Consider the following 274086-nt stretch of genomic DNA (forward strand, 5'->3'; position numbering starts at 1 on the left):
TGGGCAGGGCTTGTCTCTTAAAGGGACAAGACAGACAGGTGGCACACACAGCTTCTAACATTTATGTCCCCAGCCCAAAATGGACAAGAGTATGGGAGCCCAGATGTGAAGACCAGGGAGAGCCAGTGAAGACCCACAGCTGTTCCCTGGATAGGAGTTTGAACTGAGCAACTAATTTGAACCAGGATCCCCTTCTTCACTAACTGGAAAAGTAGTTTGTGAACAACTTTCAGGCCAGCATCCGTGGAGTTAAAGTTGTCTTAAGAAGACTCTCCCTCTTGATGTGTGGTAGCTTCATCCTGGCTGCTTCATACTAAGTCCCAGGGTGTGGCCAGGTGTTTGCTTCAGCTAAAAGAACCTGGTTGATTGAGAAGTTGTTAGAACAGGAAAGCAATAGATCACACCACCAGCCCAGCTTGCGCTGGAGCTGGAACAGAAGGAAATGTGATGCAAGTGACACGGTGGAACATGTTGTCTTCATGGAATTTCTGCAGGAGGCACCAGTTTTTCCAGCCGACTCGCATTTGCTTGGTGTGTAGAGATGCCCGCCCCGTGCCTATTGTCTTCCCAGCAGCACCCGTAGCTTCCCGTGCTCCTGGTAGTGACAATGTTGATTCTACAGAATCGTGTGGTAACTGTTGGCTTGTTTGTCTGGTTTTGTGTTAAATAACTGAGTTTCTGTGGGTATCTTTGTCCCATTTTGCAAGTTATTCATACAGATGCTTAATGCTTAAGTCACAGTGTTCTCGTCTGTTACTTATTCTGATTTTTCAAAGATTGCTTTTTCTATTCAAGGGGGGGTGGAGTGCATTTGAACTCAGTAGAAAATAAAAAGCATAATTCCCAAGTTTCTGTGAATTGAGAATGGCCATGTGGCCAGAGAGTGGCCAAGAGGCCAGAGAGTGGCTAAGTGGCCAGAGAGTGGCCATGTGACCCAAGAGTGGCCATGTGGCCTGAGAGTGGCCATGTGTCCAGAGTGGCCATGTGACCAGAGAGTGGCCATGTGGCCTGAGAGTGGCTAAGTGGCCAGAGAGTGGCCATGTAGCCAGAGTGGTCATGTGACCCGAGAGTGGCCATGTGACCCAAGAGTGGCCATATGACCAGAGAGTGGCCATGTGGCCAAGCTGTGTGACTTGTGTTGCACAAATGAGGCAACTGCTTCAGGAAATTTCTTGGGCATCCAAATGACAAGGACCCTCCTTTACTTCCTGACAGAAGGTGGTCGTAAAACAGGTGCCCCACTGGATCTGAAGGCTGGGGGGAGCTGTTCTCCAGGGATGTCAGAGTGGCAAGCTAGAAACATCATGGATCCCGGGGAACTAAACAGTCTTCCTAGGAACCCTGGCCTCTCTCCCTGCAGTTCTTTAGATGAGAAAGAAAGAAAACTTGCCATTGTCACTTTGGGTTTCGCTACTGTTGCCAAACACAATCAAACTATTACAGAGCTCCAAGAACTCCATTCGACTTTTAAAAAATACTCTTGTAGAACCAGGCATAGAAGCACACCCCCATAATCCCAGTACCTAGAAGGTGGAGCAGGAAGATTAGGTGTTCAAGGTCATCCTCAGCTAGATATTGAGTTTGAGGCCAACCTGTGCTACATGAGATCTTGTCTCCAAAAAAAGAAAATAGGCTAAAACAAATTTATATAAAAATATGAATGGAAAGAAGCCACCAAATATAAAAATAACTTTTGACGGGCGGTGGTGGTGCACGCTTTTAATCCTAGCAGTCGTGAGGCAGAGGCAGGCAGATCCCTGTGAGTTCGAGGCCAGCCTAGTCTAGAGTGAGTTCCAGGACAGACAAGGCTACACAGAGAAACCATGTCTCGAAAAACCAAAAACAAATAAAACAAAGCAAAAAACCAACTTTTTAATTTAATTCACCACGTAGCCTTGTCTGATCTGGAATTCACTACATAGACCAGGGGCTGGGAGTAAAGATGTGCACCACGAGGCCCAGCCAAGTGCAAAGACAACGTGTAACTTAAAATACTGGGTAGATCACAAATAGAAGCAGAAGCAGAGGGCCAGCAAGATTGCTCAGTGCGTAAGGCCACTTGCCAGGCAATCCCAATGACCTGAGTTCCACCTCCAGAACCCTCTGTGGTTCCCAAAATTGTCCTCTGGCCTCTAGTCACAGGCTTACACACACACACACACACACACACACACACACACACACACACACACCATAGTCTCAATAAATAAAAAAAAAAAAGAAAGCAAAACCCACTGTCATTAGAGTAAAAAAGTATAAATTTTGATTTTGAAACAGGTCTCACACAGAGCCCAGGCTGACCTGCCTTAGCCTTCTGAGTGCTGAAATCACAGGGTTGTACCACCACACCCACCTACATACAAACCCTTACTGCTGACACCCTTTGAACTTTGTGTATCCAGGGCCTCCTGCCTGTTCAGCTCGTCCTGGGCTCCCGGTTCACTTATGCATGATGAGGCCTCCAAGACCTCCCACCCGTGGGTTTGCTGGCTCTTTGGTAAGACTCGGGGCGGGGCTCCAGGAGCCCAAACTACACTCATAGTTGCAGGGCGTCGCAGCCAAAGCATGCGGACTGGATCAACTTAGGGTACAGCTACACAGCATAGAGTCCAGGAGAGGGGCACCAGCGCCCGATCGACTTCTCCCAGGAAAGCCACACTGGCACCCTTTACTCTCCCAGCGGCAATGTGTGACAAAGAAGACCAAATATTACCACCCAGGAAAACACACCCATGCCTTGGGTGGGGGAGGTAGAGCAGGGGTGGGGGTTATGGTTAGCCACATAAGCATGGAAAGTTCAAGAAATGAACCTTTGGCTCCTCGTGTCTAGTCTTGTCAAAAATCTACTAGTACAGCCTGGCCCCCAATCCCTGGTCAAATAGCCATTTATGATACAGCACACTGTTTTCATAAAAATCTTTATCAGGTATACAAAGTCCTTCTTATCAGGCAGAATATTACAAAGGCTTAGAGGTTATCTTCCCTGAACCAACCAGGGTCTAGTTCTGAAGACCTTTGGACTAGCCGCTCAGGCCCGCTGGGGTAACCCTTTACCATAAACCCCATAAACGGAGCCGCTTCTGAGGACCTCCACTCCTCATACAGAGTTCAACCAAAACCTATTCCTACCACCGGCACTTGCCCAACACCACGGGCATTCTGCCAATGAACGAACGCCCGAAGACCTGAAGACAGGTCTCAGAGATGCCCAGAATCCCCCGCTATGGACTGGGACTAAGTCACTGCAGTCCTCTCCCTTGGCTAGCCTCCTCCCGAGCATTTTGCCTCCTGATCTCCTCCCAGCCATTTCTATCTGTTCAGCTATCCCAGGCACTGGAGGCCTTTTCTACTGTGCCCCTTCCCAGCAGGTTGTCAGGGCTGCAGGGCTTCTGCCGTGGCCAGGACTAAAAGAGGCACAGGAGAGACACAGGCGTGTGTTGAGGTGGCACTACCTCTCCGAGTCAGTCTCTTGGAAAGTCGCCCCTGAGGCACTGACTTCCCTCACTCCAGGGCCGGCTGTATTCTGTCTTGAAAGAGTGTGTCATGATGAGTACCCATCCTCCCTATTTTTGTATATGTTGAGAGGGAACGAGGAGGTGTGAGAAGCTCATGAGGTGGGAAGGGGAAGCTTGATTTAGGATAGAGCTGCGTATTAACTCAGGCAAGAATGATGTGTTGGTACAAACCCATCTAATATGCTTTATCCTAAAAGGTAACTTGGTCCACTTCTAAATACCAGGAAGTGATGGAAATGGGTCCCAACATTTCATTCTCATATTTGACTCAGCATTCATTTCTCATACTTGATCCAAGATCCCTTTGCCTTTCAGAGGCACGAGGGCTCTTAGCACAGCATCTTAGAACCCATCTTCCCTTAGAAACCATGCCTTAGATGTAGCAAGTGTATCAGTGCCTTTGATGGAGCTGGGAAACATTCACAGTTACCTTGAATTTCCTTTACAGAGAGTAAAAAGGGGCTTTAGGAGATTCAAGAATCGGCCAGGCTGTGGTGGCACACGCCTTTAATCCCAATACTCGGGAGGTAGAGGCAGGCAGATCCCTGTGAGCTGGAGGCCAGCCTGGTCTATAAAAGCTAGTTCCAGGGCCGGGCGGTGGTGGCACACGCCTTTAATCCCAGCACTCGGGAGGCAGAGGCAGGCGGATCTCTGTGAGTTCAAGGCCAGCCTGGTCTACAAGAGCTAGTTCCAGGACAGGCACCAAAGCTACAGAGAAACCCTGTCTCAAAAAACCAAAAAAAAAAAAAAAAAACCCAAAAAAAAAAAAAAAGCTAGTTCCAGGGCAGCTAGGACTGTTAAACAAGGAAACCCTGTCTAGAAAGAAAAGAAAAGAGAAAAGAAGGAAAGGAAGGAAGGAAGGAAGGAAGGAAGGAAGGAAGGAAGAAAGGAAGAATCTCAGATTCTTACAGTTCAGACATTTGAGCCCTTTATGATGTATGCAACCTCAGTTATTCAGCTTGACATGACTGCTGCCATTTTGAGTCATAACCAACATAATTGCTCCAGGGTAACCCCACTCAGATTTTCCTGAAGTTTCACAGCAAAGAGCAATGAGGAAAGCAGTGGGAGTGGAGGTGGAGACTCATAATGAAACTTTGGCTCCAGGAGGAATTGACAGCATTCTAGATAAACCAGGGAGGTACATTTTGACTAGGATGAAGTCACTTTTTTGCTTGTTTATTTTATGCAAATAAGGGTGTGTGTCTGTGTGCACCACATGCAAGCCTAATGCCCTGCAGAATCCAGAAGGCATTAGATCATCTGGAATTGGAAAGGAACTAGAGAAACAGACAGATGTGAGCTGCCCAGAGGGTGCTGGGAATTGAATGGGGGTCCTCCGGAAGAGCAGCCAGTGTTCTTAAATGCTGAGCCATCTCTCCAGTCCTGAAGTCACGTTTGACCTGTCCCAAATTGTGGGGACCCAATTGATCTTCCTGCTCCCCAGGGCCATGTGTCTGACAGTGAGTTCTCCAATAGATACCCTCTGTGTGGTCCTGGATCTGGCTGCCTCTTGCTTTTGTTTCACTGTGAGGCTGCCAGGCTCTTGCAACAGGACTGGATTGTTCTAGAACAGAGATACAAGAAACTTTCTGGGGGGCTGGAGAGATGGCTCAGTGGTTAAGAGCATTGCCTGCTCTTCCAAAGGTCCTGAGTTCAATTCCCAGCAACCACATGGTGGCTCACAACCATCTGTAATGAGCTCTGGTGCCCTCTTCTGGCTTGCAGGCATACACACAGACAGACTATGTATACATAATAATTCTGCCATTTATTCCTACTAATTTCACTCACTGCTTTTCTATCTGGTGTGGTGTGGTGTGGTGTGTGTGTGTGTGTGTGTGTGTGTGTGTGTGTGTTTGTATGTGATGTGTGCATGTGTGTTTACTATGTGAATATGTGTTGGTCTGTGTGTGAGTGTGATGGGTACATGTATGTATATTGTGTGAGTGTGTTATTAGTGGATATGTATGTGTGATATGTGCATCTCTATGTATATGTGTGTATCGTGTGAGTGTGTGTGTGTAATGGTAAAAATACAATGGCACCATTCCCCAAGGGGCAGCAGGTCCCAGGCAGGGAGTCACGTGGTGGGTGAGAGACCTCAGTGGGTCAGCAGGTCCCACGAGGAGCCTCAGTGGGTGAGAGAAAGAGACAGATAGGTACGTCATGCAGAGAAAGTGGGTGTTTATTTAATGGATTATGGGGGGAAAAGGGAAAGGGGAGAAGGGGAGAAGGAAGAAGGGCAGAGAGAGAGAAATAGAGAGAGGAGGAGGGGAGAGGAGAGGAGAAGCTACCTCTTTGGGAGAGAGGCAGAGGCAGAAAAGGAAGAGAGCTCTTAGGCTGGAAGCAGAAGGAAGATTCACTTGCCTTGGTAGATGGGGGTGGAGGTGGGGAGGCTTGTCTCTTAAAAGAACAAGACAGACCATTACAATGTGTGCATTGTGCTGATGTGTGTGATTATGTGTGTGATGTGTGCATGTCTGTGTGTGTGTGTGTATGTGAGAGAGACATGTGAAGGTGTCTACAGAGGTCAGAAGAACATGGTGTCAGATTCTGTGGAGCTGAAGTTACAAATGGTTGTGAACACCTAACATGGATTCTGGGATCCAAATTCAGGTCCTCTGGAAGAGCAACAAGTTTTCCTAACCACTGAGCCACCTCTCAACTTTCTATCAACTTTCTAGCACACCAGCAATGTAGGCATATATTTGATAAGCTTGAGTTGATATAATATATATATATATATATATATATATATATGCATTCTCAAAAGGAGTTTGGCTAAAACATCCTCACTCACAAGATTTCCAATATTTGTGACCTCACAGTGTTTAACCTCCACAGTTATTCTCTGACGTCCTGCTGAATGGCTTTCCACACCCAGGAAGTGATAAAAGGGAAAAATGCAGGCATAGTGAGGGAAAGTTACAATCAAACCAAGATGAAACCTAGCAGGACAATACCCAACCCCGTCTGCGCTGTGTCTGGCACAGTCCCGCACCACCTGCTCAGCCACTGCCTACCCACCCCCACCCCGGAAGCTAGATCAGAATTGTATTCGTTACTCATTGTGACAAAGCACCATGGCCAAGGGGACTTATAAAAAGAAGCTTACTTGGTTTATAGGTCCAGGGGGCTGGAGTACATGATGGTGGAGCCTAGGCAAGGCAGCAGGAGTGTCAGGCAGAGGGCTTGCTCGCATTCTGAACTGCAATGGAAGAGACACTGTGAACTTAAACTTGCATGTAGCTTTGGGAACCTCCAAAATTCCTCCAGCAAGACCACACCTCCCAAACCTATTAACCATACAGCGGCACCAACTGAGGACCAGGCTGTTGTGGGGTATTTGCACACTGTGTGAAGATGTGTTGCTGAGATTGGTTTAATAAAGAGCTGAATGGCCAAAAGCTAGGAAGGAGGTATAGGTGGGACTTCCGGGCACAGAGAGGACTCTGGGAGGAAGTGAGAAGTCAGTCAGGTGTGGAACAAGTTAGACACACAGGATCACAGGATGGGATAGAGATAAAATCCACATGGTGGAATGCAAATTAATAAAAATATGGGTTAATTTAAGTTATAAGAGCTAGTTGGGAGTAAGCCTAAGCTAAGGCCAAGCTTTCATAATTAATAAGAAGCTTCTGTGTCATTATTTGGGAGCTGGTGAGACAGAGAAAGACTCTACACCAGTTATTCAAACAGCTGAGCCTCTGGGCACATTCTCATTCAAACTACCACAAGTACTAACTAGACACTTGATTACAGATACTGAGGGCCTCTGGTGACCCACAGATCTGGGAGGGAGGTACTGGGGAAGACACAAAGGGGTAGGAGATGGTATCTTTGCTGAGAGAAATCGCTCACTGCTTAAATCAAGGCAGGAGCACCCATGTCCAGCAAGCAGTAGAATCGGGACTAAGCAGACGGTACCGATGGTTCGGTGTGAACAGGAGCAGCACACGTCTGTAGAGTGGGGAGGGTCTAAGAGGTTGCTTGGGTTGTTACAGCCAGATGGAAGGGTCAAGAAGCAAAAATGGCATTGAGGCAGAAGCCACAGTGACTGGGAAGTCGGTGATATAACTGACAGGTGAAAAAGCTGGGTTAGATAAGGAGATTTCAATCTGGGTATGTTGACATACCTGTGTTTCCCTGACTCTTGCCCCACAAGCCAATGGCTCAGCCCCGGCTGGCGAAGTCCAATGTAGGTCAAAGATCTCCAGATCCAGGCCAAGTCATCCTCAAGTGTTTGTGGGAGTCACCAAAGGATATGGCACATGTCTTAACAAACAAGTCTGCACCCAGAAAGACAATTATCACATGCACTCACTCATAGGTGGTTTTTAAACATAAAGCAAAGAAAACCAGGCTACAAATCACAGTCCCAGAGAACCTAGACAACAATGGGACCCTAAGAGAGACAACATAGATCTAATCTACATGGGAAGTAGAAAAAGACAAGATCTCCTGAGTAAATTGGGAACATGGGGATCTTGGGGGAGGGTTGAAGGGAAGGGGAGAGGCAGGGAGGAAAGCAGAGAAAAATGTAGAGCTTGATAAAAATCAATTAAAAAAAGAAACCAAGTCTAGCCACGTTCTAAGCTTTTTCTCCCTTAGGATTCCTGTCGTAAGGTTCTGGCTTGCCCTGGCTCCTGATAACAGAGGCATACACACTATGGTTCTTTTGTTAAATGTCGTGAACGTTTTAAAGAAGCCGTTAAGGAGTTCTAAACTATTAATAAAGTTATAAAATATTAGTTCTGCTGTTAAGGGTGTTGCATGAGCGAAGCCTTGGGTCTGAGCCCCAGCACCCCATGCACACACGCCATCTGGTAAAGCAAGGGAATCTGCCAGGTGACACACGTCTTTAATCCCAGCTCTAGGGAGGCAGAGGCAAACGGATCTCTGTGAGTTCAAGGCCAGTCTGGTCTACAAAGCAAGTTTCGGGACAGCCAAGGCTAAATAGGGAAACCCTGTCTTGGAAAAACCAGAAGGAAAAAAAAAAGTGAATCCAAGCCAGAGAGGTGGCTAGCCAGCAAAGTGCTGGTTGTGAAAACCTGATGACCTGGATGAATCTGGATCCCTTTTACCTGGTGAAAAGCTGGCTGTGGTGGCCTGCATCTGTAATCCAGTACTTAGATACCCGGCCAGCTGAACGGAGAACAGCCTTCCGTTCACACAGACGGGATGCAGAGCCCCGAGAATGGCCCAGAAGTTCTAGACTAGGTCGGCTAAACTGCTTTACACAGTAGAAGAGAGAACAAGACAGATCCTGCCTCACATAGGAGGAAGGAGAGAACCAACTCCCACAAGCCCTTCTTGGACCACATGTGCCCTGTGGCTAGCATGAACATATGAACATAATATATATATGATCTTTTATTTTATGATTATGGCTATTTTTGCCTGCATGAGTATCTCTGTACCACTTGCTTGCCTGGTGCCCACAGAGGCCAGAAGATCAAATACCTTGGAACCGAATGAAAGTTATCTTGAGCCATCATGTGGGTGACAGGAATCAGACTCAGATTCTCTGAAGAGCAGCCCTGGCTCTTAACTCCTGAGCCGTCTCTGCAGCCCCTGAAATAATGAGAGAGGGAGTGGGGGCTGGAGAGATGGCTTGGTGGTTAAGAGAACTGGCTTACTCTTGAGCTCAGATCCCAGTCCCCATGTGGAGCAGCCCACAGCCACCTGTGACTCCAGCTCCATGGCATCTGGAACCCTTTTATGATCTCTGAAGGCACTGCACTTACACTCAGATACGTAAATAAACATTTTTTTTAAAAAGAAAATCCTGTCAAAGCTTTTGGTTTGCAACCCATGCGCAGGACACTGAGGTTCTCTCCATGGTCAGTGGAGTGTCCCCATCGAGACCTAACCCACAGCTGGGACGAGCCTTTTGGCCTACTTTGTTGAGGTGTGCCCCGCAGTTTCCTTACGAATATTCACAGTCATGCTGCCCTTTGTTCACGCAGCTTACAGGACCTACTACTTTATGTTTAATCTTCTAAACTCATTTTTAAACGTTGGCTCGGGGACAGTAGGAGGGCTGAGCAGGCCAGAGCACTGCTTGGAAAAGAACCTTTGTTGTCTTTCTTAAAAGCCTTAGCCATGGCTTTATTCTGTTACCCAATGAGGAAAACAGCCCGTATGGAAAGAGCTTTGTAACCAGAATTGCTGAGATTACCTGCCAGGTGCGTCGCTTCCTCTTCTGGTGACTTAGCCCTCTGTCATCTGCCACGTGTATTGGCAGGGTTAGAGACTCACCGAGCCAGCTAAAATAGTTATCAAATACTTTTTCCTTATCATAGTTGATAAATGGTATTACTTTAGAGTTTTGATTTCTTTTCTAAATTTGTGTCTGTGTGTCAGTGTATATGTGTGGGGTGTGTGCGTGTGTGTGTAGGTGTATGTATGGTGTGTGTGTGTGTGCTTGTGTATCAGTGTATGTGTAGGGTCTGTGTGTGTGCATGGGTCGATGTGCTGTGTGTATATGTGTGTATGGCGTGTGTGTCAGTGTGTATGTAGGTGTGTGTGCGTCTGTCAGGGTGTATGTAGGTGTGTGTGGTGTGTATGTCAGTGTGTGTGTAGGTGTGTATGTGGGGGGGTGCATGTGTATGTGTGTCAGTGTGTGTGTGTGTCAGTGTGTGTGTAGGTGTGTATATGTGGGGGTGTGCATGTGTATGTGTGTCAGTGTGTGTCAGTGTGTGTGTAGGTGGGTATGTGTGTGTATATGTGTGTGATATGTGTGTAAGTGTGTGGTGTGGGGGGTGTTGTGTGTGGTGTGGGTGTGTGGTGTGTGTCAGTGTGTGTAGGTATGTGTGTCAGTGTGTGTGTGTGTGTGTGTGTGTGTGTGTGTGTTCCCACAGTGCACATGTAGAGCTCAGAGGACAACTTGAAAGAGTTCATTTACTTCTTCCATTATGTGGGTCCGGGGGATAGAATTCAGGTCCTAAGTGCCGCTACCTGCTGAGCCATCTTGGTGGCCCTGATTTACCTCTTTGGTCACACATCAGGGAGAGCACTTTTCCATGTGTCTATAGGACTCTTTTATTTCTGTGAACTCTTTATTTATTAAATAAACTTCACACTGCCTCCTTGCCCACCACATGTTCACAGTAGGACTAGGCGTGGACACACGAGCCTACTTTATAGCGGCCACAATAATTATCGCAATTCCAGAGCTGTGAGGCAGCCATTATCATTTCTAAGTTATGTCCCTGGGCGCTATCTTTTCCCATCTTATCTGTTTTCACAGGAGGTGCCTCCTGAGCCCAGCCTGGTCAGCTGAGAATGTCATCACAGGAACGGGGTGGGGGCAGGGCAGTCCACCCCTCAGAAACTCTGCCTGTTCCAAACAGTTGTTTGTGATTGGTTTCAATCAGATAGGGAAAGTCTTAGGATAGAAGGGGAGGTGGAGAGGAGAGAGGAGAGAAGGAAATGAAGGAGAAAAATCTGTACTAGGGGCCTTCACCGGAACCTGGTACTGTTCGGAGCCTAAACCCGGCTGGAACGGAATGTGGGGCTCCAGAAGGGGCCTGGACTTTGATGATTTGAGTCTTGACCTTCAGTCAGCACAGCCCAAGACCCTGGACAATGAGAATATGAGAATATGAGGGTGCTTCCCAAGCTTAGGCTAAGTGACGCAGTCAAGGTGCCTGAACTTGGCCAGCACTCAAGTTTGGGATCATCTTAACCCCCTGGGCTTTGTGAGGGAGGGACTTGATAGCCTTAGGCCAAGCCTTGTGGCCTGGTGTCCTCCGCCCGCGTCTTCTGCAGGACACCTGGCTTTGTCCCGTCCTTCTTTTCTTTTACGTATTTATTTACTTATTTAGAGGTACAGGAGCTGAACCTAAGGCTTCACACACACCAGGCAAATGGTCTATCACTGAACCACATCCCCCCACCCTCTTTTTACTTTCGAAAAAAGAAAAGACATTTTTAATTATGAGGGGTGCCGATGGGTGCCAGAGGCAACCGATTCCCCATGGAGCTGAAGGCACAGGCGGTGGTGAGCCACCCAACGCGGGTGCAGGGAGCAGGATGGTCCTCTCCAACAGCAGTGCTTGCTTTTACCAACCTGTACGAGGAGAATCGGAGCCTCGCTGAGTTCTAACCCACTAAAGTGTTTGTCAAGAACATTTTTCCATATTGTAGTTGATAAACGACATCACATCAGTGTTTCAATTTGATTTTTTTTATTTTATTTTATGCATGTGTGCCATGGCGCACATATGATGATCACAAGACAATTTGCAGGAGTCAGATTTTTTTTTCACCTTGGGTCCTAGGGACCTAACTCAAGTCATCAACCTTGGCAAGAGTAGCCTTTACCCTATAAGCCATCTTGCAAGCATGAGGCAGGTCTTATGTCACCAGGCTGGCTTCAAACTCAGTATATAGCCGAGGATGAACTTGAACTTCCTATCTGCCTGCCTCTGTCTCCCGGATGCTAAGATTACAGATGTGAATCATGGCCCCTGATTTATGCAGTGCTCGGGATCAAACCCAGGACTTTGTGCTTGCTAAGCAAGGATTCTACTAATTAAATCACATCCTTAGCCCAGTCATATTATTTTTCTCCTGCCATATCATTGTTAGAGAAATTATCTCGTTCTCTTTATTTTGTCTCAAGAATGATGAAATAGTTTTTCTGGGGTGATTATGTGTTCATGTATGTGTGTGTTGAGTTCACGTGTGTATGTGTAGCCAGAAGCTAATGTTTGAGATCTTCCTCAACCACTCTCTATCTTTATTATTTTTAAATTAATTATTTCATTGTTGTTATATATGTGTACGATGTGTGTGTGGACAACTTTGTGATTGGGCTTTTTCTTCCACTTTTACATGGGTTCCAGGGATCAGACACAGATCACCAGGTTTCTCAACAAGGGCCTTTACCCACTAAGCCTTTTGCCGACCCTCAACTTTAATTTTTTTAAAAAAAAATATTTATAGCCGGGTGGTGGTGGCGCACGCCTTTAATCCCAGCACTCGGGAGGCAGAGGCAGGTGGACCTCATGAGTTCGAGGCCAGCCTGGTCTACAAGAGCTAGTTCCAGGACAGGAACCAAAAAAGCTACGGAGAAACCCTGTCTCGAAAATCAAAAAAAAAAAAATTTATTTATTTATTATGTATACAATATTCTCTCTGTGTGCATGTCTGCAGGCCAGAAGAGGGCACCAGACCTCTTTACAGATGGTTGTGAGCCACCATGTGGTTGCTGGGAATTGAATTCAGGACCTTTGGAAGAGCAGGCAATGCTCTTAACCACTGAGCCATCACTCCAGCCCTCAACTTTAATTTCTGAGACAAAGTTTCTTGCGGGACCTGGATTCCACCAATTTGGTCCGATTGGATGACTGGTGAGGCCCTGGCCCTGTCTCTGTCTCCCCAGTGCTGGGCTTACAGACACGTACCACTGCACCTAGCCTTTCTCTGTGTTCTGGGGATTGAACTCATGTCAAGTGCTTTCCTGACTGAGCCATCTTTTCCACACTCAAAATAGTTCTTACCTCTTCATCATCTCCCTCACTGTTTCGGTGCCTATAGAATACTACTTGAGGAAAGAGAAGGCATCACTTTTAATACATGTTTATTCCTGTGTGTGTGCATCTGTGTGTGAGGGTGTGTGCATGCCATCTTGAGCGCATAGAAATCAGAGGATAACCTGGGGTCCCAGGTCTTTCTAGCTGTTTGCCATTGTACAGTGTACTCAGGCCAGCTGGTCTCTAAGCTTCTGGCAAGTTCTCTTGTATCTGTTGCCTTCCAGATTGCCACAGACCCACGCCACCCCGTCTGGTTTTTATCCCAGAGGTTCTGGGGCCTGAACTTGGGCCTTCAGGCTTGTACAGAAAATGCTTTTACCCACCAAGCCATCTCCTTGACCCTAGGAAAAGCAGCACCGAGGCTGTAAATGACCAGCTGTGGACGGTCTGGATTCCTCTGCACCCTTGATCTCGTTCCAAATGCCCCCACCAGACCCAGTCCTTCCATGCGGCCCTTCTGAGCACGGCTGAGTTTGCTTCAACTGCTACGGTCGTCTGTTTTCTGTCCTTTTGCGTCTCTCGTGTACTTTTGTTGGTTTTTTTTTTTCTTAATTCGCTTGTTATTGTGGGAACTTTTGAACATATTATCAAAACAGAGACGATTACGGTGATGCCCGAGAGCGCATCACCCACACTGTTTAACTATCCGGACCCTCTCTGTTTCTTCTCCACCCTTCCTTCAGTGGAGAACCCCCTCCTTGACGACTCTTAGAGTCGCCCCGTGTCTGCCCCCTCCCTTCAGAAGGAAGTTTTCATATCTAAAACAATCCTCATTCCAGGAACTAAAATCCGGTGGTTTTTAAGGATTGCGCAACCACTACTCTAATCTAATTTCAGAACATTCTTGTCGTGGCCTCGACTAGCGTCACACCCAGCCCCAATCACAGTCCGCCCAGCCCTACCCTGCTCTACCTTCAGTCTGAAGAGCGGTCCTAAAAATAGGGTGCACAATCTACTGACCGGTTTCTCTCTTTATGAGACGTGCTCGTTACAGTGTATGTGTGAGTGTTTGGCTTGTATGTGAGTATGTGCACCATGCGCATGCTCGGTGCCCCCTGAAGTCAGAAGACGGTGTCAGATCCCCTGGGACATGAGCCACAGATGTTCCTGAGCCACCGTGTGGGTGCTGGGAACCCAGCCCAGGTCCTCTCCCAGAGCAACCTGTCCTCTGGACTGCTGAGTCTTCTCTCCAGAAGCCCCTGCGCTGGTGTGAGACCAGCTCTTGCTTACTGACGCTGACCTCAAGTTCACTAAGCGTTCTAGGCTGGCTTTGAATTTGCAGTAATTCTCCTACCTCGGTCTCCTACAAGCTGGGATTACACGTGTGCCACCACGCCCAGCTCAGAAATGCCTCTTTGATGTCTCTTCAGTGACTTAACCCAGCCACATTGTGAAAAGCAATCTGAACTCTGAATCCCAAGCTGTTTCTTCCCTTCTCCCCACCTTCCCAGGAGATCGAGCGTTTCCACCAATGAGCACCACTTTTAGGGGTGAAACACTGGCTCCATCCTGCCTCCATGGTTACTGTTTGGAACTGACATTCACCGGTGGAGCATACTGTGTGTGCCCAGGATATAGCGTAATGGTCCTTTAAGCAAAAGACCAGGCCAGCTCATGGATGTTCACGAAAGCTTTCCAAGCGTCTCTTTCCCCCTTCCTTCCACTTGCAAAACTGTACAGGAAGTGGGAATACGTCCCCCTGCGTAATGTCGCCTAGCTGTCCAGAACTCACCAGAAAAAAATCATACTATTTACTTGTCAGAACAGAAACAAAATAAATGCCCTTAAAAGGAGATAATCAACAGCCTAAGAATGCAAAACTTGCTCAGGCAGCCTCCTCCCAATCCCACCCTGGCCCACACAGAAGGGAGGGCACCTCAGCGGCCTGTGCCCTGGAAGACGCCCAAGATGGATGCCTGCAGGTCATCCCCTCTTTGAAAGAAAGCTCCAAGAGCGCTCCCTATCCCTGCAGGCCTGAGTAAGCATCGGGAAGAGAGGCCGCTGCGGTCCCCTGCCGCCCTGTCTAAGCATGGGAAGAGAGGCCACTGCGGTCCATAACCCTAAAGCTCCAGAGCTCCCATGTGCTGACAGCCTCAGAGCTACCCGCTTCTCCCCGAACTGGCTACGGCCCTGCTTCTGCCCCACTGCCCACTGTGCGCTCCCTTTCCTCACATTAGCCCCTCAAGCCTTTCCATACAAAGCTAATTCATCTCGCCCAGTGGAATCTGAAAATGTATGATCTTCGTGGGCTTGGTGGCACAACACCTGTAGTCCTAGCATTAAAGACACTCAAGCAGGAAGATCATGTATTCGAGGCCAGCCTGGGCTACATAGCAAGACCCTGTCTAAAAACAAACTAGCAAAGCTGGAGAGATGGCTCAGCAGTTAAGAGCACTTGTTGTTCTTCCAAAGGACCCAGGTTCAATTCCCTGCACCCATGTGGCACCAAACAACCTTCTGTCACTCCAGCTCCAGAGGATCCTGCCGAGGTCCAGCCTCGGCTAAGGTTCAGGTCCTGAGGCGGGGACAGGGTATTGGCGCAAGGAAAACTTCTGACCACCAAGTGTGTGCACTCAAGTGGCCCTGAATAGCTCGGGCCGTCTTTATTTATACTTAAACAGAGGTTTTCTTACCAGGGTTACATGAACAGCTTTATTATTGGCTTCTATTTTTGACTTTTAAGAAAAATACACAAGTTAAGAAATACATCACAATTTAAGGAATATACTGTGATCATTATGGAAGCTCCTGTTGTTCCCCTTTATGCTTCCCCAAATACACCATCCCACCCCTGTATAACCTTATTCTAGACGTAGAGTTCAGCATTTTCGCAGGCTCAGCTAACTATCAGGCCAGACACATCCTGTTCTCACAGCACTTATGTCAGCTGGCAGCTACTTGCGGTTACAAAATTAAAATGGAATAGGCACGGGCACAGTGCTTTAAGGGCAGCGATATTCAAACCCAGACAATTCTTCCATGTCTGCAAGATGTATTTTTATACAGTTCCCTTTTCTACAAGAGGGTTCCATGCCTCAATCTCTCTGTAAAGGCAGACTCCGATAAAGCACTCTTTTCCAGTCTCCCTATACCACACTTCTTCCACCAATCTAAGCTCCATACCATGTTTTACATTGCATTATTTCCATCAGAATATACTAGATCCCATTATTGATTCCATATGCTTGGTGTCCAGGGAACGTACTCTCAACCGTTGGCACTGTGAGCATTCCTGAGACTTCCCCCTATCTGTGTAAGCGTGCCCTACTGTCCTCTCCAGAACTGTGAGACATGGTTAGTGTTCCTGAGACTTCCCCCTATCTGTGTAAGCGTGCCCTACTGTCCTTTCCAGAACTGTGAGACATGGTTAGTGTTCTAAGTGTTGTTCTCTCTTGTGTACCTAACTGCCTCTATTGACTCAGAAAAGTTCCAGGATTAAGAGTCATAGTTAGTAATTCCAGATAAGAGATTTGAGAAACAGTATCCACCTGTTGGATCTTAGGGGAAAATATTTGAGAAAGAACAGAATTCCCAGGGAAAATTACAGCTGTTGCATGTGCGACCGACAAGGTAAAACTAAAAACTGCCCAAAGAATCACCAATATGACGAGAGAGAAAAGAGCCTGCAAGCTGCATGAATTTTGCAAATTCCTACACTGTCGTGGACTACTGGTCCTTGCCGAGTGAGAGTCTGCTTGCACGGTTGCTTTGCCTCATGGAAACCCGTTGGACAGGTAGTCAGATGCGGATCCAATACCAGGATGCATGGCTCCCAGTAGGATTCAATGCCACTCTCTCTGGCCTCTGTAGACACTAGGACATACACACATGTAGGCTCTCACATGGACACGAGGACATACACACACGCAGGCACTCACATGGACAGTAGGGCACACACACACGCAGGCGCTCACATGGACATGAGGACACACACACGCAGGCACTAACATGGACGAGGACATACACACACGCAGGCACTAACATGGACGAGGACATACACACACGCAGGCGCTCACATGGATGAGGACATACACACACGCAGGCGCTCACATGGACATGAGGACACACACACGCAGGCACTAACATGGACAAGGACATACACACACGCAGGCACTCACATGGACGAGGACATACACACACGCAGGCGCTCACATGGACATGAGGACACACACACGCAGGCACTAACATGGACGAGGACATACACACACGCAGGCACTAACATGGACGAGGACATACACACACGCAGGCACTCACATGGACCCAAAAAATACTTGGTACAATAAAAGCTTTCTGGAAAGACTTCAGAACTCCTGGGTCTATCAGAGAAGATTCTGTAGAGGGGCACGAAAGCTAATTCAGAGAAGAAAAGGGTCTCACGGCCTTCAGTGTCTCAGTATTGAGGACGGCAGTTGCTACTCAAACACATTCTTTCCCAGGAATAGACGGAATGCTGAAGTGATAGGCAGCTGGGCTAAGTAACCAGGACTGCCCTGTAAAGCTGAACAATATGGCTTCCTATGAGAGGCACAGGAATTCCTTCCACGGGCGTTCAGAGGAGGAAAGACAGCTCTCGCATCTGCTAACGACGATGAGGACAGTGTCATGTGAAAAGTGGGGTGTGGGTGGACTTCAAAGAAGGCCATGTCAGAAAACAAGCTGAAGTCGTCCTCGGCTGGGGGAAGACTGGCAAGGGGTCCTTGTGGCCATTGGGAGTTTATTATGAAACAGAGACGATAACAAGACCAGAACACAGGTGAGGCAGACATGATGTCACACCTATAATTCCCACACTTGGGAGTCTGAGGCAGGAGGACTGCCACAAGTTTGAGGGCAGCCTGAGCCACAGGAAGATCCTGTCTCAAAAGAAAAAATAAAAATAACAATCACAAAAACAGATTAATAAACAAATTAGCACCCACCTCAATCCCTTCCACAACCCAGGCCACTTACTGTCATTTCTCTTGGCTGTACACCATCACTAAATAGCACTGAATTGATGAAGACACCATACACTGTGTTTGCAGGACAAAGAAAGATCACTCGAGAACTGACTTGGACACCCAGGCTAGCTTTTATACTACCAGAAGCTATTACGCTGGCTGCTGGTAGAAAGAAAGACACCTATGGTTCTGCCTGACACTGGTCCCTGCATGTTTCACCATACGTGACCGGTACAATAGTGGCTGACAGTCATGGGGGTAACCAACTGCTTTTGGACTGGCTGTGAGGCCTGTTCACAGGCGCGGGTAATTCATGCCTAATACTGTAAACCTGGTCAAAAGCCCATGGCTAGGAATTCCTAGGCCCTAGCGGGGAACCCACTATTATGTGGCTAAATTATGTTGTCAAACAACCTTCCAAATATTTGCTTCTATGCATAGATTCATGCGGGTCTCGACCCTGGTCAGAGTAGCTTCCCCCCCCGCCCAGTGGACAGTGGTTAATGTGGACTCGCAACTGGTCCAAGTGCTGAGAAGTTGGCAGAGAGTGCTCAGCCCTAAGAGAGACGTCTTATAGCCTCCTCACGAAGGCCCAGGGAATGCTAGAATAGAAGGGAAGAATGTATGAGCTGGAAGATTGGGAAGAGGGCCCTGAATTGCTGTGTTCTGGACTTATAAACGCTCATTAACAGTAGTTACTTGCACAGAACTTAGGCAAGATGGAGCCAATTAAAATTCTAGCAGGTATGGTGGGGGGACGAGGTTGTGAGCCCCACTCCTAACTGGGGAACTATTTGCTGTTTACAGCTGCCAGGGGAGGAAGAGTCGTGTTTTTTCTTTGAGGATGTGGCTACTTTAGCAGGTGGCTCCGCAACCACTCATATACAGATATACAGGCAGCACTAATTGGATTCAGTGGGTAACAGAAGTTAAAAAAAAAAAGAAGAGGAGAGGAGACATGAAGTTGGGAAGAGGAGAATGTTGGGTGGTTCTGGGGAAAGCTGGAAGGAGGGAGTAGAGGTGGATATGGTCAAGATATATTGTATATATGTATGAAATTGTCATTAAATAAATAAAAATATAATTAAACGAACAGAAACCAACTCAAGTAGGTTTGAGGAATGCAGTCTTCCACTGCTGATCTCCAGCCCCATTCACTGGAGGACAACGGCCCTGCCATCACGAACATCTGCCTGTTTATGGCTATGACTCCTTTTAGTATCTCCTTGAGGCTCGTGAGCCCAGAGTCCTTGGGCTGGCCTGATCTCAGACTCCTTCCCTAGATACTTCCTTCAGCTGGAGGTAGACAGGATCTATCTCCGGCCAGCTGCCAGGAAGCCAGAAATGGCTTTCGGCAAGTCACAGGCGCAGTGTCCCCTAAGCTGCTCCTCTGGCACTTATCACACCCGCCTTAATGTGGCCAATTCATAGTTGCAAGATGGCTTCTCTCCTGACAGACCTACTCGTGCTGAGTCTGAAGGTGGGCGAGGCTCATTCTGTAACCTCAACAATCACAAGGTCAAGGAGCTCACAAGCTCAAAATGTAGCTCTGTGATGTGTGGGGAGGGCAGAAAACACGCGAGGCCGGGGTGAGCTTGAAGAAAAGTGTACTTAACCACAGCGAGGGGCCAAGGTTCCCCGTGACACTGGCAGCTAAGCCGAGACTTGCAGGTGAGGCAGAACAATCCAGCCAATGAGGCTGTGGGGTGTCAAGATCTTCCAGGAAAAAGAAAACCATGGGACTGGAGAAGCGGCTCAGTGGTTAAGAGCATTGGCTGCTCTTCCAGGAAACCTGGGATCGGTTCCCAGCACCCACATGATGGCTCACAACTGTTTGTAACTCCAATCCCAGAGCTCCAACTCCCTCTTCTGATGCCTCCTTAGGTACCAGATACACACACACACACACACACAGAGTTCACAGACATGCATGCACCTCCACACATGCAATAAATAATAAATAAATTCTTTTTCTTGGCAACTCTAAAACTTTAATGACGGTTCGAAGTTTTATTTCTTATGCTTTCTAACAAGCCTGGTTAGTACACTACTTGTCTTCCAGGCAGTCGAATAGGAGGCAGTGCTTCTTTAATAAATTCAACTTTGTGTAACTTAGTAGTTCCTAAGCAAGTTCATTAGTAAGTCCTTTAGACCATCGGCTTTAGTACGTCAAGTTTCTCCCCGTCACTCATTCACAGAGAGACTCTCTCTTACACACACACACACACACACAGAGAGAGACATACACACACAGAGAGACTCTCTCTCTCTCACCACACACACACACAGATTTTGTTACACTGCGGTCTGAACTCTAAAGCTTCAGCATCCATCTCCTACATCAGCCTTCCCAGCAGCAATGTTACAAACTCAGTAATGGGCAAAACGGAATTTCATCTACGGCTTATTTTCTAGAAAGTTCGTCCCTTGGGGGTATCTTTTCGATGGGGTAGGTGGCAAATCTTTAAGACATAGGCTGTAGGGTTTCACTCTGCCCCAGGTGACTTGCAGAAAACAGACCTAGATGAGGAAGAATTAAGAACTGAGGCTCTTTCCAACCTTGGGGAGGAGCCAGGTGGAAGGGAGGAAACAAAAGATAAGGATTCCTTCTGCTGCGGCATCTCTGTCTCTTGCTTGCCTCCCCTCACACCTGAGGCAGGTGTTCAGAGAGTGGCAGATGGAAGGCCAGAGTGGGAGGAAGAAACTGAAGACCATAAAATCCATCTGGGTAGACCTATACACAGACACAGGAAGTGTCCCTGAAGTCAGGAAGAAGAGGTCATCAGTCCCAACAGCTCATACATGAAGGACCTCACCGGCTCACCCCACGGCCAGCCTTCCTTACTCATCCTCAGCACGACAAGGTTAGAGACTGCTGAAACCCAGAACCCCAGCTCTTTGTGTTATGGTGACCCCCAACCATAAAATTATCTTACTGTGGGCTGGTTAGTGACAGCACACACCTTTAATCCCAGCACTTGGGAGGCAGAGGCAGGTGGACCTCTATGAGTTCAAAGTCAGCCTGGTCTACAGAGTAAGTGCCAGGACAACCAAGGCTACACAGAGAAACTCTGTCTCAATAATAAATAAATAAAATCAATAAAAATCATTTTGTTACTACTTCACAACTGTAATTTTGCCACTGTTATGAATCATAACATAAATATCCATTATGCAGGCTATCTGATATGTGGCCCTTGTGGGGGTCTCAGCCCATCGGTTGAGAACTACTAGCCTAGACTAGTAGATGAGCAATCAGGGAAGGCAAACGATCAGGAGTGGGAAACTCGAGGGAAAAACTTTCCCATTGCCTGCCTCTCCCCCCATGTGATGAGGGAGCAATGAGCAGCTGACTCCTTGACTGCTAAACGAGGACAGTGTTGGAGTCCTAAACCCTCTCACACCGGCTCTAGGAAGTGCTATGCTCTGGGGGCACACGATCCAATGGAATCAGGGTAGGCTGAGTTGCAAGGAATAACTAGAACTACGTAGCCTGTGATGGAGCCCAGGGGACTGGTCCACCAAGTCATAAGAAGGGTTCTGTACCTCTGCAAGTTAGGCCCTTCCATGCCCCTTCCCAACTCCATCTGTGTAAATTCAAGGCATTAGGCTCTTGCCACAAAAAGCTACAGTGATCTAGCGTCTCCTTTTCAGCCCTCAGCACTCACACCTACAAACAACACAGCAGGCCCCAGGGATATCTTCATTAAGGGACTTCCACGTCCTCCTTCAAGTATCTGTCCTTCGGGATCCTGTACCCCCCCTTATCCCCCCAACCCCCGCTGTGTACAACAGACTCTCATAATCCAACAAATGGCAGCCACCCCAGCAGTCCTCTATCAATAAGCCCCACAGCCCACTCCTCAGCTCTCTTCTTGTGGGGCTGGCCTATAGGAGACCAGCTCCAAAAATACCACTTGCCAGAGTAGGGGCATGGAGATTAGAAGAGTCGGTAAAGGGCACGAAGCTGGGAGTGAAAATAATAAACAGAAGCAAAGGATAGTACTGGAGGGAGCTCCAGTGAATACTGAAATCCTCTGTGATTAATTTTCCATGCACTTTTACAGCCCAATACAAAATGGGGGAGAAGAGAAAAGACTGTTCTAATATGACAAAGAACAACTAGAACCCCTGCTTGCTTCACTACTTCGAGCCACCAAGCACCCACCCAGGAGAAAAGCATTCTGTTGTTTAGGCAGTGAACCCACCCTAGAACAAGTACCACTCCCAAGGTCAAACTTCGTATTTCAAAAGAAGGAGCAGAAGTATGCTTGAATGTCCTGACCATTGGTGGAGTGGATCTACCTGTACAGGCCGTCTTAATGTCAAAAACACCCAGCAACCACACCCGAGGTCAGAGTTTGTAGCCACACTGTTGTCAACAACTTCTCTGACCTCAGACGAGGTGGAAGCAGGCTCTCACTTTGGGAACTCCACCCTGGCCTCTCTCACTGCAGATGCAGCCTTCCTAGCCCTCTGCCTCTCTCCAGCCACACAGCTCCATCTCCGACCACACGGTGGCCTCTTGTCTTACACTCACGCCAGAGCAGCTCATGTGCTTTATCATGTTTCTCCCCCCTCCCCCCGCAAAGCCCAACCCACAAGCAACTGTGTCTCTAAACTGCTGGTAACGACAGCTTCTGGCCAAAGAGCTCTGGAGCTAGGCCACTGCCAAAGCTCAGATCCAGGCTCTGCTCACATCCTGTGGAAACTTAGGCAAGAAGCTCAATCCTTCTCTGTATAAATAGAGCAATTAATAGCAGCAGCCCCTCCACTGGACTGTCAGAATTAAGTTTGTCCACAGTTTTTAGATATGTAGAACAGTGCATGACATATAATGAAGAGAAAACCATGTCAGGGAAAGAATATTTTAAAAGTTCCAGTGCTCTCAGATACTAGAAACACGAGGTGACGTTTCTGTGGGAGCCTAAATTTGAACATGTTTGGGTATGAGTTGGCTGTAATGGATTAAGAAAAATGATGCAGGTTCCCGAGTGGCTACAGCAGGCAGTAGGCAGCGGGCCATGAGACCATGCTGCAGATCCCCAAGCGGGGGCAGGCAGCAGGCAGTGGGGTCCCGAGAGCAGCCAGGACCAGGCAAGGATGGCGCAGTTCCCCAAGTGGCTGCAGTGGGCTTCAAGGGACAGTGAGTCCCACAAGGAGATACAGATGGATCTGCGTGCCAGAGATTATGCCACAGGTCTCCAAAGGTGAAGGCAACTGGTCCCAAGCAGAGAGCCACGCAGTGGGCAACAGACAGATGGATAGGCACACCATGCAAAGTAAGGTTGGATATTTATTTAGCGGGTTATGGAAAGGAAAGGGAGAAGAGGAGAGAGAGAGAGAGAGAGAGAGAGAGAGAGAGAGAGAGAGAGAGAGAAACAGAAGTGGGGAAAGGGAGAAGTGGGGAGAGACAGAAGCTGCCTCTTCAAGAGAGAGATGAACAAGGAAAGGACACAGGCTGGAAGCTAAAGATGAACTTGCCTCAGCAAATGGGGAGGACTGGGGTGTGGGTCCCATACATACATGGTGCACACAATTTGAATAACTCCAGTTCCAGGGGGTCTGATGCCCTCTTCTGATCCCTGTGGTATCAGAAATTCACATGGTACACACACACATACATGCATGCACAATATTCTTTTTTTTTTAAGATTTATTTATTTATTTATTATGTATACAACATTCCTTCCATGTATGTTTGTATGCCAGAAGAGGGCACCAGATCTCATTATAGATGGTTGTGAGCCACCATGTGATTGCTGGGAATTGAACTCAGGACCTCTGGCAGAGCAATCAGTGCTCTTAACCTCTGAGCCATCTCTCCAGCCCCCCATGCACAATATTCATACACATACAACAAACAACTCTTTAAACACCAGGGTGCGCATCTGTAATACTAGCACCTGTGAGGTAGAGGCAGGAGGATCACTGGTCATAGTCAGCTATATAGTGAGTTCAAGGTTAACCAGGAGTACATGAGACCCTGTCTCAAAAAAACCAAGTAAATAAATATGAAGGGACATTTTAAAATTTATTTTCAGAAGAAAGCAATAGCTACTGAGCAGAGAGGGCAAATTACTTTACTTTCTCCTTCACTTTTCTTCTTGTTTAAAAAAAAAAAATAACGTGTAGTCGGTTTGTGGCCCGTGCAGGGCACTCACATGTTCACAAATGCCTGTGGAAGCCAGAAGAGGGCGCCAGATTCGGGGGAGCTGCTTGGAGTTTCTCCCTGTGGGAGCTGGAAACAGAACTCTTCCAAGTAAACTTTAATTGAAACTGAGCTCGCTGTTTAAGAATAGCAAGTGCTCTTAAACCACTCTGAGCCATCTCTCCAGCCCCCTTCTACTTTATTTGTTAAATTTCAAACAAAGTAAAACCCAGAACAAACCTCTTCTAGTAGGGAAGCACCATTTCCCCTAAGTCTGGCTGATCTTGTAAACTCCACATAGCAGAAGTTGCTCGGGGAAACGTCCCTTCTCTTCCACTTACTGGGTTCTCAAGAGCACTCATTAAGGGACCGAAATTCTAACTCCTAAGGGAGTCAGGTTTTCCCTTCGGAATAACAAAGATGAAGACTGGTCCCAGAGGAAGAACTGTAAAATCTTTCCTCCTTGTCTGGTCTTCCAATCTCATCCCCAGAACCAGTCACAACCCAGCAAGAAGAAGCACCAGCCTGACCTTCTACGCCTGCACTTTTCCTTCTCAGAACAGGACAGAGTGGCGGGCGTGGAAGTTGGGGACAGTGCGGTTGTCAACTGTCGCGCATGGCCACAGGAGACGCTCGCGGCCACGCTCTCTCAAGTCTCTGAGAACGCAAGCACAGGCGACATTCCAGGGAACCGGCGCCTTTTCTCCCTCTAGCGGACTACAGGGGACAAGCGAGCCTGGGGGAAGGGTAGCGAGTTAGGGGATGCCTGTTTGAAGAGGGTTGGGAACTTTGGCATCTCTTTAGGACTCACCTTGTTTTGCAACGCCTCTCGTCTTTCCCCGGGCTTTATTCCCCCGCGTAATAATTGAGTTATTAGAGCCTTTGGACTCAGGAGGCCCACAGATGCACCCAGAATTAGTGAAATGGGGAGCCGAGGCCTGTCAGCTCCGTTCCTCACAGCATGTAAATTTCTCACCTACAGGGCCAGGGCCTGGACCCCAGGGAAGGAGAGCCGCTTCTCTTCAGCTTTGCAAGGGCCCAGGGCAGTTCTCATGGTCATTTACCAAAAGAAAACAACAACAGAACTTCAGTGGGTCAGGTCAGTGGGGCTTTAGAAGAGGCTCTTTGTAGCCACCGTCAGGATTACTCCTTAAAACAGCTTGCGGCAACGAGACGAGACTTTCTCGGTCTAGGCCCCATGGACGAAGCCAGTAGGCCAGAAACCAGATACAGCCTATGAGTTACTGCTTCTCACAGTAAGACTTGCCCCGAGTCTGAAGACATTCCTTCTCCAGGAGGAAAAGGACAGAGAAAGTTAGAGTCGAGGTGCAAGTGCCAAGGAGGCTCTCATGAACATTGCAGGTCAATGGCAGCTTCCGTGTGTGTGTGTGTGTGTGTGTGTGTGTGTGTGTGTGTGTGTGTGTGTGTATGTGTGTGTGTGTGTGCGGGCGCGCGCGGGCGGGCACACACGCAGCCACCTAGAGCTGAGAGCAGCAGTTTCTGAAGCTCACATCTGGTGACCAGACACTTCCCGAGACACTCCACCAGATGACACAATCTCCTCTTGCCTTTCAAGAATGACAAAAACGGATCATGGCTGGTGGCACACACCTTTAATCTCAGCACAGGGAGGTAGACGGATCTGTGTGAGTTCAAGGCACAGCTGGTGGACATAGCAAGGTCTAGGGCAGCCAGGGCTACATGATAGAACCCTGTCCCAATAACAAAAACGGCATGGCAGGAGGGGCAGGCAGTAGGAGTGAGCACAAGCTCACTAAGGCAGAGAATGCTGGGTGTCTGATCTGGAGATGTGAACACCAAGCAGCCTTTAACCAAGCAGCCAGAGTTTTCTTCTTGGTTTTCAGTTTTCCAACACAAGGTTTGTCTATGTAGCTCTGGCTGTCCTGGAACTCATTCAGTAGACCAGGCTGGCTTCAAACTCAGAGATCTGCCTGCCTCTGCCTCCTGAGTGCTGGGATTAAAGGTGTGTGCCACCACTACTGGGCTCTTTTTGTTTTGGAACAGTCTCACTGTGCAGCCTGGGCTGACCCCAGCATGGCCTCAGTCTTCAACAGTTGCTGTGGCTCAGCCTCCTAAGCATGTACACTTATGCAGCCGCCACGTCAAGCCAGAGATAGTAATGAGGCAGCAAAATGCCTAGGGTACCAAATCCATGCTAGTGAGTCATACTAGTTTAAGTAGGAAACTTAAAACCAGTCTGCCTTGGGTAGGGCTCGCTATGGTTTTCTGGGCATCTGAAGATGATGCCACAGACTCAGGTTTCCACAGATTCTGGGTGAGGGAATACGGTGATGCCAGTGATGTGATTGGCCAGGAGAGATGGAACTCTGGGGATGGTAAGAAAATACCCATGATCCTGAAGCAAAACAGTATCAGGTAGATGGTGACATTAACTCTTTAAAGGAGCCAAGCAGGAGCCAGCAAAATGGTTCCGCAGGCACCTGCCTCCCACTCCAGGCCCTGCACGCTGGAAGGAGAAGCCTTCTAACTTCTACTTGCATGCACACAAAACATAGTTTTAGTGAAACAAAAATAAAAGCAATCTGTATGGCAGTTCACATCTTTAATCCCAGAACTTGGGAGATAGATGCAGGCGGACTTTTATGAGTTCAAGGCCAGCCTGGTATATTTAAAGAGTTCCAGACCAATACCAGGGATACATGGTGAGTCCCTGTCCCAGTTCAAAATAAAATAAAAATCAAAGCCACCAGAAGTGATGACACATGCCTATAATCCCAGAATTCAGAAGACAGGAAATTCTGAGACTAGCTTGGTCTACACGGAAATTTCCAGGTCAGCTAGGGTTATACAGAGAGGTTCTATCTCAAAACACAAAGGAAAGAATGCTAGACAGGTAGTATGCCCCTGTGATCCCCAAATTTGAGAGGCTGGGATAGGAAGACCACAGTTTGAAGCCAATCTGGACTACACAAACAATCTCCTACTGCAAACAAAACAAAAAACAAGCAAAGCCACTTATTTTTTTTATAAAGAAAATAACAGTTTTAAACCAAACCTAGGCATCATCAGTGTAGAAATGAATGAAAAATGGTGTGTGTGGGGGGGGAGTGCCAAAGATTTCTAAATGTATTCACAACACAAAAGCTCAGGTGACAGAGAGTCCAAATGCGCAACTAACCAAAAGAACCCTCTGAAGAGGGAAAGGAAGAAAAGCAAACGGAATTGCCTGGGAAACCAAGGGTGACATTGTAGCAGTGCCAAATTTGAGAGCCAGAAAGGGGGCAGACTGCTTGGGCAACGTCCCGTGATTCCAGAGCAGTGAAATAGTGGCTCTCACTTCTGCACAGCACAAAGGGGAAGAGACCAGAAGCTGGAGGCAGACATCGGAGGGCAGGACAGCGTGGATCCTGAAAGGAACAATGTCCATGTCCTGGAGGGGTGGATGGAGTCCAGGCTTCAGTTGGGCTGGCCTAGGTTAGACCCTAACTTCACCACTGAAGAGCTATGCACTTGGATGGTTTATTCTAATCAAACCCATCTTTCCATCTGAAAATGGGAACAGGGTAAAGGACTAAACAGGATGCATACTCAGGTTGGCATATGTACACGAGATTCATGGGCATTTATCTGAACAAAATCTTGTCCATTGACATTATTAAAGACAGATGTGGAAAACTGAAGTCAATTTTGTTCTAAAAGGCAGTACCTGTTTACTTCATGCAGCCCTTGTAGAAAAGCCGTCCAGCCGTAGCTGCCACTGGCATTCTTTCCCATCTCCACTGACCCCTGCATTGCACCACACAGCTCGCTCTGACTGCAGGGGTCTCTGTAGTCTATCATTTTCTTGCTTGCTCTTACTCTCCCCAACCACATCATAAACCACTCAAGTAAACACTGCCACCAAACCATCCATTACCCTCCAGGTCCTAAATCACAGTCTACAGGTTTCTGGAAAATGAGCAGTCAAAGGTGTCAACATCCAGGAAGCCAGCAGCAGGGCACAGACACCAACTGCAAACCTCATCCTACCCCTGCTCGGAGCCCTGCGTCAGCCTGGAGGATCTGCAGTCTGGCTGCTTGCACAGGTCTGACCTCAGGAAGCTGCAGAGCATCAGCTCAAATCCAAATAACAAGATGAAAACACAGGGACTCCAGGACTTAGTGAGTTCAGGGCTATGCTTGATACAATTTAACCTGCAAACTTACCATATGGCCTTGCTGTGTGTGTGGCTCAAACCAGAGCCTTTTAACAGGCAGTTTATTTTCTGAATTTTTATTATTGGTATTGTTTTAAATCAGGATGGTTAGTGCGCATACTATTCTTGATGGCATGAGTTCAATGCCCAGCACACCATCAGGTGGCTCACAACCACCCACGAGTCCAGTTCCAGCAATCTGACATACTCTCCTGTCCTCCACAGGCCCAGCACACCATCAGGTGGCTCACAACCACCCACGAGTCCAGTTCCAGCAATCTGACATACTCTCCTGTCCTCCACAGGCCCAGCACACCATCAGGTGGCTCACAACCACCCACGAGTCCAGTTCCAGCAATCTGACATACTCTCCTGTCCTCCACAGGCATTGCACTCATACACAAACCCGTCCTCGCACATAATTTAAATTATTTTAAAAGTTTTAACAGTTCTGGGTTGTTTTTTTTCCCCTGGGGAGGATGATAATTTAAAACAGAGTCCTAGGGCGGTGGTGGTACACGCCTTTAATCCCAGCACTTGGCACTTGAGAGGCAGAGACAGGCGGATCTCTGTGAGTTCAAGACCAGCCTAGTCTACAAGAGCTAGTTCCAGGAAAGGCCCCAAAGCTACAGAGAAACCCTGTCTCGAAAAACCAAACTAGAGTCCTGCATAGTCTAGGCTGGCCTTAAGCCTGTGACAATTCTGTCCTCAGCACCCCAATGCTGAAATTACAGGACAATACAACACCCATCTAGCTAGAAAGTGATTGTTTTGAGACAGGGTTTCTCTGTGTAGCCCTGGCTGTCCTGGAATTTACCCTGTAGACCAGGTTGACCCCAAACTCAGATATCTGCTTGCTTTTTCAGGGGTTAAAAGTGTGCACCATAGGCCGGGCAGTGGTGGCACACGCCTTTAATCCCAGCACTCAAGGAGGCAGAGGCAGGCGGACCTCTGAGTTCGAGGTTAGAGCGAGTTCTAGGACAGCTAGAGATACACAAAAGAAACCCTGTTTCAAAAAACAAACAAGTGTGCGCCACAAACAACTCCTGGCTTAGAAAGTGAATCTTAAACTGCTCTGGGGGGAATGTGGTCCTGCTGAACACAGGTAACACAACCAAAATGAACACACAATAGGCGAGGAGTCTGATCAACACTCACCACCCAGAGAAAAGGGGAACTTGGGAGACCTTTCAGACAAGTGAGGCGAGAACCCCAAATCCTCGGCGTTGGCACTGACAGGCTGAGAGACCCCCTTCTCCCCTCACATCCCTCCTCCTTTGTCATGACACTGAAACTATCCGGCCGGGCCGAGGCCCAGGGTAAACAAAAATGAAGAACAGACTATGTACCCTGAAGAGAGGGACCAGGATGGCAGCCTCTGCCTGCTCAGGGTGGTGACGGCACGGAAACGCACATGTAGAAATGATGAGACAACACAGTAAACGATGCATTTTACTCATCCAACCTGTACCTCTACTAAAACCCCGCCAGTCACAAGCTCCCTGTTTGCTAGCCTTTATTAAGAGGTCCCGCATTCTCGTGGGACTCCAGCCAAACCAGACAGGTCCCCTAAATATAGCAGGAGGCCTGGAAGGGGAAGGGAATGACTTAGGATTCCACCACACCTCCCTGGAAACAGAAACCCACCACAGACGGACAGACGGACGGACAGACAAGAGCCGGGGAGGAGAACCCACCACACTCCTGGTTCTCTCCCCTTTGCACCCACTCAGAAAGAAAGTCAAACACTGGCTATGCAGACCCCAGCCCACCCACCCGCCCATAGCAGCGTTTGTGGGGACCTCCCCCCCACCCCTTGCAACGGGTGGCCCCAAGGCGACTTCCTATGGCTCTTCCTTTACTTTGGTTTGCTCCTGGCCAACTCCACACCCTCTTCCTTCCCTCAGCCTCCAGCTCGGTCACTCAGCATCCTCTATCACCTACTCGGACCTTCTCTTTCTTGCTCTCTGCTTTCTGGTCTCTTTGCCCCAGGGCTTCTTAGGGAAGCAGCATCTCGGGCACCTTCTTCCTAGTGAGGGCCCACTAGGCAGGCCGTCAGCCCAGCACGAGGGACTCATACAGCTGCTCCACTCTCTTTGAGGTCAGGGGCTGAGCGCTGCCGTCTCATTCGTGGAGGGGTAGTGTATGGTGGGTAGCGGGGCCCTGGCCGCTGGGCTGGGTAAGGTTGGGGCTGCTGGGGGTAAAAGTTGTGCTTTTTGGGCTGAAAGTGCTGGGGCTCTGGCTGTGCAGAACCCCCTCCCCGAGATCGGCTCCCTCCATCTAGGGAATTCCTGCGAGGACGGTGGGACCTTCGGGGACTTGGAGGTCTGCGGGCAGGGGGAGCTGGGGGGGCAGTGACTTCTTCAGGGGGTTGGGGAGCTGGGACCTCTCCACTCCCCACTCCTGGCCAGGACTCCCTGTGCTGAGGGTTGCTTTTGAAGGGGAAGCGCAGCTTGCAGTCATGGGGGGGCACAAAGCGGGCTGGAGGCCTGCGCAGTCCCCCACCCCGGCCCCCAGAGCCCTGCAGTCCCTGCAGCCGCAGCTGCTCCTGCTTGAGCCAGCGAAGGCGGCCACGACGGAAGGCAGGATCCTCTTCCATCAGCCTCGACACCCGTTCCCAGCTGGACAGGGGTGGGGAGGTGGGCCGGACAGCTGGTGAGCGGTCATTGGGCACTGCCTCCTCTCCTGCCTCTGACCCTTCTGGTGGTGCCCAGGAGACCATACTGGGTTCTTCGTTATCATCTTCAAGATCCTGGGAAAGGGAATAAGAGAAGACGTGTGATGAGAGCGGAGACCGCAGGGCATGTGGAGTCAAGATGTGCCCAGAAGAACCTAGAGGGCCCGGACGGGGTCTAGAGCACTGCTTGAGGTGAATGAAGCTAGGACAATGGCTGGAGCTCAATCCCTCTGCCACCTCTCAGCTGTGTGGTCTGTCTTCACCAGCAGCCCCATCTGTAGAAAGACGCCAGCGGTAACAGCACTTGCTACAGACTGCTGTAAGGACTGGATGAGCTCCACTTCCGCAGGGAGAACGGGACAGAGGAGGACAGCAAGCCAGTGAAGGGCAGCCACACTGAATCCACCAAGAAGTCGATACTTTAGTCAAGGCCTACAGGAAGTGAGAAGCAAGCAGTATGGCTGCTGAGAGAAAACCAGCGAGGAAAACAGATCAGCTGGTGCAAAGGCCTTGAGATATGAGCATGCCCAACAAGCTGGAGGGGCTGGAGTGGAGCAGGTGAGGGGACAGGGCTAGAAGCCACACAGAGAGGACATCTTTGGTAACCTCAAGCCGTAACTTCAACCGTCTGTGGTGTCCCTTAGAAGGGGGCTGGAAAGAGCAGAGAAAGCTCTTTCCTAACCTCAGTGACCAGCACGCTACCACCTCTGTCACACTACAGTGACACTCAAATGTGTGTAGGTTGGATGGATACATGCAAAGGAGGAAGAGATGACCAGAGCGATCAGGGGAGGCCAGTTACATGCACGCATAAGAACAGGCTTCCAGTAACACTGTGTGCTCTCCATTAGAGGTTCTCAAACACGCTGTAATTCAGAAACACCTTGGGAGCTTATAAACTACAGATCATCAAAGACACAGATTAGGAATGCAGGGTGGCGGATATCACAATCGGTACTTCTGTTTTTTTGAGTTGTGGCTCAGGCTGGTCTTGAACTTCTGATCCTCCTGTGTCTGCCTCCCAAGTGCTGGGATTGTAGGCACACGTCAAGCCTACCCAGCCCAGAATCCGTACTGTGTGTGTGCATTTGTGCAGGTGTATGAGTATTGTGCTCGTGCGCGGGTGCGAGTGTTGTGTGTGGGCTGGGGGATAACTGGATACCCTCCTCGGGTGTCTACATTGTTTTTAGAGACAAGGTCCTTTACTGCCCTAGAACTCATGGAGTAGACCAGGCAGAAGGCCAGCAGGATCTATCTCCACTCCTTGACTATAGCACCAGGACTTCTTTATGCGGGTTCTGGGGACCGAACTCAGATCCTCATGTGTAAGTGGCAAACATTTACCAACTGAAGGCTGCGTAATCTATTTCATTTATTTATGCATTGTGTGTATAATGTATAGTATATAGTGTGTATATAGTGACTGCAGACCAGAAGAGGAGAATGGCGTTCCAAACAACTAGGAGCTGCCATGTCTTGCTGGGAAGCGAACTCTGGTCCTCTGGAGCAGCAGCTCTACTGACTGAGTCATCTCTCCAGCCCATGGAGAATCTATTTTTACTATCATCATTCTGGAGATTGGGAAGCATGTGATTCATAAACTATCAAAAAGCAAAACCTATTACCAGACTTCAGTAAGTCTCCTCAAAAGACACAGGAAGGCTAGGATGTGAGAGGGAAGCTGCAGGATCCTAAAAGGCCAGCAAGAGCTGAAGGAGGGGGAAGAAAGAAGTGGCCAACAGGTTTTTCTACCTGAGTCAGGGGGATGACCCTCTCCATGCGCAGCATCCGGTCCCGCAGGGCCTGCAGCTCACGGTCCTTGCTGCTGTTCTGTAGCTTCACTTCCTGCAGAATTCCTGTCAGCTTGTCAATGTGAGCCCGGAGGTCTTCCACCTCTGCCCCACGGGCTCCTTCCTCACCGGCACCTCCACCACCGCCACCTCCTTCTTCTTCACCCACAGTATCCCACACATCCCTGGCCACCGCTCTCCAGGCATCACCAGGGCCCTCAGGCTTGCCGTAGGTACGACACAGCTCCCTCATCTTGAGGGCAGCCAGGGCCTCAATTTCTGCTCGTCCATGACGGAAGTCGGCCAGGGCCACCTCGTAGCATATCTCCTTGACAGCTTGCATCTTCAGGTCAGCCATGGTGGCCCATCGGGGGTCTTTGCCCTGAAGGCGCCGCCGCTGAGGGATCTGATAAACTCTGCGAGGGGCCCTGCGCTTGCCGCTGCTAGGCAGGCCACAGCGCTTGACAATGGTCTGGACTGTGGTAGGGGGCAGCTGCTCCCGCAAGGAGGAAATCAGCCGCCAGCTCTCCTCACAAGAGCGCTTGTCAGAATCTTCCCCACTGTCGGAGTCTGCATACTGGGGTGGGCCAGAGAGAAGAGAGGAAGAGAGCTAAGGACACCTCAGAGACCACCCTTGTCCCAAAGACACGAAGACACCACATTAGTATACCTGGACTCAAGACCCTTTCTGCGTCTTAGGAACTGTGTGTATTGCAGGGACAGATGTGGACAGCAAAGCTATGTCTGATGGGTTAACCACTTACACAGCAGCTGGCAAGCCCAAGTAAGGGCAGCAGTTAATTGAGACTGGCGTTTTGTGCATATATATGGTCGTGTCACTTAATACAGAGATGTGTTCTGAGAACTGTGTCCTAAAGTGATTTTATCGTTGTGTGAGCACCACAGACCGCACTGACACACATCAAGGCAGCTACACATTATTTGTTGATATGATCTCATGGGACCACCCCTGTATACGTGGTCTGTCATTGACAGCACTGTCATTACGCAGCAAATGACTATGTATTACTCTCAGGATGAGGTTAGAGACTTAAAAGTCCATTTAAGCAACAATCTTACATGAATAATGGTACTTGGAAGTGATCTGAAGGGGCCCAGGGTCACAGGAGTCTAGGGAACCTCATCAACTGAATGTTACTTCCCTGTACATGGCAATGTTTTCTTCTAGTTCACATTTCTCTCCTAACTTTTCCTCCTAGATGCCACCTACTTACCAAGAGCAAAGCTAGGAGGTTGTTCATCTGCCCACCTTCCCACTCCAGGCTCCGTCCACCCTGCTGTGCCCCCACCTGCCCACTCCAGGCTGTCCACCCTGCTGTGCCCCACCTGCCCACTCCAGGCTCTGTCCACCCTGCTGTGCCCCACCTGCCCACTCCAGGCTCTGTCCACCCTGCTGTGCCCTCACCTACCCTGCTGTGCCCCCACCTGCCCACTCCAGGCTCTGTCCTCCCTGCTGTGCCCCCACCTACCCTGCTGTGCCCCCACCTACCCTGCTGTGCCCCTACCTGCCCACTCCAGGCTCTGTCCACCCTGCTGTGCCCCCACTAGCCCTTTTCCAGGCTACCCTGTTGTACCCCAACTTGCCCCTCACCAGCCGCTGCTGCTCCAGCAGAAGATCAGCCTCTTCCTTTTCTTTCCGGTATTGATTCTCCAGGTCCTGCAGCCTGGGGTCAGACAAAGGGAAGAAGCTATGAGGGTCTCTGGAGCTACATTGGTGGGTATCACCAACAGCAGGATGCTGGGGTCCCATGGCTTAGAGAGACTCGTGGGGGATTCCCTCACACCTCTTCTCCATCTCCAGCTTGATATCTATGCCTTGTTGCTCCAGCAGCTCCTTCTGAGCAAAGTTCCAATCCACAGGCTCAGAGGGAGGTCCTGCAGGTGGGGGAACCCCTCGTTCTCGCTCGAGCCGGGCTTGCTCCGGGTGATTGAAGCGGAATACGTGGTTCTTGCCCATTACAATCCTGTTTCCTGTAAATGAGCAGAGGGGAAGTAGACTTGCTCACCCACCGCAGCAAACCATCCCCCGGTCCAAGCACAGAGATCTTGCCCTTGATTCCAGGAGACCTGACACCCTCAGTCCTACTATCACTAAAGCCAGGAGCAGTCGGAGTCAACACACCTTCGGAAGCACCTGTGTACCTAGGTGAGCTGCTGGAGGAGAAGGTACCCTCTTCCCCTGTCCCCAGCGAAGCAAGAGGACCAAGACATCCCCCCCCCCTTAGTCTGTGCTGTAGGCTCCTTCCTATGTCCATGGACTTCCCCAACTATCCCAGAAAGCCTTGCCCTAGCACCTTCTACAAAGGCCATGTCCCAGACCTGTAGTCTGCAACACATCTCTTTTGTGTGTGTGTATGGTACCGGGAACTGAACCCAGGGCCTTGCGCATGCTAGGCAAGCGCTCTACCTCTGAGCTATGTCCCCAGCCTCTGCGACGTGTCTTCTACCTGACTTCAGCACCAGCGGCTCCGTCACAAGCTTCCCATTGACATATGTCTCAGCTCCTTCGCAAGGCTCCAACGTGACCATCACTGCGAGGAGGAGGAAAGGAAAGGAAAAGATTAGCATCACAGAAAGCTGCACTCTGGTCAGATTCCCACCTCGTCTCGCCCCCAAAGCACGCATGCACCACCAGTTCTGCCCCCAGTACCTGCAGGGGTGCCACAGCCCCTCTGGTGGCAGGCAGCACAGGAAAAGAAGAGCAGAAGAAGGGTTAGAGACCCTACTACGACTCCCAGAAGCCTCTGCAGTGGCTCCGACTGACCCACCACCATGCTTCCTAACCACAGCTTAGAAATTATCATTCTCAGAAGATTCTTTACCCACAGTCGACTGGACAGAGGCCCCATCACTCTGCCTTCCATGTGTCCATGCCTGCTCGCCTCGTTAACATTATCCTAGCCAGGCCTGGATGCCTCTAGTAGGCACGCTGCCTGATGCGTCTTACAAATGGCTGCCATAGGATTAATCCTCTCAAGTCACAGGCATTATAGGCTAAAATAAAGTTAACTCTAGCCAGACATGATGCCACACATCTGAATCCCCATTATTAGGAGGCTGAGGGTCAAAGTGTGAGGTTAGCTAGCCTGCACTTCACAGTGAGTCTGCGCTCAGCCTGGGCTGCATAGTACGACCCTGCTTCAAAAACAAGCCAGGCGGTGGGGTCGCACACCTTTAGTTCCTGTACTCAGGAGGCAGAGGCAGGTGGATTCGGAGTTTGAGGCCAACCTGGTCTACAGAGAGAGTTCTAGAATAGCCAGGGCTACACAGAGAGACCCTGTCTCAACAAACCAAAAAAAGGGGTACTCTATTTTCACTGGAGAACCCACAAGTTCCAAAGACCCAGTATCAGTATCTGACTGCTGAGCCAGAGACAGTCAGCAAATTACCTAATTTTAGGGATTCTATAGATTGGAACAATGAAGTCTTTGTTCAGAGTAGATGAAAATATAATAATCATAATATGCAAACATGACTTTTTATTTATTTGGTTTTTCGAGACAGGGTTTCTCTGTGTAACAGCTCTGGCCATCCTGGAATGTGCTCTGTAGACCAGGCTGGCCTCCAAAAATGAGTTTAATTCCAAGAGATTAAAGGTATATGCTACCAAGCCTCACTCTCAGTCCAAATTGGTTTATTTTATTAGTTACACTAAAAGTAATCAAAAAACATGAAAACAGGGATCAACTATAACATCACACAGAGAAACAGACTGCTGGTCTACTACTGATGCAGAGGGAGGGTTGAGCCAGCACGAAGTCCAGCTTAAGGACAGAATTTCCGTGAGGGTGGAAATTCCCAGCTGATGCATGGTGGGTCACTTAGATGTCAATGGGCAGAGGGAGACTGGGAAAGACACACCAAAGGGCATCACTGCCTGTCTAAGAGCAGCAGACACGGGGTTGGGGGCAGCCTATCTTACTTTTACTTCCCACTGTGCCCCAATACATAAACATTCATTTCCCAAACATTATGTTCCTACTACATGTCAGGTAAAAAAGATAGAAGTCCAAATTGCTGCTCTCACAGACCTTATTCTGGCTGGTAAGGCAGATATGGTCAATAGGGGAATCTCAGGCCAGTGAGATGACTCATCACGGGCAGGCATCTGCTGCCGCGCCTGACACATAAGTGCGTGTGCACGCACACAAACACACACACACACACACACACACACACACACACTATAATATTTAAACAGGATAATCCAAAACTTTTTTTGGAGGTGGGGTCGCTCGAGAGTTTATGTAGCCCTAGCTGGCCGGGAACTCACTCTGTAGACCAGGCTGGCCTTGAACTCACAGAGATCCCCCTGCCTCTACGTCTCAAATGCTGAGATTAAAGGTGTGCACCACCATTGCCCAGTTCTAACAATTTTTTCTTAATTTATTTATTTTTATTTTATGTGCATTGGTGTTTTCCATGGGTGTCAGGCTCCTTGGAACTGGAGTCACAGACAGTTGTGAGCTGCCATGTGGGTGCTGGGAATGGAACCCAGTCCTCTGGAAGAGCTTAACCACTGAGGCATCTCTCCAGCCCCTAACATTTTTTAAAAGCAGATAATCTAAAGATTTCTCCAAAGAATGGGAACAGGTGTGGTGTTACGGAAAGACAATGGGACCATGGGAGGTGACTTCTCAGTCAGGGCAGACTCTGCTCCTCTTTCCTGAGACAGGGAAGGATGGCCCCGGACTCCTGGTTTTCTGCTCTCCGCACACGCCCACCTCCCACCCCTGGGTGCTGGGATCTCAGGCATGGTGTGCAGCCCTGAAACTCACGCACTACACAGCACTCTACCACCGCACCTACATTCCCGGCCTCTCTCCCAGTTCCTGAACCCATGGGAATCCAGCAGCTAAGGGCACAGCCCCTGAAACCATAACTCTGTGCTGGGATCCAATTCTGCTGTTCTCTAGGGCAAACGACCTCATGGGAGAGCCTCTGCCATGTCACATGTAGACAATTCAAGGAGGAAAACTGACAGTCTGCAAATAACCGTGAGTGCAGGTCCCTGGTGCCTGCATCTTCTCTGCCTGTCTCATAAGAACCACAGCTCTGATGAACTAAACCTTCACAGTCTACCTCGGGGGCACAGACACACTGGCCAGTTTCCACTGGGATTTATCTAACAGTCTTGAACATGCTATGCCTGTCACCTCCTCCGACACGCTATGCACTCCTGTAATATGGGCTCACCTCACAAGGCCTCACATACTTTAATTTCTCCCTTCCCAAGCCTATGGCCTGAGATAACCACAGAACAGGAACTTGGCAGTAACTCACTGATCTGAACTGATTCAACGGCTTTCAGCCCTAAACGCAGGAAGCACTTGTTCACCACTGGGGACCTGAACTAGACCAGTGTAACTGCGTCAATCTGCTGACCCTGAACCAAACTGAAACCGAGTGTCTTAAACCTGAGCTGTAAGCCACGTGATAGGTTTTTTTTCTTCCTCCTCCTCCTTTCTTTTTAAACACAGTTTCTACACACTGCCTAGGCTGGCACCAAACTCCGGGGCTCCAGTAAGCCTCTTGCCTCTGTCTCTCATGTAGCTGTGACTCCAGGCAAGTGCACAGGTCTGGCTTGTTCTCAGTGCCTCCTGCACAAGCATGTGGACCTGAGCTTGCATCCCCAGTACCTATGTAAGAGCTGGCTGTGATGATGGAGCAAGAGAGCTGGGGAAAGTGCAGAAGGTGGCTCTGGGGCCCACTGGCCACCCAGCGAGCTTGTAGGCTCACTGAGAAACCCCGTCTCAAAAAAAAAAAAAAGATGGAAAATGATTAAGGAGGACAAATGATGTCGATTTCTGGCCTCAATATGAACACACCACACGCACACACATGCACATTCCCACATACATACTCACACATGAGTGCGGGAAGTCAGGTATGGAACCTGTCTTTAGGAGGCTGAGGGAATAGGATTAAGAGTTTGAGGTCAATCTGACCTACAAAGAGAGAACCCAAAGCAAAGAGAAAATGCACTGGAGCGAAGGACTCACTGGGAGTGCACAGGGCCCAGCAGGCACGTAACTGAAGCCCAGGTTCAATCCCCAACAGCGTAAAACAAACACTCCACATTGCACAATGTTGTGTTGTTATGCCAAACAAACTATCAACCTCAGAACCTGGGATTCTTTTTTGTTTTTTTGTTTTTTCAGACAGGGTCTCTCTTTGTAGCCCTGACTGTCCTGGAACTTGTGATGTAGATGTGGCTAGCCTCAAACTCACAGAAGTGCCTCTGCTTCCCCGAATGTGGGGTTAAAGGCCTGTGATTCTTAAAAACTTTACAGTTATATTAGGGGCTAACATTCCCAAAAGCTTTGGAACCACAGAGACACCTAGGTCCTTTAGTTCTCAGAAACCTTTGTCAACATAGCTGCATCAGCCCATTTCCCACAGAGACAAATTCAGGTTTCCCATGGAAACAAATATAGGCTCCAAACACATTGCTCTCTGGGGAGGGGGAGAATCAAGGAGAGCAGTCCATCTGTGTCCTCATCCCCCAGCCCTCTGGGGTGCACAGCAATGTGTTACTTGTGTCTCAGGACTCCAGCTGCTCCCCAGTCAAGCAGAGCCAGCCCTCCACCTGCACGCTGCACCCCTCCTTTGTATGGCTCCCTTCCCAGTACTGGGCTCAGGACTCTATGTGTGGAACACAAGACCCCCCTTTCTACGTTAGCCACTCCACTCTCATCTCTCAGCCATTACCTTCTCCATCAGGCTGGGGGATGCTTCGGAACAGACAGTGTTGCTCCCGGATGAACTGTCCAGTCAACTTGATGTCCACATCGACCTGGCCAACCCTGGGGGTGCAACGGCCAACATTTTCTAAGCTTGTTCAGCATTTGCCAAGTGCCTCCCGTGTACCACCAGCTCATCCAACTCAGCAAGTCAGTGCCATTCTCATTCCACAGGCAAGGGTTCAGGGAGGGGAACTTGCCAAGATCATGCAGCTAAGCAATCGTGACGCTGGATTCGAGCCCATGCATCCCTGATCCTTAAGACCATGTCCTACATCTGCACACTATGCAGCAAGGGGGAAATACCAGCCTGGTGTGAATGGGCATCCTTATGCCTTTAACTATAGAGGAGACGCTGAGCCCTGGGGTTTGGTTAGCAGCAGCTCTCCAACCACCTGGCCCAAGTATGGAGCCGACAATGTGGGCATTGGCTCCCCTTTTCTCTTTCCCCCAAGGTCTCAACAGGACTGCCAAGGAATGGTGTTGGGGCTACGGAAGCAGTCTGCTTCTCATCAGTTCTGCCGGAGTAAGTGCTCTTCCCCCAGGAGCCATCCCCATCATGGTGCCAAGAAGCACCAGCCCTTCACGAAACTGAAGACTGGTTGCTGATCAGGGCCCTCAGTGGTTTGTCAGGATGGGAAGCAGGCGGGCGTGCACACCTGTGATCTCAGTATCTGGGGCTCAGGCGTGAGCAAGACCCTGCCTCAGAGAGGGGGTGGGAGTGGAGAGATGGCTCAGTGGGTAAGAAAGAGCATGTACTTCTCCTACAGAGGCCCTAAGTTTGGTTCCCAGCACCTATGTCAGTCAGCTCACAGCCACCCACAACACCAGCTCCAGGGAGCCAATGCCCTCTGTAGGTCTCGTGGGCACACCTGCGCACATGGCATTCACTAACAGACACACACATATAAATAAAAATAAAATCTTTGAGAAGAAAAGGAAACTAAAAGAGCCCCCAGGGAGGCAGCTGTTCAAGATCTGGAGTACCTCCAGGCCACCAGAAAGAGAATCACAGCAATCAATGTGTCAGTCCTGCCGTCACCCCCTGGAGGGGAGGCCATCCTGGACACTACTAAGTGCATTTACCTGGTGACGCCATCTTTGATGTGGTAGAGCAGACACTCAGACATCAAGGGGTCCTCGTTCAGATTTACCAGATGGGGAGTCTGTGGGTAGAGAGGAAGAAGTGGTCAGGGACAAAGGCTCATAGCAACCAGCGCGAGTGGCCACAGAGAAGAAGGGAGCAAAGCAGACATCTCTCTGGTTTTGGTACTGCCCGCTGCTCATGCTGCTCTCACTCGGGAGGAGGGGAGGGAGGCTCTCCACCCTCCCTCATGCCCTAAGGAACATCTCTGGTTCCCAGCTCTCACACAAGCATCTTCTCAAAATCAGGCTGAAAAAGCTGTCCTCACCACCTACCCCAACCCCCAGTCAGTAAGCCATCTTGAAGCCTGTCTCCTTGTAGGTGCCTCAGCAACACAGACTCCCTGACTAGAAGCCTTGGATTCTACCTACACCACCATTCTCCTTGTGTCCTTTCTATTCCCCAGTCCCATCACTTCTTCCCACAAAATCTACCTTGCAACTTCCAGAGAGAAAGAGGAGGGGCTAGGTCAGAAGACTGGCATTCCCACCTTCCATTACACCTTGAATTTCCAAGAACACAGATTGCTCTTAATAATTTAAAAACCAAGTGTCACTTTCCATTTTAAAATCAAACAAGAGTCGTGAGTGGCCCATGCCTTTAATCCCAGCAGAGGCAGAGGGTTACATGTTCCAGGACAGGCTGAGGTACATAGCATGGCCTTGTCTATAAACAAGAAAATGTGTTTCCTGCAGCAGACTCTTTATCTACCCTAGAGCCTACTCACCTAAGGCCAGGATCACTGACTCCTACAACCGTCCCTGCCCACAGCCTCCCAGACCAAAACCACCCAAGGGTTTCTTGGCTTCTGGCTATCTCAGTATAAAAATCTGCCCTAAACAGCTGGCTGATTGCCATGCTGCTTTGTGCTGGAAATGCAACCCACTCCCTGCCTTTGTCCTGTCACCCCTGCCCTCCAGGAGTGTGCAACTGGATAGCACACTGCACTTGCTCCCTCTATTCTCCTCTGAGCCACATGCTACCCTCTAGTAAGAGACCCTTCCCTGTGGCTCCTGCCTGGGCCCACACCCCCGTACCATCCCTCCTCAGACCTGCATGGCATTAGGGGTTTCTGGCCTCCCATCCACACTACTGGACGTCATGTCTGTTTACCCAGAGACCTCTCGGTTGGCTCCCATTTGACTCAAGCCCTGTGTTATATTCTGGCTTCCCTGGGCCTCCTCCATATCAGAGTCCCATCCCACACATCCAAGTTTTGAGGGCTTTCCCCCCAACTCTGTGCTCCTGCCCAGTGTACCGCTGAACACTCCAGATCAGGCCTTTTGCACCCCAATGGCTGAGGAAGCTGCTACCCCAGTCAGGTCCCCACGCCCAGCACAACCTATGTTACCATCTCCACCCACACACTCCCACCTGCTAAAGTCATTAACTACATGTCCTTCTGGGTCTGTCTCAAATGCCACTTCCAGGAAGCTTTCCTAAGCCCTCCAAACAAGGAAGCCTCCATGCTACCAGCTTCTAATTCACCTTAGGGAGGTTCTAGGTGGGACAGGAGTGAGTCAGACGCAGTCATGGCTGACTATCCTGTCCGGAAATCGGAGCCAACTTGGGGAGGCAAGAATTGGTGTGGAAACACCACTCATTACAAATGCAAAGAATGACCTGGGCATGAGCATGCCTCCCAGCACTCAGGAGGAAGACACAAGGATATCTGAGCTGGAGGCCAGCCTGGTCTATACAGTAACTTCCAGGCCATCTAAAACTCCAGAGAGGCCCTGTCTCTAAAAAAGCAGGGAGGCAGTGGGGACGAGTGCCTCATAGGAACTGTTGACTTTCCCACACCCTTGCCTGGATTATTTGCTCATTGGTTTGTTCCCAGGGAGCTGACCCTTGCACCTATTCTGCAGCAACTCACAGGCAAGGAACAAAAATGGCAACTAGGGGAGCTCACAGCTTTGGAGAAGCCGTGCTGTGGGAAAGGCAGTACGTCTTGGGGAACGAGGAAGGCTCTGACATGTAGAAGGAAGAGGTTCCACAACGAAACAGTTTGGCAGAAGCACAGAGGGAAAACATGCGATTTCTCTGGGATCCTTCTGCAGTGCGAGCTCAGGACTGCATCCAGAACACCTGTCTGCTTCTCCCTAGGCATCTCAAAACCGCTGCTGCCAGAACTGCCTCGAGGGACACGCACGTCGCCTTCCTACACTACAGTGTCAGACCTGTGCTGGGCCTGGCAGACACTGATGGGCCCTGAAGCTGAAAGGGATCTATCCCTAGGGAGAGGGAACATGATTTGGGGCAGTGCTTTTCAATTTCTGCTCAGCCCAGGAACTCTTTGTTCAAAGAAACCTTATCTAGAAGCCTAGGATATCAAGCAGATAAGCAAAGAGCCAATTAGAGCCAGCTGAGGGTAGGTCCTGCCCACCCCCCACAGACGTTAGCCCTTGAGAAGGAAGTTCAGATTTGAAAATCAGATTTATGAAGTCCTTGGGCTTGGTAATAGGGGTCGCAGCAAAAGGAGGCTTTCTCTAAAAGTCTTTATCCAAAACAAACTATAGCTTTATCCAACTCTCTACCTAACCATTTATGTTATAGCCAGCCCTACCAAACCCGTTCTGCCAGTAAGTCTCACCGCTCTCCTGTCTTCTAAACATTTGAGAAATGTCCACCCCACCACCTTAGGACAGTACAAACAAACTATCCTAAGACTCCTGTTCACCAGTCACACTGACAAAGTCTGATCCACAGAGCGTATTGGAAAGAATGAGGGAAGCCAAAAATGGTGGCACATGGCTCCATCTGTCACACTTGGGAGGTGGAAGCTGAAGGACCAGGTGTTGAAGCCAACATTAACTATACAGTGAGTTCAAAATCAACCTGGGCTATAGCAAGTTCAAGTCCAGCCTGAGGTCCATGAAACATGCCTCAAAAAAACAACAACAAAACTTAAACCAACAACAACAGGAAGCAAGGGTGGGGACAGAGAACAAGAGGAAAATAGGCCTTCTTACAGGTTGCTCTTGGAGACAAATTGGCTTGGTTATCATCTTCAGAGGGTACTTCAGTGACAGATCTAAATTTTATTTCTATCTATTATTAGTTATGTAAGGGAGCACTAGGGCCACCGTGCTCATGTGAAGGTCAGAGGACAAACCCCAGCAGTCAGTTCTCTCCTACTTCACGGGTCCCAAGCTCAGGTCCTCAGGCTGGAGGGCAAGTGTCTTCACCTGCTGAGCCGCCCAGCCAGTCTCTAGACAGCAGTTTTAGCCCACAGCTGGGTGTGGCAGCTAGCGTCTACAAAGCCAGAACTTGGGAGACTCAGGAAGGAGGACTATCGTAAGTTGGAGTATGAAGCAGCCTAGACTGCATACTGACCTCTAGGCAATCTTGAGCTATAAGTATAACTGATTCTCTGTCTCAAAAATATCTAAAATAAATATCTGAAACATATCTAAAATAATCACATAAAGGTATTAAGGAATTTTTAAAAAGACAAAGCCAGCCTGCGCTGCTTAGCCATTCTAACATGGCAGCAGCACATGCCAGAGGCAGGTAGGTCCTTAGGGTGTCTGGCCACACAGTCTAAATAGTTAGTGAGCTCCACGGTTACCAGAGGCCCCGTCTCAAAAATAAATAAGTAAGTAAATAAATAAATAAATAAATAAATAAATAGGGTGGAAAAGCGATTGAGAAAGACAGAGATGTCTGGCCTCCACCCCTGGTCCTTTCGTTTCGTGCATGCATGATGAACTGTAACTTGGAACTGTGGGCTGATTAAACCCTTCCCTTGCCTGTGTTGCTTTTGATCAGGGTGCTTTATTACAGCAGCAGAAATCAAACAAGAATGCCACCTAAGCCAGGCGGTGGTGGCGCACGCCTTTAATCCCAGCACTTGGGAGGCAGAGGCAGGCGGATCTCTGTGAGTTCGAGACCAGCCTGGTCTACAGAGCTAGTTCCAGGACAGGGTCCAAAACCACAGAGAAACCCTGTCTCAAAAAAGCAAAAAAAAAAAAAAAAAGCCACATAAAGGGTGGAAGCAGAGAACAAACCGCACGAAGCTGTCACTGACCTCCACGTGAGCACAATGGCACGCAGGTTCTGACACCCATTTTGTGCACGCTCACACACAATAACAAACATTTTAAATTTAAGGGGTAAGGAAGGAGCAACACGTTTGCTTAGGAAGTAAAGATGCTTGCTGCCAAGTCTGACAATCCAAGTTCAATCCCCAGAACCCATGTGGTGGAAGGCGAATCTCGGCTCCTGCAAGTTGTCCTCTGACTTCCCACACATGGCACCCACGCATGCGTGCGCACATACACACAAATAATGTAATAAAAGGAATGAGGAAATGAGGTCGGGCTGAAGAGTGAACCTGTTAACACTGACCGCTCTTCAGGGTTCGATCCCAGCACCCACATGGCTATTCACAACCTTCTTACCCTGTCCCGCAGGGACTCAACACCCTGTTGTGAACTCTTTGAGCACAGCATATACACGGTATACATACAGACATCCATACAGGCAAAAACCCCATAACACAGAAAAAATCTCAAAAATTAATAAGGTTATGTGTATATACAAATAGATACGTAAAGCCCAGTGATTCCTGCTTGCTGAGTTTTCTAGCCAGTCTTGACCTCACCAAAAAGCAAGCCCTTTGTGGCAGCCCACCACCTCTTTGCGGAGCCTCTTACTAGCCAGAGCAGCACATCTGATCCCAGCCTGCTCTACACCACGCATCAGGCAGGCCAGGCTGGTTTCCTGGTGGGACTGGAAGTTCCTGCTGGGCTCAAACTGGCATACCATCCTCCATCAGCACACACTAGTCAGCTGTGCTAGCTTGTTTTTTGCTGTAAGTGGGTCGTTGTGTCGTTCCTGCCACACACACACACACACCCCAATCTCTACCTTTCTCTTCTTTTCTGGGCCTTGACTATGCCAGGCAAACACTCTAACACTGGACTAGAACTCCAGCCTTCTTTTTCTTCTTAGACATGGTCTCACTATGGAGCTATGACTGGACTGAAACTCACTACATAGACCAGGCTGGCTTTGAACTTACAAAGTGCTGGGATTAAAGGCATGTCCAGCCTTTATTTGAGACAGGATCTTACTATAAAGCTCAAACTAACTTTAAACTCACTATGTAATCCAGGCTGCCCTTGAACTTGAACTTCTCCTACCCCTGCCCCCCCAATTCCCAGGTGCTGAGACTGTAGGCATGATCCATCACATCTGGAAGCTATACTGACCTTTTATTGCCAATGTTCCTTCTAATTGGGCAGTCTCATGCCAGTTGGTGAATATTTCAAGTGTTATTTCTGTGCCCATGTGGGCCTGACAACTTTTTAATTATATTTTAATTAGTTAATGTTATTCATTTATTTAATTAATAAATTATTAATTTATTTTTGAGGCAGGATTTCTCTGTGTAGCCCTGGCTGTTCTGGAACTTACTAAGTAGACCAGAACAACTTCAAACTCAGAGATCTGCCTGCCTCTGCCTCCCAAACGCTAGGATTAAAGGTGTGCGCCACCACTGTCTGACCTGGGCCTGGCAACTCTTGCTTTGCTTTCTTCCTCTCCAGTGAAGCTCTACCACACAGCTACTATCTGTCTGGCACCAACAAGTCCCATGTAGCCTAACATGCTTTATCTGTTTAGCATCACATTATCCCTACCCATCTCTACCTAAGTCTTGTCCATTTTTCAAGCTCCATTTTGCAAACTACCTTCCCGAGCGACCCAGCTGCTGCATCTCTAGGCCACATGGATGCTTCCAATGAAGACCAACCCTCCAGCATCTCTAACCAAGGTCACATTTACTCCTCCTCCATCTCTTTTCCAGTCATCCTCCCTATTTAGCCTTTTAAAATGGACTTTTCTTTAATCCCAGCACCTGAGAGACAGAGACAGGAGATATCTGTGAGTTTGAAGCCAGCCTGGTCTACAAAGCAAGTTTCAGAACAGCCAGGGCTCTGTTACACAGAGAAATCTTGTCTTTAAAAAAAAAAAAAAAAGTCGGGCGGTGGTGGCGCACGCCTTTAATCCCAGCACTCGGGAGGCAGAGGCAGAGGCAGGTGGATCTCTGAGTTCGAGACCAGCCTGGTCTACAAGAGCTAGTTCCAGGACAGGCTCCAAAACCACAGAGAAACCCTGTCTCGAAAAACCAAAAAAAAAACAAAACCCGATTTTAACACTTGAAATATTCACCAACTGGCATGAGACTACCCAATTAGAAGGAACATTGGCAATAAAAGGTCAATTTTTTTTGGGGGGGGGGGTTCGAGACAGGGTGTCTCTGTGTGACAGAGCCCTGGCTGTCCTGGAACTTGCTTTGTATACCAGGCTGGACTCGAACTCACATAATCATAAGTGCTATGATTAAAGGTGTACACCGCCAAACCTGGTTCAGTTAACTTCTCAAGTAGCTGGCACACCCATCCTCTTCCCCTCCCCCGAAGAAGCCATTTGCGTGCACTCCATTTGTGTGTACATGTATGGAAAGAGCGAGGCTTTGCATAGCTTTGCAGTTCCTCGAGGGCAGGGACTGTCAACAATGACCCTTCAGTAGCTGGCCACAGCATTTAACGAGCACTCAAGTCTCTAGCTGACTATCTGATGGACGGAGAAGGCAGAGATGGCCACATAATCGAGGCAGAGAAGTGGGGAATGGGATGATGATGAGGGACGAGTCAGGCACAGAAGCAAAGGACCATACCACACACAACCCTCTCCGTCAGTCATCCAGAGAGCTCTCTGGGCCTCACTGCCCAACCCTTCACATACCTTTTTAGGGGAGAAGACACCCACAGTGCCACCATCCTCCCGGACAGCCACGCCCATCTCAGCCAGCAGCGCTTCTCTGTGAGCAAGGAAGAGGCAAATGTCAGCCTTACCATTGCTGCCCCATCCTTCCCTGCTGATGGGCTGGCTGTGCATTGGCCCTCGTACCTCTCCATTCTCAGGGCTTCTGTCTTACGGAGCTTCTCCTCCCAGGTCTCATTCAGCTCGGCAATAATCTTCTCCGTCTCCTGGGGGCATTAGGACAGACAGAAAGCAAGTTCAGGACAGTCCTGGACCAATACCTACCACAGAGACAACCATATTCCTGAGGCTCCTTCTTCCACTTCAGCCTTGGAGAAATAAAGTTGGAACAGCACCCAGACCACCACCCCTTGCCGGTGCCAGCTTCGCTACCCAGGCCACCACCCCTTGCCGGTGCCAGCTTCGCTTCCCACCTGTAGCCTCTCCATGGCCTCCTCAGGCCCAATCTGGGGCTCAGCACTGGGGGAGAATGAAGGCTCCAGCTCCCCATTGTGTGGAGGAGGAGATGAGGGTGAAATTGGGGCGGGTGGAGAAGATACAGCTGGCAGAGTACCTCCAGGACTCCCCTCTTCCACCTTCAGACCTGGAAGGGAAAAAGCAAGAAGGAGGCTAAGATGGAACTGGTCAGAAGGCTAAGGGCCAGAGAACTGCGGGAGACATCTAAGGTGGCCCTTCTTAGCGACAATGAGAGCAGCTGAGAACCCAGGGATGGAGCGCCTCACTCTTGCATGAGATGAAGCCACCCATTCTTTCCACCATCAGATACATCGATACATTAGCTGTATCGAGCTGAAGAGGCCCCACACCGTGTGTGCCTAGCCCTTTTAGTTCTGCCCCTGGGATATGATGCCACACACTCTTCCTTTACAAGACAACTTATCTAACCTTATTTTCCTTCTCTTCCCAAGAACTCTTATTCTCCCCACTGCGTCCCTCAGCATGCTCTCCTCAGTGAGATGTACTTTAAGTATGGCACAGGGTGAGAACCTGATCCAGTTAACATGGATTACGTATCTTCTCACTCACATGGACAGCGATTCCTTTTTTAAAAAATAAAAAATTGGAACACAGGGCTGGAGAGGTGGCTCAGTGGTTAAGAGCACTGGTTGCTCTTCCAGAGGACTTAGGTTCAATTCCCAGCACCCACATGGCAACCCATAACTGTCTATAACTCCAGTTCCAGGGAACCTGATACCTTCACACTGGTGCACATAAAACAAAGTCAAATAAAATTTAAAAAAAATAAAAAACAAAATAAAAACAAATAAATCATTAAAAAGATTTTATCTTATAAAAAATAATACGGAGCCGGGCGGTGGTGGCGCACGCCTTTAATCCCAGCACTCGGGAGGCAGAGGCAGGCGGATCTCTGTGAGTTCGAGACCAGCCTGGTCTACAAGAGCTAGTTCCAGGACAGGCTCCAAAACCACAGAGAAACCCTGTCTCGAAAAACCAAAAAAAAAAAAAAAAAAAAAAATAATACGGAATGCTTCATGAATTTGAGTGTCATCTTTGTGCAAGGGCCATGCTAATCTCTGTCATTTCAATTTTAGTATATGTGCTGCTAAAATGAGCACATGGATATTAATTTCTTACCAGTGAAGCTACGTCTACAAACTATCCTGTTGTTGACTATTAAGCTATAGTTGATTAAAACCCCATTGTTTCCAGGCATAATGACACATGCCTATAATCCTAACACTTGGAAGCCTGAGTGCATGGTAATCTTGACTACAGAATGAAACCTTGTCTCAAGACAACAAAAGGCAGCAAGGCATAGTGGCTCACACCAGCACGCACTTGGCAGCCTGAGGTAGGAGGAGCTACAACAGTGGTTCTCAATCTGTGGGTTGTGACCCTCACAGGGGTCACATATCAGATATTTAAATTAAGATTCATAATAGCAAAATTACAGTTATGAAGTAGCAACCAAATACAAATGTTATGGTTGGAGGTCATCACAATATGAGGAACTGTATTAAAGGGTCACAGCATTAGGAAGGTTGAGAATAGTTGAACAACAACAGAAAGGTCCAGGTTACATACAGTGAGATCCAAAATGAAAACAAACAAACAAACAAAAAAAAAAACAGAAAAGAGCCTCTCATTTTATAAGACCTTCTCCAGGACACATTCCCCAGTGTCTTCTAACCTTCCTGTGAACCATAACTTTGTGACTTGCTATATATACTCTTTGCACCTGGCGTTTATTCGTTCTAGAAGCCTGTCTTGAGTCTCCCTGAGAAACTAAGTCTGTTTCAGCTCCATAATATCAAAAGATGGAAGTGCCTTCTCCAGATATGTGTCCACATGACTGAACACAACAGGTTTAATAGTGAATGGACCTTCCCACATCCCAGAACTGGGCAAAGGCAAAGAAGGGCAGAGAGGTGAGCTAAGGGGCCTCCCTGGCTGTCCCTCCCCAGTAGCCCTACCTCCTAGAGCAGAGGCTGAGAGTCCCTGAGCCATCAGCAGCTCCCGCAAACGTGCCACCTCCTCCTGCAGCTCTCGGATAAGCCGGGCATTGGGATCCTCATTGATGACAGCATTGCACCGGATCTGCTTGGTACGGTCTGCATATCTGGGCAAGGAAAGAAAAAAGTGCTGAGAGCAGACCCAGGAGACCCCTGCTATGTGTCTACTCATTTCCTGCTCACCCGCTCAGATCTCAAACATTGTGACACGGCTGGAGGCTCTCCTTCCCTTACGACTAACCAGCCTCTGAGCTCCTGGCACTTTTGGTATGCTACCAAAGCTGAAACCCCACCTGAGGGTGCTGAGTGTCTCCTCGTAATTGATGTCAGCGGGACTCAGAGCTGCGATCATTGCTGTGCGGGAGTTCCCACCTATGGATGGAGGGGAAGAGAAAGTAACTGATGAGCTGGAGACTAAGAAAAGTCATATTTGACTGGATGAGATACTGCATGACTGGAACCCCAGGGCCTGGGAAGTGGAAGCAAGAGGACAGAGTTCAAGGCCAGCCTGGGATCCATGAGTCCCTGTCTCTAATTAATTAATTAACTATATTTAAGTAATAAATAAATAAGTAAAGTCAGACAGGATTATAAAGCAAGGGAGCCCCAGTACAAGGTCTGAGAGGCCAGCGTCTGAGGGGAGATAAAGCTGAGAATTGTGAGCTAATCATGAAGTCCAATAATGCAGGGAAAGGTGAAGTCAGGGAGAAGTCAGGTATCTGTGAGCAGTGACAGGCCTGTGGGAGGGAGATGAACTCAGCAGTATTTGGGGTCAGGGGTAAACAGGTCAGTGAGGTCCCTGGTTCGGCAGGGTGTAGTCATGATGTCAGCATAGTAAACTTCCTTATAGGATGACCCCTCGGTCAGGGGGAGAACCGTGGGACAACATGGAGTAGATGGCAAGAGGTTCTGTCAGATGGGGACGATAACAGGGTAGCAAAGGCAGGGAAGGAACTCCTCACCCAAATTCTCCTTGAGCAGCCAGGTGAGCACAGAGTCTCTATAAGGGATGAAATCTGACTTCCGCTTCTTTGATTGCTGAGGGACAGAAGAGGAAGGCGATGAGTCACTCCCCGTTTCTCCCGCAGACTCTCCTCTTCCCAACCCTCGGGGCTTACCAAATCTGCCAGGGCTGATATCACCTTCCCCAGAGTAGTCAGGGATTTATTGATGTTGGCGCCTTCCTAGAAAAGGACAAGGAATGTGGAATTGAGGCCTTCCTATCAATCAGATCTCTGCCAGCAAAGGTCTGAGGGGATGATCAGCACCCGCCCTCCCTCCATTGTCCCCAAGGCTTCCATCCATCCCTCCATCCCTCACCTTTAGACGCATACCCCGGGCCCCTGAGGAGTCAGCCCGCTCACTCCCAGCGAGGTCCACCAAGCTGATCTTACTGACCTGGGATTGGAGGAAAGAAGCAGGTTATGGCTGGGGTGGGTAGGGGATGGGAAGGGAATTAGGGGAACAGCCAGCAGAAATGTGGGTGTTTAGCAAAGGCCAGAGAAACCCGGGGTGGGGAGACAAAAGAGAACAAATGAGACAAGAGTGAGGACCTGGCTACTTATTCACCCACGAATATTTATAGGTTCACTCTGTTCCAGGACAAGGGACACAGTGGGGCTTGAGCCCTGCCCCTGCCCTGAGAGTCTTTAAGGACAAGTGAGCAAACAGGTTATAATACGCTGGCGGGACAGTAGAGGGGGTTGTGGAAGTCCTGACGAGGCACCACAGAGCCCAGGTGGGCAGGGAATGCGCAAGCCCCTTCCAGCACATCATTTGAGAGAGGTCCCCATTTGAAAGACGTCACTACCTTTTCCGAATCCAGGCCAGTAAGCTGGTCATGGGAGCGTTGAGTGAAGACAATAGTGAAGACAGCGTGGGAACGGCTGCTGGTCTCGTTCATGTTGGTGGCGGCCACAGTTCTGGAATCGAAAGGAAAAGTCATAGGTCCCTGCCCTCCACCCTCACAATTTTTGTCTCCCTTCCTCCCCAGGTAAGCCTGCCTCACCGCGCCTTATTTCCACAGTCCATGAGGTCGGCAATGTCTGCATAGGAAGTCACAGCCAATTTAGACAGGTCTTGCACATAGGGGCCCAGTATAGGGTGCTCCCGAACACGCAGGGAGCCCCGACTCTTGGGGTTCAAGAGGTCTCGTACTCGCTCACAATAGATCTCCATATAGCTCACCTAAGTGGGAGAAGCAAACAGGACGTGAGGGAGCCACTAGCGATGCTGCCGGAGAAACTAACCTCAGGCATGGCAAGCATGGTGCTAAGGCTGAATATGCTAGCTCCCTGGTCCTCTCACCAACCCAAGGAGGTGGGTCTAATCATTAGCATCCCATAGAACACACTCGGGAGCTACAAGCTGAAATCACTGCCCAAGGTCCCATTAGTCACCAGCACAGTCAGAAATAGGTCCTAAGCTGACTTGAGACAGACCCCAGTGTTAATCACTGTTTTCCTACATTCTTGTCCAGGAGTACTAGGTCTCCTGCCTACCTGCACCAAGACTGGGGCTCACCTCCACAGAATAGGAAAGCTGAGCGTTCTGGTTCACATTAACACGAGAGAAGAGGTCCTCGCAGAGCTGCAGGGGGACACAGAGCTCCTGTTCAGGGCATACCTGCAGCTCCCAACCCCAGGCCAGACTTTGTCCCAAATGACCCTTTCTATAGCCCGGAGGCAGGAGTCAGTACCATTTTATAGTTACGAAAACAATCTCTCAAAGGTTCACATTTGTTTAGAGTTACAAGCTAGTATCCATCAGGCTAGGATGCAAGCCCATGTATCCTGTGTTCTGGTCTACGGACAAGGCCACTATAGATCACAGCCACAGAGAATTCTGGGCAACTCTCAGTCATTCACAATTACAGCTAACACCGTCTAATACTGAAATCCAAGGGGGAAACCAGTTATAAGACAAAATAAAACAGTAGTGAGCTGTAAAGCCATTGCTCCTCTAATACTAACGCCTTGGCTCTTCTCATGGAGCCTTGTTGTCCTGGTGGGCGCAAAGCTTCTCTCTCAGAAGGGCCCTGGGTGTCAGGATACAGCCAAGCCTTATACTCCATTATATTTCCAATCACAAACAGCTCCAGACCTTCAACCCTATCCTTCTTCCCCTGTGGCAACCGAAGATGTTCCTCCCCTGGCTGCCCAGTTAGGTCCCAGCATGTACCTGAGGCACAATGCCCTGCTGCCCCGGTTCCTGCCGCCCCATCATGGTGTAGGACTTCCCAGCCCCCGTCTGCCCATAGGCAAAGATGCACACATTGTAGCCTTCGAAAGCATGCAGCAGCATCTCCTCTCCAATGTCTCGATACACCTGCTGTTGAGACGCAAACTGTGGATCCTCCACCTAGGGGAAAGGGAGGCAGAGAAAGACAGGAGTCCTGGATGAGGTTGTTCTTGGTGTCTATGGCCTGAGCATCCTGACCTCTCAGTGACTGCCCAAAGGTCCCATGTATCCCTCATCCCCACTCCATCATTCTTACATCCCTGAGGTTCTTATCCATCCCCCTGCTGATCCTAACTACCAGGATGGATTCACTTTGCCCCTCTAGGTTCTAAATACAACCTGAGTATGATTCATTCCAACCAGAGGTACCTGTCCTCCCAGTCCAGTCCCCTGAATACCCTTATTTCCCAGCAATATCCCTGATTATCTCCCATGGCTAAGCTCTTCCTCTGGCCCCAACAGCCTCACCGAAGTATGTGACCAATAAGAATAGTCGAAGGTGAAGCTTTTGGGGGCATCTTTGCTCTGTTTGGGATTGATGATGGCTGAAAAAACAGAGAGGAAAGTCAAGGTGAGGTATGCTCAACCTCTGCCCCCTTTCCCATAAGCCCCAAGGATCCAAGATCCCACTCCCCATCTCTGTCCTAACTCATTTCTTCCCTTTAATACTCCCCACCCCCTCCAGCCACCCAAGCTAATTTTGGCTTCACAGGACCCGCCCCCACTGAGCTGCCTCCCTGGATTGGGCAATGGAAGGCTGCAGGCCAACATTCCCCCTCCCAGGGACAGGAACATTGAAAGGCCAGTCTGCCCCCCCTTACAGCTAGCACATGCTCTATGCCCAGCATGGCCTTCCTCCCGGGACAGCCCAGTAGGCCTGGCCTGCCCCTCTGATGCCCAGCTAGGCCTCTGGACTCACTCACAGGTGGTGTTGCCCTGCATGCTGACCACACACTTGGCATCCTGGCTGGTCTCACGGGCATTGAAGGGCCGAACCCTCACTGCCACTTTCACCGAGGCACCAGCCATAGCTTCAGAAACTCCTGCCCTCCTCAGCTGCAGGACAGAAAAAAAGGGTGGTCAGAGCCACTGGGAGAATTCAAGACTTCTTGAGTCCGTGTCTACACACTTCATCCCAGCTAGCCACCCATGCCCTCAAGGCCTCCTCTATTCCTGCTCTTCAGGCCTTCCTCCCAAATGTCAGTTCTGAAAATATTCCTGTTTCTCTCCCCAAACCAGATCCCAGTTTGTAGAGACTTGGGTCATCACCCCAGAGTTACCTGGTGTCCTGGCCCCAGATCAGAGGTGCTGTATCAGTTCTGGCTGCAACCAGCCCTCGTATGGGAAGCCCCATCCTACTCTTGGGGCCTGGCCACACCAGCACAGCTGTAAGGGAAACCCAGATTGTGGGGGAAGAGAAGTCAGGAGGCACCTGTAGCTCCAAAGGTCTGTCTGGGGCTCTGTGTTTCAGGAGCAGGGGATACAGAGATGTTAGGAAAGTAAGGCTAGCCGCCCCTCTGGAGTGGCTGCAATGTGAATCCAAGGGCACAGACAGTGATATTTTTATTCCTAGTCACTCACAAGTGTACTGAGAGTTCAGTTAGTGGAGAGGGAGCGAGAGAATGAAACACAGATTGGACAGAGGGTGATTCAGACGGAAGAACACATGGGCAGAGACACTGAGGGTGGCAGGAAGGGAAGAGGAGGGACAGAAAGTTACAGACACCAAGAAAATGAGACAAATCGGACAACAGACAAGATTGAGGTCAGGCTATGAAAGAAAGCCTAGCAGAAGAAAAAGAAGAAGCAACATAGAGATGTTGAAAAGTAGGAGAGGGTTCTGGGGTGAAAGCACAAACTGGAAGCTGATGGAGATATAGGATGAGACAAAAACTCCAATCATAAAGCCCTAATCTATAATTCTTCTCTAGGTGAGCCTGGAGAAGGGAGAGGCAGAGATAGACGTGTTCCTACATAGAGCTGATAACCCCCATATTTGAGTCAGAGGGTCCAAAGGCTAGAGGTACAGCCTGGAACAAGGATCCACAGGGCCTGCCTTGCGATCCCCAAACCCCTTGCCCAGCCCCCAGTACTTCCTCCCCAGGATCTAGGACAATGGGCAGGGGAGGGTGGGGTCATCCTGTATGCATAATATCAACCCCCAGGACTCCGCGGTAGGGAGACCCAGAATACCTGTATCTTGAGGGGAGAACTGCTGGCAAGGGTGGGGGGGGAGGGGAGCTTCCTGAAAGGAAAGCAAAGGGAAAAGGAAACGGACTGGACCCAAACCCAACCTGGGGGTAGTGCTCCGGCGTTCACTAGCCTGGGGAAGGTGCCAGGCTGCAGCCTAGGAATGTGGGTGATCCGGGTGCCCACACCCTGTCAGGAGAGTCTAAGCAGCCCACGCCTACGGACAGCAGGGTGAAGCCTTATGAAAGGGTTCAAGGATGCGGCATCCCCACCTGTAGTCCCCAAACACCTCCAACTTCTGGTGTGCTGGGTTGGGCCTTACCTCACCAGCCTTCCCAGGCAGGGCAGGGGAGGGGTGAAGGGGCTGATTTATCCCACCACAGGAAGGGAGTAGCCAAAACCAGAGGCTGGCTCAGGAAGAATAGCCCTGACCCCCAAAACCCTGACTAGGGGAAAGAAGGACACCAGGACGGGCACGCAATGTGACACCTCCGATGCTAAGAAAACCGGGAATTGGGTGGCAAGGCTAGGACACAGAGGAGTAAAGAAATAAGAGAGTAGGTGCAGAGTCTGCGAGTACAGCCCTAAGGGCTCACTGGGGAGAAGGCCGCGGCTGGGGTGGGGCCGGCCGACCCGAAAGAGGGTCTCGGGTCACCTGCACCTTTCCCACCCGCTGTTCTCCAACAGGCCCCCGGCTGTCCGCTCTGGGCGGCCATGAGTCCCCAGTCCTCCAGACCAGCCAACCGACGGCTGCCCGGGGCCTGGCACCTCTCTGCGCCTCCGCGGGATAAATAGCACATGATCCGAGCTCTCGCGCCTAGCCCGCCCGGTCGGGTCGTGCAATCGGGACCTCGGAACCCCGGCTCCCCGCCCTCCAGTGCATTCCTCCGCGGGCGTCCCCTCCCTGCCCCCCACCGGCTCTCACCTCGTCGCGGCAGGACTCCCCGCGGAGAGCAAAGGGACAAACTTTCCTGGATGCCTGAGACCGGAGACGGGGAGACCCGGGGCCAGTTCGGGGCTGCCCCCGCCCCTCGCCGGGTCCCCGGGCGGCCGGCGGCGGATCGCGCCCCGGGGGCGGCAGCAGTAGCGGCGCCAGCGGCCGGCGCCCGCCCGGGCAGCGCGAGCTGGGGCGGGAGCGAGGGGCGGGGGACGGACGGGCGGGCGAGCGGGCGCGCGCGCGCGGACGGACAGGCGGGCACGCGCTGTCCCGGGAAGGAGTCACCGGGTTCGCTCTAGTTAAAGGGACAGTGCACTCTGACAGTAGGGCCCACCGGGCAGACACAGGGAAAGCGCGCTGCGGACACACAGGGAAAGCAGAACGCCGGAACGTGGGAAAACTATCGCTCCACAGGAGCCGCAGAAGGTGGGGGCGGACCCCCGAGGGGACTGAGGTCGGAGCCGCGCACGTCGCCGCCGTCAGAGGCGCTCCTAGAAGGCGGGGCTTGTCGGTAGACCACGCCCAGGAGGCGGTCCGGTCAGCCCGGCCTTCAGGCTAGCGAGGCGAGCGGAGCGACTACGGTCCCTACGGTCCCTACGGAGCTCCTTCCTGCCCGACCTGAGGTTCCAGAATTCGCTTCGCAGTTGCCTCAGGTGATGGGGCCAAATGCAGGCATCGCCGGCGTAGCCGCTCGATGCTCTCTTCCCAGATAGCCTTCAAGTTTGAGTCCCCGACCGCCGCCTCAGCCCCAGTCAGCCCCTCAGGCTCAGGTGTCTTCTTAGGCCGCAGCTGCCTTCTGAGGGCAGGAGACCCCTGCCCACCCAGCCTGGTCTGCGCCTGTCCCTCCGCTTCATAGGCTCACTACCCCACGGTCCCTCCTATGCCCTCCTGCTTATTGCCAAAGGTTTGGCTGTGGGCCCCGAGATCTACCTGCCAAAGGTCGCCTCAGCCCCCTCAGGCCCAACCACACCCTTGGGCCTTGGGCCTTCCCTCCTGGCACTTTCCCCACCGCCAGGCTCCTCAGCCAGGGCATCATCCTTCAGATGCCCATCTACCCTCTTAGCTGTGTCTTGCTGCCAAGGTCTTGATGATCCCTTGGTCAACTTGATTCTGTCTGACTGCCTCAATCCGCCCGGCCCCTTAGATCCAGGTCACCCACTCAGGCGTAGGCCGCATGCCCCTCAGTTCCCAATTGCGCCCCTAGTTCTAGACTCCCTTCCAACTCAGGACGTCCAGTTTTGACCTCACATGCCGTCTCAGCCCAACTCTATCCCATCTGCCACTTCGAGAACACTCCTTTTGTCTTTTATCTTCCGCAACCATTTTCAGCTCCGTCTAGCTACCCTTACTGGTTTTATGGCTTTTATATTGGGTCTCTCTTTGTAACCCATACCCCAGTCCGGATTTAAACTCTCAATCCTAAATTAACTTCCTGAATGCTGGAATCCCAGGATTGCAAAACTATGCCTAACTCACCTTTGGCTACCCTTTGCTTCTGACACATTCAGATTGGCTCTCTCTGTCCTTTATACAGGTCTGCAGACACTCCTAACTTACATAGTAGTTTATTGGTCGGGGTTCCCAGAGCCTTGGTCGTGCAGGCAAGCTGCTCTGCCCCTGAACCACATCTCTATCGCCTCCCTAGCTTTTTTCTTTCTTTTCTTTTCGGTTTTTTGAGACAGGGTTTCTCTGTAGCTTTAGAGCCTGACCTGGAACATGTAGACCAGGTCGGTCTCGAACTCACAGAGATCCACCTGCCTCTGCCTCCTGAGTGCTGGGATTAAAGGAGTGTGCCACTACCGTCCGGCCTCCCTAGCTTTCTTATATGTTTTGATTTGTACAAAGTCTTGCTGTTATAAACTAGGTTGGACTCAAACTCATTTTGCTCCTTCATGAGCCTTGTGAGTGCTTAGGATTATAATCTAGATGGCTTTTATCTAATATTTCTTCATTTATTTTATTTTTCTGTGTTTTTGTAGTATTCTTTTAAAAAATAAGTATTGTTTTAGTGTGTGTGTGTGTGTGTGTGTGTGTGTGCATGTGTAGAAGTCAGATCAGTGATCAAACTCAGGTCATCAGGCTGAGGTAGCAAGCATTTTTATCATTGAACCAGCTCCTTGGTCCATATCTATTATATTTTTTTAAGGTTTTATTTTTAAGCTGTGGAATGGTGGCACACACTTTAAATCCCAGCATTTGGGAGACAGAGGCAGGCAGATCTCTGAGTTTGAGGCCAACCTAGTCTACACAGTGAGTTCCAGGACAGCCAGGGCTACACGGAAAAACCCTGTCTTGAAAAAGAGAAAAAAAATTAATTTAAATTAATTATGTGTGTGCTCATGTTTGTGCATGAGGATCCATTGAGGATGTGGGTGCTTGTGGAGGTCAGAAGAGGAAATCAGATGCTCTAGAGCCAGAGTTACAGGTGGTTGTGAGCTGTATGACATGGCTGCTGGGTACCAAACTCAGTCCTCTGCAAGAGCAGCAAGCTCTCTTAAAGACTGAGCCATCTCTCTAGCCTTCATAGCGAGTATTTTAAATTTTTTCTATATAATCACATCCCCACACACACCTTTCACCATATCTAGGTCATCTGTCCCAAATGCTAGCTAAGTGCAACTGAGGTTTTATTTATTTCATTTTTATGTGTGTTTTGTTTGCATGTACATATGTGAGCCATGTGTGTTCCTGGTGCCTAGAGAGGTTAGAAAAGGGTGTTAGATGACGTTACAGATTTTTATGAACCACCATGTGGGTTCTGGGAACTGAACCCAGGTCCTCTGCAGGAGCAACGAGTTTTCTTAGGAGCTGAGCCATCTCTCCAGTCCCACAAGTGGAGTTTATTAAGAAAAGGTTCTGTGCCGGGTGGTGGTGGCACATGCCTTTAATACTAGCACTCAGGAGGTAGAGGCAGGCTGATCTCGGTGGGGATGAGGCCAGCCTGGTCTATAAAGTGAGTTTCAGGACAGCCAGGACTACACAGAGAAACTCTAGCTCGAAAATAAAAACAAACAAACAAACAGAAAAGGTTTTAAAATAGATTTAACCATAGGTATTAAAAGAAAAAGGGCAGGTACTGAAGAGTTGACTCTGTGAGTAAGAGCCCTTACTGCTTCTGCAAAGGTTGTCTTCTGCCCTCCTCCAGCTCCTGCATGCACAAAGTAAACATAAACTCATAAGGCTCACATATATACACAGAAATCAAAAATTAGTAAGTCTTGGAAGAAAGAAGAGCTCAGGAATACATATACACCCAAGTATGGATACAGATTTCTCAAGAGAGTTTCTGTGCAACTGACTTCACTGTTCACTTTACTATAGACCAACGGCCCTCAACCTTCCTAACGTGACCCTTGAATACAGTCCCTCATGCTATGGCAATCCCCCAACCATAAAATTTTGTTGCTACTTCATAAGTGTAATCTTGGCACTGTGATTAATCATAGTGTATATATATGTTTTTTGATGGTCTTGATTACAGCTGTGAAAAGATCATTGGACACCCCCCCAGGGGATCACGACCCACGGGCTGAGAATGGTGTAGACCGCGACCCACAGGTTGAAAACCACTGGTGCAGACCCTCTCAGTTGCTTCCTTTTGTTGTCATTTCTCCTATGGTTTCGCTAACCCTTCATATCCAATTTATTACCAACCCCCAATTCCTCCACTTCTCTGTCCCCAGTCGCCAGTTCTAGTCCAACTGTTGCCAAAGGGCTCCGCCCCATCCGGCTTCCACCTGTCGTGCTTTTAGTTCCATCATCTTGTATTACAAGTAACTTAACTTGCATCTATAATTTTCATTTACGCTATACATTTAGCTCCAGGAAATATTCTCCTTGATATCACCCACCTTTCCTGCTGTTGTTGTCTCCAACTTCACATGTTCAGTTAACAGCACAGCACTATCGTCTCTCTTAGGGTTATGAAGCTCTCTTTTTTCAGCATGTTCGGTCCCTTTCCAATCTCTACACTTGTTCATGGTCTGGTCTGCAGCTATTACATGAGTGAATGATTCATTACCCATTATCCTCCCAGCACCAAGGAGCATATCCAGTCCTGCTACCCAGCTAAGTCCAGTCATGGAGGGACAGGAAGATGGCAACAACATCCTCCCTTTTGCCAAGTGAGTCCTCCCTGTTGGGTGGGAAGGATAAGGATGGATTAGAGGGAAGAGTTGGATCCTTTTCAGAAAGGAGTGGAGTAAGAAAGAACAGGAACCTCAGTGTCCCATGTTTAGGAGATGGATGGTTTGTTAATTATTCAATAAATGGTTTACTATTATTACTTTATTTTAAATTGTCCATGGAGGCCAGAAGAAGGCTTGGGCTATCCTAGAAAGAGAGTTACAGGGAGTTTTGAGCCTGCTGACATGGGTGATGGGGAACGAACTCAGGTCCTCTGCCAGAGCAGTATGTGTGCTCTTAACCACTGAGCCAGCTCTCTAGTCCCAACAGTTTTGAACACTGTAATGTTCTAGACACTATAGTAGGCATTGGGGATTCAACAATTAGAAAGGAAGGGGATTTCCTCTCAGAGAGCTCGTAGTAGAGCAGAATGTATAAACAAGCATCGTTACACCTAGTTATGAGAACTACACAAAAAGATACGTAAGTATAAAGTGATGGCAGATTAGGAGTTAGAGGAGATGGAAGGTAAGGTCACTGTAGAAAACTATTGTGTAGAAGGTAATTTGAAATGAGATTGAGCTTGTCTGCAGAAGGGGGATGGTGGAGGCAAGAAGGAAATAAACTTGGAATGTTCTAGTAACAAATGAGACCAATGTAATTGAAACTTGTTGACTGAAGAAAACGTGAAAAATAAAGTTAAGAGAGTTAGTAAAAGTCAGATCATAGAAATCCTTGCAGTCCACAGACAAAAACTCTGTGTTTTTATCCTGAATATGGTGGGAGTAGAAAGTTTTCAGCAAGGAAGTGAAATAAGCACACTTTTTCCTTCAGCCTTTTTCTTTTCTTTTTTTTTTTTTTGTTGTTGTTTTTGTTTTCGAGACTGGGCTTCTTGGCTGTCCTAGCACTAGCTCTGTAGACCAGGCCGGCCTTGAACTCACAGAGATCTGCCTGTCTCTGCCTCCTAAATGCTGGGATTAAAGGTGTATGCCACCACCTCCCAGCCCTTCTTCGACCTTTTTTATTATGGAAAATTTCAAATAAATATAGCAGAGAAAGAGTATTTTGAACTGATGTTCTCATTTCAGGGAGAGTCAATAATTTTCATTATATGGATATTCTTTTTACCTATCTATCCCCCTCAGTTTGGCGGGGGGTGGGGATTGAGACAGGGTTTCACTGTGTAGCCCTGGCTATCCTGGAACTAGCTCTGTAGACCAGGCTGACCTTGAACTCACAGAGATCTGCCTGCCTCTGCCTCCTGAGAACTGTGCCACCACTGCCCAGCTCCCCCTTAGTTTTTAAAAGTAATTTATTTGTGTGTGTATGTGTGAGTTTATGCACACATATATGAGCAGGTGTGTGCACCATGTTGCACACATGGATGCCAGAAGGTGTGAGTATCCTCTATCATTTGCTACTTACTCTTCTCTAAATTTTTTAAAGATTTTATTAATCTTATTTTATGTGTATGAGTGTTTTGACAGTGTACCATGTGGGTTCTGGGAACCTAACCTAGGTCCTCTGCAAGAGCAACAAGTACTTTTAACCACTGAGCTATCTCTCCAGTCAAACCATATCTTCCTTTGAGGCAGCGTCTCCCTCTAAACCTGGTGTTCACATTTTCTCAGAGTGGAAGTCTGCACACCCCAGCAGTCCTGTCTCTGACCCTTCAGAGGTAGGGTCACAGGTGTGTGGGGACAGTAGCTTGTTACATGGATGCTCATGATTGAACAGGAAGCATCTCTAAGCCGTATCTCCAGCCCCTTTGTTTGTTTTAGAAGTGGGGTCTTATACAGTTTAGGCTAGCCTCATACTTACCATGTAGAAAAGGATGATTTTGAACTCTTGACCCTCCTGTCATCGTCTCCCAAGTGCTGAGATTATACACATTCACCAGAGAGTGTTGGATCTCCTAAAGGTGGAGTTTAGGGGCAGTTGTGAGCTGTCTGATATGAGTGCTGGGAACTCAACCTCAGTTCTCTGAAAGAGCAGTAAATGCTCTTAACCACTAAGCCAATATGATACAAAGGATTATTTTTGCTGGACTCAGGAGGCAGAGATAGAGAAAAAAGATTACTTTCTCCTGTTCTGTGTAGTAGAATTGGGGAGAGGGGAATAAGAAGTGAAGCAGGGGCTGAAGAGATGGCTCAAGCAGTTAAGAGTATTTGTTGGATCTGGATTCAATTCCCAACATGCACATGGCAGCTAAAAACTGTGTATAACTCCATGTCTAGAGGATCCAATGCCCTCTTCCTGTCTCTATGGGCACTGCATGAATGTGATGAACAGATATATATATGCAAGCAAACATCCAAACACAGAAAATAAAAAAAATACATCCTTAAAAATAAAAAGAACTGGGGCTTGTGGCATGTCTCAGTGATTAAGAGTGTTGGCTGCTCTTCCAAAGACCCAGATTCAGTTCCCAACACCCATATGGCATCTGATACACTCTTCCAGGCTCTGTGGGCACTGCATGCACATGATACACAGACACACATACAGGCAAAGCATACATACAATATGAAATAAAAATAAAAATTAATTTTTTTTGGCTTTTTGAGACAGGGTCTCTTTGTGGAGCCCTGGCTGTCCTGGAACTCACTCTGTAGACCAGGCTGACTTCAAACTCAAAGATCCACCTGCCTCTGCCTCCTGAGTTCTGGGATCAAAGGTATTCACCACCACTGCCTGGCTAAATTTTTAAAGTAATAGTAATAATAATAGAAATAGGGAGAGCAAAATAGAGAGACCATTGCCATAGTCCAAGGAGAGAAAGATGATAGGTGATTGCAATATGAGAATGAAAATGGAAACAGTGGTCAAATCTGTGTATTGTTCAGATATATAGCTCACTGGATTGGCCAATGGATTAAATACAGGAAATGAAGGGAAATATACCATAGGAAGTTTTGGGCCATAGCAGCTAGCATATGGGGTATATCTTTTATCAGGTTGAAGGCTGAGAAGAGGTTGGGTGGAGCCTAAGAAGGAATCGGGCTAAACAGATTTTGGAGTGTTAGTATGCTGGAGATATTTAAAGTCATGAAATTGAGTGAAACCACCTACAGACAGATAGAAGTGAAGAATATAAAAGACTCCCTGATATTTCAGTTAAAGACTAGGAAGTTGGGCCAGGCATGATGGTGCACGCCTTTAATCTCAGCACTCAGGAGGCAGAGGCAGGCAGATTTCTGTGAGTTCAGAGCCAGACTGGTCTATATAGCAAGTTCCAGAACAGCCAGAACTACATAGTGAGACCCTGTCTCTCAAAACAAACAAAAAAATCAGAAAATTAAGCATCATTCAATCTGGGGACAAGGAAGTAATAAGCACTGTTCACACATAGCTCCTATACCCTGCATACAAAGCTACTGATCGTTCTTCGATACATAAGACACATTCGTGGATCTTCATTAACTTAAAGGAAACTTGTCTATCAAAATCACCTGAGTAACCAAAGCCTTCCCTTTTAAAATAATTTTATTTACTTATTTTTGTGTTTTCCAATGGTCTTAGGCAACCCCTGTGAAAGGGGCTGCGACCCACAGGTTGAGAACACTGCTCTGAGACATGAGCCTACCTTGTTCTCCTCTCAGGAGTTCCAGGGTGGTCAGCCGATCCTCTCGCTGCAGCCAGCCCTCCCAGAGTAGCAGACCAATGCCTCAGCCTTACGGAGACACCTTCTGGGAGAATCTTAGCCGAAGGTCTAGGTGAGTAGAGCAGAAAGCGGAAGCTGGAAGTGGGAAGGTGAGGCTCTACTGTTTTTAAGGATGGTGCATCCTTACAGCAATGAGCCCATGTTTGGAGGCCATTTCCCACTTTGATGAAACTGTAGCTCCAACAGGAGGTTGGAGAGCTTGTGAGAGAAGTGGTGTTTATTGTGGTGTCCTTTCTGACTCCAGCTCCTATTTTTGTTCTCAGCTCCAACTGGATGGAAGAACAGTACATTCCACCAATGCTGGTATAACAAGCCCTGCTCCTCAACCTTCTGTTAGAGTGTGCTTGCTGCCTTCCTGTCCTTATTACCCCTTTTCTCTGGCATTTCCCAACCAGTATCTAAGCAGGCCCTGTTTACTGTAAACCAAGCATCTTGTTTTCCAAATCAGACCCAGTTTCCAAAGACCCCAGATTTTCTAGTTCAGCCCAAATTTCCCAGAAACCCATATTTGTCCACCCATTTAGCAACTGTTCTTCCTCCTAGGCACAGAGGACCACTGGGTACTCGCAGCCTGGCCTGCACCCTCTTGAGGGGCTTCCTCCTCCTGCAAAGCTCTGGAGAAGAAAACGAAAGAAGCTTCATTTGGAAAGAATGCAGACGGGCCCTGGAAACATTCCGGCCCGTGTTAGAGCTGTTACCTATCACCTGGAGGACCTGAGGAGGCGACAGAGAATCATCAATGAGTAAGGAGGCATGGCATCTGGCCTCTGGGAGCCAGGCAGGGATTGGTGGAGGGTAATTTGATCTGAAGAAAGTTGAGAGCTTTGAGAGAATTCATTGGTACTTGAAAAGGAACCATGCCCCTGGTGTGATTCAAACACAATTTTCTTATTTTTTGCATTTAATTATGTATGTACATATGTACTGCATGTCACAGCATGTGTGTGGGGATCAGAGAATAATTTATGGGAACTGGTCCTCTTCTTCCACCATCTGGGCCTGACTTAGACCATCAAGTTGGTGGCAAATACCTTTACCTGCTAAGTCATCTTGCTGGTCCTCAAACATAATTTCTATAATATGAAAGAAGCAATTGAGGGATTGAAGATAAGTGAAATGGGCCATGATGACTAGAGAGCACATCACTAAATGAGGGAAATTAGGGGTCGCTGACAGGCCACTGAACTGAAAATTCTTCTGTCTGTGGAGAGCAAAAAGTCAAATGGTACCACCTATCCACCTATGAGTCTCAGCAGGAAGTACTTCAGACCAGAAGGGGGAAGAATGTAGAAGCTGGAAGCCTGACTCCAGGCCCCTTTCTCGTAAACCTAATGTCTCCACAGACTAAAGAAAGCCCAGTGGGGAAGCTCTGAGGTTCCGTCTGAGCTCCCCCAAGTACCTGAAGAGGGCTATGGATTCCTCAGCACTACTGAATACCTTGACATGGAAGAAGAGAGGGGAACCGATCCACAGGAAGAGAATTATCTTGTCACTCCCAGGGATCAGGTATGATTGGAGATGAATTTGGTAGGGGTAGGGTGGAGGGTGATATCAATTCATAATCTCGAATGGGGGGGGGGCGGCACAAGCCAAGAGCTGTTGAATAGCTGAATTTAAAAACGAAAAGTAGTCATGAACCCGAGCTTGGGGAACAGGGAGTGCCTGAATTTGGCCATTAGGAAATGTGGAGAACTGTTTTTCCATTCTTGCCCCTCCCCCCTTCTATTTTTCTCATCCACAGCTGCTTTGGTCTCCCTGGACCCCCTTAGGCCAGGGGGGCACTTATGCCTCTGGGCGGCTAAACTCTCTAGCCCACAGCACTGTTACAGCCAGGAGGAACCCCACTTACAATCCTCAGAGGATGGAGCTGGAGTCTGAGGAGTAGTGGAAAATCATCCATGCCCAAGCTTCCATACCAATCCAAGCGCGAGACTCTCCTCACTGCTGGCGGCAAATGGTTGTTCCCTCTCCTAACCCTAATTGTTGATCACAGCCTACTTGAGTTCCTACCCAACGGTCCCATCCCCTCACAGCCGGACCTTGGTCTTGTGTTCTTTCTGTTCTGTTATTAAAGAGCCTGGAGGCAGTGAGAGGGGAACTGGAAAGAAGGACTTCTTTGATTTTCTTGAGGACCCAGTTACAATGAAGTAAAACAAGGTCCCCAAATTAGACGAGTCTCGCCCGAGACAAGAAGAGTTCTGCCCAGGTCCAGCCTCCAAGGCTCTGGCCCTGTACCTCTGCCCAAGCCCCATCCTCCTGCGCCCACAGTCACATCAGTCAGCTGAGCTTCCGCCTCCGGATCCCGGTTCCCTCAGCGCTATTGCCCCTTTAGAGACGATCCTGCAGCCTGTCGCGCAGACTGGCCCAGTGTGCTGACCCCAGGTTCCCTTCTCGACCCCGTTCCCTTAATTGGGAGGCCCCGCCCCGTGCGCACTGACGTCGAACGCCGCTGTCAGCCGGCGCTAGGGGGGGTCGGTTTGGGGTAGAATGGCCGCTGCCGCCGTCACCCGCGGGACCCCGGGAGGTAAGAGCCAGGGCCTCTCGCCCGCCTCTCCACCCCCGCGCCAGGGGGCGCAGCTCCACGCGGTCCGGGTGTGGAGCACGGCGCCGGGGACCACCGTCCCTCCTCCCCGTTTGCCTCCACCTTGCTGCTTCCGTCCTCCTTCCCCGCGCCAGGGGGCGCCGCTAGGCGCAGGGCCCCATCACAGACCTGAGAGTGCGGGGACTACCCCCAGACCTCCCGCACCCGGCTACCGCTCTGCCCCTTGCCCGCCAGGTGTTCATGAACTCTGTTCAGCTGCTTCTCCAGAACATCCGGGTTTCCGGGAGGGACCCTCCCACCTCGAAGATTCTCCCCGGACCCCCGCCCCCTTTGGGGGGAGCACCCCACCCCCAGCGCCAGGCGTGTCATAGACCTGAACCACCCTCAGGCCTGCAATCTCATCTCTCTCTTGCTCTGCACCCTGGCAAGCTGCCTAGCCAGGGCTGCGCACCTGCACCCTATGGTGGACTCCCCTTATCCCAACCCTAGCCTCACTGCACACCACCAATCCTGAATGGGCTTCCACCCCCTCTCCATCCCTGGACACCTGGCAGAACCCGCGCAGAGAGCCTCCTCCAGCTCCCATCTGTTCCCCAAGAGGGCGGAGGCTCAGACGAGCCAGAGCAGTAGTAGACGGGATATGGTAGGCTGGAGGTTGGGGAGGTAGGAGTGCTGAGGTGAAGTGAAATGCTAGCTGCAAAGGGGAAGCCGGAATGTCCTACCCGGAAGCTTGGTCCAACATGTCTACTCCAAATTCTCTTAGCTCATGATCAACCTGAGAGAGAGAGAGTAAGTGAGGTCAGTTATCAGATCTGCCCTTCCCCTTAGAAAAAAATCAAATAGAGAAGCAACTCAGGGTGTGTCTTCCAAGGGCCAGCTTGTCACCAGGCTCACATCTGCTTTCCTCCAGCGTCCGTCCCGGTTGGCTTGCCAAGCCACCCTCCAAGGATTGGAGCTCCAGCTCCTACATCTGGCCCACCCTTAGCCACAGCCTTGCTCTCCCTTCCCAGATGCACCCTGAGTTCTTCTGTTTGGCTTTTCCATGGGGAAAGATCTAATAACTGACCTCACCTACTCTCTCCTTCAGGTTGGCCAGGGCATGGGAGAATCTGGGTTAGACGAGCAGAACCCAGCCTGCTGCCCTGGGGAATGCTCCAAAACTGTCAGCCTCCCCCTCTCATCCTTTTCTTCCTGATCACTCTGTTCTGTCTTGTCTCCCCACTCCTGTTGGTTCCTGGCACTTATGTCTGGGTTCTCTTTTATCCCTGTTCTCTGGTTCTGCTGTCACAGTACAACCTTTCCTTTATCCTTCCCAGATATCGGGAGTGAGTTCTATAGCCCCTTACCCTACCTCAGGCTCCTCATCTTGAATTAATGTGGGGGCCTCTTCCATGACCTTGTTCTCTCCTTTCCCAGCACAGACTCCCCCTCCCCCCGGCCCCTCAGGCCGGGGGTGACCTTGCCCCCTGGAACCCTCACCATGAATACCAAGGACACCACTGAGGTTGCTGGTGAGTTCACAAAACAGGTTCCCAGTTTGGGCACAATCGTCTATGTTCTGCTGTTCTTTGCTCCCCACCTCTCTAGTCCTGGTCCTAGTCTCCCCCGTGCTCTTGGTTACACTGCGCCTCTCTCCTCCAGATTGCCTCTAACAAAGCCCTCCCTTCCGGTTCCCTTTAGAGAACAGCCACCATCTGAAGATCTTCCTCCCCAAGAAACTGCTGGAGTGTCTTCCTCGATGCCCACTGCTGCCTCCAGAGCGGCTCCGATGGAATACAAATGAGGTTTTCCTAGGGAATATGGGGTTAGGGCTGGAGGGGCAAGGGGGACTTGCCTCTCTCTGTGGACACTCATTACCAAACACTAGTCTAGGTTTTGGGGTCACAGAATTACAAAACCTTGGACTTAGAGGAGTCCATTTCTCTTTGGTATAGTCCATCCATAGAAAAACAAAGCTTAGTAGTTCTCCATAGTGAGCACCAGACTGTGCATCCGACCTGTCCTATCTCATATACTGTAGATGGTAATGAAGACGAAAGTGATTTGTTTTGTTTCTGGGTGTTAAACGTTGGGTTTTGGACAGGGTATCATGTAGTCCAGGTTAGCCTCAAACTTGCTATGTAGGCAAGACTGGGTTTGAACTCATTCTTTTTCTTTTCTTTTCTTTTCTTTTTTTTTTTTCGGAGACAGGGTTTCTCTGTAGCTTTGGAGCCTGTCCTGGAACTCCCTTTGTAGACCAGGCTGGCCTTGAACTCACAGAGATCTGCCTGCCTCTGCCTCCCGAGTGCTGGGATTAAAGGCGTGCGCCACCACCGCCCGGCCTCTTTTTTTAAAATATTTATTATGTATACAATATTCTGTCTGTGTGTATGCCTGCAGGTCAGAAGAGGGCACCAGACCCCATTACAGATGGTTGTGAGCCACCATGTGGTTGCTGGGAATTGAACTCAGGACCTTTGGAAGAGCAGGCGATGCTCTTAACCACTGAGCCATCTCTCCAGCCCCTCATTCTTTTTCCTATTCTCTCTCTGTCTCTGTCTCTTTCTCTCTCTGTGTCTCTCCTCTATCTCTCTCTCTCTTCCCCTGAGATAGCATCCCATGTAGCCCAGATTGACTTCATGCTCCCTGTGTAGCTAAGGATGATCTTAAATATCCGATGCTCCTGCCTCTACCTCCCCAGAGCTAGGATTCTACAGGTGTGCCACCAAACCCAGTTAATGTGGTTCTGGGGAACGACCCCAAGGCCTTGTGCATACTAGATAAGCCCTCTACCAACTGAGTCCCAGTCCCTGAACTCTGACTCTCCTACTTCCATGTCCTTAGTACTAGGATTTCAGGTGTGTGCCTCACTTTATTTTTTCTTCCTTAAACAGGGTCTCACCATTTAGCCCAGGCTAACCTTCTCCACATGCTGGCCTGTGTGGTGGTGGTGGGGTATGGATGTGTATATGTACATATGTGCAGGCGTGTGTGGTTACATGTTTGTGGAGGCTAGAGGTCTGTGTAAATGTCTTCTTTAGTCACTCTCCATGCTCTACCTAATTTTTTGAGACAGGGTCTTTCTTTTTGTTTTTGTTTTTTGAGACAGGGTCTCTCTGTGTACTGTGTGTAGCTCTAGCTGTCCTGGAACTTATTCTGTAGACCAGGCTGGCCTCGAACTCACAGAGATCCCCCTGCCTCTGCCTTCCAAGTACTGGGATTAAAGGTGTGTGCCACCACTGGCCTTTCAATGAGACTGAAGCTCACTGATTGGCTGGACTAGCTGGCCAACCAGCCCCAGAACCAAGAACCATCTTGTCTCTCTTTCCCCGGCATTAGGATTACAGGCATCAGCCATGCACAGCTGTGCCCAGCTTCTTAGGTGGGTGCTGGGGATCTGAATTTATGTCCACACTTGGACAGCAAGCACCTTACACTGACCAAATCATTTCTCCAGCCTGAAGTTGGAGAGACAGGGACTCAGTGGCCTGAGCTCCTGATCTTCCTGCCTCAGCTTCCTGAGTGCTGGATACTGGGATTACAGGTGGATACCCACATACCTGTCTCAGAGCCCTTGATTTTTACCACGTCCTGGAGGGCACAGTTCCTGGGATGTCACTTTCTGGGTTCTGTATACGCATTTGTATTTCCTCGTATGCAGTTAGTGGTTGACAATTACTGATTCAGTATTAGAATTGTAGCCAGCCAGTGGTGGTGCACACCTTTAATCCCAGCACTCGGGAGGCAGAGGCAAGCAGATCTCTGTGAGTTCGAGGTCAGCCTGGTGTACAGAGCTAGTTTCAGGACAGGTTCCAAAGCTACAGAGAAACCCTGTCTCAAAAAAATCAAAAGAAAAAAAAAAGAAAAGAATTGTCTGTAAAGCCAGAGGTGGCAGCTCACACCCACAGTCCTAGCACTCAGGAGGCAGGCATAAGGATTACAACACACTTGTGGCCAGCCTGGTCTATATATCAAGTACAAGAAGACAGGCCAAGGTTATGTAGTGAGACTATGTACTGTCAATAAAAATGGGTGTGTTTGTATATGGTTATTGTAGGCGCTACAGAGCCTTCAGGAAGTTCAGAGAAGCAGCAAGTCTTCACAGAGCACCTGGGAAGCATGTATGATACTCATGATTTCCAGACACAGGCATTCATATGGTGCTTTAGGCTTATAGGGCAGTAGCGTGGAGAATGTGATTGTTGGAGGTGTGTTCAAGAAGGAACCAATGAACCCATCTGGCGGGACCAGTGGGTTGAATTTGAGTAAAGAGTAGGAATGATAGTCTGATACTCTTTCTGAAAGCCTTGGAGTCAGACAGAGAACCTGGGGTCCTTGTCAGTGTCAAGCCATTGACATTTCGCAGAAAGGGTCACAGAGAAAGTACCTAACATGAATAAAGGGTAAACTTGAAGCTGGCTCCACGATATAGGCTCCAGTATGGGGAGAGAGAGATAAGAGGTTAGGTTGTTTTTATTTTCTCCTTCTGGTACTTGAACCCGGGGCCTTGCACATGCTAAACAAGCACTGTCTTTTTCTGTTACGGAACTATATCCCCAACCTGAAGTTAGGGTAGAACTAGCTGTTCTTAAGAGGACTGTGAGACCTTGCTGGGCCCAAATACCTGCCATACCTCTGCAGAGACCCTGAGCCATTGACCAAGGGGGTGACCCAAGTGTTTCCTCTCCTCCAGGAGATCGCATCCTACCTGATCACCTTTGAGAAACATGATGAGTGGCTGTCCTGTGCCCCAAAGACAAGGTGAGAAGGTTCTCCAGTTTGAAAAATGACAGGAATCCTGGGCTGTATTCACAAACCTCAAGCTTCCCCGCCCTCCTTCCAGGCCTCAGAATGGCTCCATTATCCTCTACAATCGTAAGAAGGTGAAATACCGAAAGGATGGTTACCTTTGGAAGAAGCGGAAGGACGGGAAGACCACCCGAGAGGACCACATGAAACTCAAGGTCCAGGGCATGGAGGTAAGAGCATCAGACATCCACACATTGCCCTTGCCCACACTCCAGCCTGGCAGGCAGGGTTTGGGGACATTGTCAGCCTCTCCTGCTCAGTTAGTCTTCTCAGTCACTCTGGATCAGCTGACTGATTGCTGAGCTCTCTCTCAGCTTCCCGTTTGCCCTCCACAACCCAGCCTATGGCACCAATGTACATACCCTTCACATTCCCTTGTTTGCATTTCCCACGGGGATCTAAGTAATTATGTTCTAAACACGGTTTCTCTTCTCAAATCATTGTTGTTTTGCACTTTCTCTCTGCCCTTAGATTTCTTTCCCATATCTCAAATTGGGCCCCCTTTTTTTTGTAAGATCCCCAGCTCCTCTGTTCTCTTCTCTCTGTCCCTTAACCATGACTTAAGGCTGCCAGAATTTGGAAGGGGTAGGAAGAAGGTGAGGGTAGGGAGAGGGCTGAAGAGGAATTGGTGGAAAGATTGGGATTCCTGCAAAGGGACTGAACAGAGGAAGAGTTGGGGAGCAGACTAGCCCTCCCCCCACCCCAGCCTGTCTCCTGGCAGTGTCTCTATGGCTGCTACGTTCACTCTTCCATCGTCCCCACATTCCATCGGCGCTGCTACTGGCTGCTCCAGGTAAGACCAACCGAGAACTCAGGGAGCCAGATTTCTGGCTCTTTGAGGAACATGGGGTCTGAAAAGATGAAGTGGAATAGGTTCTGAGTGGGAAAAGAAGAAGCTAGAACATGATAGAAATTGGGGGTGATTAGAATTGGGGGTAATACTCAGAAGAAAGTGAGGACTAGGAAGCCAAGGCCCTGAATCCTAGGCCCATGGCGCGTGCCTTTGTGCTCCCAGAACCCTGACATCGTCCTCGTGCACTACCTGAACGTCCCGGCCCTAGAGGACTGTGGAAAGGGCTGTAGCCCCATCTTTTGTTCCATCAGTAGCGACCGGCGGGAGTGGCTGAAGTGGTCACGCGAGGAGCTATTGGGACAGCTAAAGCCCATGTGTAAGGAACAAGCACGATTGAGCTCTAAGGGAGGGGAGAGTGGAGCTTCCCAAAAGCACTAGAGCTCCGTGCACGAACCCTGTGGGTAATTGTTTTTCTTGAGCCAGGAGGGAGCGTTCCTGTTTGGAGGCCAGACACTGAGGCTGTGCAGTCTAAGATGTGGAATATGGAGGGGGGCGAAAGACAGCTGTGAGCTGTATGTCTGAGCAGCTTTAAGTTCAGCATGCCAGGGCTTTAGGGGAGCCATCGAAGTCCTTTGGAAGCCTCACAGTGTCCCCCAAATCTCCTGTAGTTCACGGCATCAAGTGGAGCTGTGGGAATGGGTCGGAGGAATTCTCTGTGGAACAGCTGGTGCAACAGATCTTGGATACCCACCCAACCAAGCCAGCACCCCGAACCCATACCTGCCTCTGTAGTGGGGGCCTTGGTAAGTGAAGCCTGACTCTGGAACTGTTTTCCCATTTAGCCACATTGCTTAATAACTGACTTGATGGAATTTGCATACTAATTTGCAAGTCTTTGCATGTTCAGGAAGATGGGCCAGATGAGCAAAGAACTTCCTGTCTGGCAACACTGGCCCCAGAATGTACACACTTTAGTCCCCCGCAGTCCATGGCTCTCACGCTTACTATTTTTAGTAATTCCTGCCCCTACCATCCCACACCACCGTTCACACTCAACCTTAGCTCTGATCCTCCTTAGTACCCCTTGGTCCTTTCGTCCTTTTGCTCTGCCTTTACCCTCTGCTCTCAGCTACTGCCTCAAGCCAGGGCTCCTCCCCTACTCTGTTCCTCTAGTCCTGTTTGTTTTGAGAAACTGAAGGGAGGGGGAGACACTTCTGATGCCTCCCAGTGGTCATAATCAGTATTACACTGTGGATTTACTGATGGGGGCGGGGCTTCCAGGAATGGTCTGCTGGAGAAGGAGGTATCATCCTTTCTCTTCTTCCTACTCTTCTCCATTCCAGGTTCCGGGAGCCTCACCCACAAATGCAGCAGCACCAAACACCGCATCATCTCTCCCAAAGTGGAGCCCCGAGCTTTGACCCTGGCTTCCATATCCCACTCCCAGCCCCCTGAACCTCCGCCACTGATAGCACCACTTCCTCCAGAGCTACCCAAGGCACATACCTCCCCATCTTCCTCTTCTTCCTCTTCCTCCTCCTCAGGATTTGCAGAACCCCTAGAAATCAGACCTAGCCCTCCTACCTCTCGAGGGAGTTCGTCAAGAGGAGGCACTGCCATCCTCCTCCTAACAGGACTAGAGCAGCGTGCTGGGGGCCTGACACCCACCAGGCACTTGGCTCCCCAGGCTGAACCTAGACCTTCTGTGAGCGTGGCTATGGTTGTAGGTTCTGAACCTTCTGCCCCACCAGCTCCCCCCAGCCCTGCCTTTGACCCTGATCGTTTTCTCAACAGCCCCCAGAGGGGCCAGACATATGGAGGGGGCCAAGGAGTAAACCCAGACTTCCCTGAGGCAGAGGGCACTCATATTCCCTGTCCTGCCCTGGAACCTGCTGCTGCCCTGGAGCCCCAGGCAGCTTCTCGAGGTCTCCCTTCACAGTTGGGAGCAAGTGGGAGAAGAGGAAACCAATTCTTTATCCAAGATGATGATAGTGGGGAGGAACTCAAGGGCCAGGGAACTGTGCCACCTGTACCTTCACCCCCTCCTTCATCCCCATCTTCACCTGCCACCTTGCAGCCATCAGGCAGGGTAACAAGAGGAGAAGCCTTGTTTGGGGGCTCTGGTGGCACCAGTGAGCTAGAGCCCTTCAGTCTTTCGTCATTCCCAGACCTTATGGGCGAACTCATCAGTGATGAAGCTCCAAGCGTCCCAGCCCCAACCCCCCAGCTCTCTCCTGCTCTTCACACCATCACAGACTTTTCCCCAGAGTGGTCCTACCCAGAGGTGAGTCTTGGGTTTCTCTTCTCCCACTTGTTTTCTGGTTTTTCAAAATGAATTTTATTAAATCTTACCCCATGGCCTGTGACCTTATTTCTCAGTTTTCATGGCTTTTGTGTGTTTGTTTGTAATGTTAGGAAGCAAATCTAGCATGTTAGGCATATACTCTGCCTTTAGGTGATCTCCCAAGTCCTTCATCCCCCTGGTTCTCCTAACCTTTGCTTTTACGTAAGCTGTAGCTTTTCTTGTATTTTCATAGTCTTTATCCATGCTCCTCTCCCCGTCCCCCTCCAGTGTGTTATCGTGGTTTTCAGAGCCCTTCAGGGACCTCATTTTCTTGGTGACTGTTTTAAGGTGCCATGGGGGCCACTAATGACTAACACTAGAGAAAAAAATGTACACTGAGATATGACTTCAAATTCTGGGCAGCTGGAAGTCCGTGGTCGGCACAGAGAAGTTCCACTTGACTTCAGGAGGGAAGGGAACTGCAGTGGAGTGAAGTAGCCCAGCACACAGCTTTCTGATGAAAGTTGTTTGATCCTCCTGTGGAGGTCCTGACTTGTGTTTCTTAGTAGATTCAGGACAGTCCAGTAAAGGGCTCAGGGTGTAGCTCAGGGGAAGAACACTTGCCTAGCATATAGAAGGCCTGGGCTGGATTATCAGCACTGGGGAAAGATGTTTTACTGGGCATGGGTGATGCACATTCATAGGAGACAGAAGCTAGATGATCAGGAATTCAAAGCCATCTTTGGCTACATAGGACGTTTGAGGCCAACCTAAGCTACATGAGATCCTTTAAAAAAAGAAAAGAAGATTAGTTCTGATGAGATAAATAACCACTTGGCCGGAAGGTGGGTCCTGTTCATCAGTGAACCTCTAAACTCTAGCACAGATCCTGCCGTACAGTGGTCATTTCTAAGGATCTAAATAAATGAGTGACTGAAAGCCCAACTCCAGTCACGCGGCTATCTGACTTCTGTCTGCAGGGTGGGGTCAAGGTGCTCATCACAGGCCCTTGGACGGAGGCCGCGGAGCATTACTCCTGTGTCTTTGATCACATCGCAGTGCCAGCCTCTCTTGTCCAGCCTGGTGTCTTACGCTGCTACTGTCCTGGTATGGAGATCGGGAATAATGAGGGGAGGGACTGCCATTATGGACAGTTAAGATGACTAAGGACCTCCAGGCTTCCAGGAAGCACTGGAAACAAATATATTGTTCTGAGGGCACAAAGGCCTCTTCCAGCCCTGAGGCTGAGTGTCCAGTTCCCCCAGCAGACAGAAGAGCATGGTCTTAGTGTCCCCAAATCTAGGATATGATCTAAGAAGCTCAGTTGTTATCTAACCAATGACCTTAGCTAATTCCATACCTTCCTTGTAATCTTGGTCTCCCTCCTCTAAGGTTAAGCATGTGGCCAAAGGGATCTCTAATGCCCATGCTGTCTCTGTAGCTTAGTTGGAACCAGGGTCTTCTACACTAATCTAAAGAGAAAGTTCATCAGCCACATGAACCTATTTAATTAAAATTCATTTCCTTGGGCACACTGACCGTATTTCAAGTGTTTAACCACCACACATTTTAGGGCTCCCAGTAACATACCCAACACTGTAGAAAGTTCTTGTGGATAGCGCTGGTCTAGACTGACTTCCCTATGTTTTGCCACCACCCTTCCCTGCAACCTAGGACTCAACAGTTGTCTTCCTCAGGGTACTCCAGGTTGGCAGTGTTGTTGTTTAGGAGTATAGTCTCTCCTGGTCTTCACAGCCCCAGTCAACCACATATGAAGGGAAAGGGGAAGTAAGACCAGAGAAGCCAGGAATTGGGAGAAAAGTCTCAGCCCCTGGTCTTGAGGTTGAGGCCTGGTGATTTTTTCCTCGGGGTGATAGACATTGAGACTCTGGATACAGCTCTTACCAGACACTGATGATGAGCAGACAACTTCCCTTTCCTGCATTTCGGCAAGGGTCATGACCTCTGAACTCTGGTCTAAAGGATTGAAGGAGTTAGCCACCATCATGTTTGCTGAGCAATACCCTTAACTCAGAGTCTACAGCCAATAATTCTCTGGTCCATAGATGTGTTAAGTCCCCCTCCCCCTGCCCCATTAGTTCAAAGGCTACACACTGAAGCTGGGAGTCTCTTGGCCCACACCAAGGGAACGGGAGAAATATGCACTAATGATTATCACTGGCTCCAATAAAGCCAATCAGCCAGGAAAGAAGCCAGGCAAAGAGCCCTTCTCCCTGACCTACTCTCCCCAGCCCACGAGGTAGGGCTGGTGTCTTTGCAGGTGGCAGGGCGGGAGGGGCCCCTCTCTGCTTCTGTGCTCTTTGAGTATCGAGCCCGCCGATTCCTGTCTCTGCCTTCCACGCAGCTTGACTGGTTGTCACTGGATGGTGAGTACTGAGCCCTGTGACCCACGGTTTTAGGCATGACATGAGAATAACATGATGCTCTACCTTTCAGGGCACCAGGAAAGCCCACTATTGCTGCCATTTCTTTTTTTTTTTTTTTGTTTTGTTTTTGTTTTGTTTTGTTTTTCGAGACAGGGTTTCTCTGTGGTTTTGGAGCCTGTCCTGGAACTAGCTCTTGTAGACCAGGCTGGTCTCGAACTCACAGAGATCTGCCTGCCTCTGCCTCCCTAGTGCTGGGATTAAAGGCGTGCACCACCACCGCCTGGCTTATTGCTGCCATTTCTACTGGACGTGCATGTGTGCGTGCGTGCGTGCGTGCGTGCGTGCGTGTGTGTGTGTGTGTGTGTGTGTGTATTAATGTTTTTTAGAAAGAGTCTCGCTATGTAGCCTTGGTTATCTTAGAACTTCTTTGTAGATCAAGTTGGCCTAAAATTTGCTGCCATTTTCTTGCCCCTGCCTCCCAGAGTGCTGGGATTTACAGGCATGTGCTACCATGCTCAGCTTTGTTGGTATTTGTTTGTTTGTTTCATTTCGTTTGTTTGTTTTTTGTTTTTCTGGGTGGGGGGTTGTTTTTTGTTTGTTTGTTTGGTTTTTGAGACAAGGTTTCTCTGTGTAGCTCTGGAATGTACTCTGTAGACCAGGCTGGCCTCTAATTCTGAGATCCTCCTGAATCTGCCTCCCAAGTACAGGATTAAAGGTGTGTGCCACCACTGGCTTTTTTTTTTAAATCTATGTTTGGAGGGGACATTAGTCATTTTTTAAATGTGGTAGCAAACTGTCCTTATTTCTGTGAATTTTGGAGCTAACTTTTTTTTTTTAATTTGTACGGGTGTTTTTATGTGTCTGTGTACCCATAGAAGCCAGAAGAGGGTATCAATCATCTGGGACTAGAGTTACACCCATTGTAAACTGCCTTGTATGTGCTGGGAATCAAACAGGGTCCTCTGGAAGAGAAGCCATGGTACTTAAGATGGCCTTGAGTCATCTCTCCAGCCCCCTTGTTTTGTTTTTTGGCAGGGTCTCATGTAGTCTAGGCCAGCCTCAAACTCATTTTATACCCTTGAATTCCTGGATCCTTCTGCATTTACCTCCCAAGTACTGGGATTATAGTCATGTGGTACCACTCTCAGTTTAAAATTGTTATTGTTAAATAAATACAAAATTGAGCAAGGAGAAGTTGTGTGTACTTGTAATTCTAGCTACTCTGGAGGTTGGAGTAAGAGGATCTCAAGTTTGAGGCCTCCCAGGCTGAAGAGATGGTTCAGTATTTAAGAGCACTAAGTACTCTTTTAGAGAACCCAAGTTTGATTCCCAGCACCCACATAGTGGTTCACAATCACCTGTAACTCCAATTCCAGGGGATCAGATGCCCTCTTCTGGCCTCTCTAGGCATCAGGCACACAAGAGGTACACAGATACACATGTAGGCAAAACACTCATACACATAAAATAAAAAATTTAACCCTGTCTCGAAAAACCAAAAAAAAAAAAAATTAAAAGGAAAAAGTATAGGTCATTTATTTTTATGTTTTTCTTTTGGGTGATAAAGTTGTATTCATTATAGGACTATTGGAAATTACAGAAAATCCATACAGAAAATTGGAAACGTGTGATACTGTCGGTAGAGTTATTACTAAAGTGTCCTCTCTTGCCCATACAGGTGTGCACACACATATGCTATATGTGTTTTAGTTGGTCCCATTTCTGCTCCTTTACTTGTTTTCCTTTCTGGGGGCTTGAGAACTCTATCTGACCCTCTGCTTTCTCAAGGTTTACTCTTTCTCTGTTGCTTTTCGGTTCTTCTCAGTTCTCCTGCCATCCTCCTTCTCTCCCTGGAGGCTTTTATTCCTACTCTTGCCTCACTCTTGGGGGCGGGTCACACTTGTGGTACAGCCTGAGTAGATGTGTCAGATGTGAGTGGGTGTTTGTGGCATTAGTTTCCTAGCTTTGGGCCTTGGTAGCATCCTCAGCTTTGATCTGTGCTGCTCTGGCTGGTCATCACTTTACTTTTACCCCTTTCTAATCGGTGTGTCATCTCTCTGCCGGGTCTCCTTTCTTCCCACTTGAACTATATCTGGAAGACCTATTTTCTTTCCTAATTGCTTGGTTGGGACTTTCTGGATCTGTTCCCCTCTCTGTCCTATCTGAGTTTCTGCTCATCAATCCCTTCTATCATGGCACTGTAGAACATCCCCCGTCTTCATTATTTTTCTGTGCTTGTTTTCTCTAGGCTCTAGTCCCCTCTCACTTCCTTTCCTTGTCCTTATTTGATCTCAAAAGGGAACAGATACAGCTTCTGTTTGCGTGTGCATAAATTTGTGTGTGTGTGTGTGTGTGTGTGTGTGTGTGTGTGTGTGTGTGTGTGTGAATTTGTACATGGAGTTGGGAGGAGGAAGAATGAACATGGCTACCCATCTCTGTCACCATCTCTCCCCAACTATCTTTTGTGCAAAGCTGCAGAGGATCTGCTGGAGTAGGTGGTACTTTTGAAGCTCTAGTCTTTCAAGTACTTTGGGGCTTAGCCTAGAAGGGGGATCTTGGAGTACGTCAGCCCATCATGGGGGACAAAGGTAGTATCAGGAACAAGAACTTAGGGTACATTCTGTTTAGGAAAAGGCTGGAGGAGGACATGCCAATATGTGGCTTAGTTAGCTGAGGACCAGATGGGCACTGGAGAATTCCTGATGCCTCTGTCTTGGAGGAAACAGCCTTGGTTCTTTTTTCGTTGTTGTTCTTTCGAGACAGGGTCTCTCTGTAGCTTTGAAGCCTGTCCTGGAACTAGCTCTTGTAGACCAGGCTGGCCTCGAACTCACAGAGATCTACCTGCCTTTGCTTCCTGAGTGCTGAGATTAAAGGAATGCACCACCATAGCCCAGCCAGCCTTGGTTCTTAATCTTGGTTCTAGTCTATGCATGAGATTAATAGCCTTAGTTCAAGAGCTGAGCCTTCCTGGTTAGTTCTGTGTAGATGAGTGGGTAAGGAGGATGTTGTATAGGGGAAGAGAAGACTCGATCATCCCATTCTTCATCCCCCAGACCTTGGGTACAAGTAATGTTACTAGCACCACCTAGATCCTGTCTACTCAGTCTCCAATGCCCACCCCACAGACAGCCAGTTCCGGATGTCCATCCTGGAGCGGCTGGAGCAAATGGAGAAGCGGATGGCAGAGATTGCAGCAGCTGGGCAGGCACCTGGCCAGGGTCCAGAGACGCCTCCAATTCAGGTACTTCTACAACAAAGACCACAGTCTACAGTGGGGGCATAGGATCTCTATAAGGAGAGTGGTTCTAGCATGTAACATCCCTCACTCACCATTCCCCAGCCTCATCAGCGAGTTCTCTTCCCTCTCAGCAGACAGGCTTTGGACTATTTCTGATCTGAAGGGTGGAGGTGAAGGTGAGGGTGGGGGAGGAATCAGGAATGTTGGGCCCAAGAGCTCTGTGGGTTCTGACTCTCTGAGGAAAAAGGGCTGGGGGCTTCGAGAAGATGCTGGTTCATGCGGGAGAAAAGCATACATGAACATGGTGACACCAGTCAGTACTAGTATGGAAGCCCAGTGTGGGCAATGGAGTGCAAGGGACTCAAACTAGGAGAACCAGTGAGCTATCAGTGGTAGTGGGAACCTGGAGTGGGAGAGGGGTGTGTGTGTGTGTGTGTGTGTGTGTGAGAGAGAGAGAGAGAGAGAGAGAGAGAGAGAGAGAGAGAGAGAGAGAGCGCTAAAAGCTGAAGCTGGTAAGATAACCTGCAGGACCAAAAGCCCAAATCTCTGCATACGGGTGTATGTACTACAGGATGAAGGCCAGGGCCCTGGTTTCGAGGCACGTGTGGTGGTCTTGGTGGAGAGCATGATCCCCCGTTCCACTTGGAGAGGTCCTGAACGTCTGATCCATGGAAGCCCCTTCCGGGGCATGAGCCTTCTGCATCTGGCTGCTGCCCAGGGCTATGCTCGACTGATTGAGACTCTGAGCCAGTGGCGGTGAGCACTATTGAGACTAAAGCCCCAGGGGGTAAAAACTTGGATCCCTGCCTGGAAGGATCAGGGTCACTATGGGAAGGTATGCTCTCTCAAGATTGGTTTTTGGAGGACTCTTAATATCCTGACCTAAGACATTGACTTCTTGACCAACTTAAAGTCACTTCCAGTCCTTCTGTGTCTATGTTCCTACTTTGTCCCATTTTTTCCTCCCTGACTGGGCTTTGTTGTTGACCCTAACCTCTAGGAGTGTGGAGACTGGAAGCTTGGACTTAGAGCAAGAGGTTGACCCGCTCAACGTGGACCATTTCTCTTGCACCCCTCTGGTGAGGATGTTGTTTCCAAGTTCCCTCAGGGCAGTAAGCAGAGGAACGGGTGCTTCAAAAGAATGATTTGATGGGCAGTGGTGGTGCTGGTCTTTAATCCCTACCACTTGGGAGGCAGAGGCAGGTGGATCTTCAAGTTCAAGGCCACCCTGGTCTACAGAGCGAGTTCCAGGAGTGGTCCTTTGAGGAGTGCAGGGAAATCCACAGTGGGCCAGGGCCTGAGAACTGGCTGGAGATGGACAGGCCTCACTCCACCGTCTCTCCGTAGATGTGGGCTTGTGCACTGGGACACTTAGAAGCTGCTGTGCTCCTTTTCTGTTGGAATCGACAAGCACTGAGCATTCCTGACTCCCTGGGCCGTCTCCCCCTATCTGTGGCCCATTCTCGGGGTCATGTGCGCCTTGCCCGCTGCCTTGAGGAGCTGCAGAGACAGGAGCCTTCAGTTGAGCACCCACTTGCTCTATCTCCACCTTCCTCCAGCCCAGACACTGGTGAGAGTTGGCCAAAAAATGTCCAGAGCAAAGCAAAGGGTGGGAGACAGAGAGACAGAAATGGGAGGTAATGGGACCAAGAAGAGGCAGGGGAGGGGCTGGAGGGCTGCTTTTCCAGAGGACTTGGGTTCTGTTCCCAGCACCCACATAGTAGCTCACAATGGAATTATATTTGGGGGGAAAAAAAACTCACACACATAAAATAAAGGTAAGTATATATTAAAAAAAAAAAAGACAGAAACTGAAATGAGCTGAGGTAAGAGACTCAGGGTAGCCTGCAGGTGCCGCTGTCCTTACCCATTCTGCCCTCCACTCAGGTCTGAGCAGCGTCTCTTCACCCTCGGAGCTGTCAGATGGCACCTTCTCTGTCACATCAGCCTATTCAAGTGCCCCAGATGGCAGTCCTCCCCCTGGTCCTCTGCTGGCTTCTGAAATTACCGTGGAGATGATTCCAGGCCAGCTTTCTTCCGGCGCCCCTGAGACACCCTTACTCTTTATGGACTACGAAGCCACTAACTCCAAAGAGTCTGTTCCTTCCGTTTCGGGGCTCGCACTAGCCCAGAAGGATGGGGCTCCTCCAGAGGATGCTGACAGCCCACCAGCTGTGGATGTGATCCCGGTACTCTTTATGTTGGTGGGATTAGATTCATAAAGGCTAGGAACAGAGTGAGGTGCAGAGGTGGGGTGACAGAGTTCCATGAAGCAGATCAGCCTGGCTTCAGTTTTAGAAGAAAAACCATTTACTGTTTGGGGGTTGGCACAGGACCCCTTTGCTTAGTAGTTCCTTCCAGACTATGACTCAGCAGTCACGAGGTAGGAGAGGTTAAGAATCCTGGGGAGTATCTTCACTTAGAACTGAACCATTGCAATCACCTGTCAACCCATGAAGGGAAAGGTTCTTTTTGGTTTTGTTTTGTTTTTTCAAGACAGGGTCTCGCTATGTCACTCTGGAGTCCTGGAACTCACTCTGTAGACCAGGCTGGCCTTAAACTCAGAGATTTGCCTGCCTCCGCCTCTCTAGTGTTGGGAATAACGGTGTGGACCACTTGCTGGGAAGTGCACCTTGACGATAAGTGCTAGGACCTGTGCACACACTCGCTTTAGAAAGGCCGAGTATAATTAGGAAACAAGAACTCCATCTCAGGAGGCAGGGACAGGAGGATCTCCGTGAGGTCCAGGCCAGCCTGGTATAGAGTGAGTTCCAGTACAGCCAGAGTTACATAGTGAGACAGTGTCTCAAAACAACAACAAACCCAAACCTCCAAAGCCAGCATAATGGAGTATGGCCAGCAGTATGCTATTTGCCTCCCCACTAGCTATTCACCAGGAGTGCTGTTATGTTAAGCCCTAGGCTGGTTCTTGGAGACCTGAAGCAAGATAGGCTTGGGCTACTCCAGGGCATAGGGCAGATCCAAGAGGGACAGTGGACAAAGTGGAAGGATGCTAAGATCTTCATCCTTCGCTTTTTGTGTTCTCCACAACTTAACAGCATGAAGGGCTGTGTCCCTCAGAGGGAATCAATCAGAATGAATGAATGAGCAGTGTTAGTTGAGAATTAGCGAGCAGAAAAGCAGTTCCTGGGGCATGTGCCGGCGGCATCTCGAAAGATGAGGGAGTGGGGTTTAAGGCCACAGCTTAGGCTGTGCTGCTGGACCATCAGTAGTTAAGGTCACTGTCTCCCTTCATCCAGGTGGACATGATCTCACTAGCCAAGCAGATCATCGAAGCCACACCAGAGCGGATTAAACGAGAAGACTTCTCAGGATTCCCTGAAGCTGGAGCCTCACCAAGGGAGCAGACAGGCACTGTGGGGCTTAGTGAGACCATGTCCTGGCTAGCCAGTTACCTGGAGAATGTGGACCATTTCCCCAGCTCAGCCCCTACTAGGTGACCAGCTCAGAACAAAGCCTTCAGATTCTTTTTCAGAGAAAGATGGGTGGGAGGAAGCAGGCTCCCTTACAGCCAAAGCACCATTCTGGCTGCGGCCCTGGGTGTTCAGGAGACCAGAACTTGTTGATGAACTCTGGAGCCACCCTTTTTCAGACTTTGTTGCTGAAGATTGTCCCCAGTAGCCACCTCTAGCCGGGATAAAGGGGTTTAAGATGCTCCATGATAGCCTTTCTCTCCCCACAGTGAGCTGCCCTTGGAGCGAGGTCGCCTAGCTGTCCCTCCAGCACCTTCCTGGGCAGAGTTCCTCTCTGCATCTACCAGTGGCAAGATGGAAAGTGACTTTGCCTTGCTGACACTCTCAGATCATGAGCAGCGGGAACTGTATGAGGCCGCACGCGTCATCCAGACAGCCTTCCGAAAGTACAAGGTCAGAGAGCCCAGGGTCTCCCGGTGCTTTTGCAGAAAGAGCACTCATTCGGAGGCCTTAAATGTGACTAAGAAAGAGCCCAGGGGAGCCAGTACTTGCCACCAAGTCTGACAACTTTAATTTTGTCCCTGGAATTCATAGTGGAAGAGAGCTGACTCTCTCAAGTTGTCCTCTGATGTCCACACACAGCATGCCCATACACACACACAAATAAATAAATATGAAAAAAAAAACCATTTTTTATGGAGGGGACTTCAGGAGGAAGGAGTAGGTCCAGAGTCCACGAGGTAGGCAGTGAGATGTTGAGATTTGGCCTCATTTTCTTTCCTTAGGGCCGGAGGTTGAAGGAGCAGCAGGAGGTGGCCGCAGCTGTGATCCAACGTTGTTATCGGAAGTACAAGCAGGTTAGAGCCTTTTCTCAAAGGTATACCAACACACAACCACCCCATCTAACAAGTCCCTGGGCTGAGAGCCCTAACTTCCCCTCTCTCTCCACAAGCTGACCTGGATTGCACTTAAGGTATTAGGCATGAGCTCTGAGCATGAGTGTGGGTTAGAGAAAGGGCTGTGCATCAACCTGACTTAAGGGTGACCTTCAGGGCTTTGGATTTCTGCCCCTCCATTTCAGCTCCTGTCCCCTCTCTCCTTCCCTGCAGTTTGCACTCTATAAGAAAATGACTCAGGCGGCCATCCTGATTCAGAGCAAGTTCCGAAGCTACTATGAACAGAAGCGGTTTCAGCAGAGCCGCAGAGCGGCCGTACTTATCCAGCAGCACTACCGCTCCTACCGCCGCAGGCCAGGACCTGCTCACCGGCCCTCAGGCCCCCTGCCGGCCCGAAACAAGTAGGAACCCCCTCACCCCCGCTCCCGCCCCTCCTACGGACCTCTTTGATAAAGCCCACTCCCTCTTCTCTTCCTGCCTGCCTGCTTTTGCCTACTATGGACTTAAAATGGGGGGCTGGGAGGCCTGAGTTCTATGAGCTCTCTTTCTTTCACCAGGGGCTCCTTTCTTACCAAGAAGCAGGACCAGGCAGCCCGGAAGATAATGCGGTTCCTGCGGCGCTGCCGACACAGGTTCTAATCCCTTACCTCACTGGCTCTCTGCCCTGCTATCTTTCCTTATCCAGCACTCTCCTCTGACTCCTCTCTGTCTCTCCGCAGGATGAGGGAATTGAAGCAGAACCAGGAGCTGGAAGGGCTGCCCCAGCCAGGACTGGCCACCTGACCTCTCCACCGCCTTTCTCCACACCCTGGGGGCCCCTGGCAGTCTTAATAAGGAGAAGGCTTTCGGGATTAGGGGAGCCCCCTGTCGGCAGCTTTTTCTCCTTCACCTTTTTGGGAGCCCTTTGTAGAACCCCTGCCCCTTTCCCCAGCCTTAGACCTACACTTCTCCCTTCTGGTCGTGCCTCCTCTTTCGGTCCCTGGCTCCAGAAGACCCGTACCCCACATATCTGCATCTTCAGCTGTGATCTACGGAGCCCTGCCTGCACCTTCTCCATAACCCCTGCCTGCACCCGACTCGGACCTTCCTGACTTGCCTTATTTATTTGTTCGACGAGTCTATGATGAATGTATCCGCCTCGTCCCCACCACTGCCTTCGCTGCGCGCGCCCTCGTGTTTCAGGGGTGACTGCCCCACCCTGACTCCGCATGTTTGCGTCTGTTTCCTCCTTTCCTGGCCCTGTTTTCCCCATCACCCTGACTCTGGCCACCCACCCCGGGTTCCAAAGAGGAGGGGGTGTACATAGGATCGCGAGGCGGAGTCCCGCTCCCATGGGGAGGGGTATGTACATACTGTAACATACAGAGTATAGTGAAGAATCTATTTAAGGCGCTGCGCGGCCGGGCGTCTGGTTCCCTGGCGCGGCGGGGGCCCCCGGCTGGCTCCACGAGCACTTTCTATTTGTGCATGGGCTTGGTTTATACGAACTGCCATTAAACATCTCTGCACCAGCTAGCCTCCGGACTATGTCTGCTGGGGGCGGGGCGGGAAGATCGCCACGCTAGTCGGTCGGCTGGCCGGGGCGGCTGCCAAAAGCGGGGCGGGGCAGCGCGGTTTTTCAGCTTCCGACGTGTTTCCGGCCTTAAAGGCATTTCGCCCTTCCCTTTAAGACGCACCGCCCCCTCTCAGTTATTCCCAAGATGGCGGACCTACTGGGCTCCATCCTGAGCTCCATGGAGAAGCCACCCAGCGTCGGTGACCAGGAGAGTCGGCGCAAGGCCCGAGGTGAGGCCCCCAAATCCACAACCGCGTATCTGCGCCTTGTTCTTGGGACCACACTCTTCCCTCCTTGAACAATGCCACCTCCTGCCCTAAAAGACCCTCACAGGCCACTTTTGAGACCCTCAGAGTCCCTAAAAGGCCTCCTGGCCCGCCCGCTGTTCTTTGCAGACAATGATTGGCTACCTTAGCCTGTCTCCTGCCTCCTGCCGCTCCTTCCCATCCTGGCCTTCTGCAGTCCTTGTTTGCGATTGGCCAACGGGCCCGCCTGTCTGCTGTTGGCGAGCTCTGATTAGTAGGATGCCTTTCTTCCGATTGGAGGACGTCGTTTCCACCGCTGCGGGCCCGCGTACCTCCAGTTCTATTACGATTAGGTTTAGGGCACGCCCATCTACAATCTGTTCCTCTCTATTGGCTAGCTCAACTTCAAGCGCTACCTCCAAGTGTTTCTCCTTCCTTCTGACCTGCCTCAACCATAGCACCTCCCATTGGTTAGCTGGAGCCTCCTTTCTTTATGCTCCTCCTCCTTGAGTTAACCCAGTCCCTCATACCTCTGTTCAACAGCTCTTTCCCAACTCTGTCCTTAAATTCCTGTGCTGCCCAACCGGATCGTGATGTTGATTGGAGGGATGAGAATGGCCTGCAGGTTCCGATTCGCCCGTGGCCCCCTTGTGCTGAGTAGCTAATCAGAAAGCTTGCTGGAGTTTGGCAGCCAGGGTAGGGCGCGGCCCGAAGAGGCCTACTCAGTGTTGGCTCATGCTCTGGCGTTTGAAGGGCCCTAGAGGAAGGACAGCCAGGGTGCACCCAGTTCCCAACAATGTGGACCCTGACCATGGACAAATCTCATATCTGGTACCTGCTCCCCATCTGCCCAAAGGAGGCAGGACAGGCAGGATGCCTTCCAAATGTTCAAGGACCCTTAAATATCTGTAGTCCCTTATTTACAAAACTTGTGGAGCCCAAGAAACCCATCGGGGAGGTTACAGACCGTGTCTGAGACATTTATGAATGATCGTAAAGAACCTTAATAACCAGTTAAGTGCTTTGGGAGAAATATATGGGTAAGAGATTAACTGGGGAGCTGTCAAACTTGTCTGAAATGAGCTGAGCACCAAAGAATAGGTAATTCAGTAGAGAATGAAGTCTGTTTGGAACCTCCGGGAAAGCGGATCTTAATAGTCAACAGCTGAAATCACTTAGGTTCAGCTGAATGACAGGAGAACTCCCACTAGCTGACAGAGTGGGGGCTTCAGCCACTTGCCTGAGTCTCAGCTTACTAAGTAGCTGAATTTGGAACCCAGTTGTGACTTTTTAGTCACATTTTTAGCCCAAGTTCTTGAGCATACTCTGGATCCATCTCCCAAGATGCAAAAAAGCCTGGGAAACCAACTAGAAAACAATGGATGGTGAAGATAGTGAAGCCAGAGGTGAGAGCCTCCGGTCTGTCAGGCCCTGGAGAGGAGGTGAACAGGGGCCCTGCCCTCCAGCAGCTTAGAGCCTGGAAGGAAAGATGCGGAGAAAACAAAACAAAACCCCGTGTCTTTATCAGTGCATGTGCTTGGAGCCTACAGGGAGAAGTCTTGACTCCTGGAGACAGGCCAGTGTTCGCAAGAGGTGGAAAAGCATACCAGCTAGAAGGGACAATGTGTACAAAGGCATGAGGAGACTAGGAAGTAGGAAGAGGTTCAGTGCCCCTTTGGGGACTCCAGCCCTGTGGAAGAAGTAAACCTAGGGTTTTGAAATGCCAAAAGAAAGGAGATGGGTCATTTTAGGCCAGGGAACAGACAGAAGAGGCATGCCGAATCACAAGAGGCAGCAAACTCATCCTGGAAGAAGAGGCAGGATAAGGGACCAGGTTAAAAGTGGTCTGAGGGCTGGGAATGTTGTTCAGTCAGTGGTAGAACACTTGCTTAGCATGTGCAAGGCCCGAGCTTCACGCCTCACTAGCGCGTCAGTCAGTCCCTAGGTTAGTGTGGTGGGTCTGCAGATTTGAGGCCAGCCTGGGATGTAGAGTTAGATCCAGTCTCAGAGTTGTGCCTGGGGAGAGAAGGCAGACAGCCAGGTGGCTAGGCGCTGCTGTCGGGGCTGTAGCTCAGTGGCAGAGCTCATCTTTAGGTCTAAGGCCCTGAGCTCAATCTTCCCAGACCCCTTTTGAAAAGTCATGTCTGTGCACTAAAGGCAAAGGGGTGATCTGGTATAAAGGCAGGATCTGAGGAAGGGTAGGAACATTCAGTAAGAGAGAAGAGTTTATTTAACTAACTTTGGACACCTATACCCCCAAAAGTAAAGGGTGATGTTAGCTAGGTGGTGGTGGCACATGCCGGCACTCGGGAGGCAGAGGCAGGTGGATTTTTGTGAGTTCGAGGCCAGCCTGGTCTACAAGAGCTAGTTCCAAGACAGGCTTCAAAGCCACAGAGAAACTCTGTCTCGAAAAAAAAAAAAAAAAAGGGTGCTGTCTTTGGGTTCCTGTTGCTGTGATAAAACATTATGACTGGGGCTGGAGAGATGGCTCAGAGGTTGAGAGCACTGACTGTTCTTCCAGAGGTCCTGAGTTCAATTCCCAGCAACCACATGGTGGCTCACAACCACCTGTAATGAAATCTGGTGCCCTCTTCTGGCCTGCAGGGACACATGCAGACAGAACACTGTAAACAAAATAAATAAATCTTTAAAAAAAAGAAAAGAAAAAAAAACATCATGACTGAAAGTATTTAATGGACATTATAACCCAAAGTTCTAAATTTCTTCTACAGTCCCTCCATACCTCACCCTCTCCCCCAAAAAAACCCCAAAAACCGTAGACAGGCCCGTTACACTAGTAGTCCACTCTCTGATGCTAGTTTCTGTCTCTGTTAAGAGGGTTTTGTTTTTGTTTTGAGTTTTTCGAGACAGGATTTCTCTGTAGCTCTGGACCTATCTTGGAACTCACTCTGTAGACCAGGCTGGCCTCGAACTCAGAGATCCACCTGCCTCTGCCTCCCAAGCGCTGGGATTAAAGGTGCGCCACCACTGTCCAGCTACAGGCCAGTTTTATGGAGGCATGTTCTCAATTATGGTTACTTTCTCTCAGATAACTACCTTGTTACAAGTTGACAAACAAAACAAAAACAGGACAGGTAAGAAGGGCATCAGATTAGCCCTTTCAGCACCATCCAGGCCCTAGAAGTGTGTGAGGGGGCACTATAGAATATAGGAATTTTGCCAAGCAGTGGTGGCACATACCTTTAAACCTGGCTCTTGGGAGGCAGAGGTAGGCTGATCTGTGAGTTTAAGGCTAGTCTGGTTTACATAGAGAGAAATTCTGCCTCTACAATTTGTCTAATATGCATGAAGTTAAAAGCTGGTTGTGGGAGTGCATGCCTTTAATCTCAGCACTCCAGAGACCGAAGCAAGCAGATGTCTCTGATTTTAAGGCTAGCCTGAAACATAGTGAGTTCTAGGCCAACCAGGGCTACATAGTGAAATGTCTCCAAAATAACAATTGTACATAGAGATATAAAGTTAAATAATTCCCCTTGTCTGTAGATGAGCCGAGAAACCTGACACTGATGCCGTTCTTGTTCCTCAGGCGTCTTATAGTTCTTTTGTACTCTGGGCATTTAGTGACTGCTAATTGGCTTTCTTGTGGGGTTGGTAAGTGAAGGGTGTGTGTGATTCCAATCTTTGTGGCTCCCACCACACAAGCCCTGGAAGGGGAAAATTGTTGCAGCCATCTTGGTACTCTGGGCTTAGCACCGTGTCAGGTGTGTGATGGGGGGACCATCAGAATAGTTGGTGAATCAGTGGTATCTGCTGTCCGAGCACACTTTCCAGTGGTTAGCAGGCGCTCTTGGAAGCCTGACCACCGCTACCCATCCTTCAGCCTATCCTCATGCTGCCCTTTTTCACCCTAGAGCAGGCTGCCCGCCTGAAGAAACTACAAGAGCAAGACAAACAACAAAAAGTGGAGTTTCGTAAAAGGGTGAGAGCAACTGGAGAGCTCAAAGGCAGCTTCTGGAAGGACTTGCAGTAAGAGTTGGAAGACTGAGGACTTGGTTGTATTGGCAGTGCTCCAGACAGCCAGTGGCTCGGGGCATGGGAGAGCAGCGGGAGGTTTAAAAAGACCATCGGCCCAGGAGGGTTTTGGGTGGAGCTATCATCTCATGTCCTCCTCCTTTCGTTTTTCCTAAGATGGAGAAAGAGGTGTCTGATTTTATCCAGGACAGTGGACAGATCAAGAAGAAGTTTCAGCCTATGAACAAGATAGAGAGGAGCATACTGTGAGTGTCTCTCAGCCTGGGAAGGCAAGAAATGGGCAGTGGAGGGACATGGAGGAGCCGGGGGACAGGGCCCCTCATGGCTCACCACACTGTCTTGTGCCTTCTCTTCCCAGACATGACGTAGTAGAAGTGGCAGGCCTCACATCCTTCTCCTTTGGAGAAGATGATGACTGTCGCTATGTCATGATCTTCAAAAAGGTAAAAAGCCTGGGTTCCTGCCTCTCCTCTTAGCCTGTCCCTGCTACCTGAGGGAGGAGAGGAATGAGATCACACACATCCTTGGACCTCTGGTTCTACTCTTCCCTTCATCCCCAGGAGTTTGCACCCTCAGATGAAGAGCTGGACTCCTACCGTCATGGAGAGGAGTGGGATCCCCAGAAGGCCGAGGAGAAACGGAAGCTAAAGGTGAGCTATGCTCTGGAACCTATATCTGTCATCTGAAAGAGGCCAGTTGGGGTCAGATCCTTGAGCGCAGGTGCCCTATCTCTGTGCCCTTAGGAGCTGGCTCAGAAACAGGAGGAGGAGGCAGCCCAGCAGGGACCTGTGGTGGTGAGCCCTGCTAGCGACTACAAGGACAAGTATAGCCACCTTATTGGCAAAGGAGCAGCCAAAGACGCAGCCCACATGCTACAGGCCAACAAGACCTATGGCTGTGGTGAGCCGTGGTGCGAGCTAGGGAGGCATGAGGAGAGCAAGGCTGGGGGAGGGGAGCAGAGACTGAGGTCTTGCCCACTCTCCCCTCTGCTGCCAGTGCCTGTGGCCAACAAGCGGGACACACGCTCCATAGAAGAGGCCATGAATGAGATCCGAGCCAAGAAACGTCTGCGGCAGAGTGGGGAAGAGTTGCCACCTACCTCCTAGGCATCGCACCCAACTCCCTTTGACCTCTAGCAAGGCAGGGGCATGGAGGAACAAGGCTGCTGCTATCAGGACCCATCCTGGAGCCCCACTTCAAACTATGAGGTTCTACCAGCTGTCACTCAGGCTGGAGGAGAAGCAGGTGTTTATCACTGCTGCAACTTGGATGTATGGATTGTGCGTGCGTGCGTGCGTGCGTGTGTGTGTGTGTGTGTGTGTGTGTGTGGAGTGCAAATGTGTGGGTGGGTATTTAATCTGTATTATTCTCGATTATCCTTGGAACTTTCTTCCCCATGGGGCTGGGGTTACTTTACATTGAATAAACACTGTTTGACCCAGTGTTCTGATTTATACATAGAAATCTGGATACTAGGTCCATAGGCAAAGAGAGTAATTTTAGATCGAACAGTATAAAGTTGCTGTTTATATAAGCTAAAGATAGCTTATATAAACACTGTTATTGTGACTTCCAGGTTTATTTTTACATATTTTGTGGTGCTAGAATCAGGGCCTTGTGAATACTGGGCAAGCATTCTTATCACTAAGCTGGGGTGGAGTTTTTAAAATGTATGTGTATGAGTGAATTACCTACACATAAAGATGTGCACCATGTGCGTGCCTGGTGCCTGTGGTGGCCAGAAGAGGGCTTTGGAGCTCTAGAACTGGAGTTACTGATAGTTGTGAGCCACCAGGTCAGTGCTAGGAACTAAACCCTGGTGCTTATAAGAGCAAAAGTGCCCTTAACCACTGAGCCATCTCTCCAAACCCCTAAGTTTGGGATTTTGAGACAGGATCTTACTACATAGTCCAAGCTTCCTTGAAATTTGTTATCCCAGCTCTGTCTCCCAAGGCCTGAGATTAGAGTGAGCCACCACACCCAGCTAAGATACAGTATTTTAAGGCTGAAGCCAGATGCCCTGACTTTGTGTCCTGGCTCTATGAGTTGCTAACTCTGCTCTGTTGAATAAGGAATAATTAACTCTTTGTGTCTTGGTTTCCTTGCGTGTGAAAAAGGGACAAGGATGGCAAATGGCTGATAGGACTGTTCCTAAGTTTATGCAGGTCAGTAGTGTCAAGTGTTGTGAGCACTTCCAGATCCTCAAGCTCTACTGAAGTGGCAAATGATCTCATTACCATTTATCCCCACAAAGCACTCCGTCTGGCGGCATCCTGTTCCAGATCCCGCTCATGCTGGGAGCATCAGGACCCTCAGTCCCTCCCCATCCACGCTGCCCACTCAGTAGCTGTTCCCTCATTCCAGAAACACCTCTCCAGCTCCTTCTCACACACAGAACTGGCTTTTTCTAGCTTCATTCCAAAATGTGGGTTTCTCTTTTGACAGCCACTGAGCTTTCAACCCCTCACTTCCTGTCACAGCAGGTTACATGTCATTCTCTGCCTCTTCCTCCGCCACCTGGCCACTTCCTGTCATCCTTTCCCTCCCTCCTTCCAAGGAGCAGCTCTGGTCTCTTTTGGCATTGTTTATTTCAGGGAGAAGGGCTTGAAGGCCTGTGTCTGTTCTTTGGAGTCCTGGAGCCTCCAGCTTCTCATTTGGCCTTTGGATTACGGAACTTTCGTCCAGCAAAGACAGCTTTGTCTCCAAGAGCCTCTTCAATCCTATAATACAAAAATCAGAGCTGCTACCTTCTCACCTAGGAGTGCCTTCCTCTCCCCACAGTCCAGACCTCTACCCACTGTACCTCATAAGCTGGTTGTATTTGGCCAGACGCTCTGAACGACATGGGGCACCAGTCTTGATCTGAGGTGGGAAAGGGATTTGGAGGGGTTGGGTTGGGCCCCAAAGGAGCAGGCTGTAGTGGTATTCAACTCAGGGTGATACCAAGGTGACCAAGGAAGGTTGGTTAGAGATGCAGGAAAGGGAAGCTGAGTACCTGTCCTGTGCAGAGTCCCACCACGAGGTCAGCAATGAAAGTGTCTTCAGTCTCCCCAGAGCGGTGGCTCACCATCACCCCCCAGCCATTAGATTGTGCCAGTTTGCAGCTGTGTGGGAAGGACATTTGATGAGGTCTAATGTGACCTCAGTAAGAAAGCCAGGGGCAGGCAAGGCAGACCTTTCGTTTTGTTTCAGGTGGTGGGTCCTAGAGTGCCTAAGTTCTCTGGGAAGCAGATGGAGAGTTTTCTGATCTTGGATTAGAGTGGTCAGATGTTAGTAAGAGGAGCACAGCATGGGAGACGGTGAAGGGACATGACAGCCACGGTGGCAAAGGTCTTGAGGACAAGCCAAGAGTTAGTCACAGCCTTGGGGTTGAGAGTGCTTGGGTGAGTCAGGTTCCCAGGAAAGAGTGGACTTATGGCAAGAACAACAGCAGTGGGTGAGCTGGAGCTTAGGGTGACCACTCTGAACCTGAGTCAGGAGACACTCACGCCTGGATGGATTCTGTCACTGAGCCAATTTGGTTGACCTTTAGTAGCAGGCAATTGCAGGCCTTCTTCTCAACAGCCTGAGCGATCCTCTTGGGGTTGGTGACTGTAAGGTCATCTCCCACAATCTGGATGTCCACTCCCGAGAGGAATGAGGTCCATGTGGCCCAGTCATCCTGGTCAAAGGGGTCTTCAATGGAGACCACTGGTAGAGAAATGGGAGCATAATTGGGGTTAGAGAGGGGATCTGATGAGGGGTGACAAGTAGAGCTTAAATGAAGGCTGCAGTGGAGTCAGATACCGGAACCCATGTTAGGCAACTGCAAAGGACTAAGGCAGAGCAAAGCACTTGGAAATCTCACCAGGATAGTTCTTGATGAAGTTCTTGTACAGCTCCCCAAGCTTCTCCCCACTGATATGCCGTGCAGGATCGTCAGGTGACTTGAAGTCCAGATCATACTTCCCATTGCGATAGAATTCAGATGCTGCCACGTCCATGCCAATTACCACCTTGTCTGGGTAACCAGCTGCCTGAATGGCTGTCTTTAGCAGCTCCAGGGCTAGGAGGGGAGCAAGAAATGACCTGAGACTTCAATGTCCCCTGCATCTGCAGCCTCTCTTCCCTCCTCATGGGGACCCAGGTGGTCTATGCCCCAGGATGCTCGCACTGACCCTCATTGTTCTCCAGGATGTTGGGAGCAAAGCCGCCCTCGTCCCCCACATTGGTGGCGTCCTTCCCATACTTGGCCTTGATGACCCCCTTGAGGTGGTGGTAGACCTCAGCGCCAATGCGCATGGCTTCCTTGAAAGAGCTGGCTCCCACTGGCAGAATCATGAACTCCTGCATGGCCAGCTTGTTTCCAGCATGAGAGCCCCCATTGATCACATTGAAGGCCTAAGACAAGAGACAGTGCTCAGAACCGGGTGACATGAGGGGTGGAAGGCGAGAGGGAACTGGAGGTGGCAGTTGAACTCTGCTCACCAGCTGAGTGGTTTAGGATGCATAATTGTACTCCTCAGAGCCTTCCCCTCATTTCTACAAAATAATTACAATGCCTACTTCCCTGTGACTCTTCTGAAATTCAGGAGAAATAGAACATAAAGTCCTTAGCATGTGCCTGATGTGTAACAGAATAATTCTATGGCATTCTAAATAAACTGGCTTGTTTCACTCTCAAACATCTCTAGTAACTTAACTCGTATTAATTTCTTCTTTATGGATGAGGAAACTGAGGCATAAAGGTTAAGTAATTTGCCTAAGGTCACACAACCAGAAAACGGGCAAGGCTAGGGCTGAACTCAGAAGATGTCTCTAATTTTGTTGTTGTTGTCTCTGCCTCCCGAGTGCTGAGATTACAGACATGCACCACCACCACCCATGCTCTTAACACAACCTTCCTAGTTAGTAACAATAAATGGTAACATTATTATTGAGATTAAATTCTGCCCAGTCCATGCGGGCCTCCAAAGATGGAAATGACTGGGGCAGCAAGGGAATGAAGAAAAGACAGACAATGGACACAGACAGAAACGCTGGGAAATGGACAGACTGAGCTCTCTGATGGGAAAACCTCAGCACCGTAGAAGCTTCATGTGTTTATTATACAGAGCTAGTACATTCATTATATAGACTTGGCAGTGTTATTGCATACAAATAAACAAGGAGGTGGGCTTATGGTATACAACTGGGCCAAAGGGACAGGGTTAGGGGATCTCAGAACAGTTTCTGGAGGGGAGCAGTCTTCAGATCGTACACATCCAATGGGGAGGGAGCTATGGTGGACACTTGCACCTGGTCACCAAGGCAGGCTTTACCATGCCTCCGAATTTTAGCCCAGGGGGAAGGCTTTGCCACTCCTGGGTCTGAGGCTCTGGCGTCTTTGACAAGGCTGGTTCACGTCAATATATACATTCACCCAGGACTTCATACATGCAGGGCTTTCTCTGTACCCTACAAAATTCAGAGTTACTACTAAGAGGGCAGTGACTTCCTACAGACTCAGAGGATGCCCGGAAATGCTGATATCCTTGCTCTAAGGAGCTTTCAAGTCTGACTGGTGCAGTGGGGTACTAAGATGAAATGAGGTCTAAGGCACTAGCCTGACCCTGGAAGGTGAAGGATCTAAGGGACCTGGCAAGGGAGGGGAACATCAAGAAGGAGGGGCCACAGCACAACCCAAGAGATTTCATTTCAGGAAGTGCTTTTTTGGAGCAGGCATTCCGAAGGGGCAGCCACACTCACAGGTACAGGAAGTACGAGATCAGGATTTCCCGCAAGATCTGCGATGTGTCGGTAGAGAGGGACCCCTTTCTCAGCTGCTCCTGCCTTACAAACGGCCAAGGACACGCCCAGGATGGCATTGGCCCCAAACTTGGCTAGAGGGAGGCAAACAGGGAGAAAGGATGAGAACTCTTACAAGTTTTGCAGTTAATTCCTTGAACAATCCCTCCGGTCACCCCAGGAAGAAGCTTTCGAAACCACTGGACATTAACATTTCATTAACTCATCTCTTTCCTGGCCTGCAGACTTCTGGACGTTCACCCTGCCTCCCTGGGCCAACAGTTTCATATGTGTCTACTGCCAGTCAGGCCTGGCAGAAGACATGTATCAGGAAATGCCTGCGGAATGAATAAAGGCTATCCAGCTATGGTGTGCCCCAAGAAGGGACACAGAAGCAACCCCACCAGCTGCCATCAGCCTCTCTTCCACCCTTGTGCATGCCACCACTCACAGAAGATGGGACACAGAAACAACCCAGCCAGCTGTCACTGTCTCTCCTCCACCCTTGGGCATGCCACCACTCACACTTATTCTCCGTCCCGTCCAGCTCAATCATAAATTTGTCGACTTTTTCTTGATCCACAACACTTAGTTTCTGGAAGAGGCAGAGGTCCGATTTCTCAGGAGCCAATCATGTGCAGGATGAAGGACAGATGAAAATATTGGGAGTGGGGCTACCTGGGGTGAGGCACAGGGTCACAGGGAGGAGGGGAAGGGGGAGCTGGTTCCTCTACTTGCCTTTTCCAGCAGAGCAGGACCTAGCGTCTTGTTGATATGCTCCACAGCCTTCAGCACTCCTGGAGGCCAGAGAATGGGTTCAGATTTCTGAGGGGATTAGCCTCTTCCCATATGGGGTCCTCTCTCCTGGATCTGCCCGCACAGGCTCCTCCAGTTGGTCTTTACTCACCTTTCCCCAGGTAGCGTGATTTGTCTCCATCTCTTAGTTCCAGCGCTTCATAGATACCCGTGGACGCGCCACTGGGCACAGCTGCTCTGAACCGACCTGGGCAGGAGGGATTGGCAGAGCGGAGGGAGTCCATTCACAAGGGCCTGGGGTCACCTCCCTGGACCCAGGGACAGGAGAAAATAAAGAGAAACTCCCGCCTCCCCCAGCTCTGGGGCCAGGAAGAGAAGAGGGTCTGTGAGGGAGTCTGACAAAGGACAGGATGTGGGACTCTTGGGAAGGAGCAGGTGAGGTTGGGGTTTTCTGAGGCGAACCAATACAGCGGGCCTGTGTTACCCTTGGCGGTGTGCAGGTCCACCTCCACTGTGGGGTTGCCCCTGGAGTCCAGGATTTCTCGGGCAAAGATTTTTTGCATGGCCATGACTGCACCACGAGAGACGTGAGTGAGCAAGAGTGGACAGCTGATCCCTTAAGGAACTAGAAATCCCTTGCCCTTTTAAGAGTCTTCCCCACCCCAAGAAGGCAGGTGCTGGAGCTAAAAATACCCCATAAAAAGGTCACAGACCAAAGAGGCAGGAGGGCCAGCCCCCTCCCCCACCCTCCCCCACTCGGAACAGCTCTTGTTCTACCCTCCCAGCCTGAAAAATGAAAGGCTGAGAACTTCATAAGTCCCCAGATGACACCCCTCCCTGAATCCTTCGCGGGCTCCTTTCACTTTTCTGATTAAGTAGCTGCCAGCTGCATCTTCCTAGCCCTCCAACCCTATCTGCTTCTCATTGTCCCATTCCCAAATCCTCTGCCTGGCATAATTCTGCCTACTTTATCTGCTTCCCCATTTGTCAGAGCCTCCTTCCCTGTATTGGTCAGTACTCCAGTATTCGCCTCAACTCTGCTTGCTCCAGCCTGACCACTTTCTCTCAAGCACCCCAGTCCGAGGAAGAAAAGCACCAAAAGTTACCTCCCTTTCCAAGCCGGTACCACCCCACACCTGCACATCATGTAACTCAAGTTTTATCAAACCTGTGACGTCTTCCCTGGGACTTTGAATGAAGCTTCTCGTCTAGGTGGCAGCTGGGACAGTGTCAGCTCACCCCTTCTCAGGCTGGGCATTTATCCCCAAGCCACTCTGTCCCCCGGCCAGCCCCGCCTCTCTCATTCCATCCTCCTCCCCTCCACAACAGGCCAGCAGCCAAAGGCCCACTACTGCCTACAGCAGAAGCCTCTGGCCTGGGTACCCCCTTCTCAAAAGTTAATGACGACCACGTACATTTTCTTTCTGCCCCCAATAAGAGTCTTAACTTGAAGTCCACTCTTTGAGGGAGTGGGAGAGGGGCTTCTGATAGGCGGGTCTGTCCCCTTCTTAACCTCACATTGCCCCTTTGCAAAGGTTAAAGAGGAACTAGTGCCCTTTAGGAAAGGCCAAGGGTAATCTGAGCCGTGCAGGCTGAGGAGGGGGCCTGGAAAAGGGGCTGCAAGACTGACATGCACACGTGCTCCACTCACTCGGAGGCAGGCGGTGCAGGCCACACGGTTGGGGGAAGGAATCAGGGATGCTGAGCAAGCGCTGTGGTCTAAAGTTGACACCCCTCCGCCAAAGAAGGCGAATGCTTTCACCTCTCAGGGTCCTCATAACGGCCATTTCGGCACCACTCCACCCTACCCTCTCTTGGCCAGCGAAGGGCAATGAGAGAGGCCAAGGGACGAATATAGACCAGCACTGGCCCGGCACTGGCCCGGCGCCCGGCAGATAGTGCTGGGGGCAGCACTTATGGTCCAGCGTGAAGCCTAGTGCTCAGGAGCCCCACCGACTGTGATCACGTCAGTACTCAAGCCTTGACTATCAAAGAATGGTGTTAGATCACGAGTGGGGGGCAAAAAACCATGAATGGACGCTCGCAGGGAATGACATTTTGGCGACCGTTCTGCCCATCCATTTGCAGCACCTCAGGAAGTGAGTCTCTGCACTTGGTAACGCTCCACTTTGGTGGGTCTAGGGCAAGTGGGGGGGGGATCTGTCCCGCGCTCCGTGCAAGCCTGGCAGGCCGACCGGCTGGTGTCCCGAGGCGCCTCGGCTTCTCACTCGCCGGCGCTGGAGCGGGTGACTCACTCGCCGGCCGGCTCTCGAGCGCTCCTCCCCGTCGGCCCTCCCCTCGGGGTCGTCCTCCTCGCTTGCCTCCACCCAAGGGTCCCCACCTGCCGTCGCGTCCCAGTCCCGCCCCCCCTTATCTCCTGCCGCTCCCTGCGGGACTTTTCCACCCCGGGGCAGGAGGCTCACGGGCCAGAGGTCAGGGGATGGCGGGCGTAGAGCGCCGCCGCGTGCCCCAGCGCAGCCCCGCCCGTGACTCAGCCACGCGGCTGTCGAAGAACCTGGGCTCGGGGGACGTGGGGAAGCCAGGATTTTGGAGTGCGCATCAGGGAGCCTAACAGGACTCCAGAGTCTGGAGGAGTCCTTACGCAGGGAGGCACTGCAAACCCTGGCGCCCCTCCTCCGAGGGACCGGAAGCGGCCGAGCCCCTCGGCGGCAAGGGTCCCGAGTGACTCATTTACTCCCGCCAGCCTCACCGGCCTGCTGTTGTCCGCCCCAGCCCTGCTGGCCGGCTAGTGAGCTGAATGCACACAAGTACCTAGCAAAAGTTTTACGGGAAAAAAAAAAAGCCCAATGGGCCCAAAGTAGAAGGGACTTTCCCCTTCTTGTAAAAGTTGCTATCCTTGGTGCTTTGGTATTCTTCCGCCTTGAAAAGAGTCCCTCCCGTGTCACCCGGCTGGCGCCCCGGTTCAGTGACCTCTGTAGAGAGGGTTCAGGAGTAGGGCGAGGCTCTGAGCTGGAGCGGATCCAGCGAAGGAAGATTCCCCTGGAATACAGGGATGCACTCGAATGAGTCCAACATGTGCGTCCCCGGCACACGGCTGGGACAGGTGCCCTAGTTGGGGACCTTTACCAATGGAAATGACCAGAGCACTGGATCAAATTTAGTTTTGCTCCCTTATCGTCTAAATAAAAATTCAAAGTGGAGAAGGCGGCAGCGCACAAGCCAGGGCTTCTGCCCGCTCCGCCTAGTGGGGACGCGTCTTCCCTCCCAGGAAGGTCCAAATCGGCGCTGCCAGGCGCGCGCTCGCGCAGCCAGCCGCTAGCCCCAACCGCCCCACGCGCTGTCTTCTCACTGCCCCGGCGCAGGCGCGGGCGCACGCGCCGCCGCCGCCGCCGCCGCCGCCCGCCGTTCCTTCCCTCCCGCGGAGGTGGGGGTGTGTGTGTGTGTGAGAGAGAATCATTCCGTTTAACCCTGGGCTCCCCGCACCCACTTTAATTTGCTCAACCTTACTAATTTTCTTCCTTTTTCTCTCCCGGCTTCCCCCTTTTAATGCCAAAGGGGTTTGTATTCAACATGAGTCGGAGCGAGCTTTAACCTTAACCTCGCTCCTGCCACCGCCACTCTAGCCTTTTGCACGGCTTTTCATCGAACTCGGCAAATTTTGCAAAAGGGGGGGAGGGCTTTTTAAAATTGCATTTGCAAAAGTTCGCTATCTGGCCAGGCAAGGGGAGGGGGGAGAAGGGAGGGAATGGGGAGCAGGCCCCGCCCCGCCGCCCTTTGCAAATAAAAATCTAGGGGGGGGGGGGGAGGAGCAGGAAGTGGCGGTGCGAGGGCTGCTGCACAGCTAACAGAGCCGCGTTCCGGACGGCAGCGCGTGCCCCGAGCTCTCTGCCTCCCCCCGCCCGCCAGCCCGAGCCCAGCCCGCGGCCCCAGCAGCAGCCCGCAGAGCAGCCCCAGCAGCAGCGCCATGGCCGGGTGGAACGCCTACATCGACAGCCTCATGGCGGACGGGACCTGTCAGGACGCGGCCATCGTAGGCTACAAGGACTCGCCCTCCGTCTGGGCCGCCGTCCCCGGGAAGACCTTCGTTAGCATTACGGTACTTAGGGGCTTGTGCGGTCCCGGGCAATGGCTGGGCTTAGACCCTCAGGGAGAGACTTGGGTGGGGGCGGGCGCAGCCTAGCGAAGGCAGCGGGAGGCCGTGATCTGGTCCTCTGCCTGGAAGCGGCGCGAATGGCGGCTGCATGAATCTAGGTCTCTCTGTTGCCCCCCAAGCCCTACGCCCCTCGGCGGCGGCGCCCATCCCGCCCGCCACCCCGCTTTCTGCGACGGGGCGTTACATCCGGGGCACAGGGCGGGGAGGGGCGCGCCGCCCGGTGCGGCGGCCCACTTCCGCCTCCTCCAGGGCGGGGCAGGCACGCGCTGCAATTTTAGCCTGGGATTATGATTGATAAGTGGGCTCGGGGAGCCTCGACTCCACTTTGGGCCGCCCGCTCGCGCTCCCTCCACCATTGTCTCCCCTTGTGCTGGTGGGAGCTCCGGGCGCGTGGCCTTGAGCCCTGGCCCGACCTCCGTGAGCTCCCTGCCCCTCCCAACTCCGTTAGAGAGGGCGAGGCCGCCACACACACACCCCCAATTCGGCACGTTAGCCTCAACATTCCTGTGAGGCCAGTCCCGGAAGTCCCCTCACCCTCCCTTCCCGCCATCCGGCCGGGCCTGGAGCAGGGGAACTTTGTGAGAAGTTCTGACACTGTAAAGTGAAGGAATAAGGTTGCTGCTGTTCCCACCACCACCTTCTCTGGTCACACTGCCCGGAAGTGGGGAGGGGGAGCGGAAGTTCGAATGGGGGGGAAGGGGATTTCCGGGCGGGAGGGTACCGGATGTAGGGGTTTGGGGTTTGAGGGGGGCAGAAAAAGAAAGGTTCCCCGGGATGTCTAGACTCAAGACAGCCTGGTCCCCCGACCCTTAAAACTTTTTCAACTTTCCAAGAAAGCCCCCAGGGGTCGGCTTCCTCATCTTGGGGCGTAGACACCTGGACCTAAATGCTAGGTTACCGGGAGACCCAGGCGTCCGGGCTCCTAACAACGCCTGCAGAACCTTTGACCAAATAAGGACAAAGTTGCTTCTCCTCCTTCCCTGCCCCCTCCCTCACCCTCTCCGCTTCTGCTTTTCCTGAAGGACTGTTCTGAGCATCCAAAGGCTCCCCCTGGATCATTAATTGAATTTTGGTACCCAGGGTTTTTTTCCTTTTGCTTTCCCCATTTAACATTAAGGTCTAGCTACTTAAGAGGAATAGTATTCTTTCTTCCCTGGTCCCAGGGGTTTTCTCTGCACACACACACACACATACCCCACTCCATTTTTGGTGGTGTGTATGAAGCACATTCACCCCCAACTCCAGGATAAATAGTGGCTTCTTGGGAAACAAATTAGCCGGTGCACTAACTTAATGAATGTGATGATTGATTTTGACTCTTGCAGCCAGCTGAGGTTGGTGTCCTGGTAGGCAAAGACCGGTCAAGTTTTTTCGTGAATGGGTTGACACTTGGGGGCCAGAAATGTTCTGTGATCCGGGACTCACTGCTGCAGGATGGGGAATTTACAATGGATCTTCGTACCAAGAGCACCGGAGGAGCCCCCACCTTCAATGTCACTGTCACCATGACTGCCAAGAGTGAGTTTCTGTGCTAACCAGGTCTTTGGCACCCCTAATGTATCTCCTTTTTTGTTAGTCGTTTGGGGTTTTCTGTGGTCCCTCAATGAGAAGGTCGCAAACAGGGTTTTCTCGAAGTCTGCTGGATGTGGGAACCTTGGAGAGTCCTTGGGCTCTGCCTATGGCTCCCCATCTTGTAAAAAAAAAAACTGAGTTACATTACCTTTAAAATCCCTTCCTGCCTTAAGCTTAGAGATTAGCTCACTTGGTATAGACTGTTGGGATCTTAAGTCAGCATTGGCTCTGGTCTTGGAGTTCTGTAAAAGCCTGAGAGGCAGGAAGCTCATCCACGGCAGCTTACAGCCTGTGACCTCTAATTTTGCCTTTTCTTCACTAGTCTTTAAGCTGAATTTTTTTCCTCCTTTGAAAAGCTCTATTGTTTTAGGTTGACTGACAGCTTGCCTGTGTGGGGGGGGTAGCTGGTTGGGAGGAATGAGGTTAGGTTACAGCCCCCAGGGCTGGACAGCTGCTCAACAGCTGGCAGGGTTGAATTGTGACACCTGGGTCCTAGCCTCCTTTCTTTTTCCTCCAGCGCTAGTCCTGCTGATGGGCAAAGAAGGTGTCCACGGTGGTTTGATCAACAAGAAATGTTATGAAATGGCCTCCCACCTGCGGCGTTCCCAGTACTGACCTCATCTGTCCCCTCCCCCACCGCTCCCTTCAGCTTTTGCACCCTTTCTTTCCATACACACACATACCATTATTTTTTGGGCCATTACCCCATTTCCCTTATTGCTGCCAAAACCACATGGGCCGGGGGCTGGGGCTGGACAGACAGATACCTCCCCTTACCCATACCCCCTCCTGTGTGTGTTTGGAAAAAAATTGTTTTTGGTTTTTTTTTTTCTGAATAAAAAAGATTCTACTAACAAGGTCCTGTGTGGTTTTGCACTTGGGGTATTAGTTGGAGACAGGCTCTGTGGCCCATGCCACTGAACTTAGCTATTTGCTTCTTGGCTGTGTCCAGACTGAACTTTTCGCATTCTTTTCCATTCCATCTTTCTGCTTTTCAGCCCCCAGGACTAAGTAGGTATTCTTCCATGTACCCAGTCGGATGGCCTGGGCCCCTCTATAGTCTCTTTCTCTTAGAGGCCCAGTTGACTCTAATGGAACATAGCCATCCAGACAAGAGAATGGGTCCAAGCCTGCGGGTGAGGCAGGGCTGCTTGAGTCATCTGTGTAGGTGGGGCTTCCCTCCCTGAGTCATACCAAATGCAGCTGGGGCTGTCCCCTGACAAGTTAATCTCACGAAGTGATTCTTTTCCACAATTTCACCTGTATAAAAATGATCTTAATACCCTTTGTCCACAAAAACAATTTTATTAACCCAAGAAGTGAAGACCAATGTCCTATGGCTCCCAGCCACCTCAAAAGGAAGAGGGGTTTGAGAACCTAGGGTGGAAATGTCCCCTATCCCTTAGCTTATTAAGACTGGAGGAAGAGTTTGTGCAAATAGGATCACCAGAGGTGCCAAGTGTAGGAAGTTTCAGGCCAGGGCAGCAGATGAAGGAGAGGGTGAGGGGTCTGTGGAGGGCCCAGGAAAGACCAGGGGTGCTGGGGCTAGGGATCCAAAGGAGGTGGGAAGAGTAGGGCTAGAGCCCAGGAGTGGGGTCCACTCTGAAGCAGGTTGGTCCCTTGGCTCCCCTTCTTCATCACCTTCCTCTTGTCCCTGAGTCTCTTCCTCCTGCTCTTCATCCCCAGGACCCCGATGGACAGGTTGTTTGCAGATGGGGCAAGTCTTCCGGGTCTGAGTGAGCCAGGGGTCCACACAGCGGCAATGATAGGCTATGGAGAGGAGTATGTGAAGCACCTGGTCTCTGCAGATGGGGCAGGGGCACAGGCAAAGGTAGTGGTCTCACCATGAGCACAAGGCAGTACCCGAAGCTTGTCCCCATCCTCATACTCATCCAGACAGATGGCACAGACATCATATTGATCTCCTGGGAGAAGGAATGGATTCACTGAGCCATTTGGAGCTCACTATGGGAGGTTAGAGTTAAAACCTATAACGATTGCTTTTCTAGGTTTTACCAAGCCAGTGCAAGCTCTTAGGGCAGGACATAGAAAAACTTGGGGCTAGAGGGGGCAAGGAGAGATAAGAAGGGAAGTGGGTTGGGGGGAGGGTAGGAGGGGGAAAGCAGAAGTGGGAGGGACAAGGCTTCTGCTATGGCCTTATATGGCACTGGAGGCTCCAGGGCTAGATAACCCAACCCCTCACCTGTTTTGAGTCCTCCCAGCTCCTTACATCTTTCTACTCCACGTGCTCACACACAAGGTCAAAAATTTTACTTGATCATCTTTGCTTTCTAGCTCCCGCTCTACCCATTTGCTTGTGGTTGGCAGTGTGTAAGAGAAGCAAAAATGGCATCTTCTAACACCTCATTGCTCTTTGTACCTCTTTAAGATGGGCCCTGTTCCCATGCCCTTACCCTTTTGATAGTCATGGGTAGGAATCTGTTTCAGTTGCTCTTTGGTAAGTCGGTTCCGCTGGAGCCGTTTGCGGTGTTGGACACAACGAACTATCTAGGGGTAAAAGGAAGAGTGCACTAGGGTTAAGGGAAAAAAAATGGAAAATCCAACAACCACCCCAACCCCACTTCCCATCTCCAGACCCAGTCTGGTCTTCTAAGTTCTTCCCATGGCTACTTACCAGTACTGCTCCCATGGCTAAAACCAGCAGTCCTACGATCCCAGTGAAAGGAATGAGATAATAGCCCAAGGGGAAGCTACTGTCTGGAACCAGAAGCACCCGAGCCCTGAGGAAAAAGACAAGCCTCAAGCCAAGCAATACCAGGTAACTGGATTGGGAGAAGGCATGGGTGAAGTGAAATGAAAAAAGGTGAGTAAGGGCCTGAGCCTGTGTGGGTAGGGGAGTGAGGCCTGGGTTCTAGGCTGCCAAGGAAAGGGTGGGAGAAGAGTGGGAAAAGGCATATGTCCTACCCCTTCTCATAGACAAAAAGTGCTCGTAGGTACTCTGCACTTCTCTCTCCGATAAATACAGATGGGATCCAAATCTGCTGTTGGATTTCCTCTGTAGGGAGCAGGATAGTAGGGATTTAGCCTTCCACTCAATTCCCTGGAACTGGCATTTGACACTCTTGCCCACCCCACCCACTGAACTAGTCTCTAGGTCTACTGACAGCCCAGTGGCACAGACTCCCCAGCCTTACCACTATTCCACACCATGTTCAGAAGCTCATTGGACTTCACGTTGTGTACCACGGCTGCACCATACCCGGCTTTCTGGGCATTTAGGACCTAAGGAGACAGCAGGGAGAGGAGTCATAACCCTTGCCTTTCCTCACTCCCAGTGTCATTTACCCTGCTTACCAGCTCCCATTCCACATTTAGCAACCTTGAGGTCAAAGTTGCAGTCGAATCTTCGAAGCAGTGCAATAAAGACTGACCCGTTGATCGGGGCTGAGGGTGGCGGGGCAATGGGGCTGCAGGCATTTTCTGGGTGAGCCTCCACAAGGAACCCCTGAGGGACAAATGCAAACAGTTGGATTTTCCATCTTTACATTCTGCCTCCCACAGGGCCTATCAAGCATAAGGCTACACATGCGCTATCTGTATTCTGCAGCTCTACCCTCATTACATAGTCTTGAGGTCTGAGCATCCCACTCAAATTAGAATCTACATCTCAGGTGATGCATGCATTTAATCCCAGACCTGGAAAGCAGAGGCAGGCAGGTCTTTGAGTTGGAGGCCAGCCTGATCTACACAGAGTTCATGACAGCCAGGGTTACACAGAGAAACCTGTCTAAAAAAACAAACAAAAAGCGGAATCTACGTCTCTCAGCTTCCTGAAGATGCAATTACAGTACACAACATCCCTTTACCAGAGGCTCCCTCGACTTCTCAAATTCTAGACTAATTTAGTTCTCTTTTTTCCCCCCAGTTCCCCACTGATAATTCAGCTTGCTACTTGTTCATGCCATTTTCACCAAACTTTTTCACATTCATCTTTAAATACAAAGAGCACATTCTATTTGCTTCATTTTCCAATTACCCATCTTACAAACAACTCTTGCTATCTGTGGTCCAACTGAGTTCTTCCTATGTGGCAAGAACTCTGTAATAAACTACAGACATGCTTACTTCACTGACTAGTTAACACAACAGCTCTACCTCAACTTCTAGGACCCATTTTACTAAGGGTCACAGAAAGACCGTCCACAGCCGTCCATACAACCTGTAAGTAGCTCTAGAGACATGACTGATAAGCACCTGCTCTTTATCTCAATTCACTCTGCAGTCTCCCTCTCAACTTTGACAGTTCTAGGACACTGCCTTCTAGACTCTGGACTCTATTTCTGTATTGGGCATGGCCATGTCCTTAGGTATTATGGGGGGGGGGGGCTGTGTTGCTGGCTATTCAATTTCACTACGTTAGGCTCTAGCCACAGCCCAATGCATTCCGTTACTAACTCGACTATTTCCTACCTCCAGTTTGATCCAGAGCAGGGCTACTCAACCCCTGCCCAGGATAGAGACTATACGGAAACGAGCGCATCACCTGGAGTCCCTCCTCGCTCAGGGAAGCCCCAAACAGAGCTGGGAGGTCTGCAAAGTCCATGCTGGCATTGTGCTCGGAGATCTGCATACAAAATAGTCCGTTTTTTCTCTTCATCCTGAACCCCCTTTACAGCGCCCTTCCCCCATCCGACCCTTAGACTCACCGCTCGAATAAGCCCTCGGATAGGGGATGCTCCCCACAGCACCGTAGCCACAACAACAGGAAGCGGGAAGGCCGCAGGGTGCATGGCAGCGGGTGTGTGTGTGTGTGTCTGTGTGTGTGAGGTTGAGGAGGTCGCGTCCTGATAGTAGGAGAAGCCAAGTTCTGCGCCCTCTCTGCCTCTCCTTAAGGATCCCAGGGGTCCAACCACCCCCAGGTCCCACTTCTCAGCTACATGGGGGCGTCGGGGAAAGAACTGCGACTCGGGAAGTAAGGGATAAAACCAGCTTAGTGGAGCTGGGAGGGAGAAAATGTATCTTTCTCTGATGCAGAAATAAAACAAAGAATAGAAAAGAAGACAAACAGGTAACAGAAAAACTTCAGGAAGGGTGGGGGAATCTCAAAGAGGTGGGACTTCCGGCCAGGTAGGCTGTCTTCCGATCCCCCTGGAAAAGGGTTTCCGGTAAAGAAAGGCCGCTTCCAGTATTGGACGCTCAGGACGGAGAATTTCCGGTCCTAAAAGGCCGGCCGAAAGAGAGTTCCCGCGGAGACGGAGGGAGCTCCGAGGCCCAGAAGACGATCTAATTTTTTTTCCCCTCAGCGCCCGAGATCGAGGAGCTGCCCTGTTTACAAACCTCTCCTCCGTCTGGTAGCTGCGGTACCTTCAAATATCGCGAGAGCGCTCATCACCTTCTCCACCACCACCACCACCACCACCACCACCCCCTCTCGCCGTGGAAACTTATCGCGAGAAGCCTCCTAACCCTAACTGGGCTGACTCACTCGTTCTCGCGAGAATTTCAAACAAACTAGTTTCCCGCGATTCCAGTTCGGGAAGGGTGGGAGACACAGAGTGGCTTCCTAAATCAGCAACGCCCCTTCACTCATGCATCCTAGCCCCGCCTCATTCCCGGCCGTCTTTGCGCTACGCGCCTGCGCTCGTCCTCCTCCCCTCCCCCCCAGCTTCTAGCTGGAGTCGGACTTGCCTGTCGGAGGGGCGTGCGCGCGCGCGCCCTCGCCCTGTTGCGCGCTGGTGTCACCTTGGGCGCGAGCGGGGCAGCGCGTGCTCACGACCCAAAGTCGAGGGCCATCAAGGGGCGATGGCGGCAACGGCGAGTCCCGGGGATGGCCGGATGGACGGGAAGCCCCGTACCTCCCCTAAGTCCGTCAAGTTCCTGTTTGGGGGCCTGGCTGGGTAAGCTCAGGCCCCAGGGATAGGGAAAAGGAGGAAGGGACGGGCGCAAGCAACTGGGTCCAGGGCATCTCGGGGTATGTTGCAGTAAATTGAGCTGGTGCGGGGTCACCATGATGTCCTGAGATTTGCGAGGTGCCTGATGGCCTGCCAGGACCTAGTCACGCATTGCAGGGTCATTGCCCCATGTTTCCAACCACCATTGCTCCACTGTGCATGTTTATGTTGTGGGTCTAGCTTGGGGTGGGTCCTAGGTTGTGGATGCCCTCTCCACCCCTCCTTAGGCTGCCTGCAGTACAGTTCTGCTCGAACTCTAAGGAACTGCCTGAAGCATTTTGATTTGCATGGTTCTTACTGGACAACTGGACTTTTTTTCTGGCACGTTGCCTTCTGTGCACACCTTTACGCACATACACACCAGCCTCCTGAATCTTTAGCTGCCCGTCAGACCCTGACCCTTGTATCTTTTTGCTGCCGGGTTGCAGTAGACACTGGTCGACCTGGACCAGCCGACCTGACTCCTTGCCTTACTGCCTCACTTCAGGATGGGTGCTACAGTTTTCGTGCAGCCTCTGGACTTGGTGAAGAACCGGATGCAGTTGAGTGGTGAAGGGGCCAAGACTCGAGAGTACAAAACCAGCTTCCACGCCCTCACCAGCATCCTGAAGGCAGAAGGACTGAAGGGCATTTATACTGGGTACTGGGGTCTCAGTTTGGGAAGGGAGGCTGTGGTTTGGTAGGTCCAGGCCTTGGCCTGATATGTGGTGCTGACATTTCTCCTCAGGCTGTCAGCTGGCCTGCTCCGCCAGGCCACCTACACCACTACTCGTCTTGGCATCTATACTGTGTTGTTTGAACGCCTGACCGGGGCTGACGGTACACCCCCTGGCTTTCTGCTGAAGGCCCTGATTGGCATGACGGCAGGTGCAACTGGGGCATTTGTGGGAACGCCAGCAGAGGTGGCGCTTATCAGGATGACTGCCGATGGCCGGTGAGTTCCAGGTCTAACCCCAGCCCCATTCCTGGAATGTAGAACGAAAGGATTAGGTTTTACATATTTTTGTTAGCTAAGTTCTACATCAGGACACGGACCTGCTCGGACCTCCCTTTCTTTGTTCCTATGGACCCTGAACGGTCCTGACCGTGACTTTTCCCTGCCCTTTCCCCAGGCTTCCAGCTGATCAGCGCCGTGGCTACAAAAACGTGTTTAATGCCCTAATTCGAATTGCCAGGGAAGAGGGAGTCCCCACGCTGTGGCGGGTGAGCAAAGGGGTGGGAGTCCCAGGGGGTGTAGGGTCAAGTCTGGCATTTTTGACCCTCTCTCCATTGCCTCCATCCTCCCACCTCAGGGTTGCATCCCTACCATGGCTCGAGCTGTTGTTGTCAACGCTGCCCAGCTTGCCTCCTACTCCCAATCCAAGCAGTTCTTGCTGGACTCAGGTGAGAGAGACCCAGAGCTGAATACTCCATGCCCAGTCCAGCCTGAGCTACCTGAGAGTTGACTGCCACCTTCTGCTCCCCCTCTCAGGCTACTTCTCTGACAATATTCTGTGCCATTTCTGTGCCAGCATGATCAGTGGCCTCGTCACCACTGCTGCTTCCATGCCTGTGGACATCGTCAAAACTAGGTGAGCCTGTAGCCTGGGGTTGGAGAACTTCTGGAGGGCCTTCTTTCTGTCTTTCATGCACGTACTTCCTCTCTTTCAGGATCCAAAATATGCGAATGATCGATGGGAAGCCGGAGTACAAGAATGGGCTGGTGAGGAGGCGGGGCGGGGGGCTCGGTCAGAGTGTGCGGGTGCCCTGGGAGGGCTATGAAGGGAGCTGGGTATAGAGGCCATGTCCTCGCCCCAGCGCTTGCCTGCCTGTCTGTCTAGGATGTTCTGATCAAAGTCGTCCGCTACGAGGGCTTCTTCAGCCTGTGGAAGGGCTTCACACCATACTATGCCCGACTGGGCCCCCACACTGTCCTCACCTTCATCTTCTTGGAACAGATGAACAAGGCCTACAAGCGTCTCTTCCTCAGTGGCTGATGTGGCAAGCTGCTGAGACTAGAGTGCCAGGGCCCCCAGGCCACCTGCTGCTCCTACAGTCGATGTGCCCCGGGGGCCTGGATTCTGCTACCCTGGGCTCCTCTATTTATTTTCCCTCTACAGTGTGGTTTACTCCTTTGCGGTAAAGAACTTTAATCTGTTCTACCCCTGTTCCAGCTTGCCGTGCCTGGCCTGATGCTTAGGATCATTCTGTCCCTGGCTAGTCCTAGGAGGACTTGAGAAACTTCCCTAAGGATTTCTTGTTATCTCTTGGGTATTAGTTTCAGGGCACACAAAACAGCAGACCTCTCTCTCTGGGGAAACCAAGACAGAACTGAGGAGACAGGAGAGAGTAGAAGTTATCCAGATGGCCAAAAGGGTCTATGGTGGATGTGGCTTCCTCCTCTCTGAGGACGAAATTAATAAATTGGATTGATAACACCAACCCCAAATCTGGATAGTCTTGAGGATCCTAGGGGGAGCTAACTGCACAAAGAAGCTGATGTCTCTGGAAAACAAACTGGAGTTTTTAACAAAAAATATTAAAATCACCCATTGGTTTCATGAAAATACTATGTAAATCAGTGATACCTCAGCAGCAGACAGAAAGAAAACTGGGCCTTGTACACTGCTAGCAAGCCATTTGCCCAAAAATGCAGTGCCTCGTAATTGGATCAGAGCTCCTCACTGCCTTTGCAGCATAAAGAGGGAGGGGTAATGAGCGTAAATTGAAGCAAGTGGGATGTGGTGACACACGCCTTTAACCTCAGCACCCAGGGGGCAGAGGCCAGCAGATTTCTGCGATCAAGGCCAGCCTGGTCTACAAAGTGCGTTCCAGGACAGCCAGGGCTGTGAGAACAAACCTGTCTTGAAAAATCAAAAAAAAAAAAAAAAGAATCTAAGTTGGACTTCTGTGGGATGGAGCCACAGGGGTTGAGAGTGCAGTCCCGAGCTCTTGAGAGTGTGCAGCGCAGTCAAACACAAAGATTGAGGAAAGAAAGAATATTGGCTAGAAACTGGGTTGGCTGGGAAAAAGTGATTTTTTTTTTCCATCTATTTCTTTCTTTCTTTTTTTTTTTTTTTTTTTTTTTTGGTTTTTCGAGACAGGGTTTCTCTGTAGCTTTGGAGCCTGTCCTGGAACTAGCTCTGTAGACCAGGCTGGTCTCGAACTCACAGAGATCCGCCTGCCTCTACCTCCCGAGTGCTGGGATTAAAGGCGTGCGCCACCACCGCCCGGCCTTCCATCTATTTCTTAAGTGTGATTCCCAAACCCTCAAGGATCCTACAAACTTCTTGGACCATGAAGAGATATGGGAAGGTCAAACCAGGAGTGCCAGGCAGCCTGAGGGCTGCATGCCAGGCCAGAGAAACAGGCAGGCAGCAGGTGCAAGCTGTCCTCTTGGCAGAGCCTCAACACAAAAGATATTAGTGCAGCTTCCTGGTGCCTCTGCTGCTCCTTTCCTTAATCCTTCCCTGAAACTGTCCTAGGCCACCCGCAGTGCCTGCTCGGAGACATTTGAAGCCTGCACCTTTTCTTAAGGAGTTTAGAGTCCAGTAAGGAGATAATGGGAGGCTGGGCAGTGGTGGTGCATGTCTTTAATCCCGGCAATTTGGGAGGTAGAGGCAGACCGATCTCTGAGTTCGAGGCCAGACTGGTCTACAGAATGAGTTCCAGAACAGCCAAAGCTATACACAGAGAAACCCTGTCTCAAAAAAAGCAAACAGCAAAAAAAAAGATGACAGGAACATTTGAAAATGGCTATATCTGTGTACTGCACCCTGCCCAACTTAGGAGAGACTTGTTCGTGGTAGCAGTCAGATAGGTTGAGAAGGAGGGCAGAGGCAGAGCTCTTCGCTGGAGTGAGCACAGAGGCTCAGAGGAGGAACCCTGCTGGCACAGAGGACCCATGAGCCTTGTGCAGTGGTTCAAGCCCACAGTGCCATGGAGATGAAGCAGAACTGGTAGGTAGAGTTGATGAAGAAAAGTCCTTACTGGGTAACCTCTAAGGTTTGTGCTCTACCTGGAAGAGTTCAAGGTGGGAAGGAGATTCAGCCAGATTCACAAGAAGATCTAGAACCATCTGGAGAGGGGCAGTCGGTAGAGCCAGCCTTCCTTTATCTGGGTCCCAAGCCCTGTATTGAACTGAGATGACCTCACTGGTGAGATTAGCAAATGGCCAAATCAGTGGATTTTGGGGAAAGAAGGGTCCTGCTACATCCAGCTTTGAAAGCAGCAAACCTAAGGTTCTTCAGTCAAACCCATCAGGGTGACACACCTTTTCCCAGTCCTGACCTGTCCGGTGAGGAGAGTTGTATTTGGAAGCCATGAGTGTGAGGAATGTACCTACCTCTGCTACCCAGCTGCAGGCAGGCTTTAGCACTTTCAGCTCTGGGACATGGTTCTGGAGTTGTCTGAGGTAGCCTGGTGGGTACCCAAACTCTGCAGAAGAGTCACCAAGGTCGAAGAAGTGTCCTCTGCCCCCCTCCCCCAGGTACAACTGGAGATTTGTTGGGTATTTGGGATCAGGGTGGGGGCAGTTAGGACCTTGGGAATTCTTGTAACAGGTGCTTCAGCCATTCTCATCTCTCATAGAAAGCTACATTTTCTTAAAAGCAGTTTTACTTTGGACTGGAGAGGGAGGGGGAGAGGAGTGGGGGGAGGGGGAGAAAGGTGGGAGGAGGGGGAGGGAAATGGGAGGCTCAGAGGAGGTGGAAATTTTTTTTTATTCTTTTATCAATAAAAAAAATTAAAAAAAGCAGTTTTATTATTCAGATAACACTGGTGGAAGATAAGTGTTAAACAGGGAAAACATATTCACGATACTTAGGGATAATGTTGCTCCAAGTTTCCTCCCACATGTGAACACATGGGAGCCATGCTCCATTTCTATTCACTTTTTCTACCTCTTCCCCAAAGCCATAGCAGTGACCATGTGACCTGGCAATGCTCTAAGTAACATAGGGAGCTTGGTTCTGTGATTACCCAGTTGTATCACCTTACCACTTCTGATTTGTGTGGTCTAGGTGTAAAAGGGGCTTCAGATAAAGAAGTAAATAGAATGTCTGTGTGGCAGTCTCATTCCCACCCCAGCTAGATCCCAGTAGTCTTCTTAGGATCTCCAAGGTACTCACCTTCACAGACTGTGACCTGAGTACCTAATACCCACTGTTCCCAATAGGTCCTGACCACGACCCTGGCTCAGAGCTGAGGGCCGCCGTCCTGCTACCAGAGGCCCAACACGCCCATTACGCCTTACCCATAGGAAAAGGCTAGAACGGAAAGTAGGGAGTGAGCCTTGAAGGAAGAGCAGCCAGGCCCGGGGCACAGTTACCTGCCTTCCTCTCTGCACCTCCAGACTTGTGGTGTATGTGCTTGTGGCCAGCGCAGCAGATTGGTCCAAGTCCGGAGTGTGTGGTTTTACATGCCAGATCCAGGTCAGCAACAAAAGGAGTATCACAGAGGCAAATAGAAGCCAGAGAAGACCCAGAATATAAAAAACCAGGGGGAGGAGGCAGCAAAAGTCAGAATTGAGAAAAGGGTCACTTTTGGAAGTATTAGAGTTTGCTTGAACCATGTCTTGGAAAGTTAGGAAGCTGTTCATTTCTGGGATTCCAGTAATAGGTTCAGGGGTAGGGAGTAAAGTGAGTTCTGTGGCGGCCAGGGCAGTAATGAAGAGTGTCACTCCAGTAAACACTGGAGTGGTTGGGGTAGTGCTGCTGGGCTCTGGGGTAGTTGGAGTGAGGGTGGAAGGCACTGGAGCACTGGGCTCTGAGGTAGTCAGGGTGGAAGCAGTGGATTCTGGAATAGTCAGGGTGGAGGTGGTAAGCATTGGTGTGATGCTGGGCTCCGGGGTAGTCAGGGTGGTAGTTGTTGACACTGGGTTGGTACTGGACTCTGGAGTAGCCAGGGTGGAAGTGGTGGGCTCTGGGGTAGGGCTGGCCTTTGGGATGAAAGTGGTAGGCAATGGGGTAGGGCTGGCCTTTGGGATGGAAATGGTGGGCTCTGGGGTAGGGCTGGCCTTTGGGATGGAAGTGGTAGGCACTGGGGTAGGGCTGGCCTTTGGGATGGAAGTGGTAGGTACTGGGGTAGGGCTGGCCTTTGGGATGGAAGTGGTGGGCTCTGGGGTAGGGCTGGCCTTTGGGATGGAAGTGGTGGGCTCTGGGGTAGGGCTGGCCTTTGGGATGGAAGTGGTGGGCTCTGGGGTAGGGCTGGCCTTTGGGATGGAAGTGGTAGGTACTGGGGTGGTTGGGATGGTGGTAGGTGTAGTATTGAGTTTTAGATTATAAAGAGGTGTACTGGACTGCATGGTCTGTGGGAGTGTGGTGAAACCTGGAATCTGTATGTGGGTGGATGTGGACTGTTTTTTAGTAGGTTTGTGGGTTGGAGGCCAAGAAGGCCTTTGGCTGTCTGGAGAAGTAGGAGACTCTAAGAGTTGGCCCCAGTGGGTAGTATGGGCTTTAGTGTTAGTAGAAAACTTGACCTCTGCCCTTGTAGCAGGTACTTCAGAGACTTCAGAGTCATAGTCATCATAGTCTATGGAATCCCTATCACTACTGGTAGGGCAGTTCTTCCCTTGGTAGAAGAAGACAGGTGCGTTGGCCAAATTGGCACATCGTACACTGGCCACATTAGGGGTCATAGCCTTGACATCCACACCCTCCTTCCATATGTAGACATTGTTGGAATTTTGCTTGAGCCAGTTTCGGAGGTAGAGAATCTCACAATCACAATACCAGGTGTTGGAATGAAGAAAAACATAAGGCAAGAAGAGGGTCCCAAAGAAGCCCCTTGGTATTGTACGAAGCCAGTTCTCTTGAAGGTAGAGGGTGTCAAGATCTTCCAGCCCATCTAGGAGCCCATGGGGCAGCTCACGTAGGTGGTTGTTGGCCAGATTGAGTTTCTTCAGATTGGTTGTAGACACCAAGAGCCCGGGGGGCAGACTCTTCAGATTATTGTTCTGCAGGTAGAGCTCCTGTAGTTGGTTTAGGCCTTCCAGAACACCGGGAGACAATGAGCCCAGCTGGTTGAAGGAGAGGTCAAGGATAGTGAGTGCAGGCAGTGCCCGTCCTAGGGAGGGCAGACTTTGCAGGCTGTTGTGGGATAAATGCAGGTTCTCCAGTTTGGACAGTTTCTCACTGGTCTGCAGGCTGGTCAGCTCACATTCATCCAGGTATAGCCGAGTGAGGTGAGTGAACTGTGCCACGGAGGCTGTGGAGAAGGTAACCAGTTTGTTCTTGGCCAGGAAGAGGATGCCTGTGTCTGCTGGCAGGTCTGCAGGCAATGCTGTCAGCTTCTGGTTCTCACAGTTTACTTCCAGCAGGCTGGTCACTTGGGAGATATCACAAGGGGGCTGGGAATGTAAGGGACTTGGCAGCAAGAACAGCAAGATGAAGAGAGCCATAGGGACCTGTGGGCAAAGGGAGTTTAAAGGATTACCACCCTGGTCCTTGGCATAATTTTTCTAGGCTCCAACCCTTCACTGCTGTAGCTCTTAAGAACACTTCCAGAAACAGCTTCGCTCCCTCCCAGACTTTTCCCTTCTCTTCTACCCTGTCCTCAGCCCTTAGTTCTTATTCCCTCCTCAGATCTTCCTCTTCTAATCCCAGCCCCAGCTTACAGTCAGGCAGAAAGACCTCTGAAGGCACAGAGCTTCTTCCAGGGTGTGACTTGGTCTTTCTCTCTTCCAGCTCCAAGGAGAGCCAGGCCAAGAGCAGGAAGGAGATAGAAATAGAAATGGGGAGGAAATGACAACCTGATAATCACCTCCTGCCACCCAGGGGACCATCTCCCTCCCAGGCACAGGCCCTTATCACCTCCCTCCACAGCTTTCCCCAGGACCCTCCTTTGGTTTTACACTCTCCCTTCCTTTCCTTCCACCCTGGAGAGATCTAGAGACTCTCTGGCCACCAACTTTGTGCAGCTTCCAAAAGCCTCTCCACGTGCTACCCTCTCTCCTCCATAGCTGTTCTTAGAGATGCCCGGTTTGCCTTCATTACTTCCTTACACCTACTGCCACCTCTCCTAGCCCTCAACTGATTCCCTCTGCAGCCTGAGACTGCTGTCGCCCCTATTCTATATCCACTGGATACGTTACTGTTACTGCTACTCTAAACTGTTTCTGCAGCATCCATACCCAGTGTTACTTTCTCCTGGGGACGTGACAGTGACATTCATTTTCTTGGTTTTCCTCTTGCTTGTGTGTTGGTCCTTCTCAGACTCCTCTGTCGCTTCCTCTTCCTCTACCTTTCTGGAGTATTCTTTGACTGTCTTAATATATACTCCACAAGTGCCTTGGACATATTTTGCTGCACCTTTAATCACCACCTCTAGCCCAGACTCGTTTTGATCTCTGCTCTATACCCTTTTTCCTGAGGTCTAGATACTTATGCCTGATTGTCTCTTAGACTTCTCTTTTACATGTTCTACAAGTACAGAAACAGTGTACCTCATTTGAGAGGCTCAAGTAGGAAGATCATGAGTTTGAAGCCGGCTTGGGCTACATAGACCCTTCTCATAAAAAAACAAACAAACAAAAACAACTAAAACCAAAACTTCAATATATCAAAAATTGACTTCATTATCAAAATAGCTTCACCTGCTAACCATGGAGGTGCAGGGCTGTCTACTGCTAGTCCTTAGGAAGCAGAGGCAGGAAGGTCATGAATTCAGGGCCAGCCTGGGCTTTATACTGAGACTTTATTTCCAAAGAAACGCACAGAAAAATAGTATTCCTCTGTTGTCCACAACCACTCATTTACCTGATCATTCCAAACACTCCCAATACCACTGCCTTCTTCAGACTCTACCCATTATGGAGACTTGCTGAAATAACTCTGGTTTCTTTCATATCTCTCCACCCCCTTCCCCAGCCCAAGGCACTATCTTCCCTTTTTTAGTAGCCTTCTGGTTGATCTCTGAAAAATCGAACTTCCCCTCTGTTTCCCATGGGAGAACTGCAAGTGTCAACTGCGTGAACCCACCGATGGCTCCTGACGACTCTCAGCAGGCAGTCTGAGCTCTTCAGTCTTACAAGATCGGAATCCTGCCTACCTACCTGCTCAGCCCCCTTGGTTAGCGCTCTCCCCTCTTCTGGTTATTCTTTCCTGTGCTTGAACTTTCGCTCATTACCTCTTTCCTAACTCTTAAATATCTGATAAATTCCAGTGCAAAATCCATTCCTCTAGAAACTTCTGATTTTTAAGCTTGGGTTAGTTGTCTGTTGGGCCACTGCCCCATCTAATGATGTAACGATCCTACATACCCAGAAGGGGTATCATGAGCATAGCTTGCTCCTCGCTGCTTACTGATGGCTGGGCAAGGGGCAGACACAGCTGAATGCAGCTAAGTCATAGACTTGCCATTCGTAATATTTGCTGGATGGAACAACTAAGGCAGTATCCGGAGGCGAGGCAGAAGGAAGCATAGATGGCAGCTATGCTGAGGAACTCTTGAGGATGTTGGGTTTTCTACTGCATTGCTATCACTTTTCAGATAGAAGCCGCAGGGAAAAGATACATCACCTAGGCCAGTGTAATGGTGCACATCTTTAACCCCAGCACTTGATCAAAAAAAACAAAAACAAAACAAAAAAAAAACATTGGCTAGAGCCAGGCCATGTGGCCTGTGCCTGTAGCTTTAGTTCCTAGGCTGAGATGGGAGCTCCATACCAGCCTGAGCAAAACAGTAATACCATGTCTTGTGGTGCAGGGGGTGATGTGTACCTGTAATCCCAGCAATTATCAGGAGGCTGAGGCAGGAGGATTGCTAAAATGAGGTCGGTTTAGGCTACAAAATGAGTTTGAAGCCAGTCTGAACTACATAACAAGATTCTGTCTCAACCCCCAAACAAAAACAGAACAACACTGGCTACTTCAAAGACTTTCTGGGCAGAAAAGCCAGACGTGGAGTGATGTGACCAGGAACAGTTCCCAGAACCATGCTGCAGAACCAGTCTGGTGAGCAGAACTCTCCTGTGCTGCAAGACCAACTCACTGAAGCTTGCATCGCCCCTGCCCTGAGCCAGACATTGTTCCATGACCTCCAGTGCTGCAGACTCCCACACTGTCCTTCCTTCTCTGTGATTAGATACTAATGGAAGCCTGGGTGTGAGTCTGGTTGGTCACATGCCTGGTGACCCAACTGCCAGGAAAGCCCACAAAGTCAAAGTTTTGGTTATTTTCAACTTCTGAAATAGGAAGTATGTTCTGTTTCTCCAAAGATCTGAAAGTTGAAGAAACTTCCAAACAGAGAAGAGGTTCTGTTTTTTTTGTGTGCCTACTAAGTGGTCTTGTGTTTAACTTCCTTCAGGTGTCAGCTCCTGTACCAGGACCCCAGAGACTCTTTCCTTCCACCATGTGGGTCCCAGGACCCATCCTTGGGTCATCAGGCTGTCAAGCTCCTTTTACCTGAGGAGCCATCTGGTCAGCCCTGATTTACATTTGCTAATAGAATGATCTGTTTCAGTTAGATGTTCAAATTACTATTGTGTTTATACTTTTTAAATAATTTGTTTTTCTAAAAGATTATTTTTATTTTATGTGCACTAATGTTTTGCTTGCATGTATGTCTGTGTGAAGATGTCAGATCTTGTGGATCTGGACTTACAGTTGTGAGCTGCCGTGTGGGTGCTGAAATTTGAACCCAGGTCCTTTGGAAGAGCAGCCAGTGCTCTTCACTGGGGAGCCATCTTTCTAGCCCCTACATTTATATTGTTTGTTTGTTTTTGTGGGTTTTCAAGACAAGGTTTCTCTGTAGCTTTGAAAGCTGTCCTGGAACTAGCTCTAGTAGACCAGGCTGGCCTCGAACTCACAGAGATTCACCTACCTCTGCCTCCGGAATGCTGCAATTAAAGGTGTGTGCTACCACCACCACCACCGGCCCTGGAATTGGCTTTGTAGACCAGGCTGTCCTTGAATTCACAGAGATCTGCCTTCCCCTGCCTCCAGAATTATGGGGTTGGATTTAAGGCATGCACCACCACTGCCTGGCTATTAAAAAAAAGCTTTCAAATGAAAATCTTTTAAGTTTTATTTTTTCCCTCTTTTAGACAGGATTTCACTATGTAGCCTTGGCTGTCGTGGAACTTGCTATATAGACCAGGCTGGCCTTGAACTCATAAAGATCTACCTACTTCTGCCTTCCAAATGCTGGGACTAAAGGTATTTGCCACCACTGCTGACTCAATAATATTTTAATATAAATGTATCAAATCTATAACAGAAACTGATACTGTTTCTTTTTTGAGTCATGCTGGAAATTAAACTGAGGTCCTCTCAAGATTAGCACACACTTTAACCACTGAGAATCCTGGCTAGTTCCCTCATGATTTTTGTTTTTATTTGAGGTAGGGTCTCACTAGCCCAGGCTAACCTTGAACTTGCTATTTTGTTTATTTTATTAGCCTTGAATAGGTTTTTTGCTATTTTATTTATTTTTTATTTATTTATTTATTTTGGTTTTTCGAGACAGGGTTTCTCTGTAGCTTTGGTGCCAATCCCAGAACTAGCTCTTGTAGACCAGGCTGGCCTCGAACTCCCAGAGATCCGCCTGCCTCTGCCTGGGCTTAAAGGCGTGCGCCACCACCGCCCGGCTTATTTTATTTTTAAAAATTTAAAATTATTTCATGTTAAGCATATAGATGTTTTGCCTGAACGTGTGTATGTGTATCCTATACATGCCTAGTGCTCACAATGGCAGGAAGATCACTGTGAGTTTGAGGCCATTCTAGTCTACACAGTGAGTTCCAGCTAGGGCTACGTAGTGAGACCCTGTGTCAAGAGAATTAACAAGGGCTGGAGAGATGACTCAGTGGTTGAGAGAACTGGCTGCTCTTTCAGAGGACCCTCAGCACCCAAATGGCAGCTTGCAACTGTCTGTAATTCCAGTTCCAGGGGATCTGACACCTTCACACCAATGCACATAAAATAAATAATAAAAAAGAAAACAAACAACAAAAACAAACAATAAGAATAAACATTTTTAGGATTCATTTTTTGTGTATTGATTTCATTCTTTGGGAATACTTTTGCTGGAAACAGGATCTGTGTTAGCAATTCTGCAATTCTGTCTTGTTTTTTTTCAGCACTTGAAAAAACATTGTGTGGGGCTGGAGAGATGGCTCAGAGAAGAGCACTGGCTGCTCTTCCAAAGGTCCTGAGTTCAATTCCCAGCAACCACAGGGTGGCTCACAACCATCTGTAATGAGCTCTGGCTCCCTCGTCGTCTAACATATAGACAGAACACTGTATACATAATAAATAAATAAATAATATCTTTAAAAAGGAGAAAAAAGAGAAACATTGTGCTCGGGCTAAGAAAGTCGTTTATTTGATAGAGTGCTTGCCTAACAAGCCAGTAGCCCTAGGTTGGAGCCCAGCCCTGAACAGAATGGGAGTGGTGGTGCTTACTAACCTGTAATTCCAGCCCTGGGGAGCTGGAGGCAGGAGGAAGATCAGGAGTTCAAGGTTATCCTTGCCTGAGGCCAGCCTGGTCTGCTTGAAGTCTCAAAACCAGGTGAGGAGTGCGGCTGAGACGACTCAGTCGGGAAGAGCACGCGCTGCTGTTGCCGAGGACCTGGGTTTGCTTACCGACACCCGCATGATGACCCACAACTGTCCACAGCTCCAGTTCCAGAGGAATCAGATACTCTTCTGACTTCCTCATGCACCAAACATGCCCACGGCGAATATGCAGACACAACACTCAGACACATAAAATAAAAAAGGCTTTTGAAAACAAAATTTTAGTTTGGAAAAAACTGCAATCATGAGCCAGGCATAGTTATCCTAGTCTGTAGTCCCACCACCGTGGAAACTGAGGCAGGACGAGTGTGAGACTTTTAAACCAACCTGGGCTACAAGATGTCTTGGAATGGAGTTCTTTGGGCTTAGCCCATTTGGGGTTGCCATAGTCTCATTTCTGTAGCTGTAATAAAACACTCTGGCTGGGCAGTGGTGGCACACACCTTTAATCCCAGCCTCGGGATGCAGAAGCAGGCAGATCTATGTGAGTTCGAAGTCAGCCTGGTCTACAAAGTGAGTTCCAGGACATCCAAGGCTGTTACACACGATAGATAGATAGATAGATAGATAGATAGATAGATAGATAGATAGATAGATAGATAGATAGATAGATAGATAATAGATAGATGTGATAGATAGATAGATAGATAGATAGATAGATAGATAGATAGATAGATAGATAGGTAGATAGATAGATCACTCAGACCAAAAGCAAAAGCAGCCTGGGGGAGGAAAAGATTTATTTGGCTTATACTTCCAGGTCACAGCCCACCAATGAGAGGAGTCACCAGGAGCTGAAACAGGAGGTGGAAACAGAAATCATGAAGGAGCCCTACTGTTGGTTTTTTTTTTCTTTTTATTTTTCGAGACAGGGTTTCTCTGTAGCTTTTAGTTCCTGTCCTGGAAAGAGTTCTTGTAGACCAGGCTGGCCTCGAACTCACAGAGATCCGCCTGCCTCTGCCTCCCGAGTGCTGAGATTAAAGGTGTGCGCCACCACTGCTCGGCTAGGAGCCCTACTGTTGGCTTGCTTCTCTGGCTCATGGGTAGGCATGTGCATAACTAGCTTTTAAATTTTATTAATTTATGCACATGTGTGTGAACCTATATAAATCACATGTGCAGGAGCCCTCTGAGGCCAGAAGGCCCCAAATCCCCTGGCACTGGAGTTAGAGATGTTTGTGAGCCACCACGTGGGCACTGGGAACCGAACCCCAGTCCTCTGGAGAAGCCAATGCTTCTAACCACGGAGACATCTCTCCATCCCTGTTTCTCTTGCACTTGCTCCCTCCCTCCCTTTCTTTTCCGCCTCTCACCCTTGGTCTCTGTCCCCATTCCTTTCTTCCTTCCTCTCTCTCTCTCTTTCTCTTCTCTTCTTCCTTCCATTCTTCCCTTTCTTAGATAGAGTCTCACTATGTAGCCCAGATAATTTACACTCTCAGTCCTGCCTCAGCCTCCAGAGTGCTGGGGTTCTAGGATCTCCAGCAGGCGGTTGTAAATGGCTGGTCCCTTATCAGCCTAGACTTCTCAGAGCTTTTGTCTTATTCTCCCTGGTGCTATTCCTCCTCTTCCTCCTCCTCCTCCTCCTCCTCCTCCTCCTCCTCCTCCTCCTCCTCCTCCTCCTCCTCCTCCTCTTCCCCACCCCCTCCGCCAAACAGCCCAGGATAGCCTTGCCTCCCTCTTTCCTTCCATCCATACTGGGGTTTGAACCCAGGCCCTCTCACTTACACTGTATCCCTAGCTCTCATACGTGGAGGATTTCGTCATGGAGTTTCAAGGCAGTTTTTCAGATAACCCTAACATCTTCATCTTCTGGGGCTGGAGCTCTGTTGACATTTAGCTTTAAATCTTCCTGGTTCTTGATATGATCATTTCTTCTCAGTGAAACTTCACCCACTCCTGAAATTTGTGTTTCAGGCCTCTCTTCCAGCTGTCTTCCTGTGGTCCTGCGCTATCAATGGGAGGATGTACTGCCTGATGTCAGGTGCAGGAAGGAGGCTGGGCTGTGTGGTTGCAGTGGTGCCCACCTGCTGCAGTGCTAATGTTTTTTTTTTTTTTGCTTTATTTTGTTTTGGTTCTGAGACAGGGTCTTTTTAATATAACCCTGCCTGTCCTGGAACTCACCATGTAGACCAGGCTGGACTTGAACTCACAGCGCTCCTCCTGCCTCTGCCTTCCATATGCTGGGATCAAAGGTGTGAGCCACCACACTCAGCTGCTTCTAACATTTGGGAGTCTAGGGCAGAAAGATCATTGAGACCAGGAATTGGGAGGCTAGCTTGGGCAAAATGTTAAAACCCTGTCTAAAAAAGACAGAGGACAAAGAGGGAAGGAGAAGGAAGGGGGGAGTGGGGTTTAGGGAATCAATTCCGAGTCAGACAAAGTAGAATGTTTTCAGCAGTGTCTACATGGCTGTCACTCATTAAACTGTGACCTGCGATCTACTTGGGATCTCTTTGGACTCTAAACAGGAGCAGTCTCTCAGCAGGGCTTTCTGTGCTTTGTTGGCGTTAGCCCTGGACCAAGTCCAGGAGGGACTTTGCTCACTCTGGGCCGGATTAGTTACTGTATAAATTCCTACAGCCCCTGGCTCTCTCTGTGTATGGGGTTTATTTTACTGTTGTTTCTGTTTTTGAAGTAGGGTCTTGCTCTGTAGCCCAGGCTGGCCTCAAACTCCTCCTGCCTCGGTCTCAAGTGCTAGGATTACAGACGTTTGCCACCACATTCAGTTTTATGCTTCCTTTAATATCGTTTTATTATAATGCATTTTTTTGGGTAGGCGAATTGCAGGTTGCTAGGGTTGAATTTAGGACTCCTTTTGAGGTTTATTATGTTTACATTTGCCGGCATGTATGCATGTCTGGTGCCCCCTGGGGACCAGAGAGGCTATAAACATGACCTGCATACTGACCATACCAGTTGACATGCCAGTGTTGATGGGGGAAATTTCCCAAGGCCGCACCCCTAGATGAAAAGCTACAGTCAGTGGTTGCTGAAGGAGGGATGAGCCCCCTAATTGGTTGTCCAATCCAAGTGGTCATCCCTAAACATGACATAGGAGCAACACTCAATGGACAAGACTCAAGTTTAACTCTTAGCACCTACATAGTGGCTCACAACTATCTGTAATTCCAGTTCCAGGGGATCCAATGCCCTCTCTTGACTTTTTTGTGCTTGGGGAATGCACATTTTATATATATATATATACATATATATGTATATATATATGTATATATATATATAAAATGCATAAGTATGCATATATGTGCATACTTTTTAGGCAAAACATTCATACATGTAAAATGAAATGTAAGAAATCTCTCTATGGGTTGGGGGATCGCTCAGTGGTTAAGAGAACTGACTGCTCTTGCAGAAGACCTGGGTTTGATTCCCAGCACCCGCACAGTGGCTCACAACTGTCTGTAGTTCTAGTTCTTCTGACGTCCATGGGCACATGGCACATAGACATACATGCAGGCAAAACATTCACATAAACATACACATAAAATACCGCCCTCAAATCCCCACCCTCGCCCCCTGGAAACAGAATGTAACCTCAGTCGCTGCTCCAGCGCCGTGCCTACTGTGATGATATGGACTAAGCCTGTGAAACCAAGTCTTCTGAAGAGAGCAGACATCCTGGGGCTTACTGCCCAGTGTTTTACAGCGCCAAGACTCACATGCGGCTAATTAAAGACTAGAAATCAGCCTAATTAGGTAAGCCCAATGCTCAGCTGCTAGGAGAAGCCAGAAGAAATCCAGCCTCAGGGTCATCTGGAAGTCTGAGAGTCACGTTATCATCAGTGTGGGTTTCCAAGCTGTGTGGGCCTCCTGCTATCGCAAAAGCTTTTAAAGATCCTTATTCAATCCAGACCTACCACCTCAACACACCCCCAAAAAAAATAAAAAGAAAAAAAGGAAGCCAAACAGTGGTGGTGCACACCTTTAATTCAAGCACTTGAAAGGCAGAGGCAGGTGGATCTCTGTGAGTCCGAGGCCAGCCTGGTTTGCAGAGTGAGTTCCAGGACAGGAAGAACTACACAGAGAAACCCTGTCTCAAAAAAAAAAAAAAAAAGGAAGAGAAGGAATGTCCTCATATCTTTTTTATCTAGACTGTTGCCTGAAGGTACCGTCCACAGTCACGGGTGGGCCTTCCCACATCAGTCAAGGCAGTCAGGAGAGTTCAGGAGCCACGCCCTACACAGGTGATTCTAATCTGTAACACTGTGACCTTAGAACCAGTAGTAATACCTGTAATCCTATTCAGGAGACTGGAACAGGAAGATCCCCACGACCTAAGACTAGTGTGTTCAAAGTCAGCCTAAGCTAAATAGTGAATTTTACTGTCTTATTTTTATTTATTTTGAAACAGCGTCTGTCTCTGTCTCTCTTCTCCCCATAGCCCTCTCCATAACCCTGCCTGTCCTGGCTGACCTCAGAGTCATGGAAAACTCTGCCTCCTGAGTGCTCAGATTAAAGCCATGACTGACTTTTCTTTCTCTCCCGGTTAATTCACTGATTGTGTGTACGTGTAGGTACACCTGTGTGTCACGGTGCGTGTGTGGAAGTCAGAGGACAGTCTGGGAGTTGTCATCGTCTACCTTGTGTCTCGTGTTGCGGCTGCTGTGCTGTGTACTCTGGGCAATCTGGAGACTCTCTGGGAGTCTTCTGCCTCCCACTTCACGCTGAGAATGCTGGGACGGTGGGTGCGCATCACTTCTAGCTTGTGTCTTGAGTTATGAGGGTCAGACTCTGGTCTTCAAGTTTGTGCATTGAGTACCTCTATCGGCCAACGTACCTGTTTGCTCTTGTTTCTTTTGAAGACAGTCTCACTCTAACCTAGGCTGACCTTGAACACACTAGTCTCAGGTCCTGGGATCTTCCTGTCGCGGTCTCCTGAGGATTACAGGTATTAATTACCACAGATAGAATCACCTGTGTAGGAAGCCTCTCCTGAACTGTCCTCACTGCCTTGGTGGATGTGGGAAGGCCCACCGTGACTGTAGACGGTACCTTCAGGCAGTAGTCCAGATAAAAAGGGTGTGCAGGAAGACAAACGGACATTCCTCCTCTTGCCTAGTGCTGGCTTGGCCTCCTCTTGCCCTGTTCCTGCCGCTGAGTCCTTCAGTGATGGCCTGCAGGCCAGTCCTTCATTGTGGAGTAGAGAGTGACCAGAGGTTCTTCAGGAACTGTCTGGCTTCCAGTCAGGTTGGAACGACTTAGTCACTCCACCTTGTGGACTGAAAAACTACACCCTCATCTGTAAAGACAGGTACTCTGGACTGCTCCGAATGTTGAGGCCCCGCCTCTGCCTCAAAAACCAGGTACCTGGTTCTCAGCAACTCAGGTGGGATCTGGTGCTCTTTGTTTTAAAGCTCACTACATATGCCCTGTTCTGTTCCTCTGGAGAACCCACTACAACAGCAGGAGCGAGCTACAGCATTGACTTCAATGTTACTCTTTGAAAAAACATTATTTTTGAGTGTATGAGGTGTGAGTGAAGGCTTTTGGTGTCCCCCAAAATAACTTTGTTGAGTCACTTCTCCCCTTCAATCTTTCAATGGATTGCGCACTTGAACTGGGGTGTCAGCCTTGTTCATACCGGCTGCGCAGTCTCCCCGCCCCACCTCCACCCTCATGTTTCTCTTTCTTTATTTACAAGATGGGGTTTCTCTGTGTGTAGCCCTGGCTATCCTGGCACTTGCTCTGTAGACCAGGCTGGCCTTAAACTCACAGAGATCTGCCTGCCTCTACCTCCTGAACATGCTGTGGCATTAAAGGAGTGTGCCACCACCACCAGGTCTTTTTAAAAAAATATTTATTTATTTATTCATTATGTATACAATATTCTGTCTGTGTGTATGCCTGCAGGCCAGAAGAGGGCACCAGACCTCATTACAGATGGTTGTGAGCCACCATGTGGTTGCTGGGAATTGAACTCAGAACCTTTGGAAGAGCAGGCTCTTAACCACTGAGCCATCTCTCCAGCCCAAAGATTTATTTCTTTATGTATATGACTGCTCTATTTGCCTGTATGCCTGCAGGACGGAGGAGGGCATCAGATTCCATTAGATAGTTGTAAGCCATTATGTGATTGCTGGGAATTGAACTCAGGGCCTCTGCAAGAAGAGCCAGTGCTCTTAGCTGCTGAGCCATCTCTTTAGCCCCAGAATAAATTCTGCTCTGCTCCCTCCACCACAGGGTTTCTCTGTGTAGCCCTGGCTACCCTGGAACTTGTTTTATAGATCAGATTGACCTCAAACTCAGCGATTCCCCTGCCTCCACAGTGCTGGGATTAAAAATCTGCTTCACCACATTCTGCTGGGTATTTCTTTTTTACAGCAGTGGTTTTGATACATTGTTTTTTTAAAAAAGAAAAATTCCACCCCCCCCCCAGCCACAAAGGACTCCTAGACTCCTATCCTCTTCCTCCTAGACTCCTATGGTCTGTTCCTCCTAGACTCCTATAGTCTGTTCCTCCTAGACTCCTATGGTCTGTTCCGTTAGTTTCCCTTTTCTGTTAACCTTTACTCCACCTGGGTTTACTTTGTATCTGGGGTGAGGTGTGGGAGTAGCTGCTTACTTTTCTCACCATAGAAGGCCTTGCTCACTGTGCTGATAACAGCCTCTCCCACTGATGCCCTGAGAGGCCGGGTGCTCTGGGCTCCTCCTTGTTCTCCCAGGTCCCGGCAGCTTGCTCACCTGCTGTTAGAGTGTTTGCTGTTGGGTTTTGTGGTGTGTTCTAACATCGGGTAGGCTGGGTCCTTCCTTTGGTTCTTTTCAAAATTGACAAAACTGTTCATGGACCTTCACACTATTATAGAGATTTTAAAATGAGTATCCAGTTTCTTTTAAAAATCATTTCTCGAATACCTTAAGGAGAATGGACATCTTAAAAATATTAAGGTAACTCATTGACACAGACATCACTTCATTTATATAGACTCTACTGTTAATTTCTCTTTTTCTTTTTTCTTTCTTTCTTGATTTCCTTTCTTTTTATTTTACGTGTCTTTGTGTTTGCCTGAATGTCTCTACACCACATGCATGCAGTGCCTGCAGAGACCAGAAGGGGGTAGAGGAACTGGAGTCACAAATGATTGTCAGCCACCCTATGGGGAAATGCATGCTTAACATTGGAGGAAGCGGTCAGCTCTCCAGAGTGGCTGTTCAGTTCACATTTACACTTTGTTAGCCGGGGCCTTACTGTGTGGCCCTGGCTGGCCTGGAACTCACTCTGTAGACCAGGCTGGTTTTGTACTCACAGAGGTCCACCTGCCTCTGCCTCCCAAGTGCTGATATTAAAGGCATGTGCCATCACCGCCTGGCTCAGAAGGACTTCATACTGACCCAGCCAAGGTCAAATGATTGTGTAAGCCATTTTATCCAACCTATTAACAGCAGTCCTGCTGGTTTTATTCAGCTCTGAATGCAAGCCATTGATTCATGGGCTCCATTTCCTGATATTTAAAAAAAAAGTCACACATACTTACAAAACTTCAGAATAAATATTTTGAAAAATAAATATGTACCTACATTTATTATGCAAAAAAGTTTTTTTTTCCAGGCATGGTTGGTGCACACCTTTAATCCCAGCACTTGAGAGGCAGAGGCAGGCCTGTGAGTTTAAGGCTAGCATGGTCTACACAGCAAGTTTCATCCAAGGTCCAGAGAGAGCTACATAGAAAGACCCTGTCTCAAATAAAATAATAGTTCACCAACTAGGGACTAAGCATGCAAATATTTGAGTCTATGGGAGTCATTCTCATTCCGATCCTATCCTCTGGACGTGTGGGTGGAGAGGACAGTTCTCAGGGAAAGACACCAGCAGTCCCTTTGCTCTGTTTATTTGTCCAGTAGAGAATTATCAAACCTCTGCTGCGTGCCAGACTCTACCAAATGCCCCGAACACAGCCAACCAGCCGGTCTCTGCCACCAGCTTGAGTCGTATTGTGGGAAGCAGAGCTCAGTTCGTGTCTACTGGACACTCCCCAGCCTGGCACCGCTAACCTGCTTCCCCTGCTAAACACAGAGGGAGCCCTCCTGTGGCTAGCTGGGGGATGGTCCTTTACAAGGGCCCTGGTGGCTAGGAAGCAGTCAGACGCTCTGTGGCAGGGGCAGCTGCAGCTGTTCAGAGTTGCTAGCCAAAAGTAGTTGGTGAAGGGCATGGCTTCCCGTTGAGCAGGGATCGTTGCTAACTTGTAAGTCAGCCCCTAGGGAAACTGGAATTTTCATTATACAAATACAACACTGGCTCACAGGCAGGTGTCCAATCCTCCGGTTGGCTGGGGGAGTTGGGGAGGGGCTTACACCCCAGGTTTTCCCTATCACTTCCCCGCTGTGCTCCTAAAGCTCAGGAATGAACTGGGCCGTGGTGCACGTCTGTACAGGAAGGTGGAGGTCAGAGGGCAGCTCAGAAGGGTGGGTTTCCTCACTCCTTTCTCCATGGGGTCCAGGGGAACAAACAGGTCGTCAGGTTTGGCAGAAAGTACCTTTATGCTGAGCCACCTCACTGGTCCACATTGGTGTCCTTTTTGGTTTGTGACTTACTGCGTTTTTACCAAGGCTGTCCCTGTGACCATGGGTTTACCCTATGGAGCTTGATGAGCTCACCACTGGGCCCAGGGGCTTCAGACAGGCAGTGATGGGAACCAAGGCCAAGCTGGCTCTGTATCTGCAGAGAAGCCAAGGGGTCAGTCGGGGGCCAAGACCATGGTGGATGGTGCAGATGTTGAGGGGAGGCAGAAAGTACACAGAAGGAAGGCAATGCCCAGAGGGAGCAGGCACACTCGTCAGTAGAGAGAGGAGCACTGGGTAAAGACCCTGCTCCAGAGTGTTGTGGCCACCATGGGTGAGTTCACAGGAAGCTATAGGATGCCTTGAGTTTCTAAAGCTTCAAGGGCCGATCCACCAACAGCTCGATGGCTCCTCTCCCCTTTACACATCGTTCCTAGCTGTTTCCCTTCATACAGTTCCCTGCTGCTAAATACTAGAAGCCTCTCTCTCCCGCTCTCCGCCTCCCTCTTTCTCCCCTCCCCTCTCTTTTTTTCTTTTTTCTCTAAGACAGGGTTTCTCTGTGAAACCCTGGCTATTCCAGAACTCACTTTGTAGCCTAGGCTGGTCTTGAACTCACAGAGATCCGCCTGCCTCTGCCTCCGAAGTGCTGGGATTAAAGGTGTGCGCCATCACGGCTTGGCTGGAAGCAATCCTTATTAAACTATAATCGTAGTATCTGTATCATAAGAGCCCACTAATGTTTGAGCAAAAGTCTGCATTTAGCACAGTGCCTCTTGGTTACGGCCCTAAATCAGAGACTGGATTAAACAACAGCAGGAGCCTGGCATTCAAGGTAGTGAGTTCACCCCCACAAATCCTTTCTGGGATCTGCAGTGAAACATGAGAAACAAGACAAGTAGCAGGAGAAAGGGGCTCCAAGAGAATGTGAGGACAAGAGGTCACATGACCCTGTTGGCCTCAGATGTTCGAGGGATCTCATAGGTAGGGGAAGAAGTGAAGAAAAGTGACCACAAATGTTCTGTAAATGTGGAATGATCACAGAGGAATATAATGAATATGGTTATGAGTGAGTCCAATACGTCATCACCAGACAGACACCTGTGCATCGTCATCACACACCTGTGCTGTCAGTGAGTCTAATGCGTCATCACCAGACACCTGTGTGAGGGCCCCTCAGCTGCAGATTCTCTTCATGCATTTAGGACAGAAGTGATTGTTTTGCTGCATGGAGGTGATGTGTAAGGTATAAGGCATAAAGGGTTTCCGGCTGGGCATTGTGGCGCATGCCAGGAAGATGAGGCAAGAGGATTGTACATTTGGTCTATATAACAAGTTCTAGGCTAGCCTGGCCTATACAGTAAGACACTGTCTCAAGAAATCCCCTCCCTCAAAAGCCAACAAAATCAAAATCAAAATTAGTCCTATAGTTATCACCCATGATGAACACTTGGAGAGCCTTTGTCAATTGCAGATTCTGAGTAAGTCTGGCAGCGCTCACACCTGCAGTCCCAGCCCTTGGAGGGCCTAGAGGATCAGGGCTTCAAGGCCAGCCTGGGCTACCCACAACTTGTCTTAAAAACAAATAAAACCAGGAAACTCAGGCCTGGTGACTCACGATCGATTGTCATCCCAGCACCCAGACGGCTGAGGCAGGAAGTTCAAAAGTTCAAGGCCAGCCTGGGTTACACAGCAAGACCAAGGTATTAGGGAGAGCAGTTGGAAGGACAGTAGTGTCACCTGTGAGAAGGTGGCAGTAGAAGAAGACAGGGAATAGCAGGTGTCCTGCTCGAAGTGAGGGGGTCAAAGTTGGTTCATCCAGGGCGATGTTGAAGGAGTTGGGCCCCACACTGAAGCAGTCTCTGACGGGTCAAGTGTGTCGCTGCAGTCCAGGTCTTCATGGAGACTGCTGCTTTTTGTCTAAGTCTGGATTAGGGTGACTTGGCCCCTGCAAGGGTATGATAGCATGCATTCTACATGGGGTTGTGGTGATTTGAATGAGAGCCCCCCCCATACCTACAGGCTCCTGTTTGAATGCTTGGTCCCCAGTTAGTGGAACTGTTGGGGTGAAGGATTAGTTGTGGCCTTATTGGAGGAGGTCTGTCGCTGGGGGTGGGCTTTGAGTTGTTAGTTCTCTTTGCCTCATGGCTGTCACGTGATAAATGCGAGCTCTCGGCTGCTGCTCCATCATCATGTCTGCCTGCCTGCCTTGTCCCCGCCATGACGGAGGCATGGACCATAACCCTCTGGAACTATAATCCTCAAATTAAGTGTCTTTATAAATTGCCTTGGAGCTGGGCGATGGTGGCGCACGCCTTTAATCCCAGCACTCGGGAGGCAGAGACAGGCGGATCTCTGTGAGTTTGAGACCAGCCTGGTCTACAGAGTGAGTTCCAGGACAGTCAGGGCTACAACAGAGAAACCCTGTCTTGAAAAACAAAGAAAAAGTAACTAAGACAGAGGTGGTGTGGGAGGCATGGGAGGTTCTCTCAGCTGCAGAATCACAGACACAGGCAGCCACACGGGGGATACCAGTGTGTGGTGAGAATGGGGGTCTCCACTGACGCCTACCCTAAAGGCTTGTGGTTCCAAGTGCTATTCGAGGCCTGTGCCTCTCATGAGACATCACGTCTGCCGCTACAGAGCTGGCTAAAGCACAAGCAAAGGATGCTGGGATGGGGTGGGTAAGGGACACAGTATGGGGCAGCTGCCTCTGGAAGCAGCCAAACTGTCCCCAGCTGCAGCAAGGGTAGAGGATTTGGTGACAGGATTTGGGACTGTCTAACCCAGCCCGGAACTAACACCCCCCCCTTCACACAGGCACCTTGTCCTTCCCCTCAAGCCTGTCAAAGCTCAGAATAACCCTGAGAACCAGACCGCAGGATGGCAGGGGCTCTGCTTGGTGCCCTGCTTCTCTTGGCACTCCTTGGTAGGGACAGGAATTAGGGGAGCCAGCTGGGTCCCTATCCCAACCTGGAGGGACCAGGGAAAAGGTGGAGACCAAGGCATAGACTGAGAGAGTACTTAGTCCCCAGGTGCACTCTTGTTGGCTTAGGAGAAATGCAGAAAGATACATACAGGAGGGCTGCGCAGACCCAGGGGGCGGAGAGAAACCCAGGCTGTTGCTTCAAGTCCAGTGATCCTTCCTTCTTGACGTACCCCAGGCAGAAGCGAGAGTAAGAATGAAGAGCTCAGCCTGTATCACCATCTCTTCGACAAGTATGACCCAGGATGCCGGCCAGTTAGGAGGCCCGAAGACACCGTTACCATCACCCTCAAGGTCACCCTAACCAACCTCATCTCACTGGTAAGCTACCCCTCCAATCCTATGCCTGCTTTCTCACTTCTAACCCTAACTCCCGGCCTCAGGCAGGCTCGTTCCTCTTGTAGAATGAGAAGGAGGAGACCCTGACTACCAACGTCTGGATTGGAATTGTGAGTTAGATCTCGGGAGCAGTGTGAGGGTTCCCAGCCAACCCCCTTCTTCCTACCCAGAAGGGTGGAGAGCACACCCTTCTGTCCCCTCCTCTCAGGACTGGCAGGACTACAGGCTCAACTTCAGCAAGGAGGATTTTGCAGGCATAGAGACCCTGCGGGTCCCTTCGGAATCTGTGTGGCTGCCAGAGATCGTTCTGGAAAACAAGTGAGGACTGGCCAAGAGGAAACGGTTTAGGAGGGACTTTGTTGGCGGAAGAGGTTCAGTACTCTTTCCAATGCTGTGAAAAGCTTGTTCCCCACAGCATCGATGGGCAGTTTGGAGTGGCCTATGACTGCAATGTTCTGGTCAGCGAGGGAGGCTACGTGACCTGGTTGCCCCCTGCCATCTACCACAGCACCTGCGCAGTGGAGGTCACCTACTTCCCTTTCGACTGGCAGAACTGCTCTCTGGTTTTCCGGTGGGGAGAGTCACTTCAAGGAGGAGAGAGGGGGGCCTAGAGCGGGGACAGGGCCTGACATGGAGGAGCGGGTGGGGGCTCTGTGGAAGGGCTGTGCAGGTGGTGGAGGGGGGCACTGAGATGCGTGGGAAGCTGCACCTGGGTTTGCTGGCATCTTGTAGTTTATTCCATAGTCCCAGCTCCTCCCCAGGAAGAGTCTGAGGCATGAACAGGAAGTAGATGTGCTGGAGGGATGTGGGCAAGAGTGGAGCCATTGGGAGCTTCCGGGGCGGGACTAAGAAGGGTCCAGCTTCTGGGGTGAAGCCTGGCCGTGTTTCACAGCTCCCAGACCTACAATGCTGAAGAAGTGGAGTTCATCTTTGCGGTGGATGACAACGGCGAGACCATCGACAAGATTGAAATTGACACGGAAGCTTTTACTGGTGAAGGGGCTATCACTTCCTCCAAAACCTTTCCCAGATGAGGGCCACGGGTGTATGGGGCGGGGGCTTGCAGAGCCTGACTTGGGCCACACAACTCGATTGTCACACTAGGCCTCTCTCTTTCACATCCTTACTGGGAATGTCCCTCTCTGCCCATACTTCCCCTATGCTGACAGCCCAGGGTCCTGAGAGCTGCGCCCACCCGCTCAGCCTGGAGTTGCAGGTATGTGGGCTGATTGCACCCCATGCCCTGCAGAGAATGGAGAATGGGCCATCGACTACTGCCCAGGCACGATCCGCCATTACAAGGGAGGCTCTGCAGAAGTCCCCGGAGAAACTGACATTATCTACACGCTCATCATCCGTAGGAAGCCGCTCTTTTACGTCATTAACATCATTGTACCTTGTGTACTCATTTCCGGCTTGGTGCTGCTTGCTTACTTCCTGCCTGCGCAGGGTAAGGGGTAACCCCTGACTTCTAAAGTCCAGGCTAGGCTCCCTCCCTGGGCCGCTTCTCACGGTGTGCTCCCTCTAGCTGGTGGCCAGAAATGCACGGTCTCAATCAACGTCCTGCTAGCCCAGACTGTCTTCTTGTTCCTAATTGCCCAGAAAATTCCAGAGACATCTCTGAGCGTGCCACTGCTGGGCAGGTAACCTCAAAGTGGATCTAACAGAGATGGGGTACCAGCACGGTGGGCGGAGCCAAAGAAGGTTGGCGTAGGGGACTTGCAGTTGTCTTGTTCTGGGTTTTTATTTGGACACAGGGTGGGGCTGGGACAGTGATGGATTATCTGGTCCCCCGTTCTCCTCACTGCTGTTGGATGCCACCTTGGGGTCTTCCGGGTATCTCTGTTGAGAGGTCAGTATGGCTCAGTATAACCTCAGTCCCATCTCCTCTGACCCGTGTCACACCCCTTATTCTGAACGTACCGGATCCCCGGGGACCCCAAGACCCAGCTGGCGTAGGGTGTGTTGCAGGGATGAGGTGGACCCGTGCAAACCGCGTCCGCACAGGCACAGCCACGCCCCCTGGATCAGGTACCGGACACTTGCGCCAGCTGCTGCTCCAGCTTGCCGAATCCCCTGCCCTGCAGCCAGGGCTACACGGGCCAGTGCCCTACCCGGATCCCCAGTGTTCGGGGCTGTGCTCAGGCAGCCGTCGCTGCTGTCCAGCACTTCCTGCTGTAGCCACAGGACTGAGATCTGCATTGGGGGCACAAGGGCTAGAGGTCTCTGCCTTTGCTGGCCTAGCCCTCCCCCGCTTTTCTTCCCATCCCTCAACTCCCCAGAGCTGCACCTCTAACAAGGTGGCTCCGAAGCTCATGATGCTGGTTGCAGCTTCTCTTAGCACCAGCCCCAAGGTGGCCTTCTGGACAGGCGGCTTATTGGATTCCAGGGGCTCCTGGGACTTAAGTTCTCTGAACCTTTGGACCAGATATTCGTGAGCTGCGGCCACAGCAAGTTCCAGGGAAGACAGAAGCGGAGGCTGTAGGGCCACCTGGAGAAGCAGGGGTAGTGGAGTGGGAAGGGTCACAGCAGCAGGCGCTGGAGACCTCTCCAGATGCCGCCTTTGGGTGGACCGTTCTCACCTCGGTGGAGCTGTGGAAGTGGTAGACCCACAGCAGGGTGTCCAAGTTGCTGGGAGTCCCCTTCATGGCCGCAACAGATGGTGGATGCGGGAGGGGGTGGATACTGGTGTTGTGGAGGGGTAGCCAAGGGAAGTAACTCCACCACTCCCGCGCGGAGGTGTTTGTGAGGTAGAGGACAGCTAGCGGCTTGTCCTGTTTTGTGGGATGCTGTGACATCATGCCTCCTTGGTATGTATCTCAGGTATCTTATTTTCGTCATGGTGGTTGCCACGCTCATTGTTATGAATTGCGTCATCGTACTCAACGTGTCTTTGCGGACTCCGACGACTCATACCACATCCCCTCGGCTGCGCCAAGTAAGCGTAAGCGCTGGTTGAGTGAAGGACAGCCCAGGGTGGGAAGCGGGCTTGGAACTTATCTCTGCCCGGGCCACAGATTTTATTGGAGCTACTGCCACGCCTCCTGGGCTCAAGCCCACCCCCTGAGGCTCCCCGAGCTACCTCACCTGCCAGGCGCGCCTCCTCTGTGGGCATTCTGCTCCGAGCAGAGGAGCTCATCCTGAAAAAGCCGCGGAGTGAGCTCGTGTTTGAGGGGCAGAGGCATCGGCATGGGGCTTGGACTGGTGAGCACCGCTCTTGGTGGGTCAAAGGCACACACTTGCATTGGGGATGTTCTTTAATGACTTGGTGTCGCCGCCCTTTTAGCTGCCCTCTGCCAGAACCTGGGCGCTGCAGCCCCTGAAATCCGTTGTTGTGTGGATGCTGTGAACTTTGTGGCTGAGAGCACACGAGACCAGGAAGCCAACGAAGAGGTGGGTTGGGTTGAGTGAGAGTGCGGCTAAGGCCCTTCCCTCATTCCCTCTCTTGCACTAAGCTGTGTCCCACAGGAAGTGTCCGACTGGGTGCGCATGGGGAAAGCCCTCGACAACGTCTGCTTTTGGGCAGCTCTGGTGCTCTTCAGCGTCGGTTCCTGCCTCATCTTCCTTGGGGGTTACTTCAACCAAGTTCCTGATCTCCCCTACCCACCGTGTATCCAACCCTGAGCCTGCACTAGCACCCATGTCACCCCTCCCCCCGCAAGAAGTCGACTTTGCCAACAGGCTGACAATAAATCCATTTTGTGAACTTCCAGGAGGGTTGTGTGGCCACGTGGGTGGGTCTGGCTCCTCAGGGTCAGTGTGTATAGCAGTCAGGTGATTTGGCCAGGCTCTTGAAGTCAACAATCTAGGACAGGGTTTGCCCTTGGTTGGGTCTCACTACCTCTTGGCTCCTTTGATCCATCAGACCTAGCTGACAGCCAATGAGGCTTTGCCTAGACTTAGACATAGGAACACTGATGCCAGATGGTGGGCTCTCAACATGGTGGGAGCTGGTAGAATTGTCTTTATTAACAAACGGGTATCCAAGGCCACTACATTGAGAAAGGATACAGGAGGGGGAAGGGCTACCTGCTGCTCACACTATATACAGATGCAAGCAAGGGGGCATGAAGGGAGGAGAGGGTGGGAAGGAGGAATGTTTTGGCTATGGGGTCCCTCCTCCATTCCCTGGGACCTGGGGGAGGGGAAGTCATTAAAGTGCTTTCAGAAAATGAGGACCTGGTCCCTGCCCCTGGAGTGGCTGGTGACCCTCCCCCCAGAACCCAGGGCCCAGTGACCCCCCCCAGAGTCTGGTACATTCAAGGGGGGAGCCGGCTCCCCTGGCGTGCAAATAAAGGGGTACAGGGCCCTGCTCAGTCAGCAGCAATGGGGTAAGGGGGTCCAAGCCCCAAGCACTCTCCTCTTAAGTGGAGAAAAGGGGAGGGGCAAGTCCCACTCAATTCCTGGTAAGGGGAAGCTGTGTCATTCCCCAGAAGTTGGGGACAGGCACAGTTTTGAAAACATGTTGGGAGAAAGGATGGTCACGTGATCACAAAAGCTTCAGGGATCAGAGGTCACGTTCCCAGCAGGCTCCAGTGAATCAAACCAGTAAAAGCAAAAGCCCAAAGGGAGAGGGGGAGCAGGGCTGGGCGGCCTGGCTGTGGGGAGAGAGCTGGGTCCATGGGGAGCCCAGCCCAGGGCCTCATCACCAGTTCATGATGCAGTTACGGTTCAGAGTCATAAAGTAAACTTGGCTGCTTCCCCCAGAGCGGACTGAGGCAAAAAACACCTGGATGAGGTAGAAAAGCCATCACGAAGGGCTAGAGTGTGGTGTGTGTGTTTGTGGGTGGGGGATCCTCAGCTGGGATAGGGAAGAGGAAGTGAGACAAACTGCAGACTGGGGCATGCTTCTCCCCACCCCAGTGAAAGCCCAGAGGTGTGTTACTAGACCCCTGGGGTAAAGGCAACAGAACCCAAGGGGAAGGAGGGTGGCGGCTCTGACAGCTTCCAGGGGAGGGGCTGCTCTGAGAACAGCAGAACCACTCCGCCCCCCAGATCTGCCCAGCACAAGGTGTGGACAGCCAGCCTAGCACAGGGCTCCCTCACATACACACTGCCTCACCTTATCATTCCGCTCACACAGGAACTTGAGCCTCTGGGCTCGTTTGTGCATGAAGACCCCATCTAGGTGGCCTGTCTCCACAGAGCGGATCTCAATGGCTTTTTCACCCCAGCCCATTATCTGGTTGGAGCAGATGTAGGCTGAAGGGAGACGATGGTAGAAAGGCTGTAAGGAGGCTGTCCTGGTCACCTCAGGGCAAGCCGTCCAGGAGGTGGCCATCACTTACCCACAGAGGTGGGCATCTCTCCCCACTGCAGCACCACATCCTTGATGATCCGCCCGTAGGTGTTGACATAGACACCTTCGTCTTCATAGCACAGCAGCATCTCCATGCCGTCGGTGTTGGGGAGGAAGATGATGGCATGGGGCGTGATCTGGCTCTGGATCTGGGGAGAGAGAACCGGGTGAGGTAGGGTCCTCAAGTCTGATGTCCAGAAGGACTGGTTCCACTTGCTCCACAGCCCTGCTAAGCTCACGTGCACAGGGATGTAGATGTCGTAGCTGTTCCCAGAGTCAACATCCACAGCATGGAAGCCAGCACTGGAGCCATAGATGACCTTGAGCCGCTGTCCCTCCTCTACAGTCAGGTCCACCAGCAGAGGGCGGTGAGGGAGGTCGGCAAAGGACTGTGGGGGAGAGAAGATTCAGGAAGAAAGTGCAGGAGCAGAACCTTCAAATAAATGTACTGAAGGCTGAGGCTGCCATTACCTTGAAGGCCATAAATTTGTGGTAGGGTTTGGGAGCCCAGGCGTACACCTCCACAGAGCTCTTCAGGGCTATGACCAGGAACTTAATACGTTCATATTTCACTGGGGGCAAGAAAGGGGGAAGCAATGACTTCCGCTGTCAGGTTCTGATGACCTCTGCATTTAGCCCAGACCTTGTTTCTCCCTGGCTACTGTGTTGTGTCATCCTCACCAACACGATAGTGGCCACAGCCCTCCATGTCCCCCACAGTGGTCCACCCTTGCTTCTTCTCCACCTCTGGGTCGTTGTGCAGAATCTTATTCCGCAGCCAGGACAGGTAATATACCCGAAGTTTGTTCCTTTTCCCTGAGAGATGGACACACACACACACATAAAAACTCACACTTATTCCCATCAAAGGCCCCATTTGTGTGCTGCTTCACACAATGCTGTTTGCACACCACAGTGAACCACCAAGGCCCTTCTCCTCCCAGGCCAAAGCCGACAAAGCCAGAGTTGAGACAGGCACCTGAGATGGTGATGAGCAGGTTGAGCCCCTCCAGCACGTCCATTTGCTGGAAGCGCCGCCGCCCAATGAGTCCATACACTTTGCCCTGTCCGCTCCGGTCCAGCAGCATTAGCCCATTCTCTGTGCCCACCAGGAGGTTGACCCCTGCAATACGAGTCCTTGGACAGGTCAGAGGCAGACCCGGCTCTCCCCTGACCAGGATCAGGAGCATGGAAGCTGTACCCAGATCCCTTTCAGCCCTGGCTTACCCCAGAGGGCTGCACAGAGGATCTCCGAATTGAATCGCTTCTTGTACTTCCGAATCTCGGGAGTTTCACTATGAGCCCGGGTGTTGGTGGGGTTGACGTTGACCACAGAGCCTTTCCTCACATCGAACTGCAGCTGGTCAAGACGACCACCCTCTCCACCTACTAGGGCTGCCAAGATGAAGAGGAGGGAGGGTGGCTGCAGCCCTCCAGTGCCTGTTTTTATTCCTATGCTGTATCTGATCTTGGCACTTCAGAACTCTCAGAAGGGGAAGAGAAAGACTTCAGCAGAGGTGCATGAAGAGAGCAGAGATAAAAGAATCCCAGCCAGGGCCTCGCTCAAATCCTTCGGTCACTCAACCGTTCCCTTAGCCACCCTGAGCAATTGCCCCTCAGAAGCCCTCGCCCGGGCAGGGGCTAAGCCTCAAAAGAGAGGCCTGTGCATATGACTCATGCCTTTAATTCCAGCACTTGGGAAGCAGAGGCAGGCAGTTCTCTATGAGTTCGGGGCCAGCCTGGTCTACAGAGTGAGTTCCAGGACAGCCAGAGCTCTTATACAGAAAAAACCCTGTCACAAAAAACTAAAAAAATTAAATTTTTCTTTTCTATGTATGCAGGTATCCATGGAGGCTGGAAAAGGCATCTGATTCCCTGACTCAAAGTTAAGGAGGGTGTGAGGTGTGTGATGTGGATGTTGGGACCAAACTTGGGTTCTCTGGAAGAGTAGCACATACTTTTAACCACTGAGCCATCTCTTCAGCCCCATGCTTATCCTCTGTAAAGCTACATTCTCAGGCTAGCTCTGAAGTCTAGCCTCACGGCAGATAATTCCTCCTGTCCTCACCTGTGATAGGGATGGTGTCCCCACTGCCTCCAGGCTGGTAGATCCCTAGATCGACAAACATGGTGAAAGAGCTCTTCCCAGGGGCCTTTACCAACCCTCGAGACTGGTACTGTGGGGAGAGGGAACAGTCAAGAACCACGTGTGGCTGTGGGACAGACCCCAGCCCTACTGCGTTCACAGAGCCTTGCTTCACCTGCCACAGTGCTCCCATCACCCACTCCTCTGCAAACCGTTTGCAGGGCTCTCTCTCTAGTTATGGACCTACATCGGCACACTTACATCACTGCCTCCATCTTTTGTGGGAGGGCTTTGACCTTTGCTGTTCTCAGTAGGTGAGTGGCTGGGCTGGACCACATCGGGCAGGTTTGTGTAGCCGTTGCTGTCAGCAAGCAGCAGGCTTCGTTCCTCTTCAGGAGTCTGTAGAACAGACAGAATGTTAGGGTAGGGCTGCAGAGGGCCTGCCGCAGGTGTAGAAAAGGGTAGGGAGACCCACTCACACGCTGGACCACCATGGTGCCTCCCCCATATGGGGGCTGGGTCCCGGCTATTTCCTCAACATCATGAACCACCATGGTGCTGACGCTGTCCGTATCTCCATCACTGCTGTGGGAAAGAGGTCCTGCTTGCCATACAATGCCACAGGAGGCAGGTGACGGCGGAGACTGGGGCTTTCAGTCTCCTCTAAAGCCCTCACTGACTCAGGTGTTTTCTGAGTGGCCCTCAGGGCAGGCTGGCAGAGACAGAGGAGCATCTGGAAGGGCCCCCCACAACTGACAGAACAGTGGACGCAGTGGGAAGCTAGCACTCCACCCTGGCACAGCCTCACTCCCGCCTTCCCTGAATCTTTCCTCTCCTTGTCCTGATAGGGGGCCTGCCCTAGGACACCCCATACCGGCCCCCGGGAGTGTCTCTGCTCCCCTCTGACGGCTCCCCATCGCCTTCCTCATCCTCATCTTCACTGCTCTCCACCTCCTCACTGGATGAGGAATAGTCCATGGCCTTCTTGGGAGGCCTCGGGGCCTCATCCAGGGTCCGCTCTTTGAGCAACACAAAATCCTGCAGGGAAGAAAAGGCATGAGGGGAGCAGTGGGGCTTGGGTAGAAGCAATACATGGGGGCTGCCAGTGGAGCTGCAGACAGGGAACAAGAGAGGGCTCCCCAACAACCCCTCTCACTAACCTCACCAATTGCTCGCTTATAGCTCTGGGAGGGGCCGTGGAGGAGGAAAGGCAGCCAGGAGGAAGCAGGAGAGATGGTGAGAAAGGTTAGTGGCATGAGAGGTGCTGTATGGCCTGGGACTGCTCGTCCTCTCATGGGAGTGAAGGGTTGGCCCTGATCCCAGTGCCCAGGACCCTGAAGGCTGTACATCCTGCCCCCAGATCACTCACTGCGGGCCGGCCTGGCCTTGAACGGTGGTCTTCAGGCTTGGCTTTGTTCCCAGGGGAGAGCACTGGTGAGCTGTCCAGTTTTGTAGAGGCTGGGCATGGCAGGGTGGAAGAAACAAGGTCACAGATACCTACAAAGTGGCCCCAGGCCCATGCTGACCATAGGCCCCAACCCCACCCACAGGCCTCTTGTCCCTGTGGTGTTCTGGTCCTAAGCCACTAAATGCCATAGGCCCTGCTCTCAGTGTTGGTCAAGACAAATTCAAGGCCCAGATATGTCAGGCTGACATACCTCCCACACGGTTTCGGTTTCGTTCCAGTGAGCCAGCCTGAGGGAGGTGTCCATGAGAGGCCGGGAGGACACTGTCTGAGCGCTCCCAGCCAGGGTCACTCCTCCTGAGGTCGGGGTTACTGTGAAGGGACGGAGTTCATGTCAGAGATGTGCTTCCAGCCACGGGGGTCAAGCTACACTGCAGGAGGAGCCATCACCAGGGAAGCAGGTGGCAGAAGTGAGAAGTGAGAGTGAGTGGGGCCAACTCCATTACCTAGAGGCGTTGGGCGGGCCAGGGGGCTGAGCTGGGGGCCCGGGAGGCTTGGGGGTACCCCGCTCTGCCCGCCTCTGCAGATAGATTTGCCAGGCGGAGTTGCTGCGAGGTCTGTGAAGGGAGCAGAGGGTGCCGGGGCGGGTGGTGGTGGCACAAGGAGGGGCTGAGGTGCCTGGTTTGGGGCTTGCCCCACCCCTATGCAGGTAACCTGGCAAAGTCCCTATGTCTTACTCCCTAGGCTGCCACATGACCCCACCCTGGCGTTGTGTACCTGGCACGGACAGCCTGAGCCGGCCGGGACCCTCCGGCCCCACTGGTATTAAGGGCAGTGGCAATAGACGAGGTTCTCTGAGGAACCTGGAAAGAACAGGCGTTGACAAGATCTGTCAGTCATGTGCAGATGTCACACACATTCAACCCCAACCTAAGAAATGTAGTCTTCAGCATCCACGGAGAAACAAACAAGTCAGGTAAGTTACCGAGTATATCCAGGCTATGAAGCTGAAAAATGGCCAGTGGGATAAAGCCACCTATAAGTTATAAGAGTTGATAAGAAGCCTGAGCTAATGGGCCAGTCAGTTTATAGTTAATGTAGACCTCTGTGTGATCTCTTAGGGACTTAACAACTGTGGAAGCCGGGCAGGACAGAAGCCCCTCGCCAACAAATGGCGCCCACATGGACAACATAAAGCCAGACAGAGCTTGGGAAGTAATTCTTGACAGAAAACAGAGTTAAGCACAGCTTATTGAGAGCAGCATTTTCTCAGGTGGGCTCTGTTTGTTAGAGGCAAATGTGTCTCATTTTCTTCCTGACTCAGCTTTAGCTGTAAAACCTTGTAGCTTTTTTGAGAGGTCCTGCCATGAAACACTTAAATGGTGTTGATGAAAAGCTGACCACATGCTTTTTGGTTTTCAGCCGTAGCAGGAAAAAAGCTGCAACATTTTAAAATGCCAGCTTCCTGGGCCATCCTGCCAGCACAAACTCTGACTCTTGAAGGCAGGAGGTCCGCCTACAGAGCGTGTGGTTTGTGAGCAGATTGCTGCAGCTTGCTTGCTGGCAGGGACCTTGAAATGCCATAGAGTTGTGGCAATAAATGTGGTTACAGCTGGTACCTCCGCCATGAGGCTGGAATCTCAGAAAGCTAAGGAATCCAGCCATCAAACCCACGGCTTTAAACCTATCCATATTGCTTAGCAAATTATAGACTCATGTGGTCCGAAAAAGAGAGATATACAGTAAAGAGAGATTCAAAAATGAAGAAAACGTCTAAATGTTTTACAGTGTGTTAAAAATATATGCAGGCTTTGGAGAGAAAAGAAAAAGGCTAGAATCCTTAAAAACAGAGAGAGAGAGAGAGAGAGAGAGAGAGAGAGAGAGAGAGAGAGAGAGAGAATTTGGGTATGGTGGTACACACCTTTAATCCCAACACTTGGAATACAGAGGTAGGCAGACCTCTGTGAGTTCAATGTGCGATGGCACATGTGTTTAATCCTAGCGTTGGGAGGCAGAGGCAGGCAGATCTCTGTGGGTTCAAGGATAGCCTGGTCTACAGAGGGAGTTCCAGGACAGTCAAAGATACAGAGAACCTGACTCAAAAAGCCAAAAATTAAAAATAAAAATAAAAGAAATAGAATTTAAAATAAAGCTACGCAAAGACAAAAAATACAGAGTCTGGATACTGTATATTATGTTCTCTTTGAATCGTTTGAATGCTGAGGAAAGAGCAACAGCTGCTAAAAGATATTTGTTTGTAAATGCTGCTAAATTAATCCAAGATAGTTTTTTTTGAAAATACCTTGACTTCAAAAGATATGTTACTTTAGAGAAGATAGGTTTTGCTTTTGTTTCCACAGAAAATGAGAAGTTGCGGATTCATTCTGAGTTAAGAAAAATCAGGTTTTTTTTTGAAAAATCAGGTTTGATCAAGAAAGACCACCTGAGAGATCTCCGATGGAAACAGATGGCCCAGATGTCAGAGTTCTGCATCCAGAACAGATTCAAGATGCTGCCTGAGATGATCAAGCCTCACAGGATACTCCAGTCAGGACTTGATCATAATTCTAAATTTTCTTTAGGTCCCCATAAGATTATCAGTGCCCCCAACTAGCAGAGCAGGAAGAAGCCTGGAAAACCATGCCCACATCCCCCCCCCCCCAAATGGACTATGGATATTTCCCTTTATTTAAAAAAAAAGAAGGGGAAGTGGTGTGGGACAATTGTATTCTGCCAATTATATTTTAAATAAACACTGATTAGTCAGTAGCCAGACAGGAAGTATAGGAGGGACAACCAGACAGGAAGTAGAGTCGGGTCAGGAGTATTCTGGGAAGAAGGAAGCTTTTTCTGCAGTTGTGAGCCCGCCACAGAAGAAGCAAGATGTGACTGCCTTGCTGAAAAAGGTACTGAGCCATGTGTCTAACATATACTAGAATAATAGGCTAATATAAGTTATAAGAGTTAATAAGAAGCCTGAGCTAATGGGCCAGTTAGTTTATAGTTAATGTAGACCTCTGTGTGGTTTCTTTGGGACTTAACGATTGCAGGAATTGGGCAGGACAGAAACCCCGACAACAGCCACCTTTATATATCACCCTTTGGTACCAAGTAACTGGCTATTTCTCAGCCCCCACTGTCACTGCTGTCTCCACCCTCTGGATGCTAACCCTTGCATGGCTGCCTTGCTTTCTTCCTTCCCACTCTCAACTCTATTTTCTTGTCCTTCAGGGTTGTGCTTACCTTAGGTGGAGCCTCATTATCAGGTCGGACCCAGGATGGGGGGTTTGGGCTCGGGCCAGGCCCTTCCGAGGTGGGGTCTGAATTCTGGCGGATGACAGCTCCTCGGGCACTGGGCGTGGCAGTGGGTGTGGGGACAGCAGCAGGGTCAGGGTCGTGGGAGGCAGGGAAGGCAGCCAGGTTTCGAGTGGGTTGGTCCTGCAGGGACTGGGATCGGGGTACAGGTGCTGCATATGGCTTCAGTGGGACCCGGTGTGCTACCAGGCTCTGTAGGGAGAGACCAGGAAGGATGGGCAGCCTGCTGTGGCACATCCTGCAAACTAGGGTCTGGGATGAGAAAAGTTCCTTCTCCCCTCAGCAGACGCTGGAGAAGACTAGACACACGCAGCTGCAAACTGTCTACAGGGCTGTTACTGTGGTGTGCAGAAGACACTAGTGAATGCATACACGTGTTTATGGATGCAGCTCTGTACCTGGCTTTGAGCAAAGCCACTTGTGCTGGGACAGGAATGGGGACAGACTCACCTTGTGCGGTCCTTCCTGAGGCTCCACAGGCCTCTGCATAGGAGGAGTTTGGGAAAGAGGTCCTGGGGGGCTAGGAGAGGCCTGGGAGATGGGGGGCTCTGGCCCTGTACTGCTTGGCTTCGTCTTGGCCAAGGGAGAGTTCTGCTGCTTATTCATCCTTGCTCTCTCTTCCACCTGTGATGCAAGAGGTCATCAGCAGGCCAGTGTCTGCTTCCCTGGTCTCAGAATCTAGATCCTCACTTGCTCCAAGCACTCCATCACTACAACCTCTGCTCCTCGGCCCTTCTCATGCCCATTTCTGTGCAGCAACCATTTCTCACAAACATTTCCAGCCCTCAGGCAAAAGACTGGCAGGATTAGGTCTTAGGGGATATAGCAGGCTGTGAGTACCTCTCGGGCCCATGCTGGCTTGTCAGCAGGATTAATGCCCCGACCATAATGATACAGGGGCTTCCTTTCCCCAGGTAGGATCTGTTGCTGCTGCTGCTGCTTCTGGAGCTGTTGTTGTTGCTGCTGCTGCTGCAGGGACTTGAGGTAGGCATGCTCCTGCTGCAGCTGTCTCTGGAGCCGCTCCGACTGCCTCTGCTCCTCTAGCTGCTTCCGCTTGTATTCCTGGGCCCAACAGTAGGGACAGAGGGTCAGCAGGGTGTGGCCCTGTGAGTTAGAGCAGGCAGCCCTTCCTTTCCTCTACTGCCTACACAGGAGCTGCTTCCCTGGAAGTCCCTTTCCCTGAAGTGTTTCCCATCCCAGTGCAGGAAAGCAGCTCAGGATGGCATCTTCCCGAGGACACCGAGGGACCCCGTTACCAGCAGCAGGGCCTGTTCCTGGAGCAGCTGTTGCTGAAGGATCTCGAGCTGTCGCTGCTCCTCCTCTAGCCTGTGACGGATATATTCCTGGGGGGTGGGGTGGGGCAGGGGGCAGGGAGAGAGGGAGGCAGCAGAGGAGGGTGGCAGCAGCGGCGAAGGGAGGGAATCAGCGGGGTGAGGATGAGGGGGAACAAGGGTGGATGAGCCCCAGGGGGCAATGTGGCACAGATGGGAATAAGAGGAGACAGGGGATGAGGAGGAATCAGGTGGGTACCATGAGGGACAATGCCCCAGAGAGAAAGTCAGGGATGGGCAGAGATGGGGAATGAAGACACAGAGACAGGAGGGCAGGGAGAAGGGTAGGGTTGAAGGGTAGGAGAAAACAGAGAGAAAGAGTGAAGCTAGAAAAGATAGGAGGAATCTGGGGGTAGGGGAGCGAAAGGGACAGGGCACCGAGGAGCAAGGAAGGCAGGCAGCAGGAGCAGGGGCAGGGGCAGGGCAGGTGTGGAGGCGGGTGTCTGTGTGTGCACTGGCGCCAATACCTGCTCCCGCTCTGCCTGCCGCCTCTCCTCCTCTCGCCGCAGGGCCTGCATATCTTCCAACCGCCGCTGCTGCTGCTCCTTCTCCTGCAGCTTCCGCTGCTCCCGCTCGCGCCGCTGTTGCTGTAGACCAAAGAGGTGATGTGTCTTATGGACTGTAACAGGGCAGGTGTTTGTTAGAGATGGTGGAGAGAAAAGCTCTAACACTTCCGGGCATGTATCCTGAGCCCTGTACCAGAGCTGCACACCTGGCCCCAAGAGCTGGGTGTGAGGAGAACAGTTTGTTGGAAGTAGCCGTGGGCATGGGGCTAGACAGAGGCTGCTGCGCCTGGAGGGGGCTCGAGGACATTTTCGTTTTCCCACTGGAGCGCTGTGCTGGCTAGTTTCATGTTAACCTGACACAAGCTAGAATCATTTGAGAACAGGGAACCTGAATTGAGAAAATGCCCCCACCAGGTCAGTGGTGCATTTTCTTGATGACTGATGTGGGAGGGCCCAGTTCACTGTGGGCGGTGCCTCTCCTAGACTGGGGGTCCTGAGTGCTATAAGGAAACAGGACAAGCAAGGCATGGGGTACAAGCCAGTAAGCAGTGTTCCTCTCAGTGTCTTTATCAGTTCCTGCCTTGAGTTCCTTACCCTGACTTCCAATGATGAACTTTGATGTAGAAGTATAAGCAAAATAAACCCTTTTTCTGCCAAGTGGCTTTTGGTCACGGTGTGCTATCACAGAAGATGAAACCCCAAGACAACTACCCAACAACAACAACAAAAACAAGTGTTGAGAACAGCAACCCCCTAACATGCTCCTTGTACCCCAAATCTGACTTTGTCTTGATCTCTAAGAGATAGATGTTAATGATAACCTTTGGCCAACAGGGGGCACCAAGTGTCTGTGCTTAGAAAATCAACTTTTGAATCTGAGCAACCACCTTCACGAAATGCCTAGAACATTTTTTTTGGAACATTCTTTCTGGCCAGTGTCTGTACCCATCCCAAACAAGACCAACCATGAAATGAGCAAGACTAGAACCCTGGACACAAAGAAGTACTCCTCCTGTGGTGAGGCTGCTGCCCAGGCCTCTGTCACTTGCTACCGGCTGCTATTACAGAGAAGAGCAGAAAGTCTTCATTGAGTTTTTCTTACAAATTTCTTTCTACTCAGCAAGAACAGAGGCCTACTCTGAGGAACGGTGGACAGTGGAGATGCTGCAGCTATGCTTGAGACAATGTTTTTGGTGTTGAGTTATAAAGTTTGAAAAAAAATGCAGATTTCTTATTTTCCATCATGCACCAATAATAAGTACATTTAGACAGACATCACACACAAAATTGTTATTTTGTTACTAGAGATCACACCCAAGAGACTCATGTATGACAGGCTCTACTATTGAGCTGTATCCCCAGATCCAACCCTTTTTTTGAGATAAGGTCTCACCTTGACTGGACTGGCCTCAGACTTGCTATGTAGCTGAGGCTGTTCCAGAATTTCTCATTCTCCTGCCTCCTCCTTCAGAGTGCTGGGTTATAAGTGCATACTGCTGCAGCCAGTTTTCTGTGGTGCTGGGGATTGGCAAGCTCTCTATCAACTGAGTTACACAGCTTTTTTGTTGCTTGGGGGTTTTGAAGGCTAGGCTGATCTGGAAATACTCATCCTCCTGCCTCTACCTTCCAATGGTGGTGGGGGTGGAGAACAGGACAAAGCCACCACACCTACTGTAGTATTTTAATGAGCAATAGAACAAACAGAAAACTGTACTTAAACATAAGATTCTCTTCAATTAAAATGAATTTCCTCTACCTACTTTTAATCAGTCGAAAACAATTTATAGAAAAAAAAATAGCCAGAAGAACGAGAAGAGTCTTCCCAGCTTTTCTGTTTGGAGCAGATCAGCACTAACAAATGGGCACAGACTGACGGCCTACAGAAGTGTAAGCAGCGACAGCTCTATCATGGCAATAGCTGTCACTTTGACAGGATGCTGATGGATCCACACTAGGCTGGGCAGGGGACCAGCACCTGGAGACTGAGCCCCTAGTAACAGTGGAGAGTCTTTCCATGAAGGCTGAAAAGGGCCAGGCAAAGCCTGTCTTACTCCTCGCTTTTCTTCCTGCCCTAGTAGACCCACCTCCTCCACACGCCGCCGCTCTTCCTTCTGCTCCTCTATGCGGCGCTGCCGCTGGTGCAGCAGGTGTTTGATGTGTGCCTCAGGGTCTCGCTGCTGCTGCTGCTGCAACTGCTGCTGCTGCTTTAAAGCCTCAGAGTTGCTCTTATTCTCCTGCTGGAGTCGGAGGAATTCTCGGCGGAGTGTGGACTCCCCAGGCACATTCATGATGGAGCTGGATGATTGTGGCAAAGGCATACGGAGGTCAGAACATGCTGGTGGTCCTTCTTCCCTGGGCAGCCTGCCTGAGTGCCTCCAACTGTACTGGACACCCTGCCAATGGGCAATCCCAAGGGTCGTGGATTTGTCTTCTCTTCTGTCCCTCTTCCCTGTTTGAGACGGCCTGAATTATGTAGCCCAGACTGGTCTGGAACTTGCTATCCTGCTTCAGCCTCTCAAATGCTAGGGTTAGAGGTACGCATCCTCGCCCCTGGCTAAACAATGTTTACTGCTATTTTAAAGATTCCAGCCCATACCTTTGTCAGGCCTAAATCAACCTTCTCTTCCCCATCCATTCACTTCACTCTTCCTCATACAGGGACTCCATCTGCTATTTTTTCAGTTACATCATTTATTATGTATGTGCACAAACACTTGTAAGCAGCCCACGTGTGCATGTCTCAGTGCACCACAGCATTCAAATGGAGGTCAGGACAACTTAGAAGAATCCTCTCCCTTTAACATGTGGATCCCAGCAACTAAACTCAGGTCATCAAGCTTAAGGCAGGTGCTTCTACTTGATGAGCCAATTCACCAACCCAGGGACTCAAGTTTATACAAGCTATCTTTTATGTGCTATTATCTAAGAGCGCCCAAAGTCAAGGATCATTGTTGTCCCCTCAGACAATACACACAGACCCCAACCTCCCACCTCTACCCGCCAAACCCACCTCGGCTCGCCTTCCTCTCCGTGGCTGTCATCCTCCTCTTCACTGCCACTGTACTCATATTCCGTCTCCTCTGCAAAGGGAAGACACTGAGGCTTTTCCACCCAGAGCTCCAGACTCCACCCCGGGTAGGGAAACTTCAGCTGGGAATATCGTTTCGGTCTACGTGCACAGCCCATTGCGAGGTACCTCCCCGACAGGTTCATATGCTCACACCAGCACAGGCTTGGAATGAGTTCTCTGTGAGGACATCACATAGCCGTCCTCACCTGCAAGGCTGACTTGAGACAAGTGGAAAAGGCCCTGGGGTTACAAGTTTGGGAGAGGTCTCCTTGGGCAGGGAGAGCTGGGGTAAGGGAAGGGAGAGAAAAGGCGAACCCTAGAGAGGAGACAGGGCAGAGACACACCCAAACCCCCTGCTCCAGAGCCATCCACTGACCTTTCTCACCCCGCTTCTTCCGGGAGCGGTCAATGTGGTCCTTGAGCTGGATGCGGACCTGCCGCTCTGTGGGCTGGTCTCGGATGAAGGGAAACTTGAGTAACTGTTCAGTTGGTGGGCGGCTCAAGTAAGTCTTGATGAGACACGTATCGATGAAGTCAGTGAACTTCTTAGACCTGGAAACAGTAGTGGCTCACACTGGGAGGGCCCCTTTGGAAGGGCAGTCACAGGAGATGGTGGCCATATATCTCTAAATCGTCTTTTCTTTCTTGGCTTTCCAAATCCCAATCCCAGTTGCTGCCTACAGTCCCCACACCTCTTCCATGGTGTACCCCAAAGCCTGAACACACGTATTAGGGTGAGAGTGGCCCTGCCTGAACCTTTACTGTCAGACTGAAAACACTCACAGACATACCATTTCTTTGACTTGAGTCTTGGGGGAGGGTTCCGAGGGATGAGGAAGAGAGCCCGCATGGGGTGCATGTCACACAGAGCTGGGACAAGGAAGAGACACTATCAATCCTGCTTCATAGAGAGGCCAAGGAATCCCTCCCTCAATGTGACTTCCAAAGTCCACCTCCTCCCGATACCACTTCCTTGCCCTCCCTTCCGTCCCATCCTACTCCAAGGCAAAGTCAGCACTTACGGGGGGCTCCCTCTGCCATTTCGATGGCTGTGATTCCTAGAGACCAAATGTCACTCTAAAGAAGGGAAAGAAGAGACAAGGATGAATCGTTCCTGACAATATTGCATAACTCCCTTCACCCAGCACCATTACAAACCTACCATAGCCTCACCCCTTCCCGAGATCCCCTTCTTCCAAATCATCCCACCTTCTCATATAAACAGTTCCTGCCATAAAATACTGGGTTTTAAATTTAGTTTATTTGTAATAGGGTCTTGCTAGGAAGCCCTCGAGGACCTCAAACTACAATCCTCCAGCTTTGGCTTCCCAGGCCTGGCCACACGCCGTGAGAAGTTTCTATCCCTTCACTGCTCACATGTCACTGCCCCCAGACTTTTAATCCATCTGTTATCCCCACCTTACTTCCTGAGCTCCTGCTTCTCCCTTTCATACCCTGTAGTCGTAGGTGGCGTCAGGGTTCTCATCGCAGGCAATGACTTCTGGGGCCATCCAGTATGGAGTCCCAATGAAAGTGTTCCGCCTGCCCACAGTGCGGTCCAGCTGAGCACTCACCCCAAAATCCACTATGAGACATGAGGAAGGGGTCAGCATGCAAAGCCCCCTCTACTCTTGGGCTTTATAGCACACGGAATGCTCTCATGTGTCTGGACTGAAGCAGCGGAGGCCTAGATCCTACTTAGAAACTTCTACATCCTCTTCAGGACGGCATCGCAGGCAGAAGGGAACTCAATGCCCTGTCTCCACAGAAGGGTGCAGAGTAGCTGCGCCCTGGCGGGCAGCAGGTGAAAGGCTTCTTGGGATTTTCAGCAGGAGGCAGACATCTTGGTGTTGGGAGAAAGGGACAGGGAAGAGACCCCCTTGGCACAAATGCAATTGGACCTAAGCCAGACATTTGAGGAAGGCGACCCTGTTCCCAGGCTTGATGGCAAAAGGGCCTCAAAAGGACCCACAGTACCTAGCTTGACTTCAGCATTCTCTGTCAGCAGCACATTCTGTCCCTTGATGTCTCGGTGGATCACCTTGTGGGCATGGAGATGGGCGAGACCCTGGGACAAGAGTGGGGAGAATCAGCCACAGTGTTGGAGGGGTGAAAAGAGCATGGAGGTACAAAGAGATTGAGGGAAAGTTAGCTGCTGGTCCTCACTTCAGAGCGAGGCTAAATGTACAGACCAAACCCACCCACAGCCCAAATGCAGGCAGAGTTGAGGTGTGTGTGAGACTCTTCATGGTAGCTAGCTGCCTCCCTCAGTGGGATAACAAATGCCCATGAAGAAGCTCTCACCAGGGTGGCATGGGGAAGGACTATGAAGGGGCTTCACGCTCACCCTGAGAATCTCCCTGCAGATGTAGGCAATGCAATCCTCCTTCAGTGCATTCCCTTTCGTGTTCTTTACCAGGTCAGTCACTGAGCCAGCACCACAGAACTCCATCACCAGCTGTGGTCCCAGGTCCAAGGAAAGAGTCAGGAAGAAAAATATGTCAGGCAAGGCCTCTGCCCCCAGCCAGGCCCCTGGAGGAAGCCAGAGGTTTGGAGACCAGAAGTGGGATGAGCCAAACAGCAGGACTAGATGACCCTTAGAGCCACGGGACTTCTTGAGGTCAGGGAGAAAGGGGCACACAAGTGGGGAAGAACTGGCAGTGAGGAGTGAAGGACCCCACGCGGCCAGCACAATGATGCAGCTCATCATTTTCCTTCAAGAGTCCAGTGCTTTGATCACACTCTCCCTAGAATCCCACATGGGCCGAGAACTACTGCTTGGGAGCCGGGGCTGGCAACAACAGGGAGCCAAAGAAGGTGGGGTTTTTGTTTGCTTTTAAATTTGTTTTTCTTTTGTTTTGAGACAGGTCTCACAATATAGGTCTAGCTGAAACTCACAATATAGACAAGGCCCTGAGATCCATATGCCTCTGCTTTCTGAGTGCTGGGATTAAAGGCGTGCGCCACTACACAACTCTGTAAGTTACTTTTGTGTCTATATGGAGTGCTAGGGATGGAACTCAAGGAGCTGGGCAAGCGCCTACCAGTGAGTTATACCCATCCTGAATCAATGGATAATGGACATACCTCCCCTACCAGTGTGTGTGTGTGTGTGTGTGTGTGTGTGTGTGTGTAGAACTTCATCAAGTTAGACTAGCTGACCCAATACACTTCCAGGGATCAACCTGTCTGTCTTCCGTTTACCATCATTGGGATTACAAACATCCCTTGCCATGATCAGCTATTTATATGTAATCTTAGGATCGAAGATCAGGTCCTCACACTTGAATGGCAAGTGCTCCACCAACTGAGCTATCTTCTCAGCGTGTTTTCACTATACTTAATGATTAGGGGAAAAAACTAAAACCAAAAAACCTCCCAGAAAAGTCCAGAGTCCTTTTTCATGACACATGAGAATAACACTAAAATTTTAGTGACCTAAATATAAATTTGAGGATTCAGACACACTCAGGTTTGGTTCTGTTTGAGTGAGGGTTTTTCTATGTAGGATCCTCCTGCCCTCAGCCTCCTGAGTGCTGGGACTATAGTGCGAGCCACTGTGCTCAGCTGGCCGTGCTCGTTTATGTACTGTCAATTGCTTTCAGAGTGTCAGCAGAACTGAGCAAACATGCCCAACAAAGCCTAAAGCACTTACTAGTTGAACCTTTACAAAAAAGCTCAACATCCTTGATTCAGAGGTAAGAAGGGCTGAGTCTGCTAGGGAAGTTCATGGGGTCCCATTCAGTGTGCTGCTGGAGGGAACTCAGGAGCAATTTCTTCCAACCGTCTTCACTAAAGTTGATATCTAATTCAGGAAAAGGCTGGTTGGGACTGGTGTGTTTCCTATGCAATCAAAGTAATTTTCATGTGCCCCACCACTGAGAGAGCATGGTGGGTGGAGAAGCAGCCCAGTACCCTACACACTAACAAGAAGAGTGGCTACTATTGCTTAGCTGCCAATCTTCAGTGGTCTCCCACTAAACACAGCATGGTGTATTGTATATGTCCTCCCAAATCCTTGGAGCCATGACTCATGCTCAACTTTGCAGGGTATACAGAAGATGCTTATTAAATAGCTAAGGTCTACCTGACTTCCAGCATGTTCTCCAAAATTCCCAATAACCACAGTGATGCCTCTTGCCGCTGTCCCCTCAGCTTATGGGCTCAGCACCACAATGGGTAAATCTGCGGCATCCATGTCCAAGCTAGGGAGCAAATGACTCCTAGGAACAGTCTGGGTCAGGAGGTTTTTGAGTAGGCTCTGGCTCAAATCATCACCCAGGACTGTGTACTGCCAGGATGGGCCTGAATCCTGTTGCTGCTCACAGATACTTTGATTTGATGGCTCTCCCAAAATTGTGTTCAAAGACACAAAGAACTTCTTTTTTTTTTTTTAAAGACTTACTTATTTGTGATGTATACATGTTCTGCCTGTAGGTATGCCTGCATGGCAGAAGAGGGCACCAGATCTCATTATAGATGGTTGTGAGTCATCATGTGGTTGTTGGAACTTGAACTCAGGAGCTTCGGAAGAGTAGCCAGTGCTTTTAACCTCTGAGCCATCTCTCCAGCCCCACAAAGAACTTAAGAACTAAGCTACTGCCAGGTGGTAGTGGTGCAGGCCTTTAATCCCAGCCCTCAGGAGGCAGAGGCAGGTGGATCTCTGTGAGTTAGAGGCCAGCCTGGTCTACAAGAGCGAGTTCCAGGACAGGCTCCAAAGCCACAGAGAAACCCTGTCTCAAAAAACCAAAAAAAAAAAAAAAAAAAAGAGAGAGAGAAAACTCAAAGAACTAAGCTGCCGCTCACCCCCACCCCCATCTTTTGCCATGACCAAGATTCTATATTCTATTGCTTACTGATTAAGAAGTGCTTACTAACTAGTCAGGGTGAAGCGTCTGGTGGAGGAGCCAAACACTAGGATCCCTGTCACTAAACACACAAGGGGACAAGACACTAGGCAGAAGAGACTGAAAAGCAGAGTTCTGGGTGAATCATGAGGTTCCTGTGATCCACAATGAAGGCAGGGATGTCAGAATACACACTGGCCGCCTAAAGCAGAAGGACTTGGAAGATCAGGAAGGGCGTTTCTTACCCAGAGCTGGTCATCGTTCCCAGGAGGGCTCTTCTTGATAAAGGCCCCATAGTAGGTGGCAATATTACGATGGTGAGAGTACTTCTTTAACATGTTGATTTCCTGTTTGATCTCTTCCTCCTCATCCTAGGCATAAGGGGGAAGGTAAGGCCTGAGCCTTCAGCCCCTTTTCGATGCCAGCCCTGCCCTTCCCAACCCCATTCCCTACCTCTGTGACATCCATGACCTTAATGGCAGCCAGCTGCCCAGTCTTGACATGCCGACCCTGCAAGAAATCCAAGTACAGAGGGTGTGGAGGGTCAGGGTACATGCTCACTTAGTAAAATAATGGAGAGAGACTGAGTCTGGGAAAAGCCAACTCTTAGCATTTTTCTACGTTTGAATGTGCCCTTCATGGAGTTAGATGCCTTGCTTTACAAAGCAGAAGGTAGAAGGGAGGCTCCTGAGCCATCACAGCTAACATCCAACTGCCCAGACATTTCTAGGCTGTAGAGATAAAGTTCGGCAAAGACGAAGGCTCTACTAGACAACACCTGAAGTGCAGGACTGAGCCCCTGTTCTGTGCTGGCTTCCTTAGCAGGGACTTTTCTCTACACTGAAAGCTAAAGTAAAGAAACTTCCATATCCTAATGAAGGCTGGAAAGGGGCTAATCCTTGCCTTCATCTATGTAAGATAAAATGTCTGGTGCTTTCCTGGTCTAGCCACTCTAGATAGTAAGCCTTTCCCTGGATCAACCTCATGCCCAAGGTGTTTTATGTTATCAGGGAAAGAGTGTAGGGAACGCAGGGACACAAAAGGGCCAGCTGATGTGTGCCACAGTCACCAGTTTAAAGGTGGGAACCTTCAGTGTGTTTGTGCCACAGTCTTCTCTACCTCAGCTCCAACTCCACCCCACCCACCCTTCTGAAATCCCTCGTTAAGAACCATCAATCGCTTGGAAAACAAAGTCCCAGGCTTCCTGAGAAGAGCAGGATGGGACAGCAGCTGTTCATGGGAAGGACACGGGCATTGCCACCCGCGTCCTGTCTTCAGCAGCCACCCATGAGCCCAAGCACAGAAAGCACAGCTATCTATCTATATGGACACGACTCAGCAGGAGCGGTGTACTGTCTGTTCCCCCAAAGCCCAGGCTTACAAAGCGAAAGGGGTACATGAAAGGCTGGCAGTCCCAGGGGACAGGAGATGCAGAGAGGCAGGGCCCCTGTGGAAATGTCTGGAGCTGTGCCTTGAGCTGAGGAAGTAGACTAAATGTTCTGGGGACAGCACCCACCCCAAACATCCCCTTCATTATGGAGACACTGCATGTATGGGCGGAGGTCTGGCCACTTGAGAGGGCTGAGCTGGCCAAGCTGAAAAGCTAATCAGGAGCAGAGGAAATGCCACTTCTGTGGGAAGAGAAGCAGCTCAAAAGTAAGAGGCTTGAGCTCTGGCTGGCTCCCTGCTGCAAGCAGCTGCAGGAGGTCAAGAAAGCAGCTTCCTCTGCAGGCCACCAGTGAGGTCCCATCAGCCCCAGGCCTCCTTGTGGTCTTGGGAGGTGTCAACCCACATTTCTGGCATCAACTGTGAATTTCCAGGTGAGCCCTCACACCTACATCCCCATGTGCTTTTCCTGCTTCCTATCCCTTCCACACCCAGGAGCATGTCTACACTCAGAGATGATGTCTCCCTTCTTCTTTCTATTGCTGCTCTCTCTGTGGTCTGTCTGTTCTTTCTTCCCCGAGGGGTTCCCAGCCTCTGTCATCTCCTATAGCTTCCCTCAGACTGCCGGACCCGGGACCCACTTCCTCTGTTACTCTAAAGAGGCCCCACGGGTTTGAGGGTTGCATGTCTGTCCCATGTCTCACCTTGTACACCTGTCCATAGGTTCCATTGCCAACCACCTCCACCAGCTCAAAGATTCCTGCAGGGTCCTGGGAGGAGGGAGGAGAACAAAGTGTTATCACTCAACAAGGACTGGAGGGGAAGGTGTCAATCAGGACATGAGTGGCAGGGGAGACTATCACTTAGCAGACTGCAGGGTGGTCGGAGTTAAAACATGGAAGTCACAGCCCAGGTGGAGACATGCTCTTCATTCCCAACTCACTGGCCAACTCGGAATCTGTTTCCAGCAGCAGTAAACAGACTCCTGGGTGATCTAAACTTTCAGTGAGGTAATGTTCACAAAGTACCAGGACCCAGGCTGGCTGCATGTGCCAATAAGAATTTATTATTATTGATATTACTTTAAAGGCAGAGGTGAGGGGCTGGAGAGATGGCTCAGCAGTTCAGAGCACTGGCTACTCTTTCAGAGGGCTGGGTTCAATTCCCAACACCCACATGGAAGCTTACAACTGTCTGTAACTCTAGTTCTAGGTGATCAGACACCCTCACATAGACATATATGCAGGAAAAACATCAATGCATACTAAATAAAAATAAATTAAATTAAAAGGGTGGGGGGTGGCAGAGATGAGCCATGGCAGGACCACCCTTTGGTTTCCCCTCCCTAGCCCTCTTAAAATCAGGGCCTCCGGCTAGTACATGAAGTGTTCGGGGCATGTGAAGGACCTCCACAAAAGGAGAACAGGCCTCTTATTGCTGGACTGAATTCTGCCTGCCCTCCTTTTCTGAGCCACGCAGTGCCAGGAGAAGGCCCACAGGCTGAACAAAGCTTCCAAAGATGCCCCTCCTCCTGCTGGTTCACAGCAGGCAGCCTGGTCTCTGACATATCTGCCATCCTACCCTAAGGCCACCCACACCCTCCTGGCAGGACTGCCCCCACAATCCTGCAGAAAAGGCAGGTCTGTTCCAATCCCTGCAGGGAGGGACCAACAATGAGGATGCCACCTTGGAATCAACTCCCCAGGCAACATGTGAAGTCTCTGTTGATTATCCTAACATCCCCCTCTTGCTGATCTTAAGAACCAATATAGGGTTTCTGAAAATAAAAACATCCTGTTGCACTGAAGGACTCTATAGGGAGAGGGTCTGGGCATGGTGGAGACCACAGCCCAAGGCTCTTTAGGAATATATACACCACACTTTGTCCATTTTCTCAAAGAGGAAGTGGAGGGCAGGAACGCGCCCTGGCTCCCTCACAGCAGGGATCACAAGGCATTGTGACTGCGCATTTACTTGCTGGGAAACTCCCTCATGGAAGTGCCTGAGTTCTTGCTCTCCAAATCTGTCCCACGTCTCAGCCAGACCCGGCACTCAGCAGCCTGAGACCATGTATCCCATCTTCCCCAAGAGCATCTCACAGCAATGGAGGGGCCTCCTCCTAGCCTTTGATTACAGACCTCATGTCTAGTTAGTTACCAAAAAGTATCTGTGTGGGTGAGGGCGCATGTATGCCATGATGCCTGTGTGGAGGGAGGGCAGAGACAACTCAGACCATCGTCCTCTCCTTCTACCTTGCTTGACGTAGTGCAAACTTGTGGGGCTCTGTTTGTTTATCCTGTGCGTCCTGGGGAACAGAACTCAGGTTATCAGGCTTGGCAGCAGCACCTTTACCTGATGAGCCATGTCACTAGCCCAGGCTCTAAAACATCCTTAACAGGTCTGAGAGATCAACAAGACTCAAGGCAATAGGAGCATGGCTGCTGTGTGTTGGGGACGGAGGCCAATAAAAAGGGTTGCCTGACCCTGATGACCACAAGGAACATGAAGCCACATTGTCTAGCTGTAGTTCTAGACGTGGAGGCCCAAAGAGAACACAGTTCCTGGAGGATCCTCCTGGGAGGAGCTCATCAGTCCTCAGGCTTCTAGTTGCTGGCTTTGGGGAAGTTTCCTTAACTCCAACTTCAGTTCTTTCAGCAGAGGGAGGCAGAAAAGTAGACGGGTGGGTGTGGTTTTTCTGAATATGACAGCTTGCTACAGGCACAGTGATATTTCACCATGAGCTCAATTCAACACAAAAATGGTTTAATTTTATAATCAAAATTCTCGATCTGCCTTTTTTCATGTATTTGGGTGCTGAGGAATGAGGTCATCTGAGGGCAGACCCATGCACTCAGACACAGATGCAGTGCATTCCAGTTCTGCTTTCTGACCCCCTCTGCAGGAAAGGATTCAGAGGATGGGAGGGAGACTGGTGGCATACTGGTCACAGCACCTGGCCCCACTAATCAGCTGCAGCACCTTTTTTCACTAACCCCCCACTTGACTTCATGCTCTGTAGCTCCTCCCCTGTGCTGGTCACCCGGTCCTTTCTCTGCCATGTCCTTGGTTTACTCTCAATTCTGCTGGCTGCCACTTCAGACCCATCTGTTCTGCCCTCTCTCCTACAGATCCTCCCACCTCATCCTTCCCTTTAGCCCCTGCACTTTTATCCTCCTTAACTCTGAGCCCTCTTTTCTGCAGGATTCCCCACTGCTTGAAGACAGTCCGACCTCGGTATGCCCATCTTGAGTCAGCCAGTAAGCACTTTGAGTGCCTGCATCCCATCTGCCCTGCACGGGCTGAGCCCTGGTTCAGGAAAACTGATGAGCACCTCATCTCGTTGCACCTGTGCAGCTTCTCAAGCAGGCACACCAGCTCAGCCATATTGAGAAATGCCTCACTCATCATCTGACACGACGGCACACAGGCCTGATTATACGTCCTAAGACAGCAGAAAACACAAACAGCGCTGAGAGACTGCCTGGCGTGGTGAAGCAAGCACCAGGAAGCAGCTTCCTGGCGAGAACATGGACATCAGCTGTATGTCCTTGACCAAGTATTTGTTTCAAGCCTCATTTTCTTTCAACAAGCTGACAAGGAACAGACTCAGCACAAAGTCTGTTTTATGGTTCCGGAGAGAGACTTCGGCTTTAATTCAGTGTCCAACTGGCTCAAGAGGAGACACAACTTGAGAGTTTTGGAGCCTGGGTGTTTCCAACCACAGATGGAGGCTGAAGAGTGGCATAGCGCATGGCCTGCTGAGGAACAGTGCCGTAGTTAAGACACTATGTCTGAGAAGTCAGGAAGCGTGGGAGCATTCTATCATGTCATTAAAAACAAGGTCTGATCAAGAGGCAGAGACACTCAGGAGCCTGAGAGTGGGTGACAAAGTATGAAGAGAAAAGGGCACAGGAAAGTGGGGTAGCCTGAGGAACAAAGGACAGACACTGGAGGATGGGTGGCCCTGGAGGCCATCCTGTGGGGAGAACAGAGTGACAACAAAGTCTCAAAATGCTACCGAGCAGTCAGAGGACATTGCAGAGACCCCAAGGGCCACAGCCTCTAAACAACCAGGGAAAATTCAAGGGAACTGTACTTGTGGGAGCGGAAAGCTGAGTGGGGGCCGGAGGAAATGGGAGGGGAAGGGCGGGGAGATCAAGCCTGCAGGAGCACCCTCCCAAAACATTCTGAGAGCGGAAGAGGGAAATCAGATGACGCCTAGAGAAGGCAGCGGGGTCATGCAAGGTTCTCAAAATAGGGTAGATTTCTCATGCCGGTTGATGGAAGAAGACAAGAAGGGGAGAAAAAAGGAACTGAGGTATTTTTATTGTTTTTTTCCCTTTTCTTTTTCTCCATAGATTTGGAGCCTGTCTTGGAACTCGCTTTGTAGACCAGGCTGGTCTTGAATTCACAGAGATCCGCCTGCCTCTGCCTCCCGAGTGCTGGGATTAAAAGTTTGTGCCACTACCGCCTGACCAAGGAATCAATTTCAAATAACATATATATGCATATGTACATCTGTCAAGTTTTGCCGCTGTGTTTGTTTCTGAGGTACCTGTCAGGCAAATGTTCCACCTCTGAGCTACATTCCCAACTCAGGAGTACGCATGTTTTTATTCCAGAGTAAGCAGAATATTGTCCTCTACTTTACAGTAGTGACAAAACCCAATGGTGCCCGATTCTCTGCATACCCAGAAAGCCTAGACACATAAAAGTTTAGTTTTGATTTGTATACTAATTAGAAAACAAATGTAGCCCTTCAAATACAATTTGTCCTTGGCTACCTTCTTCAAAGGTGAAGCGCCTCTACAGAGGCTACAGTGCTCCTGGAAAGAGCTCAGGTGGCCTCCCTGCTGGCCTGGCACTGCTGCAATGAGCACTGGAGGCCTTCCTAGCCTCCCCAGTTCCGATCGAGTCAGCTACCCAAGTGGAAAAGATACTAAAGACCAGGATGGGTAAGCCTGAGCCCTGCTGTGGTCAAGAAGGCACCTTTCGCCTGTGGACGTGGAAGGAGAAGAGCACCTCCACAAAGCTGTTCTCTTCTAGTCAGAGTGGACGCACATGATGTGGAAAGCCTTCAGAACCTTGAATCAGTAACAGTTTCTAATACGTGACACCTAAAGCAGGCCACGCATGCATGGTGGCATACATCTCTAGTCTCAGCTACTTGGGAGACTGAGGCAGGAGAATGAGTCAGAGACTAGCTTAACCAATAATATACCCCCCCCCCAAAAAAACAAGTAAAAAGCCAAGCTTTAGCTCAGTTGGTACAGTGATGCACACCTGGAATCCCAGCACTCCAGTAGTGACAGAGGAAGATTGTAAGCTCAAGGTTATCCTCAGCTACAGTCTGAGTCTGGGGCTAGCTGGAACACAATAAATGAGTCTATCAAAAGGGCGGGGGACACTTTGGGAGATGGTTCAGTGCTTGCTGTGTAAGCATGAGGACCTAAATTAGCTCCCCAGTTCCCACAAAAAAAGGTGGATGTGGTAATGTAGGCCTTAAAACCTGGGGGAATGGTATGTATATCTGGAGCTCTAGCCAATCAATGAGTCCCAGGCTCAGAAAGAGATTAGTCACAGAAGGTAAGGTGGAGAAGTAGAGATAACAATGGTAGTGCCCTCCCCTACAAGCACATGCACAAACATACACAGAATCCTACAGACTCCTAGTGACTGATCCACATCATAGATGAGTGCCTCTCAGCCTCCAGATGAGAAGTTAACTGATTCTGCAGTACATGGTGATTAACATGGAGGCTCACAACTGGTCAATTTGTAAATGGTATGAGTAAGAGACTGTGGAACGCGAACCTAAACAGCACACACATCCCGAAAGTCATGGACCGCTGTGGAAGAGGGGCTGGATGACAAGGAAATTGTAGCTTCTAGGCACACCAGGACAGTTACACGCATGAACTCAGTGACTGTGACAGCATGCAAAGGACCTACACAAGTTCAGACTGACGAGGACCCGGCAAGGAGAGGGAGAATCAGCTTTCTTTAAGGGTCTGCCCTTATTTGAACAGCACAAATTAGACCTTTTTTGGGGGGGAGGGTTCTTTTGTTTCCTTAAAAAAAAAAAAAAAAAGGAGGACACACAGAAAGTTCCAGGACAGCCAGGTTACATAACAGAAACCCTATGTCAAAAAAGGTGTGTGTGTTTGTGTGTGTGAGTGTGTGTGTGTGTGTGTGTGTGTGTAGCTTACTGCTCTTACAGGAGGAAGGTTCAATCCTCAACATCCACATATTGGCTCACAACTGTCTGAAACTCCAGTCCCAGGTAATCCTCCAAGGGCACCAGGTGTGCAGCTGGTATACATACAGGTAAAACACTTGTAAGTGTTAAAGAGAGAACCCATTCCCTCAATTTTTCCTCTGACATCCACATGTACATGGTGGCATGCATTCCTACACACAAATACAAGTGTGGTGGTTTGGATGCAAATGGTCCCCATAGGCTTATATATTTGAATATCTGTTTCTCAATTGGTAGACTGGGAAGGATTAAGACGAACGGCCTTGCTGAAGGCGGTGTGTCACTGGGAGTCCATGCCAGACCCCCATCTAGCTCTCTCTGCCTGTTTCCTGCAGATCAAATGTTAAACTCTTATCACTGCTCCATTCAGGCCTGGTGGCAGGCCTAAATGCCATAACTCTCTGAAACTGTAAGCAAACCCCCAATTTATAACCTTCCTTTTATAAATTGCTTTGGTCATGGTGTTTCATCACAGCAATAGAACAGTAACTACAGAAAAAGGGGAAATGATGGAGGAAGGTCATTGGTTAAGTAATAAAGAAACTGCTTGGCCTCATAGGTTAAAACATAGGTGGGAGGAGTAAACAGAACAGAATGCTGGGAGGAAGAGGAAGTGAGCTCAGAGGCCATGCTCCCCTCTCCTGGGCAGACGCCATGAAGCAAGCTGCCAGGTCAGACATGCTGAATCTTTCCCGGTAAGACTGATACTACACAGATTATTAGAGATGGGATGATCGGGATATGAGAATTAGCCTGTAAGGGCTAGAGTTAATGGGCCAAGCAGTGTTTAAAAGAATACAGTTTGTGTGTTGTTATTTCGGGGCATAAGCTAGCCAGGCGACCAGGAGCTGGGGCGGCAGGAACGCCGCCTGCAGCTCCTACAAAGACAAATACAAATAAACGAGTAAATAAACAAATATTTTTAAAAAGATACCTGGACTGGAGAGATGGCTCAGTGATTGAGTGCTCATTGCTCTTATAGAGGACAAGAATTCAGTAGCCAGCACCCAACTGTGTGGAACTCCAGTTCCAGGGGATCCAACACCCTTCTGGCCTCAACAGGTACCTGCATTCATGTTCATATACCCACACTGACATACACACAGTCCTAATTAAAAATGCAATTAAAATATTTTTTAAAGGATTCCTACTACACTTCATCCACAAAAGAAGACAAATAGTGGTCTGGGAGCTCAATGACAGAGCACTTGTCCACTGTACATGAATCCCTGGGTTTGATTCGCAGTATCGAGTATGCACATGTGCAAATAGCGAACATATGCACACTCAGAAGCGTGTGTGCATGCACAGGCACATGCACACATACACACAGTATGGAGGTGGCCACCAGGGTCACCTGTAAGCAGTAAGAGAATCCTGGTTTCTGTGCTGGCCGTGTAGCTTCTGGGCTGGGATAAGTTTCTTGGGGGCCCTAGTAGCCCCTGTTCCAAAGAGCCACAGAAGGCCTGACACTGAGCGAAAATTCTATTCAAGCCGGATGGTGGTGGCGCACGCCTTTAATCCCAGCACTCGGGAGGCAGAGGCACGCGGATCTCTGTGAGTTCGAGGCCAGCCTGGTCTACAAAAGCTAGTTCCAGGACAGACTCCAAAGCTATACAGGGAAACTCTGTCTTGAAAAACCAAAAACAACAACAACATCACCCCCCAAAACTATGCAGAAAAGCCCTAAAGCATAATTAACCAAATGTCAACTGATAATTGTATCTACATAATGAAATAATAAAACATTGCTGAAAATAACAGAACTTATTATGTTTGAAGTAATCCTGGGCTACAGTTTGATACTCCGTTTAAAAGAAAAGAAAAGGTATGTTTAGGAAAGAGGCCAGTCACAAAAAGCCACATGTTTTATGATTCCATTATGCGTGTATTCATGAGAGGTGAATCCAGAGATAAAAGTGATTGCCAAGGGCTGAACAGAGAGGGAAGTAGATAGTGGCTGCTAATGAGAACAGCTTTATTTAGGGCTGATGGAAATGCTCTGAAATTAGATAGTGCAATGATCACACAAGTCTTGAATATACTAAAAGCCTCTCTAAAATGACCAACTTACTTTGAGACAGGGTTTATGTGTAGCTTAGACTGGCCTGGAACTCAATACACCCAGCTAAGATACTTTCAAATAGTAGGTTTTGTGGCATGTGAGTGATATCTCAAAAAGACTTACTAAAAATAACTACTTAGCTGGACCATGTGGTGCACGCCTTTAATCCCAGCACTCGGGAGGCAGAGCACTGTGAGTCCAAGGCCAGCCTAGTCTACAGAGCTAGTTCCAGGACAGGATCCAAAGTTACAAAGAAACCCTGTCTCAAAAAAACAAAACAAAAAAGGGCAATTTAGGGGCTAGCTCAGTACAAGGGCTGGGTTTGGTTCCTAGCATCTACATGGTGACTCACAACTGTGTGCAACTCCAGGTCCAGAGGACCCAACAGGTGAGAGGCACTAAATTCCCCTGGAGCTAGAGTCACAGGTTGTGACCTCTGGAAGAGCAGTGTGAGTGCTTAGCCGCCAAGCCCTCACTGGTAGCAGTTTTAAAGCACTTCCTTTGTTCCTGGTACTGTCAAGCACTTCAGACCTAAGATCTCCTGGAAAGTCTGGAGGGTACTACTGTTATGTCCGCCTCACAGGAAAGGAAGGGTAAAACAGTTACATGCCATGCCCAGAGTCATACACAAGTAGGAAGTGATGAAGTCAAGACCCAACCTGAGAATCTTAACTCCAAGGTCTGAAGCCTACACTGCCAGCTCCCAGCCCCTGTCGTCTGAGGAGCTGTGAAAGCTGAAGAACTGGGTTCCTGACTGAACACTGCCGGTCCAAGACAGAGGGATGCCAGCTAGAACACTCTTGCCCCTAAGCAATCCAACTAAAGAAGATGACCCCACACTGTTTCCAGAAATACACAACCATCTGTGGTCTACGGAATCATACACTCAGTTCTGATGCTCAGCAAAATTCCAACAAGGTTCCCAATCTTAAAAGATACTAACCTCGGGGTCTGGAAAGATAGCTCAGCACTGACTGCTCTTCCAAAGGACGTGGGCTCAATTCCCAGCACCCATATGGCAGCTCACAACTGTCTGTAGCCCTAGTTCCAGAGGGTCGGACACTCTCACACAGACATACATGCAGGCAGGACACCAATACACATAAAATAAAAATAAATAAATTACTAAAAACAAAAAAGAAAGAAAGAAAAGAAATACTGACTTTCCAGGGTAGCGCATGTTTGTGATCGATCCCCCAACACTTGGGCACTTGAGGCAGGCAGAGCTCAAGTTCAAGGTCATCCAGAGCAAGGAAGCAAGCTTCTATCATAGTCAGTAAACCCCAATATTAACAGACAAGCACTGTGCTGTTTTACACATGGCAACTGATTTAATCTTCACATAAATCTATAAGGTAGGTAGATGCAGGACTCTCACAAACTAGGAATTTGGATTGTGAAGGTGTAGGGGTGTGACAGCCAGCCCTAACCTGATGGCACTGTGTTGTTGCCTGCCCAGAAATAAACTGCTCTTGCCCACTCATTAGCCCAGACCTGGGTAATAATTTACACATAACTCCCGTGATGGCTAAAGGATGAGGTGGTCTTTTTATTCCTATATAACGGGAAAGAGAAACAACTGAGGGAGTAAAACAATTTCTTGTGCAGCTGTGGATTCCATAGACAACTGCAATGCGTACCTCTGACCTCCACCATACAAACCCTGCCTTTAGCCCCTTTAGCACAGCAGGCTCATTTCCCCAAGGCTGCTGCCCTGCTAGCAGTAAGATAAACTCATTTAATCTGAATTTAAATTGAAACTAAGACTTTGGTCTATCCCAGTGGATTCAAAAGTCACAACAAAGTGTTGTATAAGTTTCCTACAAGATTGAAACACTCCATCCTACAGCAAGATCCTTAAACAAGATAAACAACTCAAAATAGCTTCAGGAAGTCCCTAAAACTGACCAGATCCACTAGGCTCCTTCAGTGAGAATAAGCAATTAAAGCTGTGAGTCCCTCAAAGACTAACTCAGCCAAGAGCCAAGCTGCAAGAAGGCTTAGGCCAGAAGCCTCTCTAGAAGAGGCTTAGACCAACTGAGGCACCTGGAAGGGACACTCTCCAACACTGCAGGCTAAGCAGCGTGCTCTAGGTCCCCAGCTTTTGTGAGCTGTCACCCTTGCTGGGGTGGACTTTGGCAATGCAGCTGTCTTTGAGTCATGTCTGCCCCTATAAGGAAAACCCTCACCCCCAGTCCCATAAGGAACCCCAATAGAATGCACTGGTCCACCAAGTTGGACTTTGGTGGTATCTGTACTTGGTCTGTTGTGGGCTCCCTATCTGGTGTGTTGTATCTCCCCTGGAAAGTTTTGTCACACAACATAAGGTGTGTAACTTGCTCAAGGTCGGCAGTCTGTTAAATAGTAGAGGCGAGGTTCCAGAATCAACCACCCCTTTATTTGACCTAATCTAAGTAAATTCTTACAACCAAACAAGCTGGCCCACATGTTGCTATTCTACCTTACACAGTTGAACAAGGTGAAGACAGCACTTGGGTGGTACACACAGAAATGAGGGCTAGGCAGACTTGTGCATGAATGAACCTCAGCAATGCCTTCCCTTCAGCTCTGAATCTGTGGCATATGCAAAATGACTTTGTTGTGTGTATTACACAGTTGAACAAGGTGAAGACAGCACTTGGGTGGTACACACAGAAATGAGGGCTAGGCAGACTTGTGCATGAATGAACCTCAGCAATGCCTTCCCTTCAGCTCTGAATCTGTGGCATATGCAAAATGACTTTGTTGTGTGTACAGTAGGCACATGCAGTCAGGCTCTGGCTGCTTCCTTCCTCTTACTAGTGCTTCCATGACTAAGCATTTCTTAGCCTCTCGTCCTTTACATATGTTAAATCTTCTACATATTGCAACTATGGTGGTGCACACCTTTAATCCCAGCACTAGGGAAGCAGTGGTAAGCAGACCTCTGAGTTCAAGGGCAGTCTAGTCCATACCATGAGCTACTACCCAAAAAAGGGGAGGGACAACAAACCTTTACATATGAGTTGGATATGATGACATACTCCTGTAATTCCAGCACTTGGGAGGTAGAGAAAGGAAGATCATGAGTCCAAGCCCATCACTGACTACATAATGAGCTCAAGGTCCTGACCTCTTCTGTTGCTCGTCTTCCCATAGTTCCCATGGGGACCATGAACAGTGGACCACAGCAAGCCCTGCTTTGACTCTGATGTGTGGAACCCATCATCAGCTGACATTTTCTTATCCCTTCTCTGACATGACCAAAGGAGCAATTTCTATGTGCTAGGACAGCCTGAGACTGGTTTAGAAACAAAGGCTTTGTTACTTCCCAAGAGAAAATGAAAAGGCTTTATGTATTGTCAGACTACTCCGGCTATCCTGGTAGAGGCAGGAGTGGGGGCTGGGGCTGCAGAGGAGAAACTAACAACCTCAGCTGCTGGAAGCATGAGTCCAGGCTGTAGGACGTGAAAAGAGAGGAACAAGCCCAACCACTCTACTCTCAGTCTAGAAACTTAGAGAACAGCCTTGAGTCAGAGTGGAGTCCCAGGTAAAAGGCAATGATAATAGAACGGGCAAAGGAAAGCTAGCAGACAGGCTTGGGATGGTATTTCTTAGAAGTGGCTCAAAGCTGGGGTTAGAACTCTGACCCCACCCTCATTCCAGTAACAAGTCCTCTTTCTAACAGCAGGCCCTTACCACTGCACTTCAGACTGCCCATCTCCAAATGGGCAAAGTACTTCCTGATGGGTTGGCTTTTCCTGTACATGAGTCTCCTGGAGGTAATGACCAAGCTGGGCAGAGTGGAACACACCCCTAATCCCAGCAGGAGGCAAAGAGGGATCTCTGGGAGTTTGTGGCCAGTCTGATATACACAGTGAGTTCCAGGACAGCCAGGACTGTGTAGAAAGACCCTGTCTCAAAGCAACAACCAAAACAAACAAACAAACAAACAATAACAACAAAAACAAATACAGACCATCACCAATAGCCAGCATCGAGGAATACCTTCTTAGAACCTGGCTCTAGCTTAATAATCAGGCACTAACAAAGAGGGGAGAGAAATATGGAGGGCTAGTTACATGTGATGCACTGTGAAGGGTAAGATTGCTTATGAAGCAACTGCAGGGAAGGACTTAGGATAGGAAGCTGGACCCGTGCCTTTCTGCTGATCTGTGAGTCTTATAATTATAGAAATTCAGATCTCTAAGGATCCATTACTAATTCCAGAGAAGCTGCTAGAATGGTAGAAAGATCTGGAACCATAAAATCTAGAAGAATTCCTTAATAAAGAAACATTAAAAACAAAACAAAACAAAACAAGGCTAAGTAGAAACAAGAGAAGGACTGGTCTCACCTGTGCTTCAAGCCCAGCAGTAATTTGCTTAGCTATGCTCAGCAGGCCACACATCTGCAGCCAGTGCCATTCTAAAATGCAAGCAAGGTTGCCTCACTACTCCCTGCCCCATGGGAACTGTGCCAGGAGGTGAAGCTGCTACAGGGTGTGGGAGGACTGGCCAAGTCATGGCCAGCCAGTAGTGAGGCTGGAAGGGGAGCAACCCCTTCCCTGCAGTCCACCTCATCACTCACTGCAGACTTCCCCCGTGACCAAGAGCATAGAAAAGAGACTTGGGGGAAATGTGATACAGAAGGGACCAGGGGAGCACAGAACCAGGGGTTACACAGGAAGAGATGGGAACTTGAGCTCTAAAGATCAACAAGAGGTGGCACAAAAGTCCAAGTCAGGTAACTCACCCTGGCAGTCTCTATGTATCTGGTACCATTTCAGAGGCTAGAGCAGACTTCTGCCTCTCTGCCTGGATTTGAAAACAATGGGCCTGTTTTCCTCAGCTCTTCCTGTAATCCAGAAGGCCCACACAAGGGCGGGGGTGGGTGGTGGGTGGAGGTGGTAAAGGCAGTGGCAGAACCAATGGACAGCTTAGAAGAGGGAATTTTTCATCTCTCATAAACTCCCCAGCTCCTTCAAAGCACTGCAAACATTAACATGAACACTAGAACAGTAAATACTGTGCATCTAACCTTGAAACCCACCCCTCAGTCCCACTCGCAACCCGATGGCTAACTCAGCACCAGGAAAGAGTAACGGTTTCCCAACAGCTTAAGGCCCACCACCACATAGACCTTTCCCAGTCCAGGCAGAAATTTGGAGGGAGAGGCAAGTGTGCTGGTAAAGCAGGAACAGTCTTCGACATCCTTCATTTAGATAATTAAGGATGCGTGCAAGAGGAAAAAAAATAGGCTGTGAGAAAGTCAGCAACAGTATATCTAAGAAAGAAACTGGGGTGGGGGGGAAAGGAGACACAAGAAAGTCTCATGCAATCACCCCTGCCTTCATGTCTAAGCAGAGACACACCAGACACAGCTCCAAGAACCCAAAGGGAATGCAGGGTCAGACTCCTGCCTCCTCAACAGGGGACCTGTGGGATCTGAGTTAGGTCTCCATCTACCAAGCATGCTATTTGACTCTATTCCCACCCCAGATGGCTAACTGTGGAAAGCAGGTCCCAGGTCAAGGGGTGAGACAGGTTACATCATTGGGGAGAAAGGAAGTGGATGGAGGGGAAGGGAGGCTCCCTAGATAATCCCTCTTCAATGAGCCTGTACCTGCAGGGAAGAAAATGTACAAAAGCTCAGAAGGCCAAAACCCTCATCAAATTCCCATCATTTAGCATGCCCATTTACAAGAAAACCAGGCTCTCACAAAGTCTTCCAATATCCATGTTCCCAGACTTCCTCATTGTCAAAAAAGGACGCTAAGTTCTGTAGGCCTCCCTCTCACACTGGGAAACTTGATCAGTTCTCTGTATTCTGACTGCACACTATGAACCGCCAGTCTTCTGTGTATCTGTGTTCTGAAGTGTCTCTTACAGTAATTAAGTAAGCTTCAGGAGGAGAGGAGAGGAGAGAAAGCAAGATGGGTTTTTATCTAAGAGAGGATGGCTGTAACTCCTTCCTCCTGGGCTTGTAAGCCAGGATGAAGTATGAATCTCAATCTCTCTCTCTCTCTCTCTCTCTCTCTCTCTCTCTCTCTCTCTCTCTCTCTCTCTCTCTCTCTCTCTCACACACACACACACACACACACACACACTCACTCACTCTTGCAGATACATGCAAAGACAGAAACAAGTTAGAACAGGATACATCCATGAACACAGCATTCTCATCAGAAACGAGTCAGCAGAGGGGCGCCCTGCCTACTGCAAGTGGAGAGTCTCCCCTACTTCCACACTTGGGTTTTGTTGGCCCCACAGACTCTGCAGACTCAGAAGGGTCTCTAGGCAGGCTGCCTGAGTGGATCTGGAGGTCTGCACAGACGCCCAACAGATGAGGAGGTGTGCATGAGGAAGGCTCACGGTACAGTGCAGAGCACACACTAGTCAGGCAGCAGGGGAAGTAGGAAAAGAAAAGGAACCAAAACTCAGGCAGCCTGATGGGACTCTAAAATGGCCACAGGCAAGGCAAGGACAGATGGTCCCTTTCTGAGCTGGGAAAGTGGAGAAAGGGACAAGGAAAAAATAAATACCATCAGTCAGAAATTTTAAAAATAAACTGAAAAAACCTGACAGATAAACAGCTTGCATCTGAGGTTTTGCCTGCCTCCAGAGCTTTCTAAGGGAAAGAGAGCTGCAGGCCAGAGGGCCAGCCCCCTAGACTCAAGTCTGGAGGAGACTGCTGGAGGGGGGTCATTCAAGCCACCCCCGTCCTTGGTCTAAAAATCCCACAGATCTTCCAGGCAGCTGAGGTGGTATCTTGTCTTTATCTCTCCAGCCCTCCTTCCCAAGTGACCCCCCATGTTAAATATAGGCTTTAATGTGGAACAAGCTAAAACAAACAAACAAAAACCAGGCAAGCACTGGTGGCATAAGCCTTCATCTCAGTACTAACCCTAACCTTGAGGCAGAAGCAGGTGGATCTCTGAGTTTTAGGCTAGCCTGGTCTACAGAGTGAGTTCTAAGACAGCCAGGGCTCCACAGAGAAACCTGTCTCAATAAACAAACAAACAAACAAATTAACAAAAAAGTAAAGGAATGGAATAAGCGTGCCGTACATCTAGTGCATCCATAGTAGCAGAACTGGTTTATTACCTCATGGCTGCAGCCTTCGCCCTATTGCACTCACAATCGCTAAAGTGATTTCAGTCATTATCCAGCCGCAGACCTGCAAAAAGCTGGGCAGATAAGAGAACCAAGGCTCTGAGAAGTGCAATGTCTGTCTAGGGCTGTGGTTCTCAAGCTTCCTAAGGATGCGACCCTTTAATACAGTTCCTCATGTTAAGGTGTCTCCCAACCATAAATTAATCTTGTTGCTACTTCATAGCTGTAATTTTGCTAGTTATGAATCATAATATAAATATCTGTGTCTTCTGATGATCTTAGAAGACCGTCATTTGACAAGCCCCCCTCACAAAGTTGTCATGACCCACAGGTTGAGAACACTGGTCTAGGTTAAAGCCGGAACTCAAGCCTGTTTAGGGTTCTGATGGCAACACCACACAGGCCCTACTAGTTCTGCCCACTAGATCTCATTTGGCATCCATGAGTCAAAGAGATAGCTGCTTCTCATTCAGATGCTCAGTCTTCCATCTGATGGTATAGTGTGATTTACAAGGAGACTTTCTGGCCAGCGAGATGGCTCAACAGCTAAGTATACTTGTAGCACAAACCTGATGACCTGAATTTAAGACTTAAAAGCACCTGTCCTCCAACACCCATATGTAGCAAACAGAATAATATTCAAAATGTTTTAAATTACATGGAGCCAAGAGGTGGTAGCGGACGCCTTTAATCCCGGCACTGAGGGATCTAAATTACATGGGGCTTTACCAATGCTCATGCTTATGTGGGCAGGAGGCCCAGATGTTACTGGATATCTCGGTTCTACTGCACCACAGCCTGTCTTACACATGCTCTTCACTCCCCTCTACAGTATCTGGACGGCTCATGCTCATCCCTCTAGATTTCAATTTAAACATGGTTACCTACAGGAAGTGTCCCGCTTCCAGAGAACCCTTGCAGTCACCCTTTCAGGATACCAATTACGTTTTTATATAATAATTCCCTGCCTGTCTATTCTGCTAGAGCAAGTCGATGACAGCCAGGGCTGAATTTTCTGTCACACAAATACAGAAATAAAAGAAAATTGTCCCTTAAAGCAGTGGTTTCCAATGTTAGATCGGGGTCATCAATGTCCTTTCAAAATGACCATGGGGGAAATGACACTTAAGTTCATGAGGGCGGCTACTAAAAGTGAACCCTACTGTTGGTAGAGTGCTTGCTTAGCATACATTAAGCCCTGAGGTGGCATCACATAAAACCAGGCAGATGGTGGCACCTGCATCTGCCTAAGTAGGAGGGTCACTCACTAAGTAGGAGGGTCAGAAGCTTAAGGTCATCCTCAGATACATGGTGTGAGCCAACCTGGGCTACATGAGATCCTGTCTCCAGAAAAGGAGGGAAGAAAACTAGGTTCTCTAAAAGTGACTTGGGGGAAGGGTCATATGGATCAGTACCCAATGATTTACATGCTTGGTGAGGAGGTATTACCAGAAAGGAGATTAAAAAAAAAAGTCATAGACCTTTCCTAAGGTTGGTAAAAACCAAACAGTAACACTAGTAAGGGTCCAAAGACCACAGGAAGCAGGAGGGCACGAAGAGATGAAGCTCGGGCTTCCTGGAGAACAGACTTCGAGAAGCAGCTGGGTCTGGCGGCACATGCCTGTTATCCAGCTGCTCAGGAGATGGAGGCAGGAAGACCACACACTCAAGGCCTGTCTGGGCAACTTAGGACCCTGTGTCAAACAAGAAGTGAAAGGAGCACTGGGGTACAGCTTGGTGGGCAGGGGTATGAGGCCAGATGAGAAGGACAGAGGTGACGACCCCACCTGAAGGCCCTAGAGTGTTCAGAGGATCCGAAGGGCAAGCGCTATAGCTGGTGTGGAAAGAAGTCGGGAGCCCAGTTGTGATTGACAGTTAGCCTTAGTTAAGGTTTTCATGGTGCCAATAACGAAAGGGCCTGGGTACAGCGCTCACCCTCTTATGTCATTTAGACAAATAAGTATTACAGTTAGCCTCTTACAGTCTCAAGTCCATAACATGCTACAAATCTGCATGAGTCACCATGAAGAATCGACCCCACATGACAGAGAAACTGTGGCAAGAGGTGGTTTTCTAAGACGGTCGAGGGTGCAGCTTAGGAGAAAGAAACGAGCATGAGCAGAACCGAGAGGATTCAGGTGACTGAGGAAATGGTAGGTTCTGTGCGGGGTGGGGAGGGGCGGGCCTGGAAGCAGGAGGATGGAGAGAGGCAGGAGACATCGAACCCATTCACTCTGGCAGATACCAGACTAACGGAGGAGGACTCCACAGTAATCAGGGGCTGGGTAATAACAAGGCTTCTTCCTGCTGATTTCCAGCTGCAGCACAAACAAATCATTGCACCTCACTGCCCGCCTCCTACTGTCGAATCAGGAGTTCACAGAGCCAGGGAGACCTGTGCCCTGCCTAAGCGCGATACTGCTCTAATTATACAAGTCCAATAGGATGCCTTAAGAGAAGTAAAAATAAGAAGCTAAAGAAACAAGCAGCTGGGTCTGGCGGCACATGTCTGTTATCCAGCACATGTCTGTTATCCATGCCTGTCTGGGCAACTTAGGACCTTGTCTCAAAACAAGAAGTAAAAGGAGCGCTGGGGGTGTAAGCTTAGTGGGCAAGCACTTGCCCAACACAGAGGACTCCCCGGGTTCAATCCCTGGCACCACTGGAGACAGAAAGGTGAGGCCAGATGAGAAGGGCAGAAAGATAACGACCCCCTCCTTCCCAAACAACAGCCTATTGGAAGGGTCTAAAGTGTTCAGAAGCCAACAAAGAGAACCAAGCAATGAGCACAGAGGTGCCAGGCTGAGTCAGGGCAAGAAGAGCAGGTGGAGGGTAGGGCCAGCAGGGTGTGTAAGAAAGACTGAATCACACATTAGAAAGGAAGGCCGGGAATACTCTCCACAGGGTGGAGACCAGATAGCTCCACCAAGAACCAACCCAGAAGAAATTACAGCTAAAGGGACATAGGTAAGAAGGAGTGTCCTTGCCAGCAGGACGACACCATCACAGTCACCAGACTTTTCACCAGGCTTGGCTCTCTTGTACCCAAGAAACAGTCTGACTCCTTTCACACCAACTCTATGAGCCAGTCCATGCATTTACTCAATAAACATCAATCAGTGGGTAAAGGCACACGCTGTAAAAGCCTGGTGACCTGAACTCATTCCCTGGAACATAAGTAAAGCTGGAAGGAGAAGAATAACTCTGTAAATCCCAGCACTCGAGAGGCAGAGGCAGGCGGAGCTCAGTGAGTTCGATCTCAGGCAGGTGGATGTCAGCCAGACTGGTCTTCAGAGCAAGTTTCAGGACAGCCAGGATTGTTGCACAGAGAAATCATGTCTTGAAAAACAAAAAAACAAAGAAAAAGAAGGGGAAAAAAAACTCTATAAAGTTGTCCTCATTAATCCCAGCACTCGGGAGGCAGAGGCAGGTGGATCTCTGTGAGTTCGAGGCCAGCCTGGTCTACAAAGGGAGTTCCAGGACAGGCTCCAAAGCTACAGAGAAACCCTGTCTCGAAAAACCAAAAAAAAAAAAAAAAAAGTTGTCCTCAGACCTCCACATGAGTGTCATGGCACACATCACACACACACACACACACACACACACACACACACACACACACACACACACAAATCAACTGTCTAATGCTGGGGGTGTACCTCAGCTGGGAGTGTCTGCCTAACAAGCATGAAGCCCTGGGTTCCATCCTCAGCATCTCATAAAGCGGGAAGGGGTGGTACACACCTGTATTCTCAACACTCAAGAGGTGGAGGCAGGAGGATCAGAAGTTCAAGGTCACCATGCTACACAAGTTCAAAGCCAGCCTGTTCTTAGGTGGGAACAACAGTGGAAACCTAGCTCAGCAGTTAAGAGTACTTGCTGCTCTTGAGGAACATGACCAATTCCCAACACCCATGGTCCCCATATTCAATCACCTGTAACTCTGGTTCCAGGGGTTCCATGCCCTTTTCTGATTCCTCAGGGACATATAATACACATATATACATGCAGGCAAACACTCATACACTTAAAATAAATCTTTTATTTAATTAAATGAAGTAGCTGGGATGCAGAGGCAGCAGAATCTGGAATGTGGCAGGTAATACACAGACGAGAAAGAGTTCCTTCCCTCAGGGAGTTTACAGTCTACTTGGCAAAGCATCTATTGAAGGAAGATATAGTTACATGGCTATAAGAAACCAAAGAAAAAGCACCAAGTTAGAAAGATTAAAGAAGACATGATGAGGAAAGAAAGAAGGACAGCTAAGGTCATGTATGATATTTAAGCTGAAGCCACAGGAACAGTTAAGAGTTAACCAAGCCAAGGCTGGAGGGGAGGGAGGACCCAAGGACTCCAAAGGAAGAACATGTTTCCTCACTACCCAGCCCTTACGTAAAGTAAAGCTCTTGCATGTTTATACAGATGCCCTGCCTCTCACATCCCAACTGGACTCCCACTACACTGTCCCCTCCGGCTGAGTGCTTCCCCTGGGTGGGTCCACAGCACTCTCTCTGTCTCTGTCTGTCTCTCTCTCTCATACACACACACACACAGGGCCAAAGACATTGCCCAGGGATTGCTGGGAATCCTGACTCAGGGACAAGTCAAACAGGAGTTTCATGTTTGGATAAAATTTTCAAGTCATTCTTTCTCCCAGGGACTTTGGAAGACTTTTAGGAGTTGCTGGAGAGTTCCTGGACAAGCAAATGGGAGTTAGGCTCCAGAATTCCAGACCCACACCTGGGGCTGTGACTCATTACAACAATTATAAAATCAATTGACTGGCTGGTTTTCTCCTTCTTAAAACACTAAGTCAGGAGAGAATGTTAGCTGAGCTATAGACTCCCTCTCTTCAATAGGAGAAGGGACTTCACAACTACCCCCTATATAATAAGCATCTACCAGGCTAAGCACTTTTATTTAATGCTCTCAACAGCCCTATTGTATGGGTTTTGTTATCCTCATTTTTATAAAGGATAAAAACTAGGTGTGGAGCTGGCTGTTTGTCAAAGATCACACTGTGAGTAGCAGGATTTGAATCCAAGCCTATTGCGTAAGGACTGTGTGAAAAAGGGCTGCACCTGTTGAGGCCCCACCCCCAATCCTCAAAACCCAAGTAAAAATTCTGTCTTCCAAAGTCAATTCTCACTTGGTCCTGACTATTTTTTTTCCTCCCAGCACCAAGAGATCTGGTTCTGGGTAGTCCTTCAGGTATAAATATCCCGAAGGTCACCTTCCTAGCTCCGCCCCAAGCCTGCACTCCAACAGCATGCCCACCTGAGATCTCCCCATGCCTCTCCAAGATCATATCATCTTCTCAACTCCTTCTTTGCCTGGCTCAACACACAGAGGTGTTTTCCTCCAACAAAGAACACCACAGATCCCCATCTGGCTGATTTGCATGTCTAAATCAGTGGTCAGAATAAACATAACAGCCAGGTGTAGCGCAGTGCAGACAGTTCAAGGTGATACAGTGAGACCCCATCCAAAAACAAACAAAACCAAAACCTAAAAAAGAGCAAACAAAACACCTTACAATATAAACTCAGAGTTAGGGAAGATGGGAAGGAATTCTGGGTCTCAAGTGTGGTTCTACAGTTCTGGACAAAAAAACAAAACACCAGCGCCCCACCCCGAGTGCGGTGAATCACTTCCTGGGCAAGGCCTGGCTAGTCTCTGACTGAAAGCCACTGACAGGGAAAGACTTCTGCTAGAGCTGGAATGGAGGAGTACCAGTGCCACTGCCACCCCATGGATCATGCTGCTCAAAAGCAGCCACCAAGATGAGCAGGCCTCATCCTGGCAGGCCTCCAACTGGGAACTCTCTAGACATTAGCTTTACTCAATGAGGTCAGGAAGCCAGGGCAGGGGATCTGGGCAACAGTGAAGTGCTCATTGTTAACCCGCGGAACAGACTACACACCTAGAACCCCAGGATGACCAGCACTCATGGGCACTTCAAATATGCTAGGGTCTGGGCAATCTAACAAGTTACTAAGCACCTAAGTATCAGAAGTCAGCTCTAGCTCTAGAGCCTTGGCCTTCTGCTGCCAGCTGTTAAAATGTAAGCGGCCAATGGGTGCTCGGCTTTAGACAATAAGCAGATAGTCCTGTTTTGCTTTTCTTAGGGATGGAGATAGCAACAACATGCCAGACTACAGAAGAGCATCCATGCAAGACAGGTTCTAAGAGAGGCAATAGAACACTCCTTAATCAACTTTGAGCAGTAAGACTGGGTAACCTCTGTCTAACAAAAGCAACTAGCCTCAATTCATACTGGGCTGAGCCACTGTTTGTCATAGCCAGAACCTGGAAACAACCTAAATGCCTCTCGACCGAAGAATGAATAAGGAAGATGTGGTACATTTACACAATGGAGTGCTACACAGCAGGGAAAAATGATATCTTGAATTCTGCAGGCAAATGTATGGAGCTAGAAAACATCATTCTGAGTGAGGTAATCCAGACTCAGAAAGACAATTATCACATGTACTCACTCATAAGTGTTTTTTAAACATAAAGCAAAGTAAACCAGCCTACAAACCACAATCCCAGAGAACCTAGACAACACTGAGGACCCTAAGAGACATACTGGGCTGAGTATATACAGCCTCCTCTAAGAAGAAAAAGAAGGGCCTTATGAATCTACAGGCTTTCCCTAACTTTGGATCCAACACTATCTTGAGAAAATGGGGGTCTGATAATCTGGGGGCACAGTCCTAACCACCTGCACCTTTGAGTTACCACCAAATCATGACCTGCAGGCCTCTACTGCCTGCACCTGACCTCCAAGGCCACCATTCTTTCTGGCTCACTTGAACAAAGACTCATGTTTCCCATATCCTACTAAAAGTCAAAGAATAAATTGTTATAGCCACAGACAAGGGAAAGTTAGGTTAGCAGGGTTCTATTCAAAGATACACAAGCTATTTCTGGGTCACACTTTGGGTCTGTCCACTGGTGTGAACATCACTGGTGTGAACACATCAGAGAAGAGCAGAGCCTGACTTCACTCTAAATAGTTCCAGGAGCACATGCCCCCTCATGCACAAATGCAGAGTGCTGTTACATTTTATCATCTTCACCCTCTAGACAGTCTTCCTTCCAACTTTCTCTAACACATTGGTTTTCAACCAGTGGATAGTGACCCCTTTGGGGATTGAACGATGCTTTCACAGGGGTTGCCTAAGAACAGAAAACAGAGATATTTACATTACGATTCATAACAGTAGCAAAATTACAGTTAAGAAGTAGTAATGAGCCAGGTGGTGGCGCACGCCTTTAATACCTGCACTCGGGAGGCAGAGGCAGGCGGATCTCTATAAGTTCAAGGCCAGCCTGGTCTACAAGAGCTAGTTCCATAACAGGCTCCAAAGCTACAGAGAAACCCTGTCTCAAAAAACAAACAAACAAACAAACAAAAAAGAAGTAGTGATGAAATTTTTTTACAGTTGGGGATCACCACAACATGAGGAACTATATTAAAGGGCTGCCATGTCAGGAAGGTTGAGAACCACACTGATCTAACACATACTGATCCAACACATCCCCTCAGAGCACCAGGATGAAATGAAGTGAAAACTGAGGACAAACACAAGGCCAGGAATTCCTGCAAGTTATGCAGCACTGAAAACAGAAAATATTTCCCTTCTAACTGCCCACCCAATCCTCTTATGATGCCAAGATGCCCTTTCTTTGAAGCCCCTTCCAGAGGTCTGTGAGTGTGCATTAGAGCCGGCAGCGAGGGCCATGTTCTAAGCCAGCTGGTGATTCTCAAACAGTTCACCTGACCTGACAAGCATTAGGCATCTGTCTATGTCCAGTGCTCAGCTCTATTCTGAACACAGAAAGGGAAGAAGGCAGCAATCTGGGCTGGGGAAGCACAGCACAGAATAGTGTCTGACGGACAGACTCAGCTGGGTACATGAAAACATTCTGGAAGATGGTAATAGAATTCACTTAAAGCCGCAAAAGTGTACACTTACCAAACAGCTAAATGTAAATCTTATATTACATATTTTAATCATTTAAAAAACTTTTATTTTTATTTATTTATTTATTTTTTAAAAGCCTGGAGAGATGTCCCAGTGATCTGCTCTTACAAATGTGATCTGGCAGAAGACCTAGATTCAGTTCTTTGCACCCACATGGAAGCTCATAACCACCTGTAACTCCAGTTCAAGGACTCTGGAGCCTTCAAGCTTCCGTGGGTACCAGGGAGGCACACAGTGCACATACACACATCCTATACAGACATGCAGCCAAACACTCATGTACGTAAAATAAAGATTCTGAAGATCTGAACCATGTGATTCTGCAGGGCAGAAACCATTTTTACACTGGCTGTCTCTAATCCATTAAATGAGCTATGTTCTAAAAGTCACCAAGGACTTCACAAGTCCTCAGCAAACCTACAAAACCCATTTGCCACAGGCCACAAAAATTTTACACATTTGCAACTGAAACAAGCAGAAAGCAGTGTAAGGTGCTGGGTAGACACTCCCCCCGCTGCCTGTCCCTCAATGCCCACCCCCATACTCCCTGCCTCCAACTACAGGCAATTAGCAAAAGCTCTGGTTCTGTGGTGAGTCGGATCTGAGACTGGATCCAGACCCAGCAGCTCACTGTCTGACTTCAGATCTCAGACAGGTTACTAACTTCCAAGTAGCTTCTCTCGGTTTCTCTTGTTGAAAACATGGTTCATCATCCACCTCTCAAAGGGCTACTGTGAGGGAAACTGAGATCACACAAGGACAGAACCTACTGCACAGCAAGTGCTCCTTGCTCCAGCTCCCAAACCCCCTTCTGAAATGAACACATTAAAATACAAATGACTCGTATCAAAGCGTTCTTTGTTCTGAACTGAAGAAAGGCAGGAACAGAAGGGCTTATGAGAGAGGATTCAAGGGCCAGAAAATCATACTCCGGTCCACATGCTCCTGTGCCTCCAACCCTGCCTTGCCGCATGTCCCACAGCATCGCCCACAGCCTTGTTAAAGTTGCAGGGACTTCACCAGTTTCTCTGAACCTCAGCTAAACAAAGACAAGTGCCTATCAAGTCCTGCTGCATCTTTGGCCCCTGTGGCCCTGGACACTGTGGCAGTACCTTCTGCCCTCTCACACTTCCCCACAAGGTGTAGAGGAGTCAGGGGCAAAGCTGAAATAAGAACTGAGAGGGCCAGGGCACATATGCCTCTCAGTTTATCAGTGACTGATCTGAAATGAGACTCACTCTTTAACCTTTGAGGGGACAAGCAAAAGATGACAAGACATGAGTGAGGAAGCCTCTCCCTAACCCTGCACACACACACCTACTTCTGCTCTTGGAGTCCCCGGTTCAACTGTTTTGCTAAAGGCTTTTCTCTGAGCGACTAAGAACGAACGCCCAAGTTCTACAGGTTTCCACCACGCTTACAAATGTGCCTTGAAAGAATGGGTGGGTGGTGAAGAGAACATGAGAACTGTGCCGACAGTCCACAGGTAACCCACTCATTCTGCCTTCAGAGGTGTACTGGCAGACACAGCTCTTGGTTTGAGGGATGTGCCATGTGCAAAAGTAATTCTGCACTGTCCTAGAAAGAGGTGAACAGGAGACAAGAACTCCTTCCTACCTACAGAAGAAACCTAACTTGTCCTTCCCTGGTCTCTCCCATAGCCATAACAAATTCACAAAACATTTCTTCAGTGCAATGTCTGCAAGACTGCAGGATGGCTAATATCCTTACTAAGTGCCTTTAGTGTTCCCAAGACATAGTTAACAGTTAAACTCCCTTTCCAGTGTGTGTTGTTTCCAAACACACCCTGGGGGGTAGTGCCACTCAGCTGAGCACCATTGAGCACTAACTTGTACTGTTGTGTATCCCATGGGCCCACCATATTCTAGCCATCTTTATGGCTCGGGAACTAAACCCAGTAGAACAAGTCAAGAGCCCTGTCTCCAACCAAGTGAATAATTACTGAATCCCTAGTTTGTACTCAGCATTTTTATAGGCAGTCACAGATCAATAGGAAATATGGGGCAGCATCCCCGTGCACAAGGAAGTGGTAGGAAGAATGGACTCTAAAACATTATTTGATATACAGTAATATGTAATCAAATTAAGCCATATGGCCTATGAGAAGCAGATAAGATAATTAGCTGAGGGTTGGCACTATGACAAAGAAAGACTATGTGGGGGAAAACAAGCTGTGCCAGGTCTTGATGAAGGTAGCATTTTCTTTACTCAGACCCTCAGTCTTTCCCTGTTAATTATTGCTGTCCACAGAAAACTCCTTTTAACTTGTGGTTCTAGGAGTCATTTACAGTCCAACTCTTCAAATCCCATGCTCAAACAGTTCCTGGAAAAAAAGGGTCTGGAGATTTTCTATGCTCCCTCAGAAGGCCAACTATTATCAGGCCCCACAGAAGAGGCATGGGCACCGAAGATGAATCAAAAGCGTTCAGTGCCACACACCCTCGGGGAGCCTTGGATGCCGGCTGGGGAATGTTCCATTCACCTGTCAGCTCTGGCCCCATGGTCCCCAACTGTGGGGACGTGAGCTTCTGTAGTGCGAGGTCTTCACTCCCGCTCCCTCCATTCATCTCGGTCAGGCCTCTAAGACTCCTCCCACAGGCTGCGCCACAAAACTCCTCACAGCCCATCCCACCAGACAGTCAAGCCGCTTCTGGAGTCTGGCTCCTCCAAGGAGCCCAAGACTTGTGGCTTCCCCGATCCTCTTTCCTTTTGAGCATTCAAAAATCACTAACACTCCCCCTCCACACCCCACTCATCCTTTACTTGCACACAATGTAAATGAGCCTTGACTATTTATATAGAGAATCTATCTAATGTTAGAGGAAGGAGCCCACTTCCCCCAGACGGTAAGGAGCCAAGTCCAAGGCTCAGCCTGGTTGTTCTTATTCTTGAGACTCGCTTACCTCAGCCACCACTAACAGCCCAGCTCCCTCAGCCCTACGGAACCACATGTGAGTCCACAACCCCTGATAAACACATATGAGGCTACAGTCTGTGCCCTTTCCACATACAATCCCTTATTTTATAAAACTTTTTTTCCTCCCACAGAAAGGTTCAGAGTGAGTTCTTTGGGTTTTTATCTCCCCAGACTCATGACTCACAGCTGTTGACCAATGATGCAGTCCCATTTTCAGCCACCGCTGAGTTCTACCTACCTGCTGCTTCATTTTAAACTATGTTCTTAAAACAGTGCCAGCTAGGCTTATGCCTCTCAACCACCCAACCACTCCATCTTGTAAAGACAAGTCAAGAATGTTGACTCACATCTGTTAACTCCAACTCTCAGGGGGTTAGCATACTGAGTTCTGGGCCAGCCAGGACAAAGTAAGATCCAGTCTCAAAACAATTCAAATCAGAAAAATAATGCAAAAAAGTTGCCACAAACCTATAATTCTAGCACTTGGGAGACAAAGGCAGGAGAACTCCAAGTTTGAGACCAGCCTGGGGTATACAGCAGTTCCAAGGCTAACCTAAGCTAATAACCAGACTCTGGTCTCAAACAAAACAAACACTAGGTGGGCCTCAAAGAGTGAACCTGATGCATCAAGCTTGACAGTACCTTTCTTTAACTACTGAGCCCTTTCATTTCCACAGTCTGCTTTTTTTCCCCCTTAGGTTTTTCTTCCCCCTAGACAAGGACACACTATGTAGCTCTGGAAGTCCTGGCACTCACTATGTAGACCAGGCTAGCCTCAAACAGATCCACTTGCTTCTGCCTGCCAGTGCTGGGATCAAAGGCGAGTGCCACTATGCCCAACTTCTCTAGTCCTCTCATTACTTTCAATTTTGAAGCAGCTTGCTGAGTTGCCCAGGCTAGTTTTAAGCTCACTGTGTGGCAAGGCAGACCTTGAACTTGCAATTCTCCTGCCTCAATCTGACAAAGCTGCTAAGTCTGCTTTTGTCACCAAGCATAGTTAAAATCATGTCGCATTTGCACACAATCTACACATTCTCTTGTAGACTTTAAATCATCTCTAGGTTATTTTTAATACCTAATATAAATATAAATGCTATGTAAGTTACTATACCATACTGCTCGGGAACAGTGACATGAGGAAGCAAAACTTGGGCGGTGCTACTGTAGTCTCAGCACTTGGGAAGCTAAGGTATGAGGACGGAGCTTGAGTCACCCTGTGCTACATAATGAAGTCCAGTCCAGCCTGGGCAACAGAGTGAGACCAGCAAATACAAAACACAACAGAGTTGGTTAGGACTGGGGAGATGGCACGGAGCCTATGTAAGTCAGGTGCAGTGTTCCCATGGCAGGATGAGAGGCAGAGACAGGAGAGCGTCTGGAAGCTGGAGCCTGCTAGCCTGGCATGCATAGCAATGAACAGAAGATTTTGCCTCAAATAAGGTAGAAAGTGAGGACCCATGCCCAAGGCTGTCCTGATTTCTAAGCATACACAACATGGGACACACATGCATGATGCATGCACACATTCATATACAAGAAAATTATTTTAAAGTCCATTCACCAACTTAATAATTTTCTGTTCTATTTTTTCAACCTAGAGGGAAAAAGCCTAGAGGGTTCCTGGCACAAAATGGGTTGTAAGTGGGTTTTAAAGTGGGTTCTGAGTGAGTGTGGGACTGAACGTGGAAAATCCAGATGACAGGCCTCGAATCACAGCAAGCACAACAGTGTAAGTTTATAACAATCGGAATGAACAAGAATGCCCAACTTCGAGAGTTCTAAAATACTGAGGAAACACTAACCATCAAGATGAGAGCAGGGCTCAGAGGTTAAAGGTACTGGCTGCTCTGCTAGAGGACCCAGGCTCAAATCCTAGCACCCACATAGCAGCTCATAGCTGTAACTCCAGTTCCAAGGAATCCTATGTTCTCTTCTGGCTGTTGTAGGCACCAAACACATATATGGTACACAGACATACATGCAGGCAAAACACTCCTAAAACAAACAAAAAGATGAGGAGAGCCTAGGCAGGCATGCCTCTAGTGCCAACCACTTGGGAGGTTGAGGCAGAAGAATCACTTGAGTCCAGGAGTTTGAGGCCAGTCTCGGCACTCTAACAAGCTGCCTGGTAAGAGACAGGGTAAGGGTGGGCTACTCCTAAGGGCTGGGTTTGCAAAGGCATTTCTTAGAGGGATTCTCACAGAGTACTGGTTCAAAAGTTTAGCACAGTACTGAGTACAGTACCACATCCTTCCCGAAGGGTCTAGAACCTGGATGTCAACAACACATGGAAGTGAAGGGAATGAAGGTCAGCACCCACAACTCTGACAGGACTCTGGAGACACTGTCCAGTCCCAGGACGCTTGTGTGTGATTGGGTGGACAGGTGACTACAGTCCTTGCTTACACAGTTAAACCTGCAAGTTTGTCAACAAACGCTATCACACACTTCCTGCTATCCTTTGCCCTAAGTGACAACATGTTCTAAGTAGTCCAAATAGTATGTATGATCCAGTTTGTAGATCAATGGAGTAAGGCCAGATTTCAAATCTGGACCCAGCCCTTGGGGTGAGTGATGGGGCAGACCAGGCCAAAGTCTTGCTGACACTCTTTCCTGCTATTGGGAGAGAGGGGGAGTACCAAAGAGTTACATATACACTCATGTGTGTACATGTACATGTGGGTGCCCTGCAAGTGAGTGTGAGTGTCAGTGTGTATGTAGGTCAGAGGTCAACATCAGCATCTTCCTTCCCTCTCTAAAGTTCTCCACCTTACTTTTTGAGACAGGGTTTGTCACTGAACCTAGAGCTCATGGATTTGGCTAACTGGCCAATGAACTCCAGGAATCCATCTACCTCAGCCACCACCACTGGGGTTACAGTTATGAGCCATCCTACCTGGTTTTTACATGGGTGCCAGGGATCCAAAGTCAGGTCCTCACGGTGTCCAGTGGCCACTTCACTGGATGAATCACGTTCACAAGTCTCCTCCCCTTGCTTTCACTGTCAAACCCTCACTTTGGGGGCCACCTCGGGTTACAGCACTCAATGTGCAGACGCAATGACGTCAGTTTGTAGTGGGCAGTAACTACTCAAAACATTAGGCACAGACATGTGTGTCTGTAAGCCCAGCTTTGGGTGGGAGGGGGTAATACAGGTAGATATTATCAGGAGCTTTTACCAGCCAGCTTAGCCCAAAATAGCCTTTGGGCCAAGGGCGTAAGGTGGAGAATGAAAAAAGGCATCCAACGTTTCCTAGCTTCCCAGGTTATGTGCACCCACACACTCACATGAACACACATGTGTACACACACACGTACACCTCAATTTCACAGAGAACTGCTCTGTCACATGCCACTAAGGCTATGGCAGTTTGTCCTATCCTACACGAACAATGGTGACATCCCTCCCCTTGTCTGGGTAACAGCTGAACACCCAGTCCCAGCCATGGTCTCTGTCATCATCCTTTAATCATTTTACACCACTTCAAATGCCACAGGCTGTCATCCTGTCGGAGAAAAATCGCTCGATGCCCTCACTGCTGCTGCGGGAGGTTGGTCCTCCAATCCCTCTGCCTCTGACATCTGTCAGCCTGTGGACAGCTAGCATCTCAGCACACAGCAGCAGTGCTCCGCTCAGCAGCCTAGACATACGCCCCACTGCAGCTCTCCTGGTGATGCTGGCTCCACAGAAGCAGACAAGAGCAGGAGGAAAGACACGTTCAAAGAACACACACAACCACTTGAGAGACACAAAAGAACATGCAAAATCATTTAAGAAAAAACACCTGTCAACAACTACCACCAAAAAGAAGTCCCTTGAAGGTGTGCTGTGGCATGACTTCAATCATGCCTGGCCCCACAGCTTAAGAGATGCCGCAGTCTAAAACTTCCAGCCACTGGACAGTAGAGAGAAACTGTCTGATTTATGAAGTGGGTCAACTAGAAGAGGTCAGCCTGGGGCCTACTCGGCCCTTCCCAGCCACTTCTGTGAGGAGCTGCAGTGCCAAGTCAGAAGGCTCTTCTGGAACATAACCAAGTTTGGACACAGACAAAGATGACTTAAAACTAGAGGCCCAAATTTTCTCTCAGATAATACTAACTTTATTTTAGAGTCATGGCTTGGTTAGAGCTCTGCCTTATCACAAGACAAGGTCTGATCTCAACACATCTCAGAAGATACTCTTTGCTGTTTTTGAGGCAACGTCTCAGCATCCCAGGCTGCCCTGGAACTTTTGTTTCTTGAGGCAGGGTTTCTCTGTTATGTAGCCCTGGCTGGGATACATAACTGTAACTCAGAGATCTCACCTACCTCTGCTAGGGTTAAAGGTGTGTGCTGCAACACCCAGTTGATTTATGTTTATTTGTGTGTGTGCACACATGCCCATACATGCATCATGGCACACATGTGGAAGTCAGAGGACAGCCCAGGAGAGTCTGTTCTCTTCCTTCCACCATGCGGGTTCTGAGAATCAAATCCTGGTTGTTGTCAGGCTTGCAGTAACTACCTTTACTCACCCGAGTCATCTCCTCTGGCCAGGTCCACCATTTCTTCCTTCCCTGCCCTCCACCAGATAGGGTTTCTCTGTGTAACCCTGGTTATCTGGAACTCATTATATAGACCAGGCTGCCCTTGGTCCCACAGATCCACCTGCCTCTGTCTCCCAAGTGCTGGGATTAAAGGCATGAGCCACCATGGCCCGGCAGGTCTAGCATTTCTTGAGTTGTTTTTTCTGTTTCATTCCCCCCGCCCTCAAGACAAGGTGTCCTGGCTGTCCTGGAACTAGCTCTGTAGACCAGACTGACCTCAGACTCACAGAGATCCCCCTGCCTTTGCCTCCTGAGTACTGGGATTAAAAGCATGCACCACCAAGCCCGTCATATTTCTTGAGTATCTGAAGCAAGCATTATACTAATGGCTTTCAGTTACTTTACCATGCACTTATTTAACAAATATATGAGCCCCACTATGTAAACTCTGCTCTAGGAACTGGGGACCCAGACGAAACAAAGCAAGTCAAAATTCTAGCTAACAGTATGCTTTTATTGTTCTGGCACTAAGGACTTCATGGATCTAAAGAGACAACCACCACTGAGACGGAAAGAAATCTATGTCAACTGTGCTAAGAACTATGAAAACAGAATTCAAAACAAACGCAGGGAAGAGAGTGCTATTTATTAGAATCGTCCTGGGATGCTTCCCAATTCTTTTCCCCCCCTCAATTCTATGCTAGGAATTGAGCTAAATACTTACTGTGTGGAATTTCATTTCGTTTGAGTAACTCTGTTCAGTGCTATTGACATTCCCACCACACAGGCACGAAAATGGAACTTAGGGAAGTAAGACTCTGCAGGGTCTGCAGGGAGGGAAGTGAGGACTAAGGACCAGGACTTGTGTCCTCCAGCTGAGGAAACTGGGTCCAGAATTCAGGAAAGCAACTCCAGATTCACTGTCCTCCCCACCTGCACTACCCCACCCAACTGCTGGACACACAGCCCAAGAAGTCAAGGGTAGTGTGCTCACTAAATAGCAGCTCCATCCGGCCTCCTTGCTAAGAGATCAGTGCAATTCAATCTTCCTCTAATATCAGACTCTTCCTTTCACTCCCAACTGAGCCTTATCTTAAACAGGAGAAAGACGTCTGAGACTCATTAAGGCTTCTCCCACCCTACCACAACCACCACCACCAGTACCAATTCTCTCCAGAAAATGGAAACAGAATAAGGTTTGACTGAGCCAGCCGTAGTAGTTGTTAGAGGCGTGCTGGAAGGACTGGCAATTGAGAGAGAAGCCAGCAGCAAGGGACAGCGGCCTTTCCAGCCCTATTTCAAGAAAGTACGGCTCTACCTCAAGTCCTGGAGTACCAGAATGAGCACAGGGAACAGGTCACCTGTCTCTAGTGTAGAGGAAGAGAGTAGAACCAGGAGGAGGCTGACTTACTCAAGGAGGGAAGTTCTGAAGGGAAATGCCATGCCCAAGGTCAGATGGCAATGGCAGAATTGCTGGAAATCCCAAGTTGGGGGCCCAAGTTAAGTTACCAGAGAAGCCAAACGAGAAGCAAGCAGAGGACCGAGGTTCAAATCAAAGGTCACGGTCTGCACCTACCCACTGTGGCATAGTGTTTCAGTCACCACAGCCAGAGAACTTGTGGCTGGAGTTAATCAACAACTTCAGTTTGCAGTTTCATTCCAAATCTAAGTACATTCACAGAGACTTCACTCAAAACCTGGATTTCCACCTTCCATTCCAATGGACTTAAACACTGACTGAACTGACCTCCCAAAGCCTTCAGATCTTTTCCCCATTGAAATACACACACACACACACACACACACACACACACAGAGAGAGAGAGAGAGAGAGAGAGAGAGAGAGAGAGAGAGAGAGAGAGCCAATGCTCAGTCTTGTTCTCCAGAAACTTATCTCCAGCAAGTCAGGTCTCATAACCCAACATTGCACCAAACAAATTATGACCTGAATGGCAAGGGAAAAAAAAACTGTGTCACCTAGAGAAACCCAATTAACAACATGACTCTGCTCTCTTCAATTCTCTCTCCCCTCCAGTCATATCCGGGGCGCTTGCGGGCTGGCTGCCTTTTCCCTGGCTAATTCAAAAGCCAGAAGACAATGTGCTCAGGGACCTTCTGAGAAGCTAAGCATGAGGTGGGAAATCCTGCTCTATCTACACCTCGGCCGGCCGGCGGGTTGGGAAAGCTCGCAGGGCACGGTATCCAAACGACACCTGGGAGCCAGTCTGGAGTGGTTCACCTTGAAATCACTATGTTGCCCTTAAGATAAAGCTGCCCGCTAAAAAAACCCATACAGATGCTACTGAATTGAAAATTCTGGAAGGAGAGAGAGAAAGAGAGTAAGCGCCCCACGTGGAACAATAATTGGGTTATTTGAAAGCATTCCTGACACGGTTGTTTCCTCTTAAACGGTTTCCTAATGAGCCCCCTTCCTCCAGGTCTCATTTGCCTCCACCCCCACTGGTTTCCCCAACCTCTCACTACTGACCACAGGCGGCATGTGTTTTGTGTGTGTGCATGTATGTAAACACCGTCTTCCGGCCCGAGTTTCCGAGGGCATCAACGCTTCCCTTCCTCCCCCTGTGCACTTGTCTGTCCTCTCATTCCCACACGGCTGCAGAGTTAGTAATGTAATATTCAGGGACCCCGAGACCGGAAATGCCTGGCTCTGGAAAGCTGCACTTGAAACGGGAGAGAAGGGATCGAGAAAGTGAACGTGGGATGGAGACGTAGGTGGAGTGAGGAGGTGAATTGCAGCCCAAGTTGCAATCCAGGGGTAGGCGAGGAAGAAAACGAGGGATGAGGGGGAGGTTGAGGCACTTGCAAAGTCAAGATTCCAGGAGCTGGAGGAGGTAGTGGTGGCAGGAGACGTGAGGACCGAGGAAGGGTGAGGGGCCACAAAAAAAGACTCTGCAGGTGATGCCGCACTGGATTTAGGGACCCTAGAGGTGACCCTCAAACGCAGAGAAGGGTGGGGACTCGGATCCCAGCAGCGAGGTAGGGGTGGCAGGCAAGTGTGGGGGAGGGCAGCACAGGGTGGGGACCGAACTGGCTCCCAGAAGCTGCAGAGGGCGGGGCCCGTGCGCCGCGAGCCGGGGAGAGGGGCAGGGGTCGCGGGGGCGAGGCTGGGGGCGGCGCTCACCCGCAGGGCCGACAGGTCGATGTCGTCCAGGCTGCGGGCGGGGGCTGGGTCGCCCATGGCCGCCGCAGGGCCGCTCACGCTCCGGCTCGCTCACTTCGCTGCCGCCGTCGCCGCTTCTCCCCCATCGGGGGACCCGGGGGGCGGGCTCCACCGCGCCTGCCCCAAAGGCCGGGGAGAGGGAGGGCCAGCGGGAGGACCGACCCAGCGGCTGACAGGCGCTCTCGCCCGCGCGCCTGCAACCCGAGCCGCCGGCAGCCCTGCGCACGCGCGGAGCGGACCGTGACGCGAGCGCGCCGGGCGCCCCTCCCGCCCGGCGCCGACACCTGCGCGCAGGCGCACGAGAGCGGGCGGCGGGTGCGCGCCAGGCCGAGCCTCGCGGGAGCCCGGCGTGGAAGGAGCGCGCCCACCCGCTGGTGCGCGTGCGCACACACCTTTCCTTCCTTTTCCCCCTTTTTATTATTATTATTCCTTTTTGCGTCCTCTCCCCTGATTCCTCCCTTGATTTTTATTTGACTTCTTTCCTTCCTTTCTTTCTTTCGTGTGCCCGGCTGCCAATCAAACCACCCACCTCTGGATTTGCGGGGGAAGGGAGGCGGGACCCAACCCCCTCTATTACTAGGAGGTTGTTATGGTAACTCCCCACGCGAGGGCTGCTGGCCTCTAGATAGGACTGGCTGTCCACCCACCCAATTGCCATGGCAACAGTGGAGCCGCTGAGGGCGGGGCCTCTCCGTGAGAACTTGGCTGGAGAAACCACGTGGGAGGGAAGGAGGGGGTACTGTCTGCCCTTTACTCCTTTTCCTGGCTGGAGTGGGGATGTGCGGAGCGGATCTCAGCCTCTAGGATAGGCACTCGGACTGCACACGCTTATCTTAACAGTGTTCTGCCGGAAGAGACTGGCGCTGGAGTTGCTAGTAGCAAAGCAGCAAGTATCCAAGCTCCAAGTTTTGTTCCAGCACCTTAGCTCTACTCCTGTTGACACAGCACCTCCAGCCGGTTAGTCTCACTAGATGGGTGGTGCAGTGTAACTGTGTAGACAGTCACGGTTTGCCGCTGACGCGTGCGCTGTGTGACCTTGAGCAAGTCAACTTGCCTCTCTGGCCTCTTCTTTCTCTATGGAGTTGAGGGGCGAAGGTTCTGCGTGTCTCAAAATCTCTTCCAACATTAATACTCCTTCTGAAAACCCCCATTTTCAGTCTTTTTATTTTGTTTTGGGTTTTTTTTCCCCCCCGAGACAGGGTTTCTCTGTCCAGTCTTAATATAAACATTGCTTAGGTGAGTTTGAATTCTATGGGGCAGTCTTGTACATTTGGATGCTCATTCAGTCTTGCTCTGGATACCCTCCTGACTCGTTTACCGTGTTCCCCATATTCAAGCCCCAACCCTCCCTCCTCCCCCATTACTGTCATCCACTCACAGGGCCTCCCTGCCGGGCACACTCTAGTCAATTCTTCATATCCAGAAGGGATTTTCCTAAAACTTAAATCTGACATCATTCTCCTGTTTAAGGCGGGTTTCTGGATCCCACCACTCAAGAACCTGAGGCAAGAGGATTGCATCTCTGTTGTCCTGGGTTATCTGAGAAGGAAGTGAGTGTGCCCACCCTTTGCTGACTTCGTTGCCCTGTGGGCAGGGGTATCAAAGACTTTCAAGATTCTGTCCGTGTCTCTGACCTTATCCTTCCTTCCCTCCCTCCTTCCCTCCCTCCCTCCCTCCCTCCCTCCCTCCCTCCCTCCTTCCCTCCTTCCTTCCCTCCTTCCTTCCTTCCTTTCTGCCACACTTAAGCTTGTTCCAGCTGTTCTGAAGGATACATTGCTTGAAGCTCCCAGACATCTCTTCCCTGTCTCTGCACTTGCTTTTCTTTCCCTTGGAGTATTCTCAGACTTCCAGTTGGGCCGGCTAGTTTTATGCCAACTTGACACAAAGTAGAGCCATTTGGGAAGAGGGAAATTCAACTGAGCAAACACCCCCACCAGACTGGCTGGTGAGTAAGCCTGGGAAGCATTTTCTTGACGATGATTGATTTAGGAAGTCCCAGCCTACTAGGAGTGGTGCCGCCTGGGCCTGGGTTGTGTAAGAGCAGGTGGAGCCAGCCAGTAAGCTGCACTCCTCCATGGCCTCTGCATCAGCGCCTGCCTCCGGGCTCCTGCCCTGACTTCCCTCAGTGATGGAGTGACGTAAGCATTGTAAACGGAAGCAGACCCTTTTCTCCCCGAGTTGCTTTGGTCGTGGTGTTTCATCACAGATAGAAACCCATGAGACACCAGCCCTTGCCACCCTCACTGGCCTTTGCGATCCCTGTTGGAATCGCCTCTCTGTGAACGTTCTTTTTTTTTTAAAAAAATATTTCTTTATTTATTATGTATACAATATTCTGTCTGTGTGTATGTCTGCAGGCCAGAAGAGGGCACCAGACCTCATTCCAGATGGTTGTGAGCCACCATGTGGTTGCTGGGAATTGAACTCAGGACCTTTGGAAGAGCAGACAATGCTCTTAACCACTGAGCCATCTCTCCAGCCCCTCTGTGAACGTTCTTGTATGAAACTCTGTTACGTGTATTTGTGCGCGTGCTTGAGTGATACGGTGCACATACGGAGGTCAAAGGACTACCTCTGTGTGGAGGTCTCCTTCCGCCACGTTGGTCCTGGGGGTCTAATTCAGGTCACCAGGCAGACCTGATGAGACAGGCATCTTGCTGGCCCTGAAGCCTTTCTTGATCTGGTGAGTGTGGCTCTTGTTTTAGCTGCCTTAGGCCTTTGGTAATGTTTGATAACTGAATTTTAAGTGACTCTAAGCAGAGATGATGTCAGTGTTGTCCAGCCCAGGGTCTGGCACCTTCAAATGCTTTGTGGATGCTAAGATGAATCAAGGCTTCTGCTGTCTACTAGGCAACTACAGTAGTTCAAGGTTGAGACCATTGTATAGTAGGGGAAACTAAATTTGAAGTACTGCTATAGGCAAGATGCTAACTTCTCTGAAACCAGTCATAATTACCTGTAAAATAGATGTTAGGAAAAACTTCTAACTCCAATGCTCTGGAGGCTGAGGCCAGAGGATTCCTGCAAATATAAGGCCAGCCTGAGCTACAGAATGAGATCTAAGTCAGCCTGTGCTATATGAGGTCTTGCTTAAGGAACAAACAAAAACTCAAGTGTGGTTCACACCTGTAATCCCAGAACTTGGGAGGCAAAGGCAGGAGGATCCCAGCAAGTTCAGGACCAGCCTGGTCTACACAGTGAATTTCAAGTCAGCCAGTGAGATTCTGTCCAGAATGAATTAAATAATAGAGGCACTTGGCTTATACTCAATAAATTTGTTGATGCTGGACTCATGAAGTATTTGATAAAGATAGTTAATAAACAAATGAGCAAGTCAACGTCTCGGGGACGGCATAAACAGCTACCTTCGCCTTTCGAGGCCATGCAATGGAGTGGGGGAGGGGAGAGGGCAAGACTGGTGGCAGCCGACTCATGTTCGTAAAGAGACAGGGTGGCTGCCTTGCTTTCCTCCCCTACACTATGTTAGCCTTCGATCAGGAACCTGGACTACAGCCGGGCTTGTTCATTCCTGCAATCCCTGCCCGCAGGAGGTTGAGGCACGAGGCTCAAGGATCAGGAATTAGAGGCCAGCCTGAGTTGTACAAGACCCTGTCGTAGCTGGGCATGAAGCAGAGGAAGGATTGCTGCAGCCTTGCTGGTCTTCGCAGCAAGACCCTGTCTTTAGACACTCCATGGGTAAGAACTAGAATAAGAAGCCAGTCTATCCCCAGGCCCAGCTTGGGGTGCTGCTGCCCCCACCTTACAGTTAAGGAATGGTCCCCCAGGGAAGGAGATATTTAAGTGCTGACAATGAGACTAATTAATGCATTGGATGCTAATTAGTACCTGGAATTTCTGTGTGTGGGAGGCGGATTTCTCGGAGATTAGTGTTTTGTTTTGTGTGTGTGCGCATCTGTTTGGAGGTACACAGGTGTGTGTGTTTGTGTGTGTAGACGTGTACAGTGAAGGCTGGAAGTCAAGGTTAGTGGTCTTTTTGTGGGGGATTAGAGAGAGGGATCTGTATAGCCTTGGCTGTCCTGCAGATCAGGCTAGCCTTGAACTCAAGAGATCTGCCTGCTTCTGTCTCTCAAAGGTGTGAGCAAAAAAAATTTTTAGTTAATTTTTAAAATTAATCAATTTATTGTGTATGTGCACACGGGAATGCCATGGCCTGGGTGTGGAGGTCAGAGGACAGTTTTCAGGAATCTGTTCTCTCCTTCCACCATGTGGGTCTTGGGGGTCAAACTCAAGTCATCAGACTTGACAGTAAGCACCTTGAGAGAACTGAAGGGTTACTCTCAGATCGGATGGGCTTTGGGTTCAAAGCCTTTGGCCCACATCGGTACCCACCCCCCCATACACCCTCGGTGAAGCCTTCCTAAATCCTCCACCCCTCTGAGTTTCTTTGTGCTTCTGTGGCTACCTGTGCTCAACATTTTCAAACTGCAAAATACCTCAGACATATGAAGTTATGGAAATATGTGTGTGCACACATACACAGACACAGTTTGGTCCTCATCTTCCTTCAGGAATTAGGTGAATGAACTTGAGACACAGATATGCGAACAGAAGAAACAAGAATCGAGGCAGAGAGGTGAGGACGGGTGTCCTGTGCAGGCAGGGAGAGCCTATGACGACACACATCACTGCTAAGAAGAGGCATGGGTCCTTTCTACACTTTTATTTATGAAATGTTTGATGAACCAATACAAAGTTAGTGTCTGTCAGCAGGCTGGTGGAGGCAGTTACAGTGTCTTCTCCACCACTGTGGGTGGGGAACTGCCGTCAAAAGTGGCTCCGTTCTCCCTCCATCTTGGCAGCGATGGACTGGGAGAGAGGCCCTGGGGCACATAGGGGATTCAAGGGCAGGAGGAAGAGTGAGATGAAGAAGACCCAGGACAGGAGCTCCTTTTCCTGGAATAAAAGGCCTGACTTCAGGCCTCTTAGTAAGAGTTAGGCTTCTATGAGCAGTGGTTTGAACCTCTCCGGAATGCTCTCCTGCCTCCCTAGGCCAGGCTTGGGAGTGCTCCCTTGGGTTACTTCTCAAAGGTCCTCTGTGATTCTCTAGTATTCCTTAGAGATGTCCTCTCTAGGGATCAGAGGGCACTGCCCTTGGAACTCAGGGTTTGTGGCAAGGATCAGGCACCATGGAGCCCAGCGGCTGTGGCTGCTGCCAGGCTGAAGCCTCAGCTACGTCCATACTTCTAAAGGGATCATGCCCTCCTTGCTCCCCAGCGGGGGCAACAGAGACTCATCCTCCAGAAACTTGAGGGGGAAGTGAACTAGGTGGCCCTGGATGTGGCTGAGTTCAGACTGGGCCAAAGAAGGGCTGACTGTGGCCAAGGGTTCCACAGCCACGTACTCCCGGAGAGACCGCAGGGAACGAGTGGCATTGGACGGCAGGCAGCGGAAGATCTAGGGTAGAAGAGCGGACATGGGAGCCAACTGAGATTGGCTGGACTCCTCATCCCCTATGCCACCTCTCGGCACCCCTGGACTACTGAATCCTAGTAGAAAATGCTCCCCAGAGGCATCGCCTTTCTGCACAGGATAACCCATCAATTCCTCATGCCAGACCTTCCCCAGCTTCTACCTGCTCATAGATGTTGGCATTGTTCTCGGCTGTTTCTTGCCACAGCTGGAAGAAGTCGTCACAGACGGGGTCTCGGAGATCCAGGTCTGGCCGGGTATTTGCCCCAAGAATCACACTAGAGAAGAATGGTACCAGTGGGCCAAATTAAGTTCCTTAAGAAACCTCAACACCTGGTACTTCCAAATAGCTGTGATAAACGGTAAGAATACATGTTAGACCACCTAGTGGGGCTTTAATTGGTCTTTCTTACTTTGATGTTTTTAAAAAAACAATTACTTTAGCTGGGCGTAGTAACTTTGAAGGCAGAGGCTGGAAGATCAAGAGTTCAAGGTCAGCCTATGCTATGAAGCAACTTCCAGTATATGTGTGTTCCTAATTGGTTGATACCGTAACTGGATTAGTCTGGTAAATCTGGTACCAGCTCTAGGAAATCCTCACATCTAGCTCAAAGGGCAGCCCCTCCCATCGCCCCCACATCCACCTGCACTCCTACCTGAAACAGTGCTTCCGCAAACTCAAGGCAAACCTGCCTGCCTGGTACTCCACCCCGTCCATGAGGGACGCCTCCATTTCTGTATCCTCAATCAGTATGGCTAGCTCACTGTCCCGTTTCCCCAGCAAGCTCCTGTCGTTGATGTTCGCAGAACCTGGGATGAGTTCAAGGGCACACTGTGTCTACTTGGGCCCAGGAGGGTCTTCCCAGCACCTCATCCCCTTTAGCCAGAGCACTAGCCTGAAGCCCCTCACTGTGAGCTTCACTGCAGACTCTGTGTCGCCCTCTGAGCCTCCCAGCCCCTCTCTTGACAGAGGACCGGGTGTAGCACTGACCAATGATGACTGTCCTGTCATCTGCAATGAGCAGCTTGCTGTGGATATAGATGAGCTCAGAGATCGGGTGTCCGCCCAGCTCCCCATGTGTGCGAAGCCCACAGATGGACACGTAATCCCGCCACGCTGTCCCCACTGTACACGAGAGAGGTGGGGGAGGGGCAGCGAAGTGAGAGGCGTCTGCTGTGAGTGGATGGGACTCCATCCCACCTCATCCCAGCAGTGAAAAGCCACCTACAGGCTGAGGAGCATGCAAGAATGACAGTGTCCTTCCCCAATTCCCAGGACTCCAGCTACCCAAGCTGCCTCCCTGTCGGGGGTCCAGGCCTTGAGCCCCCAGCACTCACTGGCTGCTTTGAGACGGTGTAAGATTGAATATTCCCCACGACACAGGGTCCTGAGAGGAAAGAAAGGGTGAGGGAGGCAGAGGCTGAAGGAGGAAGGGAAGAGCTGAGAGAGGCAGGGAGGGGTCAGGACAGGGTGGAAAGGACACTAGTGTGACCTAGTGTGCCGGGGCCATGAAGGGGGAGTCTCACTGTGGGGAAGTCACCTGTAAGTGAAGTGCAGAATGGCCTGGATTGAGTTCCCACCCCCTGTGGAGATGTCACCCTCAAAGCCAGGGAGCAAAGGCAAAAGCACGTAGACTCGGAAACACTGCCCCTGTCTGGGAGACAACAGTCAGAGGTGGGATGATCCCCAAAACGCATTCTGCCCCTACACCTGGGCTTCCGCAATGCCCCATCTCTGCCTTACTTGTGGGCCTTCAGGATTCTGTCCACAATCTCATCGCCCACCTTGTTCAGAACGGTACGCCCATCCGAGCAGCTAATAAAGAACTGGTTCTGGGGAAAGGATCAGAGAAACATCAGCATCCTGGTCTTGACCTCTGGCCCCAGTCCAAGGTCCCAGCCAGACCAGGCCTCAAAGACTGATCCTCCTGATGTCCCCAGGCCCTCTGCTGGGACATCCTTGCCATCTTCTCCCTCCACTTCTGCCTCAGTCAGACCTCAATGTACAGAAAGTGCTGGCTCTCTCTGATGGTATGTAGGTAGGCATTGAGGATGGAGTTCTCCAAAGTCCCTGCTGACCATCGGTCCACAGACCTCAAGACCTATGGCATGGTGAATAGAATGTGGTTTATAAGACCAGGAGAGGAGAAACTGGGCACGGTGGGGGGTGGGAGTGGGCTCTGGGGTGGGGGGAAGGTGCTGCGGGCTAATGAGAGGGAGGGTAGGGGCTGGCTGATCAGGATTGTCACCTGCACAGTGGTGCACTGCCCGCCTGGGATGGTGAAAGGCAGATGGTTAGCAGTGCTGGTGGACTTGGGCAGCAGGTAGGGGTACGTGGGTATCTTGTACTTGGCCTTGGTGGTCTGCCATGAAGGGACAGCAGAGTCAGCAGAAGGTGAGAGGCCGAACCTGGCCTTTCCCTCCCTCCCTCCGGAGTCAGCACCTTCGTGAAGTTCCAGCGCTGGATGAAGTGGCGGGCAAGGTCCCGGGCAGCTGCGCCGTGTACAACCACGCCGACATCCCTCCATGGCATCCTAGGTGAGGTCTCTCTGTCAATAAAATCTGGAAGTCCCAGGACAGTTAAGGGAGAAGTGAGGGCTGGCGTGTTGGGGATACTTGGAACAGAAGTGTGCTGGCTTGTCAACTTGACTCAAGCTAGAGTCATCAGAGAGGAGGGAACCTCGATTGAGATAATGCCTCCGTAAGATTGGGCAAGCCTGTAGGGCATTTTCCTATTAGTGATTGATGTGGAAGGGCCTAACCATTGTGGGTAGGACCACCCCTGGGCTGGTGGTCCTGGGTTCTTTAAGAAAGCAGGCTGAACAAGCCATAGGGAGCAAGCCAGTAAGCAGCATCTCTCCATGGTCTCTGCAGTAGCTCCTGCCTCCAGGTTCCTGCCATGCTTGACTTCCTGTCCTGACTTCCTTTGATGAACAATAATGTGGAAATAACCCCTTTCCTCCCCAAGTCGCTTTTTGTCATGGGTTTCCTCACAGCAACAGTAACCCTGACTAAGACGGGGACGAAAAGGGAGATGTAGAGAAGGAACCTTCCAGAGGGAAGGCCGCACTCTCCGTGACTCATTTCACCTCAGCTTCTGCCCCAGCTGTCAGCTCCTGGAGGCCTTGGGGGAGGGAGCCTCACCTTCGAAAGGCCGATCCAGCTGCACCCAGTCCTTGGTGATGAGATTGCTGTAGTCCTTTCCCAACCAGAAGAGTCGGTTATGCGACAGGTCTGGGGTGGCTGCAGGGTCTGCGCCTGCTGTGGGCGTCTGTAGGAAGAATACACCACATCCAGGCAAAGTGAGGTCATTGGGCCAGGCCAAAGAGAAGACAGGTGCACTGCAGCAGAGGCTGCTCCCCTAACCTCCCCGGTCAGCTGCAGTCCAGTCCGAGTCAGACATGTGTGTGTGTGTCCATCCCAGGCTGGCCTCAAACTTGAAATCCTCCTGACTGACATCTCTATAATCTCAGCAATCTGGAAGCTGAGATGGGGATGACAGATTTTGGATAGCTTGAGCTATACAGTTAAACCCTGTCCCAGAAACAACAGCATAGCTTCTGGAGTCTCTGAACGGCTGAGGAGCTCTGCAGGTCGGCACTGCTGGGAAGGGTGTAAACATAGAGTACCTGGCCTTGGGGGAGCTCAGGATGGCCTTGGGCAATTACCTGTGAATCTGTAGATTCAGAGGGGTCCCCAAGGTCAGTCAGTCGGTACTGCACATCATCCCAGCGGCCATAGGCAAGGTCCAGCCCCCCCAAGAAAGCCACTACTTGGTCTACCACCAGGAGCTTTTCATGATGGGCCCACAGTGTCACAAGGTCTGGGTGGCGCATCACCTAGAATTGGGTGGAGGGGTGGATGGGGGAGGGTTTAGGTGAGAGGACTGGGCAGGGAAAGATGGAGGATGAGACATTTCATGGAGAGGAAGGGCAGTGGCTGTGGTGTAGAAAGGGACTCAGGCCTGAACATCACCTTTATGTTGGGGTGCAGCAGCATCAGCACCCTCTTGCTATAGCCACTGTTGATGCCCAAGGCCAGTTCCACTTCCTTAAACAGCAGTATGGATATACGGACACCTTCTTCCTGGTAGTAAGTGGGAAAACCAAATCCTAGTGCCTCTCCCCAAGTGGCCCCATCCGACTCCCATGCTCAGGATTCCTGTATGCCCCTCCGCCCTTCCTGGATGCTCTCCCTCGTGCACCCGTCATGGCGCTTGCAGCAGAAGGCTCTCCCACTCATCTATCCACCCACCTTTCATAACCTAACCAGGCATCGCCCCAACCATCTACTCATCATCTTAACTCCTGTCTGCCATCGACCTAATCACCTCCACCTTCCCACGTCATATCCTTCCATTCATCTCCCTGGTCTTTTTTATCCCTGTTTGAGACACAGACTTTAGTCCAAGCTGGTATAATATTCAGTACACAGCCAAGGCTAACCTTCCGCTCATCTCCATCTCCCAAGTGCTGGAATTACAGGTGGGTGCCACCACACCCGTTTTCTGCCATCTATCCGCTCTCTCCCCATCATCCATGTGTCCTTTCTCTTGTCCACATTCACATCGACATTCACTAATGCCAGATGTGGTGGCCTGCACCTTTAATCCCAGCACTGATGAGGCAGAGGCAGGCGGATCTCCAAGTGTGCCAGCCTGGTCTATATAGAGAGTTCCAGGCCAGCCAAGGAACTGTCTTAAAAACAAAGCACTCACAAATGCTTGGTGTATTACAGGTGCCGTGCTTTTGTGCTGGGACTTAGGATGCTGCCCAGCAAAGAGACACAGCCATCTACACCAGACAGCACAGAAAGGGTCTGAGTAGTGGGAACCTAATCTGTGCGAGTATCCTGAAGAGGGAACCAGGTGACAGCTGACAAACACTGAGCCAGGAGGGGGACAGTTCCTGGTCCTGAAGCCTCAGACTCCCAACCTTCTCCTTGGACGACTCCTGCTGAAGTCCTTCCAGTTAACTCCCACCCACAGCCAACCCACTCCTCACCGCCTTCCTCTTGAGCATAACGTCCAGTCTCCAGTCCTCTGAATGGGCTGGACGCTTCAGGTAAATCTCAGGACTCAACCTGGAAGTCAGGGCAGTGGGTAAGGAGCAAGCTAAGGTGAAGACAGCTCTCCCTCCCCCAGCCCCCAGGCACAGCTCTGCCCTTATACCCCTTTATCCCTTGCACCTGACCTCACTCACCACCAGTCCGTGATGAAAATTTCCTCCCGAGCTCGCAGGATGGCGTCTGCCACAGCAGCAAAGTAACCTGCCCCATTCACAAACCTGGGGGGAGGCCAAGCCAAGGAGGTCAGGGGAGTCAGAAGCCAGAAAGTTCTGGAGAGTAAAGACCGGAGGATAGTCATGGGTCAGAGGTGACGGCAGGGTCAGAGATCAGGAATGATCAGAGAGGTTAGAACGTATCAAATACATCGAGTGGGATTAATCGGTGTGACCTACCAGAGTGAGCTAAGTAAGAATGACAAAACACGATCATACAGAAACTGACCAAAGACCGCAAGGATGAATTCATCACACATTAAACAGCTCCAGCAGAACAATAGGAAACAAATGAAAGGAAAAACAGAGAAGCTGAAGAGTAAGCAAAGAATCAGAGCTGGCAGTTCACAGCAGATACTAAGATGGTCGGTCGGTCATAGGGCAAAATGCTCAGTTCCCTAATTAACAAGAAATCAGGGCAGGGCCTGTAACCCCAGGCTGAGGCCAGACGATTACCGAAAGTTTGAAATGTCACATTCACAAGGAATTCAAGTTAAATAAGTAGCCCTGGCTGTCCTTGAATTTACTCTGTAGACCAGGCTGGCTTCCAACTCACAGACTGGACTGCCTCTGCCTCCCAAGCGCCGGGGCACAGGTGAGCACTGCCACGCCTGGCTTTTTAAAGGAAACAGTGCCTTCAGCCAGGCGTGGTGCTTTGTGTCTATAACCTCAGCTTTCAGCAGGGTAAGGCAGGAAGACCTGTCTCAACCAAACCAAACCACGAAAGACACTCATCTGTAACAGTATCAGCGTGTAAGAAGCGGGTATTCTCACCAACCACAGGAACCGGTTATCGACCTTGTTGAGACAGGATCTCACTGTGGTCCAGGCCGGCCTTGAAGGTTCGACTCTCAGTTCTTTGCACATGCCAGTGTTCTATTGTTGAGCTACATCCAGCCAACATAAACCTCAAATTTTTTCAAATACATACTCTTTAATGCCATTAAATATATATGGCGATTTTGTTTTCGTTTTTTGACAGGATCTCACTCCGCAACCTGCTAGTCTGAAACCATCTATGTAGACCAGGCTGGACTTGAACTTGGAAAAACACTGCCTCTGCCTCCCTAGTGCAGGATTAAAGGTGTATGACATCATACCTAGGCTCTTTATTTAAAAAAAATTCTTATTTATTTATTTATTGGTTTTTTTGAGACAGGGTTTCTCTGTGTAACAGTTCTAAGTGTCCTGTAACTAGTTCTTGTAGACCAGGCTGGCCTCAAACTCACAGAGATCTGTCTCTCTTTGCCTCCCAAGCTGGGATCAAAGGTGTGTGCCACCAATGCCCAGCAATAAATAAATAAATAATGTTACATTGATTTATTTGAAGGGTGGGGGGCAGGGAAAAGACCAGGGACGATTTCAGGGAGTCAGGACTCTTACACTGTGTGAATCCCAGGGGTCAAACTCAGCTTGTCAAGCTTGGCAAAGTGCCTTTACCTGCTGAGTCATTTTGACAGCCAGTAACTGTATTTCTAGGAATACATATTCTAAATATTTAGGCAAAGATTATGTTTATGGGGGATGTTATCTTAAAGACAGAAAGAAAAAATAACCTAAGTGTCCAGTGTTTTCTTTTCAAAGACTTTATTTAATTTCATGTGCACTGGTGTTCTGTTTGTATTCATGGCCATGTAGGGGAGTTGGATCCCCTGGAACTGGAGTTACAGACAGTTGTGAGCTGCGTGTGGGTGCTGAGAATTAACGTGGGTCCTCTGGAAGAACAGCCAGTGCTCTTAACCACTGAGTCACCTCTCCAGCCTGTAAATGTCCAGTCTTTAAATGGAAGAAAACTGAGACTAAAATAGAGTTGACAATCCCATTTGCGTTAAAGTAAAAAGTAACATATGCACATGCGTATAAGAACATGCAGGTGATGCCAGAGAACACAAAACTGTTGCCAAGGTTACTTCTGGGAGGAGAAATGCAACTGACTGGAGGGGGCTACAAAACAATGGGGTGAGGCAGGGAGTGGCAATTACAACTGCTTTGTGCAACTGTTTTTATTTCAAGATAGTGTCTTACCCTGACTGTGTAGTCCAGGCTGTCCTCAGACTTGAATCAATTCTCCTGTCTCTCTCAAATGCTGGGATTACTGGTCTCTCCACCATCGCATCTAGCTTGAATTTTTTTACTTATACATCACTGTACTTTTTTCTCTTAAGTGCTGGAGACCAAGTTCAGGATCTCCCTGGTGGTAGGCAGGGAACCAAGTTCAGGATCTCCCTGGTGATAGGCAGGGGACCAAGTTCAGGATCTCCCTGGTGATAGGCAAATAGCCTCCCACTGAGCCACACCCTTTCATTTGACTCCTCAGTCCAGGAGGGTGGCCAGGAGCAGCCTTGACTCCAACTGCTTGCATGTAAATCCCAGTTCCACTGTCACTGTATGACCCTGGGTAAGTTACCCAGCATGTTCTTGTCTCCACTCCTTCATGTATAGAACCGAGATAACAACTGTGCTTGCCTAGTAAGAGTTCAGAGGATGCAACAGGTTAATATGTGAAACATGCTTCACTCCTGGCACACAGTAAGCTCTACATAAACAGTGGCTAGTACTCATGTATTAAAAATAAACCAGGGTGCCAGGCGGTGGTGGCGCACACCTTTAATCCCAGCACTCGGGAGGCAGAGGCAGGCGGATCTCTGTGAGTTCGAGGCCAGCCTCGTCTACAAGAGCTAGTTCCAGGACAGGCTCCAAAGTTACAGAGAAACCCTATCTTGAAAAATCAAAATAAATAAATAAATAAACAAACAAACAAACAAACCAGGGCTAGAGAAAAGGCTCAGTGGCTAACAGCACTGGCTGTTCTTCCAGAGGACCTAGGTTCGATTCTCAGCACCCACATGGCAGCTTCTAACAGTTTTTGTTTTGGGTTGTTTCAAGACAGGGTTTTTCTGTGTAGCCTTGGCTATCCTGGAACTTGTTCTGTAGATCAGGGTGGCCTCAAACTCATAGAGATCCTCCCGCCTCTGCCTGGTTTGCAACAGTGTTTAACTCCAGTTCCAGGAGAATACAATGACCTCATCTGGTCTCCATGGACACCAAGCATGCATGTGGTACAAAGACACACATGCAAAACACACAAAATAGAGCCCAGCACATGTCTATTATCCCAGCACTGAGGAGGCAGACAGAGGCAGATCCTGAGAGTTTGCTTGCTAACCATTACAGTTAAATTAGTAAGTTCTAGGTTCAGAGAACCTAGCTCAAAAAACAAAAAATGAAGTGATTGGAGTTGGAGAGAGATCTCAGCAGTTAAGAGTGTTTACTGCTCTTGCAGAGGACCCAGGTTTGGTTCCCAGCACCCACCCACATGGCAGTTCACAACCATCTGTAACTCCAGTTCCAAGGGATCTGACACCTCTCTTTCTGGCACCATTGGACACCAAGCACACACATGGTGTGCATACATACATGCGGATAAAACATTCAGACACATAAAAATAAGCAAATAGACAAACAAGTAAAAACTAAGGTGAGGAGTAGCTCAGGAAAATCTCAGTTGTCTCGGCCTTCACATGCACACACACACATGTTCACGCACACCCGCACACACACACATGTACACCATACACACAAAACAATAAAAGAAGGAAACGGTGCTGGGCTCGATGGTTTAAGGGGCTTGCAGTGTGAGCATGATGAGCTGAGCGCAGGTCTTCAGCACCAAAATAAGAAAGCCAGGCAGAGCAGCACATGCCCATAAGTCCAGTGCCAGGGCAGGGCTAGAGACTGGCAGATCTCACGGGCTTGCTGCCCAGCCAGTCTAGCCAAATCGGTAAGCTCCAGACACCGTTTCAAAATTAAAATGGAGGTGCCTGAGACACGTGCAATGGTTAAAAGCCCTTCTTGCAGAAGACCCAAGTTCAATTCCCAGCACCCATATGGTGGCTCACAGCCTTCCATAACTCCAGATCCAGGGGATCCAATGCTTTCTTCTGACCTGTAGGGCATTGCATGCCTGTGGTGCCCAGCTACACATGCCACATAAAACACGCACACATAAGATAATAAATGTTTTTAAAATGGAAATTGATAGAGGATGACAATGACTGCCAATCTCTGATTTTTACACACACACACACACACACCTGGACACACACACACACCTGGACACATACACATACACCTGGACACATACACACACACCTGGACACACACATACAAGTGGATACACACACACAAACACACACACAAGTACATACACACACACAAGTGCACACACAAGTAGCTTTATCTTAGTGGTAGAATGCTTGCCTAGCATTTATGGCATCCCAGGTTTAATCCCCAATGCTGCAAAAGTAAGGCAATAAATAAAAAAAAATTAATATCAACACCACCGCTAAGAAAAATTTCCTCTTATGCCCATTTTGCCTTTGAAGAAGGTCAGTCAACCTCCTGGCTCAGCATGCTAGATTCTGCGAGATCTGGAGCCACGGACTCACCGGACCCTCAGCGCTATGCCCTCCCTATGCCTCTGGAAGCCTGTCCTGACATCCTCCCTGGGACAGTGCTCCCCTCTGTGTGCCTGTCCATACATCTACCACCCTGTGGTGAGTTCACATAGGTATATAATTAGATCACCTCCTCCCCTAAACCGGAGAGGCCTGTGTCTTATTGCCACTACCGGATGGAGCACATACCAAGTGCTTAAGATTTAAATGCTTATTAAGTATTTAAGGGATAGAACAAATCAAACCGATTTGGGAGCTCCCTGTGGTTAAAATGCTCATAAGAGTCAGGGAGGTTAGAGGACAAAGGACATGGCCAAGTTAGAAGATCATGAGAAAGCAGACAAATCAATGTGGTTAAGGAGGTTAAGGGGGCCGGGTGGTGGCGCACGCCTTTAATCCCAGCACTTGGGATGCAGAGGCAGGTGGATCTCTATGAGTTTAAGGCCAGCCTGGTCTACAGAGTGAGTTCAGGGACAGGATCCAAAGCTACACAGAGAAACCTTGTCTTGAAAAAAAACTAGAGGTAAAGCGGTCAGAGAGATGAGACATGAGGTCAGAGGAGATAAGAGAGAGGATCATGAACTCAGAGAATAGCAAGGCAGAAAGAAAGCTACACAGAAGCTCAGAAAGGACATCAGGGTCTCACCACCGGGCCAAGGTGCCGGGCCGGGGCGGGGCATAGCTGTCATGTCTATGTAGCTGTAGGAAATCTCTGCCTGGACCCTGTGCCAGCTCCGTGATCTCCTGGCCCCACCACCGTGCCTGCCGGTAGCTGCCACATTTGAGTATCAGGGACCTGCACAGAAAAAAGACGCTTTACCACTAATCCTTCTCCTTCAGCCTACAGTCTTGCCCAGAGACACCTCCCCCGCCTTGGCTGCTACCGTCTCTTTATTCCCCCAGTAGCCCCTAAGCTGGAGTCCACAGACATACTGAACCCAGCTCCTAGGTGGGTTTCCAGAGACCAGCACTGTATCAGACACGCATTTGACAATAACATTGTTGAATAAGCAAATGGAGTTTAGCTTCCTTTCCTCCCTCCTTCCCTCTCTCCCTTTTCTTAAGTCAGAGTTTCACTATAGAGCTCTACAGAGCCAATCCTCCCAGCTTAGCCTCCCAAGGGCTGGGATTACAGGTGTCCATTACCATGCAGACTTTTTTTAAAAAAAGGTTTCATTTGGCTGTGATGGCGCACACCTTTAATCCCAGCACTCGGGAGGCAGAGGCAGGTGGATCTCTGTGAGTTCGATGCCAGCCTGGTCTACAGAGCTAGTTCCAGGACAGGCTCCAATGCTACAGAGAAACCCTGTCTCAAAAACAAAACAAAAAACAAACAAGTTTTTAGTGTGCATGTGCACATGTGTGTGAAGATGCCCACAGAATCCAGAAGAAGGCATCAGCCTCCCTAGAGCTGGAGTTACTGGTGGGCATAAGCCGCCCTGCATGGGTGCAAGGAACAGAACTTGGGGCCTCAGCAAGAGCACCACCCACTCCTCTGTTTCCAGCCTCCACCCTCTCTCCATTTATTCCAATCCCCTGCACCACAGGCCCTTACTCTAGGACTATCCTAAATACATGGACAGACTAGTTCTCTGCATCAAAGCTCTGGCTGGACCAAGGACTGAAGAGCTTCCCCCCCCAACTCCAGCTCAGCTCCCCTCAGGGCCACACCAGGGAGGCCTTACCTGTGGGAGGTGTCGATCCTCACCCCATACCGCGCTTCTGTGCTCCTTTTCCCCACCTGCACCTCAAAGCCAGGGTCGAAAAGCTGAACAAAGGAGATGGTGCCAGTCTCCAGGCGCATGTACAACAGGAAAGAGTCCTTCACCACCAGCCACCTGGAGGGGAGGGGCTGCGTCTACGGTCCAGGTCCTCCAGATCTCCCTCTTTACCTGCCCCACTGATCCCTGCTCAGCTCCAGTCCTCACCTCTTGGACCATCGATAACAAACTTGGTCCCGGCCACAGCAGGTGAAGCCAGGAACCCGATGCCCGCCTGAGCGCTTCCGGATCACCCCTTCCCTACGGGGACAAGCAGGAGAGTTGGGGACTCTAGGCACATGTACCACATGTTTTCCAAGCAGGGAGATGGGGAGTGGTGCCTGCAGAAGGCTGGGAGAGGGGTTCCCACACTCACAGTCCTTTGGAGCCGAGGTCTGGGATAAAGGAGAGTTGACTGACTTCTAAAAATTCTGTCTGCAGAGGAAGAAATAAGCTCAGGGGGACACTTGGCTTTCAGCCCCTCAGCCCTACTAATTCTGCCCCTTTGTTCCCTGGGGATCTCATGATCCTCATCGAAAGAAAGAAAGAAAGAAAGAAAGAAAGAGAGAGAGAAAAAGAGAGAAAGAAAGAATAAAGGAAGGAAGGAAGGAAGGAAGGAAGAAAGAAAGAAAGAAAGAAAGAAAGAAAGAAAGAAAGAAGTCAGCCCCAGGCATCCTAGGACATGATGGCACAGGCCTTTACTCCCAGCACTAAGGAAGCAGAAGCAGGTAAATCTCTGTCGCTTCAAGGCCAGCCTGGTCTATAGGGTTAGTTCTAGCTTAGCCAGGGTTACACAGTAAGACCCTGTCAATAAAAGGGGGGGGGGGTGGAGAGAGAAGAGAGACAGACACACCCAGGCTTCTAGACCCTGGACCCTGGACTTACCATGGCATGGTAATTTCGATAGAAAGACATGGTCAGGAGGCGGTTGAGGTAATTTTCCAGGTATTTCTGAACGGGGTTGGGAAAGAAGCAGATGTAAGGCAGAGCCTTGTGCATACTCCACACCTTGCTATAGGACCTGGTGTTTGGTCATACCTGCTTGCTGGCTGCGTGTCTGGTAGAGCCCTCAGAACCTCCTCGGGGTAGGGAGGGAATGTCCTCATTGGCGGCCTCTCGGGCTGGAGAATAGGCCACAGCAAAGCTATGGAGGAGATGAAGGAAGGCTCAGGGAAGAGCTGGCAGGCTAGATCCCTGAAACACTGGAGCCGGCCTTGGAGTGGGAGAAAGGCTGGCAAAAGAAAGGGTCTCTCTCTGTCCTGGGAATGGAGACAAGAGGGGTGGGGTGTTGCCAAGGACATTTTGGGCATCCAGCCTGGCTGAAATGTTGGCACAGTATGATGGACAAAGAGAACCAGCAGGGAAAGTTTCCTGGGAACTAGGGTCCAGCACAGAGCTGGGAGAGGAAAGGTTATGCTAGGTGGTAGGATGGGGTTGAGATAGGCAGACAGGAATGAAGGATGCCAGGGGGTGACGACTATGTTTGCCTTTCACAGAAAGCCATCAAGTCCCACTCACCGAGCCAGAGGGAGCAGACTCATCAAGACTTTGTGTCTCTGGAGGTCCCGATGGAGCTCCTGAAAGTGTCGGAATTTCTTCTTGGTTGTCCAGCTAAAGTCACCATGAGTCAGGCGGACAGAATATAGAGTACAGGTTCCCACCTGGGGGTATGAAAATCCGAAAGTCATGGCCTCCAGGTCTTCCGGTCCAATCCACTCTGGCCAGGCCGCCCTCTCCCACCCTCCCTAGTATCAGCCCCACCACCTTGGATCCGCTGGTGTATCTTTCCGTGCCCACCACCTGGGCTGTGACCGGGACCCCAGGGGCGAACACCAAGGGGTGCACTTTCAGAGGCTGAAGGTCGTAGATGGCCAGAAAGGGATGCATTCGATCAGCTGGGAGGAAAGAAAAGCCCAAGGGTGTAGCTTTCAGGAGGCCCCAGGTCCCGATCCTCCCCTCCGTGGGGGCCATCTCCTTCTGTACCTGGATCCTCTCCCTCCCGCAGAGTGTCAACCTCATCTGGCTCCATGTGCAACTGGCTGGAGTCCAGGTAGTCCCCGTAAGGGAAGAGGTTCTCCTGGGTTGCAGTCATTCTAGGAATAGGAGGAAGCCTCAGGAAGGAACTCGCCCATACAGAAACACCCCTTCCCGTCCTAACGCCCCCAGTCCTCACCCATTTCATTCAGCAGATTCCCAACTTCTATAGTTACAGACCGACGCCCCTCTAAGCATCCACTCCCTGCAACCCCCATCCTTCCCGCAGTCCTTCAACCAGAGCCCAGCAGCCCCGCCTCTCATCTGTATCCAGGGTTCAAGAAGCACCTAGCCAAGCTGGGATGGCCTCGAACTGGGGTGAGGTAAATCGAAGGGAGGAATCCCGGTGACAGCGAGGCTCGAAGTCAGCGCGGACGGACTGGAAGCGAGGGTCCCGGCGGGAATGAGGAAGTTACGACGCGCTCCCCGCCCAGGAGAGAAATCCCGAAATCTGGGTGTGCGTCTGAGTCAGAAGGCCGGAGCAGATCCAGCCGGACCCCGACCCCGATCTCAGCGGAGCCACGTCCCCGGCCCCTCACCCCGGCTGCGGGCGCCGGCACCCGCGCGGGTTGGCAGACACGGGGAGCAGAACACAGCGAGGAAGCCCACACCCCAGAGGGCCGGGGCGGGACCGGGGCTCAGCGCCTGCCCTCGGGGGCGGGACGGCCCCCCGGCCTCACCCCCGCGGGTGTCGCGTCAGCCGCGTCCCGCCCCTGCCACCCTCTGCCCGCCCACTCTCGGGCCGCCCACTCCCCAGGGCCGTCCACTGCCTCTGGATGCCCTCGGGGCACCTGGCTGGCAAGGTCCAGCTCCCCGAGTGTGCGACCCACCCCGCGCACATTCCTCTACTGCGCGCGCGCGCGGGTTGTGTGGTCTCCAGCGCTGCCTGGAATCAGGGCGGAACCTGCCGGTGTCCTCTTGCTGAGGCCGGTAGAGAGAGCATTTGTTGATGGGAGGTAATAAGAGAATTAAAAACCAGAAGAATGGTGACGACAAGTTCGTTGCTGTGTGAGAGATCACATTCTTTATTCGCAAACGTTTATTGCTCTGTAGGGATTAACCAGACACCGAAGTACAGTAAACCAGTCACAGAACCTGCTCGCCTGTAAGTGCCAGTCTAGAAAAAACATTTTTTTTCCAATCCTAAAGGTCGTCCATCCTTCCTTCCTTCCCTCCTTTCTTCCTTCCCTCCTTCCTTCCTTCCTCCCTCTCTTCCTTCCTCTTTCCTTTCTTCCGTCTTCTCTTCTAAGTTTCTACTGATAAACATTTGAGTTATTTTAGGTTTTGTCCACTGGAAACGAAGCTACCATAAACATCTATGTACCAGTCATTTTTTGTGGACTTTACTTCTCTTCTGTAAATAACCAGAGTGGGATATAAATATATATCTGTAAATAACTTATACCGGGTCATATAAGTGTATGTTTAACTTACAGGAGTCTGTCAAGACCTGGGCTTGGCAGTTCGTAGCCCAGCAGCAAAGAGTATGTGGTAAGAGGATTGTAAAACTTGGGGGTGGAGGCCGGCTGAGACTACACAGCAAAGCACTGCCAAAATAAACAAAATAAAACAAAAAACCCAAAAAACAAAAACAGGGGCTGGAAAGATGGCTCCGTGCTTAAGGACCTGAGTTCGATTCCCAGCACCCACGTGGCTGCTCACAAAGAGATGTAACTCCGGTTTTAGGGGATCTGATGCTCTCTGCTTACCCCCATGGACACTGCACACACAAAACATGCACACACACAAAATAAAAGTAAAGAAAAAATTGAAAATAAAAAACCCATTCTATTTTACATTTTTTTCTGTTTTTTTTTTCCAAGACAAGGTTCTTCCGTTGTATTTGTTTTTGTTGTTGTTGAGACAGGGTTTCTCTGTGTATCCCTGGCTGTCCTGGACCGCCAGACTGGCCTCAAATTCAGAGAATCACCTGCCTCTGCCTCCTGAGTGTTGGGATTTAAGGTGTGTGCCCCCACAGCCTGGTCTATTTATAGTCACCCCGAGGCATGCATAGTGCACAGCCGATGCTGTGGGTCCCTGGTGTTACCCATCCAAGTGGCGTGAAAGGTATGGCATTGCAATCGTAATAGCAAATCTCTGGCCTGCCTGGCGTGGTGGCATGTGCCTTTAATGGCAGCACTCAGGAGGAAGAAGCAGGCGGATCTTTGTGAGTTCGAGGCCAGCCTGGTTCCAGAACAGCCAAGGCTGTTACACAGAGAAACCCTGTCTCAAAACAAAACAAAACAAAAACCCCAAAAGTGTACATTTCTGAATATTAATGATCTTAGCTGTATTGCGCATGCTTAAGTGTCTGTTTATCAAGATACTTAGAAGTCCTGGACCCCAGCATAGGGGTAGTGGCATCCACACTCAGGACACGTGTTTGTTCTTCAGGTCAATGTGTTTAGAGAGCAGGAATTGCGAGTCACACTTGTATCCTCAGCTGAGGCAGCTGAGGATCATTGTGAGTTTGAGGCTAGCCTGGGCTACAGAGTGAGGGCCTATTTCAGAAATCCAAACAACCTCCCTCTCTAGAAACATCTTCACAGACTTGCCCCAAAGTGCTCATGCAAGCCTAATGTGTTCGTTGTTGCTGCTGCTGTTTATAGACAATGCTCTGCAGCTGGAGATGTAGACCAGGCTGGCCTGGAGTTCACAGAGAGCCACAGCCTCTGTCTTCTGGGTGCTGGGATCAACGGTGTGAGCCACCACAAGCTCAGGTAAGTTTTTATTTTTATTTTGTGTGTATGTGTGTGTTGTGATGTATGTATGTATGGCATGTGCATGTAGGAACACAAGGAGGTCAGAAGAGGGCATCAGAGGCCCTGGAATTAGAGTTGTAGGGATTGGGAACAGCTGTGTGAGTGCCAGGCGTTGAACCCAGGTCATCTTCAAGAGCAGTTAAGTGCTTCTAACTGCTGAGCCGTCTCTTCTGCCTCCCCAGATGTCGTCGTCGTCATCATCATCATCATCATCATCATCATCATCATCATCATTATTATTATTTTAGCTTCTTGAGACAGGGTTTCTCTACATAACTGCTGTGACTGTCTGGGAACTCGCTCTGTAAACCAGTCTGTCTTCAAACTCACAGAGATCTGCCTGCTTCTGCCTCCCAAATGTCTGGATGGTTTGTGCCACCCCTACCCCAAATTGACAATCAAGCCAGGCAGTGGTGGCGGTGGTGAATGGCTTCAATCCCAGAGGCAGAGGCAGGCAGATCTGTGAATTCAAGGCATATATAAAGCTAGTTCTAGGACAGCTAATGCTACATAAAGAACCCCTGTGTCAAGGGAAAAAAGTGTGGATAATCAAATTATCCATCTTGGCTCTAAGCCCTGTTCTGGCTAAATCACAGTGAGGCACAATGAGGAGTATTTGGAGTGGGTGGGGAGGGAGGAAAGATGGACCAGCTTTTCCTGTATTTTGCATTATATATTTCTTCAACATATAACCAATAAGTATCTTGTCAATATAGTTAGTTGATAGATTGGCCTAAAAAAATTTCCTAACCATCACAATATGGAATGTTCAGAATAAAAAAGTCCACAGAAACAGGAAGTAGATTTGTGGCTGTCAAGGGTAGAGGAAAGGAGGGATGGGGAATGACTTCTAATGAGTACAAGGGTTTCTTGAGGGTAATGGAAAATCTAAAATTAGTTGTGATGGTTATATAACTCTGTGAGTATAGCAAAACCACCATGGAATTGTGTCTTAAAAGGGTAAATTTTATGTGTGTTCTGAAGTACTTTGCAATAAACTATAAACCACATAAATTATTATTATAGATAAACCATTATGCTGAAAGACACCAGACATGAAAGAGTAATACAGTGTGATTACATTCATACGAAGTTCTGAAACCGACAGAACCAGCTGATAGTAATGGAAATCAGGTAAGTAGCTGCCTGAGGCAGGGCATGGAGAAGGGGCTTTTTATAAGGGAAATTTCTAGAGCGGTGGAAGATTTATTCCTGGGCTGGGGAGATGATTCAATCCATACAGTACTTGGAGTACAAGCATGAGGACCTGAATTCAGAGCCTCCGTCTGCACACAAAAGCCTGGGGACTGGGGAGCTGTGTCCGTGAGTGCATACTCACCAACCCTCACACACACAAGTCACGTGAGGGTGCATACTCACCGACCGTCACACACAAGTCACGTGAGTGTGCATACTCACCGACCCTCACACACACAAGTCACGTGAGTGTGCATACTCACCGACCCTCACACACACGTCATGTGAGTGTGCATACTCACCGACCCTCACACACACAAGTCACGTGAGTGTGCATACTCACGGACCCTCACACACACAAGTCACGTGAGTGTGCATACTCACGGACCCTCACACACACACAAGTCACGTGAGTGTGCATACTCACGGACCCTCACACACACAAGTCACGTGAGTGTGCATACTCACCGACCCTCACACACACAAGTCACATGAGTGTGCATACTCACCGACCCTCACACACACACACAAGTCACGTGAGTGTGCATACTCACCGACCCTCACACACACACAAGTCACGTGAGTGTGCATACTCACGGACCCTCACACACACACAAGTCACGTGAGTGTGCATACTCACCGACCCTCACACACACAAGTCACGTGAGTGTGCATACTCACCGACCCTCACACACACAAGTCACGTGAGTGTGCATACTCACCGACCCTCACACACAAGTCACATGAGTGTGCATACTCACCGACCCTCACACACACACAAGTCACATGAGTGTGCATACTCACCGACCCTCACACACACACAAGTCACATGAGTGTGCATACTCACCGACCCTCACACACACAAGTCACATGAGTGTGCATACTCACCGACCCTCACACACACAAGTCACATGAGTGTGCATACTCACCGACCCTCACACACACAAGTCACGTGAGTGTGCATACTCACGGACCCTCACACACACACAAGTCACGTGAGTGTGCATACTCACCGACCCTCACACACACAAGTCACGTGAGTGTGCATACTCACCGACCCTCACACACACAAGTCACGTGAGTGTGCATACTCACCGACCCTCACACACACACAAGTCACGTGAGTGTGCATACTCACCGACCCTCACACACACACAAGTCACGTGAGTGTGCATACTCACCGACCCTCACACACACAAGTCACATGAGTGTGCATACTCACCGACCCTCACACACACAAGTCACGTGAGTGTGCATACTCACCGACCCTCACACACACACGTCACGTGAGTGTGCATACTCACCGACCCTCACACACACGTCACGTGAGTGTGCATACTCACCGACCCTCACACACACAAGTCACGTGAGTGTGCATACTCACCGACCCTCACACACACAAGTCACGTGAGTGTGCATACTCACCGACCCTCACACACACAAGTCACATGAGTGTGCATACTCACCGACCCTCACACACACAAGTCAGGCATGGTGGCAGGCAACCCCAGCACTTCTGGGGATAGAGACAGGTGGGTCTCTAAGTTCAGTAAAGAGACCCTTCTCTCAGAAACTAAGGTGGAGGGGGCCAGTGAGAGGGCTCAAAGGGTAAAGTCATCTGCTGCCACGCCTGACTACCTGAGTTTGACTCCTGAGACCCACGTGGCGTTAGAAGAGAACTGACTTCATCAAGTTGACTTCTGACATCCACACTCGCTATGCCGTGGCACACTCACACTCACACACGCAACATGCACACAAAATAAATTTAAAGTGTAAGTTAAAAATAAGATGGAGAATGATAGTTACCTGATGTTAACCTCTGCCCTCTGCATACACATGCATGCACACCCCTCCCATACACACACACGAGAAACATCTGAGTGCAAAACTCAATGGAGCTGTATGGTGTGATATGGGTGTTCAAGATATATCTGTACTTAGTGTCTTAGTTAGGTTTCTGTTGATATGATAAAGAACAAAAGCAGCCAGGCGGTGGCGGCGCACGCCTTTAATCCCAGCACTCAGGAGGCAGAGGTAGGCAGATCTCTGTGAGTTTGAGGCCAACTTGGTCTACAGAGCTAGTTCCAGGACAGGATCCAAAGCTACAGAGAAACCCTGTCTAAACAAACAAACAAACAAACAAAAAGATCAAAGCAACTTGAGCTGGCATCATGACACACATCTTTCATTCCAGCACTCGGGAGGCAGAGGTAGGAGGAACTTGATGTATTTAAGGCCTGCCTGGTCTACATAGTGAATTCCAGGATAGCCAGGGCTACATAGATAGTCTCAAGTTAAACAAAAAGGAACTTTCATTTGGCTCACATATCCCAGTCATAGTCCGTCGATGGAAGCCAAGACAGTAACTCAAGGAAGGAACTGAAGCAAAGTCACAGAGGAACACGGCTACCTAGCTTGCTCCCCTGCCCTGCTCAGCTTCCTTTCTTCTACACCCCAGGACCACTTGTCCAGGCCCTCCCACATCAATCACCAACCAAGGAAATACCCCCCCAGACTTGCCTACAGGCCAGTCTGATGGGGAGCAATTTCTCACTTGAGGTTCCTTCTGCCCAGGTGACTCTAACTTGTGACACGCTGACAAAAGAATTAATGAACACATTTCGTTTCCACGAGGTTCTTTTTTAGGGGGCAGCAGGAAGGTCTCACCGTGTAGCCCATGCTGGACTTGGAGAAGCATCCTCCTGCTTCAGTCTGCGTGCCTCTAGATTTCAGGGGTGCACCACCCCTGCCAACTCAGTTACCAGAAAACAAACCCCAAGTGTGGTAGCCCTCACCTATAAAGCAGCACCTGAGAGACAGAGGCATGGGGCTGGGGAGATGGCTCAGAGGTTAAGAGCACTGGCTGCTCTTCCAGAGGTCCTGAGTTCAATTCCCAGCCACCACATGGCAGCTCACAATCATCTGTAATGAGATCTGGTGCCCTCTTCTGGCACAAAATACTGTATACACACTAAAACAATAAATCTAAAAAATAAGAATAAGAATAGAGAGACAGAGGCAGCACAGCAGGAGTTCAAGGCTACTTGCAACTCTCTCTCAGAAAAAAAACAAAATAACACATCACCCCCTACCCCCTCCCCCATTGCTGGGTCTTTGCTCAGTGGTCTAGCTTTCCAAGCACCTATGAGACTCTGGGCTTCATCCCCAGCACTGCAAATCTTAAAAAGCAAACCAACAAAGCCCACTAGACTTCTAAGTACAGTGTAGCCAGCAGAGCTTCCCAACATCCCTCTGGGAACGATGGTGCAGCATGCGAGCGGCTCTGCCGGGGCACTTGATTATGGTGCTCAGGACCAGAGGTTCCAGCCTGAGTCTAGCTAAGGACATCAGTGCTGGAGTGACACACTTGCAAAGTGTGGAGTAATGTTTAATCCCAGCTAGATCAGACAGACTTTGAAGAGGCAGCTATCCAGCTCTGGGTCACTGCCTGGATGACTGACCTTGGGCAAGTTACCCACCTCTTAGTGACCCCCTTCCTCACCTGTAAAATCAGGATGGTAACAGCACCTTAGATCCCTGTGGCAGAGCACTCACCTCTTGTTGAGATAACCTTGGCCAACACTGTGAGATCCACACTGTAAAACAATAGCAACACATAACAAACAGGGACAAGCCACCGGACCAGCAGGGCAGTGTAGGCCTGTGATCCTCTCACTGAGAGGCTGTGGCAGGAGAATCACTGGGGGTTCCAGGTTAGTCTGAGTCACATGGTGAGACTGTCTCAAAACCAAAACAAACACAAAAGAGTTAGCAGACCACTTAGTGAGAACACATTTCTTTCTCTGGATAAAGTTTCTCATGCTAAAAACTTAGAATTCTTTAAATTTGTATGCCTTGGGCACTTTGAATTTGCATCCTAAAATAAAATTTAAAAGGAAAGGGAATAGGGAGGGGATGGATAGCTTAGTGATAAAGCCCCCATCCAACATACAGGAGGCCCTGGGCCCTGTTACCAAAAATTCAAAACAAAACAGATCCCCATTGCCAGCAGTGTCCAGCCTGACCCCCAGTTAAGAGGTGCTGCTCTACTGAATTTTCACTGTCGTGGCACCCCTCTGCCTGCTCTGTCATGAAATCCCTCCCAACATCCTCTTTTTGCCTGGGGATAAAAGAGTCCCTAAATCAAGAGGGCAGCAGATATAAGTATTTGAGTGGGGGTAGTCCCCCACTCTTCCTCCCCGCCTTCTCCCTCCCTTCTATCTCCTGGCGCCTATAATCACCAGGCGGTCTGAAGCTAAGTGGTAGTTTTGCCCACGATGGGGGGACTTGAAAACCACACCCCTCTCCCTGGGGCCCTCCTGGCCCTTCCCAACGTCCCAGTCTCCAGTATTGAGATGGGTCTGAAGGGGGCTTGGTGTTTCCCATGGTGTGGGTGCCGGAGACAGCGGGGGACTGAAAGAGGGACAGGTATGGGGGTCAACGGGGGGAAAAAGGGCAGACTGGCATGAATGGAGGGGGAGATAAACCCTCAGACCAGGGAAGGGAGAGGATCCTGCTGCCTAGGTGGGAAGTGGATTTCTCATGTCTCCTCAGGGCCACCTGAAGATTTTGCAGAGACTACTGCAAAATGGAAAGATGGAAGCTTGTGCTAAAAGTGTAAGGATTTCAAGATGGTGACAGCAGATCACCACCTCAAGCACTGGGGTGCCTTTGAGCTGCAGAGGGATTTGGAGGGGTGTCTCTCTACAGCTCAGACCATATCCCGGGGAATGGTGCTGCCACCAACATCCCTCACTCTCTTCTAGCACCTTACTCTAGGGCTGTGGTGGGCGGCGTAGGGGAGCTGAACCCTGACCTTCCCCCTCCAACCCTTCTTCCTCTTCTGATTTCCCCCTTTAGGCCTGGAACCTGCATCCCCTCCAGAGCCCAGCCCAGCTGTAGCCCCCATTGTGACCGGGGGACTGTCCTCCCCAGGGGCTGGTGCCTACTTAAGCCGGAAAGCTCGACTCTCCTTCCGGCACCAGCTGCATGACGTGGCATCAGCCAATGACTCTACCATCTGAAAGGGACAACCGGGGGGTGAACTTTACTCCAGGAAGTCTTAGCAACCTTCTGTCACCACATTTCTCAGTGCTCCCAAGTCTGCCATGACCTCATTAAATTTGTTCAGAGTCGCCAAGTGTTGTGTTGAGTGTTGGTGAGGGTGACTGGAAATGGACTAGGTCTGGGTTACAAGTCTGAGACAGAAGTGGATGATAAAAGGGAATGCTGGATCCAAGGTAGATCCCAAGTATAACTAATAGGAAGGTTAAGTTTGCTGAAATCCCCCCCCCAAAAAAATAGAAAAAGCCGGGTGGTGGTGGCCCCTGTCTTTAATCCCAGCTCTTAGGAGGCAGAGGCAGGCAAATCTCTGTGAGTTTGAGGCCAGCCTGGTCTATAAAACTAGCTCCAGGACAGCTAAGGCTGGTACACAGAGAAACCCGTCTTGGAAAGAAAAAAAAAATGTTTGCTGAAATCAGGCTTCGGAGTTGAATGTGTCAAAAGGGGAAGTTGGGGCCTGGACAAGACAGGAAACAGAATTAAATTTTGTTTTGTTTTTTGAGACAGGGTTTCTCTGTGTAGCCTTGGCTGTCCTGGAACTCACTCTGTAGACCAGGCTGGCCTTAAACTCATAGAGATCTGCCTGTCTCTGTCTCCCAAGTTACAAGATTAAAGGCATGTGCCACCACGACCCAGCTAAGAGTTTATTATCTGGTGTTGGGAGGTGACTCAGTGGGTAAAGACGCATTGCTGCATAAAGTCTGAAGACCTGGGTTTGATCACTGCGACCCTTGTAAAAACCCAGGTGCCCAAAGTACAGCTGTAATTCCAGCACTCCTGGAGAGATGGGAAGTGAAGACTGTATGAAGCATAGGAAGAAACAAATTAGACCTTGCCTTAACAAGGTAAAGAGAATCAATTCCAGAAAGTTTTCCTCAGACTTCCACGTGTGCCGTGGCATAAATGTGCGTGCGCAAACATACACATACACACACACACACACACACACACACACACACACACACGAGATAAAACCTTTAAAAGTCTTAACTTAGAAGAAGGAGGGAAAAGAATGTAAGAGATGGAGAATGGGAAGAAATGCTTTTGGCAGCATGGTCTTTGAACTCATAAACCCAGAGAAGTTGAACAAGATCAAGTCAGTCAAAATCCCAGCAAGAATGGAAGAGGCGCTCAGAGTCCCCACTCCTAGCTGAGGAGCTATTGGCAATTGTTGGCTGCTAGGGAGTCAATTTTCTCTGGGGTGAGGCCCCTGGTATGCTACCCATGCGCATGTGCATCCCGGCAACACTAACTGGATGCACTATCTATCTACCTACCTACCTACCTACCTACCTGCCTGTGTCTGTGTGTCTGTCTAGATAGGTATAGCCATATATTACATGAAAATGGAAGAGGGACATATGGGGGGAGGGTCCAAAAGGAACAATGGGGAGTGGGTATGATCAAGATATATTGTATAAATGTATGAAACTGTCAAAGAATAAATTAGAATATCCTTTAAAGAATGTAGTGTCTACTCCTGCTAGTCAGTGACGATGACTTGTCAATGCATCAGGAAGAATTCCTTCTTTTCATGAGTTGACTTTCTAGTATGGACAATAGATAACAAAAAGCAAGCAGGCTCGCAGGAGATAGCAATTAGGAGGAAAATTAAACAGGGTAATGTGAGAACGGGCCGGGGGCTCACTGGGTAGCCCTGGCTGGCCCCAAACTCAGAACCACCTGCTTCCGCCCAGTATTAAAGGCGAGTTCTGCACCTGGCCTGATCCTGAGAACTGTGCCAGAGAAGCAACGCGGGCTCATGATTACAAACATCTAAAGGATCACGTAAGGGCAGGCCCGGATGAGGGCAGGGACTTGGAGATGGCTATATACTCTCAGAAAATTTTCAGAGCTGAACTGTTAGGTTAAGTTCAAGAGAGAGAGCTTAGGGAGAACAGGTATGGGCATGAAAATCTAAAGTATTTTTAGTTAAATGTTTAGAGTCAGAGATCCCTTTTCTGCTCTTTTCACTTAATTAGGCCCTTACCGCTTGTGGTGGTTTATATTGTTAACTTCATGGAAAATAAACCCCTGGGCGTATCTGTGGAGGAGTTTCTAGGTTAGGTTAACGGAGGTGGAGAGAGCCATCCTTAAATGTAGGTTGTACCATTCCATGGGCTGGAGTCCCAGAATAAATAAACACAGTCAAGTGGCACTGCTTCCTGCTCATGGGTACAGGGTAACCAGTGGCTTCACACTGCAACCGTGCCCTCTCTGCCGTGATAATCTCAGACTGTGCTGTAATCAACCTTCCCCAGTTTGCTCATTAGGGTATTTTGTCTTCCTCTCCCCTTCCTTAGGGATGAGAGATTCCATAGGAACCATCCTTCCTACCCTCTGAACTATTCCATAACAGGCTCTGTAAATGCGGCTCCTATGGTTCCCTGACCAATGGACTAGAGAAAGTAAGACTGGAAAGATGGAGCCACTGAGCACCTCTGAGTTCCCTTAGGTCCTTGGTTTGAACAGGGACAGCTCTAAAGGGACTTAGCCCATTCTCAGCCTCAAGATGACAGTGGCTTACAAAAATGGCCAAAAGCACTCCTTATGGCTGCCAGCTAGCATCTACCTTAATTTCCACTTGTAGACAAGGCTCACCTCTTTCCCCAAAGACAAAGAAGTCACATTGCTGTGTGATGACTAAGTGACGAGGGAAAGAGACCAAGAGGCTAGCATGGGGGGAAGTTTAGCCTCCGGGTCAGCAGTCACCATGATATCTACATCAGGGAAGGTGACCGCAGTCTAAGTTGAACTTAAGACACTGCTGCAGCCCCAATATCAACCACATTCTGGTGGCTCGGGTACCTGGGTATGCAGAGTAAATATGATCTACAGAAAAAGATTCAGAAACCACTCCTGACGAGATATATTGGTACACATCGGTGAACTGGGCACTCAAGAAGCAAAGGCAGGAGGATTACCACAAGCTCAAGGCCAGCCTGAGCTATGAGAGATCTAGTCTCAAAAAAGAAAAACAAAGGGGTTGGAGAGATGGTTCACCAGTTAAGAGCAGTGATTGCTCTTTCAGAAGACCAGCGTTCAACTCCCAGCACCCACATGGCAGCTCACAACTGTCTGTAACTCTAGTTGCAGAGGACCCGACACTCTCATACAAATATACATGCAGATAAAACACCAATGCACATAAAAATCAAGAATTAAAGAAAACCTAACCAACCAAAAATAATTCAATCATCATCATCATAATAGAAGAACAGAGCGTTTATAAATCTCCCTCATCACCTCTCTAGTTCCCACCAACCTCAGGACAGTAGTTTGCACAAAAGAATGGACTAACCAAGTTCAAGCTTGAAGTCAAGAAAAGAACCCCAAAACAGAAACATCTCTTTGCAAAACTGTTTATTAACTTTTGCATCAGTATGAGTATCTCTTATACCCTAGCACACTAGGATTCAGGGAGGTGGTAAAGTAGCAATGGTGAATTTGGGTATCTGGTCTCCCAAAAGAACCTGCCGCTCTACCCCAGATTCTTGAATGGCTGCCAAGCGGATCACTCCTCCGCTGGAGCCATCCCGTTCCATGGCCAGAGCGAGAGCTGTAGATAAAAGGAGGAAATGGTTTGGAGTTAGGTGCTGAGAATATGGCAAGGAATAAGGAATCTTGGCATGGCTTGGGTAATGAGGGCTGAGGTTCACAGGCCTAGAAGCCCAAATTCTCACCATTGGCAGTGAACTGCAGACATTCGTCCTTGGTCATGCCTTCCCGGTAGGTAGCATCAACGTAGCCGTAGATATATGAGCTCCCAGAGCCTCCAATGGCAAAGGACTGCCTTACCATCATACCCCCCATGGGAACTGAGTATACCTGCCCGAGGGAGGGAGGAGAAAAGCCATCAGCTGTACCCCACACATGTGCATTCCCCTGCCCCTTTTTATTTTGGTTTGGAGAAAGTTTATGGCAAGGTACAGACAGAAAGAGAAAACAAAAAATGGCTGGCAAAGTGCCTGCTGGGCAAGCAAGAGTATCTGATTTAAATCTCTGGCATATGTAAAAGGCAGGCATGTCTGTTCTTGCAGTGGGAGAAGGGGCAGAGTGGAAGAGCTCTAAGGCTCACTGGCTAGGCAGCCTCGCTATAAGGTGAGCTCTGTGTTCAGTGTGAAGTGGAGAGACTAGAAGACCCTCCCAGGAGACCCCTGACCCCTGGCATCCACACAAAGGCCTCTGCATCTACATGCAGACACCCACAGGAATATATGAACAGGACGGTAGGATGGACAGACAGACACACGGAATGGCTGAGGAGCGTGGAGCATCGAAGGTGTGACTCCAGTGCTCTGGCGGGAGGGCCTAACCTGCCCTCCTTCTTGAGGGTCCCAGCCTGCAATGATGATCCCTGCCATCAGGTCCTCTCGGTAGCGGTAACACATCTCCTTAAAGAGACTGGCGGCTGTGTGTACTAGTGGAGGCTCATTCAGCTCGATACTAGAAGGTGGGGTTGGAAGGTCAGAGGAGGCAGTATCAGAACCTGGAGGCAGGCCTCTGGGTGCCCTATGTTCCAGATCCCTTAGGATGTTTGTTCCTCCCCTGCCCAAAAGCACCTGTGGAAACCAAGCTGGTAAGTGACAGCATCGGCTACGGCCTGGGTATCAGCTGCTGAGCCCGAGCGGCAGCAGAAGATATGGTCATGGATAGGGGTCAGCTTGTCAGTCACTCGGTTGGCAATGTAGGACCTGCGGGATGGCGGAACAGTGAGAAGGCCCCCACTTGCCTCCCTCCAGCTTCAGGGAGAAATCCTGGTAGTACCCGTCAGTTCTTCTGGAAATGAAATAGGGTGATTGGGGGCCAGACCTCCAATTTTACCAAAAGGTGCGGGAAACTGGAAGCAGCAGAATTGGGAACAAATCTTTATCTCCAGGTAGAGGAGAAACGTCTCTTCCCACAGTGGTCTGAGGACGGTAAGGACGGACCGGTGGGCAGAATGGGGTATATGGATGGGGTGGGGGACACAGGAAGACTTTTTCTGTTTTGAGCTCACCCAGTGGTTGTTCTAGAGTCGGCGCCTAGGACCACGCCCCCATCAAACTGCACAGCCATGATCGTGGTCTGGGAAAAAGAAGAGCGTAAGAAGGGTGAAGCTGAGCTTTGCCGCCTTCTCGAGATGCACTAACCTCAGTGACTCCTCACCCGGATTCTATAATACAAAATTCGTGCCCCGCGGACCCATTAGAAAATCTTACGAGGGCTTAACGCTTCAAATGTAAAAAATCCAATCCTCAAACCCCAGGATTCAGAATCGTACGCTCGGTTCACCGTTCACCTCTCACCACGAAAGGTACCACCCCACTCCAGCATCCAAAGAACCCTTCTCCATCTCGCAAGACAACACTGCCCTCTCCAACGCACGAAGCTTTCCCTCGCGTCAGGCCTACTCCGACTCTCTCCTCACCCCTGTGGAGACTTCCCGGTTTTCCCAGTCTGGGGTAAGAGCCTCCGGCCCAAAAGCCGGTGCAGAGCCCCCGCCGTGAAGAGCTAAGGCGGCCGCCATCTTCCCCTTCTACTGCTGCCACCAAGCAACTGTCGTAAAGCGCTCCGTCACTCTCTTAAGTACGGCTCCGCGGCTTTCTGGGCGGGAAGCGAGGCTGAAGGGGACGGCGGAAGGGAACGTAAGGCGCGTACGGACCGGCCGCGTGCGACCGTGAACACTTACGGCAGTGTGTCAAGTTACAAAAAACGGGGTAGGTACAGGGAGGTGAGGCGGGGGCGGGGCCTCTTACAGACGCGCCCACCCAGGGACCTGCTAGCGCCCCAGGCTGAAGACAGTTGTAACTACAGCCCAACTTCAGAGATTTGTGTGCAGTGTCCAAAGGCTGGACATGCTAGAACCTGATTGTGTCCTGGTTGAAAGAGCCCACGAGATAGAGTATCATTTGTAATCGTTGGGGCATGTTTTCATTCCTCTTGAGTACAAACTTAGCAGTGTACGCTCGGAGTTGATTTTCTGGGTCTTTTGAAGAAGCTAGAATTGTTTTCTGGAGCATCTGTACATTTGACAACCACACCTGCCGTATCCACCTTCATGCGATAGCACCGGTATCCCCCCCCCCATCCAATTATCGTCTGTCTGTCTGTCCGTCCATTCCATCTTTCTGTCTGTCTGTATTATATTTTTTTAATCATAACTATTCTAGTGTATGTGAATGTGAGCTTGTGATTTTGATTTTTTTCCCGAATAATTATTAGTTAAGCATATTTCTATGGCTAGTGAGCCATTTGTGTATCTTCTTGGAGCAAATGTCTATTCAAGGTTTGCTCATTTTTTAAAAAAAGGTATACTTAGGAGTTGGAGCACTGACTTCTTCTCCAGAGGACCCTGGTTCAGTTCCCTGTACCCACATAGCAGCAAGCAACCATCTTTAATTCTAGTTCAAGATGGGATTTGACACCCATAGCAAAACACCAATGAACATAAAATAAAAAAAACTTTAAAAAAGAGTTACTTGGGGGCTGGAGAGATGGCTCAGTGGTTAAGAGCATTGCCTGCTCTTCCAAAGGTCCTGAGTTCAATTCCCAGCAACCACGTGGTGGCTCACAACCATCTGGAATGAGGTCTGGTGCCCTCTTCTGGCCTGCAGACATATACACAGACAGAATATTGTATGCATAATAAATAAATAAATATTTTTAAAAAAGAGTTACTTGGTGTTTTGTTTGTTTTTGTTTTTTGTTTGTTTTTCAAGACAAGTTTTCTAGTAGCTATGAAACCAATCCTAGAACTCGTTCTGTAGACCAGTCTGGTTTTGAACTCAGAGATCCGCCTGCCTCTGCCTCCTGAGTACTGGGATTAAAGGCCTGCACCACCATCACCAGGCAAGCAGGGTTTTGTTGTTGTTTTGGTTTCTTGAGACAGGATTTCTCTGTATAGTTGTCCTGGAACTCACTCTGTAGACCAGGCTGACCTCAAACTCAGAGACCTACCTGCCTCTGACTCGTCCTGGGTCCTGGGTCCTGGGTCCTGGGTCCTGGGTCCTGGGTCCTGGGTCCTGGGTCCTGGGTCCTGGGTCCTGGGTCCTTTGATGGCAAGGACCTTGAAACACTTTATACTTGTGGCACTGAATGTGGCTCTGGCCGGTACCTCAGCCACAAGGTTGGAATGGCAGAAAGCTAAGGAATGGGTTACATCTAGCCGGCAAAGCCACGGCTTTAATCCTACTGATATTGCTTGGTAAATTGAAGACTCATGTGTTCAGAAAAAGAGAGAGATATAGTAAAGAGAGATTCAAAGACAATGAAAATTTCTAAATGGCTTACTGTGTGTTAAAAATATATGCAGGCTAAAAGTTGAAGTTCTTAAAGTAAAAAAAAAAAAGGAAGAGAGTTGTTGGGTGTGGTAGTACACACCTTTAATCCCAACACTTGGGAGGCAGAGGGAGATTGACCTCTGTGACTTCAAGGTATGGTAGCACTGCCTTTAATCCCAGTGCCTAAAAGGCAGAGACAAACAGTTCTCTGTGAGTTCAAGGTGTAGTAGCGTACACCTTTAATCCCAATGTCCTGGGTCCTGGGTCCTGGGTCCTGGGTCCTGGGTCCTGGGTCCTGGGTCCTGGGTCCTGGATCCTGGGTCCCAGCAATGAAAGTGTGAAAGACTTTCTTCCAAGGAGCTGACCAAGCCCAGGGCCAGGGTTATGAGTTATGCAGGTACCTAACTGCATAGCGCACCCCAAATGCAGATACCCACAAGTATAGCAAGTCTCAAGTATGACGTGAACTGTTTGTAAATGGTTGGGGCATGGAGATTCATTCTGTGATTCTGCGAGTGACAGAAGCGTTCTACAAAGCCTCATTTGCAGACTCCACCCAAAGTTCCACTGTGCCAGGCAGCATTTCCCAGGAGAGTCGTAGGCTGCTGTGTTCATTCTTTTCTGAACCAAACCCAAGAGGAGCAGGAATGGGGACATTTTTCATATTTTTCTTTTTTCTCCTTCTTGTAGGACTGAGATTAAACTCAGGGCCTTGTGCATGTGAGACAAATGCTCTGTCACAGAGTTGTACCCAAATCAGTTTTCTGTTTAAATATCAAACATCTGTAGCTTATCAGGCTACCTCCCTTGACTATGGTGCAAATGGCCAATAAGAAACCTGTTTAGCATCTCAGACAAGAGTAAGCCCTAAACACCAGGATGGGAAGTATATGTGTCTGAGAAAGCCAGCATCAACCTTTGTGGGTCCATTAGCTGTAACCTCTGTCAAACTTTAAGCTAAGTAAGAAAATACAGAGAATTTGGATTGGAATTTGGGTACACTCTAACCTCAGCTCTCTTGGTGTATTAGTGATGGAGGAGGGTTATCTTTCTATCTGTTGCTTTCATTGGTTAATTAGTAAAGAAAACTGCCTAGGCCCATTTGATAGGCCAACCCTTAGGTGGGTGGAGTAAATAGAACAGAATGCTGGGAGAAAAAAGCCGAGTCAGCCAGTCCCCATGATTCTCTCACTCCAGACAGACGTAGGTTAAGATCTTTCCTGGTAAGCCAGCTCGTGGTGCTACACAGCATATTAGAAATGGGTTAATCAAAGATGTGAGAATTAGCCAATAAGAGGCTAAAACTAATGGGCCAGGCAGTGTTTAAAAGAATACAATTTCCGTGTAATTATTTCAGGGCATAAGCTAGCCATGCGGGCGGCTGGGTGCAGGGGATGCAGCCCCACCGCTCGTATCACTACATATTAGTCCAGTGTTCTTTGCTATACTGAAATATTCAGTCAGGCTGCTCTATTTAACTGACAGATTTAGAGGCTAAAAGGCCAAGGTCAGGCAGGCTCATATATGGGCCTTTGGATAGACTGTTGGCAGGTGGCATTATGGCAGGTGTATGACATGGAGGAGGAAGAGTTCACACCATAAGACAGCAAGCCAGACAGTGATTGGGGTCCCATGAGAACTATCTTAATCCCTCCCAAAGGCAGCACCCTCCATGATCAAGTGCCACCTCACATACCACATTGTCAAGGACCAGGTTGTCAATAACGACCCCTGGGGGGAACTTTCAAACCATAGCTCAACCACAAGTCAGTTTTTCTGTCATCTGCCTCAGGCTCCCTAATACGAAGCCTCCTCTATTTTGAAATGAGAATAAAACTTCTCTCACCACATTGCTATGATAAAAAGATAATAGACATAAAATAGTGTGGAAATTGTAGTTGTTAGAGTACAGTGCCACTGGTCCTCTATCATGTTTGTTCTTCCTTTCCATAGTACAGTTCTTTATGATTTACTTTTATTTTCTGACTATGAGTGTTTGGCAGCATATGTGTCTGTGCATTGAGTGTGTCTGATGTCCATGGAAATGAGAAGTGGACATTAGATCTGGACTAGTGGATGTGAGCTCCCATGTGGATTCTGAGAACTGAACCTGGGTCTTCGGCAAGAGCAGCAGTGCCCTTCACCACTGAACCATTTCCCTAGCGCCATGGTAGTTCTTTCCTTAGCAAGATGTAAGGGTTTTCCCTGTGATTCAACTGCCTACATGCAATTTAGCTGCTCCATGTAGACAGCATTTCCTAAATCACTTTTAACATCAACTAGTCATGAGTCTAAAATAAGAGGAATAATCAACTGTCATGACCTGGAAGTATAATGTTATAGAAGTAGCTGTGGTGACAGCTTCCTCATGGCTGGATTCACGAGAGTCCAGCAGGGAAATTTCTGCCCTCACTCACCTTTCTGAAATGCAAGTTGGACCTACACTGGGTCACAGTAAAAGAAAGAGTTAAGAATCCTGGTCACGTATTAGAGCCATTCCTTTTGACAATCTTTTAACATTACAGTAGAATGCTTTTAAAGGTAATGTCAAAGCTGGAGAGAGCACTTTGTGGTTAAGCACACTGACTGTCCTTCCAGAGGACATCAGGTTCAATTCCCAGAAACTACACTTGGCTCACAACCATCTATTACTATAGTTCCAGAAGATTCAATGCCATTTTCTGACTTCTGTGGGCAATAAGAAAAGATGGTGTACCCAGACACCCTGACAGACAAAACAACAATACACATAAAATAGACGAATTCTTTTTAGGAAAAGCATAAAGGATAACATTAGTGGTAGTCATTCTCTGTCCTTGCCTATCAGGATGGGTGTGTGGCCTCTAATGACTGAGAAGGAAATGCACATCCTCCTGAGCCTAACCCTCAGCCCCAGATCCAGGATATTATGGGCCAAGAGCATGTATTTTCATAGCTGACTCTTCAGTTGGTCTTGGTCTTACAGGCACCCATATGAGAACTATAAAGACTGACAATGAAGAGTGGCTGGCTATGAGAGAATTTGAAATTAAAGGGGGATATGAAAAATACGAAAAATGGAAAAGAAGTATTCATTGCAATGGACGCCGTCTTCAAGATTGGATAAAGGCATGCTGGTGGTAGATAGCTCCGTGTTGCCTGGGTAAGATGGTGAATTAAATGGATACCTGCATTACAAGATTGCCCCACAGTTCCTCTCCCAGGTCGTTGTGTCACACTTGTTCTTCAACAGCTGAGTATCATGGGTCAGACCTGTCATCCCAGCACTTGGGGATGCTGAGACAGGAGATTGCTCAGAGATCAAGGATGGCTTAGACTCTGTAGTGAGTTCCAGGAGAGGTTACAGAGTGAGGCCTGCCTCAACTCCACCTACACAAAAATAAAAGTAAAAGAAGAGAAATCATTTTGAAATAAGTTCTTAGTTCTTCACTTTTATCAACCTTGTAAACTGGGAAAACCAGGAGGTTTCCTTGATAGCTGAATCTATTTCTTATGATGTAGGGTACACAGATCTTTCTGGAATGTGTCTCAGATGGCCTATCCCTGTGTCATCCTCGCAGTAAAGGACACAAGTTTTCTCATTGAGTATTGGCTGAGCTGCATCCAAAGCATGGGGAGTACAGGTGTGAGCCCCTGGCCAGGGCAAGGCTGCACCTTCATAGCCTACCTGCAGTTACTACTGTGAAGGAGAGGAGTCTGTAGGAAATGATGCTGCAGCTAAGGGCTGGGATGGCTATCTCTGGCCTTAGGACTGAAAACCATGTCATGGAACAGTCTTCCCTGAGCTGGGTCATGGAGGACAGTTCTGACAATGTGTACAATGCAGCTATCTACAAAGGGAAAGAAGAGTATGAGAAACCAGCCCTCAGTGTGTCTGGAAGCTGTGGGTGATCAAGTGGCTTCCCTTGTTTGAGTTCATGTGAAAATCACCAGGACAGGAAAAGGGGATCTAAATGTTTCCTTGACTCATTGTGGGGCACATGGGGAGTAGTTTCGATGAAGACAGCTTGTATTTAACAAGGGTACATACAAACAAAAATTTCGAGAAGGTGGTTAGAAATACCTCACTCACAAACTAAAAGCAAAGACTCTCCCATCATTAACTCTCTGTCTTTCAGGAAGGACATCTACCAAGCAGACTTACCTAGGATAAGGGGACAGGTAATTATTCTGTTCTGATGTCTCAGACTATTGTCTATAAATTGTTTGTTTTCCATCTCTGTGCCTTTGTAAGTTTGAAAATTGACAAATTTGTGTTTGATCAAATTTGATTTATTCTGTGGTGCTTATATAGTTGTGATTTCCCAAGCATAAGAGGCCAGGGCTGCTTTGAGCATCAAAATACTTGAGATACAGGTGGGAACAAACATTGGGAGCCATCGAATAAATGATCTCTTCTGCTTTCAGAGGGAAAACCCAACAAGCCCAGAGTGAACAAAGAAAAACATAACTGCCCTGTGACCTTCTGCCATGATGTCTGAGGCCCTCATCTGAACATTGTTAGTTGTTCATCTCTGGCATGTTACTTTTAAAATTCAGTGATAATAAAAATGGATTTTATCATATGGCAACAACCCATGTAATGGAACCTGTCTAAGAAGAAACATATGGTATCGTGTATGGAGATAAATTCTGCTAACATCTGGGACAAGTGAATTATGACAGTGAAATCCTTGATTGAAGCTACCAGTCATACCAAAAGAGCTTCTAACCTATTGTCTCACCCCAGAATAACTGAAGCTGCCTGTCACATAGGAGCTTTTAATTCACCATCTTACCCAATAAATATGGAAGCCATCTACCACCAGAATACCTTTATCAGATCTTGGAGATGGCATCTATTGCAATGAATACTTCTTTTCTATTTCCCTGATTTTTCATATCCCCCTTTAATTTCAAATTCTCTCACAGTTAGCCACTCTTCATTGTCGGACTTTATACTTTTCATATGGGTGTCAGTAAGACCCCTGGCCCTGGCCCTGGGTCCTGGGTCCTGGGTCCTGGGTCCTGGGTCCTGGGTCCTGGGTCCTGGGTCCTGGGTCCTGGGTCCTGGGTCCTGGGTCCTGGGTTCAGAAGGAGAGTGCTCTGAGACCGTGCTGATGGCTCAGCGCTCCCCGCCTGCACCTGGGCAGCCGGCCGAATCAGGCTTAGGCAGGCGGAAGAGCGGGCGGATTCCTGCCGCCTTACAGAGATGTGTTTTCAGACTGCGCAGTGCTCTGCCTGTCAGATTTGGCTGTAACTTGGATGAAAAGAATTTCTGTGCTGCACGCTCAGTCTCAGAATTAAAGTGCTAAGTGTCGCTCCTACCTGGCGGCCCCAGAGCTAGCACAAAATGGTACGTCCTCCATTTTGAAATTTCAGCATATCCTGGGTCCTGGGTCCTGGGTCCCAGCCAGCCGAATACACAGAATTCTAGAGTTCAAAAGAGAGCAGATCTGGGCTGGACCGGTGGTGGCACACGCTTTTAATTCCAACGCTCAGGAGGCAGAGGCAGGCGGATCTCTGTGAGTTCGAGGCCAGCCTGGTCTACAAGAGCTAGTTCCAGGACAGACTCCAAAGCTACAGAGAAACCATGTTTCGAAAACAAAAAAGAAAAAAAAAAGCAGATCTGAGGTACAATTCCAGAGTTAGTATATGAAATGGTTAACCCTTTCTTGTTCACTAGTATGGGAGTGTGGACCAAGGAGACCTTTGATAACACTGTGTGGAGCCGAGTGCCTGTTTGGTGACACAGGCTGTAGGTGGGAGACAGAACACAAAGGGAGATGGACTTCCAGCGGAGGCAGAGTGGAACTCAGGTGTGCTGTGTTGCGTTTGCCTTTGCTGTGTGGAGCTCAGAGGACAGGTCTGGACTGGAGACTTGGCTTGGGGCTGGCAACTGAAGCCATGTTAGTCGCTGAAATGGGCTCTGGGGAATGAGTCGTTCAGATGCAGAGAACAGGGGTGACACAGCTTCCCACATTTCCCCGCTTAAGCTACGGTCAGTTCATCATACATAACGCCCTATGTCGACAGCTACTAAAGAATTCTTTATTCCTCATTGCTCCTTGCAGCTTCTTGAGGCTGAGGATGTGAGGATCTCACATCGCATACTCTACCCTGCTGGGGGCGCGCCTTAACCGGTGACCTCACGGAGGAGGAAGGCTAGCCAGGTGGCCCGGTCCTTGGTGCTTAGATCCCTCCCCACAACAACGCCTTTCTGGTCAGTCCGCTCACACCGCGGTCATCAAGCCAGCTGGAGCAGGCCGTGGCGGGTCAGCAGGCTCTGGGTTCGGTTGTAGACGTCCTCCAGTACTCGGGCGGCCCGGGCCAGGGCCACCCGCGCGTCCGCCTCTGTGGTTTCGGGACACGCCAGCTGGAGCAAGCGGCCGCGACTCGGGAGGGCGAGGATGGCCATGCGGGCGGCCTGGCGGATGAGCCATGGGTGGTGCTCAGCCAGCGCGGTGCTGTAGGCGTCCCCGCATTGCATGCCCGCGTCCGGACCTCCGAGCTTCCCTGTCGCCACCCTGTGGAGGCAGAGCTGCGACCAGCGCAGCGCGCGGTGCAGCAAAAGCAGCGTTCGAGAACCCGAGGCCCTGGCTTGGTCCCGGGGCGCGGTCCCGGGTAGCTCCAGTAGTCCTGCTTGCCGCTCCCACGTCGCCATAGTAGCCAGCGACGCGTAGTGCAAAGCATCTGGGCCACGCACACAAGCCTCGAGGGCGGTCACCTTGACGAAGGCTTCACTGGTGGCGAAGGCGAAAACAGAGCCAAGCGGGGTAAGGAACCTGTTTGGTGGTAGAAAGGTGGAGATGACTTGAGAAAGAGCAATCAATCCTTTGGAAGACTGCTTTGGGGAGGAAGACCACTCACCTAAGTAGTTCCCTCCATCCTGCCAGATACTGAGACAACTGCACATCCCCTTCGGGGCTCAAACAGGCCAGGAAGGGGCTCATCATGCGACCCAGCACCCCTTGAGGCCCCAGACAGGGAGGCTCTTCCTTCCCCGGGACCACCAGGGCTGTCAACTCTGGACCGATCTGGGAGGTAGACACAAGAGAGATGGGTGAAAAGCTCCTAACCTGCTCGGCCTACTATTGGGTTCTGAAAAAATTGGCCCTCCAGTTTAGCCGGGTTTCCTCCTGGTTCTTCTTATCATCTGAAGGGAGAGGGGACGAGAGAGGAGCCTCCTTTCCTTAGCTTCTCAGTCTGGGACCCCTGTTTTTTTGTTCAGAGCCCTTAGACTCTGGCCTCAACTCAAACGTACCTGGGAAGGTAGCGGTCCCTCCGGATTGCAGGACTGCACCCCGGGCCTGCAGCCTGTCAGGATACCGGAGGTGATCTGAAGCAAGGCGGTAAGGACTGGAGAAGGAGAAGGGGGCTCGAGTTCCCACAGGCTGGACTGCTGACTTCTCTGAGCCGGTAACACAAGAGGCCACTCATGAAAGAGTCGCACACTGGTGTAAAGAAATAACAGCGTGAGGATAGCGAAGGGAATTGCATGGCAGAACCAGCGTCCCAGGGCTGGGGATGTCAGTGAGACCCCCATGACCTTTGCTGGCACACCTCACCTAGCTGGGTGGTGGCTTTTGCCTGCCGTGGTGTCCAGAGGTGCAGATGGTTAATAATTAATCTATTAAGCCCCCCTCCCCTGTGTCCTTTGCCCCAGAGGCCAGAGCCTGGCGTGAGGAACCTAATGAAGATCTGGGGGATTTGGCATGTGACATGTTACCTTTACATGTGGGACTAACCTGTAATAAGAGGCAGCCTCTTATGGGTCCTGCCTTAACCCTGATTAGACCCTGAGGATAATGGGTCTTTGTAAATCTCAAGTGGGGACCAAGTAATAACACTGTGGGTGGAAAAGCTGATCCCAATTGCCCAATAACTCTTGCTGGGGGGCGATAGCAGCATTCTTCTTTTACATTCTTGTGATTTAATTTTTTTTTTGTTTTTTGTTTGTTTGTTTGGTTTTTGTTTCTTTTTTTTTGTTTTTTGAGACAGGGTTTCTCTGTGTAGCTTAGGAGCCTATCCTGGCATGACTTCATTTTTAAGCTCCACATTAACTTTTCCTTCACTAAAACAATCTTTACTCTCTACTACCATGGCAGGCCCTATACTAGATTCCCCAGAATATAAAAGTGTTTTCATGGCTGGCCATGGCCCAGGCTTTCGTGTAACCTTAGGTATTTGGGAGGCTGAAGTAGGAGTATAAAAGCACAAGGCCAGCCTGCGTTACTTATCTACACTCTGTCTTAAAAAATTTTAAAGTGTGAAAAGGGCCATTCCTACTCCAATAGCAACGTCTAGAGATGCTCACAAGGCCCAGCGTTTGACATACCGTTATCGGTCTCTCTAAAATACAGATTAATGAAAATGCTATCTGGAACTCCTGGTAACAGAATTGTTGATCTTTATTCCAAGAAGCTTGGGAAGGCACCAAAATCCATATGTGGCGTGTGTCCAAGCAGACTGTGAGGAGTTTGTGCTCTGAGACCTAAAGTCCTCATGACATTTCCTACAACAACAACGCTAGTAGGGTATAGGGTGATTCCGCTTGTGGTAAATGTGTTCATGACAGGATCTAGTGAGTGTTCCTTATTGAGGAGCAGAAAACCATTGTTGAAGGCACAAATACAGGTCAGAAAGCTAAGTAAATAGTAAGATTAGTATGATTTTTTTTGTCTTTTCGAGACATGGTTTCTCTCTGTAGTTTTGGCTGTCCTGGAACTCACTCTGTAGACCAGGCTAGCCTCGATCTCACAGAGATCTTCCTGAGATCCTACTTCTGCTTCCTGAGTGCTGGTATTTAAGGCGTGTGCCACCACTGCCCAACTAATATTAAACTTTTTAAGATAATAAAAATCAAACCATGTTCTGTGAAAAAAACATTCAAAATAGTTTAAAATTAAAAAAAAAGTATCAAAAGGGTTAGGAGTTTGGCTCAGTGGTAGCGCATCTTTCTAGTGTGTGCAAGACTCCAGGTTCAACCTTCTGCACTCTGTGTGTATGTGAGTTTGTGTGTGTGTATGTATGTGTGCACATGTGTGTATGTATGTATGCACGTGAGTGAGTGTGTGTGTAGCACAGCTCAAGCTGCACTGGGAGCATCTTCTGTGTTCCCCACTGGAATACGAGTTTTGATGAAGACAGGTGCCTTCTCCCTCTGTGTATTCTGAAGACTGAACCCATGATTTTGCGTGTGCCAGGGAAGCACTTAGCCTTGAGCTGTAGCATCTTCAAATCCCACTTTTTCCCCCTTTCTCTTTTAATTTTTGAGACAAGGTCTAAATTGAGCAGGTTGATTCCTTTTATTTATTCGCTTCTTTGAGACAGGGTCTCTTTGAGACGGGGTCTGGTTTATTGATTTATTTGAGACAGTGGTCCTGGAACTCACTCAATAGATCAGGCTGTTCTTAAACTCACAGAGATCTGCCTGCCTCTGCTTCATGAATGCTGGGAGTAAAGGTGTGTATTACTCTGGTCCACATCTCAGATTGGTACTGAACTTTCTATCCTAAGCTTTCAGAGCCACTGCGATCACCCACAGGCTGGAGCCACTAGGCCTGGTCAGGTGCCTTATTTTTCTTGGTCATTTTAGGCATTTGGAATATTGTTTGCGTCAAATGCATTATAAATAAATAAATAGATAAATAAATAAACAAAGAAATATTTGTTAAGGAGAGCAATGATGTGTCTGAATGAGGCCAGTAAATCAGAGATGGCCCCTGCCCCCTGACAAATCCAGCATGTTTTGTTTTCTTGTTTTATGAATTAGGGGTCCAGGGACTGGAGAGATGGCTCAGAGGTTAAGAGCACTGGCTGCTCTTCCAGAGGTCCTGAGCTCAATTTCCAGCAACCACATGGTGGCTCACAACCATCTATGATGAAATCTGGCGCCCTCTTCTGGTGTGCAGGCACACATGCAGGCAGAATGCTGTATACATAATAAATAAATCGTTTTAAAAAAAGAATTAGGGGTCCATCTACTGGTCATAGGAGGGAAGGCATTTCGGGAAAGGAGTGAAAAAAATATAAGTAAACCAGGGCAAAGTGGGTGTAATCCCAGAACTCAGGAGCCTGAGGCAGAAGGATCGAGAGTTCCAGGCCAGCCTAGGGTATATAGTGAGCTCCAGGCTAGTGTTGGCTCCACAGTAACCCCTACCTTAAAGAATATCAGAAGCAGAGGAAGAGCAGCCCCATTTGTTCAGTTACCTCAGTCCCTGTTCTGAAAGTCTTAGAATTATTCCCAGCTCACTGGATATGGTGCCCCCTGCTGCTCATCCAAGCACTTGGGAGGTCTAGGCAGAAAAATTGTGGAGAAGGTCGGCTTAAGGCAACCTTGCTCGGACAGCCTTCATCGGTGTTTTATGTTAACAAACTAAAGAGGAGGGAATCTCAACTTTTAAAAGTCTCAGCTGGGTAGTGGTGGCACAGGCCTTTAATCCCAGCATTCAGAAAGCAGAGGACGGCGGATATCTGTGAGTTGAGGCCAGCCTGATCTACAGTGGAAGAAGTTCAAGGACAGGCTCCAAAGCTTCACAGAGAAACCCTGACTTGGAAAGCGAAGCGAAGGGCTGGAGAGATGGCTCAGAGGTTAAAAGCATTGCCTGCTCTTCCAAAGGTCCTGAGTTCAATTCCCAGCATCCCACATGTTGGCTCACAACCATCTGTAATGGGGTCTGGTGCCCTCTTCTGGAAGTATAGGAAGTAAAGAGGAGGTAGAAGAGGAAGTAGAAGAGGAAGAAGTAGACCGGGCGATGGTGGTGCACGCCTTTAATCCCAGAACTTGGGAGGCAGAGGCAGGCAGATCTCTGTGAGTTCGAGACCAGCCTGGTCTACAGAGCTAGTTCCAGGACAGGCTCCAAAGCGACAGAGAAACCCTGTCTCAAAAAACCAAAAAAGGAAGAAGTAGAGGAAGTAAGAAGGAAGTAAGAAAGAGGACGAGGAAGAAAGTAAAAGAGGAAGTAAGAAAGAGGAGAAAGAAGAGGAAGTAAAGAGGAAGTAAGAGAGAGGAGGAGGAAGTAAGAAAAGAGGAGGAAGTAAATGAGGAAGAAGAGGTAGAGGAAGTAGAAGAGGAAGAAGAGGAAGAAAGTAGAAGAGGAAGTAAAGAGGAAGAGGAGGAAGTAAGAGAGGGAGGAAGAATGTAGAAGAGGAAGAAGAGGAAGTAGAAGAGGAAGAAGAAATAAAGGAGGAGGAGAAGGAATTAGAAGAGAGAGGTAGAAGGAAATAAAGGAGGACGTAGAGAAGAAGGAAGGGGAAATAGAGAGGGAAGTAAAGGAGGAAGAAAGATGAATAAGAGGAAGTAAAAGAGGAAGAAAGTGGAGTAAGAGGAATAGGAAATAGAGGAAGTAGAGGAGAGAGGAAGTAGAGGAGGAAGAAAAATAGAGAAAGAGGAAGAGGAAAAGGAAGAGAACTAGAGGAGGAAGGAAGAGGAGAATAGAGAAAGAAGAAGAGGAAGAAGAGGAGGAAGCAGATGAAGTAGAGGAAGAGGGGGAAGTAGAGGAGGAAGAAGAAGAAGACAATGTCTCCATAAGATTAGACTGAAAGCAAGGCTGTAGGACATTTTCTTAATTAGTGATTGATGCGGGAGGGCCATTGTGTGCAGTGCCACCCCTGGACTGGTGGTTCTGGGTTCTATAAGAAAACAGGCTGAGGAAAGTCATGGAGAACAAGCCAGTACCCTCCATGCCTCTCACCAGCTCCTGCCTCCAGGTTCCTGCCACGCTTGACTTTCTGTCCTGAATTCCTTCCATGAAAGTATAAGCCAACTAAATAAACCCCTTCCTCTCAAACTTGTTTGTTTTGGCCATGGCGTTTCATTGCAGCAATAGAAACCCTAAGACAGCTACCCATTGTATTTCGGAACAGCCTGGATTGCAGAGTGGGATCCTGTCTCTCTGGGTAGGTCTGGTGAACAGGACTCTCAAAGGATCAGGACCACAGGCTTGAAAAGAGCTTTTCCAGCTCCCTACGTGTCACAGACTTTTGATCTATGTTAGCCTGATGCTTTTTTACATCCTGTAAAGTTGCCTCTCATCCTTGAACTGCCTCTGCCTAACCCTGTCCCCAGCAGATTTCCACTGGACCACTACAGTCTCCAGCCCTGGCTTCCATTTCCAGTGCTGGGATTTCCCTCTGCTTACTGGGGACAAGTCACTTGTTATTTCTGAGACTCAGCTCTCTCCTCTACAAACTAGGAGATATTATTTCTATCTTCTACACGCACTGTAAGGATTACAGGAACGAGCCACAGCTAGTGGTCCATAATAAGTAGTTGGCAGGTGCTAATTTCCAATGGCTTTCACTGCAGTTCCTTCCCTAGCTCTTGGGGGCCTCTGCTGGAAATCAGATCTTCAGGGTTCCCGGAGCCGATTAGTTTTGAGTGCCACTTAATCCTGGTTATTCTTCCGCAATCTGAGCCATGAAAGGACAGGGCTGGTATAGTTCTACAACCTGAATCCTGATAGGGACAGGCTTGATATAAAACCATGGAAGCGGCCAGGTTCACAGGTAATGCAGGATGGAGTTCCAGGCTGAAGCCAAGCTGCTGCTGCTGCAGCTGCTGTGGGTGACATGCTGTGGACACACACATATAAGAGTGGAACGATATGCATCCATCATTGATGTGACCAACGGCGGGACCTGGGGTGACTGGACCTGGCCTGAGATGTGTCCTGATGGATACTTTGCCAGTGGGTTCTCCGTCAAGGTGAAGGTTCAGATCTGGGTCATAAAGGACAGAGATAGGATGGATTGCAGAGCTGAAAATGGCAATCCCCTCACTGAACCTCACTTCCTCTCTCTTCCTCACCCAGGTGGAGCCCCCTCAAGGCATTCCTGGAGATGACACAGCTCTGAACGGGATCCGACTGCACTGTACTCGAGGGAATGCAGAGCAAAACACGCATGTTGTGGAGTCCCAATCTGGAAGGTGGGAATTTGGGACCCGCTCCCCCCCCAAAAAAAAGTGTGATAGAGTATTTATCTAGTGTGTGTAAAGCTCTAAGTTCAATTCCCAATGGGAAGGGCACTCTCCTAGCGCAAAAGGACGCCCCTTCCCGAGGTAAACTCTGTTATAGTTTCAGAGGAGTGGGATGGAAGCTGCCCCTCTGTACTCGGGGAAACACAGGAGATTAGATCCAATCTATCCGGTACTGGTAGGGCCTGGTTTGGCAGTCCCCAGGTGGGTAGGAGGTGCTCACAGAGCTAATTAGAAGTCTCCTTCTCTTGCAGTTGGGGCTCGTGGAGCGAGCCTCTGTGGTGTCCCGGCACGCACTTCTTAGTGGCGTTCTCTCTTCGGGTGGAGCCGTTTTCATTTCCTGGGGACAACACTGCGGTGAACAACGTACGCTTCCGTTGCTCAGACGGTGTTGAGCTGGAGGGGCCTGGGCTGAGCTGGGGAGATTATGGAGATTGGAGCGACTCCTGTGTCAAAGGTGTCTGTGGCTTGCAGACCAAAATCCAGAAGCCTCGAGGGCCGCGTGATGACACTGCACTTAATGACGTCAGGATATTCTGCTGTAACAGCTGACGCTGTTGCCGCTGCCCAATCTCCCACTGGACCCTGCCAGTACTGTGCCTCTTACTATTAAAGCTTCTTGGTCTTGGTCTTTGCTGTCACTTGATTTAGAAACGAGAGAAGCTGCCTCCTTGCTTCTTCCTTGACTCTGCAAAGCTCAAGACCTGTGTTCAGGTTTGGCTTCAGGGGTTGGAGGTCACATAGTTCCAAATGAAGAACTTAAACACATAACTTTTTTGGCCCTGGCTTTCTGAGGACACTTGTAGATACTAGGTTCCCTTTAAGAGCCCAAGCTGTCTCCTTCTGAATCATCAGTGACTTCAGATTCAGGAGCGGGATGGAAGACCCCACCTCTGTACATGGGGAAACTCGGTGATTAGACACAATCTATTCCTTTTTTTAAATTTTTTTATTTTATGTGCATTGGTGTGAAGGTGTCAGATCCCCTGCAACTGGATCTTCAGACAGTTGTGAGCTGCCATGTGGGTGCTGGGAATTGAGCCCGGGTCCTCTGGAAGAGCAGTCAGTGTTCTTAACCACTGAGCCATCTCTCCAGCCCCCCCCCCCAATCTATTCCTTATTGGTAGCTCCTGGTTAGGAAGTCCCCGGGTTTGAGTTGTCCAGGAGGGGTGTGCATCAGGTGTGGAAGTCCCCCAGGTTTGAGTTGTCCAGGAGGGGTGTGCATCAGGTGTGGAAGTCCCCAGGTTTGAGTTGTCCAGGTGGAGTGTGCATCAGGTGTGGAAATCCCCGGGTTTGAGTTGTCCAGGAGGGGTGTGCGTTAGATTTGAGTTGTCCAGGAAGGGTGTGCATCAGGTTTGAATTGTCCAGGAGGGGTGTGCATCAGGTATGGAAGTCCCCAGGTTTGAGTTGTCCAGGTGGAGTGTGCATCAGGTGTGGAAGTCCCCGGGTTTAAGTTGTCCAGGAGGGGTATGCATTAGGTTTGAGTTGTCCAGGAGGGGTGTGTATCAGGTTTGGAAGTCCCCAGGTTTGAGTTGTCCAGGAGGGGTGTGCATCAGGTGTGGAAGTCCCCAGGTGGATAGGAGGTGTCCAGGTGGAGTGTACATCAGATGTGGAAGTCCCCAGGTTTGAGTTGTCCAGGTGGAGTGTGCATCAGGTGTGGAAGTCCCCAGGTGGATAGGAGGTGTCCATAGAGCCAGTGCAACTAATCAGACGACAATGCAGATGGCTTTCCACTTTAATTTTCTAGAACTTTGAGACTAAAGAATCTTTCCCCGTAGTTTCTAAGCCCCTTCCTACCTTGGCCCTTACCATGCAAATTCCAAATAGGGGCCTTTCTAGACAGAGAGGGTCATCAAAGACTTTGTCTTTCCATGCCGTTTTCTCTCTGTCTGCACTCTCCCGGGAGGGAGTCCATATTCAGAATTGGATGTTCCTTGTGACAATCAATGCTTATCTCATTACCAACATGTTTTTAAAAATGTTTACTGAATGAAAATGGAAGGGCATGACTGCTCCTGGGTACAGTAGAGGAGAGGCTTACTGTAGATAAAAGGGAGGGCATAGCCAGAGACAGGGACATCTGGGAGAGTCCAGAGTGAGCATGCCCCTGAACTGGGCCTCAGGAAGAGTGGGGAGGGGAGAAGAGAGGGTGAAGAGCCAGACCAAGAGGCCAGGAGGGCAAAGGGTAGGCAGAAAAGGGCAGGTAACCAAAATGGCTGGATTGTATAGGGAAGGGGAGCTGGTGAAGGGGAGCCCAGCCCCTAGGCTGGAGAAGTTTAGGGTGGGTAGTCACATCCTGTAGAGGTAGAAACTGCTCCGGAGAAGCTGGCAGCCACTCTGATATGTTAAAAGGCCTCTCAGTTATTTGTACTGTTGAGACCTAACACTCGCCAGCAACTGAAGTAATCCTTCACTTATTTAAAAAGAAATGTTTGGCCATGTGTGGTGGCGCACACCTTTAATCCCAGCACTAGGGAGGCAGAGGCAGGCCATTTCTGTGAGCTCAAGGCCAGCCTGGGCTACACCAAGAAACCCTGTCTTGGGGATGGGTAGGGGGAGAAATTGCCAATGGCTGGTGTAAGAGAAGCAGACAGAAGCTATAGACATGCTCTTATACGTGCATGCGTGTGCATATGCGTGTGTGTGGGCACATGTGTGTGCATGTGTGAGCGTGTGTGTGGGCACATGTGTGTGCATATGCGTGTGTGTGGGCACATGTGTGTGCATATGCGTGTGTGTGGGCACATGTGTGTGCATATGCGTGTGTGTGGGCACATGCGTGTGCATATGCGTGTGTGTGGGCACATGCGTGTGCATATGCGTGTGTGTGGGCACATGCGTGTGCATATGCGTGTGTGTGGGCACATGCGTGTGCATATGCGTGTGTGTGGGCACATGTGTGTGCATATGCGTGTGTGTGGGCACATGCGTGTGCATATGCGTGTGTGTGGGCACATGTGTGTGCATGTGTGAGCGTGTGTGTAGTTTGACTGCAAGCAGGGTGTGTTGTTTTCACCTGAGAATATTTTGTTTCTGCAAGTGAAGTGGAAGGGTTAGGCTGGGACTAAGCTGTTCTTTATGGCTTAGAGCTACTTGCCCAGTATGCCTGACTCAATTCCTCATGACCTCACGACCTGAGGCTATTACCCAACAGTGGGAAGGAGTGAAGTGGGGGCTCAGTTGGTAAAGGTGCTTGGTGCAAAGTCAGAGGACCTGAGTTTGATCCCCAGGACACACATGGTGTGAGAGCCAACTCCAACTCCACATTATCCTCTGACATACACGTGCGCACGCACACACACATAAATGTAAAGAAAATTAAATTAAAAATTGCTCATCTTTCATCATTGGCACCTTGAGAGCACAGTATTTTATTTCCAGAACAGTAACTATTAGTTAAGAAAATAAGAAGCCAGGAGTCAGGTACAAACAGAACCACTGGCCTAGCTATATCTGCAGGCACTCCTTCCAAAGCTAAAGCAGAATTGGGAAAGGGTGCTCAGGCCAGCTTATACCGCAAAGGAGGAAATTGAGCAATAAAAGTAGTTTATTCCAGGTAAGCGGTGGGTGGGCAGTCCACTAAGACTTCTGGAAATGAGGTATTCACGGGAGCCCACGGAACTCACTAAGCTGTGCCCTGCAAGAAAAAAAAGAGTAAAGATGCAGCGAGAGCAAACAGGATCTCCTCAGCTCTGCTCCACGCCCTGCCCTCTCACCTTCTTCCGGCAGTCGCCACAGAATACGCCCAAGGTCGCGTTCACCACCTGTATTCCACACAGCACTACTTCCAGACTTGAGGCGACCACCAGCAGAGAGAAGAGCGTCACGTTCCAGGGTACCACCTTAGGCGGCTTCTCACATAGATCCCATAGAGTGTCATTGCGCAAGTAAGAGCCTCTGTGGATGGACAGGGTCCTTTAGGAGAGTCTGATCACACAGCAGGCCCTACCACCACCCAGGGCAACGGTCTACTAAGATTTGCAAAATTCGATGGGTCACGCGGAAGGACCGGTCTTTCTAGAAGCTCGGTCTGGTCCATCATTTCTGGACCAGGTAGGAAGGCAGGTGGGGAGAGGCACAGAATGGGGATATAAACACGGAGCAGGACTTACTGGGTTTCTAGGAAGTGGTAGCCCCACACGTCGTCTTTTAAGCATTTGGGTCCGATTCGAAGCCCCGCTCCCGACACCGAGAGGCAGTAGAGGCCACCAAGTATCCCAAAGGCAGAGGAGAACACGGAGCGAAACATCTGGATCCAGTGTGGAAAGGTAAACTAAGTAGGCCTGCCTCCTCCCTTGGACGGCCACCCGTGCCCTGTTCCTCTCGCATATATCAGCACTTCTGTCCAGCTGCCTAAAGCTACATTTCCTTTTTATTTATTTATTTATTTAGAATATTTTTGAATCAGTCTTGGAACTTGGCCAGTTGTAGACCAGACTGGCCTTGAACTCACAGAGATCCTGCCTGCCTCTGCTTCCCAAGTGCTGGGATTAAAGGCATGCACCACCACCGCTGCACTGCGGATTTGAGGCTAGGCGAATCCTAAAAGTCCTCTACTGCAGAAGTTCATGGGGCTTCTATGACCCGCTGGTCAGGTTCATTTGAGACCCAGGACTGAGAGTGAGGTAGCACCTGAGACCTCATAGAGGTTGTTTGCCGATGGTGGTGCTGGGGTTCGATGGGGAAGGAGTCAGAAATCGAACGTCCTAATTTGGTTCTTACCCTGCAGCGGTTCCCACAGCAACCTGCACCACAGCAGCCCTTCCCCCCTGCGCGGACGGCAGCGATTCCTGGACACAGCGCCTGTGGGATGAGAGTTGGTGGTGACAGCAGGTTCTCCCAGGTCCCCAAGGCTGTGCTTGCCTTGTCCATGTCCTCGCGAAGCTGCCCACGATGCCCTCAGCTCTTTGAACTGCAAAACCTTATCTGTACCTCTCTGGGTCAGTGTTGCACTCAACGTTAATTTATCATTATTCATACGCCCGTCTTATCTCTCTCCAGATTGTAGCTTCCTGGAGGGTTAGGTCCAATATATTACACCTATCTTAGACAAAAGATCGCCATCAAACGTTTGGGTGAGGAGGTGGCAATATTATATCCTCCACATCCATAATGTCGAAGAGTGGGTGCCTGCTAGATGGGAGGCAGGACCTCCATCCCACTCTCTGAACTGATTGCTTTCTCAGGATACCCGTTTGTCACTTGTGAAGTGGATCTGCAAGCTCTGTCTCAACAGACTCTTCTCAGGACTGAAGGAGACAACGGGAAGATTTCATGTCATGACCGGCTCAGAGAGAAGGCCCCCGTGCTGATGCGCACCTTCATTGGGTACAGTGAGCGGGAATCATGGCCGAGTGTGCTAGAGTTTGCACGGAGACTCTGGTGTGGATTGCAGGATTTTCTAGTAATCAACTTCTAATCTTTTACTTTCTCCTCGTCTCCTTTATTCTGAAGCACATACCCTCCAGGTAACCAATCAGCTGTTCCCCTGTGCTAATAGTCACTTCCGGGTACCCAGAGAGTCATCTCAAACTCCCCAGGGACATGCTCATTTGAATGTTTGAGTTAACTCAACTTCAGGAAGCCTCATACCGATCCCACACTATCCCCCCCAGTTCATCTGCCTTTTGTCTTCTCGTCTTCAGCAGCGGACAATATCCACCAATTCACCAGGGCTGCAAGATTTTAATCCTCCTATACCAGGGCGGACTCCAAGTCTTCTGTACTTTTCCTCAATAGCTTCTTAATCTTTTTCCGCTCAGCCCCTTCTCCCTTTCCCAATAGATTTTAATCGCTCTTACCCTGTGTCACCCCAGTCTCCATGCCACAAGCTAACGCTTGACTAACATTATTTAATTGCCCTCTTAAAAATATTTAATTGCCCTTATCTGCTCAAGTCCTTTGAGGTATCTTCAAAGATACGCTAGGCTGGTGCATGTGTGCGTGCATGGCGTGTGAGTCATGTGTGCATGTGCTGTCCCATCCTGTAAATCCCAGTACTCATGGGGGTCAAGGGCTGAGACTAGCTGGTGCTACATAGCAAGTCCCAGGCCACCATGGGCTACGTAGTAAGTCTCACAAAGCCTGGACTACAGCAAGTCTTTTGAGACTCCGTTACTCTGCCCCCAACCTCATGTACCACAACAGCCTTCGCCTTTGTACCTTGGTCCCAAGTCCCATGCTTGGCTTACCTTGCACCAGTGGAATTCTACAGCTATTTTGTTGCTGTTTTGTCTAACACTGAGGCTTGAACCCAGGGCCTTGTGTGTGCTAGGAAACTAACTGTACTATCACGGGGCCCACCTCCATCCCATTTTTCTTTTAAATTTTATTAATTTAATTTGAGACACGGTCTATTCTAGTCTACCTGGCATTTAACTTAGGACCCTCTTCCTCCAGAGTGCTGAGATTGCAGGTATACACCACTATGCCTGGCTCACCCCCCAACACACCCCCTTTATCTTTCTCTCTTCTTTCCCCTCCTCTTATCCTCTTTTTCCCCCAACAAAGTTTCCACTATCTAACACTATTCAGGAAGGATTTGAACGTCAGATCCTCCTGCCTCAGCCTCCTGAGTACCAAGAGTACAGGCATACAGCACCAGGCCTGGCCTCCAGAGATGGCTTGATCAAGCAAAAACAAGTCTTGACTGGCATGCGCGCTACAGAGGCAGTATTTTGTTCTTCTTCAGGGAAGGGACTGAAAGTTTTAGTTCCGTTGTTAGTAGCAACCTCAAAGAAAGACCTGCTTAGTTCAAATGATTTATCAGTTCTCTCTTCCGTCTCCTGTCTCATGACAGTTCTAAGGACAATATCGACACTTTCTTGCTTAGCCTTTCGGTTGGGTGATGTCACTTGTGCCATAACAACTTGAAGACACCTAGGGTTTTTTTGTTTTTTGTTTTGATAGAGTCTCACTGTGTAGCCGCAGTTGGTCTGGAACTTGATAGCTAGACCACCACACTGGCCTTGAACTCACAGAGATCCTGCAGCCTCTGCCCGTGCCTCCTGAGTGCTGGGTTTAAAGGTACATGCCCCATGCCTGGATAGCATTGCCTTTTTGATTTATTGATTTTTGTTCAATTGTTTGTTGAGTGTCTTGTCTTGAGCTTGCAACAGTTCTCTTTGCCTCAGTCTCCAAAGTGCTAGAATTACAGGTCTTAGCCACCACATTTGGCTCTTTATAGGGGCTGGAGAGATGGTTCAGTGGTTAAGAGCACTGACTGTTCTTCCAGAGGAACTCACAGAGATCCTCCTGCCTCTGCCTCCTGAGTGGGATTAAAGGTGTGTGCCACTATGGTTAGCAAAAATCTTTTCTTTTTTATCATTTGTTGATATCAGGTTTCTCTGTGTAGCCTGGAACTCACTCTGTACACCAGGCTGGCCCTGGGCTGGGCTCTGAGAGAGACTGTGAATGTGTGTGTGTGTGTGTGTGTGTGTGTGTGTGTGTGTTAAGCTGTGTATTAAGTATGGTGGCTTACACCCATAATCTCAGTACTTGGGAGACAGGTAGATGGCTATAGTGTTAGTGTTTAAGGCCAGCCCGGGCTACATAGTGAGTTCAAGGATAGCCTTACTTTATAGAGAGTAAGACTCTATCTCAAATAAAACCAAAACATTTAAGTTTCCCTGAGATGATAGATGTGTGGCCCTGATTGGTCTAGAAGTCACCATGTAGACCAGGCTGGTCTTAAGTTCACAGAGATACATCTGTCCCTGCCTCCTTCTCCTGAGTGCTAGATTTAAAGATATACCCCCATATTCAACATGGTTTTTGTTGTTAATGTTGTTTTTGTCTTAAGGTAAGGCTGTCCTGGAACTTGCTCTGTAGACCAGGATGGCCACTAATTCAGAGACCCATCTGCCTCCTCCTCCCCAGTGCTGGGATTAAAGGTGTATGTCACCATCACCTGGATCCTAGAGGTTTTAAAATAAAATAAAATAACAAAAAGGTGGAGACTTAGGTACGGTGGCCTACGTTTATAACTCCACCAAGATTCTGTCTCAGAACAGGAGAAAAGCTTCAGAGTTTCCAGTGGTACTTACAACAGGTTCAAATCACTCACTGAGCCTTTCAAAGGTGTATGTGGTCTGACCTCTGCCCGCCTCAGAACTCATCCCATCCAACTTCAGCACTGCTGGCTGCCTGGTTGAGCCTTAAATGTGGGGTCCCTGTTTGTATGTATGTATGTATGTATGTATGTATGTATGTATGTATGTAATGCCCTTCTTTTCTCTTTTCCTTTTAAAATGTCATCTGTCAGTTGTGACATCATCTCATAAAAGCTTCCTTGGAAACTCTACAAAATACGTCCCCAAGTTGGAAGATTGGCTCAGAGACAGAGCAGGGTTTGGTAGGGTTGATCTATAATATCAAATAGAAACAAGAAAAGAAGACAAAACAAGTGCCTCACTTGCCCTAAGAGCTCTTTGCGATGGTCCCTGATTGTGTGTGTGTGTGTGTGTGTGCGCGCGTGCGTGCCTGCCTGCGTGCCTGCCTGCGTGCCTGCCTGCGTGCCTGCCTGCGTGCCTGCCTGCGTGCCTGCCTGCGTGCCTGCCTGCCACAAACTCTCTACTTTTCTAGAGTTGCTAGAGTACTGGCCTTACAGGAATGGCTGCCATGCCCCACATCATCTTGCCATTTATTTGCTTCATTTATCCAGGATGTATAAACCGGACACCTCAAAAGGGAGGCAGACCTTGCTCTCATGGGGCTTCTATTCTTGCTTCCTTGGCACCTTTTGCCCCGTCAACACAACACAGCCATTAGAAGGGCATAATAAGGTCCTTCATGAGAGGATGTTGGGAGCTCAACCTGAACAGATCTACGAAAGCAGGCAAGCTCGATTGGGTAGGCGAATCGGGTGCTTTAGGTTGGAGACATCCTTGATATGACTCTGGGTGAGAGTGTGGGCCTAAGAGGAGCAAGAGAGCTGAGAGAGCATTCGAATAGAATCCAACCACCAGAAGCAGCGGGTAGAGCTGAGTGAGACCAGAGGGCAAGGGGAGAGGGCTGCTATCAGAGAGATAGCTCCATTCGGCTAATAAAGATGTGGCCAGCAGAGGGGACCAAAGTGCAAAGAGAATTTTAATCGCCAGCTGTGCTAAAGATGGGAAGCTGTGCTAGGGAGATGTTTGTCTTTAACCCAGGAAGGTTAACCATCCGAAAGTTCACCCAGTGGTCAGGCATCGTAGCACACACCTGGACTTCAGCGGTTGAGGGAGGAAGATTTCAAGTTCTAGAGTGGCCTGGGTTATGTAGTGAGTTCTAGGCTAGCCTGAAGTACAATCAGGATGTTGCTTCTAAATAAATAAACAAACAAACAAAAAGTAAAAAAAAAAGAAAAAGAAAATTCTTTAAATGGGGGGAATTGGAAGATAGGGGAAAAATCTAGAATATTTGTTTCTCTCATTCCCTCGGCCCCCCCCACTTTTTTGGTTCTCACTTTTTCTTTCTTTCTTTCTTTCTTTCTTTCTTTCTTTCTTTCTTTCTTTTTTTTTGGTTTTTCGAGACAGGGTTTCTCTGTGGTTTTGGAGCCTGTCCTGGAACTAGCTCTGTAGACCAGGCTGGGCTCGAACTCACAGAGATTCGCCTGCCTCTGCCTCCCGAGTGCTGGGATTAAAGGTGTGCGCCACCATCGCCCAGCCCATGGTTCTCATTTTTTCAAGACAATACTTTTCTGTGTAACCCTGGCTGTTCTGAAACTTGCTCAGTAGAGCAGACTAGCTTCAAACTCAGAGGTCCACTTGCTTCTGCCACTCTGGAGTGCTGGGACTAAGGGCGTGCACCACCATGCCTGGCTCTTCTTTCACCGTGAATAGATCTTAGTCTGCAGGAGACTGGGGCATCTACTCTGAAATGCTGACCTAGGCCCAGGATTGTTATCCTTAGCACAGACTGGGGGTCCTGGAAGGTGGGCCCAGGAGGAGCGGCCACGGAGGAAAGGGAGAGCAGCAGGGAGCTGGCAGGTGGAGGGACTGATCTGAGCCATCAGCGTGGACTGAGGTTGTCCATTGCACCCACTCTCACTAGTTATGACACTGCCCCGATAACCACCCACACAACCAGCTGTTCCTTTGGCTTCTACCCTCATCATGAGGTTTTCTCAGCCTGTGCTCCCAGAGGGGAAGGGGAACGACGCCTAGAACTTGCTCCCACCTCCCGCCTAGTAGGGACTTCTTCATCTCGCTCACCTCAGACACTCAGCTCAGGACCCTAGAGCTCCTCCAAGACCTTCTACAGAACGATTAGGGTGTGTGAGCGGATGGACAGGTTCCCCCGTCCCCTCCAAGCCCTTGCTACACCCTCCAGAGCAAACTGGTCCTTTCCCCTCCTTTCCTCTCTGTCCCATCCACTGTCCCAGGTCAGGCGACCCAGGTCCCTGGCCAAAGCTCCAGCATTCTCACCATCAGGCCTCCTCCAATGAAGCCACCCATGAGCCAGACTTGCAAGCTGAGGTGGTCGGTCCAGGTGGTCTCTCCATTAGGTACCAGCAGGAGGGCATTGGCTATGATGCAGATGAGGGAGAGAGGGATGAGGGAGAGCCCCAGGCAGCGAGCACATTTTCCTGTACACATGGCAGTGGCTTCAGGAAAGGCAGATGCTAGTGAGAGTGAGCGGGAAGTGCCAGGGTCCAGAGCAAAATAGCCTGGAGCTTGGGACAAAGGTCGGGGGAGAGGAGTGGCGGAGCCTGGTAGAACCACAGTGATAAGAGAAGAGAGGCCTGGAGGAGGTGGAGGGGCTGCAGCTGGGTGAGCTGAGGAGGAGGATGTGGTGCTAGGGGACGTGGGAGCTTGTCACACAAAGGAAGTTGACTGGGGTCAGCGTCCTTCTTCCTTGGTCTGTACACACCTTTCCACAGCACTTCCTCAGCTATGTGAAGCCTCAGCTGAGCCCTCCACCTCTGGAGGTCCCCGTTGTTTCATTTGTAAAAATACAAATGGTTGAGCAAAGCCACTGCCTTGAGAGGTGGTTGTAAGGGTTCCGTGGGACCAGGTAGAGGGTCTGTCACCAAGGAAGCATGGGACAGAGGTATGGTGGCTTCATTTCTGCCCCACAGGGAGAGACTTTTCTGTAAAGAAACTGAAAAGCCTACAGTGGAGGGCGGTGCGGTGGTGGCGCACACCTTTAATCCCAGCACTCGGGAGGCAGAGGCAGAGGCAGGCGGATCTCTGTGAGTTCGAGACCAGCCTGGTCTACAAGAGCTAGTTCCAGGACAGGCTCCAAAACCACAGAGAAACCCTGTCTCGAAAAACCACACACACACAAAAAAAAGCCTACAGTGGAGCCAGGCTGTGGCGTCCTCCTGTGACTCAGTTACTGGGGAAGAGCGTGTGTGTGCGGTTGAGACTTACCTGGGTTATATCACGAGGCTTTGTTTAAAAGAACAAGAGGGATGATAATGACTTCTTGTCTATTTATTTCTTCTCAAAAAATTGTTTTGTCTTTTTTTTTAAACACAGTTTCACTGTGTAGCCCTGGCTATCCTGGAACTCACTCTGTAGACCAGGCTGACCTCAAACACATGGAGATCCGCCTGCCTCTTCCTCCCGAGTGCTAGGATTAAAGGTGTGGGGCCACCGCCACTCAGCTCTCAAATTTTGCTTCTCAGAGTGGGCTCAAGCATTCCATCTCTGGCTTCAGTGATTCAGTGAAGAGCCAAAGGAGTTTCATTTGCTTCCCCTTTAATTTTAGTTTTATGTATATGAGTATTTTGCCTACATTTGTGAACCACTTGTGTGTCTGATGTCTGAAAAAGCCAGAAGAGAGCATTAGAGCCTACAAGACTGAAGTTACAGGTGGTTGTGAGCTGCCCTGTGGGTGCTGTGGGTGCTGGGGATCCAACCTGGGTCCTCTGGAAGTGACCAGTGCTCTTTACCATTTTGCCATCTCTGAAGCTCTTTCTTTTTTTTTTTTCATTTTTTTCTTGTTGTGTTTTTGAGACAGGGTCTCACAGTGTATTTCCCAGGTGGCCTGGAATTTGCTTTGTAGACCAGGCTGGTTTCAAACTCACAGATATCCTCCTGCCTCTGCCTCCCGGGTGCTGGGATTAAAGGTGTGCACCTGGATGCTCTGCTCCCATTCTCATTTGGTTTCACTCACGCACTGAGAACAAAGAAGTTCTGGTTTCGCTGAGGTGCTGAAGATGCTCAAGATCCTGGCAACCTGCCACCATGAAAGAAGGCCAGCCTGTTGGAGACTGCAATCCAGAGGAGATAACAATGGATATAGAGAGAAGCCGTGATGACACTGTTGAAACCTGGATGTACAGCCTTGTCAGATGTCTGGTTGTCCCTGGACACACGGCCTTGTCAGATGTCTGGTTGTCCCTGGACACAGCCTCGTCAGAAGTCTGGTTGTCCCTGGACACACGGCCTTGTCAGAAGTCTGGTCACACCTGGACACACGGCCTTGTCAGAAGTCTGGTCACACCTGGACACACGGCCTTGTCAGAAGTCTGGTCACACCTGGACACATGGCCTCGTCAGAAGTCTGGTCGTCCCTGGACACACGGCCTCGTCAGAAGTCTGGTCACACCTGGACACATGGCCTCGTCAGAAGTCTGGTCACACCTGGACACATGGCCTCGTCAGAAGTCTGGTCGTCCCTGGACACACGGCCTCGTCAGAAGTCTGGTCACACCTGGACACATGGCCTCGTCAGAAGTCTGGTCACACCTGGATACATGGCCTCGTCAGAAGTCTGGTCACACCTGGACACATGGCCTTGTCAGAAGTCTGGTCACACCTGGACACATGGCCTCGTCAGAAGTCTGGTCACACCTGGACACACGGCCTCGTCAGAAGTCTGGTCACACCTGGACACATAGACTCGTCAGAAGTCTGGTTGTCCCTGGACACACGGCCTCGTCAGAAGTCTGGTCACACCTGGACACATAGACTCGTCAGAAGTCTGGTTGTCCCTGGACACACGGCCTCGTCAGAAGTCTGGTTGTCCCTGGACACATGGCCTCGTCAGAAGTCTGGTTGTCCCTGGACACAGCCTCGTCAGAAGTCTGGTCACACCTGGACACACAGCCTCGTCAGAAGTCTGGTTGTCCCTGGACACACGGCCTCGTCAGAAGTCTGGTCACACCTGGACACATAGACTCGTCAGAAGTCTGGTTGTCCCTGGACACACGGCCTCGTCAGAAGTCTGGTTGTCCCTGGACACACAGCCTCGTCAGAAGTCTGGTCACACCTGGACACACGGCCTCGTCAGAAGTCTGGTTGTCCCTGGACACATGGCCTCGTCAGAAGTCTGGTTGTCCCTGGACACACGGCCTCGTCAGAAGTCTGGTTGTCCCTGGACACACGGCCTCGTCAGAAGTCTGGTTGTCCCTGGACACACGGCCTCGTCAGAAGTCTGGTTGTCCCTGGACACACAGTCTCGTCAGAAGTCTGGTCACACCTGGACACACAGCCTCGTCAGAAGTCTGGTCACACCTGGACACACGGCCTCGTCAGAAGTCTGGTTGTCCCTGGACACACGGCCTCGTCAGAAGTCTGGTTGTCCCTGGACACACGGCCTCGTCAGAAGTCTGGTTGTCCCTGGACACACGGCCTTGTCAGAAGTCTGGTCACACCTGGACACACGGCCTCGTCAGAAGTCTGGTTGTCCCTGGACACATGGCCTCGTCAGAAGTCTGGTTGTCCCTGGAATGCTTCAATGGTGTGAACTGGTTTGAGTTATGTTTCTGTCAGCTCTAATATAAGAAATTTATTTCTATCTTATTTTGGCTTTTTGAAACAAGGTTGCACTATGGGGATCAGACTGGCCTCAAACTCACTATCCTCCTGCCTCAGCATCATGAGGGCTGGGATTATAGGCAGGCACACTATTCCCAGTGAAGGAATCATTTTTTAAAATTTATTTTTATTTGATGTATGAGTGTTTTGCCTGCATGTATGTCTGCATCCCATGTTCAGGCAGTGTCAGAAGAAAGTGTCAGAGCCCCTGGAACTGGAGTTACATAAGGCTCTTGGCAGCCATGTGAGTGCTGGGAATTGAACCCGGGTCCTCTAGAAGAGCAATCGGTGCTCTTAACTATTGAGTCATCTCCCCAGTCCCTGAAATCGTTTTGGCTGCGTAAATTCCTTAAGCCTGTACTTCCTTAGGACCTAGTGGTGGAGAGTGTATGGATTCACAGTTTCCGGGCGAAGCCCCGGATCGTACCCTTGAAGCTTGGTAGCACTTGATAGCAAGTGCTCTGTGTCAGAGAGAAATGAGGGTTACAGCAAACACCCTGGGTCCTCACAGAGCACCTGCCGACAGCGCCCTAAGGTTCTCACAGAGCACCTGCTGACAGTGCCCCAGGGAAGGAGGTGTCTAGTCGGGGGGGCCTCTGTTGAGTCTCCTGCCCAAACCACTACAGACACGTGGGGAATGGGGAGAAAGAGGTGCCAGTCAAAAATAAACGGCAGAATCCCTGCTCTCTGTGGGCCAGAGGGACTGGGCAGAGAACAGCAGTGAAGGCTCTGTCTTGAAGGAGAGGATGCCTGGAAAAGCAAAGCACTTTGAACTTTCCCCATCTGTTCGAACTGTTTGCCTCTGACTCATAAATAATTGCACGGCCGCTGATATTGGCCATCGCTTCTGATGGCTCGTTTAATGCTTTCACAGGAGTGCCAGTGCGGAAGGCCAGAAGTAACAACGCTTGCTGATTTCAGCACCCAGGAGAGAGAGGCCGGGATCCTACAAGCTTGAGGGCAATCTGAGCTACATGGTGAGTTCTTGGCCAGCCTGAGCTACGTGGTGAGCTCCCACACAGTTAGGGTTATGTAGTGAGATCTCGTCTCAAAGTAAACGCAAAACAAAACAAAATTTCCAAAGAGAAAGAGATGAGGGGGGAAGTGGATCAGTTTGAATGAAGTATAAAGACACGAATGTATGAAAATACCATCATTAAAACTATTACTTGCCGGGCGGTGATGGCACACGCCTTTAATCCCAGCACTTGGGAGGCAGAGGCAGGCAGATCTTTGTGAGTTCAAGGCCAGCCTGGTCAAAAAGCGCAGGACAAGCAGGGTAGTAAAACCCTGTCTTGAAAAGCAAACAAAACAAAACAAAAAACACACAAAACCATTGCTTGTTATATCAACTTAAGTTTTTTTTAAAAAATATATTTCCCTTTTCTTTAAAGTTTTTCATTCTCTTGTGCTTCTGGAGCACATTTTAAAGCTGAAGCAACAGTTGTTTTTAAATGCTGTGGATCACTCTTTAGTCGCTCTCTCTGTCTCTGAAAAACCTCTGACTGCCTGTCCCCTCTGCAGCCTCCTCGGAGGGCTCTATACAGATGCTCACCGTGCCTGGACTGCCTGTCCCCACTGCAGCCTCCTCGGAGGACTCTATACAGATGCTCACCGTGCCTGGACTGCCTGTCCCCACTGCAGCCTCCTCGGAGGGCTCTATTCAGATGCTGAGCCTTGTGAGTTCGGTAAGAAGGGAACTACTCACTCTAAGTCTTCAGCCCTCCCTGTACCGATGTCCTTCCATCCGCCAGTTTGTAGTCCCCCCTGCTAGAAGAGAATACACCTTTCCTCCATGGGTAAAATGGAATGTGGGCAGAACCAACAAGATCTCAGTACCAATACACATTAAACATAAATAAATCTTAAACTTTTTTTAAAAAATGGAATACTCTATGGCGCCATGTTTCTCTATCATTGTCAGCAGAGGAACATTCTGGGCCAGCTACTGATCAAAAAAAAAATGTGTAAGATTAAAGGAGAAATCTCTGGTTGAATGCCAATCTATATGTCACCCTCTAGCCAAGCCTTATATGTGTGAGAGAAATAAACACTTATATTTATATGTCATTAACACTAGGGGTTTTTGTTCCACTAAAAAATTCTTCTCTCTGTGTGTGTAAGAATGCAAGGTTGCCACTGCACACTTGTGGGGGTCGAATGACAACCTCTGGTGACAGCCCTGATTGCTGGCCTTGCTTGAGGAGGCAGGGTTTCTTCACTGCATATACCAGGCCAGCTTGTCCCACGGACTTCTGAAGACTCTCCTGTCTTCACTTCCCACTTGCAACAGGAGTGCTGGGGTCACAGGGCACAAGCCACATCTGGCTTTTCTGTGAGTTCTGGGATTTGAACTCAGGTCCTGACACTTACGCAGCAAGACTGTTACCCACTGAGCCATCTCTTCAGTCCAGGTTTTTTTTTCTTTGTTTGGTTTTGTTTATTTTTGAGACATGGTCTCACATGGGGAGAAAGTGACCACTAATTTACTATGTAGCTAAGTACAGCCTTGAATTTTTTTTAATTTTGCGTACATTGGTGTTTTGCCTGCGTGTCTGTATGAGGGTGTCAGATCCCCTGGAACTAAAGTAACAGTTGTGAGCTGCCCTGTGGGTGCTGGGAACTAAACCCTGGTCCTGTGGGAGAGCTGCCAGTGTTCTTCCCCACGGAGTCATCTCCAGCCCCGAATTCTTTTTTTTTCAAACAAATAAAATGCTTTACATAGAACACATTTCCCATGTGAAGTTTGTTTCCTTTAAAGAACATTTAAAAAGCAAGCCTTGAAGAAAGTGTTCTTCATTTACTTCCTGCAGAATCCTGCCGGTGGCAAACCACGTTGCTGCAAAGCGGGGTTTAATCATTAACAAGTTTGTCTCTATCAGCGGAGAAAACTATTCGCCCTGATGGGAAGACCTGTGACTTACTTCAGTAGGGAATATCACCCACAGCCAAGTCATTTCACACTATCAGATAACAGCGGGTCCATAGTAGCTGTCACCTACGTATCTGCAGTTAGTCATAGCTTCTCACTTAACTTCCGAAGTTATGAAACATAGCGAGGAACCAGAATGCAGCCTTAGGACCTGTTATGACTAGTTTGAAATATTAGTTATTTTGGTGCCTAATTCAAACAATAGAGCTATCAAGGGTAGCAGCAACACAGTGGGGCCCCTAGGTGGTCTTTTTCTTGTTTTCAAGACACGGTCTCACTATGTAGAACAAGCTGGCCGGGTCAGGAACTCACAGATATCTACCTATCTCTCCCTCCCATGTGCTGAGATTAAAGGCATGCACCCCCAGGCTCAGCTCATGGTATTAATTTTAGTGTGTGTGTGTATGTGTGTGTGTGTGTGTGTGTGTGTGTGTGTGTGTGTGTGTGAGAGAGAGAGAGAGAGAGAGAGAGAGAGAGAGAGAGAGAGAGAGAGAGACCCAGTTCTCACGCCTGTTAGGCAATGCTCAGCCACCGAGTCACTCTGCCAGCCTTATTATCTCAAGCCACTCTCTATGGATGACAGAACGTTAATGAAGTGTTAACAAAACATTATCGAGATTTGGAAACATTTCCTCAAACACAGTAGAGAGCAAAACAACCAAAAGTGAACTCTGGAAAAAATAATTCCTGAAGGATTCGGAAGAAATTTTCAGAAAGCAATTTGGTGAATGTACTAGAATTCTGGAGGTAAGAGAGAGCAAGAAAGAACAGGCTGAAGTGAAAGGCTCTGTTTGGAGAAGGATGAACTTCATGAAAAACTAATAATACAAAGAGACGTAAGTGTGAGCTGGAGAGATGGCCCAGCGGTTGAGAACACGCTGACTGCTCTTCCCGAGGATCTAGGTTCAACTCCCAGTACCCACGTGGCAGCTCACAACTGTCTGTGACTCCAGTTCCAGGGTACCAGACACCCTCAAAGAGGCACACATACAGGCAAAACAACAATGCACATAAAAATAATTAATCAGGGCGCTGGAGAGATGGCTCAGTGGTTAAGAGCATTGCCTGCTCTTCCAAAGGTCCTGAGTTCAATTCCCAGCAACCACATGGTGGCTCACAACCATCTGTAATAGGATCTGGTGCCCTCTTCTGGCCTGCAGGTATGCACACAGACAGAATATTGTATACATAATAAATAAATAAATATTAAAAAATAATTAATTAATTAAAAAATTAATGGAGAGACCTAAACTCACATGGAAGGGTCAAAGAAGAGGCTTGAGACTAAGGAGAAGCGGATGAGGAAGGACAAAGCCATGAAAATTTCAAGTTTAGAGGTAAAGAACCAAAACTTTACAACAAAGAAGCGGCAAAGCAAAGCAGTGTTCCTGCCCCCACCTTAATGGTGGTTGACGAGACAGCAGGTGCCAAAGACTGGAGTCTGTGAGCCTGTGGTGCAGCGCCAGCCTAGCCCATGTGAAATCTGGCATTTATTCTACAGCACTGGTTCTCAACCTTCCCAATGTTGTGACCCTTTAATACAGTTCCTCAGCATAACATTATTTTTGTTGCTACTTCATAACTGTAATTTTGCTACTGTTATGAATCACAATGTAAATGCCTGATATGTGGGATATCTGGTATGTGACCCCTGTGAAAGAGCCATTTGACCTCCAAGGGTCGCGAGCCCCAGTTGAGAACCACTGTTCTATAGTATCACAAAGAAAAGGCTGAGAGCAAACAAGAAAAAACAGTATGCCATCTTCCCCGAAGAAAGAACATGGTGGAGCTTGGGTCTACCTGGGTTGGTAGCAGATTGAAAGGCTTAATGTATCACAAGAAAGACTCATCTGGAGAAAATAGTTGAATTAAAAGCAGCATGTAACCAAGTGTAGGGGCACAGGTAATTCCAGCACTTAAAAAGCAGAGGCAGGAGGTTAGATGCAAGTTCATGGCCACCATGGTCTACACAGCAAGTACATGGCCAACTTGGGCTACATAGAGACACTGTCTGAAAAACAAACAAATAAATCCAAAAAGGTTGGACCTACACAACATTAGAAAAGCTACTTAGAGGGCTGGGAGTATAGCTCACTAGCAGACGGCTTGCGGAGCATGCACAAGGCCTTGGGAAGCAAGCGACACAAAACAAAGGGGTGGTGTCTAAAGCGACACCAACAGCCAATAGCTGTGACCCAATTATTATGTGCAGGTCTGAGTTTACCGGAGTGAGAAGGCTTGCATTTGGGGACATCTCTGTATTCCCTACACTTGTGGGAAATGATCTTAACTCACCAAGAGATAGTGAAGTCAAACTCTCCAAATGGGGAAGTCTTGTCATAAGCCTAAATGATTTTTATAAACACGGTTACAAAATTAGATTTTAATTTCTCCCTTAAAAAATATGTTTAAAAGGGGGCTGGAGAGATGGCTTAGCTGGAAAGAACGCGCTGATCAGCTCTCGTAGAGGATCCGGGTTCTGTATCCAGCACCCACATGGTGCATTACAACTATCCATAATACCAGTTCCAAAGAATCTGACCCTCTCTTCTGACCTCCGAAGGCACTGGGCATGCACACACAACACATACACACACACACACACACACACACACACACACACACACACACACAGGCAAACATGCATACACATAAGTGAACATAATATACATTTTTAATTTAAAGGACTGAAGAGATAACTTATTTGTAAAGTGCTTGCCTTGCAACCATGGCTTGAATTTATATAAAAAAAGAACTGGACATGGGGGTGGAGAGACGGCTCAGTGGTTAAGAGCACTGACTGCTCTTCCAGAGGACCTGGGTTTGATTCTCAGCACCCATGTGGCATCTTACAACTTCTGTAAATCCAGTTTCCAGGGATCCAATACTATTTTCTGGTCTCCCTGAGTACCAGGCACACACGTAGCCTTCTTCCTCCTCCTCCTTTTTTGAGACAGGGTTTCTCTGTGTAGATAGACCTGGTTGTCCTGGGACTCACTCTGTAGACCAGGCTGGCCTTGAACTCAGAGTTCTACCTGCCTCTGCCTCTCCGGTTCTGGCATTAAAAGCTTGTGCCACCACCTAGACTCATTTTTTAAAACTTAGATTTGTTTTATGTCTCTGGGAGTTTTGCAAGCACATTAGTAAGTGCATTGTGTGCGCTCCCGAGGAAGAAGTCAGAAGATGCTGGTCCTCCGGAGCTTGGGAGCTAGAGTTACAGATGGTTGTGAGTCACCACTCCAGTGCTGAAAACAACTCAGGTCTGGAAAAGTGGCGAGCACTCTCTTAAAGCCCGAGTCACCAATCCAACCCTCACTTCTGTCTTCTCTGTTCCAGGCCTGCTGTAATGACAAGAGCGCTGTTGTCGTGACACGATGGTTGGAACCCTCTGAAACCATGAGCCAAAATAAGTCCCTCTTTAAACAGCCTCTGTCATGAATTTCATCATGGTGACCCAAGGTTGCTACAATCCGGAAGTTCGAAGTGCCCAGTGCCACATTCCCTGCCAGCTCTTTGTAGTGCCGGCTTCATCCTCAGCCGGGTCTTCTATTGATGGCACCATTGGCCCTTACACTTCCAACCTCATGATGTTGCCACTTCCCAGGGGCTCTCCTGTGGCTTTCCTGAAGCGGAGCCTTCTTTCCCAGCCACTGCTGCAGACCTTTGTCTGGCTGAGCTCTGGCTCCTGTGTTTGTTCTGGGCCACTACAGATAGGGGTTAGAACGCATCAATCAACTTGAGACAGTTAGAGATTATTTCAGAATATAAGACGTCAATAAAATCAGGTATTACAAGGGAAGAAGGTAGAATAAATGGATGACGGGAAGACATCCAACAAATACTCTTTGGAATCGTCTAAATTTCGTCTCCCCATACGGTCTTGCCATAGCCGAGCAAGGCAGATGTACGTGCTTAGCCCAGTATGTGGCAGAGATGGTGAGTTAGCCACTCCTCCTTTTTCTTTCTTTCCTTCTTTTTTCTTTCTCTCTCTCCCTCTCTCTTTCCTTCTTTTTTTCTTTCTTTTCTTTTTTTGACAAAGTCTTTCTACGTGCGGCTGTCCTGGAAATTACTATGTAGACCAGGCTGGTCTTGAACTCATAGAGTTCTGCCTACCTCTTTGCCACCATGCCCAGTTGAGTCAGCCCATTTTTTGTTCATGTGTAACAATGGACTTTTAGTCCAGGCCATGGCCACTCAACCATACTGCGTTTTTCAGCTTTCCCTCCAACTGAACTGTCCCTGTGATTAAGGGATGGCCAGGAAAAGGTGGACTTTGGTGGTATGCTGTAGGGAGCGAGCATGCCCTTACCTGCTCTTCCTTCCTGTCTAGAACGGTAGACGTTAAGTCCTAGGGCTACTTTAACAACAAAGTCCCAAGAGCTAAGGACCCTGGGCAGCCTTGAGGAGAAGAATCACTGGTACAGCTGTGGGTAACCTGCCCCTTCTGTCTGGTGAGCAAGAGATAACCCCCAGAAGAGGGACCACCATGCTCACCCTGCTGCCTGGAGGTGGTGGCGGGCTCGGTGGCCAAGGCAGTAGAAGTAGCTGGTGGGCTCCGTGGCCAGGGCAGTCGGCTGGCACTGAAGTAGCTGCTCTGAGAAGCAAGCCGTTTCGCTGGCTTTTGTCTGCAGGCTACCAGCTCTGCCACCATGAGGACCATCAGCAATGGGCACATCAGGCCTGGTGAGCGGGAAGAGCAGACCAGAAACACTTCTGAATTAAGAGCATGGGCTCTGGGCTGGAGGAGAGATTTTCAGTGGGTAAAGGCATCAGCCACCAAGCCAGATGATCTGAGGTCAATCCCCCAGACTCAGACAGAGAGAAAGAACCGACGCCCGTAAGTTGTTTGCCGACCCCCACATGCTTGCAGTAGCACACACCAGCTCCCTCTGCAGAACAAACAAGTAAATGTAATTTTTAAAAGGGGAAAATATGGGGGGGGGGGGCTGGAGAGATGTTCCAGTGGTTAAGAACACCGACTGCTCTTCCAGAGGACTTGGGTTCAATTCCCAGTAACCACATGGCAGCTAAGGATTGTCTGTAACTCCAATTCCAGGGGACCCAACACCCATGGCAGAACACCAATGTACATAAAATAAAATAAAATAAAATAAAATAAATAAGGCGGATCTCTCTGAGTTTGAGACCAGCCTGGTCTACAGAGCTAGTTCCAGAACAGGCTCCAAAACCACAGAGAAACCCTGTCTCTAAAAAAGCAAAAAAAAAAAAAAAAAATAAAAATAAATAAATAAAAAATAAATAAATCAATAAATAAATTAATTAATTTTTAAAAAATGGGAGAATACGAAAAGATCCCAGGTGGACATGACAATGAATTAGTGTGAACAGCTGCCCAAGAACTTAGGGACCAAATCAAAGACGCTTGCAAAGCAAAACCAACTCATCTCCCTTGTGTAAATGTCACAAACACCATGGCTCTGTGGGAAGAACCCGTGTGTCCATCAGGAGCACACCGAGGGGTCCCTGACCAAGATTCGTGCCCTGGATGGGGGCACAGACTCCAGGCTCCTAGTCAGCATCCCCCAGGTTAGGAAAGTCATCATCTGGGACAGTGACACTACAAACAAGGTTGTGTCATTCCTCCGCGTCCTCCTGGGCACGTACTGGGAATTGCATGGCTTGGGGTGGCCTGGATAATATATCTGCTCCTCGATAATATCTGTTCCACGTGCAATCTGAAAAGCATGAAGAAAACTGTGCATCTGAGTTGTGAGCTGGCAGGTCATGCTGACGTCAGTTTGTAGATGACAATCTGATTGTCACTAGGTCTGCAAACCTGAAATGCTCTGTAGGCATCAAGAGCAGCCAGCAGACAAGAACATTTATTGGACATACTGGAGATGTCATCAACCTGCCTTTCATGCCCCCAAGACCAAACTGTTTCAGGTTCTCGTGATGCTTCAGGCAAGCAGTGGGGATGTCCAAGAGGAGATGAGCCCATAGACCTTTACAGGACCATGGGTCTGATGTCAGGGACATCTCTTTCTTTCCCAGTGATACTACTTACAGGCTGTCCAACTTCCATGGAGACCAGAATCTCATGACTTTACTCCAATGACGACATACGTGAGTCTCCGTGTGGGTTCTGGGAATCAAACCTGGTTCTTTTGCAAGAACACTAAGAGCCCTTAACCACTGTTAATGGCTCTTTAACTCTCCAGTCCAGTGGTGCATGCCTTTAATCCCAATATTCAGGCGTCATAGTCAGGAGGGTCTTTTTAAGTTTGAGGCCAGCTTCATCTACATTAGCAAGCTCCAGATCAGCCAGGATTACAAAGAGATACTCTGATTCAAACAAAACAAAACAAAACAACAATCCCCGAAAAACAAAAATGAGCACCCCCAAACCAAAAATAAAGAAATGAATAAATAATTAGGGAGTAGACGTGATGTGTATCTTTCACTAGGTACAGAAATGTCAACCTTCAACTGCCTGTCTGAGATACACTCAGCACTGACAGGGAAGTTGTCTCAGCTAAACACAGCTATGTGAGCTGCTTGGAGGTGATTGTTAGCAGCCTGCCTTTGGTGACAGGGCTCTGGGACAGCTTCCTCAATATCTGGAACCAAGGCCAGCAGCAGGTGGATGCTAAGGTGGAAGTGTTACGGTGATATCATTCCCCTCTCCAATTCAAGTGTTATGGTGATAACATTCCCCTTTCCAATCCAACTATTATGGTGATAGCATACCCCTCTCCAATCCAAGTGTTACAGTGATAGCATTCCCCTCTCCAATCCAACTGCTCTAAGCCCTCAGACTCCAAATGCCAAGGTCTCTTTTCTATCACTCACTGCTGTAGCCGAGAGTACAGCTCCCATTAAAGGAAGAATCTGAAGTTCGTGCCTTTAATCCCAATACTCAGAAGGCAGGTAGACTCCATGAGTTCGAGGCCGGCTTGATCTACAAAGTGAGACACTTTCTTTTTTTTTTTATTTTTCGAGACAGGGTTTCTCTGTAGCTTTTTTTTTTTTTTTTTTTTTGGTTCTTGTCCTGGAACTAGCTCTTCTAGACCAGGCTGGCCTCGAACTCACAGAGATCTGCCTGCCTCTGCCTCCCGAGTGCTGAGATTAAAGGCATGCGCCACCACCGCCCGGCTAGTGAGACCCTTTTAGGAAGGTTAACCACAGGAAGTGTTAACCACAGGAAGAAAAGGAATGAAACCCCTTTACTGTTTGAGATGCTGCTCACTTCAGTGTCTAATATCAGGAGCCAAAGTGATATCCTAAATCAATCATAGGGGCTACTGATCCACAAACTATCACAAGCTGAAATGCTGGCCATAGAGATTTGGTTTCTTGTAGCATATCAGTTGAGAAGAAGAGATATGGTGTTGTGGACCGCCAGTTGGTTATAAGGATTTCATGACATTAAGTCAGAGCATTAGAAAGTCTTTAAACATTAAAAAATCAATTCTGAGGGGCTGGAGAGATGGCTCAGCGGTTAAGAGCACTGCCTGCTCTTCCAGAGGTCCTGAGTTCAATTCCCAGCAACCACATGGTGGCTCACAACCATCTGTAATGAGGTCTGGCGCCCTCCTCTGGCATGGGAGCATACACAGAGGCAGAATGTTGTATACATAATAAATAAATAAATCTTTAAAAAAAATCAATTCTGAGCCGGGCAGTGGTGGCACACACCTTTAATTCCAGCACTTGGGAGGCAGAGGCAGATGGATCTCTGTGAGTTCAAGTCCAGCCTGGTCTACAGAGTGAGTTCCAGGACAGTCAGAGCTGTTACACAGAAAAACCCTGTCTCAAAAAACAAAAAAGAGAGAGAGAGACAGACAGACAGACAGACAGACTATTCTGAGACATGCATTTTCCTATGCATCTTAAAATATTTCATTATCTTTTTTTTTTTTTTTTTTTGGTTTTTCAAGACAGGGTTTCTCTGTGTGGCTTTAGAGCCTGTCCTAGAACTAGCTCTGTAGACTAGGCTGGCCTCGAACTCACTTATATTTGGTTGAGATACACCTCTTGAGGTGAGATTTTGTCGAAAATATCCTCTAAAGATCAAATGCCATCTCCACTAACACCCTACTAATGTAATTCAGTTTCTTTTGTTTTTGTTTTTTGTTTTTCGAGACAGGGTTTCTCTGTAGCTTTGGAGCCTGTCCTGGAACTAGCTCTTATAGACCAGGCTGGTCTCGAACTCACAGAGATCCATTTGCCTTTGCCTCCCGAGTGTTGGGATTAAAGGCGTGCGCCACCACTGCCCGGCCTAATTCAGTTTCTTAAAGATAAAGTTTGTTCACACAGCGCTCTCTCTCTCCCTCTCTCTAATAGAAACAGGATCCCATGTAGCCCATGCTGACCTGGAATTCAGGACCCCGTACCTCCCCAGTGTACCGGCCACTGTCTAGTTTGCTTTCCGTGGCTATGGGAAACATCATGACCAAAGCCACTTGAGGCGGAGAGTGTTTACTTTGTCTTATACTTTATAGCCAATTCTCAAGAAAAACCAAAGCAAAAATTTTAGTCAGGCGCTGAAACCAGGGAGGAATTCTGCTTATTTCCAAGCTCACCTTTCTTATGCGGTCTAGGCCCACCTTCCGGAGACTGGCACCACTCCCACCAACCAGCAATACAGATAACGCCCCATAGACATGCTCCTAAGCCATCTGGTGGAAGCAACTCCTCAGTTGATCTTCCTTCCCTCTTTCCAGCTGATAGCTGAAGCAAACAATGAACATTATCATGGCTGGCTGACTGTTGATTAAGTCATACACAAAGCCAGAAACATTGAGGTCACTTGAGGTGAGAGCTCTGCCCAACAGTGGTACCCTGATCGGGTGACGACTGGCCAGCCAATTGGATCTTCATTTGTGTTATGTCTTCCTGTGAGACTGCCAGTGGATAGGGTGGTCCCAAACTGAATGACGTATGACAGAAGGAGTAAGCAAAACCCACAAGCCAGCTGAAACCGGAAGTAAGCAGATATTGCAGCAAGAGAATTGTGCAAGGACCAGCAATTTGAAAACATTACAGAAGGAAGATAGGAAATTCTGGGTTCTGGGGGGAGGCGAAGGTGGTGAGAAGTACTGGTGGGTCACAAACCCATGTTGAACGACTCTGGCGACCATCATGTCCTGAAGAGTAGTGTGTGTGTGTGTGTGTGAGAGAGAGAGAGAGAGAGAGAGAGAGAGAGAGAGAGAGAGAGAGAGAGAAGAAGAAGGAGGAGGAGGAGGAGGAGGAGGAGGAGGAGGAGGAGGAGGAGGAGGGGGAGGAGGAGGAGAGGGACAAGGATGCTATGACCAGAAACAGTGCAACAGCGGAAAGATTTGTTTGTCTCACAACTTCAGAGTATCAAGTTCCGGGTGCCAGGCCCCATCTGCTTGGGCAGACATCATGGTGGTGGGGCTGGAGTGGATGTGAGGAGTGGATGTGGAGGAGAGTTGCCACCTTACAGCAGACAGGAAATTGAGAAAAGCTGCTGTCAACACACAACTGGCTTTCTCCTTTTTCCTATTTCACTTTGTATTCTCTCTGGGAGACTTTCCCAGACACATCTGCTAGTTGATTCTAAATCCAGCCCAGTTGACAATAAAGATTAACCACCATCACTGGTCCCCTGGACAGAGGTTGCAGGAATGGGTCACACATTATCTGCAACATAAGTAAGAGAGGGGGAAAGTGCGTGTGACCTGTAAGTAAATATGTAAATGGTTTCATTCCTTTTCTCTTTGCTGTGATTATAATACTACACAAGAACCAACTTAGGGAAGGATTTATTTTGGCTGACTTTTTTGTTTGTTTAATTTTTGAGAGAGCGTCTCACGCTGTAGACCAGGCAGGCCTTGAACTCACAGAGATCCTCTTGCCTCTCGAGTGCTGGGATTAGAGCATGCACTACCTGCCCAATTTGGCTCATTGTTTAAGAAAGGATGAGGTTAAGTCTGGTGGTGGTGGCACACGCCTTTAATCCCAGCACTTGGGAGGGCAGAGGCAGGTGGATCTCTGTGAGTTCGAGAAGAGTGTGGTCTACAGGGCGAGTTCCAGCACAGGCTCCAAGGCTACAGAGAAAGAAAAGTTTATCAAGGAGAGGAAGTCACAGCAGCAGGAGGGTGAGGTGCCCCCACAGCAGCAGGAGCCGGAGGTGCCCCCACAGCAGCACGGGCGCCCCCACAGCAGCACGGGCGTTAGGTGCCCGCACAGCAGCAGGAGGGTGAGGTGCCCCCACAGCAGCAGGAGCCGGAGGTGCCCCCACAGCAGCACGGGCGGGAGGTGCCCGCATAGCAGCAGGAGCAGAGGCGGTTGGTCACACCCACACGCGGTCAGGAAACAGGGAGAGATGAATGCTGGTACCTGCTGGCTTTCTCCTTTTTACTCAGTTTTGGGATCTCAGCCTGAGAGTTGGTGCCACCAGCATTCAAGCTGGGTCTTTCCCCATCAGTTAATCCTCCTGGAAACATCCTTACAAGTGTTTCTGAGGAGCTTCAACATCTGCCTAGCTGACAGTGAGCATCAATCAACACGATAAAGATAAATCTACTCATAAATAAATCAATCTGTAAGGAAGGTGGCATATTGAGACAGGAGTGCTATGACACCGGAGTCTGGGCAGAGAGAGAGAGGAGAGGCTGGTCCCACGGTCCGACTCTGCTGCTTCATTGTTGCGCCTTTATTATTTACGGGTGTTTTGCTTATATGCATGTCTGTGCACATGTGCCTGCCTGGTTCCTGGAGAGGCCAGAGAAAGCATCAGGTTCCTCGGAACTGGAGTTACAGACAGTTGTATGTTACCATGAAGTGCTTGGAATTGGATCCAAGTCCTCTGGATGAGTAGCCAGTACTCTTAACTACTGAGTCATCTCTCCAGCCCTAAAATGAATTTCTTAGGCCCGTAACCATGAACCCAGCACTGTGGAGGCTGAGGCAAGGGGATTGCCAAAAGTCTGAGGCTAGCCTGAACTATATAATTAGTTCTAGGCTTTCCAGGGAAAGACCCTCTCTTAAAAGATAATTTTTTGTGTGGTTTATTATCAATAAATGTTTATCTATATACCTACACCTTTTAATTTCTTACAAAAGTGTAGTGAACATAGCTTTATTAGGAAGAGTAAGAAAGGAATCCTAGGAGTAAGAGGGTCTCTAAGACAGGAATACTAGGCCTTGAAATGGGTCAGTGGGTAAAGGCTCCTGCCACCCACCCGATGACCAGCTCGATGCCCAAGACCTATGTGGTGGAAGGAAAGAACAGATTCCTATAAGTTGTGTCTGACTTTCACACACGTGCTGTGGCATGTAGGCTTCTCCTACCTAACACACACCATACACACACTAAATGAATAAATACGTACAAACATTAAAAAATAATTTATTATATTTTTTCATACAATACATCCCAGCTGCAGCCTCCCCTCCCTCCCCTCCTCCCAGCACCCCGCACCTCTGCTCTCCGTTAGATTCACTGCTCTCCCATTCCCCTTGAGAATAGAGCAGGCCTCCCAGTGTTAGCACCTGAACTCAGCATGACAAGATGCAACAAAACTAGGCAGACATATTCATATCACTCTGGACAAGGTAACCCAGTAGGAGGAAAAGGGGCAAAAAAAGTCAGGCAAAAGAATCAGAGACACCCCCACACCCAGTTAGGAGTCCAACAAAAACTCCAAGCTAAAGAACCCAAGAATATATGCACAGGGCCTGGTGCAGACCCTTGCAAGCTCCGTGGTGGCTGCTTCAGTCTCTGTGAGTCACTGTGAGCCCTGCTTGATTCTGGAGGCAAGAAAACCTTTAAAGAGAGGAATATCCAGGCTGGAGAGATGGCTCAGTGGTTAAGAGCATGGCCTGCTCTTCCAAAGGTCCTGAGTTCAATTCCCAGCAACCACATGGTGGCTCACAACCATCTATAATGAGGTCTGGTGACCTCTTCTGGCCTTCAGGCATACACACAGACAGAATATTGTATACATAATAAATAAATAAATATTAAAAAAAAGAAAAGAGAGAGAAATATCCTATATTTCTCAGGGAAAAGGGAGCTGTGAACGAAAGCAGAAGGCTTTTTCTAGGAAAGGCATCTCTGGCATCTCATCATGGTAAGGCTATCGAGAATCTGGGTATGGCGGTGCAAGCCTATAACCCGAGCACTTGGGAGGTTGAGGGAGGACGGTGGTCTCAAGCCACTCTGGATGACCTAGACAAATCCTGTCTCAAAACAATACAGCACAATTATTATTGTATAGGTATACAGCAACAATAAATAAAATAAAAATGGGCAAAAGGTTACATGCCTATAATTTTATCCTTTGAGAGGCTTGGGTGCAAGGTGAGCCTGCTATGCAGAGTGAGATTCTATTTCTAAATAAATAAATGGTTGAAAACAAAGTACGGTGGCAAATAGTTGGAGCCTAACAGGAAGGTCAGGAGTTCAAGGCCAGCCTGTGTCCTAGAGACTCTATCTCAAAGATAAATAAGTAGGGGACAGTGGGATGACTCAGTGGGCAAAAGTGCTTGCTGTGCAAGCCTGACCACGTGAGCTTGATTTCTGGAGTCCGGGGGAAGGAAAGAGCCAGCTCCAGAGGTTGGCCTTCGACCTTCACACTTGCTCCGGGGATGCCTGTGTCCACACACGCATGCTCTCACACACACACAATAAGATAAACGTAAGCCAGGTATCATGGTGCACACCTTTAATCCCAGCACTCCAGAGGCAGAGGCGGGCAGTTCTCTGTGAGTTTGAGGTCAGCCTGGTCTACAGATCAAGTCCCAGCAACTCAATGTTACACAGTGAGACCCTGACTTGGAAAAAAAAAAGGATAAAATTCAAACTGAACTAAAAGGACAAGCCATCACAAAGAGCTGAACAGACTCCATATGCAGATCACAATAGACACGGAAAGGTTTCCCTTGTCACGGGTCCTTTGGGGACTGCGCATTAGGACATCGATAAGAAGCCACTGCACACTAGTAGAATCGACAGCGTTCAATGCGGGTAAGGATAGGGCAAACTGAGCGCATGGAATGGCTGGTGGGAATATAGTGGGAATACAGAACAGTACAGCAGCTGTGGTGAGCCAGAAGTCTTTTTTTTTTTTCCTGAGACAGGGTCTCATTATGTAACCTCCTGGATCTCACCATGTAGATCAGGCTGGCCTCGAACTCACAGAGATCTGTCTGTCTCCCAAGAAGTGCTAGGATTAAAGGTGTGTGTCTCCATAGCTATCTTCTTAAAAAATTGTGTGTGTGTGTGTGTGTGTGTGTGTGTGAGAGAGAGAGAGAGAGAGAGAGAGAGAGAGAGAGAGAGAGAGAGAGAGAGAGAGAGAGCGTGCGCATGGGAGCAAGCTTGCAAAGGCTCAGAGGCCTGAGCCATAGGATCCTCTGGAGCTGCAGTTACACCTGATGTGGGTGCTGGGAACAGAACTTCAATCCTCTGGGAGAGCAGTAGGGACACTTAACCCCTGAACTGTCTCTCCAGCCCTGCTCAGCAGTTTCTTAACAAAACCAAACATAATGTGACTGAACAATCCAGCAATGCCACTTGCTGGTATTTATAACCTACATGCTCTGAAAACTATGTTCATACAGAAGCCTGGTTTGCCAGGTTTTTACCGGGTTTCACCTGTTTACTGCCAGAGCAGCTCCATTCACCTTGCTGGAACTTCGAAGCAACCAAACCGTCCTTCAGTGGGAATATTCGTTACAGTTTGCATCACTGCAGTCGGACGACCGGACAGGGGCAGCTTACAGATGGTTGTGAGCCACCATGTGGTTGCTGGGAATTGAACTCAGGACCTCTGAAAGAGCAGACAGTGCTCTTAACCTCTGAGCCATCTAACCAGTCCCAAATGAGTGTATTTAAAAAAAAATAATTCATTAACTAATTCATTTTTATGGTTTTGGGTGTTTTGCCTGTATGTCTGTACATCGTCATACCATGTGTGTGCCTGGCGCCCTCAAAACCAGAAGAGGGTATCAGATTCCTTGGAACTGAAGTTAGAGATGGTTGTGAGCTTCCCTGTGGATGCTGGGTTTCAAACCCAGGTCCTCTGGAAGAGCACTCAGTACTCTTAATCACTGAGTCAGTCTCTCCAACCCTCAAGTATATTACTTTTAAGGGAACTGAAATTGCCCTGTACAGTATTGATAGAACCCATATGTCATTATCTGTTTGTTCAAACATAGAAAGTTTAAATAACACCAAGAGTGGACCCTGATCTGAACCACGAACTCTGGCTGATAATGATATAAATAGAGGCTGATTGATCATAACCAGTGTTCCACTGTGGTACAGGATGTTGATAACAGGAGAAACGGCATGTGTGCTGTAAGGGTGTGGGAATAATATTGCTTAGAGCCTAAAACACACACACACACACACACAGAGACACTCACACACACATGTATCTGTATGTGTGTGAGAGTGTGTGTGGGAGTGTCTGTGTGTGTTTGTGTATGTGTGTGATAAATAGACAGGTAGACAGAGGGTCTTACTAAGTTGCTGAGGCCGGTCTCTATCTGCTGGATTCAAGGGACGCCCCCACTTCAGCTTTTGGAATAGCTGGAACTGCAGGTGAGTACTACAATACTCCTTGGATGAAGTACGTGCACGTGTGTGTGCGTGTGTGTGCACACGCACACATCAAAAAGATTACATTGGGGGCTGTAGAGATGGCTCAATATTAAAAGTACCTGCTGCTATTCCAGAGGATCTAAGTTCGATTCTTAGCACCCACATAGCAGCTCATAGCTGCTTGCATCTCTAGTTCCAGGGTACTCAATGCCCTCTTCTGGCCTCTGCAGACTCTAGGTACCCAAGTGGTGCACAAAAATACAAAGCACCCATGTACATAAAATAAAAATAGAAATTAAAAATATATATATATGATTACATTGTGGATTTTTTTAGACTTGTTTATTTTATGTGTATGGGTGTTTTGTCTGCATGTACATCTGCAGACAAAAATTTGATCCCATGAAACTCTAGCTGTAGATGGCTCCCACCATGGTGCTGGAAACTGAACCCAGGACTCCTGGGAGAGCAGCCAGTGCTCTTAGCCACGGAGCCGTCTCTCCAGGCTCCTACACTGTGTTTTAAAATGGAAGCAAACAGCTAATGATGAGCTGAGGGTGTAGCTCTGTGGAGGAGCTCTTGTCTAGTGTAAGAAAGGACTTGAGTTACTGGGGAAAAAAAAGCTAAATTAAAAAAAATGCTGAAGTGTTTAGGAAGACATAGAAATAAAGTAGTGAAGTTTAGCTGGATGGTGGTGCACGCCTTTAATCCCAACACTCGGGAGGCAGAGACAGGTGGATCTCTGAGTTCAAGGCCAGCCTGGTCTACAAGAGCTAGTTCCAGGACAGGCCCCAAAGCTACAGAGAAACCCTGTCTCGAAAACATCATTTATGTTGACATTACTGGTGAAATAATAATATGCCAGCAGCTGAGAGAACACAGATGGAAAGAACAATATTCTTTTCTTTCTTTTCTTTTTTCTTTTTTTTTTTTTTTGAGACAGTTTCTCTGGGTAGTCTTGGCTGTCCTGGAACTCACTCTGTAGACCTGGCTGGTCTCAAACTCACAGAGATCCTCCTGCCTTTCCCTCCCGCCTAAGAGACAATATTCTTTTCTTTTTTAAGATTTATTTATGTATTATGTACACAGTATTCTGCTTGTGTTTGTACCTGCAGGCCAGAAGAGGGCACCAGATCTCATTACAGATGGTTGTGAGCCACCATGTGGTTGCTGGGAATTGAACTCAGGACCTCTGGAAGAGTATCCTGTGCTCTTAACCCCTGAGCCATCTCTCCAGCTCCTGAGAGACAATAATGTAGAGTTGGAGGTGTAGATCAGTGGTGGAATGTGTGCTTAGCATGTTCAAAGTCTTGTGTTCGATTTCCAGTTCTTGCCTTCCCCTGTTCACCAAGAATTTGCTAAGCTAATCCTCTTGTGTGGATCAGTCTTATGTGAATTTGACACAAGCAAGAGTCATTTTGGAAAAGGGAGCCTCAACAGAAGAAATTTCTCAATTAGATTGGCTTGTGGTCATGCCTGTGGTGCATTTTCTTGATTGATGTTTGATGTGTCAGGGACCAGCTTTCTGTGGACAGTGCCATACCTGGGCTGGTGGTCCTGGGGTCTGTAAAAAAAAAAACAGGATGAGCAAGCCACGAGGAGCCATCCTGTAGGCAGCACTCCTCCATGGCCTCTGTTTCAGTTCCTGCCTCTAGGTTCCTGCCTGACTTCCCTCACTGTGCTACCTGGACACGTGAGATGGATTAAATGCTCCCCATGGCTAAGGTGTTTGATCACAGCAATAAAACAGCAGCCTTTAATAGCACATAGGAGAACACTGCGTGAAAACAAAACGGAAGGGAAAAAAGAACACTCCGTAGAGAGACACCACCATCAGTTGTTAAAAGGCGACTGTGGAACATGCGATTTGGTTCTGGGGGGATGACCGAGTGAATAAAAAGTGCTTGCCACCCCATCGCCATCTTCTTTGTCTTACCAAGGAGGAAACGGGAAGTGCCTGGATTCCTTTCCACACAGTCTATTCACAAATCTGTGAATTCTGCTCAGAGAGGGGAACTCTGGAGGAGGAAGCCACAAGATGAGTAGGAGGCAGAGCACATTCTCTGGTTTGAGGGAACAGGCAGACTCCGTCAGAGTGGGAGAGAACGATAAGGAACCAAAAGTTGCTGACCTTTGAAGGTGCTGGGACATTCTGATTTCAATTAAAAAAAGGAAGAAAGGCCCAAGATGATGTCAGAGAGCTCAGCAGGGGCTGGGCTAGATCATGTTGGACCTTGTTAGGACTTTATGTAGGGAAGCCATGTGAATTTTCTTGTTTCTGTATTTATGGGTGCCAGGGGTTGAATCCAGCACCAGGGTTTGACTGTGTGACCCAGGCTGGCCTTGAACTCAAGATTTTCTTGTCTCGGCTCCCAAAATGTTGGGATCATAGATGTGTACTACTGGGTTCAGCTTCTTCACTTACTTCTAAAATGCCTGGTGGATCTGGAAAACACATTGCGAGGGAAGAATGGAAGAAGGTAGGCTAGTAACTGGAGAGAGGGTCTAGGGCTGGCCAGGGAGCGCACAGATCCAGCCTCTGAGCACTGACAGACTGAAAGTGGAGGCCCTGGGAAAAAAGGGAAACCAAAGTTCTCTGAATCTGGGACAAACAGGTGGTGTTCCCAGCTGTGGGGCAGTTAGGGAGAGGAAAGGAACCCCAGGAATGAGAACAAAGCTATTTGAGAATCTGTGAGTTTCCCCTGAGGAGGTGGTCTGTGGGGGTGAGGGTTGAATACTCTCAGAGCCTGGCCAGGTCAGAGGAATTCACATCTGTAGGCCAAATGGAGCCTTTAGGAAAGGAGTCCTCCTAAGATGGAAAAGAAGGTCCAGATTCAGGTTTTCAGGGGAAACCTGGCAAACATGGCCTCTTGGCGTTTCTTCTTTCCTCTTGCAGCTGAGAGTTTCGGAACCTTGAGGAAGCAGCTCATCGTCGCCCTGAACCGATATCAGAAGGAGGCACCTTTGGCTACAGACTAGCAACACTCGGGATGGTGCTGGAGATATTCTGTGCCTAGAGAAGATGGAGAGGGTGTCCTTTTCCTAGAAAAGACACCAGCTGGGCAGGGGTCAGGTGAGGCAGTGGATACCAGTGGAGCCTTGGGGATGAGGTACTGAGTTCTCAGCTAGTAGGACCTCACCTTGCGTGCAATGACAGAAACAAGATCCCCAGAACAAGAGCTCCCTGCCTGGTGTACTCCTTCCTTATCTCCCCGAGATGCCTTTGCCCCTTAGACTTAGGGGCTATTTGTAGCGAGCGCCATGTAGTGGGTGTGTTGGCAAAGAGCCTGGGCGCCATTTGCTGTTCCATGTTAAACTTGGTAAACAACTTGTGCGCATGCGCGCACGCGGGGGGGGGGGGGGGGGTTGGGTGGTGGTGGTGGTGGTGGTCTTTCCGATCTGGCCATTCGATCTGGCCAATCATAATTTAGCACGATCACTCCATTCTGACCTGAGCCATTGGGTTGATGACACGTCAGGGCTTTGTCTGGCACCGTATATGTTCTTCTGCTTCCACGGGGACGGGTCTTCTTGTCTCTCTCAATTCTCAAGTGTAAGCGCTCCAATAAAGTGTGCTCTGAGAAGAATCCTGTTGTGGTCGTCTCTTCTGCTGGCGGAAGCGGCCTGCCGCAGCTATTCACTTCAGGGAAGACTGGAAAGGCAGGAGCCTAACAAGGTGGGCCACGCCACATGTGCTATCATTTAAGGTCACTATCAGACCCTCTCAAGGCACTGCTGAGTGGAGAGGACGAGCCACCAGTGGGCAGATCCAGCTGACTTGGGAGCCTCTACTTCCCCACCACGTGGTCATTTCAGATAGAGTCAGCGAGACTCTTGAGTTATTGTGGGCAGTAGGTTTTCAGCATGAAATTTATTTTCCTACAGGCTGGAAATCCTCAGCCAAGCAATTGGCAGGGTTGACTTCCCCAGAGGCCTCTTTACAGGACCGAAGATGATGCTTTCCATGTGTTTGCACATGGATTTCCCCTAGATATACCAGGGTCCAAGCAGATGGCCTCAGGTTAGATGAATGCCCATCTGAGGACCTCATTTTAACTTAACCACCTCTGAGGCACTTATTTCCGAATACAGAAACATTCTGAGGTAATGGGGGTTAGAACATCAATGTATAAAACAAAAATTGAGACACGATTCATCCCACAATGAGTGGAAAACTTTTTTTTAGAACCGTAGGGATGAATTAGAACGATAATAATCCATTCTTAATGTTAGTTTCCAGGCACACCCCGGGAACCTGGCATAGTGCATCATCCCTCTGCGCATGGCAAGCAGGTCCCTGACTCCACACAGGCGCAAAGTTCCCTTTAAGAGACAAGCTCTGCTCACTCCCAATCTCTCTTTCCCGCTGCTCTTCTGGAAGGACAATCAGGCCTTTGCCTCTCTCTCTCTCTCTCTCTCTCTCTCTCTCTCTCTCTCTCTCTCTCTCTCTCTCTCCTCTCCGTCTCTCTTTCCACCCTCCTCTCAATAAACTCCACACTCAAGCTCGGCCTGTAATGATGTATTTGTCTCCTGCCCACGGTTCTCACCTGCCATGGGACCCACGTAATCATAACACTTACGACCTCCAATAGTATCCATACTATCTGAGGAGAGGACAAAGGGTGCCGC

The 274086-nt window shown here is 49.4% G+C and overlaps 18 protein-coding genes, 4 long non-coding RNA genes and 1 other non-coding gene across 61 annotated transcripts; 9 read left to right on the forward strand and 14 right to left on the reverse strand.

Moving 5' to 3' along the window:
* Window positions 1–29767: 29767 nt before the first annotated feature.
* Kif1c (kinesin family member 1C) lies at window positions 29768–56536 on the reverse strand. 2 transcript variants are annotated; one of them, XM_075991852.1, is made up of 23 exons: window positions 56326–56536; window positions 54491–54596; window positions 54134–54266; window positions 53679–53755; window positions 53151–53330; window positions 52494–52559; window positions 51979–52157; window positions 51781–51892; window positions 51291–51368; window positions 51089–51154; window positions 50933–51008; window positions 50264–50342; window positions 49932–50077; window positions 47910–48079; window positions 47623–47702; window positions 47458–47533; window positions 40647–40726; window positions 39529–39623; window positions 35265–35348; window positions 34602–34788; window positions 34409–34481; window positions 32759–33373; window positions 29768–31081 (listed from the first exon to the last, which is right to left on the reverse strand). In XM_075991852.1, exons 3-23 carry the CDS (start codon window positions 54237–54239, stop codon window positions 30404–30406), a joined length of 3303 nt encoding a protein of 1100 aa, XP_075847967.1. In that variant the 5' UTR covers window positions 54240–54266; window positions 54491–54596; window positions 56326–56536; the 3' UTR covers window positions 29768–30403. The 2 variants fall into 2 exon arrangements, with proteins under 2 accessions (XP_075847967.1, XP_075847968.1); XM_075991853.1 differs by having other exon boundaries at window positions 54491–54670.
* LOC142832003 (U6 spliceosomal RNA) lies at window positions 48972–49073 on the reverse strand. The gene has a single exon (XR_012907102.1). It is a non-coding gene; the product is annotated as a U6 spliceosomal RNA (small nuclear RNA).
* Window positions 56537–60243: 3707 nt separating the features above from the next.
* LOC142860513 (uncharacterized) lies at window positions 60244–67479 on the reverse strand. 3 transcript variants are annotated; one of them, XR_012912355.1, is made up of 4 exons: window positions 67391–67479; window positions 64049–64174; window positions 62284–62377; window positions 60244–60331 (listed from the first exon to the last, which is right to left on the reverse strand). It is a non-coding gene; the product is annotated as an uncharacterized LOC142860513 (long non-coding RNA). The 3 variants fall into 3 exon arrangements; XR_012912354.1 differs by lacking the exon at window positions 60244–60331 and adding an exon at window positions 60386–60472; XR_012912356.1 differs by lacking the exons at window positions 60244–60331; window positions 67391–67479 and adding exons at window positions 60386–60472; window positions 65967–66080 and having other exon boundaries at window positions 64049–64389.
* On the forward strand, window positions 60383–66011 carry Inca1 (inhibitor of CDK, cyclin A1 interacting protein 1). 3 transcript variants are annotated; one of them, XM_075991855.1, is made up of 6 exons: window positions 60383–60461; window positions 64065–64178; window positions 64390–64429; window positions 64670–64869; window positions 65470–65632; window positions 65868–66011. In XM_075991855.1, exons 1-6 carry the CDS (start codon window positions 60418–60420, stop codon window positions 66009–66011), a joined length of 705 nt encoding a protein of 234 aa, XP_075847970.1. In that variant the 5' UTR covers window positions 60383–60417. The 3 variants fall into 3 exon arrangements, with proteins under 3 accessions (XP_075847970.1, XP_075847971.1, XP_075847972.1); XM_075991856.1 differs by having other exon boundaries at window positions 64676–64869; XM_075991857.1 differs by having other exon boundaries at window positions 60393–60461; window positions 63985–64178.
* Camta2 (calmodulin binding transcription activator 2) lies at window positions 66522–85999 on the forward strand. 6 transcript variants are annotated; one of them, XM_075991845.1, is made up of 23 exons: window positions 66522–66650; window positions 68085–68179; window positions 68349–68452; window positions 71341–71408; window positions 71491–71626; window positions 72163–72249; window positions 72472–72625; window positions 72918–73052; window positions 73593–74533; window positions 75514–75640; window positions 76786–76920; window positions 80046–80161; window positions 80730–80914; window positions 81159–81237; window positions 81506–81728; window positions 82046–82347; window positions 83419–83615; window positions 83862–84045; window positions 84378–84449; window positions 84545–84565; window positions 84702–84889; window positions 85046–85120; window positions 85208–85999. In XM_075991845.1, the coding sequence occupies exons 2-23, from the start codon at window positions 68149–68151 to the stop codon at window positions 85269–85271; spliced, it is 3624 nt and encodes a 1207-aa protein (XP_075847960.1). In that variant the 5' UTR covers window positions 66522–66650; window positions 68085–68148; the 3' UTR covers window positions 85272–85999. The 6 variants fall into 6 exon arrangements, with proteins under 6 accessions (XP_075847960.1, XP_075847961.1, XP_075847962.1 ...); XM_075991846.1 differs by having other exon boundaries at window positions 72178–72249; XM_075991847.1 differs by lacking the exon at window positions 84545–84565.
* LOC142860514 (uncharacterized) lies at window positions 84141–85272 on the reverse strand. The gene is made up of 2 exons (XR_012912357.1): window positions 85136–85272; window positions 84141–84414 (listed from the first exon to the last, which is right to left on the reverse strand). It is a non-coding gene; the product is annotated as an uncharacterized LOC142860514 (long non-coding RNA).
* Window positions 86000–86086: 87 nt separating the features above from the next.
* Window positions 86087–91723, forward strand: Spag7 (sperm associated antigen 7). Its single transcript, XM_075991858.1, has 7 exons — window positions 86087–86273; window positions 90161–90228; window positions 90438–90526; window positions 90640–90724; window positions 90842–90931; window positions 91025–91181; window positions 91278–91723. Exons 1-7 carry the CDS (start codon window positions 86189–86191, stop codon window positions 91385–91387), a joined length of 684 nt encoding a protein of 227 aa, XP_075847973.1. The 5' UTR covers window positions 86087–86188; the 3' UTR covers window positions 91388–91723.
* Window positions 91724–92850: 1127 nt separating this feature from the next.
* Window positions 92851–98108, reverse strand: Eno3 (enolase 3). Its single transcript, XM_075991854.1, has 12 exons — window positions 97972–98108; window positions 97288–97374; window positions 96955–97050; window positions 96786–96844; window positions 96573–96642; window positions 96009–96142; window positions 94439–94661; window positions 94129–94326; window positions 93770–93971; window positions 93277–93385; window positions 93085–93143; window positions 92851–93001 (listed from the first exon to the last, which is right to left on the reverse strand). The coding sequence occupies exons 2-12, from the start codon at window positions 97370–97372 to the stop codon at window positions 92932–92934; spliced, it is 1305 nt and encodes a 434-aa protein (XP_075847969.1). The 5' UTR covers window positions 97373–97374; window positions 97972–98108; the 3' UTR covers window positions 92851–92931.
* A 2460-nt stretch (window positions 98109–100568) lies between these two features.
* Window positions 100569–103346, forward strand: Pfn1 (profilin 1). The gene is made up of 3 exons (XM_075991860.1): window positions 100569–100860; window positions 102243–102435; window positions 103007–103346. Exons 1-3 carry the CDS (start codon window positions 100729–100731, stop codon window positions 103102–103104), a joined length of 423 nt encoding a protein of 140 aa, XP_075847975.1. The 5' UTR covers window positions 100569–100728; the 3' UTR covers window positions 103105–103346.
* A 428-nt stretch (window positions 103347–103774) lies between these two features.
* Rnf167 (ring finger protein 167) lies at window positions 103775–108062 on the reverse strand. Of its 4 annotated transcripts, none has more exons than XM_075991861.1 (9): window positions 107157–108062; window positions 106994–107074; window positions 105830–105955; window positions 105645–105732; window positions 105415–105505; window positions 105125–105230; window positions 104904–104997; window positions 104334–104414; window positions 103775–104259 (listed from the first exon to the last, which is right to left on the reverse strand). In XM_075991861.1, the coding sequence occupies exons 1-9, from the start codon at window positions 107238–107240 to the stop codon at window positions 103961–103963; spliced, it is 1050 nt and encodes a 349-aa protein (XP_075847976.1). In that variant the 5' UTR covers window positions 107241–108062; the 3' UTR covers window positions 103775–103960. The 4 variants fall into 4 exon arrangements, with proteins under 4 accessions (XP_075847976.1, XP_075847978.1, XP_075847979.1 ...); XM_075991863.1 differs by having other exon boundaries at window positions 107788–107890; XM_075991864.1 differs by having other exon boundaries at window positions 106921–107074; window positions 107788–107861.
* A 25-nt stretch (window positions 108063–108087) lies between these two features.
* On the forward strand, window positions 108088–110947 carry Slc25a11 (solute carrier family 25 member 11). The gene is made up of 8 exons (XM_075991866.1): window positions 108088–108347; window positions 108889–109041; window positions 109129–109335; window positions 109514–109604; window positions 109694–109784; window positions 109873–109972; window positions 110052–110103; window positions 110222–110947. Exons 1-8 carry the CDS (start codon window positions 108253–108255, stop codon window positions 110375–110377), a joined length of 945 nt encoding a protein of 314 aa, XP_075847981.1. The 5' UTR covers window positions 108088–108252; the 3' UTR covers window positions 110378–110947.
* A 2182-nt stretch (window positions 110948–113129) lies between these two features.
* On the reverse strand, window positions 113130–120960 carry Gp1ba (glycoprotein Ib platelet subunit alpha). 2 transcript variants are annotated; one of them, XM_075991867.1, is made up of 2 exons: window positions 120789–120960; window positions 113130–115785 (listed from the first exon to the last, which is right to left on the reverse strand). In XM_075991867.1, the coding sequence occupies exon 2, from the start codon at window positions 115777–115779 to the stop codon at window positions 113512–113514; it is 2268 nt and encodes a 755-aa protein (XP_075847982.1). In that variant the 5' UTR covers window positions 115780–115785; window positions 120789–120960; the 3' UTR covers window positions 113130–113511. The 2 variants fall into 2 exon arrangements, with proteins under 2 accessions (XP_075847982.1, XP_075847983.1); XM_075991868.1 differs by lacking the exon at window positions 120789–120960 and adding an exon at window positions 115996–116055.
* An 11323-nt stretch (window positions 120961–132283) lies between these two features.
* On the forward strand, window positions 132284–136440 carry Chrne (cholinergic receptor nicotinic epsilon subunit). Its single transcript, XM_075991895.1, has 12 exons — window positions 132284–132338; window positions 132574–132716; window positions 132800–132844; window positions 132943–133052; window positions 133150–133305; window positions 133627–133727; window positions 133984–134184; window positions 134263–134377; window positions 135558–135672; window positions 135752–135938; window positions 136021–136127; window positions 136203–136440. Exons 1-12 carry the CDS (start codon window positions 132293–132295, stop codon window positions 136356–136358), a joined length of 1482 nt encoding a protein of 493 aa, XP_075848010.1. The 5' UTR covers window positions 132284–132292; the 3' UTR covers window positions 136359–136440.
* On the reverse strand, window positions 134236–136316 carry C11H17orf107 (chromosome 11 C17orf107 homolog). The gene is made up of 4 exons (XM_075991896.1): window positions 135317–136316; window positions 135025–135225; window positions 134658–134930; window positions 134236–134576 (listed from the first exon to the last, which is right to left on the reverse strand). The coding sequence occupies exons 1-4, from the start codon at window positions 135533–135535 to the stop codon at window positions 134478–134480; spliced, it is 792 nt and encodes a 263-aa protein (XP_075848011.1). The 5' UTR covers window positions 135536–136316; the 3' UTR covers window positions 134236–134477.
* Window positions 136441–136671: 231 nt separating the features above from the next.
* Window positions 136672–190275, reverse strand: Mink1 (misshapen like kinase 1). 23 transcript variants are annotated; one of them, XM_075991874.1, is made up of 34 exons: window positions 190000–190273; window positions 156684–156749; window positions 155047–155103; window positions 154839–154964; window positions 152094–152204; window positions 151724–151814; window positions 151201–151331; window positions 150769–150823; window positions 150538–150616; window positions 150123–150298; window positions 149687–149756; window positions 148761–148971; window positions 146638–146757; window positions 146096–146182; window positions 145680–145901; window positions 145290–145463; window positions 144768–145031; window positions 142302–142387; window positions 142031–142141; window positions 141778–141896; window positions 141489–141577; window positions 141280–141303; window positions 140994–141157; window positions 140599–140704; window positions 140381–140518; window positions 140102–140210; window positions 139261–139428; window positions 139013–139156; window positions 138715–138849; window positions 138505–138605; window positions 138273–138422; window positions 138023–138182; window positions 137797–137936; window positions 136672–137463 (listed from the first exon to the last, which is right to left on the reverse strand). In XM_075991874.1, the coding sequence occupies exons 1-34, from the start codon at window positions 190054–190056 to the stop codon at window positions 137380–137382; spliced, it is 4125 nt and encodes a 1374-aa protein (XP_075847989.1). In that variant the 5' UTR covers window positions 190057–190273; the 3' UTR covers window positions 136672–137379. The 23 variants fall into 23 exon arrangements, with proteins under 23 accessions (XP_075847989.1, XP_075847986.1, XP_075847984.1 ...); XM_075991871.1 differs by having other exon boundaries at window positions 138023–138422; window positions 140599–140701; window positions 190000–190275; XM_075991869.1 differs by having other exon boundaries at window positions 138023–138422; window positions 190000–190275.
* Window positions 190276–194705: 4430 nt separating this feature from the next.
* Pld2 (phospholipase D2) lies at window positions 194706–209633 on the reverse strand. Its single transcript, XM_075991897.1, has 25 exons — window positions 209287–209633; window positions 208948–209057; window positions 208729–208859; window positions 208483–208625; window positions 208003–208108; window positions 207850–207915; window positions 207341–207399; window positions 207133–207225; window positions 206890–207042; window positions 205851–206000; window positions 200670–200753; window positions 200472–200550; window positions 199444–199554; window positions 199137–199307; window positions 198613–198739; window positions 197912–198030; window positions 197718–197831; window positions 197466–197570; window positions 197213–197301; window positions 197010–197123; window positions 196807–196856; window positions 196460–196594; window positions 196125–196278; window positions 195632–195746; window positions 194706–195453 (listed from the first exon to the last, which is right to left on the reverse strand). Exons 2-25 carry the CDS (start codon window positions 209054–209056, stop codon window positions 195229–195231), a joined length of 2802 nt encoding a protein of 933 aa, XP_075848012.1. The 5' UTR covers window position 209057; window positions 209287–209633; the 3' UTR covers window positions 194706–195228.
* Window positions 209634–217315: 7682 nt separating this feature from the next.
* On the forward strand, window positions 217316–217984 carry C11H17orf114 (chromosome 11 C17orf114 homolog). Its single transcript, XM_075990056.1, has 2 exons — window positions 217316–217388; window positions 217821–217984. Exons 1-2 carry the CDS (start codon window positions 217316–217318, stop codon window positions 217982–217984), a joined length of 237 nt encoding a protein of 78 aa, XP_075846171.1.
* A 3383-nt stretch (window positions 217985–221367) lies between these two features.
* Psmb6 (proteasome 20S subunit beta 6) lies at window positions 221368–223587 on the reverse strand. Of its 2 annotated transcripts, none has more exons than XM_075991898.1 (6): window positions 223432–223587; window positions 223021–223088; window positions 222584–222715; window positions 222338–222467; window positions 221705–221849; window positions 221368–221580 (listed from the first exon to the last, which is right to left on the reverse strand). In XM_075991898.1, the coding sequence occupies exons 1-6, from the start codon at window positions 223528–223530 to the stop codon at window positions 221438–221440; spliced, it is 717 nt and encodes a 238-aa protein (XP_075848013.1). In that variant the 5' UTR covers window positions 223531–223587; the 3' UTR covers window positions 221368–221437. The 2 variants fall into 2 exon arrangements, with proteins under 2 accessions (XP_075848013.1, XP_075848014.1); XM_075991899.1 differs by having other exon boundaries at window positions 221368–221600.
* A 37-nt stretch (window positions 223588–223624) lies between these two features.
* Window positions 223625–230236, forward strand: LOC142860524 (uncharacterized). Of its 2 annotated transcripts, none has more exons than XR_012912359.1 (4): window positions 223625–223720; window positions 228249–228425; window positions 229402–229444; window positions 229691–230236. It is a non-coding gene; the product is annotated as an uncharacterized LOC142860524 (long non-coding RNA). The 2 variants fall into 2 exon arrangements; XR_012912358.1 differs by having other exon boundaries at window positions 223638–223720; window positions 228231–228425.
* A 1210-nt stretch (window positions 230237–231446) lies between these two features.
* Gltpd2 (glycolipid transfer protein domain containing 2) lies at window positions 231447–232808 on the reverse strand. Its single transcript, XM_075942389.1, has 3 exons — window positions 232527–232808; window positions 232133–232299; window positions 231447–232047 (listed from the first exon to the last, which is right to left on the reverse strand). The coding sequence occupies exons 1-3, from the start codon at window positions 232806–232808 to the stop codon at window positions 231510–231512; spliced, it is 987 nt and encodes a 328-aa protein (XP_075798504.1). The 3' UTR covers window positions 231447–231509.
* Window positions 232809–237782: 4974 nt separating this feature from the next.
* On the forward strand, window positions 237783–238825 carry Vmo1 (vitelline membrane outer layer 1 homolog). Its single transcript, XM_075942388.1, has 3 exons — window positions 237783–237971; window positions 238078–238193; window positions 238496–238825. Exons 1-3 carry the CDS (start codon window positions 237783–237785, stop codon window positions 238791–238793), a joined length of 603 nt encoding a protein of 200 aa, XP_075798503.1. The 3' UTR covers window positions 238794–238825.
* A 2750-nt stretch (window positions 238826–241575) lies between these two features.
* On the reverse strand, window positions 241576–248863 carry Tm4sf5 (transmembrane 4 L six family member 5). Its single transcript, XM_075942391.1, has 5 exons — window positions 248648–248863; window positions 242964–243044; window positions 242354–242490; window positions 241958–242138; window positions 241576–241878 (listed from the first exon to the last, which is right to left on the reverse strand). Exons 1-5 carry the CDS (start codon window positions 248816–248818, stop codon window positions 241867–241869), a joined length of 582 nt encoding a protein of 193 aa, XP_075798506.1. The 5' UTR covers window positions 248819–248863; the 3' UTR covers window positions 241576–241866.
* An 8687-nt stretch (window positions 248864–257550) lies between these two features.
* On the reverse strand, window positions 257551–263633 carry LOC142831971 (uncharacterized). Its single transcript, XR_012907092.1, has 3 exons — window positions 263468–263633; window positions 259416–259601; window positions 257551–258625 (listed from the first exon to the last, which is right to left on the reverse strand). It is a non-coding gene; the product is annotated as an uncharacterized LOC142831971 (long non-coding RNA).
* Between the last annotated feature and the right edge of the window lie 10453 nt (window positions 263634–274086).

The sequence above is a fragment of the Microtus pennsylvanicus genome, chromosome 11 (genome assembly GCF_037038515.1).
Source record: "Microtus pennsylvanicus isolate mMicPen1 chromosome 11, mMicPen1.hap1, whole genome shotgun sequence".
In the NCBI taxonomy this organism is placed as follows: domain Eukaryota; kingdom Metazoa; phylum Chordata; class Mammalia; order Rodentia; family Cricetidae; genus Microtus; species Microtus pennsylvanicus.

Excerpts from the sequence above, each read along its gene's own strand:
- Gltpd2 (XM_075942389.1), bottom strand. The coding sequence starts at position 232,808 with ATGGGGGTCTCACTGACATCCCCAGCCCTGGGACGCTGGTTCTGCCAT. Across the intron at positions 232,300-232,526 it reads AGGGACCGCTACCTTCCCAG|ATCGGTCCAGAGTTGACAGC; the intron begins GTACGTTTGAGT and ends TCTACCTCCCAG. Across the intron at positions 232,048-232,132 it reads GGATGGAGGGAACTACTTAG|GTTCCTTACCCCGCTTGGCT; the intron begins GTGAGTGGTCTT and ends ACCACCAAACAG.
- Mink1 (XM_075991869.1), bottom strand. The coding sequence starts at position 190,056 with ATGGGCGACCCAGCCCCCGCCCGCAGCCTGGACGACATCGACCTGTCG. Across the intron at positions 141,578-141,777 it reads AAACCGAAACCGTGTGGGAG|CCTCTACAAAACTGGACAGC; the intron begins GTATGTCAGCCT and ends TGCCATGCCCAG. Across the intron at positions 141,304-141,488 it reads CAAGGCCAGGCCGGCCCGCA|AGCTATAAGCGAGCAATTGG; the intron begins GTGAGTGATCTG and ends GGCCCCTCCCAG.
- Pfn1 (XM_075991860.1), top strand. The coding sequence starts at position 100,729 with ATGGCCGGGTGGAACGCCTACATCGACAGCCTCATGGCGGACGGGACC. Across the intron at positions 100,861-102,242 it reads AGACCTTCGTTAGCATTACG|CCAGCTGAGGTTGGTGTCCT; the intron begins GTACTTAGGGGC and ends TGACTCTTGCAG. Across the intron at positions 102,436-103,006 it reads TGTCACCATGACTGCCAAGA|CGCTAGTCCTGCTGATGGGC; the intron begins GTGAGTTTCTGT and ends TTTTTCCTCCAG.
- Kif1c (XM_075991852.1), bottom strand. The coding sequence starts at position 54,239 with ATGGCTGGTGCCTCGGTGAAAGTGGCAGTGAGGGTTCGGCCCTTCAAT. Across the intron at positions 51,893-51,978 it reads GACTGTGGAAATAAGGCGCG|AACTGTGGCCGCCACCAACA; the intron begins GTGAGGCAGGCT and ends TTTCGATTCCAG. Across the intron at positions 34,789-35,264 it reads GCCGCTGGTGCTGAAGTCAG|GAAACAGGATTGTAATGGGC; the intron begins GTAGAAGACACG and ends GCTCATTTACAG.
- C11H17orf107 (XM_075991896.1), bottom strand. The coding sequence starts at position 135,535 with ATGATGTCACAGCATCCCACAAAACAGGACAAGCCGCTAGCTGTCCTC. Across the intron at positions 135,226-135,316 it reads ACTTCCACAGCTCCACCGAG|GTGGCCCTACAGCCTCCGCT; the intron begins GTGAGAACGGTC and ends CTGCTTCTCCAG. Across the intron at positions 134,931-135,024 it reads TCGGAGCCACCTTGTTAGAG|ATCTCAGTCCTGTGGCTACA; the intron begins GTGCAGCTCTGG and ends CCCCCAATGCAG.
- Chrne (XM_075991895.1), top strand. The coding sequence starts at position 132,293 with ATGGCAGGGGCTCTGCTTGGTGCCCTGCTTCTCTTGGCACTCCTTG. Across the intron at positions 132,339-132,573 it reads GCTTCTCTTGGCACTCCTTG|GCAGAAGCGAGAGTAAGAAT; the intron begins GTAGGGACAGGA and ends GACGTACCCCAG. Across the intron at positions 136,128-136,202 it reads ACCAGGAAGCCAACGAAGAG|GAAGTGTCCGACTGGGTGCG; the intron begins GTGGGTTGGGTT and ends TGTGTCCCACAG.
- Camta2 (XM_075991845.1), top strand. The coding sequence starts at position 68,149 with ATGAATACCAAGGACACCACTGAGGTTGCTG. Across the intron at positions 71,409-71,490 it reads TCCTGTGCCCCAAAGACAAG|GCCTCAGAATGGCTCCATTA; the intron begins GTGAGAAGGTTC and ends CCCTCCTTCCAG. Across the intron at positions 84,566-84,701 it reads TGACCTGGATTGCACTTAAG|TTTGCACTCTATAAGAAAAT; the intron begins GTATTAGGCATG and ends CCTTCCCTGCAG.
- Gp1ba (XM_075991867.1), bottom strand. The coding sequence starts at position 115,779 with ATGGCTCTCTTCATCTTGCTGTTCTTGCTGCCAAGTCCCTTACATTCC.
- Eno3 (XM_075991854.1), bottom strand. The coding sequence starts at position 97,372 with ATGGCCATGCAAAAAATCTTTGCCCGAGAAATCCTGGACTCCAGGGGC. Across the intron at positions 96,845-96,954 it reads ATCACGCTACCTGGGGAAAG|GAGTGCTGAAGGCTGTGGAG; the intron begins GTGAGTAAAGAC and ends TCTGGCCTCCAG. Across the intron at positions 93,002-93,084 it reads AAATACAACCAGCTTATGAG|GATTGAAGAGGCTCTTGGAG; the intron begins GTACAGTGGGTA and ends TTTGTATTATAG.
- Rnf167 (XM_075991861.1), bottom strand. The coding sequence starts at position 107,240 with ATGCACCCTGCGGCCTTCCCGCTTCCTGTTGTTGTGGCTACGGTGCTG. Across the intron at positions 104,415-104,903 it reads TACCCATGACTATCAAAAGG|GAGATCAATATGATGTCTGT; the intron begins GTAAGGGCATGG and ends TCCTTCTCCCAG. Across the intron at positions 104,260-104,333 it reads GGTACTGCCTTGTGCTCATG|CCTATCATTGCCGCTGTGTG; the intron begins GTGAGACCACTA and ends TCCTCTCCATAG.
- Inca1 (XM_075991855.1), top strand. The coding sequence starts at position 60,418 with ATGGAGGGACAGGAAGATGGCAACAACATCCTCCCTTTTGCCAA. Across the intron at positions 64,430-64,669 it reads AGTACATTCCACCAATGCTG|GCACAGAGGACCACTGGGTA; the intron begins GTATAACAAGCC and ends TCTTCCTCCTAG. Across the intron at positions 65,633-65,867 it reads TTGTCACTCCCAGGGATCAG|CTGCTTTGGTCTCCCTGGAC; the intron begins GTATGATTGGAG and ends TCTCATCCACAG.
- Spag7 (XM_075991858.1), top strand. The coding sequence starts at position 86,189 with ATGGCGGACCTACTGGGCTCCATCCTGAGCTCCATGGAGAAGCCACCC. Across the intron at positions 90,229-90,437 it reads AAGTGGAGTTTCGTAAAAGG|ATGGAGAAAGAGGTGTCTGA; the intron begins GTGAGAGCAACT and ends GTTTTTCCTAAG. Across the intron at positions 91,182-91,277 it reads CAACAAGACCTATGGCTGTG|TGCCTGTGGCCAACAAGCGG; the intron begins GTGAGCCGTGGT and ends CTCTGCTGCCAG.
- Tm4sf5 (XM_075942391.1), bottom strand. The coding sequence starts at position 248,818 with ATGTGTACAGGAAAATGTGCTCGCTGCCTGGGGCTCTCCCTCATCCCT. Across the intron at positions 243,045-248,647 it reads TCATTGGAGGAGGCCTGATG|GCGCTGTGTCCAGGAATCGC; the intron begins GTGAGAATGCTG and ends CTCATCCCACAG. Across the intron at positions 242,491-242,963 it reads GCTGTGGGAACCGCTGCAGG|ATGTTTCGCTCCGTGTTCTC; the intron begins GTAAGAACCAAA and ends CACTGGATCCAG.
- Slc25a11 (XM_075991866.1), top strand. The coding sequence starts at position 108,253 with ATGGCGGCAACGGCGAGTCCCGGGGATGGCCGGATGGACGGGAAGCCC. Across the intron at positions 109,042-109,128 it reads CTGAAGGGCATTTATACTGG|GCTGTCAGCTGGCCTGCTCC; the intron begins GTACTGGGGTCT and ends ATTTCTCCTCAG. Across the intron at positions 109,336-109,513 it reads AGGATGACTGCCGATGGCCG|GCTTCCAGCTGATCAGCGCC; the intron begins GTGAGTTCCAGG and ends CCCTTTCCCCAG.
- C11H17orf114 (XM_075990056.1), top strand. The coding sequence starts at position 217,316 with ATGGGTCTGAAGGGGGCTTGGTGTTTCCCATGGTGTGGGTGCCGGAGA. Across the intron at positions 217,389-217,820 it reads GGGGACTGAAAGAGGGACAG|GCCTGGAACCTGCATCCCCT; the intron begins GTATGGGGGTCA and ends TTCCCCCTTTAG.
- Psmb6 (XM_075991898.1), bottom strand. The coding sequence starts at position 223,530 with ATGGCGGCCGCCTTAGCTCTTCACGGCGGGGGCTCTGCACCGGCTTTT. Across the intron at positions 223,089-223,431 it reads ACCGGGAAGTCTCCACAGGG|ACCACGATCATGGCTGTGCA; the intron begins GTGAGGAGAGAG and ends TCTTTTTCCCAG. Across the intron at positions 221,850-222,337 it reads ACCCTCAAGAAGGAGGGCAG|GTATACTCAGTTCCCATGGG; the intron begins GTTAGGCCCTCC and ends TCCCTCGGGCAG.
- Vmo1 (XM_075942388.1), top strand. The coding sequence starts at position 237,783 with ATGGAGTTCCAGGCTGAAGCCAAGCTGCTGCTGCTGCAGCTGCTGTGG. Across the intron at positions 237,972-238,077 it reads CCAGTGGGTTCTCCGTCAAG|GTGGAGCCCCCTCAAGGCAT; the intron begins GTGAAGGTTCAG and ends TTCCTCACCCAG. Across the intron at positions 238,194-238,495 it reads GTGGAGTCCCAATCTGGAAG|TTGGGGCTCGTGGAGCGAGC; the intron begins GTGGGAATTTGG and ends CTTCTCTTGCAG.
- Pld2 (XM_075991897.1), bottom strand. The coding sequence starts at position 209,056 with ATGACTGCAACCCAGGAGAACCTCTTCCCTTACGGGGACTACCTGGAC. Across the intron at positions 208,626-208,728 it reads GATACACCAGCGGATCCAAG|GTGGGAACCTGTACTCTATA; the intron begins GTGGTGGGGCTG and ends TCATACCCCCAG. Across the intron at positions 196,857-197,009 it reads ATTCTGCACTTCACTTACAG|GACCCTGTGTCGTGGGGAAT; the intron begins GTGACTTCCCCA and ends CTTTCCTCTCAG.